Below are 275,876 nucleotides of genomic sequence, written 5' to 3'. Positions count from 1 at the left end.
TTGCTGAGTGGTTGTGGAAGTCATAAATGTATCTATATCTATCTATATATATATATATATATCACAGAAATATGGAATTGGCAAGTAATAAATGATGATAAAAGAGAAATAATGAAGAAAACCGATATGAGAAAAAATGATTAATACTGATATTATCAACATAAATATCAAGTAGATAAGCATAGTTTATAATGTACAATGTATAAATTCATTACCTCTTGTGTGCCGGAGCGGTGGTGCAGCTCTGCTGGCGTAGAGAACTGGACAGCCAGCTCTGTCTGTTCAATGCTTTTGTTTCCTCATGGACCTCTTTGATCTTTGGACTCTTTTATGGCATCTCACGGTGAGGGAAATCTTTTCTCTGTAAAGAAACCTCGTCAGCTTCGTGGCAGTGAGGGCAGAGAGGCGAGATTTTTATAACAGCAATAAGCGTCGTTATCAGGGCGAGTGACGCACAAATTCTGATTTTGACCTGGAATTACTGCAACTCGTTAAACCTCTGAGGTCTATAATCACGTTTGCAGCTTATGTAAGAAGCTGAGATTCGTATTGAACTTTAGAATATAACTTAAGAATGTCAACACACTAAAGTTTACAATAAGTTTACAGTCTTTCCAGGAACTGTATTTCTTTTACTTTCATGCCATAATCAGTCGGATTAGCAGACCTTTATTGCATTGAGGTGAGAAGATAAAACCATAAAAGTTTTCACCTGACCTTGAATCACATCGAAGTTGACATATATGGAGCATTCGCACTTTAGATGCATTGCCACTAATATATTTGTCCCTTTTTTTGGTCTCAGCTGACATTCTGTAATGTTCGGTAAGCTGATATTTCAGTCAGACAAAACAGGAGTTGAACATGAGAAAGTTCAACAAATGTCATGAAATTAAAATCAGATTTTTGTGGTTTGATACAAGAACAATATACAGTACTTTTAAGAAAAGACTGAACTCAAATGATAGAGAACATAAAACAAATAACACATAAATGACATAGAAACATGTAATGCTTTCATAAATGTGCCATCATCACTCATGACCTAGTTATCTGCTTCACTTTCAGATCATACAGTATATACACCATATTGGAACTGAGGGTATTCATTAATTTTAGGGAAGCAATAAAGTCAATGTTAAAGCCTGGATACATGTACTACTGCATCCAGCCACAGAGCTTAATCAAAAAAGAAGAAGGTAATAATTGATTTGAATTAAATCAACCAGGAAAAGCAGAAGAATAAGAATCACTATAATGTTACAGTTTACTGAGCTATAACAATCACAGAGATGTTCATGTGAAGTGAGAGAACTTGTTTATAATGTTTAATCTCTGGATGAGTAACAAGCAGCACCTGTGTTCCCCCCGGGGTACTTAATCTGTTCAATGAAGTTGTCCATCATCTGCAGAGCCACCTTCTCCTCCTCAGCATTCGCCCCATCTCCTCATGTATAATCAGTAGTTCTCAGTAGAGTGTGAGAAGTTAGAGTTTGGCTTAACATCTAGCTGCTGCAAAACAGAAAAGCACAACATTTGTTTTTCTTCTAAGTGGGAAAGGAGTTGATACATTTTTTTGGGGGGGGGTGTCACTAGTGGCCTTTAATCAACAGTGGGTGGAGTAACAGGAAGGAGGGCAGAGAGAGAGTGGATGGAAGATATACACGAAAGGGCTCCAGGACAGGTTCAAACCCGGGCCGATTGATGCCTGCTCAACCATTTCAGCTGTAGTTCACCCAGTAGGTTCATTTTTGAATACAAAGTGTCGCCGTTTGGAGGAGGAGGTGAAGGAGGATGCAGATGCAGACACGGGATAGGAGCCAGGAGGAAACTGTTTATTTAAGAACAAAAAATCACAGCAATGCTGGAGTGGCAAGAAACCTAAGGAAAAATAACGAAAACTAGACTGTACATAACCAGGAAGCTGAATCAGATAGATGGGGAAAACCATGTTACCCATGGTCTGATGGGGATCTGACACTGACTGAATGACAACCGGGAGTTTAAATGCAGAGAAGGGTGATCAGTGAGCGAAGGCGGATGAGGGAAGAAACACAGGTGAAGTGAGTGGAGCTGACGACTGGATGGAGGGAACTGAGGAAAGGTGAGGAAATGGCAAGAGACCAAACAGGCTCCCCAGTAAAAACACACAAAACATACAAGGATCGTGACACAGGGTGAGTTTGTCTGGGATTACAGCTTTCAAAAAATCCTCATGGGACTCTTCCACTGCCTGCATTACCACAACTGCAAAGAAAGAAGCTTCAGATCCTCCATAAACCTGGGATTTGCTCATTTTCACAGTATGTGTATCATTAAAAGAAATTTAAATTTGAAATTTGATTTGTCTCCATAATCTTCAGTTCGAATTCATCTTAAACCTGATCTAATTAAAGCTGAATGAAGCGTCTTAGAACAGGTTGTAAGATGCAACATGAAGCGCAGATTTTAAACGTAATAACGTCACTGTGCTTATAGGCTACATGCTACTGATGAACTAAGATGAAGGAAATATCATTGGTACTGTGAACATGTGCACTCATATGGTATTTCAGTCAGTAACAACCCAACAGTGTGGTGTGCATTACAAGGTTTGACAGAAAAATGTTGTCTGCAGCATCCATCTGCAATATTCAACCTCAGCTGATGAATGTTGAACTAATGTCAACATGATAAATGAGTGGGAAGCTTGAGTAGTTTTGAATGAAAAAATCTTTATCTGTAGAATTATACACACAACGTGGAAGTGTGCACTGACAGCACAATGGATACGAAGTCTTGATTAAACATGTTTGAACCACATGTTTTCATTTGAAGTTAATCATTGTGAGTGTGTTTACTGCAGGTAATTATGGTGTCGTCCTCTCAACCAGCCGGTACGGATTAACAAAGGTTATGTAAAGACTGTTGTCATGGGTGGAGAGGTGTGGTTGGGAAGCACCCTTGGTGAAAAGAAAAGATCCAAAAGCAACAAGTAGTTTTCAGATTTATTCTTGAAATGCAGGACAATCTGTGACACTATTGAACAAATATAAAAAAAAAATCCAAACTTGAGGTTCTTTTTTTTTTAGATATATTTTTCTCTTAGTATCTTTACACTCTCACTACAGGAAAAAAAAGTTTGTTTTTATAAAAGTGGCATCACATCTCTGATTCTACCGAAGCTCAAAGCAAGCTGCAGCGTTCTGTCTGCGCGCCGCCTTCAAATATGTACATACAAGTGAATTCATATAAAAAAAAAAAACTAAACCTTTTTTTTCTTTCCCTACATCAGATTCTCTCTGTGTGTCGATGTGCAGCTTGTTCTCGAGTGCAAGATTTGTCAAATGTTCAGGTGAAAGGTTTAGTTCCAGTTCTTGAAGAATTGCTTGAAGATGATGGTCTCTTTCCCCTGTGGCAGAATCTCCACCTGCAGCACAGAGCACATAAACTTTTACTGCCCGTTTCATGCCTAAATCACTTCCACTTTACTGAGATGCAACAGTAACAGAGAGGTTCCTGAGAATGTGCTTGTGATGTTTAATCTCTGCATGAGTCGCAGGCGGCACCTGTGTTTTCATCCTGGGGTACTTCATTTGTTCGATGAAGTTGTCCGCCATCTGCAGGGCCACCCTCTTCTCCTCAGCATTTGCTCCATTTCCTGAAGGTTAGTCAGTAGTTCTCATGAGAGTCTGGATTTCTCTAGAACATACTTATACACAGTTAGCGTTGTAGCGGATATTGTGGCCTGTTTCCCTACTCTCATGCATCGTGAACAGTCTACATGTCCCTTTGGACTGGTACACACACTAAAAAGGATCAGCTTGTGGTGGTTTGGCTCTACTTTCCTCCACAGAGTTGCTGTTAGCTATAGCTCTATACTTTTTTATATGATCAGTAATATAATAATGGGAATTAAAAGATTCATGAATAAACTATAAACAGGTTTACTATGACGCTGCAAAACTGAGGATTGTCAGATTTTTCATGAAAAACAAGACATTTGACAGAAGAACAGAGATGCAATCATAGTCAAGTCAAGTTACTTCAATGATTTACTATTTATATTTAGAAAATATAAGAAATATGATGGCAGTAACACATCATGTGTCCTTTTATTTTTTAAATCCTGCCCATTCCTATAAAATCTCAGCTGCTCATCAGCTGTGGTTACTGTTGTCTGATTGATGCTCCATACATTTTCAGTAGGAGACAGATCTGAACTGCAGGGAGGCCAGTCAAGCCCACTGACTCTGAGTCAATGAAGCCATGCATTGTCCAGCTGAAAATAACCCTGGACTTCTAAGAAAAGACGCTATCTTGATCCAACATACAACTCTGATGCACCCCTATACCATAACCTAACACATTGATAACAGCCTGGATGATCCTTCTTATCTTTGGCACGTAGAACCAGACGTGTCCACTGTCTTTCTGTCCCTCTGATACGAGCTTGAGTCCAGGGAGCTTCCCTCTTGTGTAATACAGTTACGTTTCCAGATGAAGTTGTGGACTGTGTTGAGACTCAGACTCATTCATTTATTTTACAATGTTATTCACTGTAGATGTTGAAAGACATCTTACTTTTTTAACTATGACCCAGTCTTGCTTGGATAAACTTATCTTTGGTTTCTTTGGCGGCTCCTTTTATACCCAATCCTGACACCTGCACCTGTCACTACTTTATCTGCTTGTTTGAACAATCTTCCAGAGCGCTGTAAATAGTGTATTTTCCTATCTTCACCACCTTTTTTTCAGTGTTTTGCTGGCATCAAATTAAAAATCTATTGAAAATGCCTTTCTTAAAAATACAGTTTCTACAGAAAAACAAATGCAAATTTTGTATTACAAGAGGATTTTCCTAAAAATGTTGACTGTGAGAAGAAAAAACACATTCTTTAAAACATTCTTCTGTACTGCTTTGTGTTGTTGTCCTGCTGAAAGACTCGAGACCTTGACCTCACACTGTCATTTATCCTTTTTCACCGTGTTCATTAAAATTTGATTTCAATAGATATCAATTATCCATGGCATCTGACAACTATCATTTTCGTCTGTATGCATATCAGGAGGAACACGACAGCAGGTTTGGGCTCAGGTGTTTTTTCTTCCCCTCACCTTTCCAGACAATGATTTTTCCGTTGGCGCCAATATCCAGAATGAAGCAGTCATCTCGGACCAGCAGCTCCTTGGCGAACGGGCTCTTCTCTGACACCTTGGTCATAGTCATTGAACCTGTCGCATCAGACACCTAAGGTGTGAACACAGACAGGTTTCACTTCATACCACTTTTTACTGGAGATGGGGATTTGTGATATCTTTGCACAAGTTCCGCAGATGAATCACCTTGTAGAGGGACGCAGAGTTGGAAGCATCAGCTTTGCTGTCCTCCTCTGGCGTGCTCTCTGCCAGTGCTGGCATCTGTCCCAGGACCTGCCCAGAAACACCAGAAAAAGAAAGTTCTGAGGATTTCAAATCATTTTTATTGTAATCGCTGACCGGAAAGTCATAGAAATTATTAGGAATAGAGTTCATGAGTAAAATTCTTCATCTAATTCCTTTCAAACATCCAAATGTGATTGATAATTAAAGAGAACACCAAAATTTAAAGTCTGCTTTCACCTTGATCATCTCCTCCGGCTCTTCCCCCTCGTTGGTGTCCACGATGCGTGCTTTCCCGTGTCGGTCTGTGTCTCGGATCAGTGAAGCGATCTCACGCACTTTCTGCTTCTCAAAGATGTTGGCCTGCGATCCGATCCATGACACAATAATCTGCAGAGCAGCGGGTCAGCATCATATCAGCACAACAGACAGAAACAGGTGCCTTTTGAATGCAGGTTGAGTTTCACAAATTGTTTTACTATTTAATTTAAAAATCATTTTGGCTGCACTTGTTGTTTGCTCAGACCCTCTTTCAGATGCTCTATCTCACCTCTCCGAGGTCAAGGATGAAGCAGTCCCCCTTGTTGAAGCTGCTCCAGGACAGTTCCACCTCCTTGGCACGGATGTTTCGCTTCCCTTTGATCTGATACAACCTGTGTACCGTCCCGCCGCCCTGAGGCCTCCTGAAGCCCGACTCCACGCCACCTTCCTGTGAGGGAAAAGGCACGTTCACTGAAGAGCACCGTGGTTTGAATATCTAAGGCATTTTAAGTTTGATGTTAGCATGTTTGCTGGGAAACATCAGCATTAACCTCCATGTTTGTTTTAACAAGCTCAGCCAAGCTACTGTGAAAGTGACACGACGTGAACTTTGTCACAGAAGTCATAAAAAGGTGAGTACTGATAAAACAGACCCACCCTCAACCTTTCAACCTGATCAAACAAACTTAGGTAATTGCTATGGGGTGTAATCCGTGAGGTAAACGTTTCTAATTACAAGGAAGTTTGATAGAAATGATAATTAAGATAATTTTATTGATAACTGCAGGCAGACGGAGACTACGTTATCTGCAAATATATTAATCTCAAGGAATATTATTAATATATTATCAGCAATTCTGATATGTGGAGGTTTTAAGTTAGTTCACAACTTGAACTATGAAACTTAGTTCTTATGGAGACATTTTCACACAGCAGATGAATAATGAAAAGAACATAAATTTAGCTTAAATTTAGCTTCTCCTTCTACATCCTCTATAACAGCAAGTTGTTTAAAATGAGATCTAAAGTAAGTGGGTCTGATTCATGATAAAATTGGATTAATTCCTCCTTTTCTCTTCCTCTATCGAAATTCTGTCTGGTAGTTTTTTCCTCACTGGCTCAAATCTTGGCAGAGGAAGTAAGTTTTCACCCGATAACACATGACATATCACCTTTTCACACATCTCTCTGCTGTTTCCACTCGTTAAAGATCTGACTGTTTCAAGAAGCAGGTCTGTCCTCACTGCTCACCTTGTAGCTGACCCCTCTGGGAAAGAGCTCCATGAACTCTGGCGTCTCAAAGCCCTGAACCTGCCTGTGCTGAACGGGATCGCCGCCAAGGAAGTTGTCCAGCTGGGTGGCCAGCATGGCACATGCTACCTGCTCGTCCCGGGACGACTTCTCACCTGGAACAGAGACGAAAGATTCAACAAACTTGTGGAATGTTTAAAACTATTAGGTCAAATTTTGTAAGAAAAATACACTGCTGAGCTCATAGGCTTTTATCAAGAGTTTGGGGGAGAACACGAGGAGCAACAACCTTGAGAACTACTGGATCTTTGATATCCAAATATCGGACCAAGACACCTCCAGGTTCAACATGTGTAAACAAGAGGAAGAGGAGGGTTCAGAGAGATGCATGCCTGAGCAAAGAGAGTGCTCTCCAAGCCGTGACAATCAGCTTAGTGTTACCTAAGCACCGGATACATGCTGGAAACAAGGGCCACATTTGAGTACTGTAACGGTCCTGCTGCATTTTTAATGGGACCTGCTCAAAAACTATCCCTGCTGCCCCCTCGGGATTCTCTCCCTCTCATCATCGCTCCATCCCTCTTCATGCAGCCTCTTTCCTCACAACAATGCTGCGGCAGGTCAGCGCTGTGTCTCATGTGTCATCACCATTACTGGCAGGGTTATTAGCTTTTCAGCCGCAGCACTGAGCCAGAATTAGGTGTGTAGTATGCCCGCACAATGGTTAGCTCTTTTGTTGGCTGGAGTAAAATAGAAATGGGATAGGCATCCGCTTTCAGGTCTGAAGGATTTAAGTCATGCCACCTCTCTTTTAATCAGAATATCTCATCATCTGAAACTCTGATTATGCCTTTTCTCAAAAAACCTTATGTTGAGTGTGTTTTTTTTAACAGCTTATTTTTTTGCAGGATGCAGCATAACTCAATGTATTTTACACTCCCATTACCCCTAAAAATTGTCAACAATCCCTTTGGGACCTCATCACAAAAGCCAGATCAGCCTCCAGTCTCTCACCTATCCACATGTGGAGGTCGGCTCCCTGCTCGCCACGGTTCTCCAGCACCAGATAGGAGTCTCCATTAAAGAAAGCTCCCACCTCGGAGCGATCCAGCACGACTGCCTTCATCTTTTCCACCCTCCACACCCACAGACCCGGGTCCCGGATCTCTGGGCCGAACTGACCTGGTGCAGGCTTGAATGGGAGCATTCTGCATGGAGAGAAGACAAGAAGCAGACTGGTAAGAAAAAAGGGAAGGAGGCATGTAGACAAGCTTGTGAAAAACCCATGACGCCTGAGTCACACACAAGTCATGAAGGGAAGAACTTGGCTTATACAGGAACTGTAAGCACACGATGTTGTGTCACTACTTGTGTTCATGAGACGATGCTCAGTTTGCCATTGGAATAAGGAGAAGTAAAAGAGGAAGTTAAACCTCTCATGAGAGTAAGTTGACCGAGATTCTGTCGACACGGATAAGTAGACACACAATCCATACTGACAGAAAACTTGGATTGTTGAGAGTTAGGTGGTTTAACTTTATCTGCGCCTCCAAAACACAATCTGCCTTTAAAGGTTGATGAGTGCAATTACACTGCCTCTTAATGACCAAAACATCACCTTTATGCATGCAACGCACAAAAGCAGGTGTGGTTATCTGCAGGCTGCATCATGCCACAGATGAGAATAAGACACGGCATGCCACCTACTCTTTATCTCCACAATAACTCTTTAGAGAGAGGAGAGAGCAGCTGCAGCGCTTTCAGATGTTATTATTAACAGTATGTCAGCCAACCACACGTCTGCCTCTTCCTGCCTACGACGGGTTCCGTGTGCTTTATTTACACGACACAAATAAGTCACCACCACATCATCGCCTCTCACTCTACCACACCAGACTATCATGCTGGTTTCATGAATGGTGTTTTTCATGAGCATTAAAACATCTTAAATCTAATTCAGTAAGATTTTTGAACAAATATTTAAGAAAAAACTCACATTAAAGGAGGAATAATTATGGACATTTGAGCCCTCAGAACTTCCCAAAGAGCTCCCTACAATCCTAACTAACACTAACTGAGCATTAAAACATTCAGAAATGCGAAACTGATTGCAGGACTGTTGTATTAGTATTAAAATTGCCAAGTTATACCAACAAATATGCAACCAAGTACAGGTTGGCAACTAAGTTTGGCTCTCAAATAAAAAAACAAAGCCTCAGAACTTTGCATCTATTACTATTTTTTATTAGTGTCTCCATACAAATACCTTCTGATTTCTGACTCATTGATTCTGCCTCGTATCCAACAACTTAAGTTACATGTGGGCTTTTTTTCTGTAGAATCAAGTCTGGTCTTTCTAATCAGAGTCAGAGTCGTCATGAGTAGGCCAGTCGTTATCACTTATATCTTTGCTGGATTAAGAAGATGTTGTTTCTTCTTCTTCTTCTTTGCAATGCTTTCATGTACAGTTTACCACGGAACACTGAGATTCATCACAAACCTGAAAACGCTCAACTTAGATGGTCTGATTTGTTCTGCTGTAGACTTTGGTATGTTTCTATATACAAAGCAATTCTTGGCTTCCTTCCGCTCCATCTTCTGAAAATGTACAGGCGGTTAATGTCTTCACCCTCAAGACTTACTCCTTCTAACCATCTCTAAAGGTGTTAAGTATGCTGCTCCTTCTCTGCTTGGAATCAGCTGCAGAAATGCCTCAAATCTATGGCAGATGGTTTCATTTATTATTTTTTTAATAAATTACAAAGAGATAAAGTTAACAGTTAAGTCTTTTAAGGAAGCTGAAACTATCTGCTTTCAGCTGTTCTTCATTGTCTTCTTTACAAGGAGAGACAACACAGTTCATCATGTGTTCAGTCTCCCTCTGTTTTTGGAAAACTTGATTAAATAATGAGACTTCAAGCCTTCAGCTACATGTAAAGACCTTCCTGAGCTGGTGGAGTTAGATGGTGGTTCACGTTATGTGATGGAGTTTACTGTCTTTAAGTGTTGAAGGTGCAGTGATGAATAAGTATATTCAAAACATAAAGGGTCATATTTGCTGTGACATCATAATGTTTAGTACAAACTCACCATCACCATACAAAGCCATAACGGTAACTTGAAGGGTTGAGTTGGGTGTAGAACGGAGGGGAGTAACTCTAGTTTATCTATTTATATAGTTACACGGGTCAAGAATACAACTAGATTTACTCATGACATGTTTGACTTTAGCACCAGAGGATTAAAAAAAATGGACCAGTATTTAATTCTAAAATATTTTACATAAGACAACAGTGAGGTATAGTTGCAGTTTTAGCTCTACAGATAAGAATCAAGAGAGTGATAGCGCATGACAACATTTTCAACTTTATCGCAAGCTTGTTGAAGCTATATGAAACTGCTGAGGTATCCTCTCCAGATAAGAAAAGATCTGCAAATTCATGTAGATTGTGACACTTTTTTTTTTTTTACAAGTTTTGACAGTCATAATGATATTACTGGGTTTAAATAAACACCATTCAGGTGCAGCAATCTCTTAACAGTCTATAATTATATAAGCCAGTAAGCAAGTTTATGTTTCAATTTTGCTTGCAGAAAGGCGCCATGCATCACCTGTAAATGATAAAGATAGACTATAAAACAGATTCTTGGCTTGATTATGGTGATTAGAGTCAATGTGGGACAGTGAACTCTCCTTTAATATGTGCTTAAATAAGCACTTGGGCAGTTGAAAGTTGTGAAAATATTGAGAACAGTGGTGCTAAACATCAGCATTATGGTTAAATAAACAGGAAGCCATTGCAGCGGTTCCTGAGTTATGCAATTATCAAAATAAGATAAAAAGAGATATGACAGCTCACCAAAGTGAATATCTGAACACATGCAATACGGCAACACAGAGGGGGAAAGGAGCTAAGAGAGCAAGGAAACAGAAAGAGGGCCCGAATCAACACATACAGGGGCCCCTGGGTTAAGGTTACAGTGCGTGGAAAGCCTTGGACAGAGTACAGAAAAAAAGCCCCGGTCCACTTAACTGTATGATCTCCTCTGGTACCTCCGGCATGCTGTCTGACTCCGGCTCCATTCTGCGTGTCCACTGAAGTGTGTGTGTGTGCTGTGTGTGTGTGAAGTTGTAAGGTATTGAGAGGCCTGCCGTGGAGAAGTGTTTGAGCTCACCTAGCCTGGTTAGCTTATATGTGGGAGGAAACTGGAGCCGGAGTGATGAAAGCCTACCTGTGGCCTGTGGATAGGGCGCCGTGTAGAGGGGGTAGAGTCGGGTTCCTGGTTCCTTGCTAAAGCTAAACACTAGGATGATCATTCCTGCAAGAGAAAGCTCCTGCATCGTTCTATTCATTCTTCCCTCATCTCCTGATTCACCCAAGTCTTGCACGTTGACAGGAAAAACACTTACAAAGCTGGATTAAACCGGGATATCACAAGCCCCCAAATATGCAGGCGAATCGCCCTTTTTCACCCACACAGTGAACGATTTATTCAATGGAAAAAGAGCCAATCTAAGCCAAAAAGCTAACGGTGACATGCTTCAACAACACAGCAGGTCCTAAAGTTGGGACTATGGCAGGGGCCACTGCACTGAGCACTAAGCTGCTCTATCCACTCCCACACCTTCATCCTCATGAAGACTTTGCGGCCTCTTAAACAAAAGACTTGAGAATGACGTCTACCTTTGTGTGGAAACACTCATATGAGCTGTATTTCCCTTCTGCTTATGAGCTATTTGTAGGGGTTCAAACAAACGATTTAAATTAGCATTTCAGTTAGAGGACTTGTTGGTTCTCATCAATGCTGCTTGGAGTCGGAGCCGATAAATAGCTGTGACTACGGCAGTCTTTCGACACAGGATTTAACGCAGATTAAACACTTTCCTATTGCACTCAAAATGAGTTAGTACTTGTATGCAATTGGATGTCGTCGAGCACAGTGTTTCCCAATCCTAGTCCTTAAGGCACCCCACCCTGCATGTTTTCCATGTTTCCCTGCTCCAGCACACCTGATTCAAATGATCAGCTCGTCATTAAGATCTGCAGTGGCCTGATAAGGAGCCATGCATTTGAATCAGGTGTGCTGGAGCAGGGAAACATGGAAAACATGCATTTTGAAAGCATCCAGGTTTCCGGTGCATCGGCTCTGCTTTTCAGACCAGTCACTGCATACATTGATTTTTAAATATATAGTCTACACTTTATTAAAATATCCACTGTGAACCTTCTTGGAAAATTCACTCTCATTCCAAATCATATTATGGTTCCCAAGAGTCATCTAAGTTTGGGTGTGAGATGAGCCTTTTTTTAGTTGTATTGATAAATGATCAAAGCTCAGAAACATGGATGATCAGACTGATGACTAATTGTATTTTTTTAAATCCACAGAGCTTGAAAGGTGATTGCATAAACTAAGTTTTCGTAACTATACAATTCTTTTTTTGGAGCTTCCAATATATTCAAATGTTTTCTTTTATTTGCATTTGTTTTTGTTAGTAAATGCCAACAGACATATGAAATATGGAATATTTGTTTATTCCATTACATGAATATCTTCTTCAGTTTAGGGCTCTTTGTAGGTCTGGATCTAAAGGTACTTGTCCCAAAGCAAATCTTCAAAATTACATCAAAATAGTTTTTAAGCATAGTTGCTCTCATAAGAATTTTCAGATTTACAATACAGCTTTTTATTTGAGAGGTCTGCAGTTTCTCATATTTAGAGTAAATTTAGATGTACACTTATTTTCACGGCCTCATTTAAAGAGTAATTGAATCTTTATTCTCGTTAACATATATTATTCAGTATAGTCATCTGAACAGATATGACAACGAGTCTTAATCTGAGTTTTGATAAGGTTACAGAAGGGAAAACAAGGCAGCCTGAGTGAGCAGAAGATGAAAAGATGCCCTCTTGAACGGGTCTGCTGGAGCGTTAAGCGGTGTCTGGTTGGATGGAGGAGAAAGCAGGCAGAGAGGGAAACAGAGTGGACGGAGGAGTTCAGGTGGAGAGACGAGGGCACAGATAGGCTGCAGGGGTCACTGAACCAATCAGTCTCTCATGCGTTGTTGAGCACGCAGAAATTTAAGATCAGACAATATGCTCAGAGCAGCAGGCGTGGAGAGACTCAAGAGCAATCTATTGCTTGATCAGCATGAGTGTTTGCATGGCTGGGTGGACGGTGTGTGGTGCAATAACAAGACTGAAATCAAGACAGAGGCACAACAGAATGATGCAAACAGGGAGAAACTGACAGGATAAAGAAGCAAATGGGAAGCAATTGAGACAGAAAGCATCATATTCATGTTGAAATACACTACTGCAGGTAACAAGAACATGTGAGACCTCGGTTCCTGTTCTGAAATATTAACTTGTTCAGCCCCAGGAGTCTGTCTGTGGCTACTACTCGGAAATTACATAAAAATGTGTTTCCCTGCAGTTACAAACTCTGTGTAAACCATCGTGGTGTCAAAATAAATCTAACACTTGAGCGACTTTGTCAGAGCCACATCAAACCGGATGTTCCCCTCCTGTCTGGTGTTAAAGACGTGAAAGCAGCTTCAAACTTATGAACTTTATCACAACTTTGAGGCTGCTTTATTCGGCTTCCTAACTTTAGGGACGTTGTGAAACAACTGCAAATACGGTGACGTGTAGCAAATGAGACAAGGAAGGAGTGATTGGGATTTTCCTACTGATAACAGGGAGGTGTCACAGGATATAAGGAAGAAAAGATGCCTGTTGAAGAAATGAAACTGAAGAGATTCTTCAGATGCTTTCACGAAAAGGGATGTGGTAAGTGAGCAGGGGAAAAATACAAGTGTTAGGGGGGAAGTGAAAAGACAAAGCAAGAAAAAACTGTGGGCTCGTGCAACAAAGTTAAAAAATAAAGACAAAGCTCCTGTTCAGACTTACCTTGGGAAGTGAGTGGCGGCGACACGAAACACGTCTGAGCAGAGACTGGAGAGGAAAGCAGTGATCCGATTAGAAACACGTCCCTAAACACACAAATTCTTTCACCCACACACACACAAGCATTTCCTGCCTCGGCCTGCTGCAGGCACAGCCCGCCCCTCTCACTCAAAAAACAGAGAAAATAAGAGAAACCTCCCTGAATCAGGGCTGTAAGTAAAGGAAGCATTCAAATGTGAACTGGATCTGCTTTGCCAAAGTCATCGTTTAGCTGAAGAAAGCGGTGGACCAGCTCCTCTTGAATTCTGATTTATTCACTTTTAAGTTGTCTTCTGGAAGCAATGAGAAGATCTGGAGTGAGAATTACAAAAGAAAGGGGATATATTGTTCTTTTTGTCTAATATGTTTGTAAGAATAAACAAAAAAGTTCCCATAAATCCATATTCTCTGTCTTGAAGGATTAACTCAATGACTCAACAGCCTGTAGGTAAATGTCACCATGGGAACAAGTCCAAACACAGTGTTAGTCATATTTCTCCCATCCTTCTATGAGGTCACACCCATGAATGCGTGTGTAATGTGTTGTATAAGATTTTACAACGTGCCCTTTGCACAGTTTTACCAGTGTCAGGCCAGGCTGAAACCGGTGATTCATCTTTTCACTGACGGGTGAAGAAAACAGGAGCAAACACTTACATCTGCATCTGCACAGATGTGCTAGCATAAAGACTCCAGGCTGACTTTACTTGTTCAGGGCGCAGCTTTCACAGCTTTCAGTTTAGATGATAAAAAGACACAGAAATGATCAAAATTCCTGCCATGACTGATATGATTAGTGTTGGTAACTTTAAATTCTGGGCTGTTTCTTTGGTTAGTTGTGAGTTGAAATGATCAAACTGATCTGGTGTTTTTTCTCTGTTCGGAGGTTTAGTTCAGAAAATTTAGGTGAGCAAAGATTAGTGATTGGAATTTAAAGTCTTCCTGAATCAAATTAAAGTCATGACTTACTGGAAAAGCGGATGTATAAATAAAAGATCTCCCTCCATGTTGGAGGTCAAGCTGAGGTCCTCGACCACAGGCCGAGGTATCTCAGCTGTTTCTATGGAAACTGTGCTCCCCTGGACAGAGATCTCTGATGTTGCTCCCGGGATCTGAAGGATCCACTCTCCCAGTTTGGGGGCCATGGCCCCGACTGCTCCGATTATCACATGCACTCTGCTCAGCGTGCACCCGGGGTCCTGTGTGATGTCCTTGTTTGGTTTTTAGTTTTAAAGTGATTGAAGGAACCATATTGACTGAATCCTGTTGAAACAATAATCTCTGTCTCTTCTCTCAAATCATTTCTTTAAACTCCAAACATTTCGGTAGGTTAGTCACTCATAGTGATGCAAACCATTGAACTGAATGTAATATAACTCAAAGTGTACTTTACAAGTTATAACAGCTTGCTGGTGGTACAACTATATTCATTTTGCATAGAAATTCAGGTAGTTTAATCACTTTTGGGATGTTTAAATGCAGCTAAGTACCCAAACTAACATTTAAGGCCCATTTTCTGTTGTTTCTGGTTTACAGGGCTGCAAAGGTGGTGCAAGAAGGCTCCTTTTCCCATGGGGCAACAGAGTGGGCATCGCTGTGATAGTGAAGCAGCATCACAGGAGAACGTACCCAGGTAAGAATCGCCATGGCTGCATTTTAGCAAACACTCATGAACTCAAAACCTATTTTCTTGTGATCTGTGAACTTTTTGAGTGAATTCATCCGTCATAAAAGACAAAACTAACTAATGCCTATCCATGGTTATGTATGAGCTGTGAACAAGTGTGTACTTTTTGCCATGAGCTCAGCTGAACGACTTTTCTTTGCATCATGTTTTGTTATGTTTTTCTGTCACATGTCAGAATCAGAAAGTAGTTTGAACTACTTTTAGCTTCAGATTCTCTGAACAGTTCGACCAACAGGCTCAAAACTCATGTGCAGATGAAACTGTGAACGAAATTTAAGACGAGATGCCAAAGTTTTCAAAGATAACTCAAAATCACCTCAGTTTAAATGCTTCATTTGATGGTCCAGTGATGGCTGATTTGATTTAATATCCAACTTATTAACCTTAAAGATATTTGTGGTGAATGTGAGCAAAACATTACAGGCTCTGTGTGATGAGGTGCAGACTTCTCTGTGTCCAAAGCCAAATCTCATGGGATGACCTTTAATTTAAGGCCTAAAGTTCAAGTTTCATGTTGACTTGTTTGTAGCTTCTCTTTTTCCTATTGTTTTTTAAGTAGTCGCTTCTGCTTTTGTGGTTTTGTCGTGGCTGAAAGATGAAGTTCGGTTTAAATCAAAATCAGCCTCCAATCTGCATTGTTACTTCTCAAAGCTGACCTGTCAAACTTCCAGAAAATTAAACTTCCACAGGTGACTGATGAGTCAAGTCCTGTCAGCCGACAGGTGAGGTCACAGTGAACTGAGAGCGCCCCCTAGAGGAAAGTTTGTGCAGTTTGACATTAAGTCACCTTTGAAAGGCATCAAATTTATTTTTGGGATTGTTTCTCCAATCATTATAGGATAAAGATGAGTTATCAGTTACATCTGTGTTAGAAAAGTTTAAACAAATCACTAATTTGCCCTTAAATTTGAGTGCATCACAAGAAAGAGGCGTTTATACTGTAACTGCTCCAAGTCAAACTAATTCCATCTACTGTATATACTGCTGGATAGTCTGAAATTTGATATTTATAACAATGAAATAAATGTGGTGGAGCAAAAACTAACAAACTCCCATCTCATACGAAGTAGTGCTCTACTGTAAAAATGGGGATTATTACTGAATATCCACATAACGCTGTAGGTGGCTTTAGTTTCACTCTGTTAATCGCTTCTCTTTGGATAAAAACTGTCGGTGTGCTAAACGTGCAGCTGGAATAAAAACAACAGACGTATAGTAAAATTTTTATTCAGTTTTTCCAAGTCAAAAAACAAACAGAACAGAGATACATAGAATGAGATAATGACTTGATTTCTATACAGTGGCAACTTTAAGTTAAACCTTCCTTTACCCCGACGTGTGAAACCTTTCCTCAGCTTGAAACCCTGCATCGCCTTCAGACGCATACTAAACACACACACATACGCACATTCATTCATTTGCCCTGGGAGTCCTGGCAGAGCGGCACACCGTGAGGGCAACCAGGCTGGATGCTAACACTGTGGACAAGATGTGAAGATGTTCGAGACCAACGCCCACAATAGGAGCAAAGTTGCCAATCCTGCTTCCTGTCAAAGGCCAGTGGATGTTTCAATTCAAGACTAAATATTAGACAGTTTTCCCACAAAAATTAGATCATTTTAAGATAAATTTTGTCAGAACTTAACCTAAAATGTTACTGGATGCCTTCCATCTCGCCAGGACTCCCAGTCAGAGCTAATACACAACCCCCCCTCCCTCTCTCCCTCCCCCCCTCCCCATGATTCCCCTCAGCACAGGTACATACGCGTGTAGAAAAATACATGGAAACACTGATTTCAGACATGAGATTAACTTGTGGATGAAGAGGGAGGAAACCCAGCAAGTTCAGTACATTTAACGCTCAAATGGAACAAGGAAAAAGTCAAAATTTCCATTTTCATTCGGCGCACAAACAGCTCTCAGACAGTCAGAACTTGTTAGAGTCATGTTGAAAAGAAGGTTCACTCTATTGTAGTGGGTAAGGTTTTCTACTAATAAAAAAAAAAAAGGCCCAAAAGTGCTGCTTCTTTGGACGATTCCTGCTTGAAAAAAGAAAATTAAAAGAGAACAGCCTCACTTTTTTTTTTTTTAAAGAAAAGACCGACAAGGACAAACGTTTCCCTCGGACGTCCCAAAAAGTAAAAAAAAGAAAAAGAAAAAGGCCAAACTCTCAAACCTTTTGAGAGAAGCAACACCGCAGCCTGGTGGAAGAAAGCACTATGTTTTAACTGCAAGTAAAAAGAGCAGCTGTGGTCATGGCAACAATTCTGACCTATGAGAAGAAGACGGGTGTCCTGCCCCTTCATCCACAGAATATGAACATGAGCCTCCTGCAAACAGGTCTACAAAGTCACCAAAAAGCAAAAATGTAATTCTTAATTTTCTCTATTTGTATTCATACAGAATAGTAGTTAACTGTCTTAAATAAACCAAATAGTCCGAATAAACCTGCGTACACCTCAGCTATCAGAAATGGGACAAAGATTAGCAAAACGTGGGAGGGATGATCAAAATGTAATAACATGTGCTACTTAAGCAAAACGATGCAAACAATAACAAAAGCAGCAACATCAAACTATTATCCCTCATCCATGAGTGCCTCCCACATTCAAAATCAGAGACAAGAATAATTCTGACTACTTTTTTTAATAGAAATCTTTTTCCCCAGAGTCGAGGGAAGATTATCATCTGAAAAAACAAACAAAAAAAAGTTTTTCTGCTTTTGATGGACAAGTCTCCAAAATGGTAGAGAACAAGAGGATGCTGGTGGGTGTTTTCATGACATCTTTCAGGTTTCTGGGGTGTGAAGGAGGAAGAGGGGGGGGGAGGCGATGGGTACATACATCTATGTAGTTTGTTCAGACTCAATTGTCTTCCCTGCAAACCAGTTTCTCTCTCCTTTCATGTGTGCATTTCTGCTGATGATCCAAGATTTTCTCCGTCAGCCGAGACCCAAATTAACATCCACAAAATGCCCCAGAATCTGGCAGCGGCTGTTTTAGAAAAGCAGCCAAAGGTCTAAGGAGGAACACCTTTGTGAGATATGGGGTAAGCCATCTCTAACGCGCACTTTCTTTGACAGCTTGTGTTTTTAGTGATGAATACGATCCACTGAGCTGCTCGGAGAGGCTTTTGGCAACAGGTACTCTGTCCAGGAACTACACAACCAACATTTAGAGAATGAGAGAGAGACTGGATGCAGGTCACTGAAGTTAAAAAGGGAATTTTCCACCCCCTTAAATGTTCACATCTTCCTCTCCTTTTCATTTTCCTCTGAGGATTCTCAGTTTTGCTTCAACACCCCGTATTAAAACTAAAAAAGAAAAGAAAAAAAAAACTATTTCAAAAGGCAACCTTTTTTTTTTCCTTCAGGCAAAGCTGTTCAAGTCTTTCACATAACAGTTTTGAACATTTCTGAGGGGGTTAAAGGTGGGAGGGGAGAGGCAGCTCTTAAATAAGATGGAGGCACAGTTCCCAGGCTGTGAATTCCCTCGTAGAAAACGATGACAGTCGGGACGCTGTGGCTCGACGCACCGCCACCTCCAGCTGGTTAAAGGGCGCTGTCCTTCAGGTGTGTACCACGAGGGGACCGTTTCTTCAGCAGCCCCCTCTTCTCCTCCTCTGCGGCTCATCAGTTGTTCTCCTCGTCGCTGTCGTCGGGGCTGATGGCCGGGCTGTAGGTGGGTGAAGTGGGGCTGTACCCGGGCGAGGTGGGGCTGTAGGTGGAGCCTTTGGGACTAGTTGGCGAGTATGTAGGAGACGTGGGGGAGTATTTGGGACTGGTGGGGGAGTAAGTCGGGGAGGTGGGAGAGTATTTGGGACTGGTGGGGGTGTAGGTGGGGGATGTCGGGGAGTAGGTTGGAGAGGTGGGGCTGTATTTTGGAGTCGTCGGGGAGTAGGTGGGAGAAGTGGGCGAGTACTTTGGTGACGTTGGGGAGTACTTCGGCGAGGTGGGGGAGTATTTGGGGGAGGTGGGGGTGTACTCTGGCGAGCTGGGGCTGTAGGAGGGTGAAGTTGGGGTGTATTTGGGTGAGGTGGGGGAGTAAGAGGGCGAGCTGGGGCTGTATGAGGGTGAGCTGGGTGTGTAAGTGGGCGACTGTGGGGTGTAGCGTGGACTGGACGGGGAGTAGGACGGAGAGGTGGGGGAGTACGAGGGAGAGGTGGGGGAGTAGTTGGGGCTGGTCGGGGTGTAGTTGGGGGAAGTTGGGGAGTATGAAGGCGACGTGGGGGAGTACGAGGGGGAGGTAGGGGAGTAACTGGGGGAAGTGGGGGTGTAGTTTGGCGACGTGGGGCTGTAGCTTGGGCTGGTCGGGGAGTAGGAGGGAGAGGTGGGGGAGTACGAGGGGGAGGTGGGGGAGTAGGATGGAGACGTGGGAGAGTAAGAGGGCGATGTGGGCGAGTAGGAGGGTGAAGTGGGGGAGTAGCTCGGCGACGTCGGGCTGTAGCTCGGTGACGTCGGGCTGTAGCTCGGTGAGGTGGGAGAGTAAGAAGGAGACGTGGGGGAGTACGACGGGGAGGTGGGGGAGTAAGAGGGTGACGTTGGGGAGTAAGAAGGAGATGTGGGCGAATAGGAAGGAGACGTTGGGGAGTAACTGGGCGAGGTGGGTGAGTAGGAAGGAGATGTCGGGCTGTAGTTGGGGCTGGTGGGAGAGTAAGACGGAGAGGTGGGGGAGTAAGAGGGTGATGTTGGGGAGTAGCCTGGGCTCTGTGGGGTGTAGCCTCCTGGAGAACGGGGCTCGTAGGCGGGGGAGGTGGGGGAGTAGTTTGGTGACATAGCTCCACCTGCAAAGGAAAGAAAAACCCTTTAGCGTTGAACTGTTTTCCTAATATTCAACACTGCCACCACACGACAGTTCTGTGATGTCCTGGTGGCTCATTAGGTGTGAGAGACACTAACGTAGGAGCACAGCGTCTAACCTGGGGATGGGATGTACGGGCTGGCAGGTCCTGGAGATCCAGGAGAGCCAGGAGTGGGGGACCAGGCTGGGGAGTAACCAGGAGAGAAGCCACTTGCGTCTGATGCCGCGCTGGGAGAGAAACCTGCTGCTCCAGGGGTCATGCCGCTTCCTGGGGGACAAAAGAAAAAGGAGGCAAATGTCAGTGAATGAGAACCACCTGAAGAAAAAGCCAAAAATAAAAATAAAGTGGGTATATGCGCTCACCAACACTGGGGGACCAGGCGCCGTAGGCTGGGGTGGCCCCTGTGTTCCACGGGGTCATCGCAGGGGACATGCCGCTCATGGGACTCGGCACAGAGCCAAAGAACATCCCAGTGGCTGCAAATGGAGCAAAACTGGTCATAAACATCACGTCTCTTGAATCATATCCACCATTATTACGTAGTATGTGTTGGATCTGATTTTCACTGTATCCAACAGATATTTCTCCACGTACGTCCAGCCACGCTGATGCCCGGTATGTTTGTGGGGATCTCCATGCCGTATTTGCACTTCTCTGCATCCAGCAGCAGGTCGAAGCACCCGGTCCCTGCTGGGGCCAACTGGCCCAGCATGATGTTCTCCGATACACCCTTCATCGGGTCACTCTCACCATGTGACGACGCCTCCATCAACACATCCACCTGGAGAAGAGAATAAAGCGAACATCAGAGAGGACTCAAAGTAAAATCAACAACCAACACAAAAGAGGCTCTTTAGCTGATAAAATCCTCGTACCGTCTCCTCAAAGGAACACTTCATGAGAGGTCCTGTGTCTTGACGGTTGATTCCGTGACGTGTGATGGCCATCAGGTGACCGCGGCAGGTCATGGTGTCACACAGAAGAGCCAAGTGACGGTAGTTGACATAGGAACCGTCAAAGGAGATGACGTGGTACAACTCCCTCTCCAGCGCCTTTCGCACAGCTTCAATCCCCAAAACCTTCATAACAGAGAGCAGCAGGAGCTCAAATTAATATAAAAAAAAATAATAATCCAAGTTTCACCGTTGAAACAATTAATGCTTTTATACCGTGAAGATTTCCACAATGTCGTTGGAAGTGGTCCTGACGGGATCCACGTCCTTCTCGCTGAGCACCCTCATGAGGCTCACTCCGTCCGTCTCAAGGATCCACTCCTGCAGGGCCTTGAACTCACCATCTTCAGTGATGATGATCTTCTTCTTATTGTCAGTCTGAGGCAAGTGCATGTAGACCTGAGGGAACAGTTCAGTTTAGTTCATAAAACAATGGCTGGTTTGTAATATCTCACTGCTGACTTTTCTGGTGGTTACATCGTTTATGTGTTACCTTGCTGATCTGCTCAATGCCCTGCAGAGTCATGTCTGTGAGCATGTTGGACTCGATGCACCTCAAGAAGACGTCGTCGTCCATTTTGTCCACCACCTCCTCGTCCTGGACAAGCAAATCAGTTTCTTAGTCACAATGAAAAGTGGGAACGCTGCACTTATCGTCTCTGAGGACACCTTCACTGCCCACCTCTTGGAACTTGTTCTCGTCGCTGTTCATGATTCGGATTCGCAGCACGAGCTTCTCAGCGTTGTCATCATTGAAGATGCAGTTCAGGTCGTCTCCGAAACCTTGGAAAGAAAGCACTTTGCCATGAAGGACGAGCAGCTCGTTTCTGTAAGAACGCTGAATGAAAGAGCCACGGAACCCACCTGCGTTGATCTTCTCTGCGATCTGCTCCATGGTCAGCTTGCGATCAGTCATGTGCTTGCGGTCGAGCTCGATGCGCAGCAGCCACGGTGAAATGCGCGTCACGTCAAAGTCGGGCATCTCGTAGTAGACGTTGACCCACTCCTGGTCCTCGGCCACCACGGTGTTCTGTGGGTTGGGGTCGTAGTAGATGGCCGTGTTCGCAGTGACCTGAGACAAAAGGCTCATTTGTCATCGCAGTTTTTTATCCAAAACGACATTATTTGATAGAAGAAAAGCAAGTGACTGTAGCTTCTTTGGCACTTTGTAAAAACAAAGCTTCGTACTTTGCGCAGCGTGGTGTGCTCCAGGCGACAGAGGATGTCCTTGGCCCTCTCGGCGTCTCGTGCTGCCTGACCCAGCAGGAACACGGTCAGCGAGGGCGTCTTGGGCCTCTTTGAGATGTTGATCAGCTCTTTTAGACGAGGCACACCAAGCGTTACGTTCTTGGCTGACACACCAGCGTAGTGGAAAGTGTTCAGTGTCATCTGGGTGGCTGGCTCTCCCAGCGACTGAGCGGCCAGAGCGCCAACCATTTCACCTGGATGAACCTGGAGCGGAGGGAACAAAGACGCTTTTTTTGTTTCTTAAAACAACAATCGAGGTTAAATGTGTAACTGTGACGCAGCTCAGATGGCTCTAAACCGCGTCTGATAAACATACGATGGATTGGTTGAACTTGGTCTCGATCTCTCCCAGCAGCCACTCGTAGGCTTCGGTAGAAAGGCGGAACTCCTCGGTCATGCGTCTGGAGCAGAGCGTGGAGCGCAGGTGGATGTTAAAGAGCAGCGTGGCGTTCTGCTGGGCCTGTCTGCTCAGAGGATCGTCACCGTTCACAATCACCAGCTTCTTACTCAGGTCGTGAACACCTGGGGATGAAAACAGACGTGCTGACAAACGCATACGCAGCTCCAGACGGTGAAACGGGTAATCCCCGTCATCGCTGTAAGTGATAATCTCTATCCAGCAAAAACAGACTTAGACCGATCTGTTGTACTTGTTATGTGACAGCTTGGACTCAATAGGTGGCTTTACACTGCACCTGAGGTCGGCCACGATCGTCTCTAAGAACTACAAGTGACAACATGCAGTGTCATTCTGGAGCTTACCCTCGACCACCTTCAGAGGATTCAGGTCTGTTGGGGTTCGAGTGTTAATTCGGAAGATCTTCTGAGCGTTCCAGATCATTCTGGCAAGGTTGCATGGCAGCACCACCTGCAGGTAAGGAGAAACATTGCAGAAGATGAGCACTTTTGACTATAGACATTGGATCTACCTGCGTGTTCACAATGCTTAAAAACGCTGGATACTGCTGCCATGAGGCACTGACGTTTATGTCAGACTTTGGAACACAGACCCAAAAAGACGCATTCTTTATAACCTTTTCCTGGAAAGCCTGGACTGAACTGGAATACAAGAGCTGCTCTCTCTGTAAAGTGCTCAACCACCTGAAACTTAGTGAGCTGGTCTCACTAAATAAATTCATGCCATTTTAAACTGAACTGGAGGCAGGTATGAGCAGAATCTATGGTGGTCAATCACTGCGTCTGACTTTGCCTGCAGTCACTGGTGACTCTGATATGTTTTATGTTTGGTTTTGTCATTGTGGATTCTGACGAGAACATGTTTACAGCTCACAGAGTGTGTGTGTGTGTGTGTGTGTGTGTGTGTGTGTGTGTGTGTACTGCTGTGTAACTACAGCTGATCTGAGCTACTGTCTTTCTTGGCCAAAACACTCCTGGGAAAGAAATTTCTAATCAGAAGTTTTGCTCCTTGTTTAAAAAAACCAAACATTTAAAGTCTTAGTGCGTCCATAGATGTGATCACACAGACCTTACTGTCCCCGGTGGGGAAAATGGCTCGCAGGATGTCTCTGTCCTCCTTCATCTTCTCAAACTCCCTCTCCAAAACGCTTTGCACGTGTGCGTTGGTCAGCACGTCTTTCACCACGTCTTCCTGCAGGACTCGCCGCAGTGCGCGCTCATTGGTACAATCAAACTTGAACCTGGATGGATCAAATGAGGTGGTTAAGCCACTGATTCAAAAGGAAAACTGACCGAGCGACCGAGCCTGTGATGGCGAGCCACTTACTTCTTTTCGAAGGCCTTGTGCGAGGGTTTCAGTGTGGCCAGATTTTGGAACTCCACATTTTCTCCTGCCAGGCCGTCCTCACCGTAGCGCAGCTGTACCACCTGGTTGATGGAGTTTCGCACTGTGGCGTCGTACTTCACCATCACAGACTCCATAGATTTGATCAAACGACGCTGGATATAACCTGGAAGTGAGACGGGGACATTTAGCATGTCGGAGAGTAAAAAATCTCGACTAAAACTGCTTTTCGTGTTAACGTTTCGTTCCTATATTGTCTCAACATACCAGTCTCAGCTGTCTTGACAGCTGTATCGATCAGACCCTCTCTGCCTCCCATGGCGTGGAAAAAGAACTCCGTTGGTGTCAGTCCAGCCAGATAGGAGTTCTCCACAAAGCCTCTGCTCTCAGGACCATAGTCGTCTTTAATGAAGTGAGGCAGAGTTCGGTGCTTGAAGCCAAAGGGGATTCGCTTACCCTCCACGTTCTGCTGCCCCACCACAGCAATAACCTGAAGAACGAGGAGAGTCTTGTGATGCGAGCTCTAATCAAAGTTAATTCTCCTTCTGCTACAATAATCGGGCTCACCTGTGAGATGTTAATCTTTGAGCCCTTGGAGCCCGCCACCACCATGGACTTGAAGTTGTTGTACTCAGACAGAGATTTCTGGGCAGAGGATCCCGTTTTGTCACGAGCATCGTTGAGGATACGATTCACCTGGTTCTCAAAGGTTTGCCTCAGGGTGTTACCGGGGGTTGGCTCCAGCTCGTTGTTGTGAGCTTTTTCAATGACCTGGCAAACAGAAAAACAGAGAAATAGAACTTTGGTGACCAACACTTCCGCTGAAAGTCCTGTGAAACAGCTGAGTAAGAATTATCCTGTGTGCTTCAGAGTTGTTCGAGACCATCTAAAATATTGTTCTTACCTCTATCACATCCTGTTTGGCTTTCTTGATGGTATTCTGGATGTCAAGGTACGTTTTGGCATCAGCGATGGAGTCACCAATACCGATTGAATGACCTGTAGACATAACAAAAACCAGACAATGTCAAAGATATAAAACTATCTAATCAAAAAGCAAATAAGTTCCGTTAATGCAAGAGTTCTCACCTTCAATGAGTAGCCAGTTGTTGACCACTGTCTGAATGTTAGAGTAGAAGAGCCTGGTGATGTCGTGGCCCATCTCCAGGTAGGAGATGTGGACGAGGGAACCAGCTGAAGTCCCCAGAGACTTCTTACACAGGATGCCCATGATCAACTCTCCATTCTCCACTATAACCTACGTGAGGGAGTGCATTCTATGGTTAAGTGCCTTGTAGCCAATTTCCCCTCTTAAAACCATGTATAAGAACCCTTTGTTTTGTACCTTGGTGTCACCAGGAGAGATGTGTTTGTAAGGCCCGCTGTCCTCCTCGTCAGGGTGGGTGCTGTGCGTTCGGATCACATTAATGTGTCCTGGAATGATAAGGCTGAAAACCTGCTTGCCTGTCCACAAAGGCCGAGGTTTGAGGATAGCGGGCTGAGGCATTTTCCCGTCCCAGGTGGAGAGGAACATAAGGAGGTTCATCACTTCACCCTGTGATGGGGAATGAGTGTTGATTTAAGTGCCTTCAATGCAAGAAAAAGCCCAATCTTAAGAAACAATCTCCTTACCCGCTCTAAGAAGACATCTCTTTTGGTGAATTTGCGAACAGCCGTAAGAGTGTCCTGCACGATACCCATGACTGGCCGATTGGACTGAGGGGTGACAATCATACGTGGGACCATGGCCAGCTCCTGAATCTCTGCCCTCGTCTCAAGGGACTGAGGCAGGTGGAGATTCATCTCATCCCCGTCAAAGTCAGCATTGTATGGGGTGGTGACACTGAGCAGATACAAGGAGAAGGGATGTTAGAGAAGCTACACCAAACATGCGGTTCTTCACAGAACCGTGAACACAGGTGAGCGTTACCACCAAAGACATGGAGGTCACAGATATTTCTTTTTTAAAGTTTCTAAAAGCTGGTTAGGTCCAGTACTCATTTGGTACCTGAGGTTGAGTCGAAAAGTGGACCACGGCAGAATCCGAACCCTGTGCCCCATCATAGACATTTTATGTAGCGTAGGTTGACGGTTGAAGATGACGATGTCCCCGTCGCACATGTGTCTTTCCACCTGAAACAGAAATGAACAACTTTAGCCTGAAACAAAAGAATCTTTTAGAACCATGTAAAACAGTCCAGCTGACACATCTTGCTTGTGAACAAATAATATCCTCCAAGTTTAAATTGTGTCTTATCATTTTTCTGCATCGTTTATCTTGCCTTGTAGCCTATCTGCAGATGAAGGTCACTTGGCTTCGGATGGAATCGCAGGTCAATTCGGTCTCCGTTGTCACGGATGATGTATTTGGCTCCAGGATACTGGCTGTTGCCTCTTCGTACGAGCTCTTGCAGTCTAATAAATGTCATCAAAATCAATTAGCTGACATTCAGCTTGGATCCATCAGCTTTCCCAGAGTACTTTTGTTTCTCTTTTTATTTTTTTACACACTGGACGAAGCTTGAACTGACAACTACTGACATACCTGTCAATATTAAAGGGTGTGACGATTTCTGGGAAAGTCATGTTGGCTGCGATGGATCGTGGAACACCCACTTGGTCGATTTGGAGGTTTGGGTCTGGCGTGATGACAGTTCGGGCAGAGAAATCCACACGTTTACCCATCAGGTTACCCCTCACTCGCCCCTCCTTTCCCTTTAGTCGCTGCTTAATGGATTTGAGAGGACGGCCAGACTTTTGCATTGCCTGTGGGAAAAAAGGATTGTTTTGAAGTAAGCATCAAAAATACAATATGTATTAAAAAAATAATAAACTGACTCACAGTAGTAGCAGAAATCTAATTGCACCATTAAATATGCACATACCCTTGGCAGGCCTGGCAATTCGTTGTCCACCATGGTGGCCACGTGGAACTGAAGCAGCTTCACATCCTCAGCGATGACGTGCGCCGCCGCACCGCTCTGCTCGTTTCTTCTCAGCTGGTTGTTAATCTTGACGATGTCAGCCAACTTGTGGGTCAAGTCATCCTTTCAAACAGGGAGTCAATTCATAATTTGTCAGTCGCATAATATTATGTTTTACACAGAATAGATGCATTTACATATACAGTAATAAGAAAAGAAAAAACGTCATATCACTTTACCTGGTTGCGAGCAGAGCCCTGCATGACGACAGCGGGCCTCACAGCCAGTGGAGGTACAGGCAACACGGTTACAATCATCCATTCTGGTCGGGCAAACTTAGGGTCCATACCCAAGATTACGTCTTCCTCATCCGAGATGCGCTTGAAGATCTCATGCACACGCTCAGGATTGAGCAAGATTTTCTTTTCCTGCGAGTCTTCATTAACGTGCTTCCACTCAGCATACAGCTCCAAACCAGAGCGCCGGATACGTGGCTGGTAGCGCCCACAGCCACCGTGGCCCTTAACATTAAAATTGAAAGATGAGTAAGAAAGCAGGTTGAGGCGTGAAGTGACTGTTAACAGTTGAAATATTTGTTAGCCGTACCTTTTCCTTGGTAATATCCTCCTCTGTCTCCTGCTGTTCCATTCCAAATTTGTTGTCCATCTCCTCTCCCCCTTCGCAGATATTTTTGCCTTTGCAGAGCTCGTAGACGTGGGTTAAACGCTTCCTCGGCTGCCCTTTGGATTTCCCAAGGATGTCCTTGATCTTGGGATTGTTCTATGTTTAAAAGTAATGGGAGAAATGAATGCATCACAAATTGCGAAGGAAATGGACAAGGACTGTAATGAGACATTTTTGAGAATATATATTAGGTTTCATCAGTATGAACTATAATATGGTAGAAATACTTACTGAATCCACTAATAACTTGGAGCAGAAGAAGCAGACACATCGGAGAACCTTCATTATTTTTGCTATGAAGCCAACGTGGAAAACTGGTTTTGCCAGTTCTATGTGCCCAAAATGACCGGGGCATTCGGTCATGTTGCCTGATGACACAAACGGCATTTAAATTAATAAGATCAGATAGGGACAACAGCTCCCAGGTTAATTCATCTTAGCATAAAATGCTAATAGAATGCTGAATGCTAATAAAATGCTAAACACTTTACCTGCACATGTCTGACATCTCCCACTGCGTTCTATGACCCCTTGTCTTGGGTCCATAAGGCCACCAAGTTTAGGACGCCCTCCTTCAGTTGTTTCGGGGTATTTGATTCCCCCTTCAGTAACCGACATCCGTTTCTGAGAAGACACAATACAGCAGATGCTAGTAAACCAAATAATTTACCACTGCAACTAAACTTAAATAATTGACATACAATTCAAACAAGTTATACGTAAATATAAACTTTCCTTAAATATTCATCCACATCACTGACCAGATCTTAATTTCATTAAACAAACCATAAAAACTTACGGCAAGTCCACATGTGGACAAACCAAGGTGCTAATATAGAACTGCAAGCTAACTTTTACTTTTCATATACACTACATCTTGCAGATATCAATTATCGGTAGAAAAAAAAATAACATGCATTTCTGACGTTATTCAAATTACATTTTATTCATCAATCGTGTCAGAAAACAGATCATAAGTACATTGAAATCAGTAAATAACTCAAAACTCGTGTCCATAAGTTATGTCTACAAAGTATTCAATAACTTGACTTAATTGTGGGCCTAAATGTCATATTACAATAATAAACAAGGGGTTTAATTCATGTGATTGCATGGATCATTTTAGATAATGTTGTGCTTAAAGTTTTTCGAACTTCCTGCAACATGCTAGTTAGCTCAAGCTCCAGCTCGACTCAGCTAGCTAGGCTAGGCTAACAGCAAGATCCCCCACTTGTGTAGAGAACCATGTATTTGTCATACATGTTAAAATACTCGATCAAAATATAAAATGTATGACTAATGTATGATGTTTGAGAAAATTCATAAATTAAAAATAAAAATCCCACCACCCCAAACAGAAAACCTACAAGCTCATCTGGGCTGATGATGCCGAACTGAACTCTCTTGATCGTGCGCAATGGGCATGCGCTGTCGCCGGAGGGCGGTCCATGCATCCTGTCTATTCAAAGAGACGCGTTCTTCCTCGGCACGCCGCTTTGTGAGCAGGAACAGCCTTTAAATTGTCACCACGGTTCTGGTCAGGCCGCCAACGGTGACCGGAAAGTCTCCGAAGGCGATAGTCCAAGGACCTCTGCTGTCGGTTGCCTTTAGAGCGCACTATTTATGTTTATATCCTACATAAACTGACTACTACCTACTCCCCTCCCTTTTTCCGATTTACACTGTGGAGCGCTCTCAGCGCTACTGACTGTCGAGGTGACCAACGTTCGTTTATATAGACTGAGAGCTTACTACGGGGTTGTCCACACTGGAAAACAGGGACCGACTATTCGGAGGGTGGGACATGAAGCCGTGTAGTAAAACGCTCATTGGCCATTCAAGAAAGTTATATGAATATTTAATTTTATCATACGTACAGCCAATTGGAAAGCACGTTTATTTCGTCAACGAATCAAAACAATAGGCGGGCGTTGATTTAATCTAAGCTAAATCCTATTGGGTTTATTAAAAGCGAATAGGCGGTACTTAGTATATTTTGCATGCAAACTGTAAATATTCAATCAGAACTATCTTGATTGGTCCTTTTCATTGTTAATATTCAGCAGTGGGAAAGAGAGACCCAATGGCTACGAAGAAACTATCCTTATTAGAATAATTTTAACAAAACCCACCCTTTTTCCGACATTTGCCGAATTTGTCCGATGCAACTTTCTTCCCTCAGAGCAAAATTAAAAAAAATCTCTGTTCCCCCGTTCGTTTCGCTCTGGATCAGCCTGGGCTCTAAGAAAAGAGGCACAGAGCTGAGGCCTGTTAAGGGCTTTGATTAAACTTGGGAAAATTGTCGAAACGCATAATATTTCCACCGTTAAACATACTACAATGGACTATTTTTGTAGTTATTTTAAAATTATGTTAACTTTTATTTTTTTCCCTGAAGTGCATTTTTGGATTTTTGGGACTTTACTGCAAGCATCGGACTCGAGTGCGACGGATGGCCGACCAGTGGACTGGATTTTCCGCATGCCCTATAGGAAATTCTGGGGGAAGCCTTGACTGTTCATTTAACGCTTGTTTTTCAACAGGGTTTGGTCATTTTGACAAATGCGTGTTTCATGTATGATTTATTTCAGACTGTATTGCTGATGTATTTTACATTTTTACTATTTTTGTAAAAAGCGGCATTATTACCATAGGCCACGTTTCGAAATCGCTGAGAAGTAATGGTTTTGGCGGTTGAGTGATTTTTATTTGAGGATTCAGATATTCGTGCAGTGACCTAAACTACTAAAAATTATTACGTGAACAACTCATCTACAAGTCGGCTGGTCATACGAGTATAGATCTTTTAGAAATATATCACTGTTGACGTTTGGCTGTCGCGCATTAGCAACCTGGCTAAAGCTCGGACGAGCTAAACTAGCTTCCCTACATCGACGTGTTCACAATCCCCAATTGTTAAATTTGACGTTTACACATTCTCGACCGTTATTGTACATATCTAAGACAGATTTTAAAGGGTTATATAGCATATTTAATAAGTTTTCACCATTCACCGTGTTTTTATATAAGGCGACAAGGCCTGACAGTTTAGCTTTGCAGTAACCGTTACGCGACAGTTTGTTACTGGATAACTAACTCCCCGTTTCTTTAAGTTAATTCTTATTGCGTGTGTAGTTGTTTTGCATAATTCACAGTGACACCTGGCTGTGAGATGATTTTTAATGTTAATTTGAGGGCCATTATTACCGCTACAACAGCTAGCATACTTCTCCATTAGCACCCAACATGGCGGTGTTCTGCGATATGCTTCTTGTTGTGAACGAGGAAAGATGGAGTCTGGAATATTCTTTTCTTTTTGCTAACTTGTCGTGCCAGATCACCCTGTACAGTACAATGAAACACTCGAGCTTCGTGGTAAGAGAAGAAACGACTTGGTCAGTGTTGTATTTTATTGTAGTGAACTCGGTAAGTTATTAAACGTTGAAAGTGCCTGGAAGGTTGCTAGCTAGGATTTCCAGTAGTCTCGGCTCCCCGTCGATAAATAGAAACTTGAAGCCATTTTGTTAGCCAACTACCCGTATTTCGGTCTGTTATTGAACAGATAAGGTCGTTGTTCTGTTTGATATTTTTCAATAGTTCAGTGTACCTTGGTCATGACACAGAAGGCGTGTTAGTGTTTTTATTTAGTCATTATTCAGTTTGGTGTGTCAAGTAGTTCAAGTAGTCCCTGTCCTCAAAGAGATATATACGTCTTTAGCTTGTTGGAAAATATTGTAAGTAAGAGACGAGAAAAAATAACTTTCAGTCTGTGTTGATGCCTTTCTTCTTTCCACGACTGGAATTTTAACCAGTGTTAAGGTAAGAGCTTTGAGGGCCTTAAATCTAATACTCTATTTACTAATGGTGGGCTGTTGGGTATTAAGGACTGAAATGTGTTCATGTTGACTCCTGTGCCTTGTCTCTGTTCTTTAAAATGAAGTTGAAGTAAAAGCTAAATAGTGGTTGAATTACTCTTACTGCTGCGGTTGCATAATCTCAATCTGGTGTAGTGTTTATCATGTGAACCGACTCTGTAACAGTGCCCAGAAGAACATTGTTGTCATATTGTATTACACTTGCTACAGCCTTTTGTTGAAATAAAGATTATGAAGCCATTCGACGGGTTGTGTTTCATCCTTTGTGGATCATTTCAAGTGTGTTTTTGTGTTATTTAAATGCATATGCATGTTGAAGTTGCTTAATGAGACCGGTGGCCGGTTTCTCATCAGTCACTAGTATATGCGTGCCAGTTTCCTATTCTTTATATTCTACAGATCCATGAAGATGAGCATCATAGAAGCCGGATGGAGGACAAATCTACAGTATCCATTTACAACAAACTATTGTGTCATTTTCACAAGTTTTTACAAATCTGCGAGGTTGGGAATGCAGAGATGACTGACAGTAAATCACTTTGTTCACCATGTGCCATGCTATACCATGAGTATACAAAGGATTCCTTATTGACCAGTTGGCTCCCTCCTCTGGCTCATATTGAGATTGACCACCATTGCAAAGATATTGCACAACCATATTTTCAATGCGGATGTCGATCCCGTGAGGCTGTCTTAACGTGCTCCCTCTACTGCTCCAAGAGGGCTGGTGCACAGAGTCCAGTGTGTCAGGTATGTAACCAGAGAGGAATTCAAACAAGTGCCATAAACAGCTAGTGTGGTTTAATGCATCCCCACAAAATGTCAGGATAACACCAGAAGTAAATGCCTCCTTTTGTTTGGATTAAATATCAAATATTTTGTATTAGACGTATGCAGATCAGAAAATACCTGTGAATCGTGCACGGGGGGAGTCTTTACATCAGTAATGTGAAAATGCCTGTGAGAGACACGATCTTGACTAAAATAAACCTGAACACTGAAGACGGATTCAGATTTACTACCGTATATTACTATTTCTTTAGCTGCTTCTATTTCACGTCTGCGTAACTTGCAGCCGTTGTTGTAAATTAGTTTGGAAGTTTTTACACGACATTTTCTGATTTATGAAAATAAAATCGGCATCCCTAGAATTTATTTTATGATTGCTAACTGACATTTCAATGTGTAGTTATATATTGACACAAGTGATGAAGCGCCCTGAAGTTTTCTTCCACAACCTTCACAAATTCTTTTATATCTATGATATTTCATGCCTTAAATATAGCTTCAGAGGCCTGAGAAAGCTTGTGCTTTGCTGGTAATTTATAATATGTTAATCGCTGCTCTAATTTGTCTTTTTAGATCATTTTATTTGCCACAGTTACTATTCTTAATTCTGTAAAACGTATTGCACAAGTCTTACATCAATGGACTGTCACAGATTTGGTAGCTGAGCGTTTATTATGTGATCTCTACGGGTGAATGAAGACGGATGGTGAACAGATGGTATTTCATTTCCGTTTATATATGTCAACATAGCCACACGTGTCTATTTCTAGAGAAATTCTTTTCTCTGAGAGGTTAAGATTCACGTATGTAGGGGGAGCTCTTGTCTGGTGATGTCAGCCTGACAGTGTGTGTTCTCAGGGGTTGGAGAGGAGGAGGGGCTGCTTTGGAGCAACAAGGAGGGTGGGAGAGACACACAGATGCAGAGCCTGGTAGGAGGAGCAGAGCATTGGGCTTTTTCAAGCTGATTCACAATCTAAAATCCAAAACTTAAACTAAACTCTGCTTACTTCACCATGACCGCTGTGAGTGAAGTGCAACCCGACAAAAACAACTTGAGCTAAAACCGTAAAAGTGTTTCTGCACTTTGAATAAAACGCATTAGCAGAGTTTATCATCGATATTTTGTGGTTTAGTTAAGTTTGTCAATCAGAACACCTGCCTGCGGGATCAGCACGAATGTACATCATAATTTCACAGACCAGAGCTGTAAATTTGTCCAGTTACGGGGGTTAGGACTCTATATTTTGCAGGTAAAATGAGAGTGGATCTATTAATACATCAACAAGGGAGAAAAAACAAAAATTAGGCTCCGTTTCCCCTTAAGTTAGGCAGCAGGAAGCTGTTTTGTAATAAAAGCTGGGTGACGCAGGGTCGGAGACATGTTCTGAGAGCCCTTTGGAACAGGCCAACCCTTTTCTGTACACAAGAGAATGTCCTGTTCTTTAGGTGTTTGTTTTGGCAGATGTCAGCCTCTGCCAAGCGTCTTCATCTTTCTTTCATCCTTCCCTCCGCCATTTAAACGCTCTTTGAAGCCTTCCATATTCTCAGCCTCTGTCTTTTATGCAGGATTTCTTTTTCAGTCGGCTCGTTTGCAGCAGAAAATGGAGGCCAGAGTAAGGAATGTTAAGTCAGCCAGTATCCGACGCTCAGGATACACCAGAATTTTGTGTGAGATCTATGCTTTGTTAAAGTTCTTTCAGCCTCTTCCTGGAACTATCTGGGTGCTAAATTAATTGCTCCTGATCCCACCTCGCGCTGCAATCGGCTTAGTGCTAATCTTGGGCTCTCACAGAGCGGCCAACTCTCGTCTGGGTAGCGCTGCTGCACCGAGCTGTCCGGTGCTTTCTTCTTCCAAGGTTTTGACCCCTGGCACAGTCTTTCCTGCTCTCGTTTGCCATGCACCTTTGTTTCACTGTCATTCTCTTCTCACTCAGTAAGCTTTAGGAAAGCTTATTTTTTATGCTTGTCATTGTGAATCAACTTGGCACATCTGCCTGTTTTAGCACAGTCAAACCTTGTAGTAATTTGACTGCTTTTCCTCCCACAAAGAACCGTCTTTCTGGCTAATCAAGCCATCTTTGTACTTTCTCTGACTCCCTCTTTCATGTTCTCAACTTCCCGTTTTATGCTCCCTTCCCTTCATCTCTCACTGAGCCTCAGAGATGGCCACATGTTGTCTCCAGCGGCTCTCTCCTGGACATCCCTCCTTTCTCCTACGGTTTTTCACCTCTGCTGTCATTACCTAAAATAGTCTGGCTCGTTTAGCTTCTCTCTTGCTTCATTCCTACGTCGGCTTAGGGATTTAAGATTTCATTCTTGATAGCGGTGTTGTTATTACTCAGAAGGCCTTTCGTCTTGTGAGACTTGCTCGTGTTTCAGGGACTCGAGCTTCTTATTGACGTGCCTGTGTGCTATTTAAAGAGGCGTGCAGAAAAGTCGGGTTGTTTACAGTTCCCTCAAAATACAGGCTGTCTAGAAACAGGAAGTACCATCGCCCCGAAGCGCAGCAGCTCTCAGCCAACATGCAGCCACTTCCTCCTCCTCCTCCTCACAGCTGAGCTGCGGCTCCAGCAAAACAACCCTCGTGCTTATCAGAGAATTATGCACCCCTCCCCTCTGCTGCCCGTCCTCCTGAATGGCGCACATACACAGCAGGCTTTTCAGCCCTCCACCGTGTCCTATCTTGCTTTCTCCTATTCTCTTACGCTTACAGCCCCCCCCCTCTTCCCAACTGCCGCCCCTTGCCAGTACAACATGCCTGAGTAGCTGCCTGGAGATGAAGGAGCTAATTAATTTGATTTAGCTGTTCTCTCTCTCTATCAGGCAGTGGAAAAACCAGCCGTCCACCCCACCTCCCACCCCCCTCCACACCATATCAGGCACCCCTCCCAGATGATTTTCCACCTATCCTTTCTAGTCTCCTTTGGTAACGTCCACACTCCAGAGCTTCTCTTCCTCTGCTGTTTTCTTTCCTGTTACACAACCAGATTTTGCCAGCGTTTTATTGCACATCGAACTGATTGTAAATACAACGCCAGCTGTAATTCTCTCATGTTCCCTACACCCATGTGAATCCTTTTCTTTTTTTCCCCTCAACATCTTATGTCTCGTGTGCCCAGGGACAGTTTGCGTGACTCAGCAGTGTTGCTCCGCTCACGCAAACATGCTTGTTATAGCTCACTGCGTCTGCTTTTTCAATCTGAAGGTAGGCCTTCGGTGAACATATCCGTTTTTGTGTCATCTGATACTTGGATGGATCCGCCCAACACAGCCGCCTGACAGTTAAATATCACTTATCAAATCCATGGATGAATCCTACCTTTCAGTGTGCCCACAGGACATGTCCAGAGCCTTTAAATACTGCAGGCTGTGGACATGTGCTGAAGAAAGCCTCTGAGTGATGTGTGTTTCAGGCCTGCAGAGCTCTTCTGAGAATTAAAGTTTGATCTATTCTCAGTTTGTTAAGTTACAGAAAAGTGGTTTCATAATCAGCATAATGGATCTGTTTTCTTGAGGGCGTGGGGGGGGTGTCAAAATATTTCTGTTATCAGCAGTTTTTTTTCCCCATGAACTCTGGTGTCATTTGACTGGGATTCCACGTCCATGTTAAGTGATTTAAGTCATCTGAAGGTGATTTACATTGAACTGCAAAAGCAATCCGACACAGTAAGTCCTCAGAAAAATCAATAATGGGAAGTAAGTGTGGAAATAGTGTTTTCCACCTCTGTTCCTATTTCCTCAATCATCTGACATGTTAAATGCATGCAGTTAATGATGCACGGCACCGTTTTAAAGCAAAAGAAAAGCTGGTTTTAATCATAATTCCCACTAATAAACTCAGTATCTCTTAAATAATTCCAATAGATGCATTTTCTACATCCTGTGATTTGTCTGGAAAAGTTTAGGCAAAGTTCATGTGAAAATGTACCTAATTTTATGCATAGTTTTGTGTCGAAAACAACTTTTTAAAGTGTCTTTCTCTACACCTTTGACCGCTCTGAAATTTGCTTGAAAAGTCTCCTCTGCACTGCTATTGGCAGAGATTTTGAGCGGCACATTACTGAGCTGCTGCCCTGATATATGTCTTTATAAACAACAGAGAAGTGCTAGCTGAGGACATGCTCCAGCACGCTCATCTCACCCCTCCCTTGTCTACCGAGGTTTAATCAGGTTACTCAATATACCGCTGCTGTGTCTGTGAGACAGTGCGGAGGGATTAAACACCCTTTCATCTGTGCTCATGTGTGGAACAAGTATAAATCTTTGTTCTGCTCTTCTGTTCATGTGCTTTGCACAGAAAGCCTGTGCTGTGGTTTCATTCTGCATTTCCGTCCTCATGTTTGTCTGTGCAGGCCACAGAGACCGGATTCGCGTCAGCCCTGAAAAAGTCGCTGCTTCCTCTTTAAGAAGCCACCGACATTTGAACTCCTCAAACGTTGTTTGACTTCCCACTTTGATCTCAGTCCAAGTCAGCTGGAGAGCAGGTTAGTCATCCCTTCCTTCAGATGACTGAGGATGTTTACTAACACTTGAACATGCCTCAGGATATATTCGCACAAGTATCCGTGCAAGGAGGAACCCAACCTGAATGTAAGAAGAAACGCACTTTATATAGTGTAGATTTATGCAGTGTTTCTGCTTGTGTTACTAATGTCTTTAGATGGTGGTAGCCTCCACCTCCAAGTAAACATCAAGCCATAGATCTGATACATAACACCCATGGAAAACATAGTCTCAGATGAACTCAGGTTCGAAAAACAGCCTGACTGCAGGTGTGACTGTGCATTTTGGGAAACTGACCAGGATGGTGAACTTTTCCTTCCTTGTCGGTTACAAGACGGCTGACTCATGCCACTGTTTTACTGGAACCACAAAGCACAGTTTGCAGGTCAGTATGGGGCAGATTTGACGTCTGAATTATTTCTCTATAAAGGTACCCTGTTGAGTTTCATTGCAGACAAAAAAAAATAGTCTCTGGCTAAACTTCATTACATTTGTTTAAAGCTGGGAGGAGCAATACATTTATCCATAGAAAGGGCTGAGATGGTTACATGTGGTGTGAGAAAATATTGTCTAGTTTTTCACTCTAAAGCAGCTCACTGTGACTGCTTTTTGGTGTCACTTTCAGCCACAGCCTTCCCGGTAATACTATGACCCACACAGGGGACATAAACATGGGACATTTGACAATAGTGGCTTCATCAGTCTGGTAAAGTGCTGGCATTTTGTCGTTCAGTCAATATTTAAAAATGAGAAATAACATGAGGTGATAGAGCCTGTGAAATATGAGGTTGGATTTTCCCCTCAGCAATATGACCCTGTCAACTAAAGGTAGCCAAACAAGGATGAAGAGGACATGTAAAACATACAGCGGATGGTGAAGGTGCTGCTTTTGTAACCATGGCTCAGGAGGTACAGTTCACAGGTCTAACTGTGCAATTTTAAGTAAAAAAAATGATGTTGATTGATTTATTACCTCCTGTCATTTCTGAATTTGACTTTAAAGTGCCACTTCATGTTGATTTAAAACTTAAAAGAACACTTACGTGGCCCAGTTTGTGCCGTTAAAGTGTGAGAACAGCGCCAGATATCAGTCTGTGTCAGTCAGACACCTGATAGGTTGTAGTTTGTTGAGCCTGCCCAAACAGTCATTTACGATATTGAGAAGTTGTGAAATATGAGGTAGAACTAGCAGAGAAAAGACCAACTGACTAAATGACAGCCGCTGAGGCGTAGGATCGCCTTACTGTCGCGCTCTGCGCAGTGCACTATGACAGAGATAATTCCCTTAATTAGTGAGGAAAAAGGCATTTTTTAGAGCCTGCATTTCTGCCTTTAAGTCTCTTGAAACGTATTAAATCGAAAATTAACCTTCAAAATGGTGTTATTCAAGGCAGAACAAGAGAGAAGAGTTTAACCTGAGATTTGCTGCTTTAAGTCGTTTGTTCATACAAGTTCTCCTCTCTTAGTGACACATGCTGCTGCACAATAACTTGAGAAATACGTTTTACCCTTCTGTAAAGAAGTAACTGCACAGGTTACCTGGCAGTGTGTATAACCATATCAGGCTGCTTGGCGTTTCTGTGTTGTCCAACACACTAAAAGGAAATATTCCTTTAAATTTGAATCTGGCCAGAGAATCTTTTTTTGGTAAAGTGTTCACGAAACTTCACTGCTTTTAACTTCAGTTTAGCCGTTGTTTTCTTACGTCTTGATTAGATAATGGTTGAACATTTCCCCCCCAGAGTCCTCCGTTAGTTTCTACATCTTTGTATATTCAGATGCGTGTGTGTGTGTGTCGCTTGATAGAACAGCTTGAAAAGCTGCGATCACGTTCGGCCAAACAACCATGAATAGGCATGGATGGACAACGGGGTGTCTCAGAATACAGAGTCGGTGACTGGCTGCAGCCCCAGAACAATGCCAGTACACATGTGTGGACTGAGCGGCTGCCCTCCTGTAAGACACACACACACACACACACACACACACACACACACACACACACACACACACACACACACACACACACACACACACACACACACACACACACACTATTGTCTTTGCCAACGGGCAGTTTTTGTCTCACACACACATTCAAAGGCTTTCTTTTCTTTGTCTTTTTGTACTGACATGATTTTATTTCCAGTTTTCGTGTTCTCGATCACGCACACCCAGCATGCTTTGAAGACGTGCAAGAGTGCATGAGAGAGGATGGAGTGGGGGGGGGGGGGGGTGGGGGGGAAAAAAGTTTGTCCAACTCCATGAGCCAGAGAGGTCACAGGAACAACACCCAATCCCAGAGCGGTTCCCATGGAGACAAGTGTGGCAGCGTACAATGAGAGTGCGAGAGAGAGTGATGAAAGAGAGGGAGAGAGGGAAAGGGCAGGAGGAGGAGGGCGGGTTGTTGGCGTCAAGGTTCAGTTGGTGTGTACTTGTGGGAGAGTTGCTGGGGGGAGTGTGGACGGGGCGGACTCCTCTCAAAAGGACAGTGGGAAGTATGATGGGGCTGAAGCATAACAGGACTCGAACCACCCCAACTGGCACTTTTCTGCCCTCTTGTTACAGCTCACAGAATACTTCCTGATCAAAGACCGCAGAGGGGGAGCACAGATATATGGAATTTCCACTGACCGTGGCGTGCCCGGCCAGCAGAAACCAGAGCGGAGGGAGTTGTTGTTGTCAGGCATTTACATGGATACAGATGAAACCGAAATGATATCCAGCTATTCAGGCCTGAAGTTGCATTGCCAAACACAACAGTACCCTGTCGCCTGTAGTTCTAGTGCAGCCCCGAATAAACCCGCTGACCTAAAAGCAGTTCATTCATATGACTGACATCACCACTCGTAACACTTGAACCCTTTTAGCTGATCCCATGGACAGTCGATCAGTGTCCCTGCCCCATTTTCTGTGCCTGTTAAACCACCTCTTTCCCCTTTCTTTCATTTTGTACCAAAGCTTTCCCATGGTTGAGCTTCCCAGACTCTGACAGACTTGTACAATGTATGGAGGGACCAAAACGTAATGTTCTGGCCACTGTTTTAGGATCCAGAAAGAACGTGTCCCCACCATAGCAGGCTTCTTATGAACAATATAAAGATTTGACTCACAGGAACAGTCAAATGAAAGAAGTCATCAAGCTGAATCATCTCAGACAGACTTTTCAGCTTATTGCTCTTCGGCCATTTTCAGAGCTATGCATGGTTGATATGCAACCAGAGCTGCATGTAAAAACACGTCCGTTGCATTTGCTCTGGCCTCAGAGTGATGATTGAGCAAGCATGTGGGGGGTAAGGGTAGCCGCTTTCACCAGAGTATTTACAGCTGTGGGAGTCTCCTGCTGTGAAGTGCATAATGGAACAGCTACAACGGAGAATGTCTGGATCATATTTTCAGCACAGTGCTCTGAATTTCCATCCATCCATTTTCTATACCCGCTTAATCCGTCGGCTGGGTCATCGGGGGGGCTGGAGGCTATCCCAGCTGTCATCGGGCGAGAGGCGGGGTACAACCTGGACAGGTTGTCAGTCCATCACAGGGCCACACAGAGACAAACGAGACAAACACCCACACTCACTGCTAAGGACAGTTTTAGAGACTCCAATTATCCTGACATACATGTTATGGGATGGTGGGAGGAAGCCGGAGCACCCGGTGAGAACCCACTTATACCCGGGGGGAGACTCCCCCCCCAGCTGGGAGTTGAACCTGGAACCGCTGCGAGGCGACGGTGTTAACCACCACACCGCCGTGCAGCCGAGTTTTTATGTGTGTAAACATCTTATGTTTCCAGATTCGATCTGTCGTTACCTTTCAGCGATGGAAGTATCCGCCCGAGCTTAACATCATTTCAAGTTGGCAGCATCCCCACATTGGTGGGGTGTTAGAAGTTAAGGAAAAACATTTGACTCTGTGCCTCAGGACGTGGCGCAGCCTGATGAAGGCTTGACGGCGATGTTAGGCCATCACAGCTGACCTACTAATTGTTAGATCTCCACCGGCACTCATTGGACCAGTTGTTTTTATAAAAATTGCAATGGGCGGGATTGTACGTTTGGACCCAGCCCATTATGGGAATTGTAGTATCCAGTGTTTGTTTTAGGACTTGACTCGCACCAGGGACGTTGCGTCAGGATATCGCGGCCTCTGCTGCTGCTCATAACGCTCTAAACTTTGTGGAGGCGCAGTGTTAAATCGCTGCAGCGCTTCTTTAATGTCTCCATTTTTCCCTCAACTTCACTTGTTTCGCTGAGTGCTCCCATCCGCCATCTGACTGCCGCCAGTTTGTCCTGCCTCTGTCTCACTTTCCTGCTGTCTCCCCTCTCTCTCCCTCACTCTCCCTCAGTCTGTCTGTCTGTCCTTGTGCCCAGGTTTTTTGAGTTGGCGTGGTTCCTGTTTGTTTTCAGCCATTTTGGGGACTTGCAGTCCTCGTAACAAACTGCTTAAATGGCGTCCTCTTGCTTGCTTGCTCTCCCACTCTGTCTCCCTCTGCCTCTCCCTCCCTCTCCCTATCGCTGGGCTTTGTGTATATAAAGTAGTGTGTGCGTGTGTGCACGTGTGCGTGCACGTTGGAGAGAGAGAACAACACTTCCAAATAAAAAGAAGATTGGATTCAGTGGGGGGGGAGGCGGTTTAGGAGGTGCAGAGGGTGGAGGGTGGTGGGGGGTTCACTTGCTGGAAATTTAAAAAAGCGCAAAAGCACCGAGAATCGTGTTTCAGAAGCAAAAACTGGTGCGAGCGAGGCGAAGAGAGCCGGAGACCAAGAAAAGGGGAGTGAGTGAAGGAAAGCAAGCAAGTTCGAGTGTGAGAATCGCTCCTGCCCTCTGTCTTCACACACTGCTGCCTGTATGTGTGTGCATGTGTGTGTGTGCGCCGCCTCTCCCAGCGCTCTCTCCCTCTCCGTCACACACACTCAGACGTGCGCACACACAGACCGAGGGGGAGAGAGGGAGTGTGAGGGGAGAGAACACATCGCAGCAGAGATGCAGCAGGAGGTTTTCCGAGGTACGTTCTCTTGTATGCTTGCCTTCCTGAGAGACAGACTGAGAGAATTAGAGGCAGAGAGGCTGAATTCTGTTGTTTTCCTGCTTGTTTTTCTGCTTCACTTCGCTGCTGTGTGGCGGCGGTTGCTCCGTGCATGAAGAGGAGGAAAAGATTTTTATTTTACTCTGCGTGTCGGGGTGTGAGTGCTGTTGGGTGTGTGTATTTATACAGTGTGTGTTTGTGGAAGCGTATTTATGAGTGTGTGTGCCTGTGTTAGGTCTGTCTGTATGCGTGTGTGTGTGTGTGCGTGTGTGTGTGTGTGTGCGTGTGTGTGTGTGTGCCAGTAACAGGCCTTGTCTCCCTCATCCTCCCCTCTGTTGCTGACGCACCACGCAGTTCTTTTTCAAGAGCGATGACTCGTTTTGAGGTTGTGATGAAACTTTTAATTTAGCTAAGATTTTTGCATCCTGGTGATTCACCGCAGGTGGGGGGGGGGACGGTGGCAAACACACACCAGAACAGGCGTTAAACATGATGTGGGATTTTTTGGGGGGGCTCTCAATATGGTGGGCCAGTCTCCCACTTCTGCCTAAACTTACTAACAACATCAGTAGAAGTGTTTTCTGAGGAAAAACTTAAACGTTAGCGATGGTAAACACCTTGAACTCCATCAGCTGGGTTCGTCTCTTATTTCAGTTTTGGGTCGCCAAACTCGTCCTCCATTTTACCAGCCTGTTGTTTTGCTGTCGGTTTTCTCACGTAGAGCAGCCGAGGGCATATTGATGTCCCTAACACTGTTGTTGCTGCTGAAAGCCTTACTTCTTTTCCAAAACAACATAGCATCTGCTGCCAGCTACTCCACATTCCTGGTTTCCATGGATGCCAAGCCAAGCCCCTGTGCTCAACGTATGGAAAATATGATCCACGCTGCCACCGGGTCGGGGTCATAGGTCAGACAATAGGAAGTGTAGTTTCTCCCCGCTCTGTGTTGTAAAAAAAGATGATGTCATCGCCGTCAAAGTCTTCTTAATTCAGTGATTTATGTGAAGGTCACTCATTAGATAAATTGCGTGCCTTTGGGCCTTTTCTTCGCAGGACATGAAAGCGCTGAGATTCAGATGTTGCCATCTTTGAGCTGGTTGACAATGTTTACAATTTTTTTTCAAAAGTGCCAAACAGATGTGGACGCATTCAGGAAGCTGCTGCAGCACTCTGCTTCACTCCTCCACCGTGGTGGTTGCAGTTTACAGGACCGTTGTAACACTTTGACTCAGCTTTGCTAATGCTGAACGCTTCTCAGTTGTTTGAGACTACGAACTCCAGCAGAGCTTTCACACCCCCTGCAGCAGGGACCGCTAGTGTAAATTGAAAATGATTTTGGGGGAAATTACCTCAAAAAGGTCACGATGTTGTGCAGCTGCTCTCCAGGGATGCTTTTTTTTTGGTTTAACTGTGTCCTAATGCCTCCCATGATCCTGCTGCAGTGAGCGGTATTTTGAGGATTGCGTGCTGGGCTGAGAGCTAACGGAGCACGGAGAGAACGTGGTTTTAGGCATGTGCACGTTTGCTGGTGCGTAGCCTGGCATTCAAAATCACCACAACACGACAGTTTACACATGAGGTGGGGGCGCGCTGCCAGTCACGCTGAGGGGGATCTGAAAGACAAGGAAACTATAAAATGTGAACATGAGATGTGTTTGAAGTTACCCCTACATCCCCCACCACAACCACTCCCCGACCCATACCAACATCCCTCACCTCCTCCCTCGTTCCCTCCCTCCTTCTATCCCATCTGGCTGGCTCAACCATGTGCTCTTGGCCGGGGGGTTGTGGAGAGTCCAGTAGCTGCCGTTGCTAACAATGCCCCCTCCCCTTATTTACACACCCACAATTTCATACGCACGCACACACACTCTTGTCCTGACACACCAACTGCTGCCTCAATAGTTGGACCCTTCTGGCTGCTCCTCAGCGGGGAGAAAGCCCTACTAACGCCTCCCTCTTCCCAAATGCTCCTCGCCGCTGGCTCACCGGCTGGAACACCGAGGCCCCCCACATTCTGCTTTCAGGCACTCCCCCTACCATCACTCCTTTTAGTAGTAACACCATCTCACTTTGTTAATATTAAATGAGTTATATTACTGAAAAAGAACAAATGCAAAAAACATATTTCCTGGTTCAGAACTTAAGGTGCCGAAGAATAGCACTTATCCTTCAAAGGGTGAACGCTAAGTCTGTGATACTTACAGACATGTCAGATGTGTTCACTGTCAGGCCGGTTTCTCGTATGATGTTGGGAGACTCGGGTCCAGACATTGTTGGAGGTTCCCTTTTTTCACATGTAGTACACTGCAGGTGATTGTCCGGGTCAGACGTGTTCTCACAACTGGAAACGCTCTGTTTGGTTTAGACGAGGGTGGTGCCGGGGTAAAGTTTAGAAGGCAGGACATCTCTAGACAATTACCTGCTGTATGTGCACAAGTGCTCACTTTGACATTACACAGACTATATACTGGGGAACTGGCAAGGTAAAAGTACGTTCATGTCAGATCAGACTGATTTGAATATTTGTGTTCACGTAAACAGCTTCGCTGAAGTGCATTTGTAAGAGTTTAAGTTAAGCGATTTAGATCATCGCTCAGCTCTTGGCTTGTTTACAACCAGTCTGAATGCCTCTACTTTGCTGCAGAAATGTTGCGTTTTTATCCTTTGGCAGCTAATTTGTTGAGTACAATAATGGCTTATAATGGCTTGCATTATGAAAATTGATCTTAAAAAATAAGCACTTGGAAGAGCAGAAATAACATTATTTAAGATATTTAAATGAAATAGGAACAAATGTTAGCCATTTATGTTCTGAATCACTTTACCTGGATATTAAACTGTATTCAAATTTAGCTGGTTAAAATCAGACTTTTTAATCCTCAGTTATGATGATAATGATGATCGGGCAAAGCATCCTAAAAGTAGTATGTCTCAGTTTGTATTTCACTTGGAAGTTCACAAAATCACTATACTTGTGGTTTCCTTTTTCTTTTTTTTTGCTGAACTTTTCTTTTAAGATGGAAGAAGAGTTAATAAAGAAATTGAATTAAACTAACGTGGTTACTAACAGCTATTTCCCGATCAGCACAGATACCAGTTTCAGTGAGGAATAAACAGATTGCTCAACGTCTGGTTCAAGGCTTTAAGCTGATGTACCAGCCAAACTCTTCTGTCGTCCTGCCGCCTGTTATGCAAGTCCACTTTAGCTGTGATGATGTTCCTGCTGACTTACTGACTGCTAAATTCAGTAGATTACGAACTAGGGGGTTCCATGGTCATAGCTTCAGGTTTTCATATGCAAATGAGAAAGTTTGTCAGGATCAAACAGAAAAACTTTTGAAACTTTTAGGAGCAAAATCAAAGCCGGATTATCGAACCACAACAGAACGTTTAAAAGTCACGCTGTGCTGACAAAGGGAGACTTATCTACACGTTTGTTTCATTTGTTTTGTTTGAAAAAGCTCTGAATAAAACGATCTGAACAAAAAGCTGTAGCGGTGGTTACTTTTTTCTGACATTTGTCGTTTGGTATGTAACACAAATAGAATCAGTACAGGCTGAAAGTGTGCCTCTGTGCCCTCGGCCCATCAGTTAAGAGTCATGTGAAAGCTTTTGCTTTTGGTACGATGTGCTCTGCGCAGAGTCCTGTTTGCGTTGCACCAGCTGAGCACCTGCTCGTGTTATGAAGTTTTGCAATGCCACAAGCTGAAATAGATGAACACTTTATAGACCAACCACCATGTTTATTTGTGCAGAACATCCTGTTGCAGAGAGGTGTGGGAACAGGGTTTCTGTTTGTTTTGATTTTGCTTGAGGGTCCTCATGGTCACATTTGTTTGTGTGCCTGCAAGTTTTACAGACAAATTAATGTGTCTTGATGTTCGTTCATTTGCATAAATGAAGAAGAGGTTGGAAACAGCGTTTGCTGCCTTTTGTATGTTGTGCTCAGATTTCTGTGTGTGACTAATTTCAGTCCAGCTAAAGCGCGTTAACGCTGCCTGTCACAGTCAGACAGCGTGTCGTGCAGCCTCTGCCTGTTCAGCAGCTGTGTGCGTCACAGGGAGATAAAGTAGAAGAACGAGGGGGCGTCATACGCATTTCCCTGTCCGCGGCGCGAGCATCAGATGAGATGGTGAAATTTTTAGAATTAGCACTGTCTCTTAGTGTGTCTGCCCACTTGTAGCAGGCTGTCGCTTGCCATAAGGGATTTCCTGCTCGGTGTTTATTGTGCAACAAATGTGAGCGACAATGAAGGCCTGTATCAATACAGGGCGCCTAAATATGGCGAGACAGGATTGCGTGCCTTTGTTCTGTTTTAGACATACATCTTGAGAAGGCACGGACCTGTTTATGCACTGAATATGTCATTAAAAGGCACTTATAGTTTCCCTTTGCTGACTATACATCACTCCAGCTGTATTCCAGTTGGAGGCCATGCTGCACTCAGATTCACCTTTCACTTTTGAATATCATTTACAAGTGGGGCCCGTCCATGTTGAACTACTTTGTTTATGCCCGTGTGGCTTGCTTGCGGGCATCTAAGAGTGTATGCATGTATGTGCAGCTTGGGTCAGTGTTTGCCTGGGCTCCTGTCTGTCTGACAGTGCGGCGTGTCTTTTTCAGTGCCCCCGTCTCCTGCTGTCTCACTAACCCTCGCTCTCTTTCTGTTTCTGTCACCCTTTCACTCTCCCTCATCCTCACCCTCTTTCCCCCCCTCTCTCTTTCTCTCTCCCTCCTCTTTCCTCTGCAATAACAGTGCTGACCTAGTTTCTGCCTGTTCAGGGCTGCCTGTGGAATTTTACAGCGGCCTGCCCTCCTGGCTGCTTTGCTGCTTGAAAACGAAGGCAGAAAAGCATGACTGAGGATTTTTCTTCTTGTCGCATCATTACAGCTTTATACTGTCGCCGCTCTTCTCTCCAATCTGTTGTCCTGAACACATGGACGCATTTCTATGATAACAGCAAACTGTGCATCTGCAGCTGTCTTATGGGAGATTGTAGCAGCACTGCATCCACTAACGTAGCTGTTAGATTTATATGGAAATGAGAATAGTTTGTTGCTAATCTTCTGCAGCTTAGCTTAAATTGTACCGGATGCAGAGGGCAGAAAAACATCCCTTCTCTTTGCACATGCATGCAGTCTTCCTCCCTTCTCCTCTTCTCTTCTTTCCTTCCCTCCGCCTTCACAAATGAATGGTTAGAATCATGCCTGGCACATTTTAGCCCCTGCCAGGAATGGCTAACAAGGCTCTTGCTCAAACAGCAAGAGAGCGCGACTATTTTTATGCGTGTTAGGGCCACAGATGTGAGTCGGCACTCTATTCTGAGGGAATCTTGATTAAATCTGAACGTCCTCCAATTAGGCATAGGGAATGTTGTGTCACAGCAGAGGGAGATGGATCTCTGGAATGCGTTTCTGAAAGCTTGGCTTTGGCACGCTGAAATCTAAACCAGCACTGCCGCAGATTCATTCCTTCCCCCTGCCCTCTCCCTCCTTTCACTCACCATTCCTGGCTGAACAGTTGGAGTTCAGCATTGCTGGGGCATTTGGTTCGCTTTGTCGCTTTCTAAAAGCGTTCCGTCAGGACCATGATTGCTTGTGCAAACGTTTTGGGTGTAATCTTAATGTTTTTTTCTTTATGCTAATGTGCAGATGGTTCATTCATTTTGATTATAGTTTCTTTCTGTTTTTCTTCTTTAGATTTCGGGGGCTGGTCATGGTGTCCGGTGAGAAGGTGTGGGACCTCCACCATGAGGGCCTTATTCAGCCACATCTGAGAGAACATCACCTGGCTCCTGGCCTAACCTCCCGCTGCGACCCCTCATATATTGCAGCTAAGGACGCCGTACTCCACCAAAGTTGGTGGTTGTCACTGTTGTCTTCCCCGCTGCCGTCTTCAGTGGCTCTTAACACCCCTCACCGAGTTCAAACCTCACTGTTACGTCCACCCGTCAGTTTGTACAGCCTGAGTAGGACTGAAGAACTACACAAACCAGTCCACTGTCCTAGTGTGGCCTTTCAGTCTGAAGAGGAGGAGGAAGAGGAAGCTGAGTGGTTGGACATGAAGGGAAAAAGGCTTGGAAGCCGTGGAGAGGTTACGATGGAGGACAAGCTGGAAGATATGGGTGATGGACCTAAAAACGCAAAAATCACCCTGAGCTTCCCGCTTAGTGCAGCCCCTCTCCCAACGTCTCTGACCTCACCAAGCCACTGTCATAGCTCTTCCTCGTCCTCCCCTTCCCCCCATCGACGGCGACCATCCTCCAAGAGCTCAGACAAGGGGTCACTGTGGAAACTGGATGCCACTATGGATGTCAAGCACAGACCTTTTAAGCCCCCAAGACACGACAACTCTCCATCTTCTTCGCCATCCTCCTCCTCATCTCCCATGACAGCATCTGCATTTATCAGGAAGGATATAAAATCCCTGCCTCCTCTTAAGTGCTCCAAACTCAGTTCAGAGACTCAGATTCACAGGTCACCCCCAAGATCTTCCAGTGGGCCTATAGGGGGCTGTTTTGGTGGGGATGGATGGGATGAGAGGCGCAGGGTGTCCAATGGTACAGCCTCGCCCTCTCAGACTGCCCAGATTCTCTTCAGTCTGGGCACGCCAGCCTATCAGAGAGGTGGGGATGCAGACAGGAGAGAGAAACTGACTGGAAGGCCAGCTGGAAAAGCGGGAAGCCCACATGGACCAAGTCTTCACCCACCCACCCTCCATCTCCCTCCTCCATTACCTCCACCGCCTCCCCCACCTTCTGAAGGTCTTACAGCACCCCCGCACTCGTCCTCCTATTCCCCCACCGACAGCCTGAAGCCAGAGCTGATTTGCGGAGTTTGCCATCGGCTTTTCAGTTCAGCCTCCTCCCTCACAGTCCACATGCGGCTGCATCGTGGCAGCCGCGCCCTCAGTTGCCGTTACTGTGGCAAAGTCTTCATCCACAGCAAGAGACTGCAATCCCACGAGGGCTCCTGCAGGGTGCCAGGCCTGCCCTCCAACAGCCTGCGCCCTCCCTCTCTCACTGTACAGCCAAAGGAGGAGCCACTGGAGGAGGGTGAGGTGAGAGTGGAGGGGGGAGTGATTGTGGGAGAAACAGACATCAGCAAGGCGCGGCCTGGGAAGAAAGCACGAAGCCTCCTGGCACGTATCCAGGGTGATGATGCAGCAGGCACAGAGCTGCTGGCGGGTGATGAGAACCATTTTGTGAAGGTGGTAGATGGCAATGTCATTTACTTCTGCTCTGTGTGTGAGCGTTCCTATATGACCTTATCCAGCCTGAAGCGTCACTCAAATGTGCACTCATGGCGGCGCAAATATCCATGCCATTATTGTGACAAGGTCTTCGCCTTGGCTGAGTACCGCACAAAGCATGAGGTGTGGCATACAGGAGAGCGGCGATACCAGTGCATCTTCTGTTGGGATGCCTTTGCCACCTACTACAATCTCAAGACACATCAAAAGACCATTCATGGGATTAACCCCAGCCTCATTTCTAGTGAAAAGACAGCCAATGGGGGTTATAAGCAGAAAGCTAATGCCCTCAAGCTTTACCGTCTTCTCCCCATGCGCTCCCAGAAGAGACCCTACAAGACCTACAGCGACAGCTTGCATAATGGCCTTCTACTGCCATCAGCTGAAACACCTTCCCTCTCGCTGCCTGGCCTGAGCTGTGCTTTGGGCCCGGGGGACCTGCAAAGTCTCATCACAGGGGGCCCCCCTCAGAGTCTAAAGCCGGATCCTGATGCCTTTCCTGATGGTTTCCCTGTTTCTGTTGCTGCTGAGCACAGGAACCTCTCTGCACTAACACCCCTCCCCCAGACTGATGTGCCCCATGTTAGAAAACATGAGAGTGAGGCCCTTGAGTCAGAGCAGGGAAGAGGCAGTGGCAGCTTCAAAACATCCAACAGCAGCAAAACCAAAACTCTCAAGACTGGTCGAGGCACAGAAATGAGCATGCCTTCTGTTATAACATATGGTCATACAAAACCCTCCGTCATAGTTCATGGAACGGCAGTGTCATCCTCTGTCATTGTGCATAGCAACCAGCTTACATCTGGAAGTGAAAAAAGCCCAGTCCGTAGCCCATCTCCTGAAACTAGCAACAGTCACACTTTACTCAAGGGCAGTCCTCGGCCAATCAAAAAACTAAGGGATAGCACAGATAATCATAGAAAGAGGTCAAGAGACAGTTTAGATACCACAGAGGATGGCACAAGAGGCAGACAAGACACAGAGACGGGTAGATTATTTCACAAATCACGCAAGTCTCATAGCAAGAGTAATATTTCAATCTCAAAGCACCTTTCAGCACCTGTGGGTTCACAGGTCAAAGAAGCAGGGCCACTGTGCCAGATTACTGTACGCATCGGTGAGGAGGCCATAGTGAAGCGAAGCATTTCAGAGACCGACCTTAGGAGAGACAAGAGCCTTTCTCCTCCAAAAATCAAACGGAGTGAATCATCATCCCTACGTGAAGCCAAGGAACCACGCCAAACCCCCTCCCACCACCATCACCATAAACATCACTTCCAGAACAGAGCCAACCTGGAGGCAGAGAGTGATAAGGAAGCAGAGGACTGTGAGGAAGAGGAGGATGAGGAGGTGGAGGAGGAGGAGGAGGAGGGCAGGAAAAAGAGTTCCAAATCTCCTGATCGGGTGAGGGAGTACTACTTCCGTAAGGAGGTGCGTGAGCAGGACAGTGACAACGACATGGAGGATAATTTATGGCGACCATATTACTCCTACAAGCCGAAGAGGAAGGCCCAAGCACATCTGCAGAGGGTAAAGAGCTGGCAACGGAAACTTAAGTTCAAGCGCTCCATCCGACTGAAGAGGAGGGCAGAGAGACTTAAGAGCCTCCTGAATAAACAAACAGAGAAATCACAAGATGAAGAAGAAGACAGGACAACAGAGGAGGCTGAAAAACGGTCAAAAACTAGCAAAGACAAGCAGGGGGAAAAAAAGAAAGATGGTGTCTCTGCCCCTTTGAAAGACAAAAATAAAGATTCAGAGGAACAGGTTAAAGAGGCCCGTCACCAGGTCTCCACACCTCCTGTGCACTCTCCAAAGCCTCCTCTGTCTACCTCAGTGGCTCCCACAGGAATAAAGAGGCGGCCTTGGACTAATGGGAATGCAGCAGAGTGTGGTACATGTGGCCGCTGGTTCTCAAGCCCTAGGAAGCGAGACAAGCATGAGCTGAGCCATCTGCTGGAGTTTGTATGCCTCTTCTGTCGAGCCACTTTCCCCTCAAGGGACAAGTTGGAAGACCACCAGAGAGCCCAGCACCCAAAGCCCACTGAGGCTCCCTCTGTGCCACCTAAAGGTTGTGAACAAGTTGTAGTTGGGATTAAATCTGTGCCTGAGACCGCAAAATATGATGAAGATAAAGGGGGGCAAGTAGGCTTGGGAGGAAGTAATTCTAGTCCAAGTCGTCTAAGCAGAAGAGCACTATCACGACACACCTGTGCACAGTGCCATAAGGTGTGCAAGACATCTTCAGCACTAACTCGTCATATCAGACGCCATGAGTTAAGCAGTTCTCCAGAGAGAGAAAAGGAAGATAACGGCTCAGAGCCAAAAGCATCACAGACATTTGTTAACACTTGTAGCACAGAACCAGAGACTGAAATGGGACAAATTCCTAGTGCGCTCTCTGTGTCAGTTATCAGCTATTCAGCACCAGAGCCGCCCAGTGGCGGTAACTGTTTTGCATCACAGCAGCATGTAGACCATCCAAGCGAACTCGCAGGTGAACGTCTGAAATTAGATTTGAGTGAAAAACCCGAACTAGCAGAACTCTCACTTCCAGCTCTAGAGAGAGAATCCAGACCACGGATTTCAGACCCTCCATTAGAAAACCCAGTTAAGCTTACACCAACTAAATCTGAAGTCACGCCTGCCACACCATCCACTCTCCAGAGTGTGCTAGTCATGAATGGACCTGACTGTCTCGACTACCGCACCTCCAGCAAAAAGAATCTAGACACTCAGGTCCACAGAATACCCAGCCCTTTGCACTTTGTGACATCCACCAACACCTCTTCAAATGTGCCCATGACATCACAGACCAGAATAACCAGTGCTGCTCCTCCTGTTTCCATGACAACGACTCCCATCTCTGAGGGGGGATTCATGAGACGGGATGGGGTCATTATGGACAGAGAGAGGCAGAGTGGGAGCGGTGCATTTCTACATACAGGTTACGAGGATTCACCCCTTGTCCAAGATCTCAGAGTCCAGTCCCTGTCCAGGAGTCCCTCTCCAAATGAAGCACAAGACTTGACCATGTCCTCTATACTAGCTCGAGAGAGGGAGATAGAAAGACAAAGAGAGGCTGAGCGGGAGCTGGAGAGACAGAGGGAACGGGAGAGGAACAAAGAAATTGAGAAAGAAAGAGAAAAAGAGATAGAGAGGGCCCAGCAAATTTGTAGAGTTGCTCATCCCTCACAGGACCAGATTCCACTTTTGGTGCCTAAAGAGGAGCCCTTGAGCCCTGTACCATCACCCCAACATATCCCCACTCAAAACACTATGAATGGACCCTCTTCACACAGGCACACTCCCAAGTCCCCCTGCCGGTCCCCCTCAGCTATCGGACTGTTAGCTCAAGCCAGCCGGCAAGTTCACTCCAGTTCACAAGGACTCGACAGGCTCCCGCTGCCCACTGGAGCAGCTGGTGCCAGTGACCGCCCCTCCGCACACGCTCTGCTTCTCCCCCGAGCCCCCCAACCACCTGAGCCAGACCACCAGGACACAGTTTCTTCCAGAGATTCACAGCAAGGGGACACCACCCCAGTTGGTTACCCCTCCCAGGATTATCCATTACCCCTTATTGTGCCGGACAGCTACCGCTCTGGGAAGAAGCAGGAGGAGAATCTGCTCATGTCCTCATATCCACCTGGGGCACTTCCATTTGGCCCACTGGGAAAAGTGATAGTACCTAATGGCGGCGACGTGGCCAAGCTGCCATTCTATCCAGACCCTTACCAGCTGCTCTATGGACCCCAGCTCCTAGCCTACCCCTATAATTTGGCAGCACTTCCTGTGGCTGTGAACATGATGGGACCTGGGGGAGACAAGGTGGAGCCTCTGCCATTCCTCCCTGCCATCTTCAACTACGCAGCCACTGCTGGCCCTTACATGGGTGCAGCCCCTCACCCCCTGGTGACAAATCCCCGGCTGTACAGCAGCAGCGGCGGCAGCAGCAAAAAGCAACGAGACAGCAGCAGCAGCAAACAGTAGGCCACAGATGCACTATAAGGAGTATGGTTCAAAGGGGACAGCCTCGTCTGTTTTAGCTGGGAGTGGAAGGGATGTGTGCTCACGAGCTCACTCAGTACACTTGCACAGTACCCCCACCTCTCTTTTATTCTACAGAGATCAGAGGCATTGCAGGAGTAGGTGTGAAGAGAGGGGAAGGAGCAAAGAAACGGGGAGGAAAAGCCAATCTTGAAGTGACGTATCACTACTCCCCTATCTTTACTCCAGCTCTTCTTTCTCCGTGTCTCTCCTGTCTTCCTGTAGTGTGTTGTAGTTTTAAAGCTTGATTAATCTTCCTCTCCGGCTCATTATATTATCTATAAGAATAAGAACTGCTAACAGGGTGTGTGAGTTGTGTGAAAATTTAGTTCAGTCTACTTCCCTTTATAGTCACCGTATAACGAGGGTAAACGCTCTTCAGGGAAGGCTTGTATGGGCTTGGATAAGGGATGAGGCAGAGAAGTCCTTACTCAACAAAGTTGGAGGTGGAGCATTAAGCAACTCAAACTTTGTGTATTTTTGTATGAGAGAGTGAGGTCACAGGTGTATCCTGTTGAGATACTCTGTGAGAGTTATATATTAGCATGTACATGCACATGTATGTAGGGATTTGTGCATGCAGCGTTGGGCTTAAGCAGGTATTGCTGTGTGTGAGTGAAGGCGTGTCTGTTTGCGAGTGATTGAATGTGCGTGTGGATGTCTAGATCATTCCGTGTTAGACGCACACAGCATTCCTACTCTAGTTGGAATCGCTATTGTAGGTCAATGTGTAGAAGTGCATTTAGAAGTGATTCCTCATATCCAAATCATTCAGAAACAAAAGCTACGGCTGGACGTGAGTGTATGACAATGACAGATCATCTGCGCTTCTTAAGTCTTGACAAACTTGCCGACTTTGTGTCCAGATGACGCTGTAGGATCTGTATAGCATTCACCATAGTTTATACCTTATGTGCACAAAATAGAAAAGTAGTGATCACTTAAAGGGGACACATGTAGCTGCTTTGGAAATGTAGCTGGCCACTGGGTAAGAATTAAAAGCTGGTAGACCATTGCACTTCCATTTTTCATCTCATTTCCTTCAAGTTCAAAAAAGGAAAGGAATAGAAACCAGTCAGCCTTCATCTTGTGTAGCTTTTTCCTCTTTGATTGCAAGAGGAAAAGGCCCCATCTCCTAAGCCAGGAAAAAGAGAGCGACAGGAGAGAAGGAAAAAGAAAAATGGATTCAGGGTATTGAGTTATTTCTGGATAGGAAGAGAAATACGTGGGCACAAAACCGGTGGACTCTGAATCAGAAGGCTCCGCAGAAATCACGCTGGGGGCAAAAAGAAAAGAAAAAATCCACAATTGAGAGGAGTTTGGGAAAAAATCAGATCTATTTCCCTTCCTGCTCCGTGTCATTTACTAAGAGGTAGGAAAAGGCTGAGCTTAGCAGCCGAAATGGCAGGCCGAAACTCTCCAGATGCCCTCCTGGGGTCTTTTTGTTATGTGTAATGTTATCTCTCTATGTTTGTTTCGTTAAACTATGTTGTTGTTTTTGTTGTTTAGCCCTCTTACCAGATGGAAGTGGCTTCAGTGAAAAGGGGGAGTAAACTTAAGAATATGAATGTAAATTTAGTCATGAGGTTAATGAAGTACAGCTGCATTAATGGTAGAGTTGGTTTCAGTTCCTTTTTGTTGTTTTTTGACACAAATAACCTGTTAAAGAACCGTATAACGTCTGGTATGCATATAAACAGTAGTCCTAGGAACATGTCAGTAAACTTGGGTTCTGTATCCACAAAGTATGAGCAACACTTGCTTCCTAACCGTTTATATCCTCAGCAAATCTGGCATTGTGCACACAGCTTTTCTTTATTTCCTTTTATATTTTCTGGCCTTTGGAGCTTCCATATCTCTGTTGAATTTTTGTTCTTCATTACTGACCACAGTTAAATAAAAAAATAAATAAAAAACCCACAGAATTAGAAGCCACTTACCTCTAGGAGTTGTTTAACTGTTCCACTCCCCTCGAGCACACTCTGGCTCGCTGCACCTCCTCTGGATGAGCGGCGTGTGCTTCGGAGCGCGTGCATGTGCGTGTCATGGTACTGGTGCACCTTTTGATTCTGGCGGGAGTGTTAAAACAAAGCGTGACCGACTGCAGGGGGCACACGGGCATCCCCTCGGGTGTGGTTACAAGCCTTTTGTGTGTTTTTGGTACGTGTGTGAGTGCGAGTGACTGCGGGAATAAGAAAACCAAAATAAATCTGCCTAAGCAGCGTATCCCTTGGCTGTATATGGACCACCTGTTTGTTTTGTTTATTTTGGGATACTTTTCTGTGAGTTAGTTTCAATGTAAAAAAAAAAAAAAAAAAGAAGAAAAAAAAAAGCCTTGCTGTCTCCAGTTCACTATCTCAAGCCATTCCTGTAGATGGACATGTTTGTGTTTTTGGACCATTTCTTATGCCATAGTTTGCCATCATGGTTATCATTCAGACCAAAAGCATGCAAATCGACGTATTGTAGTGACTGGACTGGAATCTGGTGGTAATAATACAACTATTTACTGTATGTTTAGTTCAAATGAATGTGCCTCTGCTTTGATATTTAAATAATTATCTATAGTAAGATGGAAATCTGCCAGATTTCAACTGTTAAGGTGCCTTGTTATGGCATAAGAAATTTGAACAGTAACTGAGTGTTTTCTTGAGAAATGACAGTATGACTTGGAGATAGTTTTCATGGCTTTACTTGCTATGAAGCTCTTCATAGATGTAGGAGTGTGGCTAAACTGTTTTGGTATCGTGTACATGTCTAGGGTAATACTGTGCCATATAGAGCCCACAGAATATGTTAATGTTATTTTTAAAAGATGTTTTAATGTTGCCTGATGACTTTGTCTTTAGATTTGATACAAAGGCTTGTAGCCACAGCTCTCCCAAAGTCTGTAGTCTCCTTTTTCCAACATTCTTCTTGTCTCGCCCTCCCTTTGTTTCTGTCTCCTTCTTTCTCTTTGCTGCAATCAAACAAAATAAAGTATTAACCTGATGACCCATTAAAAATCAGCTCTACTCTCTTTGGTTTTTTTGGGGGGGGTTATGTGCTTTTTTTTGTTGTCTAATGTTTTACAAGTTGAGCTAAAATTCTTAATGCAAATGAAGTGCAAATATCCGTTTGACATTCAGCGAGTGGACAAACGTTGATGCCTTGTGCTTCTTTGACCACGTGGTCCACATTCAGTGCCGCTGCAAATCAATTAAAACCTTTTATTTCTATAAAATGGAGCAGAGACGACATTTCGGATGTTAAAAATGAAGAAGTGTGTGTTCGCTTTGTGAAAAACATCTGCTCAGCTTAGATTTAAAGCCACTGACTTGGGGGCAGATGTGTGTCGTAGCACCTCTTCTGTTGACGCTCTTTGGTATTTGGGAACAGAAACCAGTTGTTTTATTTTTCAGGCCCTCGACAGGAGTCTCCTCTTCTTCATTTCATCGTGCACTATAGATCTTCTAGGGGCTCAAGTCCGGACCTGTTGGCATCTGGATTTTTTTTCTTTTCTACAGATGTTGTGATACGAGCAGAATGTTTAATAAGCACGACCTCTCTTGTAAAAGATGTCCGTGTGGCAGCATAAGTTGGTGGTATAAATGATAATCTGCTTTCACAGATGTGCAAATTACTCAGATACCAAACAATGTAGCATCCTCATATCATCACCGATGCTGGCTTTTGAACTGCGCTTCATGCTTGTTGTTCATGGCCTGAAGGTATCGTTTCCAGCCATTGTTTGTTTTTAGCCTCGTCTGTTCTGTAGAGATTCATCTGGATCTTTTTCCCCTAAGAATTCTTCAGGCAATACTGGCCTTTGTTTGAAAATGGCAAGACAGAAAAGTGGGCAGAAAGAGAAAGGACAGCAAAGGTCACGGGCCAGGACAGGAACCCGGGCCGGCTGCTACGAGGACCTTCAGCCTCGTTACGGGGCTCCAACTTTACCCGGACTTTACTCTATTATTAACACTAATTACCACAAATAATGGAAACCCCAAATTATTTGCATTATTATTTATTATTTGCACAATTATTTGTCTTTGATTGTTTAAACGATTCTTCTGAGAGGCTCTCTGGGATGCTGTTTGTAGTTGTTTTACTGACCTGTTGCTAATTAACCTTGTTTACAGATACATCGATTGGCTTCTGGTTGTGAAGTACTTTTAAGCATTACGCAACTTTTTCGAACGTTTGTTCTTGCTGTCGGTAGTAAATGAAGTGCGAGCAACATTTTCTGATTCATCATTTGATTTATTCTTCTGTATTAGTATTATATGACACTATTAAATTGAATATATGGTTTTAAATATTTTTAATATCTTTAATATTTTTAACAGTTTTCTTCTGTGTTCATTTGATATTCACTATGATTTTAATCATGTTTTTATGTAATATTAGACAAAGAAAACACTATTTCTCATGATAAATAAACCTGAGGCAGATTACAGTTCGCTCCTGGCAGAATTAGGAACTGATCGCCAACAGTAACCAAATGAGCGCTTTTCCCACTAGTGACACTCTGTGGCTTTATCAGGAACAGGCAGTTTGGTGACTCACCAGTCTTTGCACTCCCAGAATGATGTCAGAGACCAATTATTCTCCTTTAAACATTAAATATGAATGAAGCTGAATTAGTCTCTCAAAACAGCTATCGACAAATGATCAAATGAAAAAAAAAGCAGTGCATTCCTGGCGTTGATGGTTATTCAGATTTGAAGCAAAACAAAGCGGTGAGTAATGTTTGGATCTTTTTTTGCTGCAGATGTTGTAACTTTTCATTCCAGCTAAAGCACAGATGTTACTAATAACATCAATGATGTCTCTGTTCTATTCAAGTGTCCCAGCAGGCCAAAACACACAGTACAAGGACACAAATGGAATGCAGCCATCATAATCTTATCATTCGCACCTGTTTTATCACCTACTGTGACTATCGTCAGTATAAAATCAGTTAGTATGCGTCACACTGAGACAGAGTATGAGGAAATTCATGCTCCCGTTTGATTTGACATTTCAGATTAACTCCTAATCCTCAATAACTGACTAACAGATTGTTCGCAGCCTCCTTCTGCTTGTATGTGTGTGTTGCTCCTTTCCCAGTTCTTCCCAGATATCACAGCCTTCCTGGAAGGAGTTTGTATCAGGGGGAATGCTGCCAGCTGAGGAGAAAACAGTGCTTTGTGACTTTGTGAAGCACCGTTCTCATTTCTCCCTCCTCCGTCGCCACAGCACACACACTGAGTCGTCACGGGCAGCGGTGGTGAATCAAGGTTCCTGTGTCATGGGTAAACACATCAGTGGTCTGGCTGAGGTCACTGACCCGGCCTGCAGTTGTGCTGCTGCTATTTGAACCATCACGAGGGCAGGAGGCTGATAAACAGATTTTAACTCCACAGGTCAATTATGTTGCTTTTAAATGTGCTACATAATAAATTATGCACACTTAAGTTTGCTTTTATTTTATAGCCATGTAATTGTCAATAAAATGACACACTAACTGATATATTTGTCTGCCATTTACCCCACACTTTCATTCCTCTGTGTGCCACCGTGTGTCTTCCACCCTCCTACAATTTCACAAGCATCCCATTAGCTACCGCCACGAAGCGCTTCCTCCTGGGGATCAATAACCTACACTGACCAAGCTCTGTTTGCCCTCTGGAGCCCAGGACGGTGTGCCAGCACACACCTACGCTCCCCACACACTGTGGCAGGGTATTTCTGCTCTTCTGAGGAAAGCTGGCAGTGCATGAACCACCCAAGGGCTCTGGAAAGTACACGCTGAGAGGCCTGGGTAGGTAAGAACACTAAAGGATGGCCGTGCTTTGGAAAGCAATGGCGAGTGGATTGCTCCTCGGTGTGAGTCTCACACTGCTGGGGTGGCGAGTTGAGGGGCAGGGGAACGGACGGGGTAAGGTATGTAAATCTGATGCATAAGGCTTTGAATTAACATGTGCGTTATATGTTGGAGATTCCAATTCAAAGCTGGTACACAGATGATTTCCATGTATTTTTGGGGCTTTAATCAAGTTGCTGAATTATTGTGAAGGCATACATAGTTTCTGTGAGATGTGTTGTCTCTGCTTACTGTAAAGTTTGGAACATTTCAACAAAAGTGTTTGTTTAAAAACCTTTTAAGCAACATTTATTGGTCAAACATCCTCCGTGCTTCATTTCCCAGGATTTTTAAGGATGGGGTTTAACTAAGTGCAGCCTGAAAACCTAAAAATCATTAACTAACTCATACTGTATCCAAATTAAATACCTGTTGAAGAGAGGCTTCGATAATTTGTTTAGACTTAGGACTTTGCTCAGTTTGAGTGCAAATCAGCACCGCGACACCAGCTGTTCTTCCCTCACTGAAATGTTTTCGTCCCAATTAATTCCCCCCATATGTATGTTTCCCGTACTTCAATGGCATCAGCATTGATTTAACACTTCATCAAGGCAAGAATTTTACCACACTTCCCTTTTTACACAGTAATTATGCTTTAACTTGAATCAATGTGGTTTTAACCACTAACCAATCAAGTTGTCTGACTGTACAATACAAAGACAGCCCTCAATGAACGTGTACATAATAAAGAGCTAGTGGTTTAGCGTTTAATGAACGCCTTATTGTGTTTGTGTTCACTAGAAAGAAGTATCAGGCGATTCTCTTGTCTACCTCGGCCAGGACAGAGACCTCTGGAGGCCGCTGATCTACACAACAGCCAACCTCACTGAGATCAGGAGGTAAGATAAGAAGGTAACATCTGTGGACAAGGAGGCAACGACAAGATGTGGGACTGTTGTTTTCCTTAAATTCGGTATCGTAATAATGCACGATGGCTTTGTAACCATAGCTGTCATAGCCTGGAATACAGTTTGCTCCACCACAGAGATATCAAAAGCACATTAATCAGGCAGATGATCGTCCTCCACAGACTGTCCTTCCCACCTGAGTTAACTGTTGTATTTCTGTCCTTTTTGCCAAGCATCAAGTCATCCTTTCAGCTGCGGACGTTTGACCCTGAAGGTGTGATTTTTTACGGAGACACCAAAAACGGAGAGGACTGGTTTGTTTTGTCCCTTCAAGATGGCATACCTCTGATGCAGATCAGCAAAGAAAACGCGCTGGTCAGCGTGGCAGGTGGGCCGAAGCTCAACGACGGGAAATGGCACACGGTGAGTTTCCAGGGTCTTTCGGGTTTACTGTCAGTCAAGAGGTTCTTCCCTGAAATAACACAGATCTTTGACATGAAACGTGATTTCCTCATGACGTGACATTACAAAACATTCAGCAATATGTGAATTCTGCATCATTACATGGTGTATTTTTCTGTTCCCTTTCCTTGGTGCCACCAAGCTGGAAGTGAGCAACCACGGGAAGTTTGTCACCCTGGATGTGGACGGCTCAACTGGACTGGTGGTGGGCTTGCAGTCCACAGAGGCAGGGGAAGTCCTTTCCGGTGCACTGCGACTGGCTCTTGGAGGGATCCTGATTAACAAGGAAAGGATGATTGTTCAGGTGCTGTGTGCTGAAACACTGTTCAAGAACTTTTATCCATCCTGATCAGTAATATCAGATCAGGTTTTTCTCTACACTCCCAGGAGTTATGTTTCACAATACTCAGCAAAATAATGATAATAATGATTTGCAGCACATACACAAGAGCACTGAAAACGTATCATAATAAGCCTAAATTCTTGCACATTTCTTAAGCAGTCACAGCTGGCATCTTTACAGTTCCCTGTTTGTCTTGTTTTTTTGGCCACAGTTTAAGCCGCAGATGGACGGCTGTGTGCGGGAAGGCAGCTGGCTGAACCTCAGCATCCCCTGGGAGGCAGAGGCAGACGAGCTGTGGTCCTGCTATCAAAACATTCGACCTGGCAGCTACTTCCCCGGCACTGGATCTGCAATTTTCAACACCTCAGGTGGGAACACAGTGCTAAGTTATACAAAACACGGGCAAGTGTTAGCACTCCTTCATGTAATGACATGCTCTCCGGCTGGCCTGGATGGTGTGTTTTTGCAAGACAAAACATCTCCGATAGCAATATTTTGTCTAACTTCTGACAAGCAGTCATTGATCACCATCTGTAATCAGATTTACCATGCTAATAAAAATTAACTCCAAGTGTTTCTTGGCGATGGTTGTATCATAATTCGACTTCTTTCTTTTGTCCATTTGCAGTTTTCCCGTTTGATGAAGAACGTGGGTTCAGGATTGAATTGTGGGGTGATTTCAGTCTGATGGATGGGACCATTCTGAGCATCAAGGCTTCTCAAGAGGGGCTCATGTTTTCTGCAGTAGCCAAAAATGACACAAAGGTATGCATTTAAATCTGAAACAAGCCAAAGTTAATTCCCAGCATACTAAATGGCACTGCAACGCTGGCCCCCGAACTTGTAAGAACATGTGACTCATTTAAATCACATCAAGCTAAACGAAACAAACAGAAACTTGCTGGAAACTGATATCTGTCTCTTTTTCTTATTTCCAGGAAGTCATACTCACTTTCAGGGAAGAAAAAATCATCATAAAAAACTCTTTCAAGAAACTGCTGATTACCTTTCTGAAGGATTTACTCAAAGTGCTTCCAGATGAAGATGAATCAAACGCCACTACGTTACAGGCTAGTCCAGCAAGCCAAACCCGTTATCTGACAATTTGGAGAGACAGTCGTCTCGCCATTGGAGGCCTTCTGGGTGAGATTACACAGTGATGATGTTGACCTTCTTGATCATTTCTTTAGATCTATAAATGTTAACATCCTATGTTATTGTATAGAAAGCAAAAACAAGATTTGCAGTAAAAACACACACACTGCATCCAGAAAAAAAGGATGACAATCAGTGAATCTAAAACAGGAAAAAACTCATTGGATAGACTGTTCAGTGTTGTGCAATCCACTGTCACAAGAGCTTTCTTCTTCCCCATTTCTCAGGTGAAGACGAGGATAATATCCGCTCCCATTTCTTGACAGGCTGTCTGGAGAAGATCCGAGTCCAAGAGAGGGATTTGGATCTGGATTTAGCCATCAAAGACACGCCAGTCTCCTCTCACAGCTGCCCTGTATAGATCACCAAAGCAGGCATCCTCTTTATGTGGACTGGATGTTTGTAATCAGTCATGTCAGTCATTGCGTACAGGTCAAAGTGCCATACAAATTCAGTGTATATGAAATGGTTAATTGCGAGTTTGACAGACATGTACGGACAGATCACTGAACACACTAAGGAGGCATGTGCTCAGGGGCCCAGCAAGTCAGTGGGTCCAGGGTGTAATCTCCAGAAAATTATATTCTATTAAACAATCCAGAGAAAGACGAGACAAGAAACAAAGATGTGAAACTACCATTAAGATTTAATGAAAAACAAAGAATGTAAAAGACAAAATAATAATGGCTGCAACATATCAACACCAAGGGAAAGTAAAACAATCAAAATAAACCAGAACAAATTTGATATGATTCAAAACATGTGCAACATACACAGTTGGAGTGTGTACGCAGTTTGTGGTTGTATAGTATGCTCATTAAAAGGCACTATATTTCCTTCTATTCACACCCAGACCACCACTTATGATCATACTCCTCATTAGGTAGTCAGTTGTGGTACTCCTTCCAATTACCCTCTAAGATATAAATAATTAAGTATTAAATATTGATTTTTTTCGACTGAACATCTCTTCTGTGTCCCTGGTGTAACAGAATATACAGACTGATCTCAGATGACTGTTTTTGTGACCTTGGTGTGAACAAATGTATGTTTCTGAATAAAATATGATTTTCCTTTCAAAGCCTTTGATTAACATTAACTTTGCTGGTGTGTTTAAGACATTTAAGAGTAATGATGCTTTGAGGAGTAGCATTAAAAAACAGTGTTTGAGTGATTCAGTTGTGCCCTCTAGTGGATTATTAAAGACATTGTTGTGAACAATCTTATGATAGATGTCATCCATCCATCCCTTTTCCATTCCTACTTCTTACTGTCCAGGATGACGGGAAGGATATGAGAAGAAAACCTTCTGACTATGAGGCGACAGCACTAACCAAACACAAGCAAAGTCATTCATAAATCAACCTTAATGTCTCCTGTGAGCCACATTTGGCCGGTGGACTTTGTGCACAGAACTGGCAACTTTACTGGACCAACGACAGAGACCTAAGTTTACCTCAAGAAGAAAACTCAGAACCCACCTTGGACCCTTCTGAGACACCATACCTGAGCTGAGTTGCTTTTTCTAGGGTGCCAGATCTAAGCCTTCAAAGAAACAACCTATCCTGGCATCCCGGGACACGTTAAGCCAGAAATGGGACTGTAATCAAATATTAATCCTTTGTTTTCTGTTTTTTTTTTAAAAATTATTTGTTTAACTTAATTTTTCTTTTAATGGCTGTGATTCAAAATAATTAAATTTCTCAATCATTATCAATTTCTCTGTGTTATATGTCCATCAGCTGCTGAGGCGAGGTTCAGCTAACACATGTATGTTTGTGATCATGAGGAGGCAACGTAACCCGGAAGTAAAGGGAACTGTTTCTATGGTGACAGTGTTGCCAGATGCCTTTTCGAACTAGACGTCGGTATGGTGATCTGCTGCCCCCCACAGGTCATTTCTAGAATTTGATCACATTTGATCACGCGTTGTCCATTAATACACTATACTTTCTCTCTTTTTTATAGTTTACTCAACTTCTTCAGAAAACAAATATCATTAAAAACTTAAATTATCATAATAACCCACGCACGCTTTGTAGAAAGGACGAAATGACCAACAACAACTGATTAAATCTGGTTGGGAAGCAGAGTTGTGTTAGATTGAAAGCTTTGATTAATAGATGGTGTATGAGGAGTTTTGTTTTTTTTAAATGTCCATGAATGAGGTGCTCTGTAAGGGTTCAGTCTGGTGTGAGGAACGGAGAGCGGTGTCAGAGGACCGGAGGTGTCAGGGGAAATAGTTTCAGATGTACCGAGGAGCAAGTTCATGGAGGGATCCACAGATGAAAAGGAGGATTTTGTGATGCATTGGAAACTTGATTGGAAGCTACTGAATGTGAGTAAAGGCTGGCTAAATGTGCTGCCAGGGTGAGGTTTAGGTGATGGCAGAGTTTTGGATGTACTGAAGCCTGAAGGCTTTGCTGGATAACCCAGATGGGACTCCAGTGCAGTGCTACATTGTCAGGAAGAGATAGACGGACTCAAGTGATGATTCTGAGATATAAAATGGTGGATTTAGTGATGAATTTTGATGTGAGACTGTAAAGAGAAAGTGGAGTCTTTATGAGCATCCATCTACTCACAGAAGAAGAACTACAACTTTCCAAGGCAGGATTTAGTATCCAGAGGTTTAACTTGTGCCAAAGACATGCTGAACAAAACAAAACCAAATAACACTGTCAAACAACACAACAAAACTACATGGTCAAATGACTCACCGGGACGACACAACAGGATGACATTCATTAGGCCAAAGTTAAACAACAAAGCTGTTTTATGCTAAAGTTGAATTTGTTCCTGTTGGAATAAAATCTGCATTTCTTCATATCTTCATGATCCAAATTACTTCAAACCACATAACAAACGAACACTTTTCCCGCGTTGTTTCTTTCTTCACCACTAAAAGTTAAATTAATGGGTTTTGGTACAACTATACATGTTCATACAGTTCCACTAACGGTTACCGTGGCAACAAGTTGTGTAGTCCTCTGGTTGAATTTCCATCACTGGGTTCCAGAATGGGCCATTTTGAAAGTGTTGATTACTTTCAAACATGTTTCAGCTGCCTCTGAGGCTTTACACTTCACCACATCAACAAACTCAAAGTTACCTGAAGACCACAAAGAAACATTTACAGACTGCAGTCAGAAAATCAGCTTCTTTTATCTGGTAAGTGTCACATTTATTCAAGTTTTGTTGCCACGGGGATTAGCTTCTCATACATTAGCTTGATTGAGTAAATGTGCAACTGACACAGAAACCAACTAGCTTCTTAATTCAACAGACAGTGGCAGCTTGTGCTCTGTCAGTCCCTAACTTAAGATAGCTTAAGATACGATGGTTTAAGAATAAAGTTAGAATAAAAACAGTACGCTACATACCTGCTTTTAGGCAATTGTTCACACCACAAGTTAACTCTGCTCTGCTACCGAAAACAGAACTTTTCCCAACATGATGCAATGTGAGGACACACTTTGAAACACGGACCCCATTCATGTATGATGAAGTAGAAATGCATGGGGACAGATGTGGAAAGGAAGCACAGAAATAAAGATATTTAGGAAAAGAATTAAAAATAAAAATAATTAAAAATACTTTGTAAAATGAAAATAGAAAAGGAAATAAATACCTAAAGGGCAAGAAGTTGGGAAAATGTGCAAAGAAAGTGTAATAAAGAAATAAATGGGTTAATTAATGTAAATAAACAGCGGCATTAACACACATTTAAATCAATACTGTTGAAAAGCAAAGGACAAATATCCATTGATGTCGTATTTTCTACATTAATTATTGTGTAAATTATTGGCATATTTATTTTCTTTATGGCGCCATTTTGTTCATTGTTGCATTTATTTTGGATTTTGGCAGCACAACACATCAAGAGCCCCCACAGGACTGAGTGTTTGTTTTCTCCTCGCAGCCTTAGCATTGGGATAACTTTTCCCCTAACAATAGCTAAGGTTTAGTTTGAACTTAAGCAGTTCTCACACAAGTTCTGCAGTCCTGAAATTTTCTTGAGTTCCTCGGGGCGTGATTCACAGGGGCGTGTCTAGAAAGTTTTAGAAGGGGGGGACAGGCAGCTGCACAGACTGGGATAAGGGTGGCACATGTAATTGACCCAAAAGCTTTGAGAAAAAACATTAAAAAGTAATAATCACCTTCTGTTTTTTAAGAAATCATATCGTTTATCATAACTAAGGTGGATATCTCTATCTCAAAATGAAAGCTAAGTTTGTCAAAGCACATGGCTAACGGTATTCATTCATGAACCATTTTTCTTTCAGAAGTGTTCTACATAATATGTCTCTAACCATCATCAGAAGGAGGTTTTCAACCACAGTAGTGCAAACACTTGGGATACTGCACTGATAACTTAAAGATAAAATGGCTTAAGCCCAATCAGAACGAGGCTACGAGGCTTTCAACATGACACAGTCGTTACCTGAGGTGATCTTCACCATACTATGGAAACTGTGACAGAAACATTACCCCAGTGAGCAATTAGCAAGACAAAGACCATGCTGTATTAGTGCTAAGGTGGTATTGCAGTGGAAATAACGCAGAATTCAGCCGATAAAAACACACTGACTTGGTGGATTCACCTGCAACCAAATGTGTAGATGTTTCCAGCTGCTCTTGACCTACAGGCAGGGTTAGAAATCATCTCAAGTGTTCTTTGTTCTTACTTTAGCTTCCTGATGTTAGCCACCCCAGCACCGTCTGTGGTGGTAATATTTGATGGTTGCAGTCATTGTTCCAGTGTACTTAGTGTTTCACAACATCTGCAGTTCTGTAAGGTGTCGTAACGCAGTGTCGACAAAGGTTACTTTCACAAATTAAACCTAATTTTAGTTACCCGAATATTTGGTTTCTTGGCACTTGGCACTCTGAGCTTCAGCCGTGTTCACGTCATTATGCACTAGATGTTTGTTTAAATTCAGTCGTCTCAGTTTGGAGACTAGGAGGGCAGTCAGGGCCTTGTGGGGGTGGCCTGGGGAGGCCTGGGGAGGCCTGGCCACCACTACAAGCCCCGTCCTTGGTACGTGAAAACCCAAATGCCAAGTAGTACTTTCTCCAAACTTCCTGTGGAAATGTGTTGACTGATGTTCGAGGAGCAGTTTTGTAGCTTGTCAAAACACGTACGAGTAAAGATCAAATCTGCCCGTCTGCGAGTACGGATCAAGAGTGAAAATACAACTCAGTTTTGCATGTACAAATATTTTGTCTGCCTTTTAAATGCCTAATTGAATACACAATACCCACCAATCAGATTGATCTAATCGATAACCAATCACGCGGAGCTCTTTGTGTCCACAGCCAAAAGTTCAACCTGTGGAAGAGTACAGCTGCTTCAGTTATTGGTTTGCAAAAGAATGAATGTGATTGCTGTGTCAAGCTTAGTGTCTCCACTGGGTTTTCTGCTTGGCATCTAAAATTAGGAACAGCATCTTTTTACCTGTAGATCCAATGTGTGTTGTCAGACTTTCACAATTGATCCGTGATTGCAGGCTTGTAATTGTTCTCACGACTCACGTTCGGTGATGCAAGCAACAAAACTTCTGCTTTCGTCTTAGCTCTGTGAACGGTTGCCTCAGCAACAGCTGTTTTGAAAGTGCCGATTACTTTCAAAGCTGTTTCAGCTGCCTTCATGCAGCTTTGCACTTCATCACATCAACAAACTCAAAGTTGCCTGAAGACCACAAAGAAACAGCTTCTTTTATCTGGTGACACGTTTATTCGTGTTTTATGTCCTGTGAGGAAGGTTTTATCACTATGGTCTGGTGTTGGGATAACTTAGATCATGGTATAGTGAAAGCAGCCTTTGATACCATTAAAATGTTGTTAATTTGCTTATCAGCTTGTGTGCATTTCTGCTTCACTATGCGAATGAGGGGCGCTGTCTTTCAGACAAAGATATTAAATAAATCTGAATGTTTTTCTACTAAAACAATAATAAGAATTGGAAATTATAAAAATAATGATGAAATACGGACTAATAAATAGATCAAATTACTTTCTTCCCCTGAACACACGTAGTCTTGCCTTTCTGTGCATGCAATTCATTTATCTTGACCCCTTCTCCTCCTACATATTTCTGACCTTCTTACAGAGTATTTGTGATCCAGAGTCATTATGACTGTTGCTGAGGGACAGAGGCGGCAGCAGCTCAGCATGATGCTCCCCGTACAGGAACGGGCGCACACCTCTGTGAGGCCGGAGGAGCAGGAGTGGCCGTTCCCCGACCTGCCCCGGGTGGTTTTCTGGCGTTTACATCAGACCACCAAATTTCGTACATGGTGCATAAAGATGATATGTAACTCATATCCTTTTATATTGTTTGAAAATACTAAGGCAGACACCTGAAAGGACCAGTTATTGATTATAACACAGCTTTTTGCCTTCATCAGTTATAATACCACCTTCATTTTTGAGTGCCAATAATGTCGTTAGCATTTCCAAAAGGACAGCAAGTGGCCTCATTAAGTTCCTCCAGTCTGTAAACCTCAGATCCGTGTGGCAGATGAATCATAGAATGGGTTCTGACCTTAACATCCTCCACGTGGTTAGACTCGATCTCGTTAATCGTCATCCTGGTGAGCTGCGTGTCTCAGGGCATGTACGATCCCAGTGAAGGGGAGAGACCTTACCAAAAGGTTAGTGAGAGCCATGCATGATTGTAGAGGCGTGAACTGAAGCGCTGAAACCCAGAACTCAGTTCTGTGCGGGTATAACAGATACTTCAGTGTTCTGTTTTTCAGTGATAATATATTCATATTGATCTTGTGTATTTCTTTTTTTTGTATCCAACCAGACATTGCAAGGCCTTGTCTTTGCATACTTTCTCTGGGAGATGATGGTCAAGATGGTCGCCCAGGGCGTCTACGGCCACCGAGGAAGCTACCTTGCAGACAAATGGAACAAAATTGACATCATAGTCACCTGTGGAGAGTTAGTATCCCACAATTTCTCATGTCAGCTCCGTATTGTTTACAGATGAAAAACTGCTGCCACAAACCAATACTCCTTGGCTCAAATCAAAGTTAATGAAAGAACACAAAAGTAAATGTATCCTCTTGTTTCTGTCTGCAACCATCTTCTCAGGATGTTGGACTCCATTGTTTTTGCTTTCGGTATCCGCTTAGGAGTTGGTCATGCGCTCAAGCCAATGCGGCTGATCAGCAGGATACAAAGTAAGCTGATGTTTGAGCATTATGGGATGTGGTGAGAAGATGAATGTCACCCTGCTGTTGCGGCTGCTTCTGAGTTTATTAGTTTCAACAAAAATAGTGGAAAATGTAGCTTTTTCTATTTGAATGTGAATTAAACTGTTTAGACCAGAGTTTCATTGATTGCTTTCAAAGTTTTCCTGATGGATGAATGATTGTTTTATCTCTAATTTAGATAAAAGTCTGATGTCTGTTTCCTGAAAATGAACTCTCTTTGATCTTATTAACTCACTTAATCACATTAGACTGAGCCGTTAAAGGTGCTATATGTAAATACTTATTGAAGATGGCTCTTAATCTGGCATTTCACATTTACTGAGTCTTTTGCTGCCCTCAGTTTTGGACGGGGATATTCACTTAGTTATTATTTTTTCACCCAGATGTCACCACATCCTAAACACTGGACCTTTAACAACACTTCAGTAGGACTACGCTGTAGCACTCGGCCTCTTTCCACCATGCGTGTCTTTTCATTGCATTTGTGAAATGGCTGCATGTGAGTCAAATGTGTGCAGATTCCTACAAACTTTATTCCCATGAGGACATAACACAAATAGTGTGGAGGCAGGTCAAACAACTGTCAGTTGCCAGTAAATATTATAGTGAGACTCAGATGACGCCAGTCTGTCACTAAAAGTAATATTTGGTGATATGTTTCAGTCGTGAAGATCAAAGTTTAAATGAAAGTGTGGCTATAATGTGTGAAAACTTGATTCATCCTTTTGTGTTCACCTGTGCAGGTTTGAGAGATTTGGTGTCCATACTCCTGGACACCCTGCCCATGCTTGGAAATGTCCTCATCCTGTACATGTTTGTGATTCACATCTTTGGTGTCATTGGAGTTCAGCTGTGGGGGGGGGAGCTGCACAACCGCTGCTTTCTGGGAGAGGACATCCTCACGTGAGAACCGCTCAGTCCTTTATTTGTTCCTTCTCTCACTGGGCTGCACTGACAGTAAAAACGAGATGTGATAAACTACAAGACCCGAAAAAGTTGGGATGCTGTGTAAAATGTAAATAGAAACCGAATGCGATGAAAAAAATCTCATAAACCGTAGGTTTCAGGCGTGTTGAAGCAGGGAAACATCTAAAACCTGCAGGATAGCGGCCCTCGAGGACCGACTTTGGACATCCCTTAGATGCAGTGTGTGATTCAGTTTAGTCATGATGAAATGTGGAAGGCCTTCCCTGAAAAAGATGTAATCTGGATGGAAGCATGTGTTGCTCTAAAACCTCTACATACCTTCCCATGTGTGCAAGTTGCCAGCTCTATAGGCACCAATGTACCCACATACCATCAGAAATGCAGACTTTTGAACTGGGTGATGATAACAAACCAAGAATCATGTGTGTTTTTAATCAGAGGCGTTCAGTATTGATTATCTGCAGTGCACAGAGAAGTCTTCAGAATCTCTAAATCTTCTGATGATTTTATGTACTGCACAGTTTTAACTGACCTTCTGCCATTTCATCCAGCTGCTTCTATTTAATACCACTGACCTTTGCATTTCTGAGGCATATCTCTGCCATCAGATTCAAGATGAGCTAATATTTTTCTTAAAATAGCTAAACGTCACATTTTCAACATTTGACATGTTTCTATGTTCAGTTGTGAATAAAATGTTTTTGTTTATGAGCTTTGCAAATCACTGCACTCTGTTTTTGATGTACATTTTACACAGTCTCCTAACTTTATTGGAATTTGGGTTATGAATCATCAAACTATTTGCCATTCACGTTGATTTAGATGAAGTTCCCAGGACCCAGGATGTCTTCTTCTGCAGCATGAAAAACCATGTGTGAGCTCTATATAAAATCTAATGTGTGTGTGTGCTGTTATCATCCATATTCAATCCAGAAAGTACAACTTGTCTCTGAGTCGGTATTTTGTCTCAGCGCCGGGCGAAAGAGGCCCATTCCTCTGCTCATCTGAAGATTTAAACGGGAAGAGGCGCTGCAGTGATGTGCCACCTTACCAAGAAAGAGGCAAAGTCTGCACGCTGCCTGCTCCACCTGCAAATAAACCTGGTAACTGGGCAGTCTCTGCGGCGTCCGGCGACTGCGTGAACTGGAACAGGTACTACAACATATGTCGTCCAGGTGGCCCCAACCCCAACATGGGCGCCATCAACTTTGACGACATTGGACATGCATGGATCGCCATTTTCCAGGTGGGCATTTTAATCATCTCGCCATCTATTTGTCTGTCTGTCTGTGTTTTCTGACTGAGGGTTTTACTCTCTTTTTGCCTCCAGGTTGTCACACTTGAAGGGTGGACCGACATACTGTACTACGTAATGGACACTCATTCTGTTTGGAGTTTAGTGTTGTTCATACTCATCACCATAGTAAGTATCAATATGTCTTCCTTTATGTTTCAGCATCAGAATGTGAAATGTTTTAAATCTCGTAGATATATTCTGTATATATATACCTGATGGTGCACATAACGGACGAAAGACTGATTTTTTCTTGTTTTTATTGATGTCTAACACTGTTTAAGTGACATTACAATGAAAATCCAAGCACAGCATCAATGTTCAGTGAGGCCCAGTGCCTACATGGGTCACCAGCATGTGTCTTGTTTTAACATTAAGACGTGATAAGAAAGCCTTTGTGTACTTTGTCTTAACCTCTGAAGATTTAACAAGCATGCAAACACTGAAACTCTTGGCCACTGTGCATTTCTTTAAAAATGAAAGGAAGTTTCATGCTGCTCTCATTAAAAGGTATGTTGTTGATCTCGTCTGTCAGGACCACATTGGATTAAAGTCCACATGAGCTCAAAACAATATTTAAGTGCTTTTCTATTACAGAAGTTGTTTTGTAGAGCCTTTTTCAAACATGTAGCCTACTGCAGTCCTGAAATTCACAGAGTTATAAGGGGAGTTGTGTCAGAATTCAAATGTTTGCAGCATTAACTCTGTTCTCTCTAGCTGAGATTTTTCAGATAGCTCCCAGATTTTTTGAGCCAACGTGTAGCCCCTCCAACATCTTTAACATCATCTAATATTTTCTCATCCTAATGTTCCTGTATAATTTCAATAGCTTGATCAAGTTCTGCCAATTCTGGCATCCAGTGAAGATGCATTTCCATGCTGGAGGCAGTTAGTTACCTTGTAACCAGATGGGATGGTTGGCTCACCTGAGGCTAATTCTTTGTTTTAGGCTTGTTTGTAACATTGCAGTGTTAGAGGTGGGGTCGGCTTTTATTTGCCACAGCTCATTGCAACGTAGTCGGAGTCTAATTTCTAATCTCTGGGTCTGCTTTACTTCCATGAAGCAATGTTTTCAAACTCTTTTTTTCAATATTGTTAATAAGTTTGTTCCCTTGCCAGATGGGCTCGTTCATTCTGATGAACACTTGCGCAGTCGTCATCGCCACTCACTTCTCAGAGGCCATGATTAAAGTCTCGGGAGACGTCTGTCGTTCTAGTACGCCTTTAAAGGTGTTGTGCTGTAAGATGATCACCAGTCTCTACTACAGGTCAGATAATGGACTGGCTGTTCACACAACCTGAAATATTTAGTTATTCTCTGTGTTTGTGGTCTAAGTGTAAGCAAATCATGTTGCTTTGACTCATATAAAGTGAACTTCACCAGAAACTACACAACTAAAGCCAAACCTTGCATCGTAATTCACCTTTCATACCATCTTCATTCATTAACTGTTGCCTTTATTACTGTTTTTCCAACCATCAGAATGTCTGCCATGTTACCCAGCAGCAACTGCCACAGAAGGGGAAATGCCTCATTGGTGAGACTAGCACAGCTCGCTGCAGTACCATAAGTAGAGGTTTTATTGCTTCGCTAACCAGCGGTCACTAAACTGACTCCCTTATCATCCAGTTTGGGTTCTGGCCACCTATGCGTGAGAGACTTAAGGTGCACGTGGAAGGCAATTTCTTTACCAGAGGAATTATGCTTTCCATTCTTCTCAATATTATCACAATGGCCATTGACCACCATGGGCAGGTGAGAAAATAAATGTTAGAAAATGTTTTAAAAGGCAGATATCTAATGAAAGCTGCCTCAGCTGCAGCCTCATGGTAGAGTGAGACACTGGTTGTCTTATTTCCCCTCACCTGGCCGTGTCATGTTCTCTCCACCTTCTCCTGCAGCCGTGGGAGCTCACACTGGCATTAGAGGTCTGTGACATCTTTTTCTCCATTATATTCGCCATGGAGATGATATTAAAGCTACTGGTATACCGAAAGATGTACTTTGCGGAACGAGGCAACCTCTTTGACTTTGCCATCGTCATGATCAGGTATGATAGTCTCACGCAACTTGGTGTTTGACTTTATGGCTTTATGTACAACGCCGGTTCCTGAAAACCTTGTGGTGGTAAACACCTGTCACAGCCTTTTTGATGCCGATGGCATAACATTCAAAATGAGTCTTTGAGATTTAGTATTTGATCTAAGATGTTAACCGTACAGCATAATGAAAAGTGTTTTTTTTTTTGTGGCTCTCAGTGTTTGGGAGGTAGTTTCAAACTCCGACGGCAGGCTGTCAGTCGTGCGCACATTTCGTGTGCTGCGCTTTGGGAGGCTGGTCCACTTCCTCCCCTACCTGAAGAGACAGCTGATGGTGCTGCTGAGGACCATGGCGGAGGCGTCCACACTCTGCTGGCTGATGCTCTTTTACGTTTTCATCTTCGGGCAAGTACACACTCAAACAAACATTAAGCACAAAGATTTCCTTGACAAGTGCCTGTTTATAACATCACACAGGCTCCCACGTGCGGCTCGACTGACTCTCCCTTCGATCTCTTGTCTTTTTGCAGTGTCATGGGTATGCACCTGTTTGGCTGCAAATTTGTGTACATTTCCCAAGATGGAGATCCTGCTGAGGACAGAAAAAACTTTGACTCGCTGCTCTGGTCCATGGTGACAGTGTTCCAGGTTAGTTTTCGACCCTCTGATCATTCTTTGCCATAATTTCTGTATCAATCTTTGCATTTCATCAGGTTTTGTTTTGCATGTATTGATCCAGGTTCTGACCCAGGAAGACTGGAATATGGTACTGTACAACGCCATGGCTTCCACCTCCCCATGGGCTGCTCTCTACTTTGTTGCCATCATCATGATTGGGAAAAACGTTCTTCTCAATGTCCTTGTGGGCATTGTGGTTGAAAGCTTCCAGTCTCAGGTATAGTCATGTTGAAACACTCGTCCAGCATGGCTTTTAAGTATAAATGACGGAAACACCTGCACAGACCTATGAAAAACTATTTTCTTTATGTTTTTCCTCTTAAAGCCCACCATAATACCCACTGACAACACCTGCCGCCCTTCATCTACTCTGAATCTTGAAGATGTAAGTGTCTAAACTCTAAACTCACAGAAGATTTTTAATGACTCTGATATCAGCAACTTTTTAATTTCCCACTTGTATACATCGCATCTCGATGCAGATCGGAGACTCGAGGTGTAGAAATAAATATATGCATGTCATGTAAGCTTACTTTAGCAATTCTGAAGTTCCGGGTTTTTCCGATGAGGAGATCAATGGATGCAAAACAGAAAGTAGATGCACTTAATCCTTGTTCAGATACTGTCGGGTGTGTAGTTTGAAAGGTTAAAGGTACAGATGCTTCACAGGTCAAAGGGTGTGGCAGAAAGAGAAAGTTAAAGGGAAGCATTCCAGCGCGCCAAGGAGCAACCAGCATTGACGCACAAGTACAAACAAAATGGTCTCCAAAATGCACAGGGCATCTGGAAAGGCTCCAGAAATGGGATCATGTGTTCTGGAACTTTTTACTGTGCTCCTAAAATGTACGGGGGCTTGGACAGTTTTGCTGCCAACTGTGTTTCCCCACACATACACCTTTGTTCATGTTGTTCCAGGGCGCAACAACATCCCCTCATAACAACCCTACCAACAGAGCTGGTGAAGTCTCTGCACCGACACAAACAAACTGGAGCGACGTGAGTGTGTGAGAGTACAGCTCTTAAAGTGTTTAAGCTCTAGGAAAGATTAAAGGAGGAGTAGTGCAACATTTTGCTGGTGTACTGCAGTGCATAGAGTCATTTACTGCCTTTAATACAAGTGCCTCCAGGAGAACCAGAAATGCAGTTGCTTGTACTTTTTGTAGTTTTTTTTCTTTTTCATAATTAAAGCGAGGGGACTGATGTGTAACTGCTGAACCCTGCAGGCATGTTTGAACTGGATCCAAAGAGTGCTGCGCTGGTGCAAAGAGCGCGACAACTGGGCGTTCTACCTGTTGCCTCCAGAAAACAAGCAAGTCTCACACACACAGAATTTCACAATTCAAGCTGTTATTTGCAGTTTTACGTGACCTTTAGACTTTTTTAATTGCTGTGTTTTCAGAAATCTCACTTAGCTAAACTTGTGAGATGCTTGTTGTCTTGTTTTTGCCTGCTGTGTTTTCCTGTTTGAGGCCACTGTGTTGTAGCTGTTGTTACTTTTATCTTCGGGCTCTGCCTGGTCTGGTTTAGGAGTGATCACGGTTTCAGCAGCCCGACCGAGTCACTCACTTATTGTTTATTCCGCTGGATGGACCCACTCACATCTGATTTGGTGTATTTGTACCATTCCCACAGCTAAAATCAAAATGGGTCATCCAAAGCATCCAAACACTTTTGCAGGGACACATATTTCACTTTCTTTAATCCCCTTCTTTTTTCTTTGTGTCTTTAACCGATTACAGCTGGTTTAACCCTAGTGTGTGTGTGTGTGTGTGAGTTCAGATTCCGCAGATTTTGCCAAGAGTTGATCTGTCACAAGATGTTTGACTCTGCGATCATGATATTCATTCTGCTGAGTTGCATCACCATCGCTTTGGAGAGACCTGACATTTCCCCAGACAGCATGGTGAGATGAAGGAAATTCTCAAAAGCTGTAAAGAGCACACACACTTCCACTCTGACACACACAAACATGACGTGAAATAGACAGATCTAATGACAAATTAGTTGTGAAATATGAATCAAAATTAATCTCTTTTTTGCCCCTTAGGAGCGATGGATACTGGACATATTGTCTTATTTACTGACCTTTGTTTTCTTTGTGGAGATGTTTGTGAAGGTAAAGTTACTTTGTGTCATCTAAGTTCTGCTTTAAAATCAAAGCTTTCTTTTGACTTGAGGAATGCTGTTGGGACTTTGTGTGTCTTAAACATGACTGGATGGGCGCCTTCTCTAACACCAGGTAATGGCCAGAGGTTTGATATTTGGAAGGAACAGCTACTGCCAGAGTTCCTGGAATATCCTGGATGGTACTTTGGTGATTACGTCTTCGATCCACATATGTTTCATTATTGTCACATCTGGAAAGACTCAGATGCTGAGCATCCTGAAAGTTTTACGCCTGCTACGCGCTCTCCGGCCACTCAGGTACGTTATAAATCTGTGTGTGTGTTTGCTTTCTGTTTGTGCAGCATCATGTCACTAATCCACTGACATATTTCTGATAGTTTGTACCTTCAGATGCATACACTGACTCCAACAAACACCCGTTTGCTTATGTTTGTGTGTCCCAGGATGATCAAGAGGACCCCGAAGCTGAAGCTGGCTGTGGAGGCTCTGATAGCCTCTGTGAAACCCATGGGCAACATCGTTCTCATTTGCGGCGTCTTCTTCTTCTTTTTTGGGATTCTTGGAGTTCAGGTGAGCACAGCTTGGGCAATGATAGTGTAACAGCAAACAGGCTTTGAAGTAGAAGAGATGAGATGAGGACACTCACTCTGCCTCTGTGTTTCACACAAACTTCAGTTGTTCAAGGGGAAGTTCTTTCATTGTGTGGGTGAAGACGTAAGCAACATTGTCAACAAGTCTGACTGTCTGGCGGCCAACCTTCGCTGGGTGCGAAAGGAGTACAATTTTGACAACCTGCTACAGGTAGGAACTTACACCCTCAGAGTAAGTGAACTCAGGTTAGCATTCATGTAATTTCTTAGTACAATCAAGCTGGATTGTATTGCATGATGTGTCGGAGGATAAGTAAGTTGGCACATGCTACACAGGCTACACTTTGCCTGGTTTGAACTTTTAGCAGAGTAAAAGCAAAATATACGACTCAAATATAAACCATATTCACGTGGATGTTTTCTCGTGAGCCGACTTACATCCTCTGATAAAAACATAGAAAGCACATTCAGATTTACTTTTATCATCCACACAACATGCACAATACCAGAAGTCTTTACCATTTCTTGTCTTATTGATCTTTGTTCAGTGTTTGCATGCTGCAATATTCCCCAGAAAGTAGCAGGTCCTTTTTGTGTTACAGAGTTCTTATGAAGGTTTCAGACGTTCCTTTTCTGAATACCAGCTCCTGTAAACTCAGGGTGTGGTGCTTGATCTCTCTGTTCAGGCTCTGGTGTCCTTGTTTGTGATGTACTCCAAGGATGGCTGGGTGAATCTCATGTATGATGGGCTGGATGCTGTTGGAGTTGATGAACAGGTCTTTTTTTCTTTTCTTTCAAGCAACGCGTTACATTTGGACACTGTTATGTGCAGTTTGAGATTTGAGTTTTGCGCTTTCACATGCTCCCTTTTCAGCCAATAAGGAACTACAATCAGTGGATGCTGATCTTTTTCATCTTCTTCATGGTCATGAGCTTCTTCCTCCTCGACATGTTCATTGGTGTCATGGTGGAGACCTTCCACCAGTGTCAGCAGACGCAGAAACATGGAGATGATGAAATCGGACGACGAATACAGCCTCTTCAGAACAATCGTAAGGGGAATGGAGAGTGGGGGAGGGGTCACTGGTTAGGTTATGATTTTATTATGTTTTCTATTAATCATAGCACCTCTGAAAGTGTTAAGAGTTACATTAATTCTGTTTGTTTATATCTAAATATACTTGTGCATGTGTGTCCCTTGTGTGTTTTAGAAAATACCCACGTCATAAATTATCTGCACTATTCCAAAGTGCGGCGCATTATACATAAAGTGTGTTCCAGTAAATCCTTGGACATTTTCATTTCTGCCATAATCATCATCAATGTCTTTATGATGGCTTTTGAGCACCACGATGAGCCGAAGGTAACGCGTGCACACACCCCACTGATGGTTCAATGGATGTTTGAACCAGCGTCAGCCTTTGAGGTGAAGGTTATAACCCTGTTTGTATATGTGTGTGTTCTTTAGTATGTGACCAAACTAGCAGAATACACCCACTACGGGTTCACCCTCATCATGATCACTGAAGTCGTCCTGAAGATTATAGCTTTTGGCATCATTGAGTTTGTAAAAGACAGGTAACACAGTGGAATGAGTGAGAGTTGTTATTCGTCGGCGTCTTTTTTGTTGCATTTTAAATCCCTGGCATCTTGCATGTGTTTAGCTGGAACTTGCTGGACATCACTATCGTCATCATTTCCATCTCCTCCATCCTCCTCAGCATAATAGAAATGGTACATTTATTGCCCTTCAATCCCAGCATCCTGAGAGTCTGTAGAGTCCTCAGACTTGCACAAGGTAGACAAACACACACAAAAACAAACATCATGAAGGTAATTTGTGTTTATGCGCACAAATGAGAGAATTTACCTCAACAATCCCTTTCTCTCATCAGTGCTGAAGGCCAAGAAGATAAGAGTTCTGCTGAAAACTATTATCAAGACACTATCTCAGGTAATTACAAACACTGTTTGTTACACTTTGTTACAGCAGTAAAGTGGATATAAATGATTCGCTTGGAATTTGTGCTTAAGCTGACTAATCAAGGCAATCTAGAGCAAAAGGAATCCTGAGCCACAACTACCACACTGTGACCCCTGCACGTGATCAGACTGAATCCAGACATCTTTTACAAAAAAAGGATATGGATTGTTCTGTTTCCCTCCTGGTTATGGGATTTATTTAATTTCAGACAGAACTGTTATCCATTCCACTCGGTTTCCAGCATCATTATGATTTTTCTGTACATAGTAAAGCTGAACATTAAGTGCAGTTCCTTCTGAACTCTTTGCAACCAAGAATGATCAAATGTAAGTGCTTGGATTGTAATGGAAGAAGAATTTGAGAATTTACAGAGGATTTAACGCAAGCTTTTGTTCCAGGTTGGCAATATTTGTCTACTCTTCATGTTCTTCTTTTTCATCTTTGCCGCGCTGGGGGTGGAGCTCTTTGGCAACTTGCGTGAGTCCCAGTAGCATAAAAACACAAACTTTCTGCAAAGGAACATGGTCAGGTGGATGATTTTGGATTTGCATTGCAAGTATTCTCCAATGTTGTGTAGAAGAGCTTTAAAGAGTAGCCAAACACGTTAGTCAAACCAGATCTTCTTTTAAGAAGTTTTGTTGTGGCAAATCTTTCATATTATTCAGTGGAGTTGAATTAAAGGCCTGTTTTCGTGGAAGATCACAGATCTAAACTGGGCCTCAAATGCATTACTCAAATATGTCAACAGCGCAGAAACGTTAACATCTGTACACCTGCTCTGTCTGCCTCTGTTGATCAGAGTGTACTCCTGATTACCAGTGCCTGGGGATACATCGGCACAGCAACTTCAGGGACTTCCCGATGGCTCTGTTCACGCTCTACAAAGTCTGCACCGGAGACAACTGGAGTGGCATCTTGAAAGTATGAACGCACTCCAAACACTGACAACCTGATAACCATATATTATGACTGAAAACAAACACCTCCATCATAGCTGATCATGTCCAAGTTACGTCCCACCTGCCGGCCAATGAATGAACATCTGGCTCTGTGCCTTGCAGGACACAATGAGGGAATGTCGCCCTGATGACCTCGAATGTGTGAGCTACCTCTACTGGGTCTCACCGATTTTCTTTTCCTGCTTTGTTGTTGTGGCCCAGTTTGTGCTGGCGAACCTGGTGGTGGCCGCCATCATGCAAGCGCTCCACGAGAGCAGTGAGGTATAACTGCAAGTAAGGCAAAACAGCAGTGATGCTTTTTCAAATGATTTTTTTTAACAAACCTGGAGCTTTCGTTTTTTTAGGAGGTTTTCTTGGAGAATGACGGTAAGTAGGCTGGAGAGCAGTGTCGGCGCACATCAGGCCAACTGAACATGAAAGATGGGCCTTCTAGCTGCAGTCCAGCACAAAAATTCACACTTAAATTGAGATTTTTTGGCAAGAATTTACTCTAAAACTCCAAATATGCTTACAAACTACCAACATGAAACTACATTCACATCAGGCTCTTGGTCTCTACTTTTTCCTTAAGCAGTTCCTAATTTAACAAATCACCACAACAAAAGAGTATCCGGTCATTGCAACCTCAGGTACAGGAAAGGGTAGAATTTACATTTACTGACATTAAAGTGCTGTCACAGCCCAGCTATAAGGTTGCAACAATAATGGGAGACAGACAAGAGTTTTTCCATTTATAAGAATAACGTTTTTTCTCAAAATTGACTAAACTAAAGAAACATAACTGGCAGGAGAGAAGCTTTTAAAACACAAGCCCCGGGTGTGCCTCAATTAGCCTGATGAGCCCTCCACCTTACTCCCTGCAAAAGGGAAGAAAACAAAAACAGGGACAAGTAGTGGAGCGGAGGGGTCGTCACAGTGCACATCAGGATTATTCTGCCACAGTTTCAGGGTAAAAATCGAATAGTAATCCTTCTTGGCAGGAGAACTCTTTGTCAGTCTGGACAATCTAAACTGAAATGTTCAAAAACATGTAATGAGTTTGTTGATCCTGGAGACAGATTTTGTTTTATTTTTAGTGGTGAGAATCATTGAGGCGACTCTGTAAACCTCAGCCACATAGTCAAAACACGCTGATGATATATACAAAAGCTTTAATTCTCAACCTTGGGACTAAATTACCAATATTTACAGAGAAAACTCTCTGTCTCCCTTAGGAAAAGCATGAGGAGAATGTACAGACGTTTGTCCATCTGCAGGAGAGAACGTTAGAATAACTCCAACCAGGGCCACGCCAGGGGATCCATCAACACAATCTAGTTATGTCAATAAGAAATATCATATATATAAACATATATATATGTTTTATCTGTCTTATCTCTTTTGTGTCTTCTTCTTTTTTGTTTTTTTATTGTTACATTATTGCTTTTGTTTTACTCCATATTGTAAATGATGCCTCCACACCACAGTGTACTCCAGTTTAAAACATGTATGGAAATATGGTTTTATTGTTTCTAACTAATGATACGAATGATTTCTGATGACTAGCTGAATTACCATGACTGGATTTAGCTCAGTTTATTTTGTATTAATGGGCTATCGTTGCGCTCTTGGGTTTTATGATTGTATTTAATATGTGTTTGATGTTGTTCAAATAAAAGACAACTTTGGACAGTTGCAGTCTCTTGAACTTATTAAATCCTTCCAATCATTGGGTTTTTTGCCAAAAGATAGTCTTGGCAAGAAATATTTAAAGTCAAGTTTAAAATAAACTTCACTGTAGATTAAAGAATACACTTAAAATTAATCAAAATGTGCAGATTTGCTCATTGATTGAAATGTCTTTGTAGATAGACTCACCAATCAGTGTTAGACCGCCATCAGTGGAAATTACTGCAGGGCTTCCTGCATGGATTGGCTTTAAGAAAATTTAGAGCGAGTTAACGTTCATCAGCGGTAAAATAAAGTCTGAGTGGGGGGTGTGACTGCTGCTGTGATGTAGTGATGCATTTGGGGATGTGAAAATAGGGTTAGGGTTAGGGTAAGTATAATGATGGACTGATGAAGAGGTCGTCGACATTAATCCAGAAACAGGAAGAAAAATCTGAAATGGCGGCCCATCGCTGTTAAAAGCTTTTGCCAAATCACGAGCTCGTGTAAGAAAAACATTGTGTCGTCTGGAAAAGCTTGTGTCTCAGAAACTGACCAAAAAAGTTGGAATATTTGGATATTGTGGTCATCTCAAGTATTAAAGACTTTAAAGTACACGTCCATCTGGTAAATATTTAAAAAAAAACTATTCACAACACATACTCAAAGCTAAATGTTTTAAACATCAGTCATTCTTTACTCGAATTCTCTAACCTGCAGTTTGTTCAATTCAGTCTCTAAAGTTTATTTTCTTTGCCTCAAATTGAGTCGTCTGACGCCCATCTCAAGGTAAATTATTTCCAACTGCTGGTGGATAATCACACGAGGAAAAAAGGAGAAGAAAAGTGACGAAGGTCTGATTTGACTTCTTGATGTAATGACTTGACGTGATTTATAGTTTTTGTAACTCATCTCCAGCAAAAAGCTTCTCCCAAAAACATTTTCACATCTGTCAAATACAACCAGAAACTGGACATGGAAAAAATGCTTGGCCTATATGCTTGTGACCATTTTAACAATATCAGAATATTGTTGGTTATTTTGTGTTTAGATTGCATCAGTTCACTAAGTTCATGATGCCAAAGTTGCTCCGGTTACAATGATAAATTCTCACTGCTACACATTTGAGACAGCTCTTAGGACTGTTGACTAAATATTTGTCTTTAGGTTGTTTCTATGGTTCATGCCAAATAAATTGAATAACTCAAAGGATTGCATTTGTGGCAGTCACCATAGTCACCATCCTGCGAGGAGAGATACTGGGTGAAATTTGCAGAACAAGGCTCCAGCTGAGGCTACTGGATCATCTTTAGCTGCAGCATTTACCAAATGATTATAAGCTGAAATAGCAAAATTTCATACATTTTGAATGGATTAACCTAAAGGTTATGCTTCCTAAAAACATCCAGATCTGCACCGTTAGATAGCTTAGTTTAGCATTCAAGCTTCGCAATCAAGCTATGACAGAATAGATCAGTGAAAATTTCTCCAACATCACTCAAATGATCCTCTAATAGTTGATGCTGATTTGCATACTTTGTACTCATAATGGGATTTGAAAAGAGAGCATATGTTAGTTTGAAATTCACAATTCAGAAACAGGTGGCTGTTGTTACAAGAAAATGCTTTGATTTTTGCACATTTTCCTTTTTTTGTCAGAGGCAGTTGTTTCAAAGTCTCTTTGCATCAATCGTAGACACTTGGGAACAAGCCAGTAATCCTGACAACTGCAGCTTTGATCACAAAAAATGTATTTAACTGAATGTGAGACATTAATTGGAAAACTTAGCGGGTTTATGAGTTATGCAATTTAAAAACACAGTCAGCTAATAATGGATTTACCCGTTTAAAGCACTTTTCTAAAGTCAAAACACTATCAAACCAACCCAAAAAGAGTTTAATCTCAACAGAGATCCCATTTATACTTTAAGAGATGATAATGTCAAAGAAACTTTAATTGTTGGATGCGATATAACAAACATTAGGTCTAAATTAGATTTGACATGAAATAAATCTGTAATTAGATTTAATTCATTTCTGTTTGCAAAAACTAATTGTTATCGCACATCACGTAAATAAAACTACTGTTTGGGGCGGGGGGTTGTGACGTGTCATCAGAACTAGTGGGCATGGGCAAAAGTAAATTAGGGGTTTACATGTTTTTAACGGCTACTAGATTACAAATGTGTTAATATTTTACAGGTCTGTTAATGTGTAATTATATCGGAAAGGTCCAGGGTCACATAACAACAGTAAAACATTTTCAGTACTTTTCCACATAATTTAGCCGGTAGCTTCACTAAACAGTCAAAGTGTGACTCGACAAACCAGTAAAAACGGCTATATTTAGAATGCTTATTATAAATATGACGTAAACGTCCCTATCCTCAATAGTTTTCAGTTAAGCAACTGCACGCGGATAATCGTTATATTTTATAAACCTAACAAACAGTCGCGTCTCAGTTGAGCCCCTGTTACCAAGGAGCCGTGGAGCTGTCGCGCACTCTGGTCGCGCAGGTGACAAAACCAACTAACGGCTGACATAACCTTACTGTCGCAAAACCCAAGTGTCGTGAATACTGGCCGCCCACTGAAGATGGCGGCGGAGCTGCATCCGCGGAGCGGAAAGCTGATCGGCCTGTCCAACTCGAACCGAACCGCCCGGCGCAACCAGCCAGTCCAGGAGTTCAACCATGGCCTGGTGCTCAGCAAGGAGCCGCTGAGAGATCGGGATGTCTTCACCGTCCGCATTGACAAGAAGGTAAACAACCGCAGGCCCGCTCCCTTTCGTGAGCGGCTGTGAGAGCTGGTGGGACCAACCGGGGTCTGTGTGTCTCTGCCCGCAGTGAGGGGCTTCTGCTATCAGGCAGGTTCACACGGCTTGACAGCGACCGCAGTCTTTGTGACTGTTCAGTGGTCAGTATAACACAGTATTAAAGCCTTGGCTGGGCCACTGAGTCTGGAGAACCGTCTTCCAGCGTGTTTATCAGTTAAACGGATCACTTAGCTAGCGATAACCCACCCCCTGTTCCTCGGTACCGTGAGTTAGCCGTGCTAATGAGCTGTTAGCAGGAGAAACAGAGGCTGGTCAGCGCTATCCCTCATGCTTGGTGGCATGGTAAATTGGAGTTGCTGATACTGTTACTGCATGACATGAGCTCAGTAAAGCTGGAGGATGCCGCTCAGTTGGAGCTTTGTTTTTAGGGAGTCGGTGCTGCTCAGCCTCTCTCCTGGTGTGCCCTGATGGGTGGTAATACTGCAGTGCTACTGTCAGACTGGCCGATCGTAGTGATTCACAGGCTGTGGCATCCAGTGTTTGGACTGAGCTGGACCTCTCAGCCAGTCACTCACAGCTCAGTTAAATTCAAAGCTTACCAACACCTGGCCCACTGTGACCAGCCCCCTTCATGCTGTTACCCAGAAATTACTGTAAACATACGCTCCCTCTGTCAAGTGGCTTTGAATCCTGCTTTAATTCGACCTCTGCCATTATATTTATTATAATATTATTGATTTATGAATTTAAAAAGAGTGGAAACCAATCCAAGGATAAGTTTCTGACTCCTGTGTCCAAACTGTTTAATCTGAAGTTATCATTTTCAAGGAGGAATCTCCCTCTCAGTTCAGAGACAGATTTTACTTCTTTTTTTATTTTTTTATTTTACAAACACATGTTCCGTTTCATGCCTTTTTGTAGCTGTGACTTTTTGCACCCGACCTGTAATATATTTTGGAAACATAAATCTCCTATTCTGAATACTAATGCCCATTAAACCATAAATTCCCCTGAAAAGCCATACCTGTGCCTGTGTTTACATTTCGGCTGTTATCGGCGTAGAAAAGCTTGTCTGCTGTAATGGCTCCTGCCTCACCCTACAGGGCTTGACAACAACATGGCATCCTTGGAGCCTGTGCAATTGCCAACTGGGCCACACGCACATCCTTTAAATGGCAGTTTACTCAGCCAAAACCCACAGAGAGGTTGTTCAGAGAGCCTACAAGGTGGCCGCTGAGCTTAACGTGTGCCGGAAAAGCGAAACATCTGGCTTAATAGCACGCGCTGACTGTATGTTAATGACTGTGCATCTCTTATGGCGCTCTTTGTCTGATAGGGGCTCTCATAAACAGCCTTCAGCTCTATCACAGCCATCTGAAAATCAATATTTTCCCATCATGGAATACCCATAACTGCATATCCTTTATACTGACATCCACTGAACTACAGAGGAAGTTTGGAAGAGGAACACAAGGGAAGACATTAGGGAATTTATCAGGCATAACGTTTACCATCAGTCTGGTTTAGGGTTTCTGTACAAGTCTGGAAGAATTTGTCTGACTGAAGCGATCCAGCGAGCAGATGAAAGCGAAACGTAACAGTATTACAGAGTTTTTGTATTTCTTTGTGTACTGAACTCATCCAAATCATTTCCAGCGTAGCGTTCCTTTATGTTAGTTACGTTATTTGCATAAATATCCTGAGTAATCGCAGTTTGTTTTTAAATTCTGCAAGTTTAGTTTGGCATGTGGATTTCACCCAGTGATGTGAAGTTTTCACCGTTTCTTAGAAGAGCGCGAACAAGCTGATTAAATGCTAAAGCTGCTTATTTGTCTCACACTTCTGGTCTTGAACTCCTAACTGAAGAAAAACAAACATGCTGTCCTTTACTTTAAAGTTGCAATGAACATATTTAATGATTTATATTGATCATGTAATTAATCTAAAAATAGAGAAGGTCACTGGCATTTCAACTTTAGAGGCAATATCAGCTTTAGAATGAAGCTTTTGTGCTATATTTGGCTTTTCTCATGTCCAAAGAACTCGTTACCTAACGGGTTGCTAATTTGGGCTATTTATAACATGTTACAGGATGTTAAAATGACAGAAAATGGCTGTGAGAATGAGAAGTACAGCTGCCTAGCTGTTGCTCTTCGTTTCCTTGCTTCTCGCTGTACAGTCTTAGGCCTGCTCCTCATACGTTTCTTTTAGATTTAACATGCTATGAATATTTCATCCTTTTAAAAGCTGCCCAGTGATCCCTTGGCATTGTGCAGTTGTATCTTGTAGCTTTTGTGTCGACTGAGTGGAGAGACAGAGGCTGAGAGGCAGACACCTACAGCCTGCTGTTACATAAACGAGGGAGTGGAGGACGGAGATGTCTGTCTCCTCCACACAGCGACCCGGTCAGGCTGAGCTACTACTAAATCTGTTAACCCAGATACCCGACCTGTCGTAGCACACTGACTTACATAGCTCTTGTCGGGCTTGTAGCCTTGTGTCGGCACGCATCTGCTGTGCATAAGTTACACAACAGTGAATTTGGATGCTGCAGACTCCTATTTTTTCAATAAAGAAATCAATAAAGTAAGGAGTGAATATCAGGCTGCTTGTTTTGTGATATGAGTCCAATGTCATGCAAAGGCAGAAGGTGTTTTGTTGTGAAACAGCACAGTGACTGAGGAATTTCTGCTAGAGGTGCATGTTTGCTCATATATTTGCTTTGTGTGAGCCGGTTTAATCATCACATACATGCACCAAAGAATAGATGGACGTATTTGTAAGGTGGAGGCTTTTCCTTTTTTTTTCCTATCTTAGTCACTACATGGTGGAAAGCAGAAAATATTCTATCAGGCCGTTGACTACCAGCACCATCTGACACCTGAAATAGCTAAAGAACTATATAAAACCTCACTTCTAGTTGAGCAACAGAAGAATCTTGAATTTTTTTTAGTGTCTAATTCAGAGAAAGTGCATTACCGACATGTTTGGTGCGTTGGAGTGAAGGGAAACCCCACCTTACCTGGTGTGAAGGGAGCATCGACTAACGTGAAAACACATAAATAAGACATCACATTACAAGCTCAGTAATGCTCAGCCGGCCTCTCTGGAGAACACTGTGCGTGTGTAAAGGGAAATAAAAAATATCTGCACACTTATTTAATGCTCCAAAAACGTTAATAGGCTGAAATATTTTAGACCTGCAGCTCCTCATCGAGGACAAATGATTTGGTTCATGAAGGCAAGCGATTGATCGCATTCTTGTGATGCTGTGTTATCCTCCATTAATGTTGTGGATTGTTGCAGCTGTTTATTTAGATTACATTATTCAAACAGCTGGTTTGAGCGCCTCTCTGTCTTAGCTCAATATAAAGCAGGTTATGTGCCTTTATGCATCAGTATCCAGATTCAGATGAACTTCTTTCATGTATTTCCCATCACATTTTGTAGGTTGGATGCTGGTGTTACTAAAAAGTATTTGATGCTGCGGTTCTCTTGCTTTTGTCTTTAAGGAGCGTAACAACTGGTGATGTGTGTGTCCCTTTTTGTTTAACGGGGAGTAATTCGTGGCATTGCGAGACATGATGTCTGAAACTGCTGGAGCTGTGTTATTGTCAATTGATTTCCTAAAATAAACTTCCCCTATTTTGCTGTTCACATTGTCCTGCTTTGTTTTCAAAGGAGTGATCTGATCAGACAGAGACTAAAAATAACCGAGCAGATCATAGAAAAAGAGATCTACCTGCAGTTCTTAGCTCAGACCTTCACTGCTTTCACAGCCACTCTGACATCGCAGCTTTGCTGCTTCCGTTTCTGTCTCCTTTCTGCTCCTGGATGCACTGTTGGTCTTTAAACTGGACTCTTTAAGTTGAATTTGATCTTCACAGAATACATTTTAAACCCTCAAAAGATTAATTTGGTTGTTTTGGGGGCAACAACTTCACCTTTACCCTGTGCAGATTGTAGGTGTGATTATTTTCCCTCTCAGGTGAACTCTTGGAGCGGTTCCATTGAAATTGGCGTGACGGCTCTGGACCCCGCCGCACTGGACTTCCCCAGCAGTGCCACAGGCCTTAAGGGCGGCTCCTGGATCGTGTCGGGCTGCTCGGTGCTACGCGACGGCCGCTCTGTCCTGGAGGAGTATGGTCGGGACCTCGACCAGCTGGCCGAGGGAGACCGCGTGGGCATTCAGCGTAACTCCCGTGGGGAGCTCCACCTCTGGGTGAACGGGCAGGACTGTGGTGCAGCCGCCAGCGGCTTGCCGCCCAAGCTCTGGGCCGTGGTGGATCTGTACGGCAAGTGCACACAAGTGACGGTGGTAAGCTGCGAGCCGCCGTCGCCCTCCGCTGAGAGGGAGAGAGAGACAGTAGAGCGGGACGAGGAGGAGGAGGAGGAGGAAGAAGAGGTGGTAGTACGTGGGGATCGGGAGGATGTAGGGATTGCAGCACTGATGAATGTGGCAGCAATGAATGGAATGATGAATGGAGACGAAGGTAAGAGTCCTTTTTAACTGACAGCGTGGTTCTTATTCCTGTCTTTTATCTGGGATTGTTTTGGTCTGTTGTCTTTATTCCCTACACTTTTCCTTTGCCAGTGCCTGAGCTTAGCTGCAGTCACAGCAGACCAGACAAGTTCCCCAACAACCTGGAGCCTGACACTGGTAAGAAGGACCTCCTCCAATCAGACATCGTTTTGCAGCATGACCAACGCCAACACATCTTTCTCTTCCCGTCTCTCCTCAGTTCTGACAGAGCACCAGCTATTCGACGTGTTCAACAATGCAATAGTATCCTTTTATCGCTCTGAAGATGAGGGCGGGGGGGAAGATGGTGGAGGCGGAGGAGGCGGAATAGGCAGCGAAGGGGGAGGAGGAAACGCGGGCACTGACTCCTCCTCCAGAAATGAGCGAGGAAGCAGCAGCAGCGGAGGAGGAGGCACAGCAAACAGCGACAGCGGAATCGGGACAACAGGAGGAGGCGGTGGCGTTGGAGGAGATGGTGGAAATTCTAACCACAGCCCTGCTGGTAATGGGGGGGTGGGGCTTGGAGCAGTGACAGGTGGGATGACCACCAATGACGCGCTGCTGTTCCACGAGAAGTGCGGCACACTGATCAAACTGAGCAACAACAACAAGACGGCGGAGCGGAGGAGACCGCTGGACGAGTTCAACAACGGCGTGGTGATGACCAACCGGCCGCTCCGACACAACGAAATGTTTGAGGTGTTTGCACTTACACGACTCACTGCTTTGACGTTTTTTCACACGACTGCTGATTTTGACTCTAAAATCATCTGTTATCAGATCCGCATTGATAAGCTGGTGGACAAGTGGTCGGGCTCAATCGAGATCGGCGTTACCACGCACAACCCCAACAACCTGGACTATCCCGCAACTATGACCAATCTGCGCTCAGGTAACGCACACATAACGACACGGACGATCAGCCCCGCACAAACCACAGGACGCTCATTGTGAAGTGACGCTCTTTTGGCTTCCTCATAAGGTACAATCATGATGAGTGGCTGTGGGATATTAACCAACGGGAAAGGAACCCGCAGGGAATACTGTGAATTCAGCCTGGATGAGCTTCAGGTTTGTTACCAACTCAAACAGAAACATGTTTTTTATGTTTTTTTATGTTTTACATTCTTTGTCTTCTGATTTTAGGAGGGCGATCACATAGGGTTGATGCGCAAAGCCAGCGGCGCGCTCCATTTCTATATCAATGGCATTGATCAAGGTGAGTCACATCAAGAGCCGTCATAGTCCTGGGCTGTTTAACAGCTGACTGAGAAGCAACCGACACATCAGCGGAGACAGAAAGGACCGTACGTTGCATGCAAAGCATGTGACTGAGCACCTCCACCTCTGCTCCCAGGTGTCGCAGCAGCACAGACGCCTGGCGTGGTCTACGGAGTGGTGGACCTCTACGGCATGGCCGTCAAAGTCACCATAGTCCACAACCACAACCACAGCGACCGCCTGAGACGCAACAATGCCATCATGAGGGCCCTGTCGCCCGATGTGGGCCGACCCCGGCCTTCTCTCTCTGTCACTCCAGACGCAGAGGGGCATGACCGCCTGCTCTTTCACCCCAACTGTGGCCAGAAGGCTGCGATCATCTGTGACGGCAGGACGGCGCTGCGGCCGCAGTGAGTCCACCTCCTTCCTGTCGGGTTACATTGACACGATCTCGATCTTACATTCATCACAGATAGTAACTAAATACGTTGTCACATTGAGGGATTAACAATCTTGTCGCTATCTGAAGGTGTGAGCAAATGTTTTAAGAGAAGATGTTGATCAGGACAGAAGTTTACGGTGTTTGATATTTAGAATTGTTCCTCTATTTTTATTTTTTCACAGTGCCACTGATGACTTCAACCATGGTGTTGTCCTGAGCAGCCGGCCGCTCCGCTCCAACGAGGTGTTCCAGGTCCGTATCGACAAGATGGTCGACAAGTGGGCGGGCTCTATTGAAATTGGTGTCACAACGCACAACCCAGCCTACCTGCAGCTGCCCTCCACCATGACAAACTTACGCTCAGGTAAAGTAACTTAAAAGTGTCTCTTAACTGGGTATCCTCACTGTGGAGATGCCTGATCAGTGTTCGGGATGTTTTCCAGGGACGTGGATGATGACTGGGAATGGTGTGATGCACAATGGGACAACAATACTGGACGAGTATGGACACAACCTGGATCGACTCAAAGTAAGTGTATGTTTTTTTTGGGTTTTTTTGGTGGCTTTCAGCATTGTTTGCCATCACACACTTCTTTTAACATTTTCTCAACCCCTTTCCTCCACCTGCAGGCAGGTGACACAGTTGGAGTCGTGCGGAAAGAAGATGGCAGCCTCCATTTCTTTGTGAACGGTGTAGCACAGGGCCCCGCAGCCTGGAATGTCCCCCCCAGCGTCTACGCCGTGGTCGACCTCTATGGCCAAGCTGCCCAGGCCACCATCATGGACGATATGGGTGAGAGTCGGAGGAGGAGAAGTTGAAGGGTAACATGTCTGAGCTCCCACTTCAGAGAAAAATCAGTGTTCTTGTCCCTCTCGTAGTGGACCTCCCCCCTCTGCCAGAGGACAGCTCAGAGGGCCCCACAGCCATGTCCCCTGGGAGTCCCTGCTCAGTAGCAGGCGCCACCACAACGAACGACCTGCGATTTCACCAGCTGCACGGCACCAACGCTGTCATCACTAACGGGGGGCGCACCGCCCTGCGTCAGAACTGCCGCAGCGAGTTCAACGATGCCATTGTCATTTCCAACAGGTGAATCATGTGATCCATCCTAAAACACAATAACTGCCACATTTACTGTGGTTAGAAAATCCTCACTATTGAGAAAAGTTTGGCCTTATAATGTAAGAGCATTGAAGTGGCTTGAACTTGATACACTATTCCCTTATGGCTTTAATTTTAGATATTTTCCATCATATAGAATCCCTTTCCATCAGAAAAACAAACAAAATTAGACATTTGAGGTTGGTACCCCTGGTTGAGTTGACATGGAAGGACTTCTTTTTGCAAAGCGTCACTCAGACACACAGCAGGCCTTCTCACTGGTTCAGCCATCTGTGGTTCACTTTTTACCTCAGTTACTTGTAAAAGGTGAGAGGAGCTTTGGCCGCCATCCAGATGAGTTAAACCACACCTGTAGAACAGAGCTGACAACATCAGCTCAGCAGAGCACAGTATTTAAATCAGGAGACACAAACGCATGATTATTGGTTAGAAAGGGTGTTACCAGGGTAATAATCCAACAGATCCAGAGGTTGTGATTAAATACTTAAACACTGAGAATCAGTTGTTCCTCTTTGAACTTGTCGCTTCCACGTTGTAGGTGCCTTCGGGATGGAGAGCTGTTTGAAATTGTTATTCAGAAGATGGTGGACCGCTGGTCAGGTTCAATAGAAGCAGGTGGGATGTTTGTCTTGTGTCCTCTTGGAAAGCAGCTGCTCGTATTTTCATATCTCTTCAGTCTGATACGCTCCTTTACATTTGTCTCCTCAGCAGCATTTTAGATTTCACATAAAGTGCATGTGCTATCACCACTCTCCTCCCCTTCCTGTGTGTTTAGGAGTGACAGCCATCAGGCCAGAGGAGCTTGAGTTTCCAAACACTATGACTGATATTGACTATGACACTTGGATGCTAAGGTATTGAAGCCTCAGAAGATGTTTTTCCAAATATTCTGCAGGTTGAGCTCTTAAAACGCAGTGTGAGCCACAAAACAAAACCCCAAAACCTCTAAACTCAGTGCAGATCTAAACTGTTGTTTTCTCCTTTTGACAAGGTTAGCCAAAAAAAAAAAATCAATATTATGGAGATAACAGATTCAAATTAGGTTTCTTGAGAATTTAAATTGTTGGAAAGTTTTATCTATACATGGATCAAATCCTCAATTTGAACATCTTATTTGTCATCTCGCCCTCTTTTCTGTTTGTAGTGGAACAGCCATCATGCAGGACGGCAACACGATGCGCAACAATTACGGCTGTGATCTGGACTCCCTGACTACGGCATCGCGGATCGGCATGATGCGCTCAGCCAGCGGCGACCTCCACTATTACATAAACGGCGTGGATCAAGGTGTCGCCTGCACTGGTCTGCCACCAGGTAGAGAATAGTCCGTGGTCTAACCCAGATATGGGGTGTGTGATCGGTTTGGCTGATTAACAGCTGTCTCCGTCTGTCTCTTTCAGAGGTGTATGCTGTGATCGACCTGTATGGTCAGTGCGTCCAGGTGTCCATCACCAGCTCCTCAGGCCCACTGGACAACAGCCTCTGTACCAGCAACATCACCGAAAAGAGCTTCCCCATCCACTCACCGGGTACCCATCAGTCCTCACACATGATCCATGATGGAACACAGTTTATTTTTCAAGATAGAAACACTTTATGGAACTCTGAACTGCAAACTATGAATATATACACTGCTAAAAGTGAAAAGTCCATCTCTTCTGTGTTTAGTAGCAGGCGTTGCCCATCGGCTCCACGGTAAACACGGTAAGAACGTGGTGCTGCTTGGCGAGGGCTGCCAGGCCGTCAGAGTCGGCGGCTACGCTCACGGCATCGTGTTCAGCGCGAAAGAACTCAAAGCTGACGAGTTGTTCGAGGTACATCAGCCAACGAATACCAGCTCAACAGAAAAAGATGAACAGTGACACACGTTAACCCTTTTGAATACAAGATGCATTGGCGTTAAGCCTCTTCAGTGTAACAAAACCACTGTTTATGTTCTCCCAGTTAGGAGTTATTTTGTTTTCTTTCCTGATTTTCCTCTCCGGTGTCTCCCTGCAGGTGAGAATTGATGAAGTGGATGAGCAGTGGTGCGGCTCGTTGCATATCGGTCTGACAACGCTGGCACCTCCAGAGCTGCCGTCCTGCCCGCTGTCAGGTCTCTCCCCCACCTTACCACAGCTGCGCACCAAGGTCACGTGGCTGCTTTGTGGCTCTGAGGTCCGTCGCAACGGCGTTCTGCAGCGCCAGAACTACGGCTGTTCACTGGACCGGCTGACGGTGAGCCACGCCCCTGTTCTGCGGTGCTGAAAACCTCAGCACCACATCTCCTGCATCTCCTCGGGGAAAACAGTTTACTGTGCAGTAGATTCATGCCTGGATAGTTTAAAGCACTGCTTCAAAACTTCAAATTAAGGAATTTTTGTATGTTTATTCCTTATTTTGATCCACTAAGGCTTGTCTGTATCATTTGGTTCATTTACAATATAGTTAAAAATGAACTAACAGACTCGACAAAAAAAAACAAACTTAAAAAGACACCTTTTTTCCATGTGTTTCATATAGTTTTATGTACGTGTGAAATATCTGCAAAGTTACAAAACCCACTATGAAGGGGTGCTTTATAGTTGATGTTCACCTACGTCACTATAATGTTTATCGAGGCGCACCGCGAGTGCTTGATTAGACGCTCCTGAGTGGCAAAACATTCAGCATGGCTGCCTCAGGTACTTGTAGGATTGGTAATATTACGGCTTTTGGGCTTGACCTGGTTCTTTGCAACCTTCCAAAGAATCTGTGGTCTGTGTTTCCAGATGTTCATAAGTACCTCCTTTCTACGCTGAGAAAATTCAAAGCAAATCCTGAAAGTTCATGTCTGGATGTATTTCAGAGAGGGATTAGTGAGAAAAATGAAGATGTTTAATGCTCCAGTTGAAACTGATTGTATACGGACTGTTTGAGGCTTTTTACTTAATTTAAGCTGAGCTGCTCGTGTTATATGTGATATAACACGTGAGTCGTGAGACAGTGAATCATTTTTGAGGACACACTTTTTACTGATTTATGGTGGATGCTAATAATCTTTTTCCTTGATTTGTAACATTGGGAAAATATTTGACTTATGATCAGATTTACAAAGACAAATTACAGGTGAACTGAACCATCCATCAGAACGTCAATAATCGCCTTAATTTGAATTTGGAGCGAGCCTCAAACATGAAGTCACTTTTTTTTTTTTTTACATATTTCGCCTGTAGAATAAGTAAGAAAACTTTCAACTTCTTTCTGGATCTGTTGGTACAGTCGGTCAAAAGCTCTACACCTTTTTAGGCATGTTTTCTGGTGTTTTCCCGGCAAAACAGTCGCCTCTTTAGAGAGCTGAAACTGAAACTTTAAGAATGTAAACTAATCCCAGCAGACCCCCAAAACAAATCATGGTCTGTGGGTCTGAGTGTTTTGCTAGTTTATTTTCCGAGACTGAGATTGATTTGAAATGCATTGCACACGATTTCACTTACAACTCAGTGATTTAGTGCCATATGCAGGGTTAACTTAGTTATTTCAACACTGATTGTCTCTTACAAAGAAGTTTACTGTCAACTGTTTATCTCTAGCTTCATCTTGTTAGTTTGCTTTATGTATTCCTTTAACAACTTTAAGCTAGCTACTTATTATCCGGTTGAGGTAGTTTATATCATCAGATCACTGCACTTAATGGAGTCACTTTTTTTGCTACCTGAACACTGTGCAGATGATCTGAAACAGAGGAGATTAAGCCTGAGTGTGTGTTTCCAGGTTGGGAACCGTGTGGGTGTGAAGAGGTGCAACGACGACACTATGCACATCTTCATTGATGGAGAGGACATGGGACCGGCTGCCACTGCAGTAGCCAAGGTACACACTCTTTCACACACGATACAAAACGCAGCAAAAAAGCCCAGTGACCCCACTCAACAGGGCCTCCCTCTCCCTCCTGGCAGAATGTTTACGCAGTTTTGGACCTGTATGGGCGGATAACGGCGGTTTCCATCGTCAGCGCCTCCCTGATGGAGGACACCGAGAGCATCAAGGCGCCTTCGCTGTCCTCAGACAGCTGCAGCGAAGGGGAGGAGGACAGCACCCCAGTCAGAGAGGTCGGAGGATGAAAAGAGGCGATGCAGAGCATTTTTTTATTTGGTAGAAATCCATTTTTTGAGAGAAACGTGTCTCGTCTTGTTGCATCCAGGTTGAGAGCGAGCCGTGTCCTCTGGTGCTCACAGTCATGGCTTTCCTGGAAAACCATGGCAAAAACATCCAACTGTCCAATCAGAATCTGACGGCAGCCAGGGTATCGAGCTACAACCAGGGCCTGCTGGTCACCGCCCAGCCGCTGGCTCGTCAGCAGCTGTTCCAGGTAACTGCACCGCGTGTCTCGTCTTCTTTTATGTTTGTGCTACAAGTCACATTATTTTCTTCCAAAATATTTGCAAGAATTTGTCAGGAACCTTTTCTTTTTTCCACTAGTTTCAGATCGACCGCCTGAACCCGTCGTGGACGTCGTCGTTGTCGTTAGGGGTGATAGGCCACTCCCCCGACCGGCTCAACTTCCCCTCGACAGCGTGCTGTCTGAAACGCTCCGCCTGGCTTCTGCAGCGAGACTCCGTCTTCCACAATTCATTAAAGGTACACTCACAAATCTGTCGGCCATGTTGGGGGCTCATTGATTTCTGTCTTACATGACAGACAAACTGTCCTCTCACTGACAAACGCCTCACTGAGCGATTGATCCTCCTCCGTTCCGTAAGTCTTCCTCCTTTGATGCCACCGTTCTGCATCACTTTTCCCTCTCACTTTCAGATATGTGAGAACTATGGTCCTAACCTCGATACTTGCCCAGAGGGTACAGTGTTGGGTCTGCTGGTGGATGCCAACAGTTGTCTCCACCTCTATGTCAACGGAATGGACCAAGGCGTGGCGGCACAGGACATCCCTTCACCCTGCTACCCATTCATTGATCTATACGGCCAGTGTGAACAAGTCAGTACAGAACTTAACATGGTTCAAAAGGCAAATTTGACCTTAAACCTTGATTTAAACTAGTCAGTGGACCTCGACCGAACAGTTTTGTCATACATGTCTAGACGTAATTTGGATTTAAAAGAATTTAGGTTTGAATTCACATACAAGATAATTTTGCATTAATAAATGTTACTGTGGCAGGTTACCATAGTGACAAACAATGTGCCAGCTGTGGGTGCAGAGAGCGGTGAGACGCGCTGTCAGGGCGACATGGAAAAGGCCGACATGGTCGATGGTACGATGGTACTCCTCTGGGTTTTTTTTTTTTTCTTTTACTGCAGCCTGCAGAGTCTGAGTTTCTGTTTGTACACGCAGGAATCAAAGAGAGCGTGTGCTGGACACCCCCCCCAGAGGTCAACCCCAACAAGACCTGCGAGTACCAGGCACTGTGCTCCCGCTTCAAGGACCTGCTCACCTTACCAGGTGGGTCCTCGTGTTTCTGTCAGGCTTTTTGCTTGTAAACTACGATCCTCGTCTAACGTGAGAAGCCATTCGTCTTGTGCTCTCTCGTTCGTTCAGATGGTTACTTCAACGAAGACGCAAAGTACAATCTGTGCTACTGTGAGTCCTGCCACAAGCTCCGGGGTGACGAGGCCTATTATAAAAGAGGAGAGCCGCCCCGGGACTACGCCCTCCCATTTGGGTGGTGCCGCTTTGCCCTCAGGTGAGAGGAGAGCCTATTCAACACTCCGAGCTGTTGAATAGAAACAGCCAAAGTGATGTGTTTTCACTCCGTAATCTGAGAGTTTCTTTAAGGCGTTGCTTTAATTTCACTCTGCTCCTGTAGAAATAACAAATGCAGAGATTAGCGAGGCAGGTTTTGTATCCTTTGTGTGTTCTTCAGAAGTTGAAACAAGCATCAGTGTATCAAGTATCTATGCATGTATTTGCCATTATAGAAAGTTAAAGGGGAAGGAGGTTCCAGAAAGTTACATAAATGGGGCAACAAAAAGGAAAACCGCTTCTTTTAAAATGATCTGCTGATGTCAGTTTGGGACCCAGGAAATGACCGATAACAGGCCAGATCTTTCTGTTCCATGTGCTGGTCATTATTTTAATACAGATTAACTTTTAAGAAGCTACATAGTTGTAAAATGATGGCCGATGGTAGAGACAAACGGAGGACAAACGGAGCCAAAAACAACCTTGTGATTGACAAGCTGCCACCCAGTGGGCGGCACAGTTTCCATGGTTCTCCATTAGATCCACCAACGAAATAAAGGCTTCATCCGTCTGTGTTATATAATTAAAGCAACCACTAGTCATTACTACTGAGCAAACAGGCACAAACAGAAACCTGAAAGCTTCAATATTCTAGTGCCGTGCATTTAGATTCTTTGTAATCGCATGCAGATATCGGCTGTCATTAACATCTTTTCGAACTCCCTTGCTGCATGTGCATCTATAATTTTACACTTCCTGTTTGTGCAGGATCAAGTCCCACTGTGAGGTTTCTAATGCACTAAAGAAGTGGCACATCGCGTACCACGGCACCAGCGTAGGAGCCCTGCGACGCACACTGGACCACAGCCAGCTGCTGCCTGGTAGAACAATCTCTCAACTTCTTCATTCAGCGGTGTTCTGACATAGATCGTTGTTCTTTGACTGGTCACTGTTCCATGATCAGTGAGACTGTAACCTATCTTTGTTGTTGCAGGGATGTCGTCCATCTTCTCTGTGTCTCCGGTGAAGGCGGAGGGGCCTAATGGCTACAGCGAGCCAGAGGAGAACAGCGCCCCCGGCAGGGAGGTTCCAAGAGTGCGGCTGTCACCCACCATGCGCTACTCGGGCTTGGAGATTTTTGCTCCCAAAGTGCAGTAAGTCCATTCATGATCAAATGCATGAAAACACACTTATGCTAACAGGGAATGAGGCATTTACTGACAATTCTGAGTCTCCTCGTGCAGATTTCAGGACCCCCGTTCTCACCGCTGTCACCAGGCTCAGGTGGGATTCCAGGTGTGTGTGCGTCCGGGTTCTTACAAGGTGGGACCTCAGACGCTTGGCCAAACTGAGCCCCTGGATCCGCGCTTCAGCAACTCAGAGGTCGAGTGGATCACTAAAGAGCAGGGTGGCACGCTCCTCTACGGACTACTCATTCGGGTCGAGTGAACAAAGCAGCGCACGTGGCATCAGGGTGGAATTAAGGAGGGCCCATGAAGCACTCCTCGTACTTTAAACTGACTACCAAATCCAACCCCTGCCTTGAACAAGAGACTCCTCTGGAATCCAGCTGATCCTACTGTGGATTGATGACAATTTAGCATTTTTGGATTTTGTTTTTGGTTGTTTGCTCTTGGACTCTTGATGGCCGGGGGCTACGGCGGTTTCAAAAAACAGACACTGCCTGCACTTTATGTTTTGGACACTCGTGGGCGATTTTTAAACTTCTCATCGACACAACACGTTTGTTCATTCGCCGAAGTTTCTTTTTTTCCTCCCCCATTTTTCCCCTTTCAAATGATTTAATTCATCCTAAACACGGCTTCTCTTTCTTTTCGGCACTTACTTTGGCACTCGCCATCTCAGCTCTGGTCAGTGTTCTTACTTTGGGAGAAGCTTTTCTTGCCGATGTACAAGTTAACAAAACGTCACCTAAAATGACTGAAATGTGGGCTTTAGACATTTTTTTTTCAAAGATAGAAAGAGGGACAGCGTTTAAACAATAATGTAAAAATATATATATATACGGACACTTGAATCCCAAGAATGAACCCAAGACTGTCATGTGATTGTGACGTCTTTAGGGGGGAGATTTTAAAAACTGGAGGGAAAACGATGTTTACACATGCACCGATGTTGCTGTCCTCTACATGTCTCCACATTAGCAGTCTGGCTTAGTTTGCTTGTTATGTTTAGTTCCAGCTTCACTAGACGCCTCAAACAGACCCACTCACAAGCTTTAAACTGAGGGAAAAACTGGAGTAAAAAATGAACTTCTAAAAAAAAAAAAAGAAAAGAAAAATGCTACTGTACCTTTTGGGAATTTAAAATAGTGCCAGATGATAAATTTAGCTCCAGCCTTACAACTTGTGTATCACAAGTTAAAAGGATATGTCACAAAAGGCTTCATAATGAAAAGCATAACAAGTATTTGGCTTCAAGTTCACCTATTTATAAGCCTATTATAAGTTCTACTAAGAGTCAGATAATGAAATGTACCACTTTCACATTAAATATGAAGCTATAGCTAAGCTGGCTGGACCCGTTCCTGTTCTCTCAGATGACTCCCACAAAAGTTAGAAGAAACTCCAAACACACTCTGAAAAGCCACACAAAAGGGATTCATAGGCCTTTTTTTTAGCCGTTTCAAAACATTAATTTATACATTTACTAGAAGAAAATATTAACTTCAGTGTTAAGTAATCGTTTACACTAGCCGGCTCTCTGTTACTATGGGAACCATCTTGAAACTCCTCAACAATCAACGATGCTAGCAGCCGGCTAGCTTAGCAAAAAGGCTAGAAACAGTCATTAAAAAACAAGCTTAACTGTTTGACAGTGACAAAATATATTTGTCGCTGTCTTTATGGTTGAAAGTAAACCACTTTGTTTGTTAAAAGCAGGAACAAAGCGACTTGTAAAATTAGTTAACGAGTAACTGAACTAGTTATTGGATCGCTTGCTGCGCAGTTGGTGGTGGTGCTGGTTGCCGGGCAACTGGGAATAGTGTGAGCCACGCAAAAAAAAAACGACTGTCCTCTTTGGCTTTCTGTCCAAAATAAACTACCAGTATCTACCATGCTATATGTTAGTAGATGGGTTTAGTCTGTCTTTTAAATACGTAAGCTTTATGTTGGTATACAGAACTGTGCAAACATGTTAATCTGAACGTTTGAAGCACAGAGGTATATGATCGTTTCCCTTAATCGTTTACACTCCATCCACACACCTCCACCCTGATCCATCATGTCTGACACTGTTTACCCCCGCCGACAGGACCTCGGCAGCCAGGAGTTGCAGGATCAGCAGTGAGTTGTTTGCATCCCACTACGCTGGTGTTTACATGTGAATGTCAATAACGAGGGCTCTGTAGTTCTTTTAGTCCATAATTGATTCAGTGTCAAAATGTTTAAAGAGGGGGTTTTATCTTATCAGAAAACATCCACTTTGATTGTATGTTAACAGCTTTCCATCAGTCTTGTGGCCAATTTGCTAAACCTGCTATAGAATATAAAACCCTATTCCTCCCCCAAGGCATACTTTTATTGAGTCAATCTAAAATAATTAGTTAGAGAAGCTCATTCACTTTCTTAGAGCAGCTGTGATCTGACTGATGGGAAACCTACGATATTTGGCAGAGGAAAAAAAACAAAACTTCCAATCAGAAATGTGAAAACTATTATTTACATGGGTTATTTACGGCCCAGTGCTGCTTTGTACACTTTAATTTGTTTTTTTGTTCGTTTTCCTGTATGTTGCATTGTACAGGCTGTTACATAACAAATCATATCTTCCTGATTTATAAAAAATAAACTGACTGACAGTATGCACAGAGCAATGTGTTGTTTTATGTGGAAGGTCCGGAAAAAACAAAAGACCAAACCTGCTGGCGCTTCTGGTTAATTTTCTCTCAGATTTTATTTAAAGTAGGAAAAAAGTCTGGTCACTGACATGTTATTGCAGTGTTGCACTCCATCACAACTTGTCCAAAATGTTGTAGACTGATAACTCATTAAGGCCAATAGTGGGATTTTTCATAGTTTTTTTTTTTTTTTTTTTTTTACAGAAATAGCAGCTGCTCCCAGGGCAGCTCCTTCCTACCATTTACCAACAAACACATGAATTAATTTTTTTTTAAAACGCAGACTCAAGAGCCAAGATTCTGGCTTCTACGACTAGACAATGGACTAGTTTGCCGTCCCTAAAACAAAAATGATGCCAGAACTGCAGCTGAGTATGATAACGTGCCACTGACAGATGAATACTCTGCTATAGGAACCTGTTGGGTTGCATAGTCGGCTTCAGTTAGCTGTCTTCAACTGTATGGTCATTTCTGCACTAGGTTGGATTTTAAAGTTGGACCCTGAGTTTTTTGTTGTTGCTGTTCTGATGTCTCCTAACAGAGCCGTTTACTCTAGTACTGCTTTGCCCTTTGATTCCATATGCTGGGAATAATTTAGACTACATCTCCATTTTTTTCTTTTAAGTTAGATGAGAAGATCAGTGCCACATGTGTGGCTTCGTGAACCTAAAGCCAGAGCACAATTAGATTTTAAGACTGAGCATTTGGGGAGACAAATTGAGCCACATTGTGTCCAACACCTTTAAACTTCAGTCATGTTTTTAACTTTTGCACTTCAAACTCAATGTTACACACAAGTTTGACTTATTTTAAGGGGATAAAATGAGAAAAAGCCAACGATATTGTCTCCAAATTCAAATTCTGAGACAGTACAACAGCAAATGATGTTCACGATAAGATAAAGAACAGCTCTGTCTTCATAACTGTAAAAAAATTAAATACTTGTTATTAAGCGAACACTGTTAACCTCCATTAACATTTCCTTCATTCTTACTCCTGCTTTAAGTCTGTATGATAATATATCTTCCTTCAAACTGATCTTCTCACCTAATTCTCACAGGGGAGTGCTACCAGGTTCAGCTTATTCTTTAACACTTCAGGTACAAAGCAGGTGAAGTTAAAATGGCTGAAGTCTGGGCCAAGTGCATCATTTAGCAACAGGACGCGAGTTAAGTCTCAGAACCAGACAAGGGATTAAGGGGCATCCAAGGTTTTTGCTACAAAATATCATGAATATGAAGCACTTGTATGGTAGAAAACTACAGTTTGGCTCTTGAAAGTGAGCCTTTTTATCGGCAGGGAAGATCAGAGGTTAAGCAGCAAGTTTGAGTGATGAGCTGAGGTTAAAAACCTCTAAATGAGCTCTGAGAACAGCTTCGGGAAGAGAGACAAACGGACAAAGGTGATGAACAAGTTTGGTTCAGCTTCATTCAAATATACATTTTAACTTCCACACGCACGCACGCACTCTCTCGCTCACACACACACACACACACTTTCAAAAAATGTCAGAAACCAACAAAAAAAAGAAAGAAAAGTCCCACACAGTTTAAAAAAATAGCGAAAAGTTCTTTGTACACTTAGACATTACAACTGGTAACATGTTTCCAAACCTGACGCACAACATTCACTCCCAAACGTAAGGTTGCAAGCTACAGTGAGTGCTTTTATAAAAACAGATGATCACAGTAGTTCAAATCAAATGGCTCCTTTTCAAATAAATAAACAAAACAACCTTCAGTGCAGGACTTCCACGCCTTTCAAGTCATCACGAGTTCAAAACAAAGTCTACTATAGCAGCTGTTTTTGCTCCCAGCTTGAAAATAAATAAAAAATTAAGGGACCTACAAAACACTAGTGGGTGAAAAACCTCCTCGAACCCACCGGCGCACACGAAAACACAGCTCAGTGCCTGACTTCCTGCACCACAAGTGACTGGAAAGGTGAGCTTATGAGAAACCTTGTAAAAACCACAGTAAAAGAACCTTGAAAGATCTTTTAGTTTACAAACCTTTCTTGCTTTATAAAACAGGCTCTCCTTTCTTTTTTTACCTTAAAAATCCATGATTTAGCTGCTGTAACTGGACAGGCACCCCCCACCCAACCCCACCCCACCCCACCCCACCCAACCCCACCCATAACCTCCAGAAAGTGTCCTACTTCAGATGTCTGAGGATACTTCCCTGATGCTCTCTGGCTCTACTGCCCTGATTCAGCAGACTCTGAGCAGCTGAAACATTTCTTCTGTACTGCAGAGAGGTGACTGTATCTGAAGGGACAGTTTTATCAGTCTGCGGCAAAAGGAAAAGAAAAGATTTTTGAAATGTTTCAGCGAGACTTGCAGAGGCAGAGCGGAACAGCAAAACTATGAAGAGAAGCACTCCACGTTCTTTTTTTTCGGAGGAACTACGATAAGAGAGACGGATAAAGAAGGGATAGTTCTCCCAGAATTCACTGTGGCTGGTTGTGGGAGAGAACAGTACGGAAAGAAGAGACAAAAGGGACACTAAAGAGACGAAGAGGAGGAAGGCGAGCAGCAATGTGAGATCGGTTTTGTCTCTCATCATCTACTTTACAGAAGTTTTTGTGTTTGTTTTTCCCTCCACGTGAGCAGCTTCAGAACTTCTTGGGGCCCCAGGCCGACGTCTGTTTCGGGGCCACTCCTGACCCAAATGTGGGGAAATCCTCTGCGCTGCTCATGTCAGGAGCCTGAAACAAACGAACACAGTCTCATAATGTGCACCTGTGGCTTCCTCTGCCGATAATCTGCATCATCGCCTTTCATTTACTTTGGAATAACATCTATTAATGTCTGTTGAAACAAAGAAATAAAACATCAGCGTGTCCCACCTTGTTCCCTGCTGCGTTCCAGGGGGCATCCCGTACCACAAATCCCTTAGCCGGACCCCCACTGCTATCATCCGCTCCTCCTGCGCCTCCTCCGCCCCCATAGCGTGACGGAGGCTTCATGTATGCAGCCAAGGTCTCCGTCTCTTGCACAGTGAGCATCTGAAAGAAACAGTGGAGGCGGGGTGAGGACAATCGCTCTTTATCTCCCTGCAGGAGGCAAACGTGACATTACTACAGTTTACCATAAAGAAAACTTAAACAGAGCAAATACAGAGGTGCAAAGTGTTCGCAGGACTGGAGAGCAGGAAGCTCAGATTAGTCTACATTCGTCATCTGTAAAGCACACAGAGGCTCAGTGTTTACTGATCATGTAACGGGACACAAGCAGCCAGATCAATGCTGAGGTTTACGTGGATATACGGTCTGCTCAGTTTGAGCCAAAGGCGGCTAATCCGATCAGACAGCACTTCACAGTACAGCCAGAAGATGACCCAAAACTGTGAGAGAAACCCTGGAGATTTATTTTTAAGGCAAACAAGTGGAATATTCAACTGTAGCCGAGTCAAACACCTGGAGCCAGATGCATAAAACTGTGTCTCCGTATGGTTCTGGCTCTCTTTTAAAAATGACAAACAATATGGAACTATATGCATGTGCACGAATCTAACATGCGAACACCCCCCTGCTTCATCCAACAGGCCCGATGAAAAGAGGAAGCACACTTTCACCAAAGGCAAAACCGAGACACTCATCAGCGAGACATCGAAAGAGGAAATGAGTTTCATCTCGTGCTCTCAGTTCTGTAAAATCATGAGCCGAGCAAAAACCGCTGCATTAAGAAAGGAAAAGGCGACCAGCTCTGTAAGCTCAGAACAAACGATCCCCGCAGTGGTATAACAGGAAACAGGAATCCGCTCACACATCACATCAGGGAGGACAGACAGCTGCTGTTTTATCTGCAGATGGATGCGCAGCCTGCAGTCTGTGTGGAGGTGAGCCGCAGGGACACAGATGTACAGATACGGATCACGCTGCTTTTGCTGTCGTCTTAAACTAAATCTTAAACTGTGGAAGCGTACAAGACGGTTCTTTATGGCACCCGCAAGACTGTGCTGTATGAAAACCTAAACCAGAACAAAAAAATAACTATAGTACAGCTCCATGTGTCCTGCTCTTCCATCCCCTCATATCAGGGTTGCACCATGTGCACACAACCTCACAACCTCACCACACGCTTTCCCTCCAGTTTGTGAGCAGAAAAACACCATTTCTGTGCGTTTGCATCGTTTTAGACTCTGCCCCCTGGTGTCTACCAAAGCATCCGTCCACCGAGCAGCTTTTTATTCACCGAAGACAAAACTAGAGGCAGAAAGAAACAAAAACACACGGCTGAGGACAGCCGCTGGAAAGGCCTGACAAAGCATCACAGAGGACGAGAACCGTTCTTTGGAAATGCTCCACACCACAAATTCACAGCCAGAAAGCTTTAAAACTTTAAAACGGAGGGGAGGCTATACATAGAGATAGTGGAGCAAGAATAAAAAAAAATTAAAAAAATTAAAAAAACAGCCTCAGTCAAGAGGTTATATAGCCTAAATTATCATTATCATGGTCCAGCAATTCGAAAAATAAACAAAAAAAAACACCTCCAGAGAGAAAAGAGAAAATGAGTGAATTATTGAGGGCAAATATTGTGCTGTTGCTGTTCATTAAGAGGCTTTTTTCATGGAGTCCACCAGCTGCAACGTCCCCTGTGGCTAACTGCTAATACTGAGAACTCACATATTCCTCCTCCAGGTTGAGCAGGTGATCAATGGCAGCGTCAACGGTCTCAGGAAGGCCCGTTACCGTCACTTTGGCGGGCTCGTCTGAGCCTGGCTGAGGGAACCGGATATCCACCTGGATAACACGTAAAGATCAAACTGAGAACATGTGATTTCTCATCCACTTCAACAGCAAAACTCTGATCCGGTGACATATCTGACCTTAAACTCTTCCATCAGCTTGCGGATGGCTTTGCCGCGGGCCCCTATGATGCGAGCGTGGGTCCTCGGGTCCAGATGAACATCTTGGCTCACCATCTCCTGCAGCTCTGCCACCAGCTGCTGGATGGCCTGACGCGCCTCCTCCACGTTACGCTCATAACCCGAGATCACGATCAGATCCTGCCAGAGGAGGCAGAGGAGTGGAGAATCAGGAGAAATGTTACCCGTTATATTACAGGAAATACAATCAATACAGAAATGGATTTTATACGCAGGACACACACACCTGCTGCTCGTCTCCTTTGTCGGGGAACTGGATGCTGACGTCGTGGTCTTTTCTGATCTGAGAGATGACTGCTCCTTTGCGGCCAATAATCTTGGGATGAAACTTTGGATCTACAGACATGGTAACCTTGAAACTGCGCAGGGCCTTAATAGAGAAACAAATCGTGTTTTAAATGAGCTGTTGATTGATTACTATCAAACGTTTCGTATGTAAAATCATAAGAAAAACATGCTAAATGTGTCATTCCCATCGATAAATCTGTTTGGGAGATGTGGAAATAATCCAGTTTGGTGTTCCCCAACCTTAAGAATTAACCTTTACCTCAGGTTCCTGCACAGAAACTTGTTCACTGGGGACAAATTATTAGATTAACGGTAGTGTAGTTTTACTATGTTGGCCTATTATCTTCTATTCCAGACGGTTTCGTCTATATTTCTCTGTTCTAAATGTTTCTGGAGGAGTTTTTCCTAGTCGGTATTAAAGGTCTGTGGAGCCTCGTGAGAAAAATCAAATGTATAATCTAAAGCCAGCAGAGTTACAGAATGAAAGGAGGCTGAAACTAAGACATAAAAGGAGTCAATGCATGCAAAAAGCAGGTGTGAAGATGTTTGTACCCTGTCCTCCTGCTCGGCCTGAAGATCTTTGACCCGCTCCAGCAGACCCTGTTTGGCTCGCTCCACGTTGGCAACCAGGCCCGTCACCTTGATCACATCCAGCTGTTTCTCAGGCTGTGGCACCCAGATGTTCACCTGCGCATTCAAACCCCACAACACAGATGTAGGCTTCCATTTCCTCAGTAGAAACAGTCAAAAGTAAGTACAATATGAACAGAAAAGACAGCCATTTGTTATATCTTTAATACACTTAGCGAGCAGATGTGACAGCTAACCTCATATTCTTCCATCATCTTCCTGATTCCACTGCCCTTCTGGCCGATGATGTAGCGATGCAGCTCATAAGATACTTCAACATCCTCCGTTATGGGCACCAACGCCTGCAGGACGAGGAGATCACAGAGAAGAGACAGAGGGTCAAAGATGACAGGACACTGCATCCAAAGGTAGTCGTATCTATGCACTTAAATTAACCAACCAATAGAGCCGCTTTAGCCAGTTCACACTTCTCTGCCCGTCCAGAGATGGTGATGGTGTCACACTTGCGGGGAACAAACTCCGCCTCTGGACTGACTTCACCGTTCTCCTGCAGTGTAGCTTCCTGACCTGAAGGTTTACCACAGAAAACGGATGAAAAAGCAACACTTTCTCCAACAATAACCACATAAAAATCACAAATATCCTCCAGTAAAGAGGTGCGATGCACTGGTAGGAAGCTGACAGAGAGTCGAATCTGAACAGATAATGATGGTTGTTTTGTCTCCAACCTGCGCTGTCTTCTCTCTCAGGGAACTTGATTTGGACCTCCTGCTCCCTGGTGATGAGCTGGATGCGGCAGCCTTTAGGCCCCATGATGGCACGGTGGTAGCGCTGAGGGATGGCCACCTCCACGCTCACCTGGGACTCCTGCTCGAGAAGGAGAGAGGAGGCAAAACACGTCCTACTCAGGAAGATCTTTTCCATCATGTGATAACTGAAAGGACGGCTACACTAAACGTCTCTAAACGTTCAGATTTTACTGCGACAGCAGCATCTCTCACACTTTCTCAATACTTAGATACAGGACTCTCCTGCCACAGGTCATCCCTCTAAAAAGCACAAAACTCTTTTTGGGCGTCGTACCAGGTCCTCTATTATCTCCTGAATGCGCTTCTTTGCCGCCTCCACGCAGTCCTTCGCCCCCTTTAGAGTGACCCTCTGGCTGTTGGCGCCGGTGCGAGGGAAGCTCACAGCCACGCCGCCGTACTCCTCTGCCAGCTCCCGCAGCACCTGTCCTCTCCGACACACAAAGTGCCGGTGGTGGCGAACATCTACCTCCATGCTGTCCTCTACCACGTCATCCTAAAAGAAAGGCGGCAAGATTATAGTTAGAGGAGGGTATTTAATGAGATAAAGGGAATTATTCCCATTTTTGGCCCCAAACAGACGCAGAAGTTGGTAAGTTTTCTAACTTTTTGGAAACAAACATCATCAGTTTGTATCTGTTTAACCTGCTCAAACTACATGTTTAATACAGGACCAAATAAAGCCTGAAAGCACACTTAAATTCATTTTTAAGGGATGTTGTAGTTACCAGATTTTTGACCAGACTTTCCAGTTCTTTCTGGGCCTGACGGACAGCTTCCTCTTTCCCCACGATGGTGATCAGCTCCTGCTCCGTGTCGTCAGGCGACGGGAAGATGATCCGGGCCCCCGTCCTGTCCCTCACACGACGGATGTTAGCGCCGCCTCGTCCAATCAAGAACTTGTGGTACTCGGGTTTGGCCTGCAGCTCAGCTGTGAAGTTGTTGACTTGCTGAAAAGGCAGGAAGGAAGGACAAAAAGAGGAGAGGAAGGGGATGTGTCAGCGAGCCACCTCTTCTCTTCGAACTATCCCGGTAAACATTCTTTGAACCTTTCCGTGCTTCCCACCTTCTCTTCGGCCAGCTGCAGCAGCTGTTTCTTGGCTTTCTCCACTTCACCGGCGGGCCCTCTGATGGTGACCTTGTCTGAACCGGAGCCCTCGGAGGGGAAATGGATGTGGACGCCGCCGCAGTCCTCCATGATGGAGCGCACGAGGCAGCCTTTGGAGCCGATCAGAGAGTTGTGCAGCCTGGCTGGTATGGTGACTTCTGTCTCTTTAATGTTGGCCTGAAGAGATGAAGAGACACACTGAGAATGATGCGTGTTCAAGGTGGAAAACTGAGAATATTTAAGCACCTGAAACCCTCTTCCTCTTTACTTCTTTATTAGAAGCTTGAAGGATAATTTGGGGCTTTTAAACAGACATCTTCTGATTGAAGCCTCTAGCAGGTTGTTGTCTCACCAGTTCTCTCTGGATGGCGAGGATTCGATCTCTGGCAGCCTCACAGTTGCTTTTCTTGCCTGTGATCACGATCATCTCTGAGTTACTGTTCTCCGTTGGCAGGTCGATCTTGGTGTTGGTTTCCTCGCGGATCTGGCGGCATCAACATCCACTTTTACTTTTTGTCTTTGACATATTGGATCTGCAACATCATCATTTTTTCTCGTATTTTTGAGTCGACTCGCCTTTTTGATGTTTGCGCCGCCCTTTCCGATTATGTTCTTATGAAACTGCTTAAAGATGGGAACGGACAGCGAGAAGCTGTTCTCAATCTACAAAAGAGAGGAAGCTGCTGTGAAGCTGCGCACAGACAGGCAGAGATACTGTAGGTGAACAAAGACACAAAGCGGTGGGCCGTACCAGGTCTGCGATGATTTTCTGCAGAAACTTGGCACATTTCTCCACCTCGTTCTTCGGCCCTCTCAGCTGGACAATGTCGCTCTTCTGCGACGGGTCGGGGAAATTGATAATAACCTAAAGTCCATAGAGGCATTGTTAGTCCAAAGAAAGCCAAAATAAAACAAACTCACAGTAACGATAAATGAATGAGGTAATCGTCCTGGTCAGAGCGAGGTCTCACCTCAGGGAACTTGTCCCGGACTTCCTTGATCTTTTCTCCCTTTTGCCCGATGATTGTCCGATGGAACTTCTGCTCTACGATCAGGTCTTTGGTGCGCTCATTCTCCTGGAAATGTGAAACATTTTGCAGTTCGGTTTAGAATGTCGGTTCATGTCGACCAGTACAACCGAATGAATGAGTGAATCGACCTCAACTTTGACCCCATTCCCACCATTCTCTGGACCATCTCGATGAGCTCTCTGCGTGCCAGCTGCACTCCTTTAGGGTCTCCTTCGATCCGGACCAGGCCGCTTCTATCCGAGTCCTGCGGGATCCTCACCGACACTTTGTACTGCTCTTTGATCCGGTTGACTGCAGGGTGGGTGTAGAAGAAGAGAGCACAGAGGGAAGGATGTTGTGGCAGAAGAGTGAAAAGGTGAGGAGGATTTTTACCCAGTCATAGGTCTGATGGGAGTCTGGTTGCGGCACAGATCCCTCACAAAGAAGTTCAACACCAACTAGTTTTCATGGTGGGAAATATGTCAAAATGTTTGTCCAAAGTTGTCCCAAAGTTACAGCATTTCAATTCACAGCAGAAAATAAAATGACTCAGACAAAGAGTAAGATGTAGGGATATGAGTGTGTGCTGCCTGACGGCACATTTCGTCACTGCTATTCCCCAATTACCTTTTTAAAATCCCTGTAAGATATATTTGGCTTCATTTGAAGGTACGACAGAACACACGTTTTAATACCACGTCTTTTCCCCCTGCTGTGATAAATCTACTGCACAAATCTACTCACTGTTGGCTCCGTTCTTGCCGATGAGGTGTCTGTGGAAACGCTGATCTATGATGACCTCGGTGTAGTCCATCCTCACCAGCTGGACACAAAGGTAGACAGAGAGATTAAAGATTTGTAAACGTATTAGTAGGCAGTTTTAAGGGATTCTGCTCTAATCTGTGACTCTGCTGTCTCATCAGTGTCTCTGTCCTCTGCGTTTTTACTTTAAGAGCTGATGGAAGTGAACTTTCAGCTCCTTCAGAGGTTCTCACTTCAACTACCTTTATGATATATGATCCACTATCTGATCTATATGTCATAACTACCAGTCAATTAAAGCAGATCCTCGTATCCTAAAGCCTGAAAGTGTCTATTAAAACCACAATGTGACATTTTAGAGGTTAAACCTCCAGCTTTTATTGTAAAATAGAACACATCAAATGTTGAGAGAGAGACATTTTACTGTTTCAGAAAAAACATTCTCTCATCTTAAATTTGATGGCAGCAACCATTAGCAGAAGCCATGCTGTTGGAACAGCTGCATCATCCATATACCTTCCAGCTTTGATGGTGCCTTTACAGATGGGCTTGTTTCCGGTTCCACAGACACTGATGCACCCCCACACCATCAGAGATGCAGGTTTTTTAACCGATAACAAGCTGGATGGTCCCTTTGCTCTTTAGCCTGGCGGACGCATGATTTCCAAAAAGAAGTCAACATTTCACATTGTCTGTGAAACGTTGTGTTTTCCCACTTTGCTTTGGGCCGTTTTAAGTGAACATCGACCAGAGAGGATGCTGTTTGGTTTTTTCTCTACGTGGCAGAGCTGTAACCTGAATGTTTGGATGACACTGAGCTGCGTTCACAGACAGTGATTTCTGGAAGTGTTCCTGAGCCCATGCAGCGATTTCCGGGACAGAATCATCCATTGATCCAAAAACAGATTTTTGCATCTTTACCGACCTGTTAACAATCAGCCTTTAGTTCTTCCAGCTTTTCCTTTTCCACTTACTTTTGTCCCGACTTCAAGATGCGTTGCTGCCATCAAAATCTATTTTTTAATTTATTAAACAGTGTTTAATTTTCAGCATTTACTTTGCATCCTCTATAGCGAATAAACATAAGTTTATGAGGCAAATCACTGCATTCTGTTTACATTTTACACAGCGTCTAACTGATGTATGAACACAGTCAGCTACACAAAGCAGGTTTCAGACTTCTGGGTTCAGCAACTCGTCGCTTGGTCTTTAACCAGGAGACAGAACCCAAAAACAATTTTCCAAAGCCAAATTACATCCAAATTACACTCAGATGAAAGCCAGTTTTACAAATCTACTGCTAATATTTGTAGCTTTGTTTCTATGAGCGTGTGAGTGTGTGAGAGACTGACCAGGTCCTTGATGATCTCCTGTATCTGGGCCTGAGCCTGCTCCACCTCCTCTGTTGGCCCCTCCAGACTGATGCGCTCTTCACCGTCTGTAAACTCTATGTGAACCTGCACACATGAACACATTGGACCCAGTTAAAGAGCCGCCTGACCTGCTCCAGCCTGTCCTGATTCTGCAGTTTCACAGTTTATTGAACACAGCTGAGTCAATGTCATGTTTTCAACTTCAAACAGACTTGTTCTACCGTGATGTTTTTCTTTAATTGGTCCTGTTTTACCACCTTTTACCCTCACCTCATACTGATAGTGTAACACACCCTTAATTCAGCATGCTCAATGTATTTTGTCAGCTTACAGGAGCAGGATGTGAGAGTCATGTGCGATCTCTGGCCTTTAACTCGGATCATCATCCCCATCTTCTCTCCTTACCCGTGGTAGCTGCTGTGTGATCCGCCCGATGTTTTGTCCTTTCTTGCCGATGATGAAGCGATGCAGCCAAGCTGGAGCGCTCACCTCCACCACCATCACACTCTTGGCCTGTAAAGGTACACAAATTTGCCACAGACAGTTATGTCTCATTTCTCTAACTGACATGATTCACAGAGGGCAAAGGTTATCATGTCCCCGACCCTCCTCCTCACCTTGGCATACACCTGGGTGAGTGCAGGTCCCAGTTTATCCGGCTCCCCTCTAAGGATGATCGTTTCTGAGCTGGAGTCCAGTGGAGGCATCTCCACTGACACCCCGGTGGCCTCCAGGATCTCCTGCAAAGTGTTGCCCTTTGGACCTATGATGTACTTATGCTGAGACTTCTTCACCTCCACCGAGATGGTTGTGGTCTTCCTCTTCTGCAGGGTGGACAAGGACAAGATTACAACTGATGAGCTGCACGGAGAAAGCAAATCTGTCGAGAGGAAGGATGGCAAAACTGAGAGGCCCAGTGAGGGATGAACGGGAAAACAAGAGGAGACAGAAAGAGAGACAACAGCCACGAAACGGGTAGAGAGAAGTTGGCACAAGCAGAGGGACTGTGCGATAAAAAGGAAAGTGACTGACTGTGGCTAAAAGGGTGAAGACAACTGATGATAAATGTGGGTTTGCTTCTCATATTCATGCACTAAATTATATTAGTATTCTCATCCTGTTGTTCTCTAGTGAAATCCAATTTCCTCTCCGCATCATCTCCGTCTTTCTTGTCAAAAGGGCTCATTTAGTGCAAGCACACACTTCCCCCTCCATGTTGCACACATCCATCTTATACGTTTCTTTTAAACTTATAGGAAGAATGAGCATTAGTGAGTGGTAGGAAATAGCTGAAAACATTGATAAAACCCTCTATAACCAAACTTCGTCCTCACAGGTGAGGTTTAGGTGAGAATGTGGTGAAATATCTGTGGAAACATCAGTCGTGTTATTATTGTTCTCACTGATTTCTCTGCGATTTTGATGAAAAAGAGAAAAACTCACAGTTAAAGCTCACAAAAACAAACGCGTGGACGAGAAACAGAATAAAAGAAGCAAACACAACAGCAACGACAAACGAAATATCAGCTTTAAAGGTCACCTTGTCATCGTAGATGGCTCGGATGCGGTTGACCGCCAGAGCAACCGCCTCCTTCTCCCCTGTGATGACGATCTCGTCCTTCGGCAGGCTGGGCGGCGGGATGCTGATGCGAGCGCCCGTCTCCTGGCTCAGCTCCTGCACCAGCCTGTTGTGGGCACCAGCGATGAAGGGGTGGAAGACCTTCTCCAGGGACAGACGCTCCACCGCACGCTTGTCCTGTCGTGAAAACAAGCGAGTGGATCAAACCAAAGGAAAAGAAATCGCTGGTGCTTCAGATGAAGATCTCAGGTAATACAGCCAATATGTGAGGTAAAGACATGAAGTAGCTTCTTCAGTCAAATGATTTAAGTCTGCAGCTCGTTAGAGACAATTCAGAGCTGATTGATGCAAATACACATGCATATATATGCAATTAGTGTCTAGAAGAACAAAACAAGCCAATTACATGCTGAGTTACAGTTGGACAGCTTTTTAAGAAAATTGTATGTAGTCGGATCCAATTAATTCCTTAATAAATCCCATTAAGTCAGCCATAATTACAACTCAAAGATTCAGTTAAAAAACTGTTCAGGTTTTAGATGTAGCGTCCAAATTAATCAACATTACTGTTAATTAAGCTAGCCTAATTATTTTTTTTCTGGAACTTGTAAGGAAATTAGAGATAAGAAATGCTGACTGCGAGGGTTCGTTAATAAAACAGCTGCAATATAACGACGGAGGATTTTCACAAGCTACTTCATACACATAATTGAATCTGCTGAGCTAATGAAACACGGCTCGCTGGCGGCCGCTTTTTCACGGTTCCTGGCATGCACAGTGAATTAAGGAGCCAATAAACCCACAGATTGGTGCTTTAGTGAAACCGTGACCAAATTATCATTAATTAGCTACATGTGAAATGTAATGAAAGTCTTTTTAGTGACATTGGTCATTTCATCCCCCCATGAGCTCGGTGAGTGCCAGCAATAAACTGAATCTGCACGTTAGAATCACTGGTCTTTACACGTGTTTGGAAACATCTCGTTAAAAACTCACAGACCTGCTCAGCTGAGATCAGAAGGATTTCATGGCGAGCCTTCTCGATGCCCTCCTTAGTACCGGTGATGCGGATGTTGGCGCTGGGGTCGTCAGGACGTGGAATAGCAATCTTGGTGGCGGTCTTCAGCTCCAGCTCCTGCAGCTTCTCGCCGTTCTTACCGATGACAAACCGATGGTGCTCCTTGGGGATGGCGACCGTAGCCGACGCCTGAGGGGAGCAGGAAGAGACCGAGGTGGATTAGCGTAGCTCAACAGGAGGAAACGGACATTAAAACATCGGATTAGGACACATTATCATGCCTGATTATATTATTATTAGTCACGAGTCATCATTCAGATGTAAATTAAATAAATGAATGAATAAATCAATGAATATGCAAGTTCTCTGTTGGTAAACAAAAGCATTTGACCGTGCAAAGAGGACAAAATGTTTTTCTGCACTCTTGTTTGAATAAGTGCAGCTCAGCTAAACAGGTGAACTTCAGTGCACCAACTAAAGTGGAAATCAGCATGTTTGCTGCTGAAGCCTTGAAAGGCCACTCCTGGGAGCTGACGGTCACTTTTCAGCTCCGTTTTTTGTCCTTAACCGACCTGCCTGCACACATTTTTCAAGCTGCAGCTAACATTTACCATCCGAGTGTCTCTAAACTGAGTTATCTGTGAAGACTAGATGCTGTGATTTCAGTTTGTGAGGACTGAAATCTGTTTGTCCGTCACTGTTAGAGCGCCCCGATTTTTGAGCATCAATGAATGCAGAATGATGCATGTTTAGAGGTTGAAAATGGTTGTCTGCACTCGCCCCAAAGAGTTCAACTAGAACATAAGCACAAAAAAACCAGCAGATTAACCAGCATACAAATATTTGATTAAAGGCTTTTTTTCCCATTTAGGAAAATTCTTCAAATAAAAAGACTGAATTATGTAAAAAAAGTTGGGAGTTCAAGATGGGAGAGAAAGAAAGACACTGACGTATTAATGAGATAAACTGTAGAATTTTATAGATGTAATCACTCTAAATCATGTGTGGTAGTGTATTTCTTTCTTATTTTGCTGTCAGAGGACCTTTCAGGGCTGAACACGGGTCTCCTGCCCTACTCTGCTCTAAATCTAGCCCCTTATCTCCTTCCTTTCAACACACTAATTTGCGTTTTGTTCCTCCGACCACAAGTGCAAGCAGTGCAGGTGAGGAGAGATACGACATATGGGGCATTTAAAACCGACGTCAACCAAATAAGACGCGACTCAACGGCATCATCTTACCAATGTTTAGCTGCCGCTTAACACTTTATTTAAATATTGTCATCAGATTAGTATTAAATCTCTTTATAACATAGTATTAATCAACTTTTGATTCAGTTTAAAGCGTGGGATTAATGTGCCACGCCTCCTTCTGACATCACAGGTGCCAAGAAAACGTCTGCAAAGGATCCACTGTTGTTTCTTCCCTTACTTGTAATTTGATAAGCCTCCTCCCTCCTCCCGGTGCATTTTAGGACTGAAACGTCCCTTTAATAAAATGAATTCCGGGTAACAATCAGGAGGACGGAGCGGCGAAGAAATGAGAGAAATGAGATGCGTCTTGAATGTACCCCACAGACTGTGTAAGGTTCACTGCACGTCTTTGGTGTACACATCTGTACACAAACTGCTATGTTTCCAAACTGTAACTGAAAATAACTGCGTGACTCACTGCTCCACAGCCTCACAAACTAGAAATTGACGATACAGCCAGAAGAACTAGTGGTGAAATTACCTGCGTCTGTAGGCGAGCTACGATTTCCTTGCGGGCCTTCATGACAGAGTCCAGTTTGCCAGTAACCATGATGGATAAGCCCTGGTCCTTAGCCAGGGACAGCTCAATGTGCGCTCCCGTTCGCTGCATGATGTCAAGGCACACTTTGGCCTCCTCTCCCTCCCCAAACTGGCTGTTGTCCTTGTAGCGACGCTCCTCCAGGGGCACGTGGAACACCTGGAAGGAGGAGGGAAAACTGAAAGGCATAAGACATTCTCACTTTTTGTAAATCTTTGTGTCGATACCACAGTGGCTTCCTGACCTGCGTGATAACAGAGGCTTTGATGGGCCTGATCTTACTCCCCCACGCCGAAGCCGGCTCCCCGGTCTTTTCCCCTGGCGCCCCTTTCTCCGGCAGAGGAGGGAAGGCCTCCAGATAAGTGGGGATATAGGCCTCATCCTCTGGGACGCAGCCTGGCCCAGTGAGGCCGAGATAAAGCAGGTAACAAGACAGAATAAATAAAAACAGTGGGGAGGGGAGGATTATTAACGGGAAGAAAAGATGCGACTAGTCTATAAGTGTATTAGAGGAAAATCTGCCTTTTAATACACTTATAGACTAGTGGCATCTTTAACTAGTCTATAACTTAGGCATGACTTATGCCTAAGGATAGAGCAACATTAACATAGGTAAATATATGCAAATAGAGGACAGCAGGATTTTACCTGTATTCTCCTGGTCCTTAAGACCACTGCGATGTTCGGCAAAGCTCTCCGGGGTCAACACTGCCACTGAGCTCATGGTTCAAGACTTATTCCACTTTTCCACTACAACAAATACGTGGGCAAAGAGCGAAACATAAGAATGAAACCTGATATCCCAGATGAGGAAATTAGCTGTGTGAAATTCCATGAAGTATTAACTGAATGAAGCGACTACAAAAAGCCAGAAAATACAAAAGCTCCATTTCAAAGAGAGCTCCTGACACAGCTCTTCGACTCCCCTTTGAACACTCTGCAGGCCTCTCCAGGATTTATTTCCAGAAGCCCCAGAAGAACCACACTGCCTCTGTGGCATTGCAGCGTGGTGCTAACGCTGTACTCTACACCTGAGATACTCCCAATTAACAAGTTACAAGCCTCAGAAAAACACTGTGTGCCACAAAGCCTCGGGGACGAGGTTATCACAAGTCAAACTCCAAGAGTGTGGCCAGAGCTAAAAACAACTGCTGCTGACATTCTTGTGATACACCGTCGCTTATAACAGGAGGTCAAACAAGTTTCCCCCGCAGGAGTTTAGAGCTGGAAGTTCAAAACATAAACCTGCAGGTCCTCAAAGTGAGAGACAGGTTTGTGTGCATGGACAGCCTGATGGTGATGGTGAAGCAAAGCAACATTTTCCCGGTCGATGGGCACGTTTCTTACTTACTTTCCTGTTTTCTCAACCTAAAACAATGGTTCATCTGTCTAGATTTTGTGTTGTTTTTCCATTTTAGTTTGGCTTTCGTGTATTTTTCTCATTTAAAAACAAACAAAACTGCCATTAAAATATATTTCTATCGTGTGCAAGAACTGTAGCCAAGCACAACACTGACTTTACATCATTATCTGACATCAGTGAAATGTTCCAGCAGAACTTGTTCCCCTGAAATATTACTGTATGCTCCTGATGAGCATTTAAATCAGAAGTGGAATATGAATTTGTGCTGCTCAGGACATCACTGAGTCCTCACGAGAAGAGGTGCATCTAAAGGAGTATGAAGGAAGTCATTTGGGAAGAATAAAAAGATACAACAACTAGCAGAAGTAGTCTTGTCCACACAAACAGCTGAGGCTTACCTGCAAAAGGTCAATTGCCAGAGAGTCCGTCCAGTTAGCTGCTACCGTAGGCGCTTCAGTGTGAGTGTGTGTTTCAGCTCCTGGGTGCAAGAGAGGAAAAGAAACGGACTGAAAGTGAAAACACTGTAAATCAAATGGCTCTTCAGCACGGAGGCTGGATTAATACTGTAAACACCCACACTGCACTGCACCTTATACTGTCTGGGTGTGATTCACTCCCAGTCTCCTTCCTCACAAGCTCTCTGACAATCAACCCCTCCTCTGTGTATACAAATTCAGTAGTCCAGGAAATGTGAGGTGGAAACAGTAGAAAGTACTGCACTGCAACAAAAAATCTCATACCTATTACTTTTCTCTTACAGATCCTGACAGCATTTCCAAGATTTAAAGCAAAGCTTTTTGTAAGTCAGTGTCACTGACATTAAATTGTGTCAAGAACTAGTAAAATGACAACTCCCAACATAAAGAGCTCTAAAACAATACGAGGTTCAGTGATGCAGGCACTATCTCTTCAGAAGAGCTTCCTTAATGGTCGGCTCTAAAGCATCTTATCATCTTATTGTTTTTGTTCAACTCAGAAAATGAGAAAATGAACAGCTTCAAACGCAGTGTCAACAGAGAAAACAGCTTCACGTTCTGCTATACTCTCCATACTTTTTTAAAGACGATCAGAAATCATTTCAGCAGTTTGGCATCTATGTGAGTTTTACAAATACTCACAAGACAGCGGCCAGTCAGGTGTAGCTTTGAAACAAGACGGATAAACCTGCTAACGTTCGTGCAGTGAAGACGGCGCTGACTACGCTTCACCTCACGGGTCACACTGACCGCCCCTGCAGTGAGGCCCAGGGTCACTTCCTCCTCAGAGGTTGAACTTCCTCGACTGACAGCTCAACTTAACGACACACATCCAACGGCGGCGTCTGCATCGACTGTCTGGATACAGTTGCAAGTAGCAGTCTTGCATTGCAGAGTTTCAGGACAGTAACCTCTCAGATATCAGGAAGTAGAGGCTCAAATGAACCGAGGACCATTTATATCAGACTGAGTATGACAGGAACAGAGTCTAAGCCAATGCTCAGAACTTGTTTGGGATGAGCTTGATCAAAGGGTTTGAGACATGCAGCAAACAAATCCACAGCTGCACTGGAAACATCCTCCAAAGGCCTGGGGAGAGATTACAGCATGTTTCTCAAAGCATTTCAAAGCAATTTCTGCTGTTTGCCTCCACCGTCATCAGGAAATTCTGTTGCCACGAAGAGGAATGAATGTCCTGCGAAAACATCCAAATGGCCCAAACGCTACCCTGAACACCACACTGACTTCACCAGCTCGCCTTCCTCTCACAGTGCATCCTGCTGCCACCTCTTTGCAAGGATAATACAGACACAGCGGTGGCTGTCCTCATGTTGCAAAAGAAATACGATTCATCAGACTATGAGCTCTTCTTCCAGTGCTCCATGGTGCACTTCTGATGCTTGTGTGTTCACTTTAGGTGCTTTCGTTGTGGGACAAGCCTAAGCATGAGTTCGACAGCTTTCTGTTGTAGTCGGCGTTGAGGATTTGTGCACGGTTGATCATCTCAGTATGGGCCAGTCTTAATCACAACGTGCAACAATGAGCCTTGGTGACCCATGACCCCAAAACCAGCTTGTTCCTCCTTGGACTACTTTTGATAGGTACTAAACAATGCATGCAACAAACACCCCCACAAGACCAGCCATTTTGGAAATAACATAGCCATGACAATCTGACCCTTGCTGTGGTCCTTTCTGCTTAAAACACACCAACTTCAATAACTGTTCACTTGCTACATCACAAACCCCAGTTGACAGCTGCCACTGTAACAAGATGATCAACTGTCACCACACCTGAAAGTGGTTTTAATGTTGTGACTCCTGAAATCATTTTTGAAAAGGGTGTGAAAAATAAATGGCTCAAAATAAACCCTAAAACTGTCAGCTTCCTATATAAATGAGTAGCTTTAGTTAAACATACATTTTATTGTGTGGGAACATCTAATCAATACCGTGGTAATCCAGCACATATTACGATTTATTACACTAAATTTTATAGATTAGTAATGAATGCCATTTTATCTGGCATTTTAATCCATCTCTAACGTTTGTAATGGTGCCAAAGACGAAACCATAACTACGTTTCCATTTGTGGGTCATCACCTTCTACTACGATCTTAATTTGCTAACATTGAAAGGTATTTAAAAAGGAAAAGGGGGTCAACCCGGATTTGGCTGTCACAATCAGTTTCACTGTGGTAAAAAAAAATTCTCTGCAATATTAATCCAGGCGTGCACGAAGCTAACCAAAGGATCCGCTAAACGCATCTCAGTGTAGCCGCCTTGTGCCTTTATTGCTAACTGGAGGATGCTGTGCATAGCTAGCACCGTTAGCCACTCGGCTGTTTTAACCTCTGCTAACGTCTCCAAACGCTCGATAATGGTTTCCAACATTAGTTGACCGGGTTCTCTAAGCTAACGCACATCGTTGCGCGCCGACCTCAGCGAGAGATGATTAGTCGCAAGGACTTTCCGATAATCGGCTAAAAAAAAAAAGCCTGGCGGACAGATAACCCGCTCCAGCTCGCTAGCTCCAGGGGCGCTAACCTTGCTGTTCCCGGCTCCTTCTCATTTGTAAGCGACCCGGCTTAATTGCTACTGAAACTAGACTCTGACTTAATTCATTCTGAATTAAAGTGTGGACAAAATAAAAACAAAAAGCCTACCTTTCAGAGAGAAATGTAGCAGAGGGTGTGTGTTTGACAGGTGATGGTGTAAACACAGATGTGATTGGTCTAGGAGCATTTCCTCTGTCGGCGGAGTGATATAATCATGCACTTCGACTCACCGAGTTTAAAGGAAATGCCGCAGTATCTGTGCGCAACAAGAGCATCCAAGTGAAATAGATCCACACGCTATTTATCTAATTTTGCTCACTCGGCAATTATATACAACTGTAAAAGGTTTGGATTTTGGTGTCCCGGCCGACTAGTGATAAGTCAAGTCACGTCTCGGACCTTTAGCTGTTGCTGTGTCTCCAGTCCATCAAACTGACCGGGTCTACTTCTCATTCATAATGGCCTGAACGCTGTTCAGGAGTCATCGCATCATGCTTTCACTGAAGTTATGAGCAGCCCACAAATGGAGCACAGAACAACAGATGATAGTACACTCACCGGCCACTTTATTAGGTACACTTTGCTAGTAAAAGGTTGGACCCCCTTTTGCCTTCAGAACTGCCTTAATTCTTCGTGAAATACTTTCAACGAGGTGTTGGAAACATTCCTCAGAGAGTTTGCTCCATATTGACATGATAGCATCACGCAGTTGCTGCAGATTTGTCGGCTGCAGATCTATGATGCGAATCTCCCGTTCCACCACATCTCAAAGGTGCTTTATTGGATTGAGATCTGGTAACTGTGGAGGCCGTTGGAGTACAGTGAACTCATGTCATCATGTTCAAGAAACCAGTTTGAGATGATAAGAGTTTTGTGACATGATGCAATATCCTGCTGAAAGTAGCCATCAGAAGATGCATCTGTGGTCATAAAGGGATGGATATATCTACATATATCAACATATATATATATATGTGTGTAGATATATCCATCCCTTTATATATATATAGATAGATAGATAGATAGATAGATAGATAGATAGATAGATAGATAGATAGATAGATAGATAGATAGATAGATAGATAGATAGATAGATAGATAGATAGATAGATAGATAGATAGATAGATAGATAGATAGATAGATAGATAGATAGATAGATAGATAGATAGATAGATAGATAGATAGATAGATAGATAGATAGATAGATAGATAGATAGATAGATCATCATTTTATGAGCCACTCATTTAGAATATAAGCTCGTTTCGTTTAGTACTCATTTAGTATTTGTCAATGCTCTGGACCACTGAAACAACATTTACCGACCACGATATCTATATGAAGCAAACCCTCAAATAATCCGTTTTCGTAATAAATGCTCACTACATGTGTGTCCCAAACTAAGGCACTAGGTGGGAGTAGGAGACGCAGATAAGATGGTGTGGGCAGGGACACCACCTACACTGTAGCCAAGCCTCTATTTGTCGTCTATCTTTTTATGCCACAGCATGGACACAAACCACACATACACGCACCCAGAGGTTAATCATAGTTTATTAGGTTCTAAAGTGGAAGGAAAACCCACAGATGTATTAAGTTTCCAATAACTAACCAGACAAAACCGGAAATTAGACATCTAGGCGTTCAAAATATAAACCCTTAAAAGCAATGATACATTAGTAGTTTAGGTTATTTTTAAAAGTCCCTGCATGTCTCACACACGTGTTTTCAGTCGTTTTCGTGATATTGGTAATTACAAGAGTTATATGTTTTTAAACTTGTAATTATGAGATAAATGCTTTGTAAGGAGAGTTTTCACAATCCAGACTTTTCTTGTAGTTTCCCTAGAAGTTCAATTACAATACGACTAACAAAACCTTTAGATTTTGTGTTATTTTGCTTTCATAGGGAATCATCTATAAAGTTAGTGGACGGGACATAGAAACACACTCAGATGGTGAGTATGGAACATTTTATATTTGAAAAAGATTCTTCATAAAACTTCATATTCAAGAAAATCTTAATTCAAATCATACAAAGTTTATTTATTTGATTTTTTTAGTTGAAGATTAATACCTCTTGAAGGCTGATACCGATATAAATGTATGGATTTTATAATCCACATTTTCAAAGGAAATTTAGCTCAAGTCTTTTTCCCATCTATATTCTAAAGATTAGCATATAGGGGCTTATCCACATACCAGTCACAGGTTGAAATCCTTCCAAAACACAACAAACTACATATTATTATTCAAAGATGTCCAGAGTCTTGCAAAACCTTTTGACTCTAATGGCTGTGTTAAATCAGATTTCAGTGAAGAAAATGTATTAATTTGGATAGATGATGGTTTATATTTATCACTCATATGTGATCATTGTACAAATAAAACATGTCTAGATGTTAGGTTAGAGGAAAAGTTACATGAGAAATAATTGTCTTGGTGGAAATAACAACCTGGGATTGTTTCATGATGCTATGAAACAAATCTCACGCTGTTAATCTGCTTTATTTTGAAAGCCGTAACCGGAAGCTGCAGACGTCACTGTGTCGCTTGACGTCAGCCTCAGGGGGGCCGCCGCTCTCCTTTCTCCCGTCCGCACCTCTCACACAAGCTGCTGGTAACAAAGAGACAACAACAGGGGGGTGATGGGAGCTCAGACAACAAGCCTGTCAGAGCAACAAAAATGAACTGAACCCATTTTCTTTTACTGGACTATTTTTATCTCTCCGAGCGACCGTTTTTTTTCTTCTTCGTGATGAGTTAACTTTTAAGTTCACTACTGTAGCTGCGTCCCGGACCGGTTCAACCCAGGAGCCCTTTTTTTTTTAACTTCCCGAAAACGAACCGAAGCGTGTTGGACTGCGCACAGTAGAGCCGAATGACTGAAGAGACACATTCAGACATGTCTGACAAACGCTGGTGAGTTTCTGACATTGCATTTTAGGTTTTTAATGACATTAGTTTTTGTATTGGTAGTTTAACAGGTGTAGTTTGGTGGAGTGGGTATGCACCTGTTCCCTCATGGAAAACCACTAAAATACTTGTGAAGATTATACAGGATTATTAGGACGCTGTTTTTCCCCAGATGAACTATGTTTACAACCTCAATGTTACAGCAGATTTTTGATATTTTCCCAGATTGTTAACGCGAGAAAATCAGTATTTACAAAGGTGTATCAGGTGATTGCACAGTTTTGCTTTCATATTGATCTATTTATGCTTTTTATGCATTAAAACTTTGGGAACTGATTTTATTATATATAAAATAACACTTCCCACTCGGCTTGACCAACTTTAGCAGTTTTTTTATGTCTTAAATGATAGATTTCCTCACAATTCGTCATGATAAAGACATGGATTTACATCTAGGAAGCCATTTCCAGATCCACTCATGTCACCAACAGTGTATATCCATCTTTTCCATGCATTCTCACCCTGTGTGTGCGTGTATTTTCCTTCCCGAGACACCTTTTCCATCTTCCTGGCCAGCGTGGAGCTTACACATGCATCACATGTATTGCACTGGTTGATGATGGTGAGGCAGAGTAGCACTCTTACAGCCCCCCCTACCCATTTCACATACACTCTGACTCACTGGTCTTCAGAGCAGATGGCATACTGTAAGCACACACACAGGGAATTCTGCTAATGGTCGCCCTCTTTAAGTATTTAGGGATTTTTCTCAAGCTTTAAGGGATCACACCATATCTGATATTGGCTTTACCAGAACAAATACTATAACAGGAATAAAAGACTGGCCCACTGACCCAGCCCCAGTGTGTGCAGGGTCCAGACAACCGGTAAACCGAAGGATGAAGCTATTGAACTAACCAGGTCAATTAAACTAAGGGAGACAAAGGAGGCGAAGTCTGGTGAGGATCGCTCGAAACAAAATGAGGGGGGACTGTAACCTCAAGTGTCTCGTTTTACCTTTCAGTGCATTAACAGACAATCGGGAGTTTAAATGTAACTCAGCTCATAATAACCCGAGGGCCAAAACTGAAACCTGAAAAGACTTACTCACACCCACGCACCCACTGCTGGAGAAGGGCTGTGTTTGTTGGTGTCTGACTCGTGTTTACACAGAAATATCTCAAAATCTTTGTCAGATGCATTAAAATGTACATAATCCTCCTGTTTTCATCATTTTGGACACTCAGCTGTTTCTCTAACCAGAAACTCGCTCTCCTGTCAGTTTTACATGTGGAACACTCTGTCCATTTCTTTCGTTGCTCTATGAATATTTCTTCTAAACTCGTCTGACGAGCTGGTTCAGTTTTTTTAGCTTCTGGTTGCACCTTATTGACATTAGCTTTCACATCAAGAGGCGGTCGCTGTGGGTTTAACGGTGTGATGCTTTTGTTTTCCTGCCAGTTTTAGTCACTGATGTCGATCGGTTTCTTAAAAATGAGACGTAACAGCCACAACGTGGTCAAAGCTATACAGATCTCATTTCAGAATAGCTCTCTCTTAAGGTTTAGAGACTCTTGAGACGCTTTGATAGTCACGTTTTAAACTGCTGCTCTGCAAACATTTACATGTTGAAAACTTAACACCTCGAGTGTGAAACTCAAATATACTTCAGCATGTTTGTGTTCTCTGAGTCCAAGCTCAGATTATTTCATCCTATTCCTTTTGCTTACAATACTTTAGCGAATCCTCGTAAAGATCCAGGTAATGTTTAGCGAATTGATTTGTTATGTAATTCCAGATCTTTATTAAAACTTTTCCTTTCATTATACTGATGCCTTCTGCTGTTTTTCCAACAGCATCTCAGTCGCTCTGTGGTCTTTGTCTTATACTGGACTCTGATTTTTCTACCACTGTATTTAAGAGGTCACTCGTCAGCTTGTTCGTGTCTTTAAGATTCTTCAGCACTATGTTTTTGTCTGGACTTGTATCTGCAGTGTTTCTTGTGTGTCTGCTGTGTGATAATGCATTATGATACACAGCGTGGTTCACTCTCTTTGGCCTTATTTTAGATTCATATTCTAAGAAGGAGGAAGCCATTATTTCCAAATACCGTGAAACTGGTTCAGTGAGCTTTCTGGAATCAAATAAAGAGCACGTGGTGATAGTATAATCTGTTCCTCTTCTTCAGGGCTGAATACGATTCCGCAAGTAATTTGATTGTTTTCAGTCCTCGGCAACAAACGTCAGAGAAGAACCTGCGTTGGAGAAGCTGCAGCATTTCTTTCATTTCATTCAGTCAGAACATCTTCAGAGAAAAACGAGGCACAAGCTCAAATGCTTTTTAAGTCATTTCAAGCCAGTCAGTAAATTATTCCCAAGACATTTCAGTCAGCCCACATGATCGGCCTTTAATCCCAAATGTTTGCTGCCACATGCAGAATTTATCCCTTTTATTCTGCATGACTCAGAGCATGACTAACCCTGCTTTGGTTTGGTATTGCATCAGCTGTCGCACACATCAACTGAACATATGGTGAGGAGAATGTGCAGCGTGGCCGTTTGGTCACCGGGAGTGGAAACTCGAATTTCACTTTATTGTCATCGTGTTTCTAGTCATAGAAATTCATCTGATAGCGGGGAGCTGCGTGCTTCTCAGTGTTTGATTTTTGAAGATGTGAATCAGTGCAGACAGCATGAAAAGTCTTTTCTTTTCTTTTTCTTTTCTATTTTAGGATCCCCAATTAGCACCTAGTCTTCCTGGGCTCCGACATACACATAAACATTCACACTCACACTTAAGAAACATACATTTATGGATGACACAACAAGAACAAACAACAGCAGCTCCTTAATAACAAGCAAAACCACAGAAAAAAATTCTGACAAATAGGCATTAACTGTCTGAAGTGACCGCTACAACCCATAAATATATATCCACTCCAAGAAAATGGGTACAGCCACAACTCCATTCAAGCTGTAAACCAGTCCTCTTATCGACTAAATGTGAAGTCATAAGTCATTGAATTATATGGAGATTCTGTTTTAACAGCGTCTTTGTTACTTTCATGAGAAATATGACCTGGTAGAGAGGTCCAGGCCACCATAGCTCTGTACAGAACTGGTCTTTGTATTATACCCGTGTGTGTAAGTGCGTTCCTTATGGCTTATCAGGGTTGTAGTACACGAGTGATAACAGATATACGATAAACCAGGGAAACCAGGGAAACCAGGAAATCTTAGCACACTTGTGCTTCTGCTGTATTTGTTTCTCCTCGGCTCGTCAACAGTAGAGAGGGCGGGTGTGGATCATTGCACACCTCTATTGAAACAGTTGTTAACTATTAATCATACTGCACATGTGTGTCACAGATATCATTAACCTGCTTAAAGGACCCCAGACACCATGTTAGACCGATGGTAAGGCAGAAACGCGTGTGAGCTCCAGCTAATGCAGCTCATTTTACATTAACTCTAGTTCAGCAGTGCTTTGCAGTTCAAAGTTCGACTCATTGCAGCAAAGGATTTACAGTTTAGAGGTCAAATTCACACTCAGGATTACATCATAACGGTCATTAGTTTTATTTCCTTGTTGTAAAAGTTTACGTTCACCCTTTAATGTTCTTTTCCTTTGTGTTTGCTTATCAGACGACGATGACATGCTCACCCTGATGCTCGCCCTCAAAGCCTTGCGTCCGATTAGTCCGGGTGGGGACTGAAGCACTATAAAAGAACACACCCTCCGGCTACCATGTCTGTCCAGGAACGGCCCAAGACACCCCTCAAGCTCGAGGTCAAGCCCAAACCCGAGATTCCTCGGAAACCATCAACACAAGCCACCTCCCCTCCTCCATCAGACAGACAAGGCAGTCCGGTTTTGTCTGGAGGAAAGGTCAAGAATTTAGTAAACAGTTTTAGTAAGTCCAGTGAAGTTCAGAAGCAGCCAGCCAATGGTGCGGCAGAGCCCAAGATGGGTAAACGGTTCAAGAGGCCGCCTACACTGAAGCCCAAACCACACCGAACCAGCCTTCCGCCTCAGATCAAACTGGAGCAGGCGCCGCCGCTGCCCATGAAGCGCACGGGTCGTGCCCTGAAGAAACAGAAAAGCTTCAGAGGAGAGGACGGCGACAGCGTGAGCGTGGAGGGAGATCGATCAGGTGAGCCTGAAACTTCCACTCTGCTTAAATCTACTGTAATATCTTAAATTCTTTATCTATTTTCATGCTTTTCAACTATTTGTATCTGCAGTTCAGTTTCTTGATCGTTACTTTTGATTAGAAAAAAACACAAAATATTAATGAGAAAGAGAGGGAGACTCCAGAGAGTAATTTAGCAGAATACGGTCCAGGTCCTCGTCCATTTAATGAGCTTTCGTGGCCCGTGACATATTCAACAGGGATGTTTTTACACCGCTTCATGACTCAGTTGGTCTAACAGGTCAGGTTCTTAACTGGTTTTCATCATTGTGAAGAGACACGAGATTTATTATATATAAGAAAAAGTCCATCAGGGACTTCACAGGGGTCGGTTCTGGGTCCGCTTCTCTTTTAACCTTTACATCCTCCCTCTTGGTATTCTGATAAAGAAACAGAATATGATTCATAAGCTGATGATTCACAGTTGTACTTATCTTTTCCATCTGATTATCAGAAACTAAGACATTTTATTGATGACATCCAAGGCGGGATATCATCACACAGAGAGCTCGGCATCATTTTGGACACTGATCTCAGTTTTTATAATCATATTATCAATGTTAATAGGAACTACTGTCTGCTACTTAAGCAGCATATCTAAAGTTAGAAGATTTTTATCTCAAACTGACACAGAAAAGTGGCTTCCTGCATTCAGATCGAGCAGGTTGGACGACAGGTTGTAACGCTTCAAGTCATTCAGTAAGCAGCAGCCAGATTTCTTAAAGTCCCATCCATTGGCTACCTGCTCAGTACAGAATCCCCTTTAAAGTCCTCCCACTAATCCATAAAGCACTTAACGCACTGTGTATAACCTGATCAGGTCTCTCAGGTCATCTAATGCAGATCTTTTAGTTGTTCTAAGATTAAATCCAAATCTGCTGAGTTTGGTCCAGAGCTCTGGAACAAACTACCTGCTGATCAGAGGTCCATTACAACTGTGTCTGTGTTCAAAGCTAAAATAAAAACACTCATAAACATGTTCTTTGGCAGACACTTACAGTAAGTGTGTGTCATGTGATTCCTTTTGAAAGTGAAACGTCCTTTAGACCTGCAATTTGACAGTCACACACTAATATAGATGATACGAATTGTGCTCTTCCAGGCGGTGTTCTTCTGTGATTTTCAGTTCCTTTAAACTCTGCCCGCCTCACATACAACCTGCAGCGTGACCGAAGCCGGAGACACTTTCACAGAGACCGGACTGAGTGTAGTTTCTCACCGAAGGCCACTTTTAATGACCGACCCGAAAGAAAAGCAATTGATTTGCAGGACAGTTGTCATTTGACGTGCATGTGAGAGTGTCAGCACTGATTGGTTTGACGGTTAAACGTGCGGCTTCTGAGAGACAAAGGGTGCTGCAGTCGGTTGTTATGCTCCGGCAGTATAAGCAGGTCAGTCAGCTGATCACCTTTATGTGTGTGTGTTAAAGAGGAGGTTGGTATGTGCCGGCTAACTCAGACTGACTATTGTGAACGGCTACGTTTTGCTGTAAGTGATAACATTCAAATATTCACATAGTTTATTGTAGTCCAGTTACACAAAGACGTAACAGAGTTCAGTGCTCTGCAGGAAACACCGACACAACACTCCAGCACGTCCTCTTATTGGCGAAGTGATGAGCTGTAAGATGCTGAGCCACCATGATCACCTCATCTCTGGCACAACATAAAGAAACCCAAAGACATTTAATCTGCCTTCTGATTTGTGTTCCTTCCTCACTCGCAAATACTATCACTTCCCTTGTTTTGGTTCCCCTTGTTTCCAAACAGAAAGCGTTAAAGCGTGACCTCAGATTCTGCGTCAACATATCTGCAGCATTGATGTCAACATCTGCAGCACGCTGCCGGTTGGCATTGATGTCAACATCTGCAGCACGCTGCCGGTTGGCATTGATGTCAACATCTGCAGCACGCTGCCGGTTGGCATTGATGTCAACATCTGCAGCACGCTGCCGGTTGGCATTGATCAGCATTGAAAGAAGTATTTTCCACAGAACTGCAGGGGTTGCAACATTTTGGTCTCTCGAGTGTCAGAAAATGTTGAATAAATCACATTTTCCAGAGTCCTCCATTCAGTGTTCATTTATCTATTTCCTAATTATCAGAAACTAATGTGACTAGACTGACTGATGAGGAAGATCAGATCAGATATGAGCTATTCTATTAATTGGACTTTAAATTTTAGGGATATCTTTCAGGAATTCATTTTGTTAAACGATCAGTAGAATAAAAGACTAAAGACCTGCTAATAAGATTATGTCTCAGGCCCATTTACCGTCATCCTTATTCACTGCTCTCCTTCCTCTTTCTCCTCCTTTCATTTTGCCTGGATTGGATTTTTCCAGCAACGCTCCGACCTTGCCATGAATATTTGAAGAAGGCCTCGTAGTATTTGCCTAGCGATGCACTCCCGACCCGACAGGCCAACATTTGAAGCCGCTATGTTTAAATAAAAGCTCTTAATGGAAGTGAACCACCCTATCTGGGGATGCGCTTGTTAGAGAGCAGCTCACTCAGATCTGTTAGATGGGTGGAAATGGTTTGGTTTGCAGTGATTTACTTTCTCTTTTCTGTAAAGATTTCAAAACAGTTAATTTCTTCTTTTGGATGCAGCGCCTGATGGAAAGGAGGTTCAGCCGATGGGAGGAGGTGAAATGGCGGTGGAGCACCGTCCGGACACCCCTCTCAGTCCCTGCTGCGACCCGGGCTGCAGCTGTGTGTGCCACCTCCAGCGGCCCGGCATGAAGCTGACATGGGTGACTGTGGACTGTAAAGGTGGTGGTAAGGAGAGTGCAGATGGAGAGGCGGATGACATAGACTCAGAGATAGAGGAAGGGGACAGTGAGGCAGGGGACGAGGTGGACAATGCTTTTGATGACAACCAACAGTCGAAGTTGGAAAAAACAAAGTTCCATCAATCTCTGGGCGTTGTGATCGCTGAGGGTCACAGGAGGCTTTCGGACCCGGGGCCTCACACTGCCTTCATCTCCATCATCTCTGGCTCTTGGTCTCCCCCTGTTCCTCCAAAACGTTCTGTCTCACCACCTGTCAATCACCAACCCTCCGAAGACGAGGAGGAAAATATTTATGAGATCACACTTCCGGTGGCTGGCAGAAAAGGCCAGCTTAATATTCCTCAAATCATAGTACCCAAACCGCCCCGTCAGTCTAAACGGTCGAACAGCATCTCAGACCCTTCATCCGACTTTCAGAACGTCTCAGAACCCCCCTCAAGTCCAAACGCTCCGCCTGCCATCCCACCGAGGATGCCTGTGACTCCAGGCAGCCGAAACCTCCCACCTGAGGATCTGCGCTCCTTGCAATCCTCCTCTCCCAGCAGCCCCCAACGAGCCCTCCCCCCACCCACAAGCAGCCCCCTGCAGCCTCACCGAGCCCCACCTCCACCCCCAAAGACTGATCCCAAGAGGCTCAGCAGTGCCTCAGCAGTGCTGCAATCCCAGACACAGAAGAAAGGTTTGTGTTGAACACTCAACGGGGCGGAGCTTTGAATGATAATTTCCTGCAAATTAAAAGCAGTCAAACAGTCTGATTTGTTTTTTATTAGGAGAGGAAAATGGAGGGAATGAGGAAGAGAAAGAGGACACAGAACAGTGAGTTTTCTTCCTTTTTAAATCTGAACCGATTCTTAAAAATGCTGAATTTCTGTGGTTCATTAGCATGTCATTTAAAGTTTGTTTGGACTCCTTTACGTCCTGTTTCAGGTCCCTGGTCAGGAACGACTCTCTCAGGAGGAAGCTTTCGTTCATCTGGCAGTCGCGCCTGCAGGACGGTAAGGCTGAGACAAACCAAATCTGTTCCAATGGTCTGTCCCCCTTCTCCATTCAGATCATACCACCATACTTGTTTTTATTCCTTATGTACGTTGAATAGAATTAGCACACATCAGGCTTTCTTATGCACTTCAGAGTGCACCAGTGGGTCACAACCTCCTCTGCCACCTGATATCCTTCTTCTACTGTTGCGTTTGTACCACATAGTAGTTGAATAGTGATCTACCAGTGATAGGGATGGAAAAAACAGAAGTTTTTCTGGAACATTTTGACTTGTTTCCCCCTCAGAACCTCTCTACCAGACCTACCGTGCCACCGTCATCACAAAGGAGATCCGTCGCCAGACAGTTTGCCGCAACATCAGCAAAACCAGCGCAGACTACGCTATGGACTGGACAACCCATCGCAACGGGACCGGATCAGGGACAGCGACTGGAAATGGAGGACCCAGGGCCAGCCCTGTGCCCACAGCGAGCCAGAGCACCCTGTGGCAGGAACTCCCTCGTGTACGGGACAGTGGAGTGCTGGTGAATCTCACCTCTGAGCAGTGCCGTTACCAGGAGGTGAGGAGGCTGATGGACTGAGGAGAGGCTCCATAAGGATAAATCAATAGGGCTGAAAGGGGAAGACGCAGGATCAATGTTTAAATTGCATCTTAAAGTGATCACGTGATGCTTTTATTTATGTATGGAAGTCTGTTCTACCTCACTGTATAATTCACTGTGGTAATGTAATATTAACTTAGCCTATATGGAGTTTATGAAAGCTTTTACAGCTGCAGTTTCATCCTTTCAGCATTAGAAAGCTCAGGATGTGATGTACTACATCACATCCTGAGCTTGTGAGCTGAGCGACATCCTTATTCCTGTTCTTCATGTCTTCCTCCTTTATTTAACACGCTGTGACATTGTTCACTTTCTCGCTCCTAGAGTATGTTTGAGGTTCTGACATCAGAGGCATCTTACCTGCGATCGCTGCACGTTCTGACCGAACACTTCCTGAACAGCCGGGAGCTGGAGGACACAATGATCATCAGAGACAGGAAAACCCTCTTCTCCAACATCCTGAGGGTGCGCGAGGTCAGCGAGAGGTGAGGGGTGGCATCAGGAAAGACAAAGACAGATAAAGGGAAATCGGGAGGTGATTTACAATTTACTGTTGATATTTGATGCTGCAGGTTCTTGAAAGACCTGGAAGATCGCATATTTGAGGACATAGTTATCCCAGACATTTGTGACATCATTCACTATCACGCCCAGCACAACTTCCCCGCATACATCGACTACGTGCGCAACCAGATCTACCAGGAAAAGACGTACACCACCCTCATGTAAGAAACAGCTCTCAGCTCTCGCTTCTTAGCAATTAGCTGAGGTTATAAAGCCACGATAAGATAGCTCAGCGATGAAAGCAGGCTGGTTAGGTTTCAACTGAGCTGTCTTACACAAATGACACTGCACCACCTGCCTTTCTGCGCCTCCACAGGAAAAGTAATGTGCAGTTTGCTGCAGTCATCACGCGCCTTCAGGAGTCGCCTCAGTGCCAGCGGCTGCCCTTCATGTCCTTCTTGCTGCTGCCCTTCCAGCGGATAACGCGCATCAAAATGCTCATTGAGGTGAGCAGCGTCACCTGGATGCAAGTTTAATCCTCTTTTATCAGTAAATACAGACAGAAGATTGATGTAATGACTGAAAACAACATCTGGTGGAGTGATTCTTCTCACTTTAACCCCTGTAGTAAGTTTCTCAATCAAATTAAAGATGGCAGACAGCCAGACTTAACCTGTGCTCCTGACTCTAGAGATTATATTAGGAACCTGCTAAACATGTTCTCTATATTCACCTATTATAAGGAGTAAAATGATAGTGTTTTAATCAGCTGTTGGACTGGCAGCTGGCCAGTTTCCTGTTAGGAAGACTGAGGGGATAAAATCTGTGGCTTAGTGAGCTAAAAGTCAGACTTGGCTCCCTTCTACCCTCTCTGGATCAATACGGTAACTTCCTGCTGATATCCCAGACAGACAAAATCAGCCTGAAACGGCATGTAAATGTTGCCAAGCAGGATACTGGACCTGGATTTATTTTACTGTAACAAAACTGAAACTAATGCTTTAAGAAACGTCGGATTGTCAAATAACTGACGGAGAATCAACGAATTAACCATCATCTTGCAATTAAAAAATTAATTAATTTTAATTAAAAAATTAAACACAAAACAGTGTTGATTCAGTGGCATCTTTCCAGCATTTAGTCTGTCACGTGTTTGACTGACCTGTAGTCAGAGCTGTTGAATTAGCTTAGTGAGCTACGTGTGTCTTTACTTCTGCTGATATCTGCTCTAACACAGGTTAGAAAACTTATTAGTCAAGAGAATATTCAGTCAATTCAAATTAGCTCTGATTTGCTCAGTGACTTTCATGATTTTCACGTCATTATTGATCATTATTGATGTACGTTTTTGGTCAAATTTGCACAACAAACACTTCCAGCCTTCCTCCTTTCTTGATTTTCATTATGATGATGATCTTTGATCTCTGTAAAGTAAAAATGACTCGATTTCTATCTCCAGTCTTCCTGCAGGTGCTATGTATGACTGACAAAGTAGATTTATGCTTGTTTTCCTTTGGAAAGTAACTCAGGAGGTCAGGAATGTTACTGGAGAACGATAACAATTAAGTCAGCTTTTGCGAGCTTTAAATTGTTTTGCTTAAGCTAAAGTATACGGTTCATTAGTGACGCTTCTCTTGCCCTCCTTATGTCCACTGAAAGGCAACAATCTGAGGTCATCATGGTGTTTGGCAGCGTGGAATGTGCTCATTCCAGAGTAATCTTTCCTTCTCAAACTCCTCTCTACCTACTGACCTATAAGCAAACGTGTGGACACACCGTGCCTCCACCTTCTGACCCTCTGCGCATCTTAATGGAAAAAAGTGCCGCAGGAATAGAAAGTTGTTTGTCATTTCAGAACATCCTGAAGAGAACAAAGGAGGGGACGAAGGAGGAGCAGGAGGCCTCCAAGGCTTTGGATTCTGTGTCGAAGGTAAACACCGTCACTCTTCACCGTCCTCTGTCAATGCAAATCTGTATGTTCGGACCCTGCTGCTTCGCACGGCTCTGGAAACTTGATGCCAGCGTTTGTGTGGGTGACGGATGAGCTCTGTTGTGACAGTGAGTCACAGAGCTCACAAAGAGCGGAACCAGAGAGTCTGAGAGTCAAATGAATGAAGCTGAGACTCCCAGTGGGACTCGTACAGAGTTAAGGGGAAATGAGTTTTTTAGGGATAAAAGAGAAGGAATCTGTTGACTGATTAGTTGTTTCCTGTTCACTCTCAATCACACAGATCATTACCGAGTGTAACACTCAGGTGGGAAAGATGAGGCAGATGGAAGAGTTGATTCAGGTGTCTCAAACACTGGAGTTTGACAAGCTTAAGGTATGTTCAAGCATGCAAGCTGAACAAATGTGCCCGGGGGGGTTTATTTGCAGGACTCTAGAGGAGGTAAAGATATCTGCTTTGTCGTCTGCCCTCATCAGGCCGTCCCGATCATCTCCCAGAATCGATACCTGGAGAAGAAGGGAGAGTTCATGGAAATGTCCAAAGGAGCAACAATTTTCAACATGAGGGGAAAGTTCACTGCTGTCCACCTCTTCCTTTTCAATGATCTCCTCATCATCGCTGCCAAGAAGAGGTTAGGGAGACTTGACTCTCTGAAAAATATAAGAACAGTCAATCCCCTGCCATCCAGGGGATATTGATGTGGACATTGAGTTTATCCTCAGAGTTATTAGAGGGTGGAAGTGTGCTGTGAACCCACCTCTTTGCTCAGTTTAGTATTTGTATTGAGGCTCCACACATGAGACTGCTGTCACAGTCTTACTGGGAAACCTCTTCAGCTGTCAAAGCTGCCATAAAGCATCTAATCGATAAAGTCTGTTACCCCAGGCGAAGGCGGGCTCTTTAATCATTAGTGAAATTACTCCAGACTTCCTCAAATGTAATAGGAAGTGATGCCAAATGAGTTTTAGGTAACAGAAGAGGAAAATATTATAAAGTTCCCCACAAAAAAAGGATGTTTTTTTATTTTTATTTCCTGCTAAATTAAACATGACATTTAATTTACATGTTCATTTGTGCACCTTTTATCTTAAATAGCGCGGACCGTTTTGTGGTACTCGACCACGCCCATCGCTCTCTGGTGCAGATGCAGCCTATAGATGACGGCGGCAGCAGCGGCAGTCCCTACGAGCACTGCTTCAACCTCACCCTGCTGGAAAACCACCAAGGACGCATGATGGAGCGGCTCTTCAAAGCTCCGTCCCAGTGAGTGCTCACATATGTCTGTGTGCTTTAACATCGCACTCATCATCATGATCCTGACAGCATGGAGGTAGCCCTCTGCGTATGTCACCAACGCAGACGACCTTACGCTTTGTCCTCCAAAAAGCCAACAATGTAGAGCGACAACAAAGAAGCTTAACTCTTAACTTTTTTAAACACTTGGTTTTGATTCTCTTCATCCGAACATCAGAGCAACTTCTGAAATTGTTCCACATTGGGGTGCATTTGCTGGGGCTTTTCAGTCACCACCACAGACCATGTGCAGGCCCTCAACAACCACCGGGCTACCAATTAATTAGTCCCCAAAACAGCTCCAGTAGCCCTGGGTCTGAACTCTTCAGAAAGGTTACATTAAATACTTTTTTTCACCAGATAATCGGTGATATGGACAGAAACTGTCACTATACTGTCACCAGATAAACAGAAGATACGCCTGTTCTTGCTGTGTCGGTCTGTCCTGAGCTCCAGGCTGTGACATGTAGGACAGAAATGATCGGTACAAAGAAAGAATAGCCCATTTCTGAAGGTAGATTTAAGGTAAGGTCAGACACTAAATGCTGATTCTCATGCATCAAAGCTCAAACACTCAGTTAAGATGAAAGTAACCCTCAGTCTGTCCCGCATGCGACTGCAGATCAAACAGAAGCTCCACAGGGCCGATCGTCTTTCTGAACCCTCTGAAAGAAGTCCTTATTATTAAAATCCCTCCATATTTACCCCCAAACAGGCCTTTAATCTGGCCTCTTCCAGTAGTTGCGTAAGATGATGGTTTTCATTGTGCTCCGGACTCCGATGAGCTAAAAAAAGTTGGACTGATCAACAGATAACACAAACCAAAGGAACTAAGCTGGTCCATCATAACGGCAGTAATTCGAAGGGATTGGGTCAGAGCACCAACAGTTCAAGCGTTCTTTGGACACTAACTCAAGTGCAAGTTCACCCAATTAAGTGTGTATATGTTGAAGGTAAAGTTAGGAAAATGTACTGCTTGCTGTAGTCGCCCCTCCTGTCCATAAAGATGACTCACATAAGGCTTTAAGTGTCATTAGCTGTATGTAGACGGAACAGCTTTAATCAGGTGAGTGAAACTGCTCGTTAACATCTCTGTCCTGGTCTGCTTTCACTTGAGTTTGAATCTCTTATTGGAATGATTTCAAACAGATTGATGAAATATTGACTAATATGAACTGAGATTTAAGCACAGTCAGGCAACATGAGTCACCTGTGGACACGTCATGAAAATGATGCCCCGTTTCTGCAATTAAATGTGGTTTCTGTCACCAGGTCCGACATGCAAAGGTGGTTGGCGGCGTTCCCCAGCCCCACCAACCGGGACACAGAAGACGACGAAGTGATTTATGAGGACTGGGGTGAGGAGGAGAGCAGGATGCAAACTAACAGTTTGTTTGATGTGGGTGGATAGAGGCTCACGGTCACGTGTGTGTGTGTGTGTGTGTGTGTGTGTGTGTGTGTGTGTGTGTGTGTGTGTGTGTGTGTCAGACTGTCCTCAGGTGCAGTGTGTGGAGCAGTACGTCGCCCAGCAGGCGGATGAGCTCACCCTGGAGCCCACAGAGATCATCAACGTCCTCCGCAAAACAAACGAAGGTAACAACTTTAAACAAATTTTCATCCATACGGACTTAAATTGGTGAAAGTTAGTTTTACTGATGTGACTTTGGTGAAAAAGTTAGTTTTACTGATGTGACTTTGGTGAAAAAGTTAGTTTTACTGATGTGACTTTGGTGAAAAAGTTAGTTTTACTGATGTGACTTTGGTGAAAAGGTTTGTTTTACTGACTTTGTATCGCTGACATGCCCCCACCTGCCCCGCTTGTTCTTAACCCTGCATCACTCCTCAACCCTCCAAATTTGGCAGATTCTTGATTTTGTTTCGACTTTCTTGCATGAACGACATTGAAACCTCCAATCTCCCTTTCTCTGCCCCCCTCCCTCTATTCCCTTCTGTCCCCCCCCTCCCCACTACACCCAGGCTGGTACGAGGGGAACCGTCTGTCCGACGGCCAGAAGGGTTGGTTCCCCATAGCAAACGTCATAGAGATCACCAACGAGCACGTGAGGAGAAGGAACCTCCGGGAGCGCTACAGGGTCATGAAGGCTGCAAGCATGGTCGCCAACAGGAAGCCCCGATCCATTCAGTAGACTCTGATCTAAAATGTTTACATCGAATACCTGCTGAGAGGACAATAAGGAGACGGATGTTTCAGGGAAACGACTCCGTGTTGCAGCAGCAAGGAATGATTGACCAGAACAGGATGACTGTCACATCACCTTATTTATGCCGCTGGAGTACAAAGTTGTGCAGCTCAGACCTCAAAGTAAGCCACTTACTGCAGATGCTGTAGAGACCTCGTGTTCACATTTTTAAAAAAGAAAACTGCCAGAGGCACATGCTGATCATTCTCATTGTTGCTCGAACAGATTTTTTATACAAGTGTCTTCTAACAAGAGCAACGTGTTACTGTAAAGGCCTCTGGTGTCATTTCCAAATTCCTTCCCTGCACAGCAACCTGTGGAGTCTGTCCAACACAGAAAGAAGACGTCTCACACCAGGAAACTAAGTTTTATCCATTCAAACAGGACGTGCCTTGAACTGAACTCATTACACAGCTACATTCTTCTCTTATGAAGCACAGAAGCTTTGAAAATGCATGCAAGAGTTGGATTAACTGTACAGTCATTGTGGAAACTTACTGCCCCCCCCCAGCTTGTGACAACTCTTTGTAAATGTAAAGTGTAAATTAGGAGGGGATTGTATCTTCTTCAGAACTGTGGTGGTACTTTTAATTAAAAAAAGGCTTTTTAAACAGATGTTTCTGTATTTTTATTGAACAGAAAGGCACTTTAAGTTTTAGAAAAACAAAAACAACAGAGGTTTTGGAGGTACATTTGCCTTGAAAATAGCTCCTGAAAAATAGACCTGCTGGTTTAAGACAATCACTGGAAGATATCAAAAGTTACAACGTCCCTGAGGCTGAGGAGCACGTGCACCACATCCCCCTCCAAAACTGTGAGCACCCGCTCCGTCGACCCGCTCGTCATCTTTGGATTCGAACAGTCATCTGCACTCATGTCCTCCTCAGACCAAAAGTCTCCTTTCTCCCAGACACAGCCGACACTGAAGGAAGCAGCGTCGCTGCTTTGGGTACGAACACAAGCTCCAGAAGTGTTACAGTCGTCCTGCTGCTGGTTAAAGCCACTCAAGAGCGTGTCAGCTGCTTCCAGCTCTGCAGCGGACCAGCCTCCCTGCTGCAGCTCATCCGGACACTGCACGTCACAGCAGATGGGCTTGTGCGCCTCCTCGGCTGAAAGGGAGTCGTTGAAGGTGGGATAAGTGATGAAATGCCTCGGGTTTCTAACTCTGGAGAAGCCCAGATGTGCCTCATCGCTTTGTAGCGCCTCCTGGTGGTGCAGTTTGAGCAGGTTGGTCACAGCCTCGTCCTCCTCCTGCGTGAGCTGGACAACGACCCTCCTTGGCTTAAAATGAGGGGGTACGGTGTGTGTCCTCCAGCTGCCCAGATCTCTGCTGGGGTGTGGTCCAAATCTGAACGGGTCTGGATGGTTTGGTGCGGCCACGCAGGCTGACATGATGGGTTGTGGAGTGTTGAGTGGAAGAAAATCAGAAACCTGATTGAGAGTAAAGAAACAAGTTTTCGTCCAATAAAACTGACATACCTGGAAGTCCTGACTTGTGCACACTTCATCTTTGCCCCCCCAACGTCTCAATTTAGGGTCTTAGTACAGAGCCAAGTTAAAATATCCCATCTGTTTTTCAATAAACCCTGCACCCCACCCCCAAAGAAACCCAACTATAGAGGAAGTCCCCCCCAGCCAGCCTGTGTGCAGATTCAGGTTGGACAAGTCAGCGTTAGATTTAATTACAGTGTACTCCTCAGTATTGCAGTTTCAGTCCTGTTCTGAAACTACTCACACGTGAATCTCCCCCCCACACCCACCATTAATTTGCATTTGTAACACTCAACATGAACATTTTAAGATGCCTAAGCTCTATTTATAGAGAGAAATAGATAATTTGAGACTCATGTACAATACCGTCACGGGCAGAAGTATCAATTAATTTCTTTTTCTATTTTAATAGTCAAGATTTCCCTTTTCTTTCGCCATCCAGTCAGAACCAGTGACACTTACCTTCATCCCAGTCAGCATGTTGGGAATCCTCCCCCCACAGCGCGCAGTGGGGTCGGTGTAGAACAGCTCCGCGGGGGTGAGGGGGTGGACTGGGAAGAAAAGCCGTAAAATGTGATGCGTTACAGGAGAATTTAAGACAATCCTCATGTGGGATTGACTCACCTGTTTGGCTTCCTCCCTGTCGGGTGTGAGGGAAACTGGACATGTACAGGGACAGGAAAGACGGGTGGTGCAGGGTCCTGTTGGAGATGGGCGGCAGGACCGTCTGTTCCGGCCTCTGTCTCAGGGGAAACTGTCGGTTAAATCACCCTCCCTGTGTTGTCAATGTTAAGTTTGAACTAAAAACTTACCGTTGAAAGGCCTTCACTGCTGTGCATAGTTTATTTTTGCCGAACAGTGAAAAGTTGAGTCTTAACTGGAGCACGCGGGGCAGAAGCGTGAATAAAAGATTACTTTCCAAATCCGGTGAAAACCAGCGACACCTGCTGGTTTACCCAGTAAACTGGCGTGTCAAACTTCTCATTTCACGTGAGCAGTCGGTAGAGACTGGATTAGCGACACTGAACCTAATATTAAGGCTAGTTCTCGTCTAGAGATGGTTTTATCTTGACATTTAGAAGGCAACAAGGCACCGGAAAAATGTTCCAGTGAAGTCAGAAACTGAATTTACAAGTGAGCTGGTCCTGCTCTCAGGTTTTTTTTTTGTTTGTTTTTTTTAAAACACAGCAGAAAAGTATATTCTTTAGTGAATAGATTCAAATGCAGATAAGGTAACACATGTCATGTAGGCGTGCTGTGCATCATATTCCAGCTGTATGAAAGTTAATAAAATACAAAGGTAGTTAAGAAAAATTTTATTAAGTTCAAAAAGTTATTTTAAAGAAAATGTTGTGCAAGTTGCAAGACTCCTTTAGTGCCTGTGGGGAGAGAGAGAGATCAGTTCAAGGGATGATCAAGTAAAGGCTCACATTTTAATTGCCTGGAAATACTGATGCAGTCACCTTTTTTGGAGATTCCACTGTTAACCTTGATGTAGCGAGCAGTCGGGTAAAAAGCAGGTAGGTATTTTAGAGGCATCCTGGTTCTCTGGGGTGCAGCTGTGGCCTGGACTGCAGTAGTAGGACTTGGCAGAACTGGAGGACACAGACCTGTTAGTGATGCAGCCCAATGCAATGACAGATGCTCGCCCTGCCCAGCGGCTGAGGAAGCAACTGTACCTGCTGTGGGCTGCACAGTGTGGTGGATGCTGCCGAAACCCTCCGTGTCAGACTCAAATTTGTACATGGAGAAGAGGCGGTGGAGGACAGCCAGAGGATATGTGCACTGCACTGTTACCCTGCAAGACAATGCATCAACATTTCAGGTCTGGAAAGTAAGTGGGAACATCTGGCTGGCAATACATACCCCAAGGTAGAGTTATCAGAATCAAAGGCGTTCATGCTGAGGCTGTAGAAGATCTTGTTTTGGTACATCACATTACCCTTTGACAGCTGAGGGTCAGAGGGTATCGTGAGGCTAAAATGGCACAGGTAGAATTCACAGTCTCATCTGAACACTGAATGAGGGCTACCTTGATTACAGATCCACAGCTGTTGACTGGAACAGAGAAGAGCACCCTGGTGCCACCCATTTCTCTGGGTACACAGAGTTCATTTACAAGGTGGATGCTTGTTGGGGTCTCCCCATCCTGGAGGACGGGTGCCAAGTCAGCCACTACGGTCATCTGCCCATCAGTTGAACATGCTGCAGAGAAGTTAGTTTAAGCATTCGTGTCAACTTTCAGGCTTGGCTTATTGTGACCAGAGAGGCTTATTCTTACTGATGAATTCTGCAGAACTGAAGGGACATGTCTTGGTTGTTGTCTGGACCACTGATGCTCTATAATCAGTCACAAGGATCTCAAAAGTGCCCAGGAATCCCACCAGTGTAACATCCTGCAGAAAATACAGTTAGTTTGAAGCAGACCTCTGCTGCTACCAGTGACGGTCCTACCCTTACCCTGTATTCATATCCAGGAGTGAAGAGCGGCACATCGAGCAGCAGACTCTGGCTACTGTTGCTGAGGATGTAGCCACGCCTGGCTGCCAGCTCTGATGTGAGCAGGTTTGAGCCGATGCTGATCTCCCACAGGTAGTCAGAGGGGCGGTGATCTAGCTTGAAGCCGATCCCAGATTCTGTACAGACCGCTTCAAAGACTGGAGGAGCTGAAAAATATTGTACCGTCAGCCAGCTGCATGAGCAGGACAGAAGTCCAAGTAAAGAGGTGGACTCACAGACAGGCAGCGATGCCAGGATTGATGCAGTGTGGTAATAAGGGTCACCTCCAGGCACTGTCAGCGTGTAGTTGACCTCCAGCATGTGTATCATGGCTCCCGTTTCTTGGGAATACTAAAACGAGATGTTCCTCACTCTGGGAACCAGCTGGATGAGCCACTGAACAGAAACTACAACCTTACCTGCTGTATGACCACGGGGTCGTGAAGCGGCACCTTCAGAGTGAAGGAGTGCGTGTTGTTGGGATGAGAAGCTTCTGTGAGGCTGTAGGTGCTCCCGTTGCTGAAGGGCACTGCAAAATCTTGCCCATTCAGCTGGACCCAAGTCAGCTCCACATCCTCAGGAATATTTCCGAGGTAGAGGGTGAACACTTCTTCCACCAGGACGGTCTGATCAACAGTGATCAGCTGACAGGGCAGGAGTGGTGTGACTAGCATCCTGTGAAATCTGATCACAGTTTGTTGGAGATTCTCATCCACTGAGATTTGCTTGAAGTACAGATGGAACATGTAAAACTCAAAGATGCCACTGCTCACAAAGCTCTGAAACAGAAGAACAGCTGGATGAAGGCAAGAGTCAGATTAGAGTGTCAGATATCCGCACGTATGAGTCCTTACCCTCCTGTATCCTCCCTCAGCTTTGTAGGGGATGCCGATTTTGACTGTTGTGTTCCTCTTGTCCATAATGAGACCCATCTGCTCTGCAATCGCCTGCTCTACAAGGTCACCGTTAAGGCCAACACTGATCAGCGTGCCGTTCACACTGGGATACAGCACATCTGGAGTCTCCCATATAATGTAGCCACTGCTGTATGATCCCTGATCTGTTTAGAAAAGCAGGCCACCTGTTTATTAGCAGAAAGTAAGCCAAAGCAAAGGCAAGCGAGGTCTTACTCACTCATGGAGCAGGCAGCCACAAGGTCCACCATGAGAACAACCCAGCTTTGTCTGGAGAACACAGTTGCGTGCACCACCTCCACTGGAACATCGTTCACCTGAAGAGAGACGCTGCTTAAACCCTGCTTTGCGCTGTCACGAGCCCCATTTGTAACTTACCTCAGTGTTGTACGAGTCAGGCTGTCCATACGGCGTACGGAACACAATGCGTCCATGCTTCAGGTCAAACAAATAGCCCTGCTCACGAGCTTCAGTGAGGTTCATGGGCAGCATCTGCTCATCTGGTCTTTGAAACATCACCTGCCAGTCTGAAGTGGGGGAGCTAGCCGCCTGTAAAAGGGTTCACAACGTGAAGTCAAAAACTTACAGATCTGAGAACTGGCTCATTGCTGCAACACGTACCGGTAGGAGAGCGTTCCAGGTGTCACTTGTCCTGGAAGGGCAGGTAAGGTCGCTCTTCACAGACACCTGCAGAGGAGCCAGATTAAAAACTGAATCTGCTCCAATTAACAGGTTTACCTAAACCTACCTCCATGAAGTTGACCTCACAGGTGACCTCTCTGGGGGAGAAGGTGAGCAGGGAAGAGCAGGTTTTGTTCAGTTCATAGCTGGCCTCCTGGCCGTCAGCATCATTTGTGATTAGGTTGAAGTTGAACACGAACTCATCATCCTAAAACAAAACAGGAAAGCAGCAGGTAAAAGGTGTTGCTTTGTTGTTACGGCTCCTGAAAGCTTTCACACCAAGTTGTACACACTTTTTTGAAAGTGTGACAGCTGAAGTAAGAGGCTCTGAGCTCCACGAGGCCCAGGAAAGGGAGAACATTGAGACTGTAGCCACACTTCGCTGCATATTCCTCCGTGATGGCGTACGTACCCATCACATCTGTGGAGGAAGTCCCCATGTTAGTCATCTAGCTCAATATTTACAGCTCCATACAAAGCCTGCTTTCCCAGAAGACTCACCAACGGCTTCAAAGACAGGATTGTCTCCAGTGACTGAGAGGTCAACGGCTGTCACAAAGTAACGATCGCGACACTCCATTTGAAGCACTCCTGCATGAAAAGACAAGTTTAATGTAGATAAACATTCAGTAAAAGTAAATTAGTGAGTGTACACCAACCTTCCAACAGGAGACCATATCCTGCAGCTGACCACACAGACAGCAGTAAAAGTATTCTGCAATACAAAGAAAAGCATGATGAAGCAGTTCAGTTGCCAAAGAGGCTCCTGTTTTATAAAGTTCCACTGACACAACCAACCTAAAGCTGGACTTGAAATCCATAGCTGCTAATGTGCTGGCAGTGTCTAAAGCTAGCTTAGCTGCTAGCAAACTACACCTGCTGACCACCACAAGCCCAAGTGAACCACTCTCAATCAAACAAACACTATGAGATGCTGTGTCCCACTGCAGATTTTATTAAACCATTTCCTCACCAACCAACCAACCAGCAGCTACACACACACATGCAGCTCGTCAGGAATAATTTTGTCTAGTGACATCACAGGTGCTACTAATTGTATTATCGTGTTTCCTCAAGAGACATAACGGGAATGAACACGCTTGATATAAAGAAGGCCTCAAATTTCAATACAAAAGACACTACTTCTGTGCGTTTTCAGTTTATTTGATGTAAAAAAAAAATCTGTAATGATTCTGACTATTTATTAGTAATACTTATTTTACCTATGAACAATTTCAAATTCAAGGCAGTAAAACATGCCATTATTCATAACTCTTTAATTAATCATAGAATGCAACACATTAGGTGATATACATACAATAAAACAAAATGACGGCAATAAATCACTTATTTAGAAGTCCAGCATGCAAACACGAGTCCATGTGATTCATGTTGAAAAGACAGAATATACAGTCAGAGGTTCAAGGCTTTGTTCTTTCACCAGCTTTGTTTTTGACATGGTGAGCATCTACTGTGATGGAAAAAAAACAGATTTTTCCACATTCCACAGGTTTCACATGTAAAGCTTATTTGCAGAGTCCTAATTTGTTAAAAGGCTCATAATTCATAAAGAAAGGTATTCTGAGCTTAGCACCTTTTGTGCTCCCAAAAAGCAGAGGCTGCTCTGGTTGGTCAAAGATTACAAACCGAGGTAGATGCTCATTCTTTTTGCTCTTTTCATTCTGCCGATGCTTCCCAATCCTGGTCCTCAAGGCGCACTGCATGTTTTCCACGTTTCCCAGCTGGAGCACACCTGCTCCAAACAAATGGGTCTTGCACAGCCTGAAAGAGCTGACCCATTTATTTCAATCAGCTGTGTTGGAGCACTGAGAAACCATACCTTAAACTAACATGTCCCCTCGTCTTACTCGCTTCGTTTCCCGGCGTCTTCGTTGTTCCTGGTGAGGATGTGAAACCTCTGCTTCCACTGCTTCAGTCTAAAATGATGTCAAACTATTAAATTTGAGCAGCAGAGGAGGAATAATGTCTGGATCACAGGAGGAGAAAGAGCGTGAGGAGGTGTTCATGTTATGAAAAGCACCCTCTGTTTGAGATTAACCACGATGTGAGCAAGATGCAAATGTGTTTCATGGTGATGTAGATAATCAACTTTATTGATGGACTAAATAAAAAAAGGTGTTTGAGGCCATTCAGAAGCAGTGTCTTCAGTTTGACTTTGTAATCGCAGACCTTTTAGCAGCAAACATCTTTTTAATTAGAGTACCTGGGCGGTAAAACTAAACAGGCACCAGGACAGAGTATGACAGCGGAGCGAGAGCCGAGACGTGTGCAGAGACACGTGGAGCCCAGAGCAGCAGCGTCTCTCAGGGACAAGACCACGGCTTCCTTCGCCGACTGTTCAGCTCCATCAAACAGCCATGTCCGCCTCATCAACTCCCTGTTCAGGGACAAGAGGTGCCTCCTCAGACCACTTCTCATTTTCGGGCTCAATAGGGAGGATAGACAGCTGAAGGGACACCTAAAAAAGGTAAAATGCAAACTTTGATGCATTACCACATCCTGACACATTCCACAAACTCAGTCCCAACTTTAGTCTGAAACTAACAGGTGAATACCTCCACGTAGTTTTCCTCCGTCTCTCTGGTGCTCCACATCTCCTGCAGTGAGCAGTGCAGCTGGAGGGGTACGCTGCTACCTTTCCATCCACCCCCACATGAACAAGCCAAACACCCAGGTGGTAGTCTGAGCCTGTCTGAGGAGGAGAGAAACAGAACAGCAGTTTCACACGAAGGACACAATCCTGCAACATATCAACGCGCCACACTTAGCTCAACCTACCTGACTGCTTACATGACAGGCCAGGAAGGAGGCACGAAACACCAGGTCTCCAGCATCAGTGTTTGGGATGGTGTAGCCACAGAGTGTGGCCTCCTGAGGAGACAGCAAAAAATACTGTTAAGAAGCCATTCTACATCCTGTACACCAGCACAGCAGCTTTCCTCATAATTACCAAGAAAATCTCTATCAGCTTTTCTTTATTTGGATGGATGAAGATTAAGACACTTGAGATACCTTCAAAATCCAACCGGATCATCCGGCCAAGGAAGCTGTACTTGATGGAAAGCCAGAAGTGAGGCTCAAGACATTTTGTCTGAAATCCTCCTGAAAATATGAGGCCAGGAATCAGTTTTCACTATTAAATAAGTGTCATAGCAGAGGCCCTGATGTACAAAGATGACATTTTATGATCTATTTATGATCTTTTTTTTTTAAAACAGCAAAACCTGAAATCAAATCACAACCAAAAAGAGAAAATGTTTACTTTGATACAAAGGCACAAAAAACATCCAGAAACGCACTCAACATATAAAACCAATTGAAATGAAACCAGTGTAGAAACTTTCCAGGTTTATATTTCAGGGTTTCAATCATTTAGAAGAAAAGTTGTGTATTCTGTAGCGTCTTTTAAAAAAAAAATCTATTTCTTTCTCACTTTTTAGACAACCATGCCAAATACAACAATAAAAATGACTTATTTTACATTTACCACACATTCTATACCCCAGTTTATAACAATATATGTACAGTCTAAGTGAAACCGTGTGAATCGCTTTAAATTTAATTAGCCCATGATTGTTTACAGCTTCCCCAGAGAGCACTGGACCCTTTACACACTTCTGCCAGGATGTTTCAGCCTCATGACACGCTGTCGGCTTTAAAGCTGGGCTCACCTGTCGGCAGGTGACTGGTAACACGCAGAGGAAAGGCCAGGAGAAACAAAACACTGAAACAAACACATCTCATCACCACCTGCATGAAGCTGCGCTTAAACCTCGTTCGGCCTTCAACTTTCTAATTTACCCACAGAAAGTAGTCGAAATCATTACTGTCATCTTTGTGGCACATTAATTTAGACCAAACCTGAAAAGCTGTCAGTCTTGTTTACCTCTTGGTGACGCCATTTTGTCAGAGTTCTTAATTAAGAAGCCAATTTAAAGCACATCAGCTGTTTCTTCTACTTTTGTGTTCATTGACGGTTGGCAAAAATTGCTGCTTTCTCGGGTATATTTTTTAGTTAACGTAGATATGAAGCATTAAAATTAAACTAATTTAAAAAAAACATGTTTCAGAGTCTTTATGTAGAAATAAATTATCTAACATAAAAAAAAAATGTTTTTGATGTTGACGCACGGTCCTGCAGTGACAACTAGTGGCCAAAATGGGAATTGTCCCACACCGACGGTCACTGCTCAGCAACTAAACACAGAAAAGATAAGAAAATTAAAGCTTAAAAATTAATTTAAGACAATTTTAAGCAGTGATGTGAATATTATTGTTTGCAGCAGCTTTTGGCACAGGAAATACTGCAAGAATAGAAAGATATCACAACTAAATCAACGATAAGCACGATAAGCTTTTTTTCTTCTTCTTATCTTTTCTTTTTTAATTGAATAAATAGCAACAGTGCATCTAAGATTTTAAGAAAAGCTCATTTATTGTCTGCTGGGGCACGTCATGGTTTAACAAATCAACAAATTTGTGATTCTCCCCCACTGATTTGACATATAAATTTAAATCTAAAATAATCTCTTCAAAAATTAGCAGTACATGTTTGATAGACTCTTGGTGTTTCTTGAGCCAAAAATGAACAACAACATGAAGGAACCTAAAACTATCTATAAATCAGCAGGAGGAGTTATAGGCTGAATCATTTATTCCAGTGAAAATGCAGACAGTATTTCATGTTGTGGAGCAGCAGGTATGAAAGCAGAGGCGGCGTTGGACCTCCTCCACTTCACAGCAGCACAGCTGGATTCCTGCTTCACGACATCTTCTGCTGCTTGGAAAATACTAATTTAGGTCAGCTTGTGTCACGATTAAAGACTGAGTAATATGGCTTATTAGGGAGAGTCCTGTGGAGAAGTCAGGGGAAAACACAGTAATCGAAAAGGTCACCATCTATTTAAAGAATGAGATGTGAATATTATTCGCTCATTAGTTGATGTGACTTTGGTTAACAACAGAGCAGTTCCTCGGGAAACAATAAACGAGAACTGAACAATTTCCTCTTTGATGTATAATGTTTCAAATTCCTCTTGTCAAAACCAGGCCATGTTAGTCTTACATGTGCTTTGCTTGTGGACATCTCAAGCAACTTTTTCAAATGTTTTTGTTTAGTTAAGAAGTCTCCAAGGTGAGTAAAAGAAAATTTTAAAAGATTAAAGAGGGTTCTCAAACTGAGGATGCTTTACTGAAGGAAAACTGCTGAACAATTCTTATCAATATGTTCAATATAAAGTCCTTTAATGCCAACTAAAGCCAAATCTGCACCTAGAGGCTGCATCGTCTAAGCCCCGTTCACTCATGGATCTAAAGTTAGCTAAATATCTTCTGAAGGACGCCGACTTTCACCAAACTGTTCCTGGTGAGAAGATGAACGTATTTCATGCCAGAAATAAGGTCCAGGTTTAAAAATACCGGAGTTCCCCTTTAAATGCTCAAACGATCCGGCGTCTCAAATCAAAGATCAGAAAATAACTGAAAAGGCTTTTGCAACAGAACTTAATCAGATTTATTTGACAACGTTGTGTTTAAAACTGCGAGTAAAGAAGTGAGAACAGAGACGATGATTCCTGCATTATTAACTGATTGTCAGAGAGACCAAACCAATGCATTTGCTGTAATACTTGAACCACATTTTGCTGCATGTGCTGGTGTACTTTGTGGAATCTATCATGCTGAATGTGCAGTGGAGTAATTTTACTTTAACATGAGCAAAGGAAACCGAAAACTTCACTATTATCTGCATCAGGTCACATCTTTATTCTGTCCTTCTCGGCTCATTTTATTTTCAAAGGTTACAGAGGTTACCTGCTGATTTTAATGGTCATAAAAGATGGTTTAAAAAAGTAAGACTTTAATATTAATATGTGGCTTTTTGTCTGTTTTCTGTCAGATACCAAATACCTGAAAGCAGCTCTTACAGATAGTCTTACACGCTCTAACTGTCGTTTTAACACTCCAGTTGTGTCTCACTTTGGGGTCCAAACGGTGAACTAATCTATCCTAAATGACTTTCCCCGAACCCAAACGAGTGTGTTTGCAGGCTGACATTTAGATGTTGGTCGCCCTTCCTTTTTTCTGTCCACTGACTCAAAGTGATGGCATTAAGGGCGGGGAGCAGCCTCATTAACATTTGAGTCACATTGTGTCATTAACAGCACCGCACAGCGTGCGGTTTTCATGTTGTGATTGGACACCTGCAAAGCTGGCGGAGCTAATGATGACCGACAGCAGGTCAGCCATCGAGTTCGACTTTACTGTCGTTCTTTGCTTCAAACGTTTCAGATCTAAAATCATTGCACACGAATCAACCGAAATGTCAGATTCGGAGGTTTTCTTCCATGTTTTGGGGGTAAGTTTGTGACTGCCGTCATGGCTGATGATGACCTTCTTCTGCTCAGTGGCACCACAAGCCACCTCCTTGCCTCACAGCCAGTATTCTCCACCAATCACATCCTTTTGTTGACTTGAGGATGAGGAGGATCTGAAGATGAAGAAGCCTATTTATCAGCCCAGCACATCTCACTCCAGCAGTGGGAACGTTCAGCTCCTCCATAGACGTTGGGGTTCGTTCAGCTTTGGACTTTTGCAGCAGACTATAAGAGCGGACTGGGCTGACTGCAGTTTGTGGTGGAGATGCCTCGCTCCCAGGTTCGGGTGCTTCTCGTGGCTTTGTGCTCTTCTGTGCTGTTGGTGCGGGTCAGCGGCGCTCAACAGGGGGACCAGCTGACAGACACACCCCGAGTAGACCTCATAAATGACAAGGTGAGTTCAATAAAGCAGATGTACTTCAACACCATTCAGAAAAGGAGGAGAAATTTGAATAATTACATACTGGATTTGGTATTTTAACTTCTTATAATTCCTTTAGGATCTAACTCGCTTGCTCTTACTGAGGTTTGCGTCTGGTCTGATGGCATCAAGAGGAGAAGAGGCGCTCCGCGAGCTCGACGAAGAGGAACTGGGAGGCAGGGAACAGCTGACGAGACGACACATTCGCTTCTCCCAGAGAGAGCGCAAGGCGGGCTGCCGCAGCTTCTTCTGGAAGACGTTCACCTCGTGTTAACACACATCAGACTGTTCAAGCCGGGGCGCTTTTCTTTCTACGGGATGAACCGACACGTTTGTCTGCTGTTGTTGTAACCGGATCATTTGCTGCAGGATAACAGATGTTTATCCAGTTGTTTTACACGGTGACGAGGTTGTGTGTTTTCCCTCTGGAAGGCATGTGGGCAGCATCTAAAATAAAATACTGATTTAAAGAAACATGTTTGTCAGGCTGTTAAAACTCCACCATCAGTTAAAAAACAAGTTGTGTTGAATTTAAAGGTGCATTTCCCATAATGCAGCTCCACAGCATGGATAAAGAAGCCTGGACCTGGCAGAGTTTGTGCAAAAATAACAAACACACGTATTAACTTGCTGATATTTTAATAATTAAGTACATTAAAACCTTTATTAGGAGAAAAATCCACCCAAGCGTTCACATGTGCTGACATTCATTCATTCATCGAGCTGCTGTTTGTGCCTCAGCAACACATTTAAGTACAAAACAGCCTCAGATCACACTCAGGCTCCAGTTCAACACATCCTAAAAGGAAAACACAGTAAGGAAGATAAATAGATGAATGCGATGGACACAAAATGATCAGATTCAAGAACACAAGAGTTAGCATGATTCAGGAGTTTCAAAATACATCCGAGCTTTTGTGAAAAGTTTACCGTGACGACAAAAAATACAGTCATTACATCACAAGATAAATTAGCAAGAGGCGGAAATTCTGAACCGTTTTAAGCGTGATTGAGTTCTACCACAAAAAAACAAACTGAATTCACAGTCAAAACTGTTTCAAAACAGCATCATTATGAAACCAAGTGACATCCTTGAGGTAAGGCTTTCAAATCTTTAGCCCTTTAAGTGGAACGCGTACAAAATGCCGGACGGAGACGGAAGTTAGACACAATCGTAACAAATACTGTAGCTGTGAAGTCTCAAAGTATGACAGCTCTGCCCACAAGAGTGCAAAGACGAGCAAAATTAACTTCACGAGTGAAGAGCTGAGCTTTACAACAAACTGAGGGGAAATATAAGTCCTCCTCTTCAACAAAAACATTCGTCATCCCATTCAAACCTTTGAGCTGGGTTTCATTTTAATGTTGAAACGTTCCATATGAGCAGGTGTTGCTTTCCTCTAAATGGCACATGCACAAACTCTTCTTCACCCTGTTTTCCTTTCCACAGACGAGGCGTTTGTCCTCATTGCACCATCGCCTTCAATGTAACAGTCAAGTATCAACCAAACCCACGACAAGCAAAACCAAAGCCGAATTGTGTTTCGGAGACATTCAAACATGGCAAAGATCCCGTTTCGAGCTTCGACTGAATGACTAAATGACACGAAACTGTGATGAGAAACGATATCTGTTCTAGTGTTTAATAAAAACCTAAAGAAAAGACGGTTAAATACACATTCCTTTCGTCTACATTTCGTGTTCTATGAGGCTATTTCACTGCCCTAAAGACTAAATGTTTTTTAAAAACCTGCTATGTACAGTCACAGTCTGTTGTATTCTGTGCTTTTAATATGTGAGGCAGTTCAGCTCTTTGATTGGTAGTGTTTTACAAAAGGTTTAAACAAGTCATCGTTCTACTGATTGCACGCGAGTCCAGAATCTTTACGTCCAAAACTGAACTGTGACGTCCCTCCACACTTTGCCGTGTGACCTTAATGTGCAAGCTGATATGTGAGCGGTACCGCTGTGGGAAAAACAGAGAGGTGGAGCCCAAACTGCCTGCAGACCAGGCCACCGTTGTACAAACATCGAGTCGAACACGTGAAGTAAAATTAGAGGGAAATGTGACTGAAAACACGCATGTGAGGTGGTTACTGCCTTACATCACTTTCATCTTCATCAGTTAAGTAAAGTCATAGCTGCAGAGGAGCCGCCGAAGTGTTTGTAATCAATCTTCTGGGCTGGAAAACCGAAAAGCCCATTTCTGAAGTGAGCGTGTTTACTGTGTGAAAGTCATAGGGCTGAAAAAAGTGGAAGGAGATCTGTTAGCAGTCGGTGGAGATTTTGGCCGAGAGGTCCTGGATGCGGCGAGCGCTGCAGCTCTTACACAAGATGTGTCCGTCCAGCGGGTAACAGCCTCGACCTTCGCCCTCAGACGACAGCAGGAGGCCGCATTCCTGAGGAGCATAGACACGCGTCAGTGGGAAACCCGCATTTTCACACCCATTTTAAATCAAATTCTGTCAGTTTTGGACATTCCTTAAGTCTTAAACTCATTGTTCTTGGTCTTTGTGATTGTGTTATGACCCAGAGTCGTATTGAAGGGTTTGTGGTGGTGTCCCCCCCACTGTCAGAGGCTGATGCCAGCATCCATGATAGTGGATGGTCAATAACAGCACGACTGAGCACTGGCATTGATGTTAGCACAGCAACAGATGCATTCAGACCATAATCTTCACGTGTTCCTCTCACACGGGCGTGATAACGGTCAATGGATTACGTGCTTGAATGTGACATGAGGGATGCTGTGCTGAACCTGTAGAGCTGTTTGTCATATGAACATCTTATAGTAGAGAGCAGTGTGGGTAGCTGTAAGGATGAGAAGCCTGTTTGTTTTCTTTGTTACAGGTAAGATAGTTTTTGTTAAGCTTTAGATCAATTTGTCTGTCTTGTTGGCTGCAGAAACTCATGAGTAACTCCAGTTATCCTGTGTGTAAATGTATTTACTGACCCATCTATCTACAGCTAGAGCTCATGGAAAACAAACCACAACTGTTAACAGCTGACTCACCTCACACACATAACAGTTGACATGGAAACTGCGGTCGAGAGCTACAATCCTGACGGTCTCCTCCTGCCCCGGTTCGGGCATGATGGGCTCGCCACACACCGAGCAGCGAGGTGCATACTTCCTGTCAGGGACAACAGGTCATCGTTAGTGGAAATCAGAGACGCTGCTCTCTTCTGTGGGCGTGTGAATGTGTGCATACCGATGAAAGTCGTCTATGCAGTGTATCTGAGACGTGGCGTCCACAGTGAAGGGAACCCCGTCCAAGCAGCAGTTACAAACCACACACGTGAAACAGCGAGGATGGTAGGCTTTCCCCATGGCCCGCAGGATGCGGTCCAGAATGGGCTTGGAGCACTTTGAGCAGCGCTCTAATGTACTCTAAAAATGTAACAACAGAAAATGTAGATGCATACAATAAGTCCTACTCGGCCACATTACCGTCCCCGTGACCACAGAAACTGACTGGAAACTAACTCAGAATGTTGTTGTACTTACAATGTAACAGCTCTCACAGTAACTCTTCTTGTCAAGTGCGTAGAAGGGCTGCCCTCTGAGTCGAGCGTGGCAGGTGATACATGTGAAACACTCCACGTGGAACACCTGCTCCATGGCGACACAGCCACTGCCATCCCCGACGACGTTGTCACCGCAGCGGGCGCAGCGACCTGAGGCACACAAATCACCAAAAAGGTAAGAAACATCAGGAAAAAGACTCTCCCACCTTTACAAAGCCAGATTTCTGATTTTACAGCGGCTGCAGTACCAAAATAGTCCTCCACAGGGGGGTGGTTCATGTCATACACCAACTTCTTGGTGAGGCGATCCAGCTCCTCCTCGGGCCTCGTGTTTGCTGCCACCTGCTGGAGAAAAAGAGAAGATGCAGAATGTATGAAACTGCAAAACAGGAGGATAAAAGCTTTTAACAGCACGGTTATTCCGAGTTTTCATCAGAAATGTGCAGAGAGCAAGCAATAAAAGTTTAACTTCTGATCAGTATTTAATCTACTTTCCTATGTGATAGTTTTCATTTAAAGATTAATTGTAATGCCTGAGAAGTCTGCCTTAAACTTTAACTATCGGTGTGTTTCTACCTTGCTCGACTGATAAGCAGGACTCTGTGCAGCGCCGGCCCCCGTCGGGGTATTTTCCATCCCCCGCTTAGACATCGGGACCTGGTTAACTCGTCCTCCAGACCCTGAGCCGCTGGCCTTGTACACCCCCTCAGAGTGCACCTCCTGAACTTGTGAGCTGGGGTGTGGAGGGTACCAGCCCTGCGGACCCGTCTGAGTCTGGGGTGGGGGTCTGGACGTGTGCTGGCGAGGAGGGGGCGGGGTGTAAGCCTGCTCTGCCTGCCTCCCGGTCTGAGAGTAGGTGACAGGCTGAGCCGTCTTGACCTGCACGCTGAACCTGGGCCCGGTGGGAGTTGAGGCGGTGGTGTAAGAGGCTGGGACGGGCTGAGGGTAGGGTTTAGGGCTTGAGGAGGAGTAGTAGTCCTGCTGGTGGGAGTACTGAGGGGTCTGGTGCTCGCTGGGATACGGAGGTGCTGGGTGGTACTGGCTCTGGGGGTGAGAGTTGTAGCCCATAGACGGCCGACCCTGAGGAGGGGCTGCGCTCTGGTGTGCAGGCTTGTAGTGATCCCCTGAGATGTATTTGTTGTAAGGCACGTTGTCGTAGAGCTGCAGGGTGGCAGAATATCACAGCGTTAAGTCCTGATGGCACTTTAACAACATAATAATGGAATATCACTCATCTATTTTTACATTTAATAAAGCGTATTGTTATACTTGAGTGCTGGAGTCCTGTGGGTGGTTGTCCAGATCAGCCAGCATACTGGTGAGGGAGTCAATATCCGCATCAATCTTGGAGTGATAGCTGCCTTGCTTCTCGGGACCACGATGCTAGCAGAGGATCAACATTACAAACAGCTTATTTATTCAGTTTAATTAGTTCAAGGCACTATTTTTCAATGTCCTCAGACACTGGCAGTCCACATTTAATTATTAAAGACAACACAAAAGGTTTATTTTCATATTTTTTCAATTCAACAGAAAATTGACCCACCATCAAGTCGTAGCTATCCACCTGAGGGCTCCAGTTACGCTCCTCTTTATGACCATGAGGAGGAGAGTAGTAGCGATCGCTTGTCGAATGATGAATGGGCCCACCTATTGTTTGGGAAATAACATCAATAATAGTCATCTCAAGGCACTTTAAAGATACAGTCTGATTATAAGCCAGTTAAATAAAACTCATTCAGATCTAAATTAGTCCAGATAATGACAATTAATAGTAAGTTGCATTGCTAAGGAAACTAGTGGAACTTCTATTTGATTCAATCCTCTATCCTGAGCGTGCACAAGGCGACTGTCGAGAGGAAAACGCCCTTTTAACAGGAAGAAACCTCCAGCAGAACCAGAATCAGAGGGGTGGTTGTCTGCCTCGACTGGTTGGTGCTGGTGAGGATGGGAAAGAGGGGACAAAATCTATTCAAATCAGATAAAAGTGTTGAGAGACTCCCAGGACAGTCAGATCTTGTTCAGTTATAGCAGTAAGTACTGAATTTACTCCATCTATTATCATCCACCACCTTTAGCTCAGCAAGAAAACACTGGAAAAATGCAAGGGCGGAATCTGAGAGCTGAAACCTAATGACCTTCATCATTTACACTGAAATTGCTTCAGAAAAGCATCTCTTAACGGCAAGATAAGGACCTGAAACTCAGAGAATAAATACTGTGAAGACTGTTCTGTTGCACATTGAACATTAACAGAACATAATGACTTCACAGTTCCCTAAAAGTCCTGATGTCTTCCTGTTCGGGGTATCTGTTCGGCTCTGAGAAAAGTTCCTCTTTGGCTACTGGACAAAGTTAGAACTACTCATAATTACACCTAACCCCTGGCTCTAGTTTATAGCTAGCAGCTTTCTTACCTGTGGGTCCAGTCGCCATGTACCTGTTGGCCATCCCTGCCCCTCCATTCTGGTCATAGTGACCATATTTCGGTCTAAAGTCGGACGCGCCCTTCTTGTTAGGGGCTCGGTAGATTGGTGCCCCAGCAGAGTGGGACATCTGGGGGACGGCTCTCTCGGGACTATCCACAGTCCTCGGTGGCAGCCAGGTGGGACCGGACATGACAGGCCTCTGAGGTGAAATGACAGCAAAATAAATAAAAACTTTATTGAACGTCCTTATGTTTTCAGCTTTGATAGTTTGCCTATCTGAAAACAGCTGTGACTGTTGAGTATATTTATGTAACTGGTAACCAGTGGAAACGACGGGATGCTTCAGACTCTGTTTCCTATGGCAACGCGAGACACACGGATTGAACAATAGGCTTTTAGTTGAGGAGGAAAAGAACAGCCGTTCTAATTTTCGGGGGGTTTCCAGCAGGCAGACAGATGCACACAAACACGTGCAAGTGTGTTTATGTGTGCTTCAAGACACAAACAGTCACGCAAAAAAACCTCCAGCACACACACAGAAATGCACATGTACTAATAAACGAGCAGGTGCAAGACCATGGCTGCACCTTCCCTCTTATCTACCACAATAGTTATTGTGTTTGCATGTTTATACACCAGTATCATGCATTTCCAAATGAAGCCAAAACACAAACGGGGCAGGAAACATCGTGTAATGATATCTATCTGTATACATGTGAACACCTGGCTCATAACAATATATTATGTGTTCTGCGTGGGATAAATAACACCACTGGAGCTCACAGCTGAGCTGTCAAAGTGCTGACTTGCACCTGAGGTTTCTCAGGATGCCCCTCTTATATATCCTCCTATTTGAAAACAATTAACATATAGTACTTCCATACATTGCATAGAAACAACACAAGGCTGCAAGCTCAGAGCCAGATGAGGACCATTTGTGATCATCGACTAACATCTAAACAACCAACCCTCTTGAAAAATACAGACAGAAGATACTACGGACATGAAAGACTCAGTATCATAAACTAAAACGAGGTCAGACTGACCAAAACAGAAGATTAGAGTCATTTCATTGTGGTCTTAAGATCATGAATGATGGACTAAAAATATAAGCTGAATTGTTGTGCCCAAGACTACATGCACAATGGTATTGTGTAACTGGCACAAAACCAAAATGTACAAACACATGGAAAATTAAATAAAGTGCTGTCAGTGTGGAGGATTTAATAACCCACTCAGACTGATTGTATGTGGGTCGTGTGACCATCTCTGATGTTAAGAGGATTAAAATGCTGGATCAGAGGATGATGTAGCTACACAATAATACAACACTCTAAAGGGTGGTTTTGACTTCCTTTTTATATATGAAGTGTTATTTTTGACTTTCTCTACATGTGGTCACAATTAAAAACTGCAGTGTCAGCACTTATTACACTTGCGCCCACGTGGAGGAAAGAGTGACCACCAGCTCCAGTATCCACGATTTAAGCGTCCTGTCTGAATCCGGATGAGCACACACACTCAAATCCGAGGCTGATCGGGCCGGGAAATTAATCTCAGCAGTTTCATCACCCCGTGCTTTAAAGCCAAATGTTGTTTCTATGTGGCTTACACGTCCATCCATCTGATAAATCCACCGGGACTCTTGCTGACTGCAAACGAGGCGTCGCACCTCATGAAATGTCAAAGTTGGGGACAGTGAGCAGCGTCAAGCAGCAGAGGAATAAACGGAGAGGACATCCGGTCCTTTGTACAAAAAAAAAATATATAGGGAGGGGTGGTGCTTCAGTAACACCAAAATATATGAAAAGGAGAGAATAAAATCGCTAAACTCGTTACTCTGTATTGCCATTTTCAGTTATAAACGCAGTCCCTGATATTTTATGACAGTCAAAGTGTCTTTAAGCCTTCATATTGAAAGCAAAGGGAGGATGCTAGATAAACGTGTTTGACTAATTTAAGCTAAATCTAGCGATATGCGTTTGTCGAAAACAGATGCACTAAGAGGAAGACAACTTAAATCAATGTTATTAAACATAGTAAAAAACATTTCTGTGAAGCAGTGATTCATAAAAACCAACAAGCGGTTCCTACCTGTCACAGTAACGTTACAGTCCTCTTTCCTTTGGTCTCATCTACAAACACAGAACATGAAATCGGCAAAAACAAAACAAACAGATCAGCACATTAACAGACACATACATCAGCGACACTGTCCTGTCTGTAACTCTATAGCATTACGTCTCCCATCAATGAGAAACGGTACAGCTGCTCGTCCCAAATCTCTCCGCGCGTCACTCACACGCAAAACAAACCTCTTAAGTGACTCACGAACCCACAATGAGGCAAAACTGCCAGTAATTAACTGCATTAACAGGCTAGTTTACTTGTTTGCTAGCTTGTTTTGAACTCGAGCTCGTGCCTTGCCCCCAGGCTAACTTTCAACACGACCGAGAAGGAGGAAACAAAGCAGTAACCGACACCCACCGCCCGAAATGAGCCACACAAACACGGCTTACAACCCGCCCCGAGTTAAACGTTCAGGGGTCAGTGAAAGTTACCCCTAAAAAACTTTCTTTTTGTTCAAGCGTCGTTAACCTACTTTGTCACGGATCCAAAGGCCTTTAGCTGCAACTGCAGCTCCTCACCGCATTCCCGACGTGTGACGTAGCCTGCTTGCGCGTGCTCGTCCGCGCGCGAAACACACGGGGAGGGAGGGGGTGTTTGACGTACGATCATTATTTATTTAAATAATAAAAAATGCATATTAATATTTAAAAATCATTAAAAATTAACCTCCATACGTTTGAAAACATTTTTTAAAACATTTTGGTTCAGTTGTATCATGTTATATAGTGATTATGTAGTGATTTTTGTATAATTCTGCTGCAACAGTCTAGTTTCTATCTATTAATCTATGAAAAAAATGACTTTTCATTTCATTTAATCATTTCCTTGACACCAAGGTATGAAAACAATTCAAATATAAAGGGGGTCCAAAAATCCGTGGCCATTATTTCTCTTCTTATACATAATAAAACACCCAAAAATGAGTCTCCATTTGATCTAGGACCCTTTATGTTTAACTGACAGCATGTATTTGTTCTGGAGGGAGTCCTCAAGTCTGTGCAAACCTTGCAGACTCCTCTTATACCAGCATGATCTGACAATGTCTCAAGGAGCTTCTTGTGATGTCAGGAATGCTCATCAGCCTTCAGCTGTTCCTATAAATGTTCAGTGGGGTTGAGGTCAGGTGACGGTAGAGGAAAGCCTTTAGTCCTCTCTGTCCTCTTCCCTTGCAAGGCTTTGAGAAGTGTTGTGGTTCAGTATCCAAATAATCCTTCTTTATAAAGATACTAATTCATTCTTCTTGCTCACCGTGGGGCGAGTTTGGTGCTGATGTCAAAAGACCACCAGACATAGATATTCCCTCCTTCATTTCTCACTGAGGTTGGCCACATTCATCACCTCACAATCACCCCTCCTGTCTCATTCCATTCCAAGAGTTGTTTCTCCTCCTGTTAAAGGGTTTGATGTGTGTATATTCTGATGGTTTGCTATCTGTGGCCCGCCTGATTATCTCTTGAATGCAGCTAATTCAGTTTCTGCAGAGAGTTTTAGGCTGCTATGCAGTTTATCCACATTTGCTGCTTGTCGCTGCACATTTAATAAAACAGATCAGTGAGATTCCAGTGATGTTACAGTCACTGATTACCTGGAGACTGGATGTAGTTGTGGCAACCGTGCATAGAAAGGTCTGTTTTCTGTACCCAGTTGTTTTCCACCACGCACACAGACCTTAGAATTGAGGTCAAGTGTTTGCTTTATTGTTTTGTGCCTCATGAGATTTAGGGCAACTTTTCCCAGCATTTACCACCACCTTGTTTCTTCTTCTTCTTCTTCTTCTTCTTCAACCCCCGCCACACACTCTACTTCACAAAATGCTGGAGGTTTCCTGCTCTCCCCAAAGGATTTCTTTGAGTGATCGGTTTCATAACTTCATCATTTCTTTTTCAGGTCCCGGTGCATCGCTGCCAAAATGTAGACAAACAATCAAAGCCTCTCTCTGGGAGCTCCCTGCTTCCTCCTGCTCCTCTAACTCTGTGCTGTTTGCCCATATATGTCCAGAGAGCTCTGCAATCACAGGAAGAGGCAGACCTGTGTTAGTGCTGCAGGAGCCATCAACACTTTGGCACCAGCTGTGGGTTTTGAAGTCAAAGCATGGCCTCAGTCCATATGTTATCAGATAAACATTATAGCACTGTCTAGGCAACCAGGAAACCACTAAACAGGGGGAAGTCCCTCGTGGGAGGATTGTAGAAGGTTTGTGCAGCCCTTAACTTTGATGGAGAATAGCATCAGATTGGGATATTATCACAAACAGGGCCAGTGGGTCGCCAATGGGCACGGGCAGATGGGGCAAAATGCAGGAAGTCACTGTGAGCGTTGCCCCATTTTGCCAATGGGACAGACTCAATGGCTTCCGGCCATTGGTGAACCCGTTTAGTAATGTTCTTACTTTTCCTCAACCACCCCCCTCATCCGTTCCTCTCACAATGCCTGGAAGTAGCTGAGACCTACAACTCCCACTCTGTTTTCTTAATCGTTGTTTTCCTTTATGGTTTTTCCTTCTTTTTTTTTCTTACTTTTACAAAGCACACAATTGATCCAACCTGCATCCAAACACATAAAAGCACAAGGACACCCACATGCACCCCACTTCCCAGGCAAACATTTTACTTCCGGATTTAAATGAGAACAGAAATCATCTTTGACACATGAACTAATATGAAAATGATTGACTACAACTGTGTCAGAGACCCGAGGCCCATGACTCCTGCAGATCTGACATAAGGAGGTGTTTTTATAGTTAAAGTCAGTGCACAAATTACAGAAACTCAGACTATATTTTAGAATTCTGGGCAGAATTACACTTTTTTTTTTTCATAGAAGAAAGAATAATCAACTCTATGAATGCATGGACCACTCCTGCAGGTCTTTGAGTGAGCAGCTTCCAGGGGTTGATCTTCTCTCCTCCTCTTTCAAAGCTTTTTTTGGGAAATACTTTGCACAAAAGGAAGTATTTTAGTTCACAGTTCATTTTTGAAGTGTCACCTCTAACTGCACTGTGTTTCATTCACTGTGAGGCTGTGACTGCGCTGACAATGAGGTAACTTTCCGCTTGTTTTTTAGTTATTCATGACCTCTGTACCCTCGCTCCATTACTGCCACCTCCCACCTCTGTTCCTCCTCCCTTATCTCCTGCTTGCTTTATATTATTGACGGATGTCCTGCACCGGCATTTTCATCCATGTCTCTGAGCAGCTTCGCAGGATGTGTTGACAAGCGAGTGCATGTGTGTGTGTGTGAGTGGAAGTTCCTGCACATCTGTCGGCTGCATTTCTCTCACTCGGGGTGGGGTAATGGTTGTTTTTCAGCATCAGGAGAAGGTGTCCCCCATCTAGAAAGATCAAGTTTATCTTGCTTCCTTCCTCCTGGTCCTTATACCACATCGCCTCTGCTCTCAGGCAGCAGGCCATAGGCTTCCTGACAGTATTTGGAGCATTTATTACCTCTGCAACAAGGCTTTTATGATTGATTTGGTTTGTTTGTTTGTTGCCTTGAATCAATTAACCTCCATTACAATTTAACTAAAGACAAAACACAGCCAAACTTAAAAATGATTAACTTTTGGTTTCCTGATTTAGGCTTGGATCCTGTATTATTTTTCCTTTTATTCAACCTTGACAGAAGTATCCAGTCTCATCCTTTTCCTATAAACTGAAGCGATCAAACCAACATTTTAACATTTTTGTTAAGTCTGTTTACATAGAATAATGGATCATTTGGGGGGAAAGTGCAAAAGACGAGTGAAGTTTGCATTAACTGAAAAGAAAATCTCAATATCAAGAGCATAACTTGTTTATACAACAATAAACTGGTCTTCCAGCTTCCTCTCAAACATTTCCCCCTGACCTGGAGAGGGCTGAAGAGTAGGAAAGCGTTGGTGGGGGATATTCTCTGGCTTAGCCCTGGACAGCCAGGCACGTATTGCATCTCCCCAAGGGTCCAAGTATGTATTTTTTCAACGTGGCACAAAAACACACTAAGCTTTCCTGCCATTACTTCTCACAGAGCCATGGGGGTTTAGAAAAACTAATAGCCCACTAAAAATACTAAGAGCCTGGAGCCTGGGCCATGGCTTTTCCTGCGTTGCTTCCACCGTACGCGTGGGCCATTGAGGAAAGAGGAAACAAGCAGCTCTGGTTGTAGGGGAGTTTCCTGCAAGACATTATAAAGAGCTCCCTCCCGGAGCTTTCCTTCATAGTGTTGCTCTGAACCAGTGGAGGCTGAGGGTGAGCCCTGCTCCTCATCTCTGACTGCTGACTAATCACTGAGACTTGGGTTTGACGGCAGCGCAGCACACGCCAGTTCTCGTCCCTGCTGGTCGGGGTAAGTTTTGAGTAAATTCACATGTATTTTGATTATTAGTCTGATTATTGTTTGCTTCCATTAGCTTATTTGTTTTTAATGGTTTAATAATAGTTTTACGAGACAGTTACTCACTAACTTAACTTAATTAAAGAGGGATGCATTTAAGATTTCCACAGATCGATTTGTACATATTTTTTATTTAGAGTCACTGAAAGGAAAATATAGAGATTACATTATTAACTACCACACCCAAAGGTGAATATAGATTATTTTTTCATACTGTAAACAGTGTAAAATATAAAATCAAACATGCACACAAGAGAATAATGAAATGTTTGTTCCTTTTTCCTGAAACAGGTACGAGTAGGGAGCTGGTCTCACCTAATATATGTGTCTGGGACACTCCAGAATATTTATTACATACAGGTGGGTCAGTCTGAAACCTCACTCATTAAAACATTTATCCTTTCAGCCCATGCACTGTGAACACTACTATTTTTATCGTATAATATGTTTCCAACAGATCCAGGTGAGCCTGATGGAAGTGTTGGAAGGATACAGAGCCGACAGAGAACAGGTGATGCGGGCTGAGGGGTTCGTGAAGGAGTTCACGCGCCACTCCAGCGATGTGCTGCTGAACCTGAATGAACTCCGGCACAGAGGCATCCTGACTGACACCACCCTGGTTGTTGGCAACGTGCACCTGCGGGCACATTGTGCTGTGCTGGTGGCCTGTAGGTCAGTGTACAGGTCAAGACAGGCCCTCTGTGTCTATGGCAGGGAGGAGTCTTCAGGTTTTCTCTGATTGTTGCAGTTTATGACCCAAAGGAAACTGCCGGGAGGCGCTCACATGAGTTGCATTTCTTTCTCTCCTGGCAGTGGGTTCTTCTACTCTCTGTACTCCCGCCGGGGGCTGCTTCAGGGGCGTGGTGGCAGCGGGGAGCAGCTCATGACCGTGTCTCTTCCCAACACCTTGGATCCGTCCTGTGTATCCCTGCTGCTCGACTTCATGTACACCTCCCGCCTCCCTCTGACCCCAAGCATCGTCTCCGGAGTGCTGGCAGTCGCTGCCTACCTGCAGATGGACCATGTGGCCGATACCTGTCGGGATTTCATGCAGATGCACTGGTGAGGGCCTGAAAACAGCATTTATTGTCTGACAAGATCTTGTGGAATAATAACGTAGGAGATGGCGTTATGTGCAAAGAGATTTAAAAGTCTGCCATATGTTCCAAACTGAGCTGGTATGAGAAATGTTGCATGTTTTGGATTTTTCTTTTCCAGCACAGAGAATCTGAGCACAGGTCACCCCCGGTTGGAGCTGGACTCCAGGGTGTCTGTAGCCTCTGTAGTCCCCAAAGGAGGGGAACTGCCTCATCCAGGATCTAAGCAATCACTCCCAACAACAGGGGAAACAAGGTAAGAGAATTAGCATTATATCTGATAATGAAAGATTAAACAAATTGATTTTCTTGTTTGACTCTTGACTCATGACTTTGGGATTTTGTTTTCAAATCATTAGAGGTGCTGTTGCCGCAGCGTTTGTGCCTTTGTCCGTTGACAGATTTAGCTCATTACAACACTTCCTGTGTTTTTCCTGCAGGCTGCCTGTTGTTGCCGAGGGCTCTCTCAAGCCAGGGGCTTTCCTGACCTGCCAGCTGAGGTCAGATGAGCTCAAAGAAGTTCCCGGGTCACCTCTCTTGGGCACCACAAATTTATCTCCAAACAGCCCCGCCCGCTCCAGCTGCCACCCAAACTCTCCTGCTGAGTCCAACACCTGCAGCAAAAACCTTGTGGTAGGTCTCAAGAAAATCGGCGAACGTAACAAACCCAAAGGACTTTTGGGAAAGTCAAGATTGCTGTTACAGCTGTAGCTTGAGTAGGAATGAACAAGAAAACTTAATTAATCAGATGGATTTTTATCGATCTTTTCAGAGTGACACCAATGCTACACCAGACCCAAAGGCCTGCAATTGGAAAAAGTACAAGTATATTGTGCTAAACCCTCTCTGTGCTGCTGCTACGGTGAAAGTGGAAGAGACGGAGGAGCTTCAATGCCAAGCATTAACCACTGCTAACAGGATGGACTCAACACCAAAACAACCAGCAGAGGCGTGGTCTGGAGAAGTGCCTGGTCAGATTGATAGGTAAACCGGACAAATAAGAGATAACACATGAGATAACAGAGAAACAAATAAAAGACCTTGCAGCAATGTTGAACCTCTTCTCATCAGACAGGGGCAGGCCTCCTGCTACGAGGGTTCTGGCCGAGCCCCTCCCCTCGGGCCATCTCCCTCTGTGGACCACCCAACAGTTCCTCCCTCTTACATAGAGGGATCAGGTAGGCACAAACAGCACGTTTTTACAAAGATTCTTCCTCATATGATCAAAGATAATTGGTGTCTTAAATCTTCTTTTTTCCATCTTCCCCTCGGCTTCTCCAGTCTCACCCAGCACCATTTTTCCAAAACTGCAACCCTCTGATCCAGAGGCTGCTCATCTCAACCAAACTCCAATCAAACGTGAGAACCACTTTGTGCCCTACTGCTATTCCGGCAATCTTCAAGGACCCAAGTCTGTCTGCACAGGTGAAACTACATAATCACGACTGCATCTGTAATTCATTCTAGTTCAGCACATGTTTTGGAAATTCGCGGCAAATATGTAACAAAATGAACTTTACTCTAGCAGGAGATAAGCCGTACCGGTGTAATGTGTGTGGAGCTCAGTTCAACCGACCAGCCAACCTGAAAACTCACTCCCGCATTCACTCTGGAGAGAAGCCTTACCGCTGTGACACCTGTGGGGCCCGCTTTGTCCAGGTGAGGGTCACACTCTCTGTGAATGTGTGCACAGGAGTACATGCTTTGCTTTTTTTACATTCCCTCCATCCTTTCAACGCGTTCATTCCCACAAAAGGTACTGATACCGAACCGGAGTGCGGTCTCTGAGAAGTGAAGCATGAACACCCCTTTCTGTAGACAACATAGGGGTGTCTAATCATACATTTTACTATCAATTTTATTGACTTTGTGTTCCATAATTCTCTTAAACTTAAAAGATAAGCATCTCATTATGACAAGAGGCTTTAAAGCAAAGACAATCACTACATCGGGAATTAGTTTGTAAATGCATGGAGCAGTTTTTTTAACATATACTTTTGGATCAAAGCTGAATAAAAGTGCACTTACAGAGTCTGCATTCCTTCTGTCACTTGTCTAGTGAGGCATCAGGGTGCATTTTAAAGCTTTTGATTAAAAATTATTCTGAGAAATGTTGCATATTAACTGTAGATGACACCTGATCTTTGATAATGTGAAATGGCAGCTACATGTTCGAGCTTTATTTGGGCCATCTTTAACAGTTGTTCCTTGTTTTTCCTGGTGTCAGGTTGCCCACCTTAGGGCCCACGTCTTGATTCACACGGGGGAGAAGCCCTACCCCTGCCACACCTGTGGCACCCGGTTCCGCCACCTGCAGACCCTGAAGAGCCACCTGCGCATCCACACTGGGGAGAAACCTTACTCTGTAAGTCTGAAACACACAGCAGCAGCGTGTGTCACCCAACAAAAGCCCAACATAACAGAAAGAAAACCAGTACGCAGTATGCTTTCCATTGTCTTGTCACGTCACATGACGTCTAACTCGGAGCTGCTTGTATTCCAGTGTGAGAAGTGTGACCTTCACTTCCGACACAAAAGCCAGCTGCGTCTGCACCTGCGCCAGAAACACGGAGCCATCACCAACACCAAGATCCGCTACAAGGTGCTGACCGAGCCCTTCCAGCCCTTTCTGCAGGCCTGCTGAGGAGGGAAATGACTCATTAAACACAACTAACACATTGAGCGTCATCTAAATCTATTAGAAAATGTGAACTGGAATTGTCATTGAAAGTAATCTATCAGTTAAAACTGCGCTGATTAGCTGGCCTGAACGGGATATCACATAAAGAGACAAAATTATCAAATTTGGAGAAGAAAAAAAAAGGAACACATTTACATATTTATATTGTTGGATTGTTGGAAGGTTTGGAGCTAACATATCATCTTAATAGAGATTCTGGGTGGATTCTCTTTTACAGAGATATGAGAAAAGAGTTTGAGGAAGTATTTTTGAGGGTTTGTGACGAGATGAAAAGAAGGGAAGAAATAAATGGAGCAAAGTATGTGCACAGAGGATGAAAGAACAGTGTGTGTGAACAGTTGGACAGAAAGATGAAGCAAGTTCGAGGAAGAGGTGGGGAGTTTTGTAAAGTTTCGAGTAGAACATGAGTTTTAAATCTGGTAGAGCACTTCGTCTTTTTTTTTCCTCTGAAATGTATATTTAACTTGGATTTGCCTTAACTTTACGGCCTGGGGCCTGTGTGTTGTTCATAAAAAAGCGATATCTGCTCCTACGGTCCAAGCAGGCAAAGGACTCGTGTTCTGAATATAAAGTGTTTAAAAATCAGGTGTTTTTTATGATGAAGGCATTTAAATAAGATAACTGAAAGCAATTGAATGGTTGATAATTATATTAATTCTGTATTTGTATGAGTTCATTTGCGGGACAAATTTAAATTAAATCATTTTTATATCATTTGGACTTTGGATGTTTGGTGTTTCATTCATTTATTTTTGCACCACATAAAACACATTTAAAATGGCATAAAAGAATAAAAAAAATCATAACTTTCTCTGTAAATTTTCATTTTACCATAGATGTATAAAACCTGCTTTCTCTCTGCTGCTCTTCCATCCTTCAGCCTTTCTCCTCCCTGAACTTCCTTCCTCTCCTCAGAAATCTTTCTGCCCATGAATCACATCTTCTCTTAAGTCACCCCATGCCACCATTTTTTAAGACTTGTGCCGTGTTTGTCTTGGTGTGGAAACAATGAATTCTAGGGCACCTGTTTCCTCCAGGGTCCTAATACTCCACAATCTAACTACCAGCCGACAACACGTGAGAGAGCTTTAGAGTGCTTCCTGAGGGTGACAGGGTGGCTGCGGAGGGGCCGCAGACTCCTGCTGAACTCTCTCACCCTCTGTCATACCTGTTTCCTGCTCCCTGATGAGTGGTGGCGTGATGGGCTTATTGTCTGCGCTCAGTCGACAAATACTGGAAGTTTGACGGGACTTTCCAAGCCCCAGCCCCCCTCCCCTGTCCTCCATTTGAAAAAATAAATAAAACTTGTGATTTGTAGCTTTTCCCTTCATCAGTTTGTCGCCAATCAAACACTGACAGACGCCTCCGTGATAGTTAGTTCACGAAGGTCAGAAAAGAGAAAACTTCAGGAAGTGAATAAGACATGAGGAAACGTGTGTTGATTTCAGTGTATTGCTGGAATGCTTTCGGGGATTTTATTTTTTAAAAAAAAGCTTCAGAGAAATACCTGATTTCAATGTTACATAGAGACAGATATGATTCATGAGAAATAATAAGTATGAGGCTGACAGATTTAGTTAAGGAAGGGAATCAGTTACATTGAACAAATGCACAGAACAAATTAAAAGATATGTCAATAATCAAAATACAGGCAAAGACGACTCTTGCCTGGAGCGCCATATTACCCAGAGGCCCTGGGTGGAATAGACTTTGATGTGTGTATTTGAACATTTTGTTTCCACTAGTTAGCAAAAGCACAGTTTTTGGCAGCAAAATAAGTGGAAATAATAGAAATATTCCATGTAGGTATCACAGTAAATAAACTGGATTCACATAAATACGACCTCAAACAATCAAGTAGAGACTGTTAAGAGTAAACACAGGTACCAGACTCTTGATAATATGACCTCTGAGGGCTTCAAGGCAGATCTGAATTTAAGGCCTTGTGGTTGCCTCCCTCTAGTGTTAATCTATCGACTACACATGGGTCAGTTATGTCAAAGCAGCCTTAAATTTTCACCTCTTTGTCAGAAATATTGCACCAGATTATCTAATGTGCTGATTATATTGTGTTCTCTGGACTCTAACAGTGAAACTTGACATTTGATTTAAGCTTTCTGTTACTCTTCTTGTTCTTTTTCCTGGGTGAATAATCTACTGCTCCGAGTAGTTGCAGTCCCGGGCACCCGAAATTCAAAATAGATCAAAATTAAATTAGTATTTTTTTAATTGTACTTTTTAAAAATATTTACTGTGTGTCTCCATAATTTACATGACAACTGATGTGCTTATAATTCAATTTGTCTGGAGAAGGACAACAAGTAAGGAAATCTTTGAAGACTAAAATTAAGAGCCAATAGTATTTAATATGATGGAGATGAAAGATTGGGGAGAAAGAAGACTGAAATTTATTCAATTTATTGTTTACAGTATGTCAGCAGATTTCTGACGTTGAAAAAAGACTGAAAAAAAGAAAGGAATTAAACACGTAGTCATACATTTACCAAAAACAAGTATATTGCAATATATCCGGCCATACTGATATGTTCAAATATGGGTTAGTTTATGTAATACATTATGTAACATAAAGTTAGTTCTAATGCTGAGATAAAAACAAAACATTATGATTATTGATTATCATTAGCAGACTAATATCAACAAACGTTTAAACTGCTTTGGTCCACGTGTTTTCATACATATTTATGATTTATGACACTTTAATGACGAATGAGCGCGCTCAGTAACGACTGCGCACGCTCAGCTGTTCGGTGAAGTTCCTTCTGTTGCTCACGGTGACGCTGGAGCAGCGCTTCGTGAAGCTTTCTGTTCATCTCGGTGAGGGCTGGAGCCTGTGGACCATGTGCCGCTGTGGAAAGAGCTGACAGACCGAGGGTGAGTAGAGCAGCGCAGGTGTCGAGTTACGTACAGCTCCGTGAACATTTCACGGCTCAGGCTGAAAAACAGTTCGAGCTTGCTCCTCATTGGTTAACCGGCTTTTTCTGTTAAGAGTCCGCTACACGGTCAGAGGTTATGAAAAGATTACTTTACGCAGTAAACAGTGTCATAACTACCTTGCAGTACATCAAGTAGTATAGCAAATACATCTGAAGAAAAACGCGTTTAAATACACATCTATAACATGTCAGCGAGATAAAATTCGCAAAAGAAATTATAAAACACTGTGTTTGTGCTCGGTTGGATGCGCAAGCGCAGTGACAAGCGACATCAGGTACATATTCTAGTGATAAAGCACGTGCACAGTGTACTGTTTATACCTGATAAACGAGTTTTGTTCGTCTTTATGTGTGTGTGTGTGTGCATGAGTGGAATATAATTAATTGAATGGAAAAATAAACCTTTATTTATCAGACACAAGTACCAAGGAAACGATTTCCGGTGACTTACCTTTATTGTTTTGATAAGATATTGTAGCCGGGTCTTATTTCCCAGCATGCTTTGCGCCACTGTTTTGGTTCGTCAATTCTGGTAATAAGAACTCGGTTGCTCGTTAATTTCTTGTTACCAATGTGTGTATCTTTCTCGTGTGATTTTCTGCTCGGTCTGATCTGTTGGTGTAGTTAGTTTATTCACTTTAATTTGTGACAACCTTAGTGTGTACGTGTAAGATTGAGCCCCCCCCTGACTTCTAGTCTTGTGCTGCATTAGTAGAGATTTTGTACATTGAATAAAAAAGAATGTATGGAGGCTGAAGTAATTTATACAAGTATTACATACAAGTTACTCTACTGAAATATTCCTCAATCAACTCTACCAGATCATTCTCATTGTGATTGCTCGTCATTGATCAGTTAAAAATATACAAAAATGTATTATTGCATTGAGAAATATATATTGTTCAGTGTAACAAGGACAAGGCCAGAATCCACTGTTGGATGTGCGATCCGAGAAATCGTCATGTCACAATAAATACATCTATGTGGGCTCGAGAGTACCTTGGAAAACCATTGTCAGTCACCACAGTCCACGACTCCATCCTGAACGTGTAACGGAAATACACGAGGAGGACGTCAGATGAGTCCACTTTTAGCTCGTTTTGGGGAACAAAATACATCTGGTTCTGTATGTAATAGATGAGAAAGACCATGCAGGTAATCAGAGATAGGTTAAAAAGCCAGTGATGGCATGGGTGGAGACATATGCTGCCATGAAGGTGGCCTCTCTTCCGGAGAGTGTCATGATTATTTCAGCAGGACAATGCCAGACCTCATTCAGACCTCATTCAGACCTCATTCAGACCTCATTCTGCACAACATCCAGCTGGGTGACCAGACCGCCTGCAGTCCACATCTGTCTCCCATTGAAAATAGATGACGCACCATGAAGAGGAGAGTTAGACAACAGACAACAACGGCCACAGACTGTTGAGCAGAAAATCTTGTTTTCAGCCAGAACTGAAACAGGTTCTTCCTGTCTCCCCTCAGTTCACATACCCTCATAATTTATGCATTTACGCCCTCAGTGTAAATTAAATTAAGCATGAAGTAAACCAATCATAAAAAAACCCCTTTCCCTCTCAAATTCTAGCTTTTATCATGAACGCAGTGAGGTTTCCTGTGGAGGAAATGTCATCTCAAATGAAGCTTCTGGTATCAGCTCCCATAATAATTTCCAACGAATGCTAATAGAAACACGGCACGTGATCCTAATGTTTCATTTCTTTCACAGCTTTTGCTCCACCGGAATCTGGAGTTTGTAATTGTGCCGCCCTTCCTCTGCAGTTAGGTCTCCAGTTCTGCCGCTCACTCATTTATCTAAACAGATTCACACAGAGTAGTTAAATCAATGTAAAGTTATACAAGAAAGTTGTTTTTGGTAAATTTCTCAGTTTAGATCCTTTTTCTTTTTCAGCTTGTGTGCATAAGGGGTTTAAAATTGTGCTGACTGTAAAATCCTGTAATTCACTTTGGCTGTAGGTGGCATTTAGTTAGGAATGGGTCAAGCCTGCGACTTGTGGCTTTGGCTCATTTTTAAATCTCATCAATCTCTACAGAACATGGGATAATACTGCTCAAATCCTCAATGGTACAAGTTATTGTTGCCTAACTTTACCTATTCTACAATCACATGCTTCCTTTTTCACTGTTGATGAGCTGATGAGGGCCAGTGGAGGTTTTTCCGAGGTTGGATCGAGAACTAGGGAGGTCTCTTGGATGAGACATCAAGAGTCTTCAAGGTACAGAAAGATGTAAATAACCACAAAATGATTTACAACATATCTTTAAAAAGCTGGGGAAAAAAAGGCTGGAAAACTAAACTATAAAGTCAACAGCTGGAGGAACATGTTGCAACTGATCAGGAACATTACTGGGTATAAAGAGAGCACCTTAAAGAGGCAGAGTCTCTCAGAAAGAGCGACGGGCAGAGGTTCAGTCATTCTCCTCAGTTTTCCAGACATATATGGACAGTGCTGTGCATATTTGCGCTAAAATGAGTTAATATTATCCGTGAATTTTTAACTGAATGAAGCCGTTCACAACTGATGAATGTGAAGCGAGGGCAGCTCTTTCTTGTGGGGTTGTACAATGTTCTTGTCGACAGTGAACGTGTCTTAATGTCTGCACAAAGCCACTGAACTTTGTAATGATCTCGGCCCCAGACAGAGTGGTAACAATCGTATGCTCAGCTGATGCAAGTGCAGCCATAGATAAGCAGAACCACTCCCGCAGCAGGCAGCGTGACAGGAACTGACGAACATTGGAGTACAAAACCAAAAGCTATAAAGAGGTTATTGAGGCCTGCCAGCTGAACCTAAAAGACGTAATATATGACTTTGCACTAATGAAAGCCAGATGTGAACAAATGTAATGTAAGCAGAACCTTACAGTTGGCCTCGGTGCAGACATCTGCGCTTTCACCGACTCAGTGTTGCCTCTGCGAATGATTCATGTCTGCTGTGGTCACACAGCTGCTGATCTGCTTCCTTCGTTTCTTTCAGGAGTCTTTAGCTGTGGCTGTTTAATTTGAAGTTGCCATTTTTTCACCCGCTGCTGAGGTTAGTTTGAGGCGAATTGTGGGACAGAAGTGTTTGTTGTGAGACGTCTGGTGGATAAAACGCCTTGTTTGGTGTGCATTAATGTCGACGGGGGGGCAGAAGACAGGATGAAGGCAGGCTGCAGACAGAATAGTGAGCTTTCATGATTTTAAAGCATTTTTATGTGTAGTACGGTGCTGCTTCCTCACACTTTTGACACCAGAGTACATTTTGAAAAGATTTTACTTTATGTTTGATTAATACAAAATGATTGAGCCCCACAGTTTACGGTCATTTAGAAACAATAATGTTTCATTCATTTAACTTAACAGAAGCAGAATTTGTGTGACGCGACTTTAAAAATTACTTTAAAGTAAGCACTAATAACATCTTTTTTTTATCTCTTTGAGTTATAAATAAAATTAATAAATGCAGAGATGTTGGTACATCTGCTCAGATGGCTTCATACCACTGTTCCATTTAAGGAATGAATGTGAACTAGCTAATACATTCAAATGAGGAACCAGTTCAGTTGAATTTTGAGTGAACTGAACTTCCAGATAGCTCTTGTCAAGTGGAAACCTTTGCATAAAATCTTTGGACTTGGGGTTGAATTTAAGGCCTTAGGACTGACATTACGTTGTCTGACCAAGCATGAACTCAGACACAAAACTGGATGCAGCAGCATTCTTCGTGGTGTAAAAGAGCATGTGTCATGTGATCAGCTTGTTACTGCCAGCAGCTCAACGAATGTGGCTGAAACATGCCTTTCTTCTTAAAAATGAGGAAAGTATGACGAAATTTTGCTTGTTTTCTTGTGTTCATGTGTACAAATCCAATTTGCATTCACACACACAAACACACACACACACAAACGCTTGTTTTTCATTATCATTGTCTTGATTGACCATCATTCGTCCCTTTGCCCCTCACCCCTGACCCCAAACCTAACCATAAATCCTCAGAAATCCCTTTAAACACGTGGGGTTCCCCCCATTTGGTCTTCACAAAACATGCTTGACCTCAGAATAATGGGCTCCTTGTTTTCTAACTTTTTGAATATACAGAAAAGCACACACACACACACACATTAGAGTGTTTTTAACCATTAGTAACACAGTTAAGTCTCTACAAAGTTAACAACACAACAGATTTAAGAAATACTGATTGATTTTGTAACTCATTTATAAACTTCTAAACTGCTGTTAAACAAAAATAAAACATATTAACCAGCACTGTGGTTATTTAAGGTAAATTATACAAATTGTCTTATGATCAAGTGTGTTTCCTTCCCTCTTTTCTTCTTCTCTTCTGCTTTTTTATGTAGATGCAGCGAAGACGAATTGTTGAGAAATTCCTGCAAATGTTGATTGAGAAGCTGATTTGAAAAAGTGAAAAGTTCATCATAAGTAATCATTGAACATTTGTGAGAAGTCCCTGCCCCAGCTCACCTCTCACCTATATCTGGTCAAACTGTTGAGCCGTCCAGAGGCGCACACACAACACGACCACAGCGTTTATTGGTCTGTGAGAGGTTAATCATTCTGGTTTTGACAGTACAGAGAGGATCTGAGACTTACTTTGCTTACTTTCCTTTTCCTGTGGCTCCTATTTATGTGTCTTCTTGGGACTTCCTAGAAGAGTCTGCCCTTCCTGCTCTGCACATGCTTTCGTTTTTATTGGTTTCTTTTTGGTTCACTCTTTCGTAGACATGAGCAAGTCGAAGCAGAGATCAGAGAGCAAGGCCGGTGAGGCGGAGGGCCCCGACGGAGGCTGGGGCTGGGTCCTCCTTGCTGCCATGTTCATCAGCACGAGCCTCGTGTTCGGCCTGATGCGCAGCTTGGGCATCTTCTTCGTGGAGTTCGTCCACTACTTTGAGGAGAGCGCTCAGGCCATCTCCTGGATCTCGTCCACCGGCCTGGCAGCACAGCAGTTCTTCAGTAAGTCGCTGATGCATATCAAAGCATGAAAGTGCTGCTTCTAACGATGCAGGTAACATATTGTTCTGATTGGGAAAAAAAAAAATCTCCACATACTGGTTTTAAATTGTACCCGACTTCCAGATTGTCTCAGAGCCTGAACTAATGTCTTCAAATGCTCAAAATTACTAAATTCACTCCGAAATAAAACAGAATCCCAACATATAGGAAGTGTGTGTTTATCTAAACGATCGATGGATAATAAATTTATGAATGAATCCACTTTTCCATTTCCACAACTGTGAAAGCAGGCAGCTTATGGAAGAATCATTCATTCAGGTGGCTGATTCATGCTTCGTGGAACAGGAGCTGCAACTAATTAACTCCATAAAAAGCACTTTTTATGGAGTTAATGTCGTAGAGGAAAAGGACAAAGGCTCTCAAGCTATCAAATACATCAGACAGAGTTTAGGGAAATGTGTGTAAAACAAAGGAGAAGACGTCCTTTGACTGAAGGATGGAGGCATAAAAGCCTTGTGGTAAGTGTCACAAAACACTGAACAGTTCGAATAGAGTTAGAGGAGATTGGTGCTGATTGTGTCACACTGGTTGGAATGAAACACTTTTGGCAAACCTGAAAGTTTGTCAGGGTGATAAAATGCAGATAGCTTTATAGAGATGTGTGTGTGTGTGTTTTGCAGGTCCACTGGGTGCAGCGCTGTGTAACGCCTATAATACCAGGATGGTGGTGATGACGGGAGGCTTTCTCGCTGCGCTCGGCCTCATACTCGCCTCACAGGCCACCTGCCTTGTGCACCTCTACCTCACAATGGGTTTAATTTCAGGTGACCCTCAGAGTCAGCTACATTTATTTAAAAAACTTTTAGATACTTTGAAGAGCAGGTGATCTGAGCCTTGTATCAGGACGAGACAATTCCTCCAAGTGCTGCTTTGAGTTAAATAGTCGTAGCATCCATGTGCTCCAACTTTGTCCTTCAACTTGAGTAGAGATACAACTGTATCAAAAGTCTTTTGTTTAACCTTTCAGGGCCAGTCGGGTGACAGCATGAAGGAGACTTATTTCACATATTTGTCTCTTATGTAGTTAATTTTTCTTCTTTTTGACTGATTTTAGAGGTGTGCAGACTAGCAGTTAATCATTTAACTGTTTCACCACAATAGTGACCTGCAGGGGCCAAAACTGACCTCACAGTGCGCTTCATGTACTCTGTCCTCCAGGTTTAGGTTGGGGGTTGGTCTTCAGTCCTATGGTGGCCACAGTCATGGCTAACTTCACCCGCCGACGGACCCTGGCTTTGGGACTGGGGTTCTCCAGCATCGGCCTCTCCTCCTTTGCCTTTAACCCGCTCTTTCAGCTGCTGGTGGAGACGTACGCCTGGCGGGGCGCCCTGCTCATCCTGGGGGGCCTCAGCCTAAACATTGTGCCCTGCGGAGCCCTCATCCGCACACAGCAACAATCGAAAGCCCCAGAAAAGGTAGACCAGATCAGAGAGCATCACTGTAGTCTATACAACTAAAGCGTGCATTATGTGTGGTAAAACTTCTTCTTTGTGGGGGGTAAAAAGCAGAACTGGAGCATTTTAACTGGAGAAAAAATCATAACAACGTTTCCCATCTGTTGAAAGTTGAGGTTAGGGTCTCACCCCGGGCTGCCCCTTGTGACCCGGTTTGTCCCGGGGGGAGGAGGGCATTCAGACACTGTGTAGAGTTTGTCAGTAATGAAAACTGTCTGAGAGCTTTTCTGTAAAGAAGAAACAAGTGACGATGAAGCTCAGTATTTTGTTCTTTTCCTTCCCAGCAGGTGGACTCTCAGAGCAGGTCTTCATGTGCTGATGTGCTGCAGCGAGTCTCTTCCTACCTGGAGCTGTCGCTGCTCTTTGAGAGGCCTTATGTCACCTACACCCTGGGCATTACTCTCTTCAACGTCGGATACTTCGTGCCATATTTCCACCTGGTGGCCCACAGCCGCCTGGCTGGCTTCTCAGAGTACCAGGCTGCTTTTGTCATGTCAGCTGCAGGTGCCACAGACATTTTGGGTCGAATATTGTCAGGCTGGTTCTCGGACCTGGGCCACTTTCGGCTCATTCATTTGCTGAGTGTGTGGACGGCTCTGGCGGGAGTGTTCATCATGCTGCTGCCTGTGAGCTCCTTGACTGGTTCCTACGCAGCACTGATGGTGATCAGCATGCTTTACGGGTTCTGCTCTGGAGCCCTGACCTCCCTGGCATTTGCAGTTGTGCCGAAGATCGTGGGAGTTGAGCGCACGATGGGGGGCCTCGGGCTGCTACAGCTCATAGAGAGCGGTGCTGGTCTGCTGGGGGGTCCTCTGTCAGGTAAGAGCACTCTGAAGCAGCAGTGATGAAGTGTTAGAGGAAGTACGCAGCATGATAAAAGGGCTGATCACAGTGAGAGATATGAGTCATTTGGAGTTTAGAATCAGCATCCAAGTTATTTCGGATCACATTCCCAAAGGAAAAGGAGAAAACAGAAACATTATATGCTGCATATTTTTTCAGTAGTCTGTTGACCTCTAAACATGTTGTTTTAAGAGGAAATCGTGCTGATCTTAATAGCTACGTAGTTTCAGAGTATTTTGTTTGTGCGACAATATTTTATATACTTTACTTTTATATACTTTGAGATTTAAGTGTTAAATTTACTTTTTTTTTTCATAACTTTCCAGAAAGATTAGATCCTTTGGTGCCGCAGTTTTATCTGGTTTAACAAAGGTGATCCAGCCGTAATACACTATTTAACCAGCCTTATACTGGCCTGCATTTGTTACCAAAACCTTTTACAACTTTACCGTTGCCATGGTAATGCCTCGTAACAGATGTAAAGAGTTACCAGCAGAAAGTCCTTCCAAACCAGCACAGAAACACGTTTTGATAAATCAGTGCTTTCACAGAAAAAGATGCTTCAAAAAGACACAACATGTCCAGAGCTGCTGCAGCAGGCTGCCTCCAGGGGGTATTTTCTACCACTTTGTTAACATGTTCTGGGTTTAACCTTTTCTCTTCTAATCTGTCTCCGTGTCCAAAGGCTTTCTGAAGGACATCACAGGCAACTACGTCGCCTCCTTCATGGTCGCGGGCTCTTTCCTGCTTCTCGGTTCGCTGACCATGGTCACCCTGCCTCACTACTTCTCCAGAACAGATCCACCGCCTCCTCAGAGACGCTCCCTCGTAGACAAGAGTAAGAGTTTACATCCAGAGCTGCAACAGATGAAGAGTTTGCCCTCTGACTCGAACAATCAGACAGCGCAACATTCAGGCAGGTGAAATAACCGGCCTCTCCTTTCTGAGGACATCATCAACATGGATTTGGTTGCACAGCTGTGTTATACCTCAGAGGCTCAGAGAACACTGACGCCTCGTGTGATTTCTGCAGATGAGGAAATGTGAAACATGCCATCAAATCCATCATTTCAGCTCACTTCACTGAGACCGTGAGAAGTCGACAACTTGTTCGTGTCGGTTTAAAGTGTCCGCTGCTTTAAGAGTCTCTAGTGTATTAAACGTTGCACTTTCATGAATTATCTTTATTATTGTTCACCAAAACTATAATCTGCCCATCATTGTGGCGTTATTAAAGCTCTGTGGAGCCTTCTGCTGTTTGAGCACATCATCTGTAAAAAAAGTGCTCACTTCGGCTGCACAGCGTTCACAGTTTGAAGAGTTTTAGTAAAAATTCAGATTAAACTGGTAGATTGGGAATCTTGTTATTTTCTTGAAAATTAAAAGGATTTATAGGAATGTGGACCGTGAATGGATGATAAAATCACCCCATCTCCTAGATTTTGAGTCGTGGTCCTAGTCTGTAGGACAGAATCTGAGGTTTTAAAGCAGGATTTAGATTAGATTAGAGCTTTATTGATCCCACAGTGGGGACATTCAGTTCTCATTAGGTTTTTGTTGTGTTTAATTGTTTCATGACTGTAAACCAAATGATACACAATAAATCTAAGATGGGAAATACTAGCTTTAATACTACAATGAAATGTGTTTATGCAAATGTATGCATAAGGAACTGCGCCTCCAGCACCGCAGGTTGCTGCTCACTGTTCACGCAGATTTATTATGCAAAGCTGAGACGGAGCGTCTGGTAACAGCCTTCTTAGCCTCAGGAATGTCTCCTTCCACCAACGCTTTTTGTTGCTCAGCGGGAGAACAAGACTGCGTTGTCTCAAGTGCACTTGAGGATGATACATTAATTTTGTTTTCTTAAGCTCTCTGAACTTCTGTAAACCATAAGCCAAGACTGCCTTTGTAAATCAGAGGTGTTTGGCTTTGAGAGCAGCTGGATTAACAAGAACAGGGTCACCGTGAACTGCTGGACACTGATACACGGACTGCTGAGTTGTTGCAATGCAACAGTTGTTTGGTTAATACTTGACAAGGGTCAAATAGTCTTTTGAAAGTTTAAAGTTATTCCTACGCTGAAATATCTTTTATTACACTCAAACTGTGACCTTCTACTCTTGCTTTGGTATAAAGTGTCTTTTTATGTAGTAGTGGTCTGTACCATATTAGGCAGGTGTTCTGTGATGACGATGGCGCCCCCTGCTGGGCAGAAACAATGTACGCTCATTTAAAATGAACCACGACTTGTTATTACCGCAGAAACAGATGGAAACCCAACAATTAAACACACTTAAATGTAAGTTTGTACTGTGGTTTATTTGATCTCAATACAAATTTAAAGTACCTGACATACTGTAGACAAAATATACAAAAACGTTGTCTCTAATTTATGGAACGTGTCTGAAAACTTTCCACCCTGATGGAAAACAACATTTATGTCCACAGCTGACAAACTTTATCACTTTTTTTTCTTGTAACAAGTCAGTAGAAAAAAAGCAGAAGAACATGAAAACAAACCTTTTCAGTTCGAAAGAAAGAATAAACTAACTGGTTTTAATCAGCAAATGTTGGCAGAGTGATGGTGTCGCCCTCTGGGAGACATTAAGACACCTCATGCTGGACTCATAAAGCGGTTCCAGTGTTTCCACTTGGACACAATTGTTCTGCACTGACGTGCTCACAGAAAGAATTCACTGTTTGGCGCGTTCGTTCCCTCTGAAGTCAGCACCAGCTGAGCTGTGACTGAACATGTGGCAGGAAGCCAGGGAGAAAGTGTGTGTCTGCATGCCCGAGAGCTGGATCTGTTGCGTGTGTGTGTGAAAATACGTTGGTTTGAAGCTGTGAAATGTGTACAGATGGGTGACGATGAGGTGGAGGCTGGTTAAGTTTTGGGGTCTGCGCTGCGGCGTTTCAGCTTCTCTGGGTTGTTTGAGGCCATATGCGAAAAGTCTCTGAAAATGTCCTGGTAGGTTTCATCACCTGGAAAAGAAGAACATGAGCCTTGAAACTGGAAGTTTTGTGGAACATTTAAAGTCTGAAAGCCAAAGCCAGCCCTCTGAGCACATCCTCGGTTTTAATCAGACGCGTCTCTTTCATCAAAAGCTGCGACATTTTAAGAGAAGACGGCGGAAACTCCCAACAAACAAATTTCCCAAACACATTAGGAGCTGTAGCTCTAAAGCATGACACATGCAACAGTACAACACACACAAAGGCATGCACGTGCACTTTACCTCGTAATATGCTGTAGGCGGCACACTGCACAAGCAGTTGAGACCAGATGGACATCTCAGCGGGCAGAGGCACACGAGTGCACACAACAAAGACAGACAATGAAAAAGCACAGCACGTCAACCACTGACCAGCAGTCGTTTTGAGCAGACAAACACATCACGTTTCCATTCCCTCATGACCCAAAACTGCACACAGTTGCCTCTAAAAAATCTCAAGTTAAAGCAAAGTAGCACAATCAATCGGATCGGCCATGAAAGAATGGACTTTGCAGCTTGAAAAAAAAAAGCCAAATGACAAAATGCAAACAAAAACCAGTTGTTGACCTTAAGATCGAGGTGCTGCGGCACAGAGCGGGACCTGGCTGACAGCATGAAGTTCTCATAAATAAAAACAGCCTGAACTGAGTCACTATTCACAGAATAGTGGCAGAAAATTGTCCTTGAGAAAGAGCCAACACTGAATCTAGCTTATATAGATGGAGTGACAGTCCAATAAATACACAGATACATTAAAAACTATCAGAGAATGTCAGAGCACTGCGCATCCCAGATATAAAAAGTCTAAATATACTGGAAATAGGCTGATAAAGGCCTACAATTCATTACACCACAGAGACGCTGAAAACTTGTTGCTCTCTGTGTTTTGTGGGTTTCAAAGTGCAGGATGATGTGCATTTAGAATTCAAAGTGCATGTGGACTTCCTTTGTGGATGTGTTGTTTCTTATCACCCATCAATGAATTTGTTTTTTCGCTTCCTTTATACTCTTCGTACCCTGTGTCCCAAAAAAAACGATGTTAGTCTTTTCTCATCTGCTGATTGATTCATTTTAGCCCTGCTACTCATTTAACCCCCCAAGAGCCCAGCCACTGATATGGTTCTTTATAGCCTGAAGACCCTTCCTGGTGTGAGCCAGCCCACCTCCCGGCCCCCCCGACACTCTCCCAGAACCCTGCCCCTCTGTTTGACCTGATTGGCCGAAAGCTCCGTCCATCTCGCGCATCTCCTTGTTCATTTTGGCAATCCGCAACCTGAAAGACAGAAGGACGAGTCAGAAGAGTGGCTGTTCCTCCCCGGTTTACACGCTTGACGGCAGACACTTACAAAGTGACGATGTCAGCGTTGGCGGTGTCCACGGCGATAGTTATGGGGTCTTTCTGGTTCTTGTCTTGGGCGTTGTAGTCGGCTCCTCGCTTCAAGAAGAGACAAACCAACCTGGAAAAGCAAGTAGAGCAGGCAGGGGTGCACACAAGCGTGTAAGTTTGGTAAGTTTTACACTCCAGTGAGCAACAGTAGCTCAAATAATTGACGGTAAATATTAAAAACAACACAATCAGCATGTTGTAGATGATCATTTTCTCTGATTGTTTTACAACTTCATGTTCTGGTAATTCATTCGATGTTTATGGGTGTGAACCTGCTACCGAATGTGAGTGATAACGTGTTTGCTGTACCCCGTGTGACCCAGGATGGTGGCGTGGTGCAGCGGGCGCCTCCCGTTGCTGTCTGCCTGGTTGACGTTGGCGCCGTTCTGCAGCAGGAACTCACAGGCCGCCAGGGCGTTCTGATTGAAAAGGTGAGCTGCTGAGCTGGTTTTCACATCATCACATTTTCTTTACACATTAACACACGCTAAGATTAAAACTGCAAAATCTCGCTCATGGCGCCCAATGGCCGACACGTTGTGTTAGGAGGAGTTTTGTTATTCTGATGCCAGTTATTCGGATAAACCACCAGTTATCCTCAGGTTAAATGAACGCCCTTTGGAGGCTTCATGGCACTTATGAGCGGTTTCTTTCTGCTCACCACAGAGACGGCCTGTATCAGAGGCGTGCTCGAGTCCTCGGCTAAGTTGACCCAGTTGACGTCAGCTCCGTGGGCCAAAGCGTCGGCCATGACGGGGAAGTTCTGCAGGGCTGCCGAGCGGTACAGCAGCGCCCCGGGATGAAGACCGCTGAGATCCTCCTCTTCCTCCTCCTCCTCATCTAAAAGGAAGACGAGGGTCTGTCATCTGAACTACTGAAAAGGCTCGTTTTAATATGTCATTTGACGACTGTCGACTCGGGTGATGCGTCTGCATTGTGCGTTTTATCTCACCTTTGTAAACGCTTGTATTGTTCTTTTGGAAAATGTCGCTGGGGCTGAGCCCTGAGGACAAAGACAGAGTCATGATAACTGGTTTGTCCTGCTGGCTACCACAACACACGCTGTCAACGGTAAGTGGAAAAGGTCACTGGGAGGATCACAAAGCTATTCGAGTGTCTTTGTTTGTATCGTGTTAACCCTCAAATGCTGATGCGGTTAAAAATAGCAACTGTTCTAAAATATTGAATTTCTTTTGAACTGCTAATCCCATCCAGATGCTTTAGGTAAAGCTGAGATTCTGGGCTTTTCAGTGGTGTCACACTAGTCTCATTTGGACTTTCAGAAGTTCTGTAGTGAGGGTGGGAATCCATGTCAGGAGTAATGAGCCAAGTAGCAACTGTTGTTGATGCTCTAATGTTCTGGTTCAGGATCGAAATGTTCAGGCTCAGATTTATTTATTTACATCAGTTTCTTTACCAATTAGAGTAGGTTTTAGTCTTTCTACTCACTTAGGGAAGGATAGATGTGAAGAGTTTCCTGGTGGATCTATAATAAGTAAGTGCAACTTTCTAAATGAAAAAATCTAAAGATCTTGAGGTTTGTTGGACTTCACAGGATAAAAACTGATTTTTTAATGGATTTCTGGATACTGAAACTTAAGACTCGAGTCAGGCTCCACAAAAAAAGGCTCCAGGACGAAACAGATCCATCCTGATAACCGCTTCCCAGGGTGGGTTTACCTGTGTTGCGAGCCAGCGTGGCTCGGTTGGGTTTGGGTTTTAGAGGTGGTCGCTGTGTGGTCCGATCCTGCGTGGTTGCTCTGGTTCTCCTGGCGCTGGATCGCCTCAGCGGGGGGTTCCTGCCAGTCTCAGGCAGCTTTTGGATAAACTTCTTTTCAACGTATTTTGATCGGATCCATGTCTCCTTGTCTCCTCTGAGGAGCAAAAACAAAAAAGAGAGATGAGGGAAATGTGTAATTCTCCAGCAACTTTGGTTAAAAACTGTCAAAATGCTTCACAAACTCAGGAATATGAACCTTTGCAACATAAAAAGTCCAAGTCGAGAGGTTAAGGCACTCGTTTGTCATGCTGTGTGTAGAAAATAAGGACTGTACAAAGCGTGCAGCCTCACAAAAAGTCTCCGGATGTTACAGCCATCTGCATCGTGTACCTGTACCATTTCCTGTCTGCTGCAACACGACAGAGCAGAGACGAGGAAGTCGAAGAATGAGTCTAAAAGCAGGAGTTGGCTGCGTATTTGTGAACCGCAGACATCTTAACCGAGGACACATCTTTACAACAACTGATCTCAACACATTTCTTGTGAGGTGCTGGAGAGAATCCGCCCATTCAGAACTGAATCAGCCCATCCCAACTCGGATTTTATAGACTTGGACTACTTGAAAAGTGTGTAAAATCTGCCTTGCAAAACAGAGAAAACAACCCGACAAATCAGCCAAAAACAAATTAGGTGCTTTTAACTTTAACCTTCTCCTCCAGGGGAGGGAACAGAATCACCCAGTCAGCTTTCACAGATCAAGACATGTAGAGTTTATTGGCTGTGGAGAACCCCAGGTGTCACTGCCTTTAAAAATCATTAAAATGTCTCTTTTTTTATACCAGAAATGGTGTCCCTGTGCTCTACAGCCAAACCAAATCCAAGGTAAAGGATTGTTCGTCTCGTCACATTTAATTTTCTGGGCTTTGTGGCAACTGTCTGGTTTGTAACTTTCAGTACTGAGATGGTGCTGAGAAGATGGAGACTTTTGACACAAATCTGACCGCTTCTATTATTTAAAATGTAGCTTTGTCGGGTTATCTGCTCATTTGAAGAAGCACGGCATTCGACAGATCAAGATGCATCTTTAGATGCAGTGACTCTTTAACAGATGAGACATAAACAGATTGAACAGTGAACCCAGCAAAGATTAACACCTCCAACAGCTAGCTGCCCCCAAATCAGGTTTTAACAGCCAATAAGATGTATACAACAGGTCCAATTAATCATCTTTTACAACCCTTCATTATGTTAACAATCTTTCATTAAAACATGCAGTAAAATGAACATGGTAAATAGCAGCTTTAATAAACATAGAAGTCATCAAATTTGGGCTTTTATTTAGCTCTTATCCCTGACTACATAGAGCTTTTGTTTTTTAAATCCGAGGAGCCTTTCATGTGAAAATATCTGCTGCGTAAAACCAGTGAAATCCTCTTTAATATTTATACATGGGATCACATTGGCTGTTCTGTACCTTGGACTGGAGGGTTGGGGCTTCTTGATGGTAATCTCATCAATCCGAGCCTCATAGATCCTGTTGATGACCGTGTTTCCCAACTCGCACATCAACTTAAAAGCAGCAAAGAAAGAGGAACAAAGTTAATTTGTTTCCATTCTAATTGCTTTCTGGGGAGAGTTAAGTTGAAGAAAGCTTTAAATAATCCCTTGTATGATCGTTATTCTCACAGGAACTTTTTGCTAACACAGAACAAGCCTTAATGAGGTTTTTGTTAAACAGTTAAATTACCTTAATGAGCTCTGGCTCCCAGGAGTCAAGAGTGAGGGAGCGCACTTTGGAGAAATGGACCCCAAGGCTCCTGTTAAAGACGGAAACCAGTGAAACACAGGATTCAAGCAAAGTGTGAGAGAGTGTGGTTACCCGGCTACCTTAATGAGGACCAGTTTGAGTTTCAGACCATCAGAGTGAGGACATTATGGATTCATGAGGCATTTTAGTGAAACGGTTACAGTCATGAAGCTACCACACAAAAATGCCTACCTGTGTATTCCCGAGCAGACGATGCACAGCGTGATGCCCAGGTTGATGGAGGCCCAGTCAGGACCGGGCTCTCCGCAGTCGCAGCACTGCCTGTTCCCCGGGATTGCCTGAACCTCTTCCAGCGCCTTGCGGCCGTCGTTCTCCTGATCTGCACCTCCTCCGCCTCCTGCTCCCAATAAATTGCTGGCCGACACTGAGCTGCAGCGCTGTCTCTAATAACAACAGCAACAAGAAAAGGATTAAGAAATGCTCAAAGACAAGGACTTCTTCTGACGATTAGGCTGCCAATAAAGGGTGTGTGCGTGTCCTCACGGGGCTGTGCGTGTCCTCTCTGTGCTCCTGGAAGGCTGAGGCGATGCTGTTCTGGACGGCGCTGATCCACCCTTGCTGCTGCCTCTCTGAGTCGGCCTGCAACAAACAGCACCTACACACACAAAAACACCACAAACCATTTCTTATAAGCAACTCTCAAACACGCCACACCTCCTGTGGGGGCTCATCCACACACTGAGAGCTGATGAAAATGCACCACCATGTCTAAAGTGCACGTACGCAGTGAAGCGCATGCAGCCGTGCGCCCACGTGAACTCACTTTGATGGGGACACCACTTCAAAGCAGAATCGCCTCTCATTTTCAGTGCTGGGCTTGACTGTGCACAGACGCAAGTCCTCCACCACAACTGTGGGCTGCTCCTGACAGAGACACAAGAAAAAATGACGTCGATGCGGCGCCTGCAGCCTCTTCGTGATTTCGCAGAACTTAAGAAACTTAGCTTCTTACCTTGAACTTCTTCTGATACACCAGCTGATTTTTCTGAATTGAAAACCAGCGTCTGAGGTGGAGAAAGAACAGAGGAATGGTGTGAAGGGGGGGGGGGGGCAGTTATTCAGTGGGATGGATTTGGTGGTGAATGTTATACCTGCTCCAGGTCTTGAAGGCATTGCTGGCCCTCTTATAGAGGTATCCCTCCATTGCAATTCCATTAGCTGCGTCAGCATTGAAATCCATGATGGAGTCATCATAAGACATGTCCTTAAAACGTTAAAGAGACACACGTCACTCTGTCGCACTGAATCCACTGGTTTTTCAAGGTGAAAGCCTTTATTCAAAACTCCTCCAATTAGCATTCAGGGTTATAGGAGCAGCAGATGCTCAGGTACAGATGTGCTTCTATTCAAAACCTGGAGTCTACATTACCCACAATGCATCCCAAATGCCACCAAACAACTAATACAACACCAAAGCAGCCTCTGATTAGGAAAATCTGACGTTTGTCCCTTTAAGTTGCACGCTTTCATAACCGCATTACCTTTTTCTTGATTGCTGCATGTCTTTGCTCCATGTCCCTCTTCTCTCTGGCAGCGTTCAGGACGAACTGAGTGTGCTGTCGAAACAGAAACGTACATTATTCTCCAAATACTACACTTATATCACCCTACTTTTAAAAGCCCGGTTGTCTTATTTTGTACCTTTACTCAGGTGATGCTACAGATTTAGCGCCGCCCAAAGACGCAGCAGTAATCCAGCTTACTTGTAGAACCTCATTATTCAATAAAGAAACTCCTACAGGAATAAAAGCTGCTCTAATCTGCTTGCACTGGTGAGTTTGAGACAGAAACAGAACATACGAAGAGGTTTCAAATGTAAATCTAATGAAAATGGCAACATTAGAAGGAAAAAAAGAAATCTGTTGCTAAGAAACCTGTGACACACCTACCTCATCAAAATGAAACTCAGCTTTTCAATACACGTGGCCAAAAGTATTCACAAGATGTTATCATGATATCAGTAGAAAATACAATATACTGATGTTTCCATTCTTTTATAATACCATGATCATCACTGTACAGGCATATCAGACACCCCAACAGACACCTGTGCTTACTGCATAACAACCTGCATGGACCCTGATTTATATCACTTCTGCCTTGTCTTTTCCACCTATCCAACTGCATTTTCTTTACCCGAGGACAATGTTCCCCTTTTCTCATTTCCTCCCTAACGTGTTTGGTTCTGAATATGAGACAAAGGGAAGATTATCAGGTTGGTTATCACTCCTGCGGGTTTTTCTGGAAACAGGAACTAGGAAGTGTTCAGCTTCTTCGTGCATGTGGTGTCAAATCCAAGAGCAACACAGGAAGTTTCTTTTGTAAAGAGTCTGTTTTTTGTATCGCTTCAGAATCTTTCCATTTCTGTCTCATCTGCTCATTCTTGTGCCTTTTGTTTCCTGTCAAAAACAGGAAGAACAAGAGATGTGCTGTGGTTCGCTTCGGCCAGTGAGCATTTTCCCCCTTTGCTTCCAGTTTTAAATTCTTTGGATTTAAGAAAAGGAACCCGGTGATGATACTGCTGAGGCTCAGGGTTGACAGTGCAGAAAAGTTGCTCATGTTTCCGCAGACAAAGAGCGGGAACCGACCCAAGCAAAGGCACACATACAGACATGTGAAATATTTCCTGTTGTTGCTCACTTTTTCCTGTCACGATGAACGTGTGATGTCATCTTGTGACTCTGCACCACCCCACACAGCTTGCCAACTTGGATTTAGTTTATCCAAGCAACATTTTGTGTCTTCTAACTGATGACACCACATTGCCTTTTGCACACACGGTTTTGTTATGTTCAACATCCTCTGCATGTTAAAACAAATGCAAACTGTTTGCAGACTTTATTTGGGACAACTTTTCAGGCCGATCGTCACCATGATCTGTCAGAATGCATTGCACGAGTTCTGTGTAACGTACCGTTTAATTTAGGCCGTGATAAGACGAGGCGTGCTGTCAAACATGTGACAAGAGGAAAGTAAAGTAGAGATAAAGCCCAAACAAACAGTCACATAATCTTGGAAGAACATAAATGACACCCTCATGTCACCCTCCAGGCTCCTGGTTTGCAAATGCTCACTAACATTAAGCCAGAAGAAAGAAGTAAGCAAAGCAGCCTATAAAAGACTTTCAGGCTGGATGAGGCTATAACCAAATTACAGTGTTGAAGAGAGAGGAATCTTTGCTTCCTCAGACCCGCTTTAAAAGTTATCTGGAAGCTCTCTGAGCAGCAAACAGGATCACTTAAAGCTGACTTGAGAAGACTGTTGGCAAACTCTAAAATTTATATGAGATTGGATCTAATTATTGTAATTTGGTTGTAATATCATGTGCCGGTACAGCCACGTGAAAAAGAAAGTGGATTAATTTGAAATTCTAAGGTTTCAAATGTCAGAGCAATAAAAAACAAAACAAAAGACAATACAACCTCAGATGAACATCGGTACTAGAACACTTATTTATTCAACAAAAACTAAATGCAGAGGCCCAGTCTTACTGCTTTCAGAAGAAGCCAGCTGCAATTTAATCAAATGTACTTAATTAACTGATCATCAGGAAGTGTGAGCACCTCTATAAAAGCAGAAGTGTTGGCAGTTTACTGCTCTGGAGCATTAAGCTGTGTGTTAACACGATGCCAAGAAGGAAAGACATCAGCAATGATCTTAGACAAGCTGCCCATCAATCTGGGAAGGCTTATAAGGCCATTTCCAATTAACTTGGAGCCCATCAGTCCACAGAGAGAAAGATGATTCACAAATAATCTTCCCAGGAGTAACTTCCCAGTAAGTTCACCCTAAAGCTCAGAGAAGCTGAAAAAACCCAAGAGCTGCGTCTCAGACTCTACAGGCCTCGGTTAGCATGTTAAAGGTTAAAGGTCATGACAGTGGTGGGACCTTAAGAGACCTGAGCATAAACTAATGCTGCAAACCTCAATAAACTGAAGTAACACTGTAAAGAAGAGTGAGACCGACTTCCTCCATAACGATGTGAGAGACTGATAACTTAACGCAGAAAACAAGTTACTTAAAATTATTGCTGCTAAATGGGTTTCTACAGGCTGAGGTGTACTTAGTTTCTTTGTAAATGATGACTCTGTGATTCGTCTTGTATTGTTGTACATTGTGCACAACAACAACAACATAATCATTTTGTGGCTATTCTAAACAGTTAGTTTGTAGTTTCTTGGAAAACAAGATAAAATTATGTCGACTAAACCTGTATCAGTGACATGAATTCATCTTTCACTCAGACTTTACCAGAAGATGTAGTTGATTAACAAATAAAGGAGCTAAAAAGAATCAAGATTTTACTTTTTCTTTGTAAAATGACATTTCAGGAAATAATGGAAATTGGGATTGAGAAACTTTCTTCAGTCATCAAGTAATAAAATAGACTTTTTGTAGCATTGGCTTTATTTTTTCCATTGATTGTTAGTAACATAACAGGGAGTTAATTAGCCTGGGTCATCATAAAGACTGGTGTACTGTAGGTAACTTCATATCTAGTCTGGAGAGGTGCCTAAACTAAGGCTATTGTATTTAGAGAGCCAGCACGAGCTTTGAATGCAGGAAACACAGCTGGTTTTAGGTTGGATGTAAGAGCAGCACCTAACTGACTGCCTCCCAGACTGAAGCTGTGAATGTATGCCCAGAAAAGATCAGAATAAGAATTTAAATATAAAAATATCTTTCCCAACACGATCACACAATCAAAATTAGCAGCCCAAACACTGATTAGACTAATAACAGGCTAATGGTAAATGAGCTAAGCTAAGCTAAGCTAAGCTACTTTTAGAACTTTATTATTATGGTGTACATTACCAAAGCTACAGTGAGCAACACCTTTTGAGTAGGAGGTATTGTTACCATGTTGTTTTAGTTTGAGAATCCATGTTGAAATCTTAAGCTAATGTGACATGTGCGCATCCTAAATGGAGTTGTAACACAGGAAGTAATTACCTCTTCATTCAGTTTTTGACGATATTCGTCCAGCTCTGACAGCGACTGGTGGCCATGTTGAAAGAACTGGGCCTGGGCCTCCATCAGCAATAACATCTGACAGGATGCATAAAAAAAACAGCATTCAGACCCACAGACCTCCTACACAAGTACAGTAAAAAAAACTGTGCCAGGAAGACATATATGGTGTGTATTTCTTTCTGTATACAAGTTTACAAGAACACAACAAAAAGGGGAGCCGAGAACACGGAGGTGTAAACTTACCGCTGTCAAAATGTCTGTCTTCTTTTTGGCCTCGATGACGTTAATCTGAAACAAAGGGAAGCAGTGGTTACACACATTTCCATGACCAGAGAAACTCACCGGCCACCTGGGAGCCACAGCCACAGGACTGCAGAGAAGTCCCAAAGCAAAGCTGTTATCATTCAAAACACGATTACAATCAGATGTGCTGCTGCCTTTTCTCACTCAGGGTGCTGCTGGTACCTGCATGACTGTTGAAGTTAAAGCAAACGCAGCTCATGTTTGATTCTCTGCCACTTTAGAGGAACTTTTCTCACCTCCAGAACGTAGTCCAGGGCTTCTGATCGAAAAGTCTTCCGTGCATTGAGCAGAGCGTTGCTCGCCTCCTCCACTTCGTGTTGCTTCCCTCGTGGAGCCTGAGCGTTCCTGGACAACGCCCCCTCCAGGGTTTCGCTGCTGCGCTCAAACTCTTTTCGCACATCTTTGAACCGACGAACGTCTCTGAGAATCCGGAAAGGAAAACAAATTAGGAAATTCTGATCTGATCTGAATATTCAGGAAAGCAAAGATAACCCCTCCTTTTGAAGTGTGCCCATGTGTTGATATTATTTCCTTTTTAAACCACAGGCATGTAATCATTACTTTCAATGATCAGGATGTAAAAAAAAACCTCAGATGAGCAACACATGACATATAAACTTTTTTTTTAATCTATTTGATAAAAACTAAGACAAAATGCTGAAGGAGTGTGTAGAAATACTAAGCACAATCCACGATTCAACAGTTTATAAAAGCACCTTTTCTGAATAACGTTATCAGTCTCTCATTATGGAGGAAGTCGGTCTCACTCTTCTTTACAGCGTTACTTCAGCTCATTGAGGTTTGCAGCATTGGTTTATGCACAGCTCTCTTAAGGTCCCACCACAGCATTTCAGTCAGGCTGAGGTCTGGACTCTGACTGGACCATTGCAACACCTTTATTCTTTCCTTTTTCACACATTCTGCTGTAGATCTGCTGCTGTGTTTGGGATCATTGTCCTGTTGATGAGCCAGTTTCAGCCCAGCTTTAGCTGTGGGACAGATGGCCTCACATCTGACTCTAGAATACTTTGGTATCCAGAGGAGTTCATGGTGGACTCAATGACTGCAAGGTGCCCAGGTCCTGTGGCTGCAGAACCAGCCCAGATCATCAGCCCTCCACCACCGTGCTTGACAGCTGGTATGAGGTGTTTGTGCTGATTTGCTGTGTTTGGTTTCCTCCAAACGTGCTGCTGTGCATTATGACCAAACATCTCCACTTTGCTCTGGTCTGTCCAAAGGACATTGCTCCAGAAGTCTTGTGCTTTGTTCAGATGCAGCTTTGCAGACCTAAGCTGTGCTGCCATGTTCTTTTTAGAGAGAGAAGAGGCTTTCTCCTGCAGCCCTTCCAAACAAGCCACACTTCTTCGGTCTTGACTGCTTTCACCCTCTTTATTCATATGGAAGCTTTAAGGGTGTTCTTAGTTTCTCACACACTGCTTCTGCATTTTGTCACTGATTTTGTGTTGTTGTTCGTCTGAGGTTGTATTTATCTAATTCTAAGACCTGGTGAGGACTACATTTTTTAAATTATGTCCTGCAACATTAAACCTTACAACCAAAGGAAGGTCTACTTTCTCATGACTGTATATTTAGAGGAAATAACTTCTACAGAATTTGGTCATAATGTCTGGATCATTTATCTGCAGATTTCAGCCATTCTCTTATTTTCATTTGGTTGTTTCTTATCCACATTGCAAAGTAAACTATCTAAAACAAATGTTGGTATTTTAACGTAGCGATTTCTTCCTGTACAGTTAGTAAAATTCCTGTATTTCTTTGTGGTGTTGTTCTGTTCAAATGAAATAGAGCAAACTCGAAGAAAGCAGTATCAGCTTTTGCAAATTCCTGTTTACAGTTTAATGATAATGTGAGCCAAAGTACAACCAGGGTCATTAGAAATGGCTGTTGGCTAATGACTGCTGTGCCAGGTTATCAGGCATCCTTCCTTATCTAATTTAGCAAATTATTCCAACTAATAGGAGCAAACTGCGAGACAAAGTATGAGGAGGAGGAAATGGCCACACATGCAAGGAAGATGTTGGCTAAGTGCGTGTATTACACTGCTGATGTTGGGAAAGAGGCATAAATCCAAGATTATTAGATTAAACAAACAGGGAGGGCCACCAAAGCAGCTCACTCACTCCTTCACGAAGTTCTGCAGTTTCGTTTTGACGGACTTCTGCGTGATCTCAATCACTTCCTGTCAGGAGAAAGAGACAAAGACAAAAGTGCTGCAGTGAGCACAGACCACCGTTGGAAGCCAAATGCAGTGTGTTCAAAGCTGGGCTTACGTGACCACATACTTCAGCTGGTAATGGTCATGAGTGGAATGAAGAATGTACACAAGTCATAACAGATGGACAGACAGACTCACCCCCTGTGCCTCCAAGATGATGGACAGCTTTTTGGAAAATCGGTCCAAACAATCCTGAAGAGCAAACAGCCCAGATTATTTAGGGCGTTTCATCAGATCCTAACATCAGTTTCATTACTTTTTCATCTACAAACATATTCATCATGATGGTTAAAACTACAGTGCAGTGTGTGTTGTCTAGTGGAATCTTTCTAATTCAAAGGTTTTGCAAGAAGGCATAAATCCTCTGGAATCCAAACACTTCTTAAGAGGAAATGTGACACAATCTGAGTGTAAAAACAATGAGAACACATCCTCAACCAAGACTAATGCTAATGCCCTGTTTCGCAAGAAGTTTCATGCAGTTCTGTTTGGAAATGTTTTGCATGTACATGATAATAAATAAAACGTACAAACAAGTCAGAGCTTCTGCCTAACATTCACGGGTGTATAAATATCTCCAGTGACTGGTATGTCAGCGTGTTCGCACCTCCATCATCTTGTCCCCAGAGCATTGGTGTCCCAGCTCCCGGAGGCCGTTGACGAAGCTCTTGCTGGTCTGACAGTAGGCCCTCCCTGCCTCCAGCATGGCCTGGCATTGTTTCACAAGCTGAAAGAGCACAAATACGGAATACCAGCTTTAAAGCTCTGCAACAAAGAGGTAGTTAAACTAACAAGAACACAAACCTCCACAAAAAGCCTTCTGCAGACCCAACTAGAAACGTGGAACAAGCTGCAAACACCACAACGACCCTCCACTTGAATTGTTAAGACTAAAAGGCAATTCAGACATATGGCTGGCATAGGGACACATTGGCAGTATGTTTCTGTCCACAACTGTCTAAGTTCAGTATTTGGTTTTAGTTTAGCTCTTTTCCGGTGTCCACCAGCACCTTGTGATAAATATCTGTCTCTTTATGGTCTTTAATTTCCATTATGTTGAGCAGTTAGTCACAATGCCAGCCAGCTTGCTGGTTTGTAAATGGAATTTTGTGTTGTACTTGCTTCCTCTCGGCTGTAAAACCCAAAAAAAAGCTGAAAGACACCGTCTTTCATTTTTAGATTCAATGAATTCTACCAAGACACATAAATAAATCCCACCTATCAGGTCACATGTGAATAAAAGTCCCTCTTAGTCCACACTCATTGTCCACCTACACATCCAACATGTTTGTTTCCCAACATTCGAACTACGCAACTTTACAAAGAAGAAAAACTTTCCAGTGTTCTTCTGACGAATTATAAGTTCAATGATTAAGGGAAAGAAACTGTGTTAATGCATCCAGCCGGAGGTGTGACAGCAGCTAATAATAGCAAAGTTATTTTGTCGATGCGCAACACTTATGAGTCTCTTCACTGATTTTACGTCTCTCTACTTTTTTTTAGCTGCAGTCACACTTTAATCATCATTTGTTTTCTTGCACTTGCTGTTTGTAACCATGGTATTAACTGTTTGCAGCCGCTCGTACATTTACATTGTAAAGAAAAAAACTCCTAAAAGGACAATTCCATCAATTTGGGATTTTACTGAAGCAAATTAGTAGAATTCTCAGTTTAAAAACTCCTTTTATAACTTAAAGTGACCCTACGCAGCACTACAGTTAAGCAACCACAAACTAAAACAAACCATTTTTAGCTCCTGTGGCTTTGCCTTCTCTCTTCAAGCTCTTCTGGAAGCATGTTGAGGGTCAACATCGACTGCTTATAGCGTTCAAAGCAACTTGAGTTGCTATGAATTAAATATCTGGCCATAAGATTGATTTTCAGGGTCATGCTGCCTCACTGTGACTCTGTCACAGCTTACTGGGACATTTCAATTAGCTTGATATTATCATGTCATATGTACCATCGATAACTAATATTTCACTGATGTGAGAAGTCAAAACATCTGCAGTTAAGGCTACATATCAGCAGATGCATCTGCCAGCTATCTGCAAGACTTCAGCTTTTGACCTCACTTTGACACCCACTCAGTTTGTCATAGAAAATGCACCAAGATATTTTAAGGCCGTCTTTCCAGGTCACATCCGCTCACTTTTTGTGCTGAGAAATGTACCCAAAGAAGGACTTGAGCCTGCGATCTCCTTCTTCCCAGTGAGATACTGATACATCACAGCAAGTGAGGGGGTAGTGATCTCTGGAAAAACTCCACACACTTACAGGAAGAGTGGAGGGTTTGGTCTTCCTAATCTGTAGGTAAGAGCTTATGTATGAGTGGAACAGTTTTAAAGGATAGTTATGATTTATATGGAAGGCAAAAATCCTATATTACTGCTACCATTACAGTGTTCTGATAACTTCCAGTTGGACTGTTAAAACCATATCTGTATATTTTGTGACACACTGATGTTGTAACCATATTTTAACTGGTTAAAAATATGACAAAATCCACCAAAATCCATAATGAACTCACACTCAATACTCACTGAAACATGTTCAGTATCTGTGTGATTAGCCCCAATTTACAATCAATTTAAGCTCATTTTCAGTCAAGCTCTACAATTACCCTAGATGTGATATGGGAAAAATGCCGTCACCTCCCAAAAGAAAACCATCGCCTGGATTCCAGATCTCAGATAACTTGACTATAATTTCTTTATGGCAGCAGCATGTACTTAAGCCTTAAGTCTATCTTTGAGGTCCTTTTTATCCTAGATTGACGTCATTTTACACCCCAAAAAATGTGTGCTTCAAAGGTTTATTTAAATGCAAATAAACCCACTAAAACAAGGGATTGAATACTTTCCCAGAGCCGGTAGTAAAATGTTTAACCTCGTTTAACTTAACAAATCACAGAATGGAGGCAATGTCCATTGAAACAAGAACCTCCAGGAGGATAAATGAGCTACAACAACATGAAGGGATTGGACGTCAGCTGTGTTGCAAAGAAGTGAAAATGAATCAATCTCGTCTCTTCCTGTCCATGAGTCATTGCTGGCAGTTTCAGAGCCTCCATTTTAAAATGTTACGATCTCTAAATATTCATTTCTGTACAAAAAAAAGTTAGCTGTGCCCACTCTTGCAGCTTTGAGAGCAGCATCCCAAGTAACAATTAAGTGATGTGCTCCCATCAGTGCCGACTGGGGCTGGAGCCAATAAATACCCAGGACTGCTGCAGAGTCAATGGATGCGGGACTGAAGGCTAATTAAACACTTTCTGACTGCACTGAAAGCTACATGTTACCGGATGTTACTACGTTTTTAGACCAGTTTAAAAAAAAAGGGTTTAGGATTTGCATAAATTACACATATTAGTTCATAAGATAGCATGAACAGCAAAGTTCATGCTATCAAAGTCAAGTCGAGTAGACCGACTGGTCAAGTGCACAAACTACAACATTAGACTGGTACCTATACACAAAAACATCTGTAATAATAATCTAAAAGAAAAAAAAAGTGATGTTTATGACTTTATGTGGGATTTCACTTCAGTCATATTGTAAATATTTAGAGGCCTTGTTTTTCATATTGTAGAAAAGTTTAAGCAAAAGGTGTCTCCCTGCATCTCCTCCTCCTTGGTGGCATCTTTTCTGTCTCAAACAGAAAGGACAAAGTCTACCAGTGAAAAGCACTTCATCCAAAGGGGAGCATTTATCTGAGTGCACATCAGACATGTCCCTGCATGACATTACCGAATGGTAAAACAACAACGACGACAAATGCATGACACCTTCAAGCTAATCTCATGAAAAACCACCTCATGTGCGATAAAAAAAGCTTCCTTTCTGTTTCTCTTCCCTGACAGGATAGTCAGAGTTCAGCTGCACAGCAAGAACGAGCCGGGAGTAAAGCGTCACACGCCAGATGAGCGTCGCCTTAAGGTTTTTCAACCCAGTTTGTCAAGTTTACTCCCCATTGCTAAGCATAAATCAACCATTTGAGCCAAGAGTTTATATGATCAACTGCACCAAGTGTAGAAACCTGGGCTGCAGAGTCATAAACGGCACAGCAACACAACATTTCAATTAATACTCTTTTAGTATCATTTAGGAACAGAAACGCAGCATGTGACTTATGTCAGTCAGATGAACAGATCTGAAACCATCAGCCATAGAAACATCACACAATGGTAAATGGCGCTTATTGAACTGAAGCAGAACCAAGTGTAGTTCTTTCATGACAAGACAATATGATGGGGAAGCAGCACCTGTAGTTACTTCCCACTCACATCAGGTGAAATTTCCCTTAAAACCAACGCCTACATCTCACTTAGCTGCCTCCACACAGGAGGAGGCGTGTCTCCACCAACAACCGACACTCGTAAGCGTATGTGTGCGTGTCTTACCTTGTCCAATCGGGTCTCAAGCTCACTCACATCGGTTTGGACGACTTCAATGTCAGCTCTGAGCAGAAGAAACAAATACTCAGTTATACTTTCAATTACCCAAATCAGAAAGAAGTTAATGAAAAAACAAAAAAACAACAAGTCCATCATTTAAAAACACCAATTCAGCGGATCAACATGCCTCCTAAATCATGGACAAATGAGCAAAATAAAAATGTATGACAGGTTTAAAGTTATTACATCTGAAGTGTCAAAATCCCACTTTAGATAAAACACTGCTCATGAACTTATTCTCAGTTTTATTAGCTGTTCCTTCAGGTTACAGATAGACGTCTACACACCAGCTACTATTCCCACATGTGAGCGTTCTCATTTTTCACAAAAAGGGAGAAACAAACAACAATTTGGAGAAAACCAAAGCATTCCAACATAAAGTGAATTACTGCTGCTATATCAAGCTCTGGGCTTCTTTTTACACTCACTTCACAGTAATACACGATGATGCATTTGGTATTTTTAGAAACTTTGCGACCTTGAGCGGAGTTTGAAATACATTCCTTTGGCTTCCAACAGATTCTTGGGACACTACAGTCATCAAATGTTCGTGTGGGGCTGCTTTTTCGTTGAAGAAAATCTGGAAGTTTTGTTTTTGAGAACAAGATTATGGCCTTGTCTGTCCCATGTGTGCACAAAGGCCCCATAAACGTGCTGTGCATGGCTAGTTTTAGAGGCTTTGGTGTGACATTTGTTATCTCTTTTTTTCTGCTCAGCCATGTGGTTTCCGCTGCCTTCCACCAACAGTACAGAGAGGCAGAAAAAAAGAGAGACGAGAACGAACAGAGAGAGAAAAGAGGAGGGCCATGACAGACAGTAGCCGTTTGTGTTTGTTAATGCAAAGTGTTTGAATCAAAGTCTGAGGTCATGTCCTTTTGAAATATGACCAAATGACAAGTCAACGAAGGAGTGGAAAAGAAAAGCCATAAAGGAGGATAACAGAAAGATTCCTTCAGTGAAGAGTTGCATCCTTTTCTCTTCTCCCTCTCAGAGAGGCAAGAAAGCAAATTAAGACAGAGCTAAAGCTGAGTTTCCGCCGTGGTTCTCCCCACAGAAAACACACTTCCTGTCTCCTGTTGATCACCTCAGCACATCTCGCCTCACTTCCTGCTGCCCTCCCACCCAAATGTTACCTAGCAACAAGAGGCAGCACATCTGAGTTGTCACCCACACCTGTCAGAACATTTCCCCTGTTCACCCTCACTTTCCCTGTCAACACATCTGACGGACATGTTTCATAACCAAAAGCTTCCTTCCTCCTGCCTTACTCGAGACCTCTTCGTGGCAGCTGCTGCATGTCAAACTTTCCACCACTCTGCAAGGCTCACAAATTCAAGGCGGGCATCATACGTAAGAGGGAAGAGGGGTCACCAGAAAGTGTGACTCAGGCAGGGTGCCAGAAACTGCAAAGACACACCCAAGTTCTGCCAAGCTCACTTCAGCCACTTGCAAAACCAGCTTAGTGACACTTCCCTTTAGATTACACCAGATGCTGATGTTGAAAGAAAATTAATTGTGGTCCGTTGTTGGCAGGCTGTAAACCTACAGCCACAGCTTCTCCTGGTGCATTTAATCAGGGTTTAAAGAAAGCCAGGAAGTAACTCTTTACACGGGTGACATCAGGGAGATTAGAAACAACCAGAAAGCCATCTCTGGAAAACCCATCCATCACTTTAACTTTAAAATTTCCAACAAAAGGTGCAGAGAGTACGTGAGGTTTCTGCGTTTCAGCGGCACATCAGGAAGCAGCGCATGTCAGGCCTCAGATCTGTGCTCACAGCCCTGCAGGCCTGCATGAAGCGCCTCATTCCTTGCTGACCCCCACTTCAGGCTCAGAGGAACTGCTGATTCTTACCAGCAGCTCAAACTCACTGAAAACAATGCTGTTGGAGTCCAAAAAAAACACTCTGACAAAGGGAAGAGGCCATTTTCGTTGAGTTGCATCTATTCACCAAAGCTAAAATTCACAGGGATTTTTCCCCCTTGGTGTTTTCTCTGCTGGAAGTTCTGATTTCTCTCACTTACGTCATTATGCGTAATAAAGCGCAGGTGAAAGCCTTACCTGAAGCGTGGAGAGTCTTTCAAACACTCCTCAAAGTCCAGTTTCACTGTCATCGCTGCGTTTGGTCGCTAAGCACAAAAACACCCGTTTGACTCGGAGCCAACCTTTGAAACAAACTAAATCTCGTCAGTTTCAACGCTTCACGCCGGCACCTTGTTTCATTGTTCGCGTTGGATAAGTTTGTTTCCTCCCAGAGATCGTCCCGATCGTCTTTTTCTCTCTTTCTCTGACGAGTCTGTCGCAAACATCCGTGTCTGAAGACGACTTGTTACGATAGATGAATGAGCGCAGGGGATGTTAGTTGCGTTATTACCATCTTATCGGGCAAACAAACAGGAGGTAGTCCGTGTCTTCGTGGGGATGATGCTGCAAAAAGCCGGGCCCAGAGTTTCCTCAGGAATAAAGCCTCCTTATAGATCAATATTCCCAAATGAGTCTGATTAATTCAGGTGGCAGCTTGTGTGCATATCGGATGAGGACTTCCCGCAGACTTTCCGACTGTCTCAGTCTCCAAACGCACACACACTCACACACACACGAGGTCCAACCCCCTCCATCACACGTCTCACCATTTCCGGGTTTCTTAGTCAGAGCAAATTATGGTTTTGAAGGAGGAAACTACCCTAAACTGAGAAGTTAGAGAGCAAACTCTCAAATGATTTACATACGTCCACGCTGCATTATGGATGCACATTACTGATTGGTAGTAATCCCATAATATCGGACATCAACTTCTCCCCCCGTTCATTTCTCCTGTTGTTGTTTCACTGAACCGTGAGCTTTACGCACACAGACACTGGGTGTGTATTCTTGTCTGGTAACCTGCTCTGTTATGTTTTAGTTGAAACAAGTTTCCAACTGTTAATGAATAAAGTGGAAGCCCATGGCTGCCAGGAGAAGAAAAAAGTGACTATAAAATGTCATGAATGGTCAAATCAAGGTGGATGTCCGTGATAATGCCGTGAGATGGTGAGTTAAATGTGCTCTTTGGCCTGTTGAATGAGAGACACGGTTATCCAGTAAGAATATTAGACCTGCACACAGAGGTAGTGGATTTAATTCCAAAGTAGTGATCACTTTAATGTTCAGTTTCTCTAAACTGCAAGAAAATTGGTTAAAATAAAGTACTTTGCTGTTGATTTTAAGATTAGATTAACAGCGTCCGGGTGCCAAATCTACGTTTCATAGCTCTACAGATTAGGGAAGTGATGACTCGCTATAGTGTCACTTTTATCTGGTCCTGCATTTCTTTCATCAGGTCATATATGTCTGACTGTCACCTGCTGTTGGATGGTTCAACTCCTCCCACATCCATGTTTGAATGGTTAGGGTTCTGGGGCTGGGATGAAGGCTGAACAAAGACTTGTTGGAGGCAGTCTCATAAATATGTGGAACAGTCTGAACGCCAGGATGCCTTCAGTTGTGTTGAGGCTGTTGTTGGACAAAGATTTGCTTTGTGATGGAGTGAAACTAAGTGCTAACATAGTGAAGATTGCTGTCTGTGCTTTTCACCTGTGCCTCTTTGTTATTTATCTTCTTTGGCCTGTTGTCCTTTCTGTTGTGAAATTGGTTGGTGTTGACTTTGGATGGTCCAACTCCACCATCCCACAGGTCACAGCGGGAGGCTACTCCCTCAGGCAATCTGGGGTTTCTGAAGTACCAGAGGCTGTAGTCACACATTTGTATGCGTTTTAATCTTTTGGTATTTTGTATTATGTTGTTAACGTGCCAATATGGTCAGGGTTAGGGTGAAAATACAGGGTGGGGTGTCATTATCTCAGTTTGCTAATTCATACCTATTGCGATAAATTAGGGTCCTGAAACTGCAGCCTCCAGTTCTGCCAAAACTCGCTAATCCCATCAGGTAGTGACGGGGTCCAAGATGATTGACTCACTTTTGAAGCCAACCCTCTAGTGTTCACTCACTTTCCAGCCCCAGAGGTTCCAGCGTAACAGCCAACAGTGAAAAGCTCAACTAAAGCACAGTACTCATGTCAAAATCATTCAAATATCCTGAATTAAGGCAGTGATTCTGCATTCCTCTACAACTATATATTATGGTTTATGTTTCATGCATGTTTAATTGAACTACCTCATACACTTTTGGGTAGATTAATCTGTAGCTTCACTTTCTGTAAAATCATCAAATATGTGGCTTTGTGCTGTTTTTGTCTATCTTAAAACTGATCCAAGTTTTTTAAATTCTTTATGCTGTTTGTCAGCCAGCGAAGGAACACTTTGGAAACAAGTTAGAAAAATACTATTTTCACAAGAAAGGTATGAAAAACCCCTTTCAACCAATATACTAATGCAGTAGAGTTAAACATAGATTTGTATAGTAAAGGTTTAGATGTATGGAACACATATATAAAAGTAAAGAACCTTGAATGTGTGAACCAGTGTGGAGAAATTCTGTCTATCTATCTATCTATCTATCTATCTATCTATCTATCTATCTATCTATCTATCTATCTATCTATCTATCTATCTATCTATCTATCTATCTATCTATCTATCTATCTATCTATCTATCTATCTATCTATCTATCTATCTATCTATCTATCTATCTATCTATCTATCTATCTATCTATCTATCTATCTATCTATCTATCGAATAGTATGGCTCCCCCTGCTGGTCGGGGACAGCAGTTGCAGGCACGTAGGGTCTTACTATCTCATCTTACTATCTTTTTCTTGCACCGTGTTGGTTCTTGTTGCAGAGGATCTTGTCCTGCAACCCTTTGGCAGTCTAAGGTACAGTGACAATGGGAGGATTTCTGTTAAGTTAGATTCTCACATCTTTTCTCAGACGTCACGGAAAGGGCGTAGTTGTGTCTGTTGTTGCTAAGTTTCTTCAACAAACCGAAACAAACAAGAAGTAGCCTCTGAAGCAAAAGAGGTTCTTTATATTTGTCATATTTGAAATTCTGCCAGTCACCAAGGTCTTCTAAAAAATTGTTTTGATGATCATAACAAAACCGGTTTTTGAATTCCTGACATAAACTGTGCTCTTTGGGTTATATAGAATGCTAACTTCTTCATCAATTCTTTTATTTCTGCAGGGGTTATCTGTGAATCAGCCTGTCCACTCTGCAAAGCGCGCAGGACCTTCCAGTTCAGCGCTCCGCCAACAAAACGGGGGCGTGTGCGTAAATGGCGCACACATGGAGCGCAGCAGAAGCAGTCGCCGGGGACACAGTCTGTTCAACAGAAGACATAAAGGGTTGTTCTGCAAAGTAGAACTTGGCTACTCGACAGGTTCTTGTTTGTCTTTGACAGGAGATCCCCCAAGCGCCTCTCCAAATACCAGTAAGACAGAATATACCATATAACATCCGGTAGGTTTTTAAAGTAAAGGGCTGAACTGTCGGGGGAAAAAAAAACAAAACAAAACCACCGAAAAACATACTCATAAAGTATTTCAAGAACATATGTGACCATCACTGGACTGTTACAGTATCCTGCATCTACTTTGAATAAAGTCTTAAACTGATTTACACAAGTCTGGATAAATCAGGGCAGGGGAACATAATCACTTTCTTCAGTCACAACATTTACTTTTAGATATGTATCGAGTCAACTTGCTCATCTGTCTAGTGGAATATCAAAGTATTAAAACTAGACTCTACGTGCTGCCTACAGTTAAACCACAACATCCTTTGTGCATCTCCGACCGCAGGCCACATGTCTCTCCTCCAAATGTCCTTTTGTTTCTCTCTTTGCAGTCCAGTAGCTCAAGTGCTGTTCTACAGTAGGCATGGTTCGGCCTGCTCACAATCAATAATTAAATCATAAGGAGATAACCACGATTACTGTCATACATCTTCGTTCACGTGTTTGAAAACAGCTGGGTCAAAACTAACTAATATATTTTATATTTTCACAATAACATAAGTAGGAATATTTCATTCTTACAAGGCTTTTAGTATAATATGAACAGTGACTGTTAAATCATGAATTGCACGTATTTGCATGATTAATAATTGGTTACTAAAATTCAATAATGTGACAGCCCCAGACTGGATGACTCTGAGGTTTGATAATCAATGAGGTAACCACAAAGTAATCACTATGTTGAAAGCTGGTACTTAATGTGGTGCTAAATACAGTTTGACCAACATTGGTAACATTCACACATGCACTGTGCATACAAATGAAATTTTAAACATGTTTTTTAAAGGATGTTGCTGCAGCAAACTCTTTCTGGATGTTGTAATGTGATTACATCACACTGCGGTTTGAACAGGTCTGTTTCATATGAGAAAATCAGACAATATAGTTATGATGAAAGGTCCCGAAAGTTTGCAAAAACATGAAATATTCCCTCTCATGTTGTCTGGGTAAACTGCTCAGTGTGACGCAGTGAAAAGCTGCTTTGAGCTACTCCCAATGCCTGTTTTGAGTTTAAAGGAAATTTGGATTTGGCTGCAATGTTTGAAAATATCCCCCTAATTTCTACAGTGATTTTTATTCTTTTTGTGGCAAAATAATTTGAAAATAGCTGAATCACTGGACCCACAAAATAACCGGAAAACACCTTGACCTACATAAAGGTTTGATGAGGTAACCGGTGCTTGTATTGGAACACATTTTTAAAGGAACAGGCAACCCAAAAGTGAGAACCTGGCAGATCTGAGGCACCACCTGTTTTTGAGTTTATTCTGAAATAAAGCTGTAGTATTTCCGGCGTATCTGCGCCTTTTCTCTGTCCGACTTGACGCGCCTCTCCTCTGTGCAGCCTTGCATCGGGGGTGAAGCCGCATAAAAGCGTTTCCATAATGCGGGCGTGAGGTGCTCCGTGTAGTAAACGGAGGGGATCCGGGAGGAGGACAGCGGAGGTGTTACTGGGGTTTGTCCGAGCCTGTCTGCTCAGGAAAAAAATGTCGAACCGAAAGCACCGGGACAACCAGGAGATCTGCGCCCGCAAGGTCCGGGAGCTGGCCCAGTCCGGAGTAAACAAACACTGCTTCGAGTGCAACCAGCCCGGGGTGACTTACACCGACATCACGGTGGGCAGCTTCGTCTGCACGTCCTGCTCCGGAATGCTGTGAGTAGAAACCCGCCGCAGGGTTTCATTACTGCACATTTAGCATCACTGTGAGGACTAACAGATACTGACAGAGCAGCAGAGTAAAAGTACCAGGCCTGAGATCGCACCGTGCACCGCCCTCACACAAATGTACAGTGTGTTATTTCATTTTCTACTCGTTAACAGGGGGTGTCGGTGCGTTGCAGCTGTCCAGGATGTGTGCGCACATTAATTTACGCAGTCTGCCTCTGTCTCTCCTTCTGTCTGCGTGTCTTCCAACAGCTTCATAAACGACAGACCGCTAGTTGGTCATTTTCCAGCTCTGAGTTACGTTTCATTTCGTCATGGTGCAGGTTTGATACTCTGTCTCTCCAGGCTCCTCTCCAGTGTGGGCGTGTGTGTGTGTGCGCTGTCACAATTTGTTCTGCATGTTCAGCCTAGTCCCAGCACTCCTCAGGAAGACGGGTTCAGCACTGTAGTGAGTTCTTGCGCAATCTTGCACAGCAGTGTCCCACTTTGTGTCCCCAGCATGGAAAAAATAGAAGGCTCTAGTAACTGAAAACGTATGTTTTTCTTTCACCAGGGTGTGTGTGGCACCTTTTCCACAACAGATCTGCCCCTTAAATTCACAGTCACGTGTCAGATACTCCCCCTCCCACCTGCTCTTCTCCCCCCTACTGTCCTGGACATGTGGGCTCACAGTCTTCACACTTTGCTTGCTTATTTAGCTCATTCCACCTCTACTCTGTGTCCCAGGAGAGGCCTCAACCCTCCCCACAGGGTCAAGTCTATCTCCATGACAACTTTCTCCCAACAGGAAGTGGAATTCCTCCAAAACCATGGCAACGAGGTGAGTGACGTTCCACATCAGGGCTGATGTACCTGACTTTTCAAAGAGTTTCATCTTGTGTTTTTGTTTTTTATCTGGTCCAAGTTCTGATTTAAAGCTCTCTCTCTGGTTATGACACAGCGTACGAAACGTTCCTCGAGTTCACCGGTCAGGCCGGGCTCTGTGGTCGGCCTTTTTTGGGGAAAAATGTTGCTGCTGAGCTTGTGTTGTTTCAGAGACAAAAAGAAGCAGTATTTTCTATCCAACATAAACCATCATCCGTTTCCTTTGTGGATGTGTGCGGGACATTGATTCACAAACTTTTGTAAACCAGGGTGTTTTTTCACGTATAACATGAACTAATCTGTGCTTATTTAAGCCCAAACTCAAACAGTAGCAGATCAAAACGTTTCTTAATGTCATTTGTGAAAAGAAAACTAATCCATATTTTTACTACTGAAAAATCCCTGCATCTTCCTGAAGTCCTTACATCTCTGAATTATATTTACTTTCGCTAATTCCTACTCCAATATACCTGGAAATATGTTTTCTAGAAAAATGCCACATACTTACTTTTTTAAAGTAGCATTTTACTCAATAATAATGATATTATATTAATACATTTTTGATGTGGTTTCATCTATGAGATATGTGGTCATCAAATGTTGGTATCGCCCTCTAAACCAAATCTCTTGAGCTACAGTCAGGTTGTCATGACAACCATCAAGGTTCCGCTGTCAAATCTCCAATCTTAGCTACATCTCATCTTTAGTGTTTTAACGGGCCAATTTTGACACCCATTGTTTATTGATGCACCTTGAAAATCCATTTAATTTATTTATAATTGTTATTATTTTTTATTTTTTTAACATGGTTGAATTTAGATAAGATTGTCCGATAAAATTGGTGGGAATAAAACTCCTCAGCACCCAGTTTGGGAACTGCTGGTGTAGGCTGCACTCGTTCCAGAGCTGAGACCATACAGATGATCGGTGAAGTGTTTCAGGCTATCGGGATGAGTGCTCACTGGTTTTTATTATCGATTTGATGACCTGGATGTGTGTATCTGTGTGCGTCGGAGTCAAGTATAATGTGCGGTGAAGTAGAGGTGTATAGCGTCCAGATTTCCCTACTCATCCTCTTCTAAAGAGCGATCCGGCCAGTCATGACTCACAGTCAGTAATATTTGCCACTGTGAGTTTTGCACCACTGATGAGAAACTCTCTTTGTGCTTAGAGAGATTCTCCAACTCCAGATGTCAAACAAAAATAGAGACTGTGGTTGTTTTATACTTATACGTTACTGCTCATCTGAGTCCAAGCTGTTTGGTTTCAAAGTGTTTACCAGCATTATGTGTGTGTTCAGGTTGGGAGAAGGACTTGGCTGTGTGTGTTTGACCCGAAGGCTGATGGCTGCCCTGACATGAAGGACTCTCAGAAGTTCAAAGAGTTTCTCCAGGATAAATATGAGAAGAAAAAATGGTGAGAATTCAGCCCTATTTCTCACGACATGCTGATGTAACCAGAGTCAGGGGCTCGGAGGGGAATAGGGCTGCAACAGAGGATTATTTTTATAATTTTCTGATTAATCTTCCATATCTGCTAAGTGCTTGGTTCAGAAAATGAGAGAATGATGTCCATCTTGTTGCTATTTTTGCAACTGGTGATTTTATTACGAACTATTCAAAACTCCAAATTTCGAATGTATTGTGATATTTGAAGAGAAGCAACAAATGATCAGTTTCGGAGCAGGAAGCAAAAATAAAGCAGCAAGAAAATAACAGAAAACCTAATTAAATAAATTAATGACTTTTCTCTTGGTGATTTATCTATTGAGGATTTGTTTATTGACTGTTTGTATTGTTCTATGTGTTTTGTTGTTGCATGAACCACTTTTCTCTGGTATAAATCAGAATTCTATTACCTCAATGATGGCAAGAACCAGAACCAGATGCACCAAAACAGATCCAAACCATGATACTCTCACCACCATATTGGAAATTGTTATTTTGCTGGAATGCAGTTTCTTCTTGATCTCCTAATGTAATACTTGCAGACTATTATACACCTTACTCACCACTCCTAATGAAGGTCAAAAAATGGTCCATTTGGACACAATATGTCCATATTCCATGTCTATATTCCCAGTTGTAACAATTAGGGCTTATACAATGTTTTAGGCTAAATTTATGTAGAATTACAGAAAACTCAAAGGTTTCTCTCTTGCACCTCTGTTAAGACATTTCCTTCAGCCTCAAGCTTGCTAATTAGCAACCATTAGCATGCTAACATGCCTAAATATGACTGTGAAAATGACATTAAGTAACATAATGTTCGCTATGTTAGTCATTGTTTCATCTGAAAGGTATTACTAAATGCTACACAAATTAAGTGTGTTGTTCTTACCATTATTATCCTAAATATTATTGGTAGCATGTTAGCTTGCTGGGATTAGCATTTAGCTTGCAGCATGGCATAACTGTGTATCTGTACAGCTAAACTGACCTGTTAGCATAAAGTCAGTTTTGCTTGTAAAATGAGAACATTCATACGATAGCTGAGCAAAGTATAAATAGTTTTTGATTAATTTTCTAAGAGGTGAATCACTGAAAGAGAGCAACATTGGATCCAAACAGCAGCTTATTTGCTTTGTTCCAGAATTAGACTCTCGTTGTTTGAAATGAAGATGCCTACTCAGAAAACGTACAGTAGCTAATGCCTACTAGGTGCTTTTGTGCTGAAGATTGAAAATTGTTTTGAGTTTTGTTTCAAGCCCTGAAAATGTTCTCAGGGTGTTTTGTAATTAGATAACTAAATGTCAAGCCTTAGTAGTGTTTTTTAAGCCACTTGGTGACACAGATTCACTTTATGTTTTTGTTTTGCAGGCATTTTTCCAAAAGTAAAAACCGGAGGGATGTGGAGGGTCCCTGGAGTCCAGGGGTCCAAGCTGGGCCCCCTTCCCATGGTCCTTTATCAAGCCAGGGCCTGCCCCATAATTTACCTCCTAATGCCAGATCTGCAAGGCCACTGGTGAGAGGCTACATGTTTCCTTGTTGTTCACAAAGGGGGTGAAGATTATGTAAGAGAAGTGAGAAAATATTAGAAAAAGAGGAAATGAGGTAAGTTATTCAAAGTGTGCTTTAGAAAAAAAAGAAAAAGGAAGGTAAAGAAACTACCTGAATTCATCTCCATACTACAGCCCAGAGACTGTCAGAGGGCCAGGTAGTCTTGACATCAAAGCCTCTGCTTATGAATTATTGAGAAATTATGAAAGAGAATCACTTCATTTGTCTTTTTCTACTTCCCATCTGCATCTTGCTCTAACCCCTCCATGTCTTGTCCTCTAGTCTCAGTCCCAGCTGCCATCATGGGATCGAGCGCCTGTCATCTCGCCTGCCGACATGCGTACAGACGCTTTCACCGCTCGGCCATCGCGCTCCCAAAGCTTTAGAGACCCCCCTATGAAAGGTCCGTGCTTCATCTTTATGGAAGGACTTTGATTTTTTCTGCGTGATTCTTACCTCTTCTTCTTTTTCTTCTTCTCTGCGATACAGATCCCACCCTGTGTGGAATAGAGAGACAGCGCCCAGGTTCCCTGTCATCAACCATGGGAGGTCAGAGCCATGCCCCCTCATTCCCTGCCCTTCCACGGCCTTCAGGTGCACTTTGTTTTCCCTCCTCCTTAAAAAATGCAAAGCAGAGAGGTGCATTTGTAGCTTGTGTTTTTCTAATAGTACCACACTTGTTAAAAATGCCTTCATGTCATCATATTGCCAATCTGGCTTGCTTTTCCTGAGCTACAAAAGTGAGCAGACTGCTCAGCTGGCGGTAGATGCCACAACGAGTACAGTTTCCTATGAAATCGGTGACGCTTTCCTCTCTTTTCTGTTTGTGTCTATCGTATGTGACTCCTCTCTTCTCCAACCTCGTAGCCAGTAGCTCTTTCAAAAACCACTTCACTTTAGGTAAGACTTGATGCTTTTGAATGTGTGCTGAATGGCTGAAATCAATAAGCTCTTCCATGCTGTATCATTTATAATAGATGGCCTATCTGTGGGTCAGCTGGCTCTGACTGTGCCTCACATGTATGTGAATTTATTGTGGAGCAGTTTGATGCTTCACACTCTCAGCCATCAGAATCACCACTAGTCAGTGTCACATACTGCAATTGGGGTCAGTATTTTTCTCCATCAGTCAGATTTCCCACTTCAAAGCCTATATGTGAGAGCTGCGAGACTCAAGGAGACTCACACACATACTGTGGTTCCTGCAGAGGGAAACGTACAAGTTTAAAGTAGGTTTATTTTTAGGCCATAGCTGCTGCTGCCCCCGTCAGCAGAGGGCTGCTGATATTTCGCACGACGCTGGTGTTGAAGCACTTTAAAACTATGTAGGGCACAGCTGTAATCCCACATTAACATTAACATCCCAAACAAGTATTCTTGGAAGTTCAGGAATGCTCACAGAGATATCTCGGGCTGAAGCTCCACAGACACATTAAATACATGACCTCATACCCCCAGAAACACGCAGCCTGACTCCTGTATGCTTTATATCAGCAGTTTATCTGAATCAGGTCAGGTCTGGTCTCTGTCTCCGACTCCTCAGCTGAGAGAAGAAGATAGATTTTCATTCTGTCCCCATGCAAACAGCTCGCTGACTGATACCAGCATGTTCTGTGGCTAATGTTTGCTTGCTACATGCAGCGATGCTGATATCCTGCCTTTGTTTGAATTTAAGAACTTGTCGGTTCAATTTTTTTTTAAATGCTTAAAGACAATAATAGTTTGTGCTGCATTTACCACACGCCCAGCTAATCCTGCCACTGATAAGCATGTAAATGTTATCATAGAGTGAGATCATTTGCTTCTGTTTGCTAGTGTGAGTGCGGTGGCCCTGAGGGCAGAACGCAACAACATTGGACAAAGCACAGCAAGAAAAAATACATATTTTTATATATAAGCAAAAAACAATAGCTTACGTTCTGTGAAACATTGTGTTTTGCTCCTCAGGGTCACTGTACTATTTTTTATGTTGTCTAAACCTTATTATACATGTAAGCTTGAATAATATTCCTTCTATTATTTCTGTATTTATTAGTTCACTGATCTGAAGTCAACACGATAAATGACCTTTTTTTTATTTTTATGATTTGAATCAGTTGAATTGTTTCTTAAAGCTGTTTTAAGGCTTTCAGCCATAGTCTTCCTCAGTAGATGGAGTCGGCTTGTTGCCTCTGAGGTGATCAAAAGCACAGATAAATGAACACTGAAGGGAGTGTTTAATAAACTGCTGTGTTCAAAGCATGTAAATGTTGAACAATGTGTTTCAGCGTAACGACTTACTGTGTTGTGGAAATACAAAAAGAACTATGGATTACGTTTGTTATGAGTATGATTCACTAGATCATTGTCCAGACTAAGAATCCTTCAGGAAAAGCAGTCAGAAGTATAATCTATTTGGCACATTTACTAAAAAGTAAGGGGATGTTGACACAGCAGGTTTGATAGATGCTCAATTTTAGCATCATCGTCGTTACTTCTGTTTTTATCTGTGTCTCTGGGGCTCAGGCTTGTTTTCTCCCTCTCAGGTCGCACAGTGTCGGCCTCAGGGGCCACGGGGCCCTTCAGAGCCTTCCCCAAGTCCCTCAGTGTGGACTTTGGAGGTCTGAACCATCCCCAGCCGCAGCCCCTGCCCCAGTCTCTGTCCCAGCCGCAGCAGCAGCAGCCCGTCGGCGTCAACCAGACGACTCCGCCGCTCAGCAGCTCCAGCAGCCGGGACAAATACGCCGCTGTGTCGCAGCTGGATAGCGTCTTTTCTGACACGTCAACAGTTGCGGGTATGAAATGTTTGTGATCACAACAGATTTTACTCGTATCTTTTTGCTGATTTGTAGAGAGTTGGAGCCGTGTGGAACATAACTAAGAACAGTTAATCAAGCACGACATCTTTTGCCCCATTAGCTTCATCACACAGCTACTGTATGTAGAGGCAACTCTATTTGCTCTTAGTAGTATCACTCATACGTTCTCTATGCCCTAAACTAACAAAAACACAACAAAAATAAAAACAAAACTATAAAACAGAGCTTTGATTTGTCTTTTTCCCCTTAATTAATAATTTCCCAGGCCCTTAAGTGTGTCTGCTGACCTAGAATGAATGTTATCTTTAACTATATCAATTGCAAGGTACGCAGGGTAGTTTTTACATTCTTTGACTTTAAAGAGGACCTGATAACTTCCTTCAGCAGATAGCTAGTGGAGGCAGAGGGGGAGTTTGAGAGTGCGTGTGATCCAGATTGTCACGGCCAGCTCAGTTAGGTTGCATAACGTCCGTACTCCAAATGCCAAGGCTTGCAGCAGCTGAATTATGCTCATTGTGTTTGCACCAGATCACGCACAGTCTGATTCAAAGGACCTTGTTGGTTTGTTTTAAAATGATCGGCTCTATTTCTCTAAATACCAAGGCGGCTGGTTTAATGCACACAATGCATATGAGAAGCCCTCAACAAGAAGCCCTGTTGTTTTCCAGCTTCATAACAGCCTCCCCTGCCTGGCTCAGAGAGAAGGTTATTGATTTTCTGCCCGGAATGTCTTTGATTCATCTCGTGGCTAAACACAGAAATGATGTTTTATTCAGTTAATTTCTGTCTTCTCTGATGACATGCACGTCAGGGATTAACAGTTTGACCTCTTTTTGCTCGTATTACAAGGCGAAAGCAGTATTTGATCTCTTGAATTAGGGCTAATTACGGGCCATAGGTTATGGCATGCAATGGTGTTTTTGTATGCGTTTTAAAATGCTTGTTTGCAGCTCCACCTAGTGGCCCTCCGCAGTACAGCGCCATCTTCGGCAGCAGGCTCTCGTCCAGTTCCACTCCTGCCAGGTAGGAAGAGAAAAACATCTTGTCGAATGAGCTTTTCTTTAACCTGACAGGTTTTTAAATTTCCTACGAAATTCCTGAGCCCTTTTTAAAGGTCAAATCCTGACCGATCTTCCATTTTTCCACTTCTCCCCAGCTCCCCTGGCGTCGATACTGTCTCTGGCTCTCAAACTTTTGCAAGTAAGTACAGAGCACGAACCACATTGATTCCCCCTGCATTTACATTCAGTCCCTTCATCTTAAGTTGTCCAACACCCCTAATTAGACTGAGATTCAGAGTGGGTTTGAATAGTCAGGAATGTACCCTGTTCACCCAACACACTGTGAATTATCTCCTGTCTCCTACCACCCCCCCGCCTCCCTGTGTCTCAGATTTCCCCAACCCATTCAGCTCCAGCTCAAGCTCCAGCTCGGCTTCCCAGCAGCCTGTTGCCCTCTCCCCCAGTAACCCCTTCAGCAGCTCCTCAGGAGGTAAGCTTCATATCCGGGGACTCTCAGGCATGAAACTCTGATACTTCCTGCCACTTTTTAAAGATGTCAGAAAACTACTGTTTCTGTAGCTTCTTTATGTCATCTTTAGAAGGACTTGAAGAGACAGTTATAGATGAAGTACAGTTATTGTCGTTTTAGTCAGGAATGAATACATAATGTCACGCTCAAAGAGACAATATGAGCTATGAATGAAAGTGAAGAGTTTCTCCACATGTGAAATGACCTAAAATGGAAATATGTGGAAAGGAAATTAAGGCATTTGTGACGACTGATCTACAATATGAAGAAACAAGATTTCTAATCTGAATCTAAACATAATCTGACGAGAAACAGTCAGTGGAAAGTGACGCTTCTGACAGGTCACAGAGCTCATTGCAGCCTCCTCTCTGCATCAGCACAGAAACAAAGAGGAGGGCAGCTCTCGACCGTTTCCCCTTCAGTTGAACTCAGCTGTTTTCTTCATGGACTTACGGCCGCTGTCTGATTTGGCTGAACGTGGGTGGTTCTTTTCTCCAGGTGATTCCAGTGCGTTTGTCACTTCGCCCACCTCAATTTTTCCTCCGTCCGCCTCCTTCCCAGCGCCAGCCACCCAGAATGCATTTCCTCATGAGTCAGCCACCAATCAAGAAGCCAACGGTGAGATTTGTTTTAAGTCTTATTTGTCACATCTTATGTGCTGCAGAGTGTTTGTAGTCCAATTGTTCAATAAAGAGAGTTTAAAACAATGCATTCTCTGCATGTTACTGTTACTTGCATTGATTTCTTTCCCATAATTGATATTTCAGGGCTCTAAAATGAACCTTTGGACTGTAGTTTGCCCTAAATTTAAAAATTCCCATTCTTACACACCAATCAAGTTGTGGTGGAGATGATTTTATCAACAATGAAAACGTATCAGCTGCTGGTCTAATTCAGGGATAAGACCATAAAACCGCCTCTTAATGGTAACATTGTTCAACAGATTAGTTGAACTAACTAAAATCTGATTTAGAAAACTTAGTTTTTCCTCGCATTAACATAAAGAAAATCCCAAAATACAGCATAACTGTGAGCTTGACATAGTGGCAAAGCTCCACTCTCAGCTGTAATGTGGCACCGGAAGAGAAAGAAAGAAAGATATAATCGAATCTCTCCAATATCTCTTCTTTTTTGTAATTTAGATCTTTGTGGATGTGAAATTTCCCTCCATTTCCTGGGCTGACAAATGAAGCGGCCTTCTGTTTGAACTCATTAACATGAGACTTTAGAAACCCCATACTGGCTCTACAGCATTTGTCCTAATAACCAAGGGGTCCTTTGCTTCTTTTGCATTATTAGAGCTTTGACTTTACTCAGTGTATTTGCATGATGTCCTCAGGCGCTCTGAACTATTCATCTGTTCACCACACCTGCTTCATGCTGAGACCAGAGGCACATTTTGAACCAACAGTTAGCCTTTGGGCTGTGGGAGAAAAGACCCTCAATCTTCACATAGAACTCACCGTAAATGCTGATTTCTGAGCAGTCTACAAAGTAATGGATGATCTTGATTGACTGATTCTCAGTGCACATTGTCTCAGTGCCACACATTCCAACAGTAATCTCTTCATTTCAGCAATTGTCCTGTAAACTGTTGCCGCTAAACCTTATGAGTGTGTCATGGCGTGACTTTAAAACGGAGGGTTTTTGCCCCCAAACCTTGAGTCAAAGCTTTGGCTGCCTCTGTGACATCGAGCTGAGATTCATCATCCCTCTGCACATGCTTCGTTCTTTCAGCAGCGACCACCAGCATCCACAAATACCCGCGGACACACCGAGTATGGAGCTGCTGCTGCTGCTGCTGCTGCTGCTGCTGCTGCTGCTGCTGCTGCGGTTTCTTGTTTCAGCGCTGTCCCCACACCACTGACCATGTTTGTGTTTTTCCTGTCATGTTTTATGCGTCCAGGTTTTGCCTCCTTCCCTGCCTCTGAATCTCAGTCCAAAGTTCCTCGGTCCATGTCTGTGAACCCGTTTACGGTGAGTGTTCGCTTCACCGCCCGGCGAATACGTGCACTTCAGGCGGGATAAAAGGGGCAACTAGTTGGTGTTTTTTCGCAGGTTGTCTGTGAGCTTAAGGAGCTGCAGTCAGGGAGCTATTTCTCACCCTGCCACTCTTGTCTTACAGGGGAATGTTTACCCCAGTCGGGGGACGTCGAGAAATCCTTTCATCTGACCCCTCCCCTCCTTACTTCTCTGGGAACCGAGGGAGAAGTGAACTCGAGGAGTTGCTGCCATTTCAAAGCCTCTGGAGTATTTTCACCCTATCAGGGAGGGTCGGACTGTCCTCCCTCCCTCCTACTCTCCCCTTCGTGTCTGTGTTTACGTGTTTATGGAGGGGAAAAGAAAAAAAACGTGTGAATGTAATTATGAAACTGTACGTATGAGAGTGTCGGCCTGCCATGTTTGTACCTACTGTACGTCAAAAGATGTTTGTGTGCCAGTAGATGCCACCTCAGGGCTCGGTGAGAGTCACGAGTAAGCAACGCCTCTTTAATTTTACCCAGAAATGCACACATATATTATTATTACACACTCATGCTGCTGCTGCTGTGCTTTCATCTCCTGCTTACAAGTGCAAAAAGACACTCACACACGAAAAAAACAACCCACCGGTAAAAAAACCCGTCCTCTGCTTTAATACCGTCGAGTCTGAGTGGTCGACAGGCCAGCTGGGACTTTGACCCGCATCATGAGTCTTTACAAATCGTTTTAACAGCCTTAACAACCTCCTGATGCATGTGAATTAGCGTCTCAAGAGAAGACGGACTTGTCTCTGTAGTGTGTGTGCGTGCGTGAAACATGTTTGCATTTGTTTTGTTTTTGTTTGTTCCTTTTCGTCAGGTTTCCCCTGAAGAATGATCTACGTTCCCATTCTCAGGCTGCATGCGCTTAGAGGGCTAAAAGGAGATGCTACTGAATGTAAAGCAAATTTCAGAAAAACTTAAGTAAAATCTGTATAAAATCTTCATTGCTTCATGTACCGGACCAAAATGCTTTCACTCTGTTTTATTTGTATATTTTTTTTCCTTTTTTTTTTTTTGGTTGACCTGGAGGTCTGGTTGATCTCCCTTATTTTGCCAAAAAAAAAGAAAAAGAGAGAAGAGATTCATGTATTAACGTCTTTGTATTTACAAGTATTCATGTTCATAAAATCAACTTGTTGCTTCTTAAGATAGTCTCTTTTTTTTGTCATTTTCATTCACATTTGCCGACTCATATAAGAAGTTATAGCTTACAAAGTTTTAATATTTATCTAAATTTCCACATATTTAGCACATTTTCCTCACATTTCAGATGAAAATTAAAGGTTTAAAGAGGTCAAATGAATAAGCGTACATCTGGGCAAGGCAAGTTTGTAGAGCACAATTCATACACAAGGCAATTCAAAGAGCTTTACAGCTACATAAAATCACAAGAAGGCAAATAAAATCTTTAAAACGTAAAAATAATCATTAATTCAATTAAAAGCCAAAAGTGCAGATAAACATCTAAATGTTGTATCGAATATTATATCTACATTTAAATGTCACATGTAAATCTAAATATCATATCTAATTCTAAATGTTATATCTAAATCAAAATCTTTTTCCGATTTGAAATCGGGTGCAAATCTTAACGTTTCGAAAATATGCATTATTGGCCCCGCCCACAAACCTGCCTAAAGCCAATCAGGGCCGATGGGTTTCATCTCTCGTCCAATCAACTGTTATGGGCGGGACTATGCGCTCGTCTGTGTGTGTATTGGTTAAGAGCACGAGAAGGGGTGGAGTCAATCAGCATATTTTCATTCGTGTAGATTTAGATATAAGATTTAGCATTTAAATCTATATTTAACATTTAGATTTAGATGTAACATTTAGATGTTTTATATTTGAGCTCTACTTGTTTACAAGTATGTTTACAGTGTTATTTAAGGTCAATTTACATTTTAAATGTAGGAAAATGTGCTAAAAGATAGATGGATATTCAAAATTTATAAGCTTTTACTCATGAAGTAATTTTTTACATTTGGTGCCCCATAGAGTCAAACCATCACAAACTGTGTTTCACTGGGCTGAAATGGGCTTTTTAAACAGCAGAGGGCGCGTGGCAGCCAGTTTTCTCTGCCCTCGTGTTCAAGGTTACTTTTGGATGCATATTGCATAACAACATGCATACTGCATAAGCATACAGCACGAAGACAGAAACCCCTTTAGAGCCAACTGAAAGACTAGAATAGAGCATTTCTGAAATATTTATTGTAGTGTGGAAGTGAATCTGTTTTAGTTGCTTTTCAATTTGAAAGGCGAGGTAAATAAAAAACACACTGCTTACAGACAGTCTAACGTCTAAAAATACCTAATCTTTCCGGTTATAGCAACTTAATCTGCTGCTACATCCTTCTAGTAGGAATCCAGGGTCAGGATACGAATGGTTTAATTCCCAGAGTTTATAAATTCCCTTAATTTTAATCACTGTCAGACAAATTCCTGCAGCGTTCATCTTTGAAAGAGGTGGTCATAAATCCACAGGGTGCAGCAGAAAAAATGTGTCAATATATTCACATTTCAATTCGAAGCAGAGGGGGATTTTCACAATAAATAGAACAGGGTGAACTCGTGGAAGCGCCAAGACTGAAATCTTACTCCCCACACACAGTGTGGAAGAGCTGCTGCCTTCACGTGCTGTGGGAAATTGTTGTAGTTGGAAACTGCAACGAGTGCAATAGAAAGCCTTAAGGTGATGGAGAGGGACACGCAGATAAAAGATGAATAAATGAAAGAAAGTGAGTAATGAGGTGGAAAAAGCCACAATACTGACACTGAATTACAATTATACTTTAAATTAGTAAACAGATGTATTTGTAGATTCTGTTCAGAGTGATGAATCCAGTTTTTATTTTTGTTCAGATGACTTTGTGCTGTTGGGTTCTCTTGTAAAAGAAAAAATATTCAGTGGAGATGAATTATCACAGAGGTTATACCTCGATGACTAAAAGGGCAAGGCGGGAAGCTGACCTGAGATCATCACCCCCCCATAATGATGCTCCACGTTCATCGTGTATAATTTTCACTACATATCATGTGATCATTTGCAATCTTTGTAAGAAAACATAAGCTTGTCAGACAGTTAAAGTCATCCTGTGAACAGGTGTTATTTAACTGCTGACAGAAGCTGCTTCATTAAAATAAAGTGACACTGATCAGATGTGTACTGATTTGCCATCCAGTTCTCTCAACCAGTAATAAAAATTGTGACGTATGTTAGGGGAGTTAGTTAGAGCGCCTTCTGTTTTCACAGGTAATAGCCCAGATCTTCAAACTATTTTGATAAAAAAAAACATTTACTATCACTTTATTCAATAGTTTACAAACACATAAGGTGTGGTTATCTTCTTCCTTCTTGACTGGGTAAAGCAACAAATAAAGCAGGATAGCGTTGTAATTAAATGTGATGTTTACATTGTCTTTATTAGGGATGTCAGATTGTATTATTTATTTTTTTGCCAATATCCAATATTTCCCAAAAGGTATATTGATCATCAAAGCTCTTCAGCAGTGAAAGGGACATTTCACCTCTACTCTTATAATGATGCAATGGCCCAAACTTACAGTGTCACTGGGGGAAAGTGACCAGACCAAATCTAACTTAATCTGCATGTTAATTCTTGGCTGATGCAGATCATTTGATTTAGAGCCTTCATTCACATGTACGTTTAACTTCTCTTTCATATTTTGGTTTCTTATAGTATGTATACATATAAATACTCAGTGTGCTACGGGTGTTATTGGTTATAAAAGCAATCAAAACTTTTAATATACCTGAATTTTAGCACAATAACTCAACTTGTCTTGGCTTAGCAGGTGTTGATATTTAACCATTTCTGAGTTTGAGTTGTAGGTCAGTTTATATGGTTTGCTTTAATTGTTCAGGTTTATTTCTTGCTACATCAAGAAGACGCTCCGTGGTCGGAAGCTCTGTTGTCGGAGCTGTGGTGAAGACCCTGAACGTACCCTGAGTACTAGTACAGCGGTGAGTGACTGTCCCCCCCAACGGTAGCTGCTCCGCTCCGCGCCACAGCCACAGCAGAGCCGTGCCGTGCCGAGCCGAGCCGAGCTGAGCAGGGGTGGGGGGACAGACTGAAAGACTGAGAGCAGCGGCGTGGGCTCCGTTCACTGTGATGTGCAGTAAATGGGATTAAGCCACTCAGACAGCGCTGGGAAACACTACTACTAGTAGTGGCGGTAGTTGCTGAGAGGAGGGGGAGCCCCGCGCCGCATGTGCTCGTCCGTGTCTGCTTGGAAAACTTGCGCTGGTACGTCTGCATGAGAGAAAACACCCCACTTAAAAGAGCCGAAAACAAGCGATAACTGCTGCCATAAACAAGCCCAGGTTGAAGCTCCGGGACTTTGCAGCAGCAGCCCGAACCACCTCTGCCTCTCCTCTCACATGCCTGCGTTAGTGTGGGACAGAGGGGGGCAGCGGACCCGGGGGGATGTTTGAGTCACCACGCTAAACTTGCTGGAAAGCGAAGACAAATAAAAGCAAGTCGCGTTTATTTTCGTGGAGATACTCGGACGCCATGGAGAGCCCAGCGGGCGAGCACCAGAGCAACGAGGACGTGCGGAAGAGCGGCTACCTCCGCAAGCAGAAGTCCATGCACCGGCGCTACTTCGTGCTCCGCGCCGCCTCGGAGCACGGTCCGGCCCGCCTGGAGTACTACGAGAGCGAGAAGAAATACCGCGGCAAGGCCCCCGTCCCGAAGAAAGTCGTGGCGCTGGAGACCTGCTTCAACATCAACAAGCGGGCCGACTCCAAGAACAAGCACATGATCGTGCTCTACACCCGGGCGGAGAGTTTCGCCGTCGCCGCGGAGAACGAGGCGGACCAGGACGAGTGGTACCAGGCCATGGTGGACCTGCAGTGCAAAAGTAAGCAAAAGTCATAGACTTTCTCACACAAACATGTGCACGCAACGCGCGCACACACACACACACAGACGAGCTTGGTAGTGAATGAGGAGAAACGTGGCAATGCCTGCAGAGCTGCGAGGAGCTCAGGCGCACTGCGGTTTGGGACATGTTTCATCAGTTTTAGAGGTCTTCTTTAAAATATTACAGCTTTACAAGTTGATGGGAGTGGGTTTTTAAAAAATGTGTTGAACTTTAAGCTGTGTTGCGTTCACTTGGACACCTTTATAGTAGGTTTAGGGGTGTGTGTAAAGGGCCTCTTGGTAAACAAGCTGCATTGTGGGGCTTTATCCTCTCCAGCAGGTCTTATCATGCTGGTGTCAGGCTAGATACTTGGTCTCAGTTGTCTTCCAGACTTCTTGTGTGTGTGTTTTTTTTTTCCTCTGTAGGCCTCAGCTATGTGCAAGCTTTGCCTCCGTGTCCCGACTACTCAAACACACCCTGTCCTCTTGTTTACTGCCCTGCTTTTTCAGCTGACTCTGCAATATTACAGCAGGCATGGATCCCAGAGGAGAATAAATATTCCAGAACAAGCCAGAGAGAAGCCGATTAGTCGTTTACCATCCAGCCATGACGTATCCATTAAACTTATGTATGTTTGTGTCATGATTTAGGAGTGATGAGTGTGCAGCTCAGTGTGTCACTTCAAGCCCCCCCTCCCCCTTGCTGTGGATTTGTGCAATGCTGCCTCATTGTGCAATAAAAAAGAAGAAAAATCACCCATGTAGATATTTCTCAAATGGTGTCTATCAGCCGCTGTGTAAACACAGCTGTCACAGCAATAGTGTTGAGCACAGCAACTCCAAATCACCTGTTAACCCCCCCCCCCCCCATCCTGCCAAACTGGACAGGCCACAAGGGACACATGAGGCAATCAAAGATACGAGTTCAAGGTGCTTTTTGTTCACATGACCTGCTGCTCTGTTACATAAAGCGCCCGAGCGGAGATAAATCCGGATAAAGTGCTGCTTGTTGTTTGAGTGTGTCTTTAAAAAGTTGTCTGTAGTAGCTCAGCAGATTCTTCCAACACAACTGTGAGTCTGTTTGTGTGTGTGCGCGCAGCAGAAGAAGTCGCTGCGTGATGGGAGAGCTGGAGATGCTCTTTGTTCTTTCCTATCTAATGCATCTCCAAAGTGCTCAGATGCAAATATTAAACTCAACTTTAAAGGCTGCAGCTCTTCAGGTGAGACAGCCGGTCGACATAGGACGTCATCGTGGTTGGGCGTCTCTGAAATTACAGGTCGGGGCTGCAGCGATGCGTGCCGACGGCTTCTTGTCTCCCTCCTTTTGTTGCTACAAGCTTGGGCTTTCTCGTGTAAATCACCCTCGCTGCCAAAGACAAAGGCCTGCGGCTGGCTGCTGTGTAAACTCGCACGCTGGCAGGCGTTTTTCTTGTGCCATGAGCTGCAAGCTCGCGCACAGTCTCTGCTCATGGAAAAATGAGGCCACAGAGCCCTGCTCGAACCTGCATGTGTGCGAATAGCTGAAACGCACGCGTTTGTGAGCCGCGCCATCGAGATTCCTTCTTGTAATCATCCTCCTCTGGCATGAGCTGCTCGTACGGTTTCAAGTCTTTGGGGGTCCGTGCGCTGATGGAGCCCCTCACCACACACGCACACACTGTCGGCCCATTGAGGAATCTGTCCGCCACTTGTCACGCTGGGGAGACAGAAGAATTCACAGCCTGGGTGAAGCCGCGGGGGCACAGAGCCAAGAGATGCTGCAGTGTCTGTTCCAAAGTTTCTGGAAGACCACTCCCTCAACCTGATACCTGTGGAGCTGCTCAGGGGGGAGTTTTCAGCAGCTCGGCTGCAGGAGTTTAGGGATCGTAGTGCTGGGATGGGCTGCCTCCTCTATAACGGGCTTTACTTTTGAGATACTGCTTCCCCCCCCCCCCCAGCCCAATTAAACAGGAGCCGGCTCTGCCACGCAGGGCAGAGTCCCGGTTATTTATTCAGCTGAATAAGACCCCATTTTAGACACCGAGTACAGTACCGGGCTTGAGGGCTGCTATTTGCTCCGCTATTAGGAGGAAGTGGAGTGTGTAAAGGTTTAACCTGGGAGAAACGGGCGGGGGCACGGTCCAGCGCGCCAGCTCGCGCAGCTCAGGCGGCAAGTCGCGAGGAGCTGCAATTGACCTCAATGCAAAATGTGATAAAGTCCAACTTTAGAGCCGGTGGCTGTAAATGAGAAAGAAACACCAAACAAACACACCCACTTGCCAGCGAACGTGCCAAAATAAACAAAGGAAAGCAGATAGAAAACTTCGATAAGCAGTTAAATGTCTGGGGGTTTAAGCGAGAAAACCCAGAGTTTTGTGTCGGACTGTCACTTTTATCTGTTTTATGGAGTGACTGAGACGTCAGTCAGCTTGACAGACATCACTTTGTAGTTTGGGAAGTTGTGATTGGCTTCCATCCCACATTTTCTGCCTCTGATTAACCTGTTGAAATAAGATGAGAAGGAACCATTAGTCTTCAGATCCCAATAACGCTCCAAGGCTTTTTGTGGTGAGAAACGAAATGTATTTAGGTCGTGGACCGTGGGAATGACATTTAACAGAGACTCTTTAGTTTCTGGGAGATGGAAAAATCTAACAACGGTCTTTCCATTTTAGATGGTTTTTACTTTTACAGATTCTGAGCTCAGTAAATCTGATTAGAATTCAGCTTTCTGTCTTCAGAGCTTCACAGAAAAAACATGTAAAATACCGAAGAACAGATCGATTTTTACCTCTCTGTGACGCTGACTCTGGGGTTAATTTCCCATGTCATTTTCGACACTTTAAACCCAACTACAGCCGAAAAAATGTCAGCTTTTGAGTGACCCGTGATGGATGAGGTGCATCAGAGTCGGGTGGCCTGTGGCCCTGGATGCTTTTTCATCCTGGAGGGTTGTTTGGCTGCACTTGCTCATGAGATTTAGACCTCGCTGTGCTGACCGATTAACCGGTAAGCCGCGTTTTAAGCACTGCTCATCTCCCTAATTAGGCTGTAATTATTGTCTCGAGGGTCAGCCGCTGGTGGCACAGTGGAGGCTGTGTGCTAACGAAGTCAGAGGCGGCTGCCGTTGTTACAGGAACTTGAAACTTTGTCATGTGCCACCGTTTTGTCAGCTGGACTCGGGGGTGAGGGGCATGTCCTTTGCGCGCATTAACGCCCTGTAATTTCACTCGGCACAACGAGATGGACAGCCGGGCTTCTGCGTAACTCTGGCGTTTACGCAGCAGCTCGTTGCGTCACAGTGAAACACGGTGGACACCCGTCAGAAATGGTCTCAAGCGCATCCGGTCTGATCGACAGCAAAGCAAAGCCAGGGGCAACTTGATCCATTTAGTCAGTCAGTGCCAATGTGTTGAACCCTGCAGAGCCACGAGGGCTTTAGATGCATTGTAACCTTTTACAGCGGACTGCTATCGATCGCTGCCTGTTAATACAAGCCCACAAATGTTGTAGAGGGTGTCAGGAAGTTCTTGGAGTTTGGTATTTATCAGCTGTAGAGTGAATAGATTAGATAAGTGGATGGAAATTACTGGAAAACATTCCTCTTTATCTGCTGTTCCTCTGGGGTTTATTGTAACACAAGACACCAGATGTGTGCTTCAAATCCTAAAACTGGATACAGACAGGCATGAAAAATGTAAAAGGAAACTTTATGAGCTGCTTTTGGGAATGAAAACGCCATCGGAGGAGTTCAGTCAGTCCTACACCTGTACCTCTGCACCGTTTCAGCAGATGTTGTTGAAAACCGGGGCTGCAGAGATGAATTTCTTAAACAGTTGGAGCTGCTTCTTGAATTAGCTCTGAAGAAACACAGGTCGAGTTTTACCTTGGTCGTAATAGCGTAGGTATACTTTCCATAAGTGAAACAGTTTGATTTAAAAAAAACACGTGATAGACATTTTTTTTTAACTGGAACTAAGACTCTTACTGATTCTGCCTCTCAATCCGGTGCTTTAAGGGTCCCTTTTGGGCTTTTTGGCTTTAATATTTGAGCTCAGATCCGAGCACTCAACGAGGACAGAGCATCAAAAAAAACATAAAATGTTATGTGACGCATCAGCTTTTCATTCACTGAGGTTTCTGACATTATATAAGGCTTTCAAAGCTTGAACAGTTTGTTTAGTAAGTGTCTCCAAATGGCATTTAATCAGCTGAATGTACAGTTTGCTTCCTCTTTTCAGCTCAACCTGGGTCATTTGAGTTTGTATTCTGGTTTCCAAACACACTCACCAAACTGAGCTGCTTTCTTCACACTTGTGCCAGCGGCTCAGATACTAAACAACATAACTGAGCATTTTTAGACATGTTCGAGTTCAGCTGTGCAGCTACAACCAATTGTTCTCGATAGTCTATCCTCTTAGAAGGAATGTGGAGCAGCTCCGCACCAGACTAACCAGTATCCTCAAAGATGGCCGCCAGTTTGGTGTGGGCGTCGTGTTTTGAGACTCTCTTGTGTGTCCTCTCCGTCGCCTGAGGAAAAAAAAGAGCAAACCTCTGATGCGTCATCAATTATTTTGTGCGCTTTGTGCGTTTGATTGTGCACTTTCAAGACTAACGCAAACCATGTGTTAGACTGACCTGAGGCAGATGCCAGGGTTGAGGAAGCGTTTTGTCTCTGAGAGTTGGCCCGGACTCTGAGGTGGGGGTGGGGGGGATTACAGATGCTTGAGATGGATGAAGAGCGAGGAAGTGGAGGAGTTGGAAAAGGGGCACACATGGCGGCCAGAGATTAGGTTGACTGTTTCACTGCTGGGTGGCTGACTTGTGCTGGGGAGTGGGCAGCTGAGTAGGTTACCGGGGCCACAGTAGCTGAGCTGAGCTGGGGGTGGAGAACGGGGGCAGAGTTTTTCAGTCTAATGGCACAGCGCTGCATGTTAGGGCAGTGAGGTCAGAAACATTAAACAGAACCTAGTGTGAGCCAGTCGGTTCGTTGCCAGAGTAGTTTTCCCTGATTTACGAGCTGCATTAGCTAACTAAGAAGAATATAAATTTGAATCATTTAACTTTCTTCTCCAGAAAATCCAAATGTTTCGTTTCTTTTTATTGAAACGCATTATTTAAATGGTGTTCCTTGATTAAAACTTAAACATAGCAGTGAAAAGACACCCTAAAAGAAGACCTCCAAGTAACCTGCCCAGCGGCACAAGGAGACCCACCTCCTTCCTTGGATTTGCGTGATAACCGCTACAATAATTAGCCTGTCACTGGGAGAGAGGCTGTTAGTATCTCAGCAGGCATCTGGCAGCCTCGGGGGTAAATATGGCACCCCTATATTTCCCTAACGCTCACTCCTGTCTTCCTTGTAGCACAAAGAGAACTAGAATAGCACGTTTTTTTTTTTTTAACAAAAAATAGGGCCATTATTTACCGTCAGTTTCAAATGTAAAAAATAAAAACAGAATGCAATGATTTGTAAATCTCAAAAAGCAATTTTTCATTGAAATTAGAAAACATATCAAATGTTAAAAGTGAGACATTTTACTATTTCATGAAAAATATTTGCTTATTTTGAATTCAGTGGCGGCAACATGTCTCAGAAAAGTTGGAGCATTTTTACCACTGTGTAGCATCCCCTCTTCTTCTAACGTCAGTCTGTAAACATCTGGAAGCTGAGGAGACCAGCTGCTGGACCTTCGGGTGAGGAATGTTGTCCCGTTCTTGTCTGATGGGGCGTTTGAGCTGCTCAGCAGTCCTGGATCTTCTTTGCTGTACTTTAAAGGTGTTCAGTTGGTGAAGTGTCTGGACTGCAGGCAGGTCAGTCCACTACGCTGTTGGAAGAGACGCAGTTTAACGTTGTCTTGCTGAAATATGTGTAAATGTGTCTCTTGCACACAGCGATGTCTCAACAGAACATATTATGATCAAACCGTCCCACACCATGTAGGCACAGTTTTTTGCAGACGGTTACACCTCTGCTCAGCTCTTCTTCTGAGAGACTCTGCCTCTCTAAGGTGCTCTCTTTATACCCAATCGTGTCACTGACCTGTTACCAATTAACCTAATTAGTTGCAACATGTTCCTTCAACCTTTTCTTTTCAGTGCCGCTTACTTTTCCCGCCCCGTCTCAACTTTTTTGGGATGTTTTGCTGCCAACAAATTCATAATGAGCTCATATTTTTCATGAAATGGCTAAATTGCCTTGCTTTGAACATAGTTCTAGTTTGAATAAAACATCGGTTTATGAGATTTTTGTGGAACTGGGGCTGTAAATGAATTCTTGTTTTGCTTATGTTCCACATCTGTACCAGGCCCATGAAATCTGACTGGGTAGTTTTTGTGCAACCATGCTAAAAATCAAATAAACAAACATGCACCAACACCTTATGTAGAATCGCAGTTGGGAAAATTAAGCGAGAATATGGCCTCTTTATATGCAGCCTGTGATCTCAAGGGAGGCAGCTCAAGCATGGCAAATAAAACGCTGTGAATAGACACCAGTGTTGCACAGGTAGGATGCCGCTCTGGAGCCACACGTAAGACTACATGATTCATGTGTGGCGATGCTAAAAGAGAAGTAAACATCTTGCGGTGTGTGAATAAGCCAGTGTAAGCTGCTCCATGTTGGTTAAAAAGGGTTGAAAAACATGACCAATCTAAAATTATAAACCCTGAAACAGACTTTCCCTTACGGTTGCATCAAGGTTAGCTGAGTGTGTTTCACCCGTATTCAACCAGCAGGCCTCACTCAGATGCTCCATTACCTCTGGGTGTATTTAGTTTCCACGTGCATCCGGCTTCAGTCTTTAGATTGATCTCCGGCTGAGGGCCTTTCTGTGCGCATGTTATTCTGAGGGTTCATAACACCGTAAGCAGGTGGCGTCGTGCTGCATGTAAGCTGCCCAGCTGATAACCTCAATGCAAAATCTAAATGTATGAAAAGACACGAGGTAATCTATAATTCATACTGTTGGATCCCCTTATGTAACCACGAGCAAAGGTCTCTAATGTTTTACAGGGTTGCATCGGTCTGCATTTGTGCAACCTGTCAAAACCTTTTAAAGGTTTTTACTGCTTTTGAGAGTTGGCAATAAGTGTGTGAAGCCAGAGTGGCCTTGAGGTCAGGGTCATTTGTGTGTGGAAGTGCTGATGAGGGCACAGCTGAGCTTTAAGGCTGCACTGTACTCAAAACAAAGCACTGTACTATATTCAAGACGCATTAATTGGGCTCTTGAAAGGATAAAAATTGCGGAACATGCTGCCCTGAGATCTCAAAAAGCTGCTGCCAAAGGAGAGAAAAATTTAAAATGCTTTCTCTTTTAGAGGGATATTTTCCTCCCTCCTTAATGGCTCTCTGCTATCTCTTTACAATCTCCTATAGTCTTTCATTCCCTCGGTCCCCACTGAAAAGTCCCCGAACCGCCTCTTCCTGTTGTAAATCTAAATCTAGGAAGCAAACAGGGACGGAGGGAAAAGCAGTACATGAAACGGCAACACACGGCCTTGAGTGAGTCATCTAATGTAGGGGGAGTGTCTCCACACTCAGCCACTAAGCCGCAGCCTCAATGGCGTTTAACAAAACATCTATTCTAGTTGTCTTTCAAGTTGTGAGCCATCTACCCACTTTTGGGGGCGCAAACTGGATGAAAATGCGTAAAGACATATTTTGGGGGTGAGGATTTGGGGAAATGTCTGTCAGAACAGGAGCTAAGCTAGCGTGGCGTCCACACTGCATGTTGAAGTGATTCGTCTGCATATGGTTGTTATTGAAGGATTTGCAGCAGAGACATGAGAACAAATGCGTGCAGACATAGAAACATGTTTGAAACTCTGTGGTCGGGTTTCTTTGTGATTATTATCGTCATTGCTTTAAGTGGAGTGCCACACAAACTTTTTAAAAATACGACTCTTCTCAGCTGTCAAAAAACACTTGTTCCATCAATGTAGTGATATGCCAGATGGGCTGGCTTAATGAGACGGGTGTTCAAGTTCAACATTTATGCACAAAGAACATCCTGTTCCCATTGAGGAAGCAGGTGAGCCTTTTTATAGAGGTTTGTTTCTTCAGTTCTGACATTGATTTATCCTGTGATGTAGATTGATATCGTGTTCAGACACAGAGAAAACAAAGAAATGTGGTACATGGGAGGATAGGGGTTTAAGGAACTTTTTGGGTGTTTCCTAAAAAATTAAAGAATAAGAATCCACCCAAAACATGAGTCACATAATGGTTTTCAGGTAATCCTTTTTAGTCAACAGATGTTAGGTCTTTTGTGGGTGGTCGTGACTGAACTTAAAGGTAAATCTGTTTTACATTCAGAGGTGGCAACATTCGTTGCTGAGAGTAACTTCTATAATGCCACAGATTGAAGGTACTTTCTCAGGATAAAACACACATTTCATGCCTCAGATATGTAAACAATACACTTACTTAAAACACAAAACAGACACGCAAATGTGAAGTGACTAAATAGCTTCCATTCTTTTGTTTGGCCCTGTGATCAAATCTCACCAAGTCCTTTCTCTCCAGTGTGTCATCACCTCAGTAATTCAGCACAGTCTGAATAGAGCCCACTTAACACAAAGGGTGAATGGGCCGCCTGTACTGCTGCTACAAGACGCTGCGCTTTATTAGTTTACAAAGACATTTGGGCTCTTGAGGAGACTTTTGAGAGCCTCATCATAAAAGATTCACTTGTGAAGCATTTTCCAAGTTGTTTCACAAATATTTTTCCATAACTGTTGCTTTTCTTTCATAGTCATCATTCTTGTATAGCACTTCAGTTGTCAACGGTGTAATTTTTCCGCTCTCGTCGGGTGTTTGTATGTGTGTGCTGAGACTCTGTATACCACTGCGGTTGACAAATGATACCTCCGATATGAAGCCTGCAGGTACAGTGAGGCAAACTCAAGCTGGTGCACGCTCTTTTTGAACTCTGATCTGGTTTAAAAATCAGTGAAAAGCTCTGCATCAGCACAGCGCACATGATAAAGGCACCTTGCTGTACAGTTACGGGTAAATAGTGGTGGTTTCACCTGGTCGATACTTTGTTCACAGGTGCTTGAAGGTCGTGATCTTTTTTCACTACAGTAACCTTTAAATCTTCTAATATCTCTGTTCTGTCCCTGAAGGTAAAAATCCCACTGACAGCGAAGCAGCTGGCGACTATGGAGCACCTAATCCTGGGCCTGCATTCAAAGAGGTGTGGCAGGTGAAGGTGTGGCCCAAAGGCCTGGGTCAGGCCAAGAACTTGGTTGGCATCTATCGCCTTTGCTTGACTGACAAGACGGTCAACTTTGTGAAACTAAACTCTGATGCTGCTGCGGTGGTGCTGCAGCTGATGAACGTGAGACGCTGTGGCCATTCAGAAAACTTCTTTTTCGTTGAGGTGGGCCGCTCTGCTGTGACAGGCCCGGGCGAGTTCTGGATGCAGGTGAGTCTGTAATTTGCAGTCCCGTAAATATTGACATTTTCTTTTGCCTTCCATTCCCACATTACAACTAAAGAGCCAGTAATAAATTGTCTCTGAGAGTCTGAGAGGAAGCTGCAAAGTTTAGAGCAATGCACCCCAGCATTTTAATTTGACCTTTTGCTATGCAGTTAGATTACACCCAGTGGACAGTTATAAATGGAAGAAAATATCCAAGAACAGTCAAATTCAAAGAAAATTCACTTGAAATTGTCAGTTGATAATGTGTAACTTGGAATAAATTCACAAATGAATATACTACAATTATGATTTGTGATTACTTGTATTTCATGTCCAAGGTGGATGACTCGGTGGTGGCCCAGAACATGCATGAAACCTTGCTAGAGGCTATGAAAGCACTGAGTGAGGAGTTCCGCCAACGCAGCAAATCTCAGTCGAGCTCTGGCCCAGGAGGAGGTGCTACTGCTTCTAATCCCATTAGTGTTCCCTCACGCCGCCATCACCCAAACCCTCCTCCCAGTCAGGTTGGATTCCTCCGCCGTCCCCGAACTGAGCCCCCTGGAGGAGCTAATGGTGGACCAGCGGTCAGCAGCGCCAGTGCTTCTCCCACCCCGCGGCATAGCTTCCCAAGATCTCGCACCGCCAGCGACGGAGGGAAAGTTGAGGATGGGATGGCAGGGTCCACTCCTCTCCATGGCATGAACTCTAGCCCCTCCGCTAATGGCTCCTGCTCCACTACCCCGATCCTCAGATCAAAGTCAACCCGTTCAGCCCCGACCACAACTGTTAAAACTCCTTTTGGGTTGATGCGCTCCATCTCCACCCCCACACCCTCCCCAGCTCCAAGTCTCTCATCTAGCTCTGGGCATGGCTCTGAGTTTGGAGGCATAACATCAACTGGTGCTGTTCCAGGGTCTGGTACCTACACTTGTGTTCCGTCTCATCATGCCTCTGTCTCAGGCTCACCCAGTGACTATGGCTCATCAGATGAGTATGGTTCCAGTCCAGGGGATCACACCCATCTCCCCTCCCCGAGCCTCCCTGGAAGCTCGGTTGGTAGCATCAGCAGCCAGTCGCTTGGTGAGGATGGAGCCAACTATATCCTGATGGGTCACAGGGGTAGTGGTGGAAGCTGTAATCAAGGGAGCATGATGTCGAATGCTCAGCCTGTTCAAGGAACACCAGTCTGTGGCTCCCAGATGCAGTCTCGAAGAGTGCTGCGCCGCTCCTCAAGCCGTGAATGTGAAACAGAACGTAGGCTGCTGAGCAAGCGTGCCTCCTTACCCCCTATGGCCCTGGAAAGGCTGGTCCCATGTCAGCGCAGAGGTGATGAGCCCGCAGATGAAGATTCAGCTGATTATGCCATCATGTCGAGCACAAGCCGAGAGTCCTTTACTCCCACCTGCTCTTCCACACAGAGGGAATCAGCCATAAATGCTTGTGTGGGGGGAGGAGGGTACCTGGATGTGGTAGGGGAGTTCAAAACTGAAGGGGCTGGAGTAACAGGGGCTAGTGTAGATTTAGGTGTGGACAATGGATACATGTCCATGCTGCCTGGAGTCACTCAGCCTCCGGTATCCTTATCCCAATCACTGGCTGTCTCTGTCCCTGACTCAGATTCCAAACCTGCTGATGACTATATGGCCATGACCCCTAACAACAGCGTGTCTCCCCCTCTGCAGATCCATCCTTTACCAACCTCTGACGGCTATATGATAATGTCTCCCAACAGTAGCTGCTCCCCAGACCAGCGTGGAGGTCTCTCTGGAGGGGTTTGGGTAGGCAGTGGAAGTGCAGACAGCAGAGCTGGCAGTGACTATATGAACATGTCTCCAATTAGTGCTCGTTCTGTAAATGGTAGCCCCCCACCTCCGGAGCACACCTGCCATTTGGAGACCAGTTTGCAACAACAAGCCCCCAAGATGGTTTATTCTTACTATTCCCTTCCCCGGTCATACAAACATAACCCCTCTGCTGGACATTTCGATGATGGGCCTGGACGAGGCAGAAGGCCCAGTGGAACTTGTAGTAGGGGAATGGGTGGTGGTAGAACTATTGGAGGGTGTCAGGAGCAACCAGCAGCAGGTAGTTCAGTGGTTGGACGTCACCTTTCACTCTCCTCATCCTCCTACTCCTCCAGCTCAGCCAGTAGTGAGAGTCTTGGGGAGGGCGATGATCGGACAAATCAGGCTTTGAGTAACATATCAAGTGGATCTCAATCCAAAGATGGGAACAAAGTAGCTCAGAGAAGGGGCTCTGGTGGGTTGTCTAAGCAAGGTAGGCATACTAGAAGCAGACCAGTGAGCCTGTTTGTTGACGTATCCAAGGCTAACACCCTTCCAAGAGTCCGTGAGAACCCCCTACCCCCAGAACCTAAGAGCCCTGGGGAGTATGTAAGCATTGAATTCAAGGGGGACCATTTCAACCATGTGGGGGTTGGCGCAGGGCGTGGTAGGGGTCTAAGACATGGCTTCTCACTGCCTCATGGCTCAAATAGCCAGCATCTTCAAAACAGACCAACTTCTTGTGTAGGGAACTTTATCCCACTCTCCCACAGTCCGTCTGCCCCCATCACTCCCCCAGCTGCCTCTGAGTATGTCAACATGGATCTGGGCCCTTCTCCATCCCCCTCACCACTCTCTCTTATCCCATCAGTTTTCCCTGCTTTCCACACCCCTCCCACTCCTCCGACTTTTGCTCATGCCCCTAAAACCTGTAAGGACGGTACTACTAGTCCTCGTGAAGACGTTGTCGAAGTGGCTGAGGTAGCTCCTAGGAAAACCAGAGAAAATAATCCGTCAGTGACTGAGTCTGAGTCCCCTACATCCTGTGGGGACTACACAGAGATGGCCTTCAGTTTGAATAACAACCCTGTTCCTCGGACGTCACCCACTGTATTGCCCAAAGTCCCATCTCCCACCAGAACTGACCCTTCTGTTTCAGTGCTGTCACGGGGACTAGAGTTCCCACTTGGCAAATCAGGACTCAACCCAGACCAGGGCGCTAAAGTTATTCGCGCTGACCCCCAAGGACGCAGACGGCACTGCTCAGAAACCTTCCTCTCCTCGTCCTCCCTCCCCACCTCTACCTCCACTTCTTCTTCAACTGCCTCCCTCTTTCCAGAACACACCCAGACCGTGGCCCGCCGTCTGGCATTTGAAAGCATGCTGTGGGGGAATGGTGCTGTGCCTGATCCCCCCACAAACAATCAAACCACATCCACAGAACAAGGTCTTAACTACATAGACTTGGACTTGGTCAACAAAGAGACACCTCACACAGGTCTGGATGGGCCCTCAGGAAGCCAGGCCCCATCTCGGCTCTTCTCTGTTGTGGGTGCAGGCTCTGGGGTCGGGGTAGTGGGCGTGGCAGTCGGTGGCAGCAACAGCTCTAGCCTCAACACTTACGCCAGCATTGACTTCTACAAATCAGAAGAGCTACGGACACATCAAAATGGAAACAAGGAGGGAACAGGTATGAGTTTCCACATTTATTTCAATGTCCAGTCTTTCCTCTCACCACTCTTGATGTTTTCCATCTCACTTTCTTCCCTCTGTACTTTGTGTTTTGCCTCATGATCCAAGTGAAAAAATTATTCTTTCAAGATAACCCAATGGAGCACAGCATCCCTTTCCATCCATGCTTATAATCAAACTTTAACTGGCGCCAGTTTAAAATGTAGACAATTGTCTGATACGTTTGAATGCATAAACCGCAATGTGAGATACATCGGCTCCTCCAGCAATGCATAAATTGATTTAATTGTCTGGGCCCTGGTGTGCGATCACTTTTTAGATGATGTGATTAGATAATGTGTTAAAGGCCAGATGGGCTGTAGAAATATTGATGAAGATTAGTGCTCTGGAAATACTATTGATCCTCATGAGGTGTCTTGATTGTCTTGTAATCACTCTGAGAGCTAGATGCCACCTCACTTCAGTTTTTCAGCTTGGTGTTTAGGTGCATGTTCGAAAGCTGGTACTTACTTTCATATGAGAAGCGTCTTAATCATTCTGCTCTGTTGAGCCATTGTTTATGTAAAAGGGGAGCAGTCACATCTCATTTCAGTGCAACTGGTGGCAAAGAATATTATTCAGACTTGCCGTTTAGAGAGTAGAGCGTATTCTACTATTCTGTCCCTCCAGTTTGACTAGAGAAGTCAGCTACTGAAAAGAAGAATTGCTCAGTTTTGTGACTCCCATTTTAGATGTTATTGCTTTATGAGTTTCCAGAACCCTTGAAGTTCTGAAACTTGTGAGCAGCCAAATGAAGTTGAGAGGTCCATAGATTTTCCTCCTGGTGCATTGTTTCAGTTTATAAAGTGACTTCACAGTGAGCTTCTTCCTGCTTATAAAGATAAAATGTGGGGTTCCTGCAGCAAAAACAGACAGGCTTTCAGCTGTTTAAATCTGCTTCTGTGCTGCAAATGCAGCACTTTCTATAAAGAGGGGAGGTCAGTAAGGCCAGAGGATGAATTTTTTTATTTTGTTTAGTCTTTTTTTCGATTGTGTGCAACAATTTGCAAGCCTGGGGGGGGGGACCACCACAGCTAAACAATGCCTCAGCTAACTCGCTTTGAGAGGTTTCCTCATAGAAAAACATTCCCTTTGAACCACTGTCTGCACTAAATTGGCGCTTTAAGAAATAGACGGCTGCAGTTTAAGCAGATAGAGCACTGTTTAAATGGAGATGTAAATTTATATGCATCAATAAAAGACTCCATAATCATCCAGCGTGGGGGTCTTGTGATTAATGCACCCTGCTAAGCCTTGTTGTTTCTGTAGCTTCCACGTGATTTGTACTGTAGGTTGTATTGGAGTTAAACCTCTTGGGGTTTTTGTGGTAAACATTTCATAGCTCGGCTTCATAGTTGGATTTAATGAAGAATTTAAGGCATTAGGAAAAATTCATCCTGGGATCTTGCGGTGAGCGCAGCACAGCTGAGCTCAACAGTTGGTTTTTATAGATTCCACAGATGGAAATTAACCATCAGCCTGCTTCCATACATCACAGTGTTGGTTTTATTGGGAAATGGTGGGCATATTGGTGGAAGCAGGAGGCATTTTTAAATAGAAACGCTAGCAGCCTACCGCAGTGAGGACCATATGGGCTCTGGCTGCGGAGAATGTCAGTGGGGCAGCGTGGGGGAAATGTTACACATTGGCTGTGAATGTTGAGATGGGGCCAGTGTTTCACTCACACAGCTCTCAAATGCCTCTGTACAGTGTCCCCCCTCCTTTTATCCCTCTATTCTGCCTCCCCCTCTTTCCTCCTCCAATAAATGATTCTTTTGTTTGAGTGTGTTTGCTGCGATGGGCTGGTAGGCCTCTGCCTCCTGAGACATTTCTACCCCGCAGTTTATAATTTGCATCTTTTGGAGTTTACTCTCTCAGTTTGTTTCTTTATTTGCATCTTAATTTAGTCCTTTTTTTTTCTTCTTTTTTTCTTCTATTTGTCTTCATTCATCCTTCACAGTGCTTGTTCCAGCCTGACATCCATGCCGGTGGATTTTTGGAATTCCTCCCTCCCTTCTGTTAACTAGTCTCTCTATTGTTGAACATTTTTTCATGAAAACCTCTTGTCTTCATGCCGTTCGTCCTCCTCTCCTTTCACACTGCATTTCAGCCCGTCCTTCAGAAGTAGATGTTTTTGTCTCAAGCTGAATCGTTACCCTCTAGCTGTAGCTATCAGAGAAAAGAGAAAACAAAAAAGAAAAGCGAACATGATGAGATGGTCGATAATGACCGGCCTGTCTACTACTACACAAAAATACAGGTTAGAAACGGCTATGTTGTCTGCGCAAGTGTGTGTGGGTTTTTTTTTATGTTCTGCTGTAATTATAGGGGATTTTTTTACCCCGTCAGGCCCCAGCTTGTATAGAAAAAGACTGCGTGTATGTCCCGGGGCGCACGCACTCTTTTGGCACTGAAGGGTAAAGGCTAAAATTGAACATGAGTAGTGGGACATGTGCCAGGGACAATCCTGTTTGATAGTTGTTATGTAATATGTAGTGTGCAAAAATAACCTTGTGATTTAGATAATGAGGAAAACCATAGTGAGCTATTTCACCTCAAGCAATGTCGACTGGAGAAAAATCAAATAAGATGTAATAAATGTGAAGCATGGGCCTTTTTTTCTCTTTGCTACGACAGTTTGTGCAAAGCGAGGGGATACGGAGGGGATCTTCAGAACAAAACACTGATATAGATTAAAGCCGACGTCCCTCCAAGTAAACATGAAGTGTGAATTTTACCATCCGTTCTTCCAGCCGCTCCTAACCAGCCAAATATTGTATTTCTTTACCATCTGGAAGGGATATTTATGCCAAAATAATCCGTGGCCGGGACACAAGACGTCACCAGAGGGACGGCGTTTCTTACAGAAAGAGCCCATGCTAACTTATCCGGGCTGAATTTATCCCAAACTCGCCTCAGAGCCACATGCCAGCAAAGTCATGAAATGTTGTTCTCATGCATTGAAATCTAAATTAAGTTTTGTTTTGTTGTCTGTTACAACACATAAATATTGCTGACAGGTCACAGAAGGGAGGCTGGTGGATTTGTTTACTGTTACCTAATTGGGTAAAACTCACGCATAACTGACTAATTAGATCAGTGAGATGTCTGCTTCAGCTCGTAGCATCTGGACTTCTTGTATTTGTAGTTAATTTTTCGATATTTCATCTTTTTCTTCCTCTTTTCAAGTTGCTATGCTGATACTTTTGTGGGTTTTCTCTGGTCTTTGAGGGTGAACATTGCTTTTATAAAATGTAGGAGATCGTCTTACTCGTCTGTTCGGGATGTGAAACTCTACATTTTTGGTCTAATTCTCAACAAACGGGCAAATTAAGTTGTTTGTTGTTGTTGATTTAAAAACCGCTCAAAAGGCTCTCGTTTGGTTGTTTAAATTTAGAACTAAATAACCAAAAAATACTGAAATGGGTAAAAAACTTGTGTGAATGAACACATTTTGAGTCCCGTATCACGTAGTTTTATCGGAGACGTCTCTTGGCCCTTGTGGGCGGCTCATTCCTTTTTCCTCAAAGTCACAGAGCATGTGGCGCAGGTAGACACCAACGTACTTAAAGAAAAGCTGTGAATAGACCAGGAACGCATGCACAGAGCCAAATGCTTTTAGGAACCAAATCCTGTCCACCAGACAGCGGAAGGGATTTGTCATTAACTCCCCCTCCTTTTCTGTCCTCTGATCAGACACTGCAACAAAATGGCATTTTTATAATAAGAGTTTGGAACTGGAAACCTGTTTTCTGCATTAAGCAGGAACCTTTTCCAGGAACTAAGATGTTTTATTAACCAGAGGCTAAATAAAGTTCTGATGGGAGGGAAAATGACCCAGAACCGCGCCCATGATGCATAAAACCGTAGCCTTTAAAGAGGGTGTGATTTTCTTCCTGTCCTGTTACTCCCAGCCTCCGTAGTTGTACGTGCACTTTAGACCTCGAATATTCTTGGCATTAACTGAGGCAGCTGTATGTGAAAAGGGAAATGACTGCACCTGATTCAGGCTTTTTCCTGCCAGCTCCCTTCTTAATGTTCACTTCAGTCCACGTGAGAGCAGAGAAAGTTTACGTTTGGACATCCGATGGTGAAGAAGAAGGATCAATTTAATGAGAGGACACCAGCAGAAATGTCTAATTTAGTCATTAAGCAGGCATTAAGCAGGCACTTTGAAGGAACATCAAAGGCTTGATAGTTTATGACTAAATTACCAACTTGCTCCCGTATCTGTATCAGACTTTTTGCATCATGATTCATGCTCATTTTAATCAGGTGCCTAAAAGCAAACAGAGCATTTCCTGTTGGGCAATAGATGATGTCCACACTGAATCCTCTGCAAATTATGGAGTGTAAAACGTATAAACTCTTTAGTCTCATGGCAAGGTGTCCGGCTATATTTGTGCAGACGCTCCAAAACTGCACAGAATGACCATTACATTCAACACTCAGTATTTTTATGTGCCTGAAAGGGATCTGTCAAGTTTATATATGAGCAGAGTGTCATGATGAAGGGATTTTGTTCCAATAAAACTAAATTGTTGTATTATTTGATCAGTAAATCGAGCATTAGCCACTTACTTACTTAGTATGGTGATTACTGGGATACTCTATGGCAAACAAGGCATTTAATGCATTAATTCCTCCACACACAACACACTTTCCCTGTGTCTGCAACAGGCTTTCCTTGCTGGGTTTGTAATCCAAGCCAGCGCAGCACTAGTTTAGACTGACAGCACTAGTAGTGTTATGTAAAACCAACCACGTGGCTGCGACATGACCCCCTAAGAAGGTTAGGCTCAGGATAAGTATACTAAATATACTAATATATATATATATAGAGATGTATATATATATCTCTATATATATATATATAGCATATGTACGTATATACTCATCGTGATGGAATATGTACATGTACACATATGTTATCTGCTGAGATATTTGCCATGCGCTGGAGGCAGAAAGCACTCCATCCTCCCTCTGTGTCTCAGCACAGTGACTCATAGCTCCGCTCATATTAATGCAGAGTGTCAGTGTGCACAGATGTGCAGCAGAAGCAGCAGGGCGAAACATGTGGAGCCCAAATCCCAGGTTTATATGTGACTTTGAATCCTCTCGCTTCTCTTGGCAGCTGAATAGGATGTTTTAAGTATTTAGATGCTTTTTAAACAAAACCTATTTTCAATTAAACCTGCTTTTATTTATTTAGTGTGACCTCTTTTGGATCAAGAGAGACTAAGATGAGACATAAACAGCAGCACATTTAGGTGCAGCAATCTCATAATGGCAGATTTTAAGTCCAAGTTAACCTCCCAGATTTTCCTCCTTTTGTATAATCGACTGCGTTCGAAAAACAAGACGAGTTGGGAGCTGCACCCCTGCAACTTATGATTACGTAATCCATGTTAAAATGGAAATGAGCTCAAATTTCTCTGAAAATTAGTTCAAACTCAACTTTCTTTCATTAGCCTAATTACAGCCTTACACAACTGATTTGCCCACACAGGGAGATGCAGGAAAAAGCTGCGTGGTTACATGAGGACAGCTGCGCGGCCCGAATCCATTTCCTCTTCGGTCTGAGTAAACAAAAACCATATTTCTGTGTTTATCTAATATTATTCCTCACATTTGTTTGAGGTCTACATCACAAAGCATCTCCACCCTGGATCTTTGTGAGGAGAGCAGTTTGTTTATGCTCAAGTCAAGGATCCGTCCTTCGGTGAAGTCCAGTTTGCTTTGTTTGGGTGGTCTGTTCAGGGAGGTGACGCACTCGCACCGCACATAGCAACAACTCTCCTGTGTTTGGGTTTTTGGGGAGTGTTGAAGGTTGTGTGTGCGAGTGTGTAGGTGCCACGACACACGTGTAGAGCTTGAAGGCTTTAAACAGACCGTGTGCTGAGGTCATCTGGCTGCGCAGCGGCAGCAGCACCGTCTCATTTCAGGCCTTTCCCTCCATCCACTTAGGTAAATCCGAGGGGCTAGAGGAGTAATCCGGGTTGATTACTGAAAAAAACACACAAATGCAGCGTTGTGACGGTCGACCAAGCTGCCACACGCACCACTGCGCACTATGCAGAGATCAGTGCGGCACGGTGAAGGCCAGCACCAGTCAGCAGTCTGAGTTCAACAATACAAATCGCTCCCAAAGTACAGAGCAGCTGGAAACGGTCACATGCTGCAGCGGTATCACAAATGTCTTTGTAGTCGCGTTTGGCACCATGTGGAAATCATGTTCTGAATGAACAGGTGTTGCAGAGGTGGATTAGGTTTGGTGATGGATGCCTGCTCGATCTGGGCTCCGAGGCACCTTCTATGTTGGGTCAGTTGGCTCAGATAACAACGGTCCTGTGAACTCTACGGATCCGAGTTTTCAGGCTCTGCAACAGAAGAATTCAAACTCTGGAAACTTGGTGGCAGTCACTGTAGCTTTTGTTAGGATTGGTAAACACTTAAGTAGTGAGGTAATGCTTGTATTTCAACCATGCGGAACAACTGAAGTCGGCTCAACTTTATAAAAGAGAACGGGAACGAATGGTCGGAGTCGGGGCTTCAGAGATGTTTGAAATAAACGGGGAGGAGGAGGGACGCCCTCACGCCGGCGTCTGAATTCAGCCACAGACGGAGCTGGTGTCATGAAACACACAAAGTGATGTAATGTTAGTGTAAAAAACAACTTTAGTTTAGCTTATGTGCGGTTTTATGTCACCGTGACCACAGAACCGCTTTAAAACGGGTGCTGTTCATGCAGAATAAGTTATAGTTTATGCTTCAGCGTCATTTCAAAGACGTAGCTGATTGGTCCGCTCAGAACGTCATTTCCGGCAGTTGCCTTTTCTTAATGGCTGTACACGGCGAAGAAGCTCGTGGACATTAAATGATTGAAAGTGCATTTGTTCATCCAGGTTTTAATTTCACAACCAGTGCTGTAAATTCAGCCGTTCCCAGCCTCGACCGGTCGGACAGACCAGCTTCAACATTTGCAATTTAAGCATTTGTTCTTAAGTATCGATGAGCTCCAACTGCAAATACAGCTGCTCCACCTCGGTTACCATCGTTTACTGTTGTTAACTGTGACCGGAAGAAAAGGCAAGGATTCGGCTATAACCCCTGAACCCACACAAACACACAGCCACACCCCCCTACCGGCATGGCGGTGAACTGCAGAGCAACGTGTTCCCTCGACGCACAACTTTGAATACTCAATGAAGACGTCCCGTTCTGGAAGAGTATAAATCTTAACTGCCGGGAGGCATTTCCAACACGCCTGCACAGAGGTGAGACTTGCTTCCTCCTCCTTAGCGCCGGGTACTTTTCTCAGCTGGCGCTGCAGTGAATATTCCCTTAAAGTAGGCTGATCGTGGTAGCATAGCGTGGAGAGTCCTCCCATCTGTGGAAGCTGGAAGAAGTTGAGGCAAAGACATTTGACGGGACTGTTCTCTCTGAGTGATCTGCAGTGTTTTATCCTTTTAGTGTTAGCTTAGACCAGATGTAACTACAATACAACCCAGAGTCAACAATTAGGCTTAACCTGCAGTCACATGCACCAGAGCAGTGACTGCAGTACGCTGATGAATGATCTCAACCAGTTCTGAACACAAAATCAGAAATCAGCTGTTTTCCTGCCGTAATGAAGGCCATCTTTACGTATTAAAGTAGAAGAAATAAAAGGTGTGAGTGAGAAAGCTGGTCTCATAAGGAGGTGTTCTTAGATGCTGCCACAGACTAATGTTCCTTTGAGTTTGAGTCAGAACTGGGAGGATTTGGCTCTGCAGAATGAATAGAGACTAAATCTCCGCTGTGTGTCTGCGGGTTGCCATGCAGTGTCGGTGCGCCTTCATACGCCTCCCTCCTCACTGAACTGACTCATATCGCCGCTGTAGCCGTCCTCTCTCCTCTGATGGAAAGTTTCCTCAGTTTGCAGATCATGGAGGTAATATTTACCATCACTCCTACATATTTGCTCTTGTGCTATTATTATTATTATCGTCCGTCGCCTCAGTCTAAAAGCCTTTCGATTAAGACCTGTTGACTCTAACCCTGAAGCTTGAAATGCCGGCAAACGTGCAGAATGGACCGAGAGGGGAGGAAAGCAGTGAAACTAAGAACAATTGAGTTCATTTATGTGGATAGAGCTGGAGCAGACAAAAGAAAATACCAGGAAAAAGTTTGAAAAGGAGGAAGCGTGTGCTTTGTTGCCGTGGTGATCGGCAGTGTTGTTTTTCACGCCTTCTCCCTGAAAACATCACCTGCCCGCCTTTGTTTTCAGCCGTGCTTCTTCCCAAGACCCTGAGCTGGCCGGTGCTCACCTCCTGCTACGTAAACCAGATTTAAACACACACACACGTGCGCCACCTGCTCCTGGTGGTTGTTGTCCTCGTGCCGTCAGAGTTGAAAAGAGGATCTGACTTTGAGAGCGTGTTCACACCCGGGCGGCCTTATTCTGGAGCCTGGAAGCAGAGTAAGACCGGATCAGCTGATGCAACGTTGTGCGTATGATTCCAGTAATTCCACACACCCTCCGGGGGGTCGTGTCTCGTTTCCCTCGTGTCACAGACGCATCCATCCTTCGCTGCAGAGCAGCGGCTTCACTTCCAGCCTCGCTTACACACACAGGCGCAGCCACTTATCGATCAACTCCATGCGACTCGCCTCATTCGTTGTAAAAGTTGAGCACAGATGCAGAGTCACAGATCATCCTGTCAAGCAGGGATTAGGAGGTTTGATATGAACAGAGAGCGTATATAGAACTTTTCTCTGTAGTTTTATCAGTGTCTTGCTTAAGAAGTGAATGAAAGAAGAATCTCATCTCAGCTCTATGTGACGAGACGAAATAAAGAAATAGAACAATATATCTGCAAGATTTCATATTTTTTTCCCTAATGTGGGCGATTATTCTTACTAACGATCCCTTGAAATTGATCCCCTCCTATAAAAGCTGTGAATTTCTTGTGTTTTTGTCTTACTTTGGCTTCTCCGACTCCATTGAAGACGTGCTTTCACAGTCCTCTGCTGAGGGGAGATGTCTGGTCCTCCCTCTAATCTGTTTTTACATCAGCATAGTGACACGATGACCAGTTGAAACCTATTACTGCACTTATCGATATGTTTGTCAGTCGCTGATTTAGTTGCTCTTCGACTGGCAAACTGAGCCAACCACCTGATGAACAAAAGAGTTATTATTAGTGGTTATTCCCACCTGTGTGTCAGAAGAAAGGATGTTTGAAGTGCAACATGGCAGAAAAACACGTGAAAGAGGCGTTCATTTTGGACTAAAGCAACCGTTCCTGTTTGAAACTCACACCTTTGAAGCAACGAGAAAGAAAATGACCTGTAAAGAGATCTTTCTGGGAGGGAGCAGCTTTGTGGGATAACACCGATATGTTTTGTCTGCGAGGATTTAGGCTGAACTTTAGTGCTTTCTTTTATTCCAGATGCACTTCGTCCTCACTCCTTTGGCCTTGTATGAATCTGAACTTTGGGGAAACCAAGAGTTTCTTTGCTACTTACTATTAACACACTCATAAAGGCTTCAGGGTTTAATCTTAAAGACCCCCCCCATCCAAAAACCGCCCGGCTGAGGGTTACACGACTCGCTCAAGGGCCCGTTGAAAGGACTTGAGTTGAGGTCCTTCTGTTTTTGTGTGTGTGTGTTTCTGGTGGGATGCCCAGCGAAGCAAATGGTAATTAGGTAGTAAAACCTTGACTAATGGCTCAGTACTCTAGTCATGTTTTGACTGACTAGTGCCTTGTTCACACGCATTTGGCACGCACACACACACGAACACAAAAGCAGGGGAGTGAATTGTATTGGCAGCTCGGTCCGTCAAAGAGGCGCCGCTGGACAGGCTAAATGTAAGTGTGTGTGTGTGTGTGTGTGTGTGTGTGTGTGTGTGTGTGTGTGTGTGTGTGTGTGTGTGTGTGTGTGTGTGTGTGTGTGTGTGTGTGTGTGTGTGTGTGTGTGTGTGTGTGTGTGTGTGTGTGTGTGTGTGTGTGTGTGTGTGTGTGTGTGTGTGTGTGTGTGTGTGTGTGTGTGTGTGTGTGTGTGTGTGTGTGTGTGTGTGTGTGTGTGTGTGTGTGTGTGTGTGTGTGTGTGTGTGTGTGTGTGTGTGTGTGTGTGTGTGTGTGTGTGTGTGTGTGTGTGCGCGCTCATTGACAACTTTCCTCGTTGCAGTTGTCAGTGGATTTGACAGAAAAGCTGTTGGATCGCCACACCTGTGCTTTTTATGCATGCTTTTTTTCCACTTCAAAGCTCTTTAGTTGCACTAAAAACTCTGGTTTTGTTTGGTTTACACACAGACGTGACAACATGCACATAAATCACACGCTCAGGGCGGCCTCGCTCTAAATGGGAGAAGCTCTGAGCTGATGATCTGAGCCAGTCACCTCTCAGGAAGCAGGGATCAGCGAAAAGCTTCACGGCTAATGGCCAAAATAACCTTCACTGACTGTCTGTGTGATACCACACACACACACACACACACACACACACACCAACTTTCTCTTTTGTCAAAACTGTTTGGAACAAAGCCCCTCTGCCCCCCTCCTCCGTCTTTATTCTCCTCTTCCTGTCTTTTTACTCCTTCCCGGCAGACTTTTTCTTTGCGCTCGTCTTTATTTTTTCTGACACCAGACTTGGCCTGCGAGCGTTTGAACGAGCGAATGAAAGCGCCTGAGCCCATCCGTCAGATATAATCTACAGGACACGATCTGACGTACTCAGATCAGAGGACGGATTTCAGATAACCTGTAGAGCAGGTCTGCATTAGTAATCTGCTTTTTTTATTCATCAGGCACCTTAATGCTCAGATTTATTGCTTTGTCAACTCGTTGATGTGTGTGTTAAAAGAAAAGGTCGGAGTTTTGTAAAGATATTGAGTAAACAAGACGTAGCATGTTGTCTTTAGAAGTTCAAGTGGGTGGATATTAATCAAACTGTGGCCAGCTTTGTGTTTAACGCATACAGACGGGAGTGGCACATGTCTTCTCATCAGTGAGAAAGCAAATAAGAGTATTTTCAGCATGTCAGAGTTGGTATAACTCATCCTGGAGAGGAGAAACGTTTAAAACTAATTTAAATCTAATAGTTTTTTAGATGTCTGGTTTTCCTCTCCTTTTTAGTTAGTTATTAAAGTTTTATGGTTATTAAACGCAGTTTTTTGGACAGATTTTTCCTTCGCACCAGTTCTTTGACTTTTTACGGCACACCATGCGTTCCTTTCCAGTCTGGACTGTATCTTCTGTGTGGGCGTGTGTGTGTGTGTGTGTACATGCGTGTGTTTGCCTGGCGGCGTGCCATCGCCATGTGCAACCGGGACCCTGCTTACAGAGCGGCAATTGTGCGCTGTGGTATGGGATGTATGCTGGGCTCCGAGCGCGTCGGGCACTGCCTGGAAGAACGGTGAAGCCACCCACCCTCCAACCCGCTGGGGTTACTGAGTGCACAGGAGGAGGAGGAGGGAGCGCTCTCCTCCTTTCACACTCCTTTCCTGCCGCCCTTGTACCCTCTCCCAGGAAAGTGTTTGAGCTTCACTTTCCTTTGAGTTTTTGTTTGCCTCCTCTTCTTTTATTCTCTCCGCCTGTCTCCTTCTGCCGTGTGAATTTTTTTCCTGCTTCACACACACGCCCCTCTGCTGCCTCAGTTTGTCTTGATGTCAGCACCTCCCCAGGTTTCCACCGTGATCTGTGTGTGTGTTCCCGGCCGTGGCGTCGCTCAGCTGCTGCCTCTCTAACTGGGTTTGTCTCTAAAGAGCTTAGCGCCGGTGGCCGTTGGAAAGCGCTAAGCTGATTACCATCTACTAACGAGCCTTTTCTCACATGGAGGCTGTGTACGTGTGTGCACTGCTGTCTGGTCATAATACTGCTCATCTGAGGTTGCGTGCATTGACGGTAGAGACTGGCTTTGCGTGCGTTGCCACTTGAGCTGCACCGCGGCTCGGTGGATCAGAGGGATGACGTATACGGGATGAGAGGACGTCAAAGTTGATCTGAGGGCCAGCTGAAACGCTGACGATGACAGCGAGGTGAGAATCTGGTGTCGTGCAGAGAGGGTCAAGCTTTTCCTCGTAGGAGCCGCCTTCAGATCCCTTTTTTCGCCCTCCCTGAGCTTTGCCTGTAGACAGAGTAGTTTGAATTGGGTCCAATTGAGCAAATATCACCTGGACGAGTAACTTTTCTGGCTTAGACAGCAAAGTCACACACTGCCTGACTATTATATTCATTTGTGTGGACAGTCCTCTGTTAATAAAGTCCCAAACATTTAAAGGACACTTCTAACTGCATCTTGATTTTGCTGTGCTCACTGGCCACCACTTTTTAAATGATGGTAGAAGTAGTTCAGTTTTAGGAGCTTCTGCACGTCTTTACATGTCGGCTATCATTTTGTCAAAGGGTTGATTCGCATAAGTAGGACCGTCTCAAATCCTCGTAGCTTCTGTGAAAACGTTCCGTGAGTATTTGTGGAAGCACATGAACACACATTGAGTTGATTTATGTCCAGAGTTGGAGTCCAGACAGTTTTCTTTATATGGCTCTGAAGTCGAAGTAAACTAAAGTGCTCCACAAAGTGAGACAGTATAATATATGTGGTAACTGTAAATAAAGACAGTGAAATACATTAAAAGTACAGGGATGGGGACATTCTCAGCACCAAGGCCAGGCCAAACAGAAGAAATGGGTCTTTAAAAGTTATTTAAAGCTGGATGTCTTTAATAGTCTGAGTCTAAAATGCACCGCCACAAGTTACCCTGCTCTGATAATGTTACACAACTGACAGGTGGATAAGAGATGCCCATCAGTGCAACATAACACCTGTGTTTTATTGTAATTATGTCAGACAAACTTCCTCGACCCTCATTGGAGAGTAATAACAAAACCAGTCCTGTGGTTTAAGGGGTTTTAAACTGGCACACTGGTTAAATCTAGATGATAATGTGTCAGGGTCAGGGAGGGCGATGGGTTGCTTTCTGGCAGCAATAACCCTAAACTAATATGCATTCCCTTCTTTGCTTCTTTCTTAAAGAGTCGGAGGGGAAATATGTCAGTTTTAATTAGCATGTTCTGCTCCCTGCTTCGGCCACATGGAGCCTGGAAAGCTAAAACTGGGTTCAATCAGGAATAGAGAAGTGAGGATCACAGCACCAGTGGGCTGCCTTCGACTCGTCCGGATTGCTCAACGCTGGCTGCCTGCCTGAAGGGAAACTATAGGCGAAGCCCATACAGACAGGCTTCAGTTGCATAATCCTGACGCATCGAGCAGGGTGAACAAACTCTGCTGCTCATTTCATTGTGATCCAAAACTGCCAGAGTCAGGAATCTGGTTCCTTCTCAGAGAAATGAGCACCTGAAGGAAGATTTATCCACCTGGACACTGATATTTCGGTTCACATTTGTGAATGAATGACCGTGAACGTTTGGGCCACCGCTGGAACACTTCCCCATGATCGGATCATTTTGATGTTCTCTAAGGCAACAGAGAGGGAACAAGCGGTACCTCGACCTGCCTTACGTAACTCATCGGGCCAGACTGGATGAGGGAGCAGAGATGTTTGCTCACTGCTGCCATTATTGGCTTGAGAGCGGTCATTAACCTTTAGAGCGCTGCCTCACCTCTACGTCAACGCCACAGCTGGGCCTCAGCTTCCTGTGCTTTACAATTGTTTTTTTTTTTAATTGAATTCCCCAAATTACAGCAGGGAACAGGATGTGTGTGCTTGCACTTGGCATTTGTGACTTAAGTCTCTTCCTTTCATTTGGAGTTAAAGGTTGCCTTGTACTGCTGAGCTCCGAAATGATTAAGCCAATAAAACAGTTGACATTCGTTATCAGTGTTAATCAAAGTGAGACCACAGTTTAAGCCAGTAAATAACACCAGTCTACAGTTATTTCTCAACTCAATATTCAAAATTGATGTTGATTTTTAGACAAAAGGCTTCTTTTTCTACCTCATAGTAAAATGATTTTGTCAGGTGTTCCCAGGAAGAGACTCTTTGGTAATTTCTCATTTCAGATCATTCTGTTTCTGTAAGTCACACACTTTTTTACGGCCAGTTCATTATTTATTTATGCTCGACTGGGATCTTTGCGACCTTCCCAAGGACTCTGTGGACGGCAGACATTAACATCTGACCAGAAATTGGGTTTCCTGATGTTTATAAGTTCCTCGTTTCTAAGCTGAGAAAGTTCACACATAGCAAAGCCAGAATTTATTAAGTAAAAACCTCCGACTTCTTCCTCAATCTGTCAGTAAAGTCGATCTCACGAATATCTTTACCATTTTAGACGTGTTTTATGTGTTTTCCAGCCGGTTACGAATAAACCATCAAAGATATTTCCAGTGAAGGCATTCGCTCAAAACAGCAAGTGGGAAATTGTATTTAATTGTTTAATCGCAGGATTTAACATTCGGTGAAACTAAACGCATCACCAACCAAACGCAGGTATGCAGCGAGATCCGAAGCTTGGCGGGCCTGCTGTGACTCGTCACTTTTACAGTCATTTTCCATCCTTAAATTGGGTTTTTCAGTAAAGGCAAATAAGCGTTAGGCATAACTTGAAGATCTAAGACCTGGATAACATGACATCAAAGCATGTAGCCCTGCAGAAATCTTAAAATAAACTCTGACTGAGTGCTGGATGAAAGGATTAGAAGTTCATCTGTGATGCGGTTCAGTGCCAGTTAAGAACATGCCCTTTATAACGCTGCTTGCATTCAGTTGTCACTGCGAGCTCCACGTTGAACTCAGCTGCTCGGCTTTGGTCGTCACGTTTGCCGGCTTTTCTTCATGTGCCTTTTTCCTTTAAGAGCCAAATTTAAGAGATGTTGACGTCTTTCCTCCTCGCCTCGCCACAAACTCGCAGTATGGCGGTCAAACATTTGTGGAGCGCTTGTGATTCCACATGTTTTTGCCGCCTGCAGTGACGACTCAAGCCATATGTCGTATGTGTTTGTGCCTACGTGGTGTTAATGAGAGCCCTTTCCATCTTAAAGGCTGTTTTACAGGAAAGAGGATGTAACTTTTTCTGTTGCCGAGACCATTTCTGGAATCTACAATTACACCCCCCCAACAAACACACACATACGCCTCCTCACAGCAGTCATCAACACAATGTTCCTCTCTACAAGAGGCGTCACAGCACCTAAGCAGAGCTTTAAAAGCCTCAAATTGGCAGTGGACAGGAAATGAAATGCGCCTAACTCTCTTGTTTACTCATTAGTCATACCTGGTCAAGAACAAACAAGTGGAGATGCACATTGAAGAGATGGACGGTCAGGAGGAGCACAGGGAAGTGAATGAGGGAGGGATGATTGAGAGGTGGCGCGCACACACACACACACACACACACGTGCACTTTCTGTTTACTGATCCTGTCCCTGCACAGTTTCATTCGTCATTAATGAAATTGTTTGTATTCATGACCAGTTGTCATCCAGAGAAGGCGAGAGAAACCTGACGTGAGTTTTGCACGTGTACCACGTTGCGTGCACGGCTGGTTGGTCGTGCACGGCTGGTTGGTCGTGCACGGCTGGTTGGTCGTGCACGGCTGGTTGGTCGTGCACGGCTGGTTGGTCGTGCACGGCTGGTTGGTCGTGCACGGCTGGTTGGTCGTGGCCACTTTGGTCATGAGCCCATGCGTCTGCCTGCTGTGTCTGAATGAGCTGCTGACGATGTGTGGCTTTCCACTGCGAGCGGAGGATAGTGGAGCTGAAGGCTTTTTGGAGATCAGCACAATCTGAATATGAATCATCACCTCTTGTACAAAACAACACACACACACACACACACAGAGTAAGTGATGGCGTCATGAAGCCGTTTGTCCTCAGTGATCTTACTTTAAAGAGGGAGTTTAGCTGCAGGGAAACATTTGATGATGGTTTATTACACAGTCGGCTCCCTTCACGCTTTAATACAAAAGGCTTGTTTTATGCACACCACATATATCATATATCTGTGATGGTCTAAAAATGTGATATTCAGATACCAATCAGTATTAAAAGAGTACCTAATTAGCTGCTGATTCGCAGCGGCATCAATAAGAAAAGTGCTGTCTTTGCCTCGTCTTCTTCCCATTTGAAGACAAGGATTGTTCTCTTAATTCTTATCATATATTTCCTGAAACGCCGCGTTTCATGCACTGTTATTGCTGCAGACTTCCGATAACTAGCCTGCTGATTCTGACACGAGACGCTCCTGAACACAACAACAGCAAGACGCATAAACTCTGCAGAAAGAGTTGGACTGACAAACCGCAGCGTGTCCGTCTGCAGCATTTTAAAGGCAAGAATCAGCTAATCCACCTTCAGAAGAGACCGAAATGACCGTGAAACTCAGCCATGTTGTAACGGAAAAGCTGCCCAGTGAACATTGGAAGTGACGCTTTAGCATGTTTACATGACACTAGAAAAACTTTGGTGTCAGTTCAACCAAAACTGCACTTTAAACACGTTATTAAAAGGCAGACTAACGGACCCAGAATAATGCAGTCTGGGACTGAATCAGTGCTGCATGTATACGCTCAACCAGACTCAAATGGGTCTAAGTGCTCTACAGTTTCATCCATCCATATTTCCATTTTCTAGGCCGGCTTAATCCAGTTCAGGGTCGCGGGGCTGAAGCCTTTCCCAGCTGCCGTCACGTAAAAGGCAAGAACTGGACAGAACCCACGCATACTTTACATTTTCCTGTAAAAACTGTAGCGTTAGCACACATTAATACAGCCCTTTAAAGCTGCTCTCATTCACATACTCTTCAGCTTCTTTTGACAGACGTCTGTTTAGCTGAAAGCATCTCCAAACTGGTCGCACTGCTCTCATAAAATCCTGATTGTTATAACTTCTGCGTCATCTGACCGTCGCCATTCAAGTGATTTTAAAAAGAAAAGTCTGTGCAGTGAGTTCGGCTGCGTGGAAAAATACATGTGTGAGAAGGAGCAGAATGTCTTCATCACTCAGTCATGATGAACTTGATATGAAAGTGTTGTATTAAAGAGTTTGAGCTTCTACATCCACTGTCCTGTGTGCAGCTTCACATCAGAGTATTTTTGGACCAGGCTGCCCTTGAACAACGTCTTTACAACCGGTTCTTTAGCCTCTCAGCAGAGCAGGTCGGCATTTAAAGCTTTGAAAACACGACGGCCCTAATATGTGTGATTCCTGTCCAGTCAGAAGCTCCAACTGTGTTCATTCACAGCCAGCCTTCGACCCAGCTTCACTCCCAACTCCCTCGTCTCCAGACAACCTGCAGTTCGTTGACTCAGACGTTAGTTACAACCATCGTGTCCTGTTATTGTGTCATCCGTCACTTGCATCCATGTCGCCATTTAAGCCCTTTTTTCAGATGCTGTTTTCATTATTACAAGCCATTCAGATATAATTAACTTCTTGGAAGTCTGTAGCAGTGCTCCTTCATTTTTTAGCCTTTTCACTGAATATATAATCGACTTCACACTGCAACACAGTGTTTCTGCTAACCGAGCTGATGTGATGACAGTCAGATATATGATGCTGCATCTTTTTTTCCCATCTTTTGGCTTTAGAAGCCTTCAGATTGGAATTAAATGACTAAGAGGGATGGTACAGTTTGTAATGGTGCACATATTGTGGTTCACCAGTGCGCTGGACACTGTCATAGCCTGTTTCGATCACCCTACAGACGGCATTAAAGTTGCTGGAATTTATCTCCTCGGCAACCGGAGATTAGAAGAGCTCCAAAACCAAGAAATGAACACAAGGCCCTGTCATATAATCGCCTTAGCTAATTTAAAATGATGTTAATGGGTCAGCAAGCTGTTGCAACCATTTCAGTCTTCTATTAACTACCTTTTTTGACTTCTTAAGTGCAAAGCAGAACTCCGGGTACTAAAAGTTGAGGACGGATAAAACCACATCTGAGAGGGAGGGAAGGAGGAGAAGATTCTTTGACTCCTGTGGAGACGAGGAGAAGGCGAGAGGCATTGCTAACGGAGCTTTCAGAGGGCTCCGAGATTAAATATTTGCTGTGCGTGTTGGCCAAGTCTGCCGTCTGCCCACATTCAGACACACACAGACGCTCGTCCACACCTACAGTCGCTCTTCTCGCCAGTCACATGTCGTCACTCTCAGGTTTTTCCCCTTAAACACAGAGCTGAACCACCTTTTATGAAGCAACAGGGAGTTTTTCCTCTCCAGCCCTGCCAAGTGCCACTCGAGGAAAATGATTGGCTTTCTCTCTATAATATTGTGGTCTTAACCTCAGGATGTAAAGAGCACCGGGACGACTTCTGCTATGATTTGTCATTATATTCACATAATTGAACCGAATAAATCCAGAGGCAGCTGTTGCAGGGCGAAGCGGCAGGCAATCTCTATTAATAATTACACAATTCATCATCGGACTGGAGCAGAGGCTGCGAGCTGTCACGTGAATACACAAACCGAGGCGCCGTGGAACACAGATTGGCATCCGTTTCTAAACACATGTGACAGGATCTGCAAATGCAGTCCAGAGTCTACACTGTCAACCCCCCCTTCCTCATGTTTTGAAGATCAAAAGGTTTGAGAGTTATTTTCTGCCCCTTCTGATGCTTAAAAAGCACTCACACAGTCAAACAGAGCAGAGTCAATTCAGGTTAGGGGCCAAGTAAGGAACATGTTTATTATTTAAAGTATTCCTCTCGCAGAAGACAGAAGCTTGTAGTTTAGTTTCTCCGTGGAAGGTTTATTCTCTTCTCCATCAGGCGATGAAGACCTTTATCTGAAGAGATTTAAGCATCAAATAGATCTGATGTGTTTTTTCCTCTGGAGGGGAATGCATTTTGAATTATTTCTGTCATTTGAACACAGACAATGACTGATTCTGTTCTTCTCTAGGCCTGAGACTATCTATTTGGGTATCTGCCATCAATGCCAGCTCAAAAACACAACCTTGCATTCTGTTTTTTCTGCTTCTGAAAATGTGACGCTCAGTGAGCCGCTCAGATTTGCAGGGGTCCTTCAGATGATGCTGCGTTCACTGTACCACGGAACTGGGACGTTGAAACTCATTTGCTCTTACGTTTTCCAGCCATATTTTCAGCCTTCTTTCACATTAAACAGGACTTTTTAGCCGTGCATTGGTTCTGCCGCTTGACAAGCTAATCAAATGAAGACTTTTGAGGTTTTTCTCACTTTTCTAAAAAGCTCTGCTTTCCTGTTGACGTTTGAACTTGTCTAAAATGATTCCCGACTCTAATGACATGCGAGGAATTCTGCTTCTGGCTGAATTTTCTGGCTTTGACACAGTGAAGCAAGAAAAGAGGCTAATGTCTCAACAGCAGCTCTGCCACTCAGCTGCCTCTCTTTTAAGATGGTGCAACAGCTTCTTGTGTTTCGCTTCATTTGTCCGTCCATGTCAGAGAGACAGAACTGGCCTTCTGGGAATGGCCTTACTGCGAAGAGAGGACCCCCCACCTGTTTATCCAATCACTCTAGATATCGCCTCACTCAAGATATCACCTCAGTGCGAGTATGCATGTGTGCAAATGCTCAGCAGGAGCCCAAAGCAACTAAACCAGTGGAGCGACATGACACAAAGACGGAGAAAAAGAGCTGATTTAAAACGGCAAACACTGAAAGCATGTGAGCGTGTAGGAGGTGCAGAGAGATAAGGTTTCCAAAAAATCCCTTTCGTCCTGTTGGCTTAAGCTCTGTGTTTCGATCAGTTAAGCGGCCAGTTTTTCTTGCACAGAGATGCCACTTTGTGAACACTGACAGAGGCTTCTGTTTAAATTCTGTCGAACAGTCTCTGTTTTTCATTACTTACTCTAAAATGAACATGCATCTCTTCTTCCCTTGACATGTTGTTGGCCTCTGAACCTGTGGCGGGCTAGAAAACGTGATTTTTTTTATTTTTTCCTATTAAGATGTTTGGAGAAATAAATGGACGTCCTTATTGGCACTTTTCCCTTCATATCTTTGGTATTTTGGTCAAAGGTTAAGAAGCAACCCGTGCAGGCACTGACTCAGGAGTTTGTTGTTCCTCTATATTTTAACTCGCACATCTTGGGATCTTTGTCTGGCAGTTCCTGCTTTTACTGCTGCTGATAGTTTCAGTCCACTTCTCCCACCATTTACGACATGCCGGCTGTCCGGCGCGTAAATGCCGACCTGCTCTGCTGACAGGCTAAAGAACTGGTTGTTCAGACATTGTTCAAGGGCAGCCTGGTCTAAAAATACTCTGATGTGAAGCTGCACATGGGACAGTGGATGTAGTTCTCCCACAAATGTGCTGTTTCCCCCCCTCCCGACTCTGCAGTGCTGCTGTCTGTCTCTGTGTGCCATAACACACCCACTCAGGCTTTCCCACTGTGTTGCTGCATAATGACAACTATCTGAAGCCTCTGGTGCAGACATTTAATTACATATAAACCTCTTAACATGTAACAACCTCGTACTTTAATCACATCTAAGTCTTCTTTTTTCTCTTGCTCCCACCAAGTCATAGTCCCACTTTAGTTGTGATGTTTGTCGATGCACATCTCATGGTGTGAATATAAATATGTTGCTCACTCACTCTCTCCTGGTGGCACAGCTTGCTGCTTAGCTGGAGTGAGTGTGGTTGAGAGTTAAAGATGGGATAGAGTCTTTCAACAGTCAGCCGTGTGGTGTAACGTAAGGAAATTCACTGTCAGATAGATGCTGAATTCATTAGAACCAGACAACAATGATTAAACTGTGCTTTCGCTTCCCAGTCAAGCAGAGCTGTTGCTGTTGTTGGTCCCCTGTGACGCTGATGTTCACCCAGTAACCTGCTCCTCTTGTGTTTGTTCAGAACGAGTTGTTCCTGGTGGTTCAGCGAATGTCCAAAAAAGCACAACACGCTTCTGTTGAAATACTCTTTTAACACAAGTGCAGCGGGTTTGCAAACCAACAAGCACATTTTATATTTTATTGGACTGAATTATCTTAACTTCATCATTTTGACCCTTGGGCTGAACCAGAGACCTTCAGGTCAGCTAAGATGAGACTGGGCCCTGGATTTATTGTCTAAAGCCAGAATCGGCTGTAAAAGGATCTAAATGAGTCCATTCATACTTCAGTTTGGTCTGTATTGTTTCACGTCTGAGCACTTGGAAGGAAAATGGCAACTTAACACCTCTTTCAACATGATCCCACACTGCTTCAGTAATGTTGAGGTCCGGGCTCTGGGGAGGATTCATCCCTCCATAAGACCTGTTGCCACTGATTTTCAGTCCACTTCTTGTGTCATTTGGCATAGCTCAGCCTTTTCTCCCTGTTTCCCTTCCTTAAGAACGGCTTCTTGACAGCCACCCTTCCATGGAGACCATGGATGGATCAACTGAAGGTCCAGATGCATCTCAAGTATTCAGCTAATAGCTCTTTAGGAATCTCCTTGTTGTCTGTCTTTATGAAACTTTATGTCTGTCGAACAGTGTTCTCTTTGGTGTTTTCTGTAGGTGTCTGTGCTGTGAGTAACAAAGGGCCAAAAGATTCAATCTAACGCTCGTTCTTTGCTACTTTGTCTGTTATTTGTAGACTCGACTTTTGGGTTAGTTGCTCGGGAAATTGGGTTTGCAGTGACTGTAACCAGAGTGAAACCAAGCTGACTACAGCTGACGGACCTTTTTAAACTCTGTCCAAACCCTGAAATCCAACAGAAGGCGAGTGTTTGCTACTCTGAGATAGGTTTTTGGGTGAGGTATCATTTTAACCTGGTTGTCAGACTCATGTGAAGTCAGAGCCCGAACATATCTTCATATCTGACAGACTTTCAGGCGGCAGAAGAAATTAAATGAGGTGACACAGGAGCTGCCCCGCTGGTTCGGCCTGCCAGCTTTCTTACTCCAGCTGTCTTGATGCTCGGTCCCGTCTCATGTTGCGCTGTTGTACGTCTCAGGCCGGATTACTGTTCGCAGGATAGATGATTTAATGGATTCAAGTATAATTACAGTGCTGGAGGACTTCAAGAGCTAAAGTCGCTGGCAGGAAAGTTGCTGCCATTGTGGAAAAACCTAAGACTTTCTCATCCCTAATTCTATAACGATTACTTTTCTTCCTGCAATGTGTGGGTCATGGGTCACGGCTGGCTACCCGTGGAATTGGAGGGAGTTTGGCATCTTGCACAAAGAGGTCTCAGATTGCAGGTTTTTTTTCTTTTTAGCACAGATTGGCACAACAAATGAGAGGCACATTTCTGCCCCAGGGCTGAAGCAGTGATGAGCAGCACGGGGGGTTCTATTACTCCTTTTCCTTTTTTGTCCATGAGGTTGTAGAAATTGTCGCCACTGGTTCTTTTCGTCTCCACAAAGGCTGGCGTCCAATGATTCCCGATATTTCCATTTGTTATAAACGTACAATGACGTCTAATGCCTTTAGTGTGGGTCTGCCTCATTTCCCTTAAGATTAGATATAATTTAATATGAGCCAACTGACCAGTGGACTCAGTGACTCCCATCGGGCTGCTCAGACCTGCCCCGTGTCATGAGGGAGCTGCTGCGGCATGAAAATGACAGACTGACACTCGATTTACGAGCAGGGAGCAGGGTGGCTTTCAATTTTAGGCAGCTCTCGATTGAGACATCACATAGACCCAGACTCGCCCTAATTACACACACTCACTCTCATAAGCAGCTGAAGAACAGCAGAGGCTTTTAACTTCCTGATTTAAGCTAGTGGAGGGGATAAGAAGCACACACACCCTCACACAGGAGCTACAGCGGTCATCGATATATCGAGCTGCACACAGATAGGGAAACGATACAAGGAAATGAGAGTAGGTCGATGCACAAAGTGCCAATAAAGGGTCAGACCGGTTGATAGGGGAGCTTGGGGAAAATAAGAAGCCAATATTGGATTAGAGTAGTCAGGAGAGGAAACATTTAATTGTTGCATGTGATTCGGTGCAATAAATAGAGGCAGTGATGGGTTGTTAAGCTTCTTCTTTCTTTTTTCTTACTCCCTGTGTAATTCCCTGTGTCTGTTTTGGTGAAAGGTCATTATTAAGCCAATGTTATCTACATGATTATAGCATCTTCCTCTCAGTTGCTTTGTGTGCACACTTTCAGGAGTGTGTGTGTGCACGTCCAGCCCGTCTCCTTTGAGCCTCCGCTCGGACGGCTCGTGGTTGTTGCCGCTTTTTGAGCTGCTCCGCTTTGCTTCAGGGCGCCGGGCTTTGGCCGGCCGGTGGCCACCGTCTGTGCTAACGGGGGACTAAATATAGCTCACTGCACCAGGAAGAAGACAAACTGGGAAGAGAAGGAGGGACGTAAATATAGAGCACCCTCGTGCAATTAGAGAGTCGAAGCACTGCTGGGAAATTTTAGGCAGAGAGGGAAGAGACTCTCATTTAGCCTGCTCTCTTTAGAGGCTTTGTGATGTTGTTAGTTTGGCCGAACGCAGCCGGAGTTCCTTTAGCGTGAGTCATCATGTCAGAGTAACCCAGTTTGAAGAGCATTCACTTATTTTTATGGTTCTTGCTGCAATCCAAGCTGTGGAAATCACCATTTTGCACTTTTCATTCACACTTTGATCAAACATTTTGGACACAAAAGGCCTTTACAGAGAGACAAAGGAGTCTGTCTGCATGCCGTAATTACACTCAATAAGACATTAATCTCAACATCTACATGATCTTGAAGCGCCTGTCACACCGGGTTACCCTGGTCTGGGGAAATCTGTGTCAGACTGTGCAATAACAGTTCTGAGGCATGTCGGGCTGCACGATGCAGTCAGCCGACTCGTTCTGCTCTCATTTCATAATCTGTTTGCTTGGTTTGAGGCTGTCCTCCTGCCTTTCAGCGCCGTAAGAATTTATGTTTTCCAGCATGTAAACAGATCCCACGTCTTAGAAACAAAAGTCATCAGTGTTTTAAATGAAAAAGGCAGTAAAAAAAGCTCCTTAACTTGTCCAGAAGGGGATTTAGCTTATTTTACGGCACGCGTTGCATAGCTGTGTGAATTAATAAAGGAAATAATAATAATCCTGTTTTGTTACAGTGAGAGCCATTATATTTCACTTCATAGAAAGCTCAATTTAACAGGTTTCCATGCAAATATGTAATGAATTTTAACCCAAATTTCAGAAAGTCAGCTAAAAGAAATGCAGAAAGTTATAGTAGATGTAGAAAATGCATAAAGAAAATGAATAAATTAGTTTAAATGTGTTTCTGGCCACTGTTCCACATTTATTCTGGGATGATATAAGGAAAAGGTGGCACTGATTCTTAAGCCTGAGCTGCTGAAGATGAGATGACAATTAAAAAGGCTCAAGGCAAAGTTTTTTGCTGTCTTTTGAGATGTTTTCTCTGGTAAATGCTTTCATTCAGCTACTTTAATGTCCATCTAACCGTTTATCTGAGGTCAGGTCAGGGGGCAACAGGTCCAGGAGGGAAACCCAAACATCCCTCTCCCTTCGGACACTTTTCAGCTCCTTCTGGGGAATCCCAAAGCATTCCCAGGCCAGAGGGGATATTTAATCCCTCCAGTGTGTTCTGGGTCTGCCCCGGGGCCTCCTCCCAGTTGGATGTGCCCTAAAAACTTATAAACTCATTTCAGCTGCTTGTATCCATGACCTTATTCTTTTGGTCACGACCCAAAAGTGATGGTATGAGCGAGGATGGACCAGTAAATTGAAAGCTTTGCCTCCCGGCTCAGCTCCCTCCTCACCACGACGGACCAGAGCAGCGCCCTTATTACTGCTGACGAAGCCTCAATCCGTCTGTCCATCTCTCACTCCTACTTTACATCACTCAGGAACAAGATCCCGAGATAGCAAAACTCCTCCGCTTGAGGCAAGGATCCGTCACCAAACCAGAGGGAGTACGCCCGCTTTTTAATTTGAGAACCATGGCCTCAGACTTGGAGAGGCTGACTCTCATCCAGGCAACAACCCCAATACGTAAGAGTTACTTTAACTAAAGGAGGGTAATCAGTGGTGTACGCCTGCTTCTTAATCCCTCATGAAATTAAATACTACACATTTAGCTATCTGGGTTAGTAGTATTTGGCTTCAATGGGTGAATTTGTCAGGCTGAGGCACTAATTTGGCACTCTTTTATGTAAAGTAGCTGGAAAATGCAAAAATACAGGTCAGTTTTGGGGTCAGCTGTGGCAGAGCGATTCATTCATTGTCGCCACATAAAAAAGAAGAATCTGGGATAGAAATTAAAACTGGACTCGCTTCTGAGAATGATTTAGATGTTTGTCAAACTTGAACTAGTTTAAAGGAAGTAAAAATTTGAGTGTTTTAAACTTAAATCACAAACTGCCTCACAAAAAAATGTAAATTTTAAGTTTTCTCGTCTACACAAGCTTATTTTGGTCAGTAAAACCCATCTAAGCAGCTAATTGGGGACTATTTTTGTCGCTCTGATCGTGAGCGAACGCCACACACCCTTGGTGTCAGAACATAAGCTGGAAATATTCTATGTTTTGGTGCGTGGTCATAAATCAAATAAAGGTGTTAAGTCCCACAAATTAGACTTTACAACCAAAGATTTAACGCTGCCTCGCTCAGAATCCTCTCGTCTTTGTCCAGAAAAGGACTTGAAAGGTATTTTCGGTCCCCACGTTGGCACCTGAGCCAGCATTTCGCCATTTAAGACTGACGACTAAAGAGTCGACCCGAGCAGTTTAAAGGCTGGACGGATGGCTGCGTGATGCCGTGTCGTCACACTTTCACCCTGAGAGCAAAGTTACCATGAAGTCTGCATCCCTGCTAATCTCTTCAACTTCTCCACGTTAAAACACTCCTTCCTGTGTGTGCTTGATTCATTGCCGCGGTGACGTTTCCGCACATAACTGCCGAACTTTCTGGAAGAACAGAATCTGGATCTCTTTTCCTGCAGCAGGAGGTGTCCTCACCGTCTTCCTCCCTGCTGTTCCCTTTATCACTTTCTGAATCTGAGAATCATATTGTATATTCCTGTTGTCTGTTTTAGAGTCCGTGTACCAGAGCTGATAAGCAGACGCTGCTGTCTTTCTTTAAATATTCTAATTACCTTTATATGCTGTTGATACATGTCGTAATATTGATTCCTTCTGCATAGCTGGGTTATTGTTTATTCAGCATCTAACCAAATTGTTTCCCCTTTCTCTGTCTCTCTGCTTTTTTTCTTGTCCCTTCCAGAGTGCTGATGTCAGTGGGTCGTCTTTGAGGAGACAATCTGGTACCGCTCAAAGCGCTTCAATGCTCCGCCTGTTCCTTTTGTTACAACCAATCGCATCGAGAGAGCAGCTGGACCGGACGCAGCCCTGAAGCACTTTGACAAAGATGGAAAACTTTTTCCTTTTCTCCTTTGCTTTCATCCAGTTGGTTGAGGAAACCAACAGGGATGTGTGCCAAATGACATTCTTAAAAAGCTATTTGCTGCTCTCGTTCCTCAAGTGAAAGCCAATCAGAGGAGGGTACAGAAGAGAGAGCAGCGTTTTGTTTTTTCCTGTCATAACAAAGAGTACAAATGTGGCTGACTGGTGTGTGGGGAAGAAAAAGAAAATATATAGAATATATATATATCTGCTCAAAAAGTGCCTCATTTCCAGATTGTAGCCATTTTACAAAGATCTTCAAACTGAAGCTTTGGGTTCTATCTTTTTTATGCTTGATTTGGTGTAGTTAAAAGAAAAATGACATCAAAAGGTGCTGATTAAGATGAGCGTCATTTTTGTGAGCTTACGCCGCGTTCATGTCGTACAGGATGGTTGATAAGAGGTTGGAAAGCTCGCCGTGCTTACAAGTTGTGAGTGGCAGTTGTTTTACACGGAGTTGAGTGTCAACAAAGATCCGTTAAAAACCTGGTGTTTGACTAGACTGCTCATGCTCATCACGCAGTGAGTGTAGGCAATTTGTTTACACTACTTTCGTCTACAATTGAAAACTGCCCTACTTTCTGCAAATACGCTGGCATGTCATCTAAAATCCCACACAGGAGCAGCAGTAAGTCAGCTGTACTGCACTGCTGCAGGACGTCTGTTATGCCACATTTTCTTCAGATTAGATTAAAAGAAAAACATTAAAACAAAAGACAGAAGTAGCATTACATTTTCCCATTTGTACTGGATATAGAATAACACTGAAATTGGTTGCATCCATGAATTAAACCAAGCTCAGATCAGAGCACTCTGGACAGAGCATCACAGGTTTTACTTTGTTTTGAAATGTTTTGAGAACTTCTACCACTGTCTGTACTACTCCATCAATAAGTCCTCCCTGTTGCAAAACCTCATTTTTAAAAAGACAGTTATTTAGATTTATTTCATCAATTCATTTAGAATTGATGAAAGCACCTGTTTGTGTCATTCGGTTACCTCTGTTTGGGCTCCAGGCTGCTAGTATATATATAATATATGCTAATAAGTATCAACGGATAGTTTGTGCACCCATCAGTGTACGTGTGATTGCTGAGCACAATGAAGCGTGCAATGAAGGCACACTTTTAAAGCTCTTTGTCATTTTCACGAGTCTGTTTGACTGCCCAGAGAGTACAGCTCCTCACCCTGAAGGAGTAACCACCAATGGGAAAACACCCATCGCTTGGTGGTTTAACAGATGTTGCAGTTTCAATCAATCAATCAATCAGTGAAATTTGGGTTCACAGGGCTGACCTCGGAAAATGCAGTATGTTTTCCTCAATCTGTGGTATCTGTAATAGTTGGTTATCAACCGCACCAAAACTTTGATAATTGGGTGGACACCATGATAAATTCCTAAACTTGTAATCGCACTACGTCCGATATGACATGAACGCAGGATTTTTGCCAACATTAAAGATGAAAACGGTACTAGCACTCTGCTAGCCTTCTTTTCTACTGTGAGAAATATTAGCATTGCTGCTGCTAGCTCACTGCTCATTGTTGTGTTGCATTTAAACCCTCTTTCTTTTTGTCCTGACTTTTCTCTGCTTGCTCTCATTTTTCAATGAGCCATAAATGAAAGTATTAAACACATGCTTGAAACAAAATAGCACTTGTAGCAGGTAATGGAGAAACTTGCTAGCTAGCTTAAAGCCATCTGGATCAGATTAGCATAATAGTATCGTGCCAGGACATACATTCACTGTCCTGCTGACCACAGCTCAGGGTTAGACCCCTCATATAGATCCAAGCAATCCCATTAGTGCTATTAGCTCTACTCCATTTAATCCCATTCATCTCAGGATGCTAAATAACATACGGTACATACAGCTGAGGACAGAGACCCTATCTATAGCCATGCTAATGCTCGCTTTGTAGCAGTCAGCACACTGCTGTTAGCACTCAAAATGGGTCAGTTCTCTCTTTTTTCTGCCAGTTTAAAATAAATCTATGTGCAAAGTTGTTTTCTGTTATTTTATACTGCGCAAAGCATTTTGAGATATTTTTTTCTTTCTTCACAGTTCGTCTTTTAAACTGATCAAATTGAAAGTACTTTGACTGTAAATCCTTCTTTAAGACTTTGTTTGTATATCCTTCCCTCCTTGTCTTTTGCTTGGCTCTGACTTTAATCCTTGCTATGCATCAGCACTAAAGTGCCTGTCTGTCCTATTTTTCTGTCTGTCTCTCTACCCCATTTTAGCAGTTAGCACTAATACAGTTGTTCTAGCAGAATATATCAAGTCTATTTTTGTGTTCTTTTTTTGTTTAGTTTTTTTGTTTGCTGTACAGTTCTTGTGAAATTACCTGTTTGGTGTGGCAGTGACCAGACTTGACTGAGTGTCATGGCCCTGATCTGAGGACTGTTTTGCTTTGCCACTAACCAAGGACTCTACCGTCACAGGGCAGTCAGTGCCAAAACCCAGCAGCAGCAAAACTGAGCTGTTCCCCTCAAGAAGCAAACATCGACCCTCAAGTCTGGACACACTGCTTTGTGTTTAAGGTGTAATTTTTCTTGTATTCTCCTGCTGTTTTCTTTTGCAGCGAGGGGACAGAACTGTGACATATCTCGCCTCGCGGTCCGCTCATGTGACTCTCTGAGATAAAGGTCATTGCGGAGACTTGCGTACACCTTAGCCTTGAATTTGCCTATGACTTTGATCAGAGGCTGGAAAAGAAATGCATGAAAAGAAAGAAAAGGCCACAACGGAAAACAGCAACATAAGCCTAAAGTTGAAATAGATGGGTGTCTGTAATGCTCAAAAATTGTACTCATGTGTTTGTCTGTCTGCTTGGGAAAGTTCATGAACTTTCTCAGTCTGGTCACACGACTTTAAGGGCTTAGAGTGTAACAATGCAGCTTTCTTATGAGCAGATTGGGATCTGTGGTTGGAATTGCCCCTAATTGTGGTTACTAATTCAGAAGTGAATTATTCAAGCCAGACTCAACACGTTAGTCCAAGATGTCTGCTTTCCAGGAGACCGGCAGGCAAGCACATGAGATGAAATGTTTCAAATGTATTCTGGAGATGTTCTCATATTGTAACTCAAATGTTCAGCCAAACGCTTAAAGGTACTTAAGTCTAGTGAGAAAGCACACACACAGGCTCGCTTTCAGTCCTGACAAGCAGACTTTGTTATTCTGCCATTTAAAGCCCCCTTTAAGCCTTGAGCTGCACATGAGCGCTTTTAACTTTGCCTGCCCACAGTCCGGAAAATTTCTTTTTCGGGTGCCTGCAGCAAAGTTCTCAGTGGTGACAGCTTCATGTCACGAATGGGGTTGGTTCCGCAGTTTTAAGTGGCTGTATGATTTCATTCATTGCGTTGTTAGCAGATGTAGACATGCGCGCGTGCAGGAAAGTGCTGCTGCTTCTGTTCTGAATTGTTTTACCTATTCCTGCTGCCCATCTGAGGGATGGTACTAAACGGGAATATTTTGAAATTCGCCATTGATGTAGACGGTTTTACTTCTCTTGCTTGAAAAAAAAAATCTGACTAAAAAGAAAAAAAATCATACAACAAAAGGACTTTGTGGTTTCTTTTTGTTTTTCAGACTGACTGCTGAGTTTTGAGTGATGATTGGGTTTATTGTTTAAAAAATGACGGACAACAAAGCAGCTGGAAGAGGGAGGCGGTCGGGGGTGGGGGGTGGTGCTGAGCTGAAGAAAATCTACGATTTCCCATCCGAGGCGAGTGTGAACATCTGCGGAAAGTGCCGCACACGCAGGCTGGCTCACGCGCCTCTCACACCCGCTCATATGGGCTGCGACCACAGCGCAGATGTCACACTGTAGTGTGGAAAAGAAAAAGGCCTGGTTATCCGCACGAGTCTTTTGAACTTCGTTAGTCACATTCACCACTCCCATTGATAAGATCATTTGCACTCAAGTTGGGCAGCTTGCCAGCAGAGTTAATCGCTCATTTTACCGGGAATTCGACCGGGGTTGTTTGTGGGGTGAGCTCAAAGACTTCCCCCATTGATTCTACCCTCTCTCAGCACTTGGTTTAATTAGATAAGCCTCTTTTGGCGTGATCAATCTCAGCTTCTTCATGTACCTATTGTTAACATGCATGGGATCTTGTGTCATCCTTGTCCACGGATGGTAACTCAACCTGGCTGGGTGTGACTGCACTGGCAGAGATACCACAGGAGTCAATAGAAATGAATACACCCACGACCCGGGCCTGCACCTGTAGTGTGGACAGTAAACGGCCCTCCAGCACCTATGTGACAAAAAAGAAGCCCCACACCTGAAGAATACTGAAACCCCCTCTCAGGTCTCGTGTTTGCTCAAGTTTTGTTCACGTCTCGCACAAAGCGAGTCCGAAGAGGATTTCAATCCCTTTTTTTGATGATCTAATTTGCTAGTTTTAGCAGTTACTTCCGTTTTCACATGATGCTCCAACACGAGCTGAATCAGTGGCCGACTTTAAACACTAAGCAAGAATGCTCCTCGTGATACTTTTCTTTCAAAAATGCTGCGTTTACTGAATGAAAGGGCTTATTAAAAACAAAAAAAAGAAAAGCATCTTCCTTGTGATGTACCCTGAGGCAAAAGGAGAAAGTACTGTCACATCTGACCCTTTCTAATTTCCTTTAATGCCTGTAAGGACAGATATAACAAGGCGGAGGTGCAGAGCGCTGTCAAAGCTGCTCTCCAGTAAGGAGAAAATGGGTACAGCTGCCATTTGGTTGTCTTGGCAACAGGCGGCGTCAATGCCTGCTTTAGCTGTGGTGACAGCATCTCTGGTCAAGAAAGGGAGCGGAGGAGGGATGTTGGATGGGAGCCAAGGCAAGAGGACACAGAGTTCAGTTGGCCAGAGGCCAGCAGGTGGACCGGCTGTCTGAGTGGGCAGAGTATCATCTCCTCACCGTTTGTGATACAGTATCTTTATTTATTCAACTCTGTGTGCCCACATGGGCTACCCGCCGCCCCACAAATGGACTCAATAACCTCTCTTGTTTAAACACCGCAGGCATACTTGTACAATCCCATGTGAATGAATCGAATATATAACCACCAGACGTATGCAGTGTCTCCTCTGAAGCTTTCGTCACGTGACCTTCCCAGAGTTCCCAGAGTTGTCAGCTTGAAATTCAACCAGGAGAAAAACTATCTTTGAAGTGCTCAACAGAAAGGTCAAGAATGTGCTTTGAACCCCTCGTATGCTCGGTGCTGTTGACACGGTGACGAAAATCTGAAGCTGCAGTTTGTCATTTCAGATTTAAATTGGTTTTTGTTTTTCTCCTCGACACGCTGGATAGGCTTTGCTGGAAAATGTCAATATTACACAACAAATTCTCAGCATTTCTTTACTGGAAAATGTATCGTATTGATCAACAAATGACTTGCAGAAAGGTCATGTTGACTGTTGCGTCCTATACTATGTTCGACTGATTGTACTGAACACGGCCTGGTTACAAAGAACTAAACTAATGATCTGGGGTTGATTCAGTTGATCAGGTTCAGCAACTTTGTGTGCTCAAACATTGAGGTCAGCTGACTCCCTGAATATACCAAATTTAATTTTCTATTAATATGCATTTGGCCTGAAGACCCCTACTGGACCCAGGTCAATCTGACCAATCTTACCACTACACTGGGGTGTCCTAAGATATAAATTCCACAGCAATTGCCTCCAATTCAAAGACAAAGGTGGTCCATCAAAAAGTTTAGTTTATAAGTCAGTGGTTGCTGAACCCGTTGCACCTTGCCTGAGCTACATCTAACCACATTTTATAGAGGTTTTACCTCCATTAAATGTGTTTAGATGTGACAGATTTCAAGAAAACACCCACGTTTATGTGTTAAGTGCTGTGAAAACAAGTCTTAAAGCTGTAAAAAAATAAGTCGTGGCATAAAACTCTCGTCACATGTCTGTCCCGGACTACTTGATGGGGCTTAGAGTGCTATTTTTATGGCTTTGCATCATGAGTCTCTGGCCCTTTGCTGATCATGTACAGTTTGTACCCCTGCATGTTGGCAACAATACAGGAAGTCTTCCTGCCTTTATGACTTCCTGCTCAGCGCAGGCCACAGGAAGCCCGCTGGATGTCAGACATGGATGCAGCTTTTGTTCCCACAGCTGATGTGGGAATGTTAATGTCAGCACTGTTCCCTGCTGCTGAATGACTTCCTTCCATCATTTAAACCAAGTCAAATATATAGTGGAGGTTTGTATGTCCTCCTCATTATAAGCCATAATAAACCACATAAATAGGTAAATAGAGCCTAAGATTACAGTCTGAGCGCCGTTTTTTCCCCTCTCTCAGTACCTCTGTACAGGCATGAGGGCAAACTGTGTCACTGTTGGCTGAATAAAGTGAGTTTACACACAGTGATGGACAGGTCTGATGGTCCAGCCACTGTGAAGCACGTGGAGTCAACTGAGCCCCAAATGCCACAACCGACGCCACAGTTTTCTAATGTATTTCCAGCTCCCTTTCCCTTGCCGCCCCCACTTTCACATATTGTACTTAGCCAAACAAAAAGCCTTTCTCTTTCTGTCCCTCCCTCCCTTTCCTCCTCCTCACCAACAGCCCGACGCTCACTCTCCATCTTTCCAGCCTCATGGGAGAATGTTTGCTGTGATTATGGATTTGTCTACATTGCAGGACGCGTACGAAATTAGCTCCGTTGCTCCGGAGCTGGGTGGTTGGTCTGAGAAGAAGGGAGGTCAGAACCATTTGAAAAAAAATATATAAAAGTGCCACATGGAGTGTGTGAGGGGAAAATGAGAAGGGGAGATGGAAGAAGGCGGAGGGATGGGGAGGAGATTGGGAGGCCTCTGTGCTTTATTTTCCTTGAAAGCTCCCTAAAAACCGCAGACACATGGTACAGAATTCCCCTCACAGTTGGAGAAGGGGGAGCGGGTGGAGGACCAGCCTTCGCAAGAGAACACCACACTGTTTGTGATCAACACACACACACACACACACAGAGAGGGAATATTACAGGCGAGTACGCAAGGGATTGTGTGAACCTGGCACACAAACATTCGGCTACACAAAGAGAGGAACTTTGAAGGAGCCGGCAGGGTGACGCCTTGACATGTCTGCACGGAAACCTCACATCATATCACCTTAATGCCTTTGGCTGTATGGGAAAGTGGACGGCCCTACTTTCCACGGGTAGCTGTGGGGGGTGTTAATCCAGTGTACAATGTGACTGGTGGACCCCCACCTCCTCCATACTCTCCTCGCTCTGGGGCCCCCTCAACTTTGTGGACTGAGGACAACTGCTGAACTGGTGTGTAGGTGGAGGGGGAAGAATGGGGAAACGTGAGGGGTCTGGCGGTGTGAATCGGCCTGCTGAGATCTGGCTTTAGCATGAATGTGGTGGCCCTCAAGCTCAACACCTGATTGGCTGATCAATATTTCTATAACTTTGAGTTTAAATTCTGCAATTTTCCGTTTTGCCGGACAGCTTTGTGGGAGTCCAACAGGACAAAGCAGCAAAAGAAGTGAAATGTGCAGAACTTTAGAGCACAAGTGGAGTAATTGAGTAGAAGAGTCACGCCATCTAGTGGATTATATGCGTGGTTCAGGTTACTGTCGGTACAATCCACTGCATGTTAGGTTTCTGCTAATAAGATGATGAGAACTACACTCATGATTGTAACCAACAAACAAATCTCACCGCTTATTCCTTAAAGCATGAGAAATAAACCACATAATCACTTGATTTCTTTAATTACTTTGTATATTCCCATAAATGTCTTGGCAGAATTGGAGGAACATCTTTTCATGAAAAGAAGCATCGAGTTTTTCCGTGTCATCGCGTGCAAACTCAGAGGCCAGCATGCTGAAACCCTGTTTCAGAGGATGTGGAAAATCTGTGTCAGCACACTGACGCCAGAGCTACTGTCTGCACGGGAATGAGGACACAAGAAATGGGAATTCAATTTCAATTGATAAAAAAAAAAGCCTGGAAGGAAAAGGATGACCTTGCTTTGTTACTCCTCTTCCAACTTGAATGATTAAATGCAAATCGTTTGCTAAATGAGGCAGGCGTCACGCTGGAGATTCTCGGGGTTTCATGTCAGTCCAGCAGAAAAGGAGAGCTGAGGTCAGAGCTGGGTGCTGTTGTTTATCTGGCAATTATCCGGAATGATTTACAGCCCACAGTGATTTGAAATCATTTCCAGTAATCTGCTCGTCGGGCAGTGACGGGGGTTTACCTCTCAGAGGGAAACAAAAGGCATGCCGAACAGCTCTGAACACATCAGAAGAATGCAGGTTAGCCACTTTTTATACTGAAAAACGCGAGGAAGCAATCACGATGAGAAGGTTTACAACCAAAGTTAATTATAATAAGAACAACTGTACGTTAGATTTAAATATGTACGTCCCTAAATGTTAAATTAACAAACAAATACCACATGCGCACGTGCTGACTCCATGAGGTCAGTGGGACGTTGGATTGATCTCCGTGTGCGGTGGACTGAAACTGCCATAATTAAACATTAATACAGAGGGTGATAAATTGCTTCATATGTCAGTTAATATGCCAATAAATACTGCTAGAACGTAATTAAAGTGATTCATAAAAGAATAAATGTATAAATGGTCAGATAAATTAAGAGGTCTACTTTAATTCTCCACTTTACCTTCTAACTTAGAATTGATACCCACATTTGTTTATTTTACTGTATTATTGCACTAAGTTACACTAAGTTATCGGGTGAAATTTAAAGCTGAAACATAATATGTCTATTGTATTTATGGGCATATTGATGTATTTATTGATCCATTACTGTATCTTTGTATTCATTTTTGATTCTGGCAGCTTCGGTCCTCCAGACTGAGCAGATGCTGATGTGAAGAAGAAGAAAATAAGCTGCAGAGCAACTAAATTCAGGAAAGATTCTTACTCTGCAACACTGGCTTCTGCCAATAGAGAAATTCTTTGTGATGTTTGTGCATGAAATGGTTTGATTTAGTTTCTTTTTGATGAGTTGCCTCACTTCTCACCTTGGTTTTATACTTTTTTCTCCAATTCAGGAGGATGATATAAAAAAAAAACAACGTAGAAGATTTTATTGCCGTTATTACCCCTTTCTACTGTAAAATAACAGTAAAACACTTGATTATCTGCTGCTGTATTACTGTTGTTTAATTGTGGAATTCTTTACTATGTGTCACTTTAACATGATTTGATTATTACGGTGGGAGGAAGCCGGAGTACCTGGAGGGAACCCACGCATACCTGGGGAGAACACACAGAAAGGCCCCAGGTGGGAGTTAAACCTGGAACCCTCTCGCTGTGAGGCGACGGTGCCAAACAGCACACCACCGTGCAGCGTTAGGAGAGACCGAACGATCTAAAAACTGCACTGAGTCCGGCCTTTTTGTCTCTTTTAGCTCATACATCTCATCAGAGGTACTGTCTCCATCCAGTTTATCTTTCACTCTTATTAAACATGCATCAGTAATGATGCTCTTGCCGTGTATTTGTGCTGTATTTTACTTTAATTACAGGTAAAATATCGACCTCAGATGAGTATCAATCTCTTTGAATCTTCTTTGAATGTTACACATTAAAAGCTCTAAAGACTATTGATTTAAATGCGATTGCTCGATCAAACAAGCGAGTGCATTTTAAACTTATTAGGTTTTCATTTGTCAGTTTCTGGCATAATTCTAAAAAGCTGTAATGTTAATTAGTTAATTAGATTTCTTTATTTGTAGGACTTTAAACCCCGTTACACAGTGACGTGCGTTTGGAGGTACGTGCACGCAGGAAGTGCTTCAGCTCATACTTGATAAGGACAGTTTTATTTAAGTAAACACAAAGAAAAGGACACTTCAGCAGAAGCAACACAGAAGACTTTCAAACTAACAAAACAACAGAACGAAAACACGTGAGGAGTAAAACCTCCAGATTTACAGCACATCTGGATCCACAGACACATGTTGGAACAGCATGAGAGGGAGTGAAGCCTGATATCACTGTTATCTCAGCTCACATGTTAACACATTTCATCTCTTTTAAAACTGAAGCTGTAAATGTAATTTTCATCGTTCCACATCTCCAGACTTTTTCCTGCTCAGGACAAGCAGAGACTCCGACACACCGGATCATCCCTGTGAATCCTTTGTCAACTAAACAACGATTTACAAAGATCAATGCTTTGAAAACTCTTATAAAAAACTTTTTTTTTTCTTTACTAAAAGAGAGGCACGATCCAGTCATTGTGTTTGAGAACAGCAATAAAACAAAAGCACAAGTACTTTTCCAGCTTTTATTGGAACGGCTCCAACTCTCGAACATCGACACGCTTCTGTTGCTGATCCGAATGAGATCTGTTCGCTGACTTGAAGGAGATGTTCTCTGTTGATATTCGGAGGTAATCCAGTTCTGACAAATCGTTAGCAGCTGCCCGACTCCCTGGGACGGTTGATAAAACTTCAGTCAGATTAAAACCTCTGCTTCCTTCATGGTCGAGATATAAATCTGGTGTTCTTACTTCACTGTTGGTGTCTTTGTTCACCTCGTATCTGATATCCTCCTTTTCTTCTAAAGCATTTGTTTCAGACCTTCTGCTCACGTTTCTTCCATCGTCAGACGTCACGGTCCAACCTCCCTTTACTGTCGTTATGTTTGGAGAATGCTCCTTATCAGTCGGTGTGATTAGGCTTGAACCTCTGACACTGATGAAAGAAGCACTTCCAAGAATGTCAGCATATGCGATACCTTTGAATCTGTTGGAGCGCTTTGGCAGTCTGACTATGGCTGCATTCCCAGTTGCATTAGTGACAGTGGATCCTTTGAGCTTTTCGTTCCCGCTGGGTTTTAGCTTCACACGCCTGCCCCTCACGGTGCTGCTGGTGGGAGTTCTGAGCAGGACCCCCCCCTCTGGAACTGGTTTGTTTTCGTTGGCTGCTCTCAGTCTGGATGTTGGTCTCGGTGCACCTTTAAGGCGCCCTGCTGATCTCAGATTAGATGAAGAGACTATGTCGGAGGCTGTAACTGGATTTTGTTTTGCGTTTTTCCGGTTCATTCTGTTGCGAGCTTTTGCAGCTTTGTTTTTAACAGACCGAAATCCCAGAGAAGCGTTGGCTTTGCGGTCCTTCTCGTCAGCTGGTAACCTGGGGGTTGATCCGTCACTTCCTGCAGCCTTTGAAAGTGGTTTAAAGTCATCACTGCTTAGCTCATTTTGTCTCACCATGGAGTTACTGCTGCTGCCTGGCTTTGTTTCACCTTTATTGTACTGTCTGTAAATTCTGATGCCATTCGGTTGCCAGGTTTGCAAGCTCTTGTTTTTAAAACCTTCCAAATCTGGTTTAGGCATCACAGTTGTGTCTGGTCCTCTAGCTAAGGTTTTGGCTCCCTCCAGTGGTTTAATGCCAAATCCTTCCAGATCAAATACTCCTTTGTAGAGTTTCAGTTTCGTCTGGGTGGTATTCCTGCCTACACTGGCATCACTTTCAGGCAATAGATTGTGCACGTACTTGAAGTCTGTTGTGAACGGCCTGGGAGTAGAAACAGTTGTCAGTTGGATTACATCTACGGCACCAGGAGAAGGTGAATGTATATCCATTTTCTCCAGTTTTGCTCTCCTGCCAAAGCTATACTTTTGTGATGAAAATTGGCGTGTATTTGGATTTTTTAATCTGTAGTCCAGTCCCTTATCGAGGCTGGACTGCTGAGAGTTTGCCCTTTCTGTAGGAGAGGAACCAGATGGCTCCTTCACAGGTTGCAAAACAGGATTTATAAACTCTCTGAAGCGATAAATGCCTTTAGTTGGTCGTCCTGGTTTGTTGTCGTGCGTCAGCTCTCTAGTCATTGCATTGACTCGCCTCACTGGAACTACTTTGTCCCTGCTGGTGTCATGGCTGTCCCAGGAATGTGCATTAGGTGAAAGGACAAAACTTCCCAAATGCTTGCTTTCTTCTAAAGGAAAACGCACAGACGCTTGGGAGGGGGATTGTGCAGTGATGTGCAAGGTAGGACTTTTACTGGATTGATATTTGGTAAAACTTTGTTTTCGACCACCGAACTGAGTCACAGCATCTGCTTTGGTTGACTCCATTTTGCTGACCAGTTTAAAACTAGAACTAGATTTGCTGTGCTCTTGTGCAGCAGACAGGCTTTGCTTACGTGCCAATGTGGCAGCATTGCTCGATGCACCTAAAGCTTCTCGGCCTTCACCTGTTAACGCTTTAAGTTGGGTCGGACTGTCCTTTAAGAGTTTCGACTGGACTTTGTACCTCTGTATCCCTCTGCTGCTCACAGAGTTCAGCCTCTGGGAGAAATCAGTGACAGGTGAGCTCTGTTTTTCTTGACTTGGGTTTCTGTTGATAAAAGTGGCTTCTAAGTTATTTCCCAGTGATGATGCTTGAGGACCAGTTTGACTTGTCAAGCTGTCAACTTTGCTTGTTTGAGCCCCATTTGATGCGCTCTGTGTCCCGGCTACAGGAGGCACGTTTGTCTCCTTAAAGCCATTGTAACGCCCTCTTGTGGTTAAAGGTGGAGTGCTCCAGTGTCTGCTGGTCTGAGGTGGAAAAACATTTGACTGAAAGGTTTTCCCAACATATTTACCTTCATCCACCTTTGAAGAGTCACTTGTATGTACTTTTCCTGCACTGATTGGATTTCTAATGACTGCGGGGTAAGAATTGTGAGCTCCCACCTGTTCTGCTTTCTGAGGAAGAGAATAGTCATTGTTTCTGGAATGCCATCTCTGGAAGTTTTGTCCTCCATGAAGAGTGTAACCTGTGCGACTGTTTCTTGCCGGCCGCACTCCATCTCTCTGCAGTTTGATCATTTTCACTCGAGGCTGTCCGTTATCTCCGTTGTTTTGACTATAGCTAGTGCTACCCTGTGTGAATTGCACAGGATGAGACTGATGGTTAATGATTGGCAGGGTGTCTCTAAAACTCCCTCTCATCTCAGATCCACCCACTGAGAGTGGATAATGTTGACTGTGAGGAGCATTCAGTCGTCTCAGGACGTTGCGCTTCACTCCATTGTGACGTAAAGGTATTTCAGAATTGGCTGTCAGGGGGAATGAAAAGAACAAGGACAAAACATTTAAATGCAAGTATTTAGAGAATATAATTCACTAAACTAAAAAGTTTCTATGAAACATCTGGCATCAAGTTCACATCTAAGTTATGACTTTACATTCACAATCCCAACCTCTGTAAAATGTAGACCAAACAGAATGCAGTGATTTGGAAATCTCATAACCCCCCCCCCACAAAAAAAAACAAAAACCAGAACATGGAAAACATACCAAATGTTGAAAGTGAGACATTTTACCATTTAATGAAAAATATCAGCAAATCTTGAATTTGTTAGGGGACAAACAAAGGGTTGGAAAAGTGGCAATAAAAACAGCTAGAGGGACATGATGCAATGAATGGGGTTAATTGGAAATGGATCGGTAACACGATTCAGTATAAAAAGAGCACCTTAGAGAGGCAGAGTCTCTCAGAATTAAAGATTCAGCAATCTTCAGAATACTGGTCTCACACAATCATCTAGCCAGATAATGAAACAAATCCAGTCACAAAAGACACAATTTTTGCAATTTACCACTTATTTGGATGCTTTTTTTTTTAATGCTGAATTGACATTTTCACACTCAAACTGATATTTTGATGCAAAGATTATCAAAATTGTATTATGCATTCACAATTTAGGTTAAAAAAATTTATGAAATTGAAAATTACCTCAAAGGATTATTATTGTTGTTAGTCAACTGTCATGTGGTCTGATGAGTCCATCTTTTATTCATTTATTTAATATAATATTGGATGCAGCATCTTCCGCGCTAAAGAGAGGTACCATCCAGATTGTTATCAGTTCAAATGCCTGCATCTGTGATTTTATGGAGCTGCATCAGGGCACATGTTGCACATCTGAGAAGGTGTCACCAAGAAAATTATTGCTACACTTAAAAATCAACAAAAGCTTTTGTTATACTGACTAAAGTATTAGGTTAAAGTAAGATAATTTGCTCTCAGTTTAATTTTGTATTCGTGATTGAATGAACCAGCATTGGTTTTATGTGGTTTATTCATATCGGCCTGTTTTTATTCTTTCACATGGACAAACTCTCCACTTTGTTTCAATGAGGACAGTGTTGCCCCTACTCATATTTATTAAGTGGACACAAAATAATGGCTTCATGTCAACAGAAAACCAGACGACTGAGCGGAAATATGTTCCATGTTTTTACATTCATTCAGCAGGTTAATTTTTAAAACTGACCTGCCTGCAGATCAGACCTGTGATACACTGGAAACATCTAAACTCAAAAATGCAGGTTCCAGACTGTAAAATATCTTCACTGTAAATATAACCGAAACAACAACTGACAGCAACACAGGAGTTCCAGTGTGTCCCATCTTTCTCAGTTTCAACATTTGATTTGTTGCAGGGTTTAAACGATTCACAGATCACTGCATTCGGTTATAATTTTCATATCCCACTGCATTCACACTGCACCTTGATATGTTTCATAAAGTACAATTTATATGAAGATAAAATCTTAAATTTCTATGGATAACACACTGAAATTAATCTCCTTACAATATAAATCTCATCCAAACTGAAACTTGCTACAATTTTGAAACAATCACCTGCAGCTACATAGAAATTGGTGCCATTCTCCATCTAAACAATTAGGCAACACATGGCTCATGACGCCTTTCAGACAGACAGTCATTATATTGAGCATCAGCTCAGTGAAACTGCATATGCTGCAGTATGGTCCAGGCAGACACAGGCCTGCTGGCGCTCACCTCTTGCAGCATGTGAACACATGATAAACAACATGACAGCTGCACAGATCAGCACAAAGAGTCTGCAGAGAGAAAAATACACCCGGGAGAATTGTTTTAACGTCCAAGAATCAAACTCACCACAAGTGTATCTCAAATTTTGTAGAGACATGTACAAAAAGCCTTTAAAACACGGCCTTTACCTTGAATGGAGATCACAATGGCCTGTCATGGCCGACAGCTTCCACACAGGGTCAAATGATAAGTCAAAGAAGACAGTCTACTCGGAGCTTTGCAGCTCTATTGGTGCTCTGCTGCTGATTGGAGACAATACTGTTCACCTGGCTGCAGGTAAGCTACTTCCTGGAGTCACTTGGGAGGACAGTTTTTCTGTTGCAGCCCAGTTTAAGCAGGATGTTAATGTTTGATGTCTTTCATTTACTTTCAATAAAGGAATAGTATAATGTTATATTAAACTTGACCTGTTTTTCTGCACACACACACAAAACTAAGCTAATATTTTATATGAACATAGTCACCATACATGATTCAGCACGGAGCCACAAAAAGCCACAAAGGTTGTAGAAATAAATGAGACATTTATTTGTCTTTAAATACAATCAAATAAACACGTCCATATAAAAATAATAAATATCAAAATACAAACACTTGTGCATCATTTGTTTAAGAGTGGGCATCTTTGGCAAGTTTAAGTGCAACACAGATATAGCTTATAACGTTAATAATTTAAACAAAGCCCAAAACAAACAAAGAAACTGAAGAAATAATTAAAAATCAATGTGTCCATGTGTCTTGCCAGCAAGGTTTAATCCTCATCAAGTGGTCCTTTGAAAATAAAAATAGTGTCACATTATCCAGGGTTTCTGGGACGATGCGTGCTGCTCAGACCATGTAGCAGGACATCATGGCCATGCTCCTGAACTCATCACTGGTCATACACTCTGTTGAAAGACAAGAGGAGACATCAGCAAAGATGGAATAGAACATTGGAATTATTCAGTCATTGCAACACATGAAGGAAAAGCATTTAAAGGATTTTACATTCTGCAGTAACACCAGGGAGGCTCTGAATTAGTCCAAATTCATTCTACTGAAGTACCCAAGTGGGTAAATGTATGCTGTTTAAAAGGGAATGTATGTTCTCTTTATCTGCATTTTCTATTCATCTCTTAAGACCTGAGCTTCAATATTATATGGCTTTTTTTACTTTTCCTGGCTAATTAGGATTAATAGGATCTTATAAATACAGACCTAAGTGTTTAGTAGTACTTTTAGATTAAAAAAAAACATGTCCATGGGCCTACTTTTAAGTTAATGAAGTCAAAGAATGTGTGGCATCACTTATGAAAACACCCAGACTACATCAAACTTACAGTTACCTACTGTAGGAAGACTTTATTTAGTCAATTCCAAGCACCAGACATATTTGGGCCCAATTTGGGCTACTTTTGTCACCTTTTGCTCTGGCACATGGGGCCAGATGTGGCCCCCAATATTGTGAGCTGGGTTACGTTTAAAACTTGGGTTATGGCATGAGTTCCATGAGCCAGATGTGGCCCATATGTCATAGTTGCCATTTATATGGGCTGTGGCAGGTGCTGTGGAGGACAGATGTTGCCCAGAAGCACGTTTTTGAGCCACTGGATATGTGAGTTTAAGTCAAGGGCGTCATTTGGAGCCAAATGTGGTCAAAAGAAAACGTGAAACACATTTAAACCAAACGTTATTTGTTATGTGAGTAAAATTCCAGTTTGACTTACACAAATTAATAAAATCTAACACACAAATACATTTGCGGCATATTTTGTCAACACATAGCCTCAAATATTAAAACGAGCCTCCCTCCCTTGAACTAGATTTAAAAAGATTCAAAAAGAAAAATCCACTGTTAATTTTGCGCTTACCATCTCTTCCCTGCCGAGAACTCTTGCCGCTTATCTTCCGCCAAACTTTCATCCAAGACCGCCGGAGCCTCCCGCCTCTGAGACCCGCGGAGGAGTCGCTCTCCTCGGCTGGAGTCTCTGGAACCTCCGGCTCCTCGTCACAGTTTTGAACTTGATCGTCCTCCTCCGGATCCACCTCCTCTCGGTCGAGGACTCCCTCAGCCAGCAGCCGCTCCAGGGCGCTTTCATCCACCCTCAGCTCGGCTCTTACATCCACTTCACCGGACAGGAGCGTGGATTGTCGGCACAGCGGGCAGTCGATCAACCTGTCAGCCCCCGCATGATGCCCCTCACCGGGCGCCAGCGGCCGGGTAAGAGCCCGAAGGCAGCTCTCACAGAAGCTGTGTCTGCAGTGGAGCTCCCGGGGACAGCGTCGTCCTGCGTTGTAGGTCTGGTAACAAACCCCGCACTCAAGCTCTGAATACATCCTGCGCTGTAGTGGCTTCCCTGCGTGTTTGTTTCAAATTGTTGCGAGTAGAGCTTTATAATACTGCCGTGGGGATGTTCACAGGAAAAAGGAGGGGCTCTGGTAAGTTGCCAGAAACAACATAACTGAGCCAAATAGACACAGTGAGTCATTAAGTTAAGTGACGCAATGAAAGAAGGATTCGTGGCATGAGACTGTCTACACACCCACATGTACTT

The 275,876-nt window shown here is 43.7% G+C and overlaps 17 protein-coding genes across 30 annotated transcripts; 10 read left to right on the top strand and 7 right to left on the bottom strand.

Moving 5' to 3' along the window:
• Positions 1–3,270: 3,270 nt before the first annotated feature.
• Positions 3,271–13,884, bottom strand: capgb (capping protein (actin filament), gelsolin-like b). The gene is made up of 9 exons (XM_072376929.1): positions 13,789–13,884; positions 7,888–8,081; positions 6,874–7,028; positions 5,912–6,070; positions 5,602–5,751; positions 5,326–5,412; positions 5,098–5,230; positions 3,549–3,640; positions 3,271–3,409 (listed from the first exon to the last, which is right to left on the bottom strand). The coding sequence occupies exons 2-9, from the start codon at positions 8,078–8,080 to the stop codon at positions 3,344–3,346; spliced, it is 1,035 nt and encodes a 344-aa protein (XP_072233030.1). The 5' UTR covers position 8,081; positions 13,789–13,884; the 3' UTR covers positions 3,271–3,343.
• Positions 13,885–16,722: 2,838 nt separating this feature from the next.
• On the bottom strand, positions 16,723–29,599 carry polr2a (RNA polymerase II subunit A). The gene is made up of 29 exons (XM_072376419.1): positions 29,250–29,599; positions 28,374–28,506; positions 28,114–28,250; positions 27,805–27,978; positions 27,438–27,719; positions 27,160–27,321; positions 26,820–27,040; positions 26,557–26,689; positions 26,283–26,407; positions 25,907–26,117; positions 25,620–25,829; positions 25,364–25,532; positions 25,179–25,273; positions 24,842–25,045; positions 24,542–24,764; positions 24,257–24,440; positions 23,999–24,170; positions 23,275–23,380; positions 22,829–23,034; positions 22,453–22,716; positions 22,129–22,336; positions 21,947–22,047; positions 21,758–21,862; positions 21,481–21,663; positions 21,187–21,390; positions 20,906–21,092; positions 20,674–20,787; positions 20,429–20,578; positions 16,723–20,293 (listed from the first exon to the last, which is right to left on the bottom strand). The coding sequence occupies exons 1-29, from the start codon at positions 29,334–29,336 to the stop codon at positions 19,143–19,145; spliced, it is 5,901 nt and encodes a 1,966-aa protein (XP_072232520.1). The 5' UTR covers positions 29,337–29,599; the 3' UTR covers positions 16,723–19,142.
• A 7,332-nt stretch (positions 29,600–36,931) lies between these two features.
• Positions 36,932–59,286, top strand: zbtb4 (zinc finger and BTB domain containing 4). Its single transcript, XM_072376057.1, has 2 exons — positions 36,932–37,030; positions 47,781–59,286. Exon 2 carries the CDS (start codon positions 47,797–47,799, stop codon positions 53,320–53,322), a length of 5,526 nt encoding a protein of 1,841 aa, XP_072232158.1. The 5' UTR covers positions 36,932–37,030; positions 47,781–47,796; the 3' UTR covers positions 53,323–59,286.
• shbg (sex hormone-binding globulin) lies at positions 59,108–63,300 on the top strand. The gene is made up of 8 exons (XM_072376058.1): positions 59,108–59,286; positions 60,008–60,105; positions 60,348–60,537; positions 60,719–60,880; positions 61,131–61,287; positions 61,548–61,684; positions 61,858–62,062; positions 62,302–63,300. Exons 1-8 carry the CDS (start codon positions 59,185–59,187, stop codon positions 62,433–62,435), a joined length of 1,185 nt encoding a protein of 394 aa, XP_072232159.1. The 5' UTR covers positions 59,108–59,184; the 3' UTR covers positions 62,436–63,300.
• Positions 63,301–68,939: 5,639 nt separating this feature from the next.
• LOC140281660 (voltage-dependent T-type calcium channel subunit alpha-1I-like) lies at positions 68,940–82,026 on the top strand. Its single transcript, XM_072376160.1, has 30 exons — positions 68,940–69,025; positions 69,179–69,267; positions 70,044–70,203; positions 71,161–71,473; positions 71,558–71,650; positions 72,641–72,789; positions 73,005–73,059; positions 73,152–73,277; positions 73,424–73,572; positions 73,781–73,966; positions 74,092–74,209; positions 74,301–74,456; positions 74,565–74,624; positions 75,155–75,235; positions 75,463–75,548; positions 76,019–76,142; positions 76,287–76,355; positions 76,479–76,663; positions 76,810–76,936; positions 77,042–77,167; positions 77,643–77,732; positions 77,831–78,008; positions 78,168–78,319; positions 78,425–78,534; positions 78,621–78,754; positions 78,852–78,910; positions 79,339–79,417; positions 79,740–79,861; positions 80,002–80,160; positions 81,985–82,026. Exons 1-30 carry the CDS (start codon positions 68,940–68,942, stop codon positions 82,024–82,026), a joined length of 3,663 nt encoding a protein of 1,220 aa, XP_072232261.1.
• A 2,097-nt stretch (positions 82,027–84,123) lies between these two features.
• Positions 84,124–101,126, top strand: neurl4 (neuralized E3 ubiquitin protein ligase 4). 4 transcript variants are annotated; one of them, XM_072376579.1, is made up of 29 exons: positions 84,124–84,307; positions 88,311–88,815; positions 88,917–88,982; positions 89,065–89,543; positions 89,625–89,736; positions 89,827–89,915; positions 89,991–90,063; positions 90,202–90,475; positions 90,690–90,871; positions 90,951–91,036; positions 91,138–91,300; positions 91,387–91,597; positions 92,169–92,245; positions 92,406–92,484; positions 92,775–92,944; positions 93,031–93,159; positions 93,299–93,444; positions 93,629–93,847; positions 95,363–95,461; positions 95,548–95,700; positions 95,793–95,960; positions 96,071–96,229; positions 96,404–96,583; positions 96,767–96,860; positions 96,941–97,048; positions 97,145–97,289; positions 98,057–98,169; positions 98,283–98,442; positions 98,533–101,126. In XM_072376579.1, the coding sequence occupies exons 1-29, from the start codon at positions 84,143–84,145 to the stop codon at positions 98,735–98,737; spliced, it is 4,809 nt and encodes a 1,602-aa protein (XP_072232680.1). In that variant the 5' UTR covers positions 84,124–84,142; the 3' UTR covers positions 98,738–101,126. The 4 variants fall into 4 exon arrangements, with proteins under 4 accessions (XP_072232680.1, XP_072232679.1, XP_072232678.1 ...); XM_072376578.1 differs by having other exon boundaries at positions 90,951–91,042; positions 93,302–93,444; XM_072376577.1 differs by having other exon boundaries at positions 90,951–91,042.
• Positions 101,127–103,270: 2,144 nt separating this feature from the next.
• Positions 103,271–120,964, bottom strand: hdlbpb (high density lipoprotein binding protein b). Of its 2 annotated transcripts, none has more exons than XM_072376581.1 (28): positions 120,876–120,964; positions 118,133–118,212; positions 117,020–117,121; positions 116,616–116,767; positions 116,315–116,530; positions 114,563–114,769; positions 113,524–113,739; positions 112,601–112,807; positions 112,389–112,496; positions 111,963–112,067; positions 110,593–110,671; positions 110,021–110,160; positions 109,810–109,914; positions 109,590–109,703; positions 109,415–109,501; positions 109,191–109,322; positions 108,797–109,015; positions 108,459–108,680; positions 108,008–108,226; positions 107,653–107,791; positions 107,364–107,491; positions 107,161–107,265; positions 106,886–107,020; positions 106,272–106,415; positions 105,986–106,165; positions 105,783–105,899; positions 104,001–104,159; positions 103,271–103,859 (listed from the first exon to the last, which is right to left on the bottom strand). In XM_072376581.1, exons 3-28 carry the CDS (start codon positions 117,093–117,095, stop codon positions 103,767–103,769), a joined length of 3,804 nt encoding a protein of 1,267 aa, XP_072232682.1. In that variant the 5' UTR covers positions 117,096–117,121; positions 118,133–118,212; positions 120,876–120,964; the 3' UTR covers positions 103,271–103,766. The 2 variants fall into 2 exon arrangements, with proteins under 2 accessions (XP_072232682.1, XP_072232683.1); XM_072376582.1 differs by lacking the exon at positions 120,876–120,964 and adding an exon at positions 118,324–118,430.
• A 2,383-nt stretch (positions 120,965–123,347) lies between these two features.
• arhgef15b (Rho guanine nucleotide exchange factor 15b) lies at positions 123,348–138,246 on the top strand. The gene is made up of 16 exons (XM_072376391.1): positions 123,348–123,687; positions 127,327–127,835; positions 130,487–131,353; positions 131,454–131,484; positions 131,596–131,663; positions 131,953–132,227; positions 132,594–132,754; positions 132,842–132,994; positions 133,150–133,279; positions 134,629–134,703; positions 135,005–135,097; positions 135,199–135,353; positions 135,818–135,985; positions 137,288–137,373; positions 137,504–137,608; positions 137,993–138,246. Exons 2-16 carry the CDS (start codon positions 127,430–127,432, stop codon positions 138,160–138,162), a joined length of 2,943 nt encoding a protein of 980 aa, XP_072232492.1. The 5' UTR covers positions 123,348–123,687; positions 127,327–127,429; the 3' UTR covers positions 138,163–138,246.
• A 711-nt stretch (positions 138,247–138,957) lies between these two features.
• On the bottom strand, positions 138,958–146,856 carry zpax4 (zona pellucida protein AX 4). The gene is made up of 23 exons (XM_072376159.1): positions 146,773–146,856; positions 146,601–146,693; positions 146,378–146,514; positions 146,051–146,280; positions 144,303–144,392; positions 144,095–144,222; positions 143,869–144,009; positions 143,742–143,807; positions 143,499–143,669; positions 143,341–143,437; positions 143,061–143,266; positions 142,626–142,985; positions 142,443–142,557; positions 142,168–142,373; positions 141,989–142,103; positions 141,740–141,912; positions 141,574–141,659; positions 141,387–141,505; positions 141,196–141,302; positions 140,520–140,584; positions 140,332–140,408; positions 140,170–140,258; positions 138,958–139,647 (listed from the first exon to the last, which is right to left on the bottom strand). Exons 1-23 carry the CDS (start codon positions 146,854–146,856, stop codon positions 138,958–138,960), a joined length of 3,645 nt encoding a protein of 1,214 aa, XP_072232260.1.
• A 3,581-nt stretch (positions 146,857–150,437) lies between these two features.
• On the top strand, positions 150,438–150,910 carry sst5 (somatostatin 5). The gene is made up of 2 exons (XM_072376335.1): positions 150,438–150,590; positions 150,697–150,910. Exons 1-2 carry the CDS (start codon positions 150,462–150,464, stop codon positions 150,889–150,891), a joined length of 324 nt encoding a protein of 107 aa, XP_072232436.1. The 5' UTR covers positions 150,438–150,461; the 3' UTR covers positions 150,892–150,910.
• A 331-nt stretch (positions 150,911–151,241) lies between these two features.
• On the bottom strand, positions 151,242–159,257 carry trip6 (thyroid hormone receptor interactor 6). Of its 3 annotated transcripts, none has more exons than XM_072376332.1 (11): positions 159,177–159,257; positions 158,669–158,709; positions 156,563–156,773; positions 155,692–155,795; positions 155,415–155,528; positions 154,722–155,306; positions 154,394–154,490; positions 154,126–154,295; positions 153,830–154,008; positions 153,631–153,751; positions 151,242–153,016 (listed from the first exon to the last, which is right to left on the bottom strand). In XM_072376332.1, exons 3-11 carry the CDS (start codon positions 156,762–156,764, stop codon positions 152,885–152,887), a joined length of 1,704 nt encoding a protein of 567 aa, XP_072232433.1. In that variant the 5' UTR covers positions 156,765–156,773; positions 158,669–158,709; positions 159,177–159,257; the 3' UTR covers positions 151,242–152,884. The 3 variants fall into 3 exon arrangements, with proteins under 3 accessions (XP_072232433.1, XP_072232435.1, XP_072232434.1); XM_072376334.1 differs by having other exon boundaries at positions 154,394–154,487; XM_072376333.1 differs by lacking the exon at positions 158,669–158,709 and having other exon boundaries at positions 159,177–159,245.
• A 3,647-nt stretch (positions 159,258–162,904) lies between these two features.
• bcl6b (BCL6B transcription repressor) lies at positions 162,905–167,593 on the top strand. Of its 2 annotated transcripts, none has more exons than XM_072376658.1 (12): positions 162,905–163,027; positions 163,367–163,435; positions 163,533–163,747; positions 163,889–164,137; positions 164,294–164,428; positions 164,613–164,805; positions 164,945–165,156; positions 165,244–165,350; positions 165,454–165,597; positions 165,701–165,831; positions 166,400–166,537; positions 166,676–167,593. In XM_072376658.1, the coding sequence occupies exons 3-12, from the start codon at positions 163,548–163,550 to the stop codon at positions 166,814–166,816; spliced, it is 1,650 nt and encodes a 549-aa protein (XP_072232759.1). In that variant the 5' UTR covers positions 162,905–163,027; positions 163,367–163,435; positions 163,533–163,547; the 3' UTR covers positions 166,817–167,593. The 2 variants fall into 2 exon arrangements, with proteins under 2 accessions (XP_072232759.1, XP_072232758.1); XM_072376657.1 differs by having other exon boundaries at positions 165,698–165,831.
• A 2,042-nt stretch (positions 167,594–169,635) lies between these two features.
• On the top strand, positions 169,636–179,990 carry slc16a13 (solute carrier family 16 member 13). Of its 3 annotated transcripts, XM_072376491.1 has the most exons (6): positions 169,636–169,765; positions 174,575–174,805; positions 175,486–175,629; positions 176,024–176,280; positions 176,604–177,138; positions 177,848–179,990. In XM_072376491.1, the coding sequence occupies exons 2-6, from the start codon at positions 174,577–174,579 to the stop codon at positions 178,084–178,086; spliced, it is 1,404 nt and encodes a 467-aa protein (XP_072232592.1). In that variant the 5' UTR covers positions 169,636–169,765; positions 174,575–174,576; the 3' UTR covers positions 178,087–179,990. The 3 variants fall into 3 exon arrangements, with proteins under 3 accessions (XP_072232592.1, XP_072232593.1, XP_072232591.1); XM_072376492.1 differs by lacking the exon at positions 169,636–169,765 and having other exon boundaries at positions 174,174–174,805; positions 176,607–177,138; XM_072376490.1 differs by lacking the exon at positions 169,636–169,765 and having other exon boundaries at positions 174,180–174,805.
• Positions 179,596–199,815, bottom strand: acap1 (ArfGAP with coiled-coil, ankyrin repeat and PH domains 1). Of its 2 annotated transcripts, none has more exons than XR_011909807.1 (23): positions 199,125–199,815; positions 197,009–197,066; positions 193,214–193,333; positions 192,745–192,798; positions 192,512–192,570; positions 190,607–190,790; positions 190,311–190,355; positions 190,047–190,142; positions 186,575–186,649; positions 186,185–186,297; positions 186,046–186,097; positions 185,857–185,957; positions 185,577–185,688; positions 185,265–185,476; positions 185,013–185,082; positions 184,740–184,834; positions 183,226–183,419; positions 182,498–182,548; positions 182,207–182,385; positions 181,855–181,964; positions 181,505–181,615; positions 180,402–181,431; positions 179,596–180,147 (listed from the first exon to the last, which is right to left on the bottom strand). XR_011909807.1 is itself a non-coding variant. In XM_072376486.1 (23 exons), exons 1-23 carry the CDS (start codon positions 199,175–199,177, stop codon positions 180,050–180,052), a joined length of 2,304 nt encoding a protein of 767 aa, XP_072232587.1. In that variant the 5' UTR covers positions 199,178–199,667; the 3' UTR covers positions 179,596–180,049. The 2 variants fall into 2 exon arrangements, 1 of the variants encoding a protein (XP_072232587.1); XM_072376486.1 differs by having other exon boundaries at positions 181,370–181,431; positions 199,125–199,667.
• Positions 199,816–203,826: 4,011 nt separating this feature from the next.
• On the top strand, positions 203,827–215,546 carry agfg2 (ArfGAP with FG repeats 2). 3 transcript variants are annotated; one of them, XM_072376488.1, is made up of 14 exons: positions 203,827–204,172; positions 204,911–205,004; positions 206,349–206,464; positions 207,868–208,012; positions 208,330–208,450; positions 208,537–208,641; positions 208,915–208,947; positions 210,573–210,821; positions 211,796–211,868; positions 212,002–212,045; positions 212,238–212,336; positions 212,874–212,993; positions 214,282–214,352; positions 214,501–215,546. In XM_072376488.1, exons 1-14 carry the CDS (start codon positions 204,006–204,008, stop codon positions 214,546–214,548), a joined length of 1,485 nt encoding a protein of 494 aa, XP_072232589.1. In that variant the 5' UTR covers positions 203,827–204,005; the 3' UTR covers positions 214,549–215,546. The 3 variants fall into 3 exon arrangements, with proteins under 3 accessions (XP_072232589.1, XP_072232588.1, XP_072232590.1); XM_072376487.1 differs by having other exon boundaries at positions 208,537–208,686; XM_072376489.1 differs by lacking the exon at positions 208,915–208,947 and having other exon boundaries at positions 203,828–204,172.
• Positions 215,547–218,419: 2,873 nt separating this feature from the next.
• LOC140282143 (insulin receptor substrate 1-B) lies at positions 218,420–262,060 on the top strand. 2 transcript variants are annotated; one of them, XM_072376726.1, is made up of 4 exons: positions 218,420–219,286; positions 228,397–228,698; positions 229,034–232,169; positions 258,313–262,060. In XM_072376726.1, the coding sequence occupies exons 1-4, from the start codon at positions 218,938–218,940 to the stop codon at positions 258,318–258,320; spliced, it is 3,795 nt and encodes a 1,264-aa protein (XP_072232827.1). In that variant the 5' UTR covers positions 218,420–218,937; the 3' UTR covers positions 258,321–262,060. The 2 variants fall into 2 exon arrangements, with proteins under 2 accessions (XP_072232827.1, XP_072232826.1); XM_072376725.1 differs by lacking the exon at positions 258,313–262,060 and adding an exon at positions 234,171–235,312.
• Positions 262,061–273,846: 11,786 nt separating this feature from the next.
• LOC140281651 (RING finger protein 227) lies at positions 273,847–275,739 on the bottom strand. The gene is made up of 2 exons (XM_072376153.1): positions 275,193–275,739; positions 273,847–274,229 (listed from the first exon to the last, which is right to left on the bottom strand). The coding sequence occupies exons 1-2, from the start codon at positions 275,656–275,658 to the stop codon at positions 274,171–274,173; spliced, it is 525 nt and encodes a 174-aa protein (XP_072232254.1). The 5' UTR covers positions 275,659–275,739; the 3' UTR covers positions 273,847–274,170.
• Positions 275,740–275,876: the final 137 nt, after the last annotated feature.

This window comes from Leuresthes tenuis, unplaced genomic scaffold, assembly GCF_036924035.1.
Source record: "Leuresthes tenuis unplaced genomic scaffold, fLeuTen1.0.hap1 SCAF_22, whole genome shotgun sequence".
Taxonomy (NCBI): Eukaryota; Metazoa; Chordata; class Actinopteri; order Atheriniformes; family Atherinopsidae; genus Leuresthes; species Leuresthes tenuis.
This window is presented reverse-complemented; position numbering and strand designations above follow the sequence as displayed.

What these genes read in the sequence shown, in the direction of transcription:
- zbtb4 (XM_072376057.1), top strand. Translation starts at nt 47,797, where the DNA reads ATGGTGTCCGGTGAGAAGGTGTGGGACCTCCACCATGAGGGCCTTATT.
- shbg (XM_072376058.1), top strand. Translation starts at nt 59,185, where the DNA reads ATGGCCGTGCTTTGGAAAGCAATGGCGAGTGGATTGCTCCTCGGTGTG. An exon ending in AGGGGAACGGACGGGGTAAG is followed by an intron (nt 59,287 to 60,007) that starts GTATGTAAATCT and finishes TGTGTTCACTAG; the next exon opens with AAAGAAGTATCAGGCGATTC. An exon ending in TAGCCAAAAATGACACAAAG is followed by an intron (nt 61,685 to 61,857) that starts GTATGCATTTAA and finishes TCTTATTTCCAG; the next exon opens with GAAGTCATACTCACTTTCAG.
- arhgef15b (XM_072376391.1), top strand. Translation starts at nt 127,430, where the DNA reads ATGTCTGTCCAGGAACGGCCCAAGACACCCCTCAAGCTCGAGGTCAAG. An exon ending in GACACAGAAGAAAGGTTTGT is followed by an intron (nt 131,354 to 131,453) that starts GTTGAACACTCA and finishes AGGAAAATGGAG; the next exon opens with GGAATGAGGAAGAGAAAGAG. An exon ending in CCTCCGCAAAACAAACGAAG is followed by an intron (nt 137,609 to 137,992) that starts GTAACAACTTTA and finishes CACTACACCCAG; the next exon opens with GCTGGTACGAGGGGAACCGT.
- zpax4 (XM_072376159.1), bottom strand. Translation starts at nt 146,856, where the DNA reads ATGATCCGGTTGGATTTTGAAGGTATCTCAAGTGTCTTAATCTTCATC. An exon ending in GCTGTCACACTTTCAAAAAA is followed by an intron (nt 144,010 to 144,094) that starts GTGTGTACAACT and finishes GTTTTGTTTTAG; the next exon opens with GATGATGAGTTCGTGTTCAA. An exon ending in CACTGTGCAGCCCACAGCAG is followed by an intron (nt 141,303 to 141,386) that starts GTACAGTTGCTT and finishes TGTGTCCTCCAG; the next exon opens with TTCTGCCAAGTCCTACTACT.
- LOC140281651 (XM_072376153.1), bottom strand. Translation starts at nt 275,658, where the DNA reads ATGTATTCAGAGCTTGAGTGCGGGGTTTGTTACCAGACCTACAACGCA. An exon ending in TTCTCGGCAGGGAAGAGATG is followed by an intron (nt 274,230 to 275,192) that starts GTAAGCGCAAAA and finishes GTCTTTCAACAG; the next exon opens with AGTGTATGACCAGTGATGAG.
- slc16a13 (XM_072376491.1), top strand. Translation starts at nt 174,577, where the DNA reads ATGAGCAAGTCGAAGCAGAGATCAGAGAGCAAGGCCGGTGAGGCGGAG. An exon ending in GGCAGCACAGCAGTTCTTCA is followed by an intron (nt 174,806 to 175,485) that starts GTAAGTCGCTGA and finishes TGTGTTTTGCAG; the next exon opens with GTCCACTGGGTGCAGCGCTG. An exon ending in AATCGAAAGCCCCAGAAAAG is followed by an intron (nt 176,281 to 176,603) that starts GTAGACCAGATC and finishes TTTCCTTCCCAG; the next exon opens with CAGGTGGACTCTCAGAGCAG.
- LOC140281660 (XM_072376160.1), top strand. Translation starts at nt 68,940, where the DNA reads ATGGTCGCCCAGGGCGTCTACGGCCACCGAGGAAGCTACCTTGCAGAC. An exon ending in CGCGCTCTCCGGCCACTCAG is followed by an intron (nt 76,664 to 76,809) that starts GTACGTTATAAA and finishes TGTGTGTCCCAG; the next exon opens with GATGATCAAGAGGACCCCGA. An exon ending in TTATCAAGACACTATCTCAG is followed by an intron (nt 78,911 to 79,338) that starts GTAATTACAAAC and finishes CTTTTGTTCCAG; the next exon opens with GTTGGCAATATTTGTCTACT.
- agfg2 (XM_072376487.1), top strand. Translation starts at nt 204,006, where the DNA reads ATGTCGAACCGAAAGCACCGGGACAACCAGGAGATCTGCGCCCGCAAG. An exon ending in CAAAAACCACTTCACTTTAG is followed by an intron (nt 208,948 to 210,572) that starts GTAAGACTTGAT and finishes TCTCCCTCTCAG; the next exon opens with GTCGCACAGTGTCGGCCTCA. An exon ending in TCCAGTTCCACTCCTGCCAG is followed by an intron (nt 211,869 to 212,001) that starts GTAGGAAGAGAA and finishes ACTTCTCCCCAG; the next exon opens with CTCCCCTGGCGTCGATACTG.
- hdlbpb (XM_072376581.1), bottom strand. Translation starts at nt 117,095, where the DNA reads ATGAGCTCAGTGGCAGTGTTGACCCCGGAGAGCTTTGCCGAACATCGC. An exon ending in CGGCAAGAACGGAGCCAACA is followed by an intron (nt 110,161 to 110,592) that starts GTGAGTAGATTT and finishes CCCACCCTGCAG; the next exon opens with TCAACCGGATCAAAGAGCAG. An exon ending in AGGAGATAATAGAGGACCTG is followed by an intron (nt 107,792 to 108,007) that starts GTACGACGCCCA and finishes CTTCTCGAGCAG; the next exon opens with GAGTCCCAGGTGAGCGTGGA.
- sst5 (XM_072376335.1), top strand. Translation starts at nt 150,462, where the DNA reads ATGCCTCGCTCCCAGGTTCGGGTGCTTCTCGTGGCTTTGTGCTCTTCT. An exon ending in TAGACCTCATAAATGACAAG is followed by an intron (nt 150,591 to 150,696) that starts GTGAGTTCAATA and finishes TAATTCCTTTAG; the next exon opens with GATCTAACTCGCTTGCTCTT.
- LOC140282143 (XM_072376725.1), top strand. Translation starts at nt 218,938, where the DNA reads ATGGAGAGCCCAGCGGGCGAGCACCAGAGCAACGAGGACGTGCGGAAG. An exon ending in GGTGGACCTGCAGTGCAAAA is followed by an intron (nt 219,287 to 228,396) that starts GTAAGCAAAAGT and finishes CTGTCCCTGAAG; the next exon opens with GTAAAAATCCCACTGACAGC. An exon ending in CGGGCGAGTTCTGGATGCAG is followed by an intron (nt 228,699 to 229,033) that starts GTGAGTCTGTAA and finishes TTCATGTCCAAG; the next exon opens with GTGGATGACTCGGTGGTGGC.
- acap1 (XM_072376486.1), bottom strand. Translation starts at nt 199,177, where the DNA reads ATGACAGTGAAACTGGACTTTGAGGAGTGTTTGAAAGACTCTCCACGC. An exon ending in GTCAAAAACTGAATGAAGAG is followed by an intron (nt 186,650 to 190,046) that starts GTAATTACTTCC and finishes CTGTTTCGACAG; the next exon opens with CACACTCAGTTCGTCCTGAA. An exon ending in CACGCTGGCTCGCAACACAG is followed by an intron (nt 182,549 to 183,225) that starts GTAAACCCACCC and finishes CTTTGTCCTCAG; the next exon opens with GGCTCAGCCCCAGCGACATT.
- polr2a (XM_072376419.1), bottom strand. Translation starts at nt 29,336, where the DNA reads ATGCATGGACCGCCCTCCGGCGACAGCGCATGCCCATTGCGCACGATC. An exon ending in GAGATGTCTTCTTAGAGCGG is followed by an intron (nt 25,830 to 25,906) that starts GTAAGGAGATTG and finishes TCCCCATCACAG; the next exon opens with GGTGAAGTGATGAACCTCCT. An exon ending in GGGCATCAGCGTGGCTGGAC is followed by an intron (nt 20,788 to 20,905) that starts GTACGTGGAGAA and finishes CTCCATTTGCAG; the next exon opens with CCACTGGGATGTTCTTTGGC.
- capgb (XM_072376929.1), bottom strand. Translation starts at nt 8,080, where the DNA reads ATGCTCCCATTCAAGCCTGCACCAGGTCAGTTCGGCCCAGAGATCCGG. An exon ending in ACTCTGCGTCCCTCTACAAG is followed by an intron (nt 5,231 to 5,325) that starts GTGATTCATCTG and finishes TTCACACCTTAG; the next exon opens with GTGTCTGATGCGACAGGTTC. An exon ending in ACCCCAGGATGAAAACACAG is followed by an intron (nt 3,410 to 3,548) that starts GTGCCGCCTGCG and finishes TCTGTGCTGCAG; the next exon opens with GTGGAGATTCTGCCACAGGG.
- trip6 (XM_072376332.1), bottom strand. Translation starts at nt 156,764, where the DNA reads ATGTCCGGTCCCACCTGGCTGCCACCGAGGACTGTGGATAGTCCCGAG. An exon ending in TGGATAGCTACGACTTGATG is followed by an intron (nt 155,529 to 155,691) that starts GTGGGTCAATTT and finishes ATCCTCTGCTAG; the next exon opens with CATCGTGGTCCCGAGAAGCA. An exon ending in TCAACTGTTATGTGTGTGAG is followed by an intron (nt 153,017 to 153,630) that starts GTGAGTCAGCTG and finishes TATGCTCCTCAG; the next exon opens with GAATGCGGCCTCCTGCTGTC.
- neurl4 (XM_072376577.1), top strand. Translation starts at nt 84,143, where the DNA reads ATGGCGGCGGAGCTGCATCCGCGGAGCGGAAAGCTGATCGGCCTGTCC. An exon ending in CCGTCCGCATTGACAAGAAG is followed by an intron (nt 84,308 to 88,310) that starts GTAAACAACCGC and finishes TTTCCCTCTCAG; the next exon opens with GTGAACTCTTGGAGCGGTTC. An exon ending in ATTTTTGCTCCCAAAGTGCA is followed by an intron (nt 98,443 to 98,532) that starts GTAAGTCCATTC and finishes CTCCTCGTGCAG; the next exon opens with ATTTCAGGACCCCCGTTCTC.
- bcl6b (XM_072376657.1), top strand. Translation starts at nt 163,548, where the DNA reads ATGGAAGTGTTGGAAGGATACAGAGCCGACAGAGAACAGGTGATGCGG. An exon ending in GCTGTGCTGGTGGCCTGTAG is followed by an intron (nt 163,748 to 163,888) that starts GTCAGTGTACAG and finishes CTCTCCTGGCAG; the next exon opens with TGGGTTCTTCTACTCTCTGT. An exon ending in CTGGGGAGAAACCTTACTCT is followed by an intron (nt 166,538 to 166,675) that starts GTAAGTCTGAAA and finishes CTTGTATTCCAG; the next exon opens with TGTGAGAAGTGTGACCTTCA.